The sequence below is a fragment of the Apodemus sylvaticus genome, chromosome 4 (assembly GCF_947179515.1).
Source record: "Apodemus sylvaticus chromosome 4, mApoSyl1.1, whole genome shotgun sequence".
NCBI lineage: Eukaryota > Metazoa > Chordata > Mammalia > Rodentia > Muridae > Apodemus > Apodemus sylvaticus.
The window spans coordinates 24,052,280-24,340,637 of NC_067475.1; the positions used below are offsets into that span (position 1 = coordinate 24,052,280).

General features: G+C 43.2%; 7 protein-coding genes and 2 pseudogenes across 8 annotated transcripts; 2 read left to right on the forward strand and 7 right to left on the reverse strand.

Annotated features, from left to right (window-relative positions):
* The first annotated feature begins 3,835 nt into the window (after positions 1 to 3,835).
* LOC127682074 (60S ribosomal protein L29-like) lies at positions 3,836 to 4,299 on the forward strand (annotated as a pseudogene).
* A 33,798-nt stretch (positions 4,300 to 38,097) lies between these two features.
* Positions 38,098 to 70,288, forward strand: Metap1 (methionyl aminopeptidase 1). Its single transcript, XM_052179144.1, has 11 exons — positions 38,098 to 38,302; positions 44,529 to 44,580; positions 47,588 to 47,700; positions 50,055 to 50,115; positions 53,864 to 53,955; positions 55,095 to 55,178; positions 58,046 to 58,184; positions 60,241 to 60,372; positions 62,565 to 62,708; positions 66,781 to 66,846; positions 68,705 to 70,288. Exons 1-11 carry the CDS (start codon positions 38,189 to 38,191, stop codon positions 68,866 to 68,868), a joined length of 1,161 nt encoding a protein of 386 aa, XP_052035104.1. The 5' UTR covers positions 38,098 to 38,188; the 3' UTR covers positions 68,869 to 70,288.
* A 3,927-nt stretch (positions 70,289 to 74,215) lies between these two features.
* Positions 74,216 to 86,026, reverse strand: Adh5 (alcohol dehydrogenase 5 (class III), chi polypeptide). Its single transcript, XM_052179145.1, has 9 exons — positions 85,927 to 86,026; positions 83,746 to 83,847; positions 82,008 to 82,149; positions 81,031 to 81,118; positions 78,016 to 78,235; positions 77,663 to 77,923; positions 75,462 to 75,597; positions 74,717 to 74,855; positions 74,216 to 74,472 (listed from the first exon to the last, which is right to left on the reverse strand). The coding sequence occupies exons 1-9, from the start codon at positions 85,936 to 85,938 to the stop codon at positions 74,448 to 74,450; spliced, it is 1,125 nt and encodes a 374-aa protein (XP_052035105.1). The 5' UTR covers positions 85,939 to 86,026; the 3' UTR covers positions 74,216 to 74,447.
* Positions 86,027 to 95,089: 9,063 nt separating this feature from the next.
* On the reverse strand, positions 95,090 to 109,834 carry Adh4 (alcohol dehydrogenase 4 (class II), pi polypeptide). Its single transcript, XM_052178489.1, has 9 exons — positions 109,817 to 109,834; positions 108,475 to 108,576; positions 107,367 to 107,505; positions 105,809 to 105,896; positions 103,958 to 104,189; positions 102,350 to 102,610; positions 97,606 to 97,735; positions 96,530 to 96,668; positions 95,090 to 95,114 (listed from the first exon to the last, which is right to left on the reverse strand). Exons 1-9 carry the CDS (start codon positions 109,832 to 109,834, stop codon positions 95,090 to 95,092), a joined length of 1,134 nt encoding a protein of 377 aa, XP_052034449.1.
* A 16,229-nt stretch (positions 109,835 to 126,063) lies between these two features.
* LOC127682641 (alcohol dehydrogenase 6-like) lies at positions 126,064 to 146,706 on the reverse strand. Its single transcript, XM_052179149.1, has 9 exons — positions 146,689 to 146,706; positions 138,294 to 138,395; positions 137,046 to 137,187; positions 135,162 to 135,249; positions 134,841 to 135,057; positions 132,438 to 132,698; positions 131,172 to 131,307; positions 127,122 to 127,260; positions 126,064 to 126,119 (listed from the first exon to the last, which is right to left on the reverse strand). The coding sequence occupies exons 1-9, from the start codon at positions 146,704 to 146,706 to the stop codon at positions 126,095 to 126,097; spliced, it is 1,128 nt and encodes a 375-aa protein (XP_052035109.1). The 3' UTR covers positions 126,064 to 126,094.
* Positions 146,707 to 159,976: 13,270 nt separating this feature from the next.
* LOC127682502 (cyclin-dependent kinase 2-associated protein 1-like) lies at positions 159,977 to 160,403 on the reverse strand (annotated as a pseudogene).
* A 4,943-nt stretch (positions 160,404 to 165,346) lies between these two features.
* On the reverse strand, positions 165,347 to 182,701 carry LOC127682640 (alcohol dehydrogenase 1-like). Its single transcript, XM_052179148.1, has 9 exons — positions 182,663 to 182,701; positions 181,262 to 181,363; positions 174,351 to 174,489; positions 171,783 to 171,870; positions 171,442 to 171,661; positions 171,006 to 171,266; positions 169,934 to 170,069; positions 166,297 to 166,435; positions 165,347 to 165,377 (listed from the first exon to the last, which is right to left on the reverse strand). The coding sequence occupies exons 1-9, from the start codon at positions 182,699 to 182,701 to the stop codon at positions 165,347 to 165,349; spliced, it is 1,155 nt and encodes a 384-aa protein (XP_052035108.1).
* Positions 182,702 to 202,920: 20,219 nt separating this feature from the next.
* Positions 202,921 to 218,392, reverse strand: LOC127682642 (alcohol dehydrogenase 1-like). Its single transcript, XM_052179150.1, has 9 exons — positions 218,375 to 218,392; positions 215,251 to 215,352; positions 210,884 to 211,022; positions 209,057 to 209,144; positions 208,707 to 208,926; positions 207,637 to 207,897; positions 206,441 to 206,576; positions 204,748 to 204,886; positions 202,921 to 202,945 (listed from the first exon to the last, which is right to left on the reverse strand). Exons 1-9 carry the CDS (start codon positions 218,390 to 218,392, stop codon positions 202,921 to 202,923), a joined length of 1,128 nt encoding a protein of 375 aa, XP_052035110.1.
* A 20,066-nt stretch (positions 218,393 to 238,458) lies between these two features.
* Positions 238,459 to 250,973, reverse strand: Adh1c (alcohol dehydrogenase 1C (class I), gamma polypeptide). Of its 2 annotated transcripts, none has more exons than XM_052179147.1 (9): positions 250,859 to 250,973; positions 248,963 to 249,064; positions 248,274 to 248,412; positions 246,313 to 246,400; positions 246,001 to 246,220; positions 242,722 to 242,982; positions 240,407 to 240,542; positions 239,194 to 239,332; positions 238,459 to 238,620 (listed from the first exon to the last, which is right to left on the reverse strand). In XM_052179147.1, the coding sequence occupies exons 1-9, from the start codon at positions 250,874 to 250,876 to the stop codon at positions 238,596 to 238,598; spliced, it is 1,128 nt and encodes a 375-aa protein (XP_052035107.1). In that variant the 5' UTR covers positions 250,877 to 250,973; the 3' UTR covers positions 238,459 to 238,595. The 2 variants fall into 2 exon arrangements, with proteins under 2 accessions (XP_052035107.1, XP_052035106.1); XM_052179146.1 differs by having other exon boundaries at positions 246,001 to 246,223.
* Positions 250,974 to 288,358: the final 37,385 nt, after the last annotated feature.

The following is a 288,358-nucleotide window of genomic DNA, read 5'->3' on the forward strand; positions in this document are numbered from 1 at the left end:
CAGTATAGGAACTTGGTCCAAAACAATGGCCGCCGTTAATTTTCATTTCATGTACCCAGAATTTAATCAAAGATCTGGGTGAGGGAAACAGGAGTCTTCATTGCTCTGCACACTGCCTTGAACAAGTGTTCATCAGGAACAGTAGCCTGACATCCATACGAAGTCTAGACTGGCAATCCTTGGACTGTGTCTAACTGTTCGAGGGACAAGATCTCCTGATGTGGAAACAGAAATCCAGTCCTTCGAGATACTGCCTCAGGACGCAACTAATTGACCTTGTCATTTCAGGCTCCTTTAGCAACCATAATGATAAACTTATATTACCATATTTATTCGAATGTAGGACTCATCAGGAAAATCAAATATGCACACAACAGTAGTAGTTGGTTTTTTTTTTTTTTTCACTTTCTAAAAGAGTACTTGGTTTCTGGGGTTATCTACTTGTGATTGTCTTCCGTGGGAGAGGCTGTAGAAAGGCTACCGGTTGGACTGCATGTCCTCTGTATACAGAGACTGGGATGACTCCCTGAGGAAATACCATCCTATGGGAATTGTCCAGGTGGCTGTTGTCCTTTACCAGGATTTGCTACATGCAAGTCTCCATGTCTGCTCCATGTGTGCTCCATGTGTGCTCCAGGCATTTCAGTAGACACCCACGAGTTAGGAATTCCTTTGTATAGTAGCTTAGTGTATTCTAGCAGCAAACTTACAGAAAGAACACAGAAGACAAATGCAATCAACAACATGTTCTTGCATGCAGAACAACTCATGTTTGACAAGTATAGAGAACAGAAGCTATTGTGTGGTGAAGATTTTATAAATAAAACCACTTGGTTTTATTTCAAAGGAAGTTTTATTGTTTGTAAAAAAAAAAAAAAAAAAAAAAAAAAAAAAAAAAAAAAAAGAACCCAAATGTAGGTTCAGAGTGACAGTTCAGCACTTAAGGACATTTGCTGTTCTAGCCAAGGATCTGGATTTGGTTCCCTGCACCTATGAGGTGGTTTACAACCATCTGATGCATGGCTGCCCTCTTCTGGCCACTGCAGGTACCAGACATACATGTAGTGTACATACATACATGCAAATAAATCACTCATATACATAAAAATCTTTTTTTTTCTTTTTGGTTTCTTAAGTCAGGATTTCTCTGTGTAGCCTTGGCTGTCCCAAAACTTGTTCTGTAGACCAGGCTGGCCTCTAACTCACAGAGGTACACCTGCCTTTGCCTCCCAAGTACTAGGATTAAAGGTGTGCTGTGCCACCACTGCCTGGCATAAAAGCTTTTAAAATAGAATTCAATTTTGGTGCTATCCAGATAAAAAGTAACACATATATAATAATTATGATAAACTACTGGGCTGGTGAGATGGCTCAGTGGTTAAGAGCACTGACAGCTCTCGCAGAGATCCTGAGTTCAATTCCCCGCAACAACATGGTGGCTCAAAACCATCTGTAATATCCGATGTCCTCTTCTGGTGTGTCTGAGGACAGCTACAGGATACTCACATAAAGAAAATAAATAAATCTTTTTGAAAAAACTACTAAAATTGGTTCAGTGACTCCTGTTGAATCATATTAATGTTTGCTTCATAAGTGTCTAGGATTCGTTTCTATTGTGATAATGAAATGTCCTAACACAAGCAACTTTAAGGGAGAATTGATTTACTTGGCTTATGATTCTTGATTCTCAGTACTAGTCAAGCGCTGAATTTAAGAACTCGAAGCAACTAGTCATGCCCACAGTCAAGAGCAGGAGGAGAAGGAAGTAGGTGTGCGTCCTCAGGCCCTGTCTACCATTCTACAGTCCAGGAGGAGAAGGAGGTAGGTGCGCATGCCCAGACCCTCTCTGCCATAATACAGTCTAAATTCCCAGCTTAGGGAGTGGTGCTGCCCACAGTGGGCTGGAGTGTCCCACATTGACTTTAGTAGTTAAGGCAACCCCCCCATAGACATGCCCAGAGACCAACCAGACATGGAAAATCCCTCATTGAGACTCTTCCCAGGTGACTCCAAAACATGTCAAGCTGACAAATGAAACTGTCCATCACCAAGACTGCCTGTATCCTTAATTTAAGGCTTTGAGAGTCACTACCTTTTATTATGTATTCATAACATTGCTTTAAAAACTAAGATATGCTCAAAACCTACTGCTAGATCCCTATGTGTTTCAGAGACATAATGGTTAGAGCTTTTCAGAAGTAGTAGAGCTGTTCACAAAGGTGTACATCTATGATCCCAGTTCAGGAGGCAGAAGGAGCAGAAATTGAAGGCCAGCATAAATACCACACAGCAAGGTTGCATTTTTTTTTTTTTGAGGTTGTCTCAAAAAGTAAAAAGCTGGGCAGTGGTGGCACGCACCTGTAATCCCAGCACTCTGGGAGGCAGAGACAAGCGGATTTCTGAGTTTGAGGCCAGCCTGGTCTACAGAATGAGTTCCAGAACAGCCAGGGCTATACAGAGAAACCCTGTCTCGGAAAAACCAAATCCAAAAAACCCAAAATAAATAAATAAGCAAACAAACAAACAAAAAGAAAATTAGTGTTGAGATAGATCCTTAGACATTTTTTGGAGTAAAAACAAGATTAACTCCGGATATTAATTAATTTGATTTAGAGCTTACCAAGAGAATGCAAGCAGAATTGATGAAAGATGTATTTTCATCGAAAAGAGAAGTTTTTTGAAGTCAATATTTTTTACTTCTGGCCCAAGTGACAAGATATTGTGGTTGTGACTCTGTTTCCTGCACACTGTGTATTAGCCTTGTTTCCTTGGTTGGGTCTAACGCGCCTGACTGTGCATGAGTAACTCTTGAGTAAGCCCTACTCCGGGTTTACAGCTTTCGAGGGTCAAATGGGAAAAACAAAGCTCTGAACAGTTATAGAAACTGAACGACATACCACACATTTTTTTGTTACTGGGCCAACAACGTGGTGGCTGCCCGGATAACAGCGCAGGTTGTGCAAGCTGGGTTGGATCTTGGGGCCACTGAAAGCCAGACGTGGCCAGACATACTGTAGTTCCAGCATTCCTAGGGAGAGATGGGAGGTAGAGATAAGAGAATGGCCCAAAGCTTTCTGGCCAGCCAGCCTGGAACACACAAAGACACAGAAACAGAAGATACTCCTCAACACCCGTCAAGGAGTATACTGACATCCAAAGCTGTTTTCTGTCCCCCACATGTACACACTGGCATGTGAGCACCCCCACCACACATGTGCACATACACACACTGACACAGAAGGTAGAAAGCCCTTAGTTACTTTTTCTTTTTTTCTTTCTTCTTCTTCTTTTTTTTTTTTTTTTTTTTTGGTTTTTTTCAAGACAGGGTTTCTCTGTGTAGCCCTGGCTGTCCTGGAACTCACTCTGTAGACCAGGCTGGCCTCGAACTCAGATCCACCTGCCTCTGCCTTCCAAGTGCTGGGACTAAAGGCGTGCGCCACCACTGCCGGGCGCCCTTATTTATTTATTTATTTATTTAGTGATTCACTCAAAGCACTGCCTGTACTGCCTGTTTGCCAAGCATGGCTTCACTTGCTACCTGGAACACAATGACCTGAAGAAATAGCTGAAACAATGGTGGTGGTTGCCCCTAACAACATGCAGAGGGCTGGGAAACCTCTGTAAAATCTCTCTTCCTTCACCCCTCCCCCACCCCAGCCCTCAACCTTATATTTTTAGAGTAAAATGTAAGGCTATAAGCTGGACCCAAGATGGAAACCTTTAGCTCCTGAGACTGCTCCACTGGTGACATCTCCTCTCTTCCATTAGTGTTGAAAGTGCTTACTCCACTCTTCCGGTCCCAGGCGCTTCGGGAACTGAGGGTTACCATGCAGACATGGCCAAGTCCAAGAGCCACACCACACACAGCCAGTCCTGCAAATGGCACAGAAATGGCATCAAGAAACCGGGGTCACAAAGATAATCTCTTAAACGGGTTGACCCCAAGTTCCCGAGGAACATGCGCTTAGCCAAGAAGCACAAGAAAGGCCTGAAGAAGATGCAGGCCAACAATGCAAAGGCAGTGAGTGCGCGCAGAGGCCATCAAGGCCCTTGTGAAAGCCTCAGGCCATCAAGCCTAAAATGCCAAAGGACCCCAGCCGCAAACTCAGCCGCCTGGCTTTCCTCGCTCACCCCAAGCTTGGGAAGCAGATTTGAAGCTGTGTAGCCAAGGGGCGTAGGCTCTGCCAGCCAAAGCCCAAGGCTCAAACCAAGGCAGAGGCCAAAGCTCCAGCTAAGGCCCAGGCTTCAGCTCCAGCTCAGGCTCCCAAAGGTGCCCAGGCTCCTGTGAAGGCGCCATAGAGAAGGGTCCTGCCAGTGTGAAGACAGATGGACTGCTGGGGACACACATGCCCACAAGCTATTTGCAGATGACCAGGGTCCTATGCTGTTTTTACAAATAAACTTGAGGCTAGATCTGTTTAAGAAAGAAAAGGAAGGAAGGAAGGGAGGGAGGGAGGGAGGGAGGGAGGGAGGGAGGGAGGGAGGAAGGAAGGAAGGGAGAGAGAAAGAAAAGAAAAGAAAGAGAAAGAAAGAAAATGCTTATTCCAGAAATATTCCTGAAACAACATAAAATAATAAAAATAAAAATATCTTGTTAGCTGGGCAGTGGTGGCGCACATCTGTAATCCCAGCATTTGGGAAGCAGAGGCAGGCAGATTTCTGAGTTTGAGGCCAGCCTGGTCTACAGAGTGAGTTTGAGGGCAGCCAGGGCTATACAGAGAAACCTTGTCTCAAAAAAACAAAAATAAATAAATAAATAAATAAATAAATAAATAAATCTTGTTACCATGACTAAACAAAGCAATGCTTCAAAGACGGGAGGAGTGAATAATCAGTCTCCCTAAACTGAAGATTTGTTCTTCAGAGGCACAGCATAAGCAGAAGAATTACTTAGAGTCTGTTAGTGGGAATATCTAAAAAAAGACAGTGGTGTAAGTAGAGACAGAGAACCAGAATGGTTACACAACTTCCCCTCTTCCCGGGGCTCTGCCTGTCTGTGTCCTTCTCCCACTGAAAATTGGCTTTCTCCAAACTAGAAAAAACCCGTGACCGCCAAGGACTTACTTACAATGACTTGCTTACATCTTGATAACTCTCCCTACCACATTTATGCTGATTCACATTATAGTAAATCCAAAGAAAGGAATAGCTCAGGGTGCTCGCACCCGGACCAATCAATGACGGACGGGTGGCAGGAACGAGTGGCAGAACGGGTGGCAGAGCTGGCCAAACTTTTGGCCCAGTCAACTCTGCCTGAAAGTGAGACCTCACATTTGTACTACTGGAAAGCCTTCTCTCTGAGTCAGAGAATTGAAGGAGGGAATGGCCAGTTACAGGAAAGTGGAGGAGTGACACATTGCCAGCAAAGTACTGTCTGCTACAAAAGATGACCCCAGACAAGTGCTTAACTTCATGCAAAGAGGAGTAACTAGTCCGCATGACCAAATAAGACATTGTAAAACGAATGATCTCAGATAGCAACAGAGTGAAACAGAGGCTGTTTTCCGTGGGTGATGTGAGAACACAGGAAAGATACACATCAATGTATCATCGGCAATAATGTCTGAGAGACGTGCAGGCCAAGGGGTCATGGAAGGATGCTGACATGTTGTGCTTGTGAAGGTGTTTGAAATTTTTAGAAGTATGTGGCTAAGCCAGGTGGTGGTGGCGCATGCCTGTAATTCCAGCTTGGGAGGCAGAGGCAGGCAGATTTCTGAGTTCAAGGCCAGCCTGGTCTACAGAGTGAGTTCCAGGACAGCCAGGGCTACACAGAGAACAAAAAAAACAAAACAAAACAAAAAAGTATGTGGCTATGTGCATTTGTAGTATATATCTAAGTAAACAGTAAGGCCCAAATTTCTTTCAACGTTCTGTAAGCAGTAGTAACAGGATCATGGTGTCCTGGGAACAGAACAGATGTCGTGTGTAAGGAACAGCTTAGCAGAATCTACAGAATGTAATGTCATGCAATCTATGTCTTTGAAATTGAGGTGGAGGGGGGTTTCTCCTCTTTAAAGAAGAGAACACACAAATAACATCCAATCGGATACGATGGGTAAGCTGATTCTATGTGATCCGTCTGAGAGAAAAACATACAATGAGAGGAATTCCAGTCAGTAAAAATTTTAACGAACAAACAGTAAAAATATTTCTTTTCTTTTAATGACTTATTCATTTTTATTTTATGTGCATTGGTGTTTTGCCTGCCTGTGGGTGCTGGGAATTGAACCGAGGTCCTTCAGAAGAGTAGCCAGGGCTCTTTAACTCCTGAGTCTTCACCTCTCTAGCCTGTAAAAATTATTGCTATAGCACTATTCCTTAGACAGACCTATAGCAAATAATTTAAGTCATTGCCACAGAAATGTTGAGGATGGAGATTTAGCATTTACAGAGCTATAGAACAAGGTGTGCTTCGAAGGGACAGGGGCACATAACGAAATGTGTTGCCTGGTGACTAGGAAATAACCTTTGTTTTATAAGCTTGTAGCCAGCCTGTCAGATGCTACTCCAACCTGAGACAAAATTTCCCTTCAGAGTGGCTCCCTCCTTCCTTTTTCCTAAGAACCACTAAAGCGATGGCTTTTCACTAAGTGAGGCTAAGAGCCCTGGCGTCTGTCTCTCTCTCTCTCTCTCTCTCTCTCTCTCTCTCTCTCTCTCTCTCTCTCGCTGTGCCTGGCAAAGACTGCTCCTCCCGGTATCTCCCCACATGCAAATGTTATAGAAAGCACCGAGACACCCCCCACCCCTCAGCCCCCGTGAAAAGGAACCAAGACCTTGACCCCTTCCTTTCTGGTAATTCCAGTTTATTAGATCTATTGGATTGGATGGACCTAGAGGATGTAATGGGGCAGAAGAGAGCAGTAAATCCACGGGATTCATCACTTAAGAAACAGCCGGAGAGGCGTGGCAAGGCTGAGTGATTTAGCACACGGAGGACCAAGAACCAGTCACCACTTCATGTCTGTACTTGCCTTCGGGGATTTGTTCCGTAGTCCTAGTCAGAATGCTACAGCTTTAGAGCCCCACATCCCTCAGATGTCAAGACTGAATCTGGCGCAATGGCAAACAGTCTGGGGTGCTACTGAATGACTCTCTGTCCCCAGGTTTCTCTGAGCAGCGAATGCCCTGGAATTAAAGCAACCCCTCTTGTACTGGTAAGTCTGTAGGCTTTTAATAATTCATGGGAATTAAAAAAAAAGTCTCCTCACCTTTTACCAAAATTACATTTCATTTAAATTACCAAAATTCACTTAAAAATAACTGTGCTTTTTGGTAGACACAATTGAATTGTGATTTGTTTTTTTTAACCTAAGATCCAAACCGCATTTTATTTCTAAAAAGTTCTTGTCATTCCAACAGTGAAGGTCTTTCTTCTTATTATTATTATTACTTGTCAAAGATCGAGAAAGAATATATAATATATGTAATTGTGTGTGTTATGTTGAGAGAGAGAGAGAGAGAGAGAGAGAGAGAGAGAGAGAGAGAGGATCGAGATCAGAGGACAATGTGAAGAAGTCAGTTTTCTCCTGAAATGGAGGACATTTGGGTCGCAGGGCTGGACCACAGATCTCTAAGTTTAGTGGTGGTGACAAATGCCTGGATAGACAGAGGCTGGGTCATCTCACCAGTGTTCTCAGTCTTTTTAATTGCTTTTGTATTATGTGCACACACATTTCACACATGTGCGAGCTGAGAAGCGCTGGCCCAGAGTCAGCACCACACACTTCCTTCTTTGGGTTCTGATGTTTCTTCCCTGGCACGCAATTATCTTCGTTGTCAACTTAACAGGATTTAGAATGTCCTAGGATACTCTTGTCTAAAGAGGTTTAGCTGGGGAGGAAAAGCCAACCCTAATGTGCACGGCACCATTCTGTTATCCTCCGTGACCCTGGACTGAATAAAAAGAAACAAAGGAGCGCTATTGAGACGACTCAGCACTTGCCATCAAACTGGTGACCTGAACTCGATGCCCAGGATCCACGTGGTGGAAGGAGAGAACTGACTTACTCAAGTTGCCCCCTGACCTTCATAAAAGTGTGCCTCGCATGTGCGTGCCCTCATACACAAACCCTTAAACAAATGTAATTTCAAAAAGAAGAGGAAGAGGGAAGAGGGAAGAGGAGGAGGAGGAAGAGGGAAGAGGAGGAGGAGGAGGAGAAGAGGAAGAAGAGGAGGAAGAGGAGGAAGAAGAGGAAGAAGAAGAAGAAGAAGAAGAAGAAGAAGAAGAAGAAGAAGAAGAAGAAGAAGAAGAAGAAGAAGAAGAAGAAGAAGAAGAAGAAGAAGAACTTCAATTCCCAGCAACCACATGGTGGCTTACAACCATCTATAATGGATCTGATGTCTTCTTATGGTGTGTCTGAAGACAGCTACAGTGTACTCATATACATAAAATAAATAAATCTTTGAAAAAAATAAGAAAAAAAATGAAACGATGAGAAAGAGATGGCCCTCAGCTCTCTGTGTGAGCAGACTGGAGAGTCTGTGGCCGGCTACCTCATGTTTCTTCTCTTCTCTTCTCTAGTCAGAACTACTCTCACCATGAAGCCTTCTGCCTTAGTTAGGCTTTTACTGCTGTGAACAGACACCATGACCAAGGCAACTCTTATAAGATCCAGTTGGGTCTGGCTTACAGGTTCAGAGGTTCAGTCCATTATCAAGGTGGAAGCATGGTAGCATTTGGTAGGCATGGTGCTGGAGGAGCTGAGAGTTCTACATCTTGTTCAGAAAGCAAACAGGAAAAGACTGGCTCTCACATGGCTAGGAAGGTCTCCAAGCCCACTCCCACAGTGACACGCTTCCTCCAACAAGGCCACACCTATTCTAAGCAGGCCACACCTCCTAATAGTGCTACTCTCTGGACCAAGCACATTCAAACCACCACACCTTCCCTACCCCATGGACTGTATCCATACAAATCTGTGGTTTTCAACCTTCCTGACGCTTGGATAGAGCTTCTCCCTCATGTTGTGGTGACCCCCACCCCAGCGGTAAGAATATTTTCCTTGTTACTTTATAACTGTAATTTTGCTATTATAAATTGTAATATGAATATCTGATATGCGACCCCCCCCCAAAGGGGTCAAAACCCACAGTTGTAGCTGAGAACCTCCAATGTAAATGGTGAGACAAAGTTAACCATTCCTACCCTAAGTGGGTTTTGCTGGGTAGTTTGTTGCAACAACGGCACAGTGGCTGTAATACTCCCCGACTTTCTCCAAAGTCAGCCTCGCCACTTGCTTGCTAAGCTTTGCTCGTGCCCGTGAATAATCCCCTCATTGCCACCTCCCCTAATTACTCAGGTCACCATGCCACTCACTTATGCTACCCTGACACTATAGTGGTGACTGTAAGCACCAGGTACTATAGCTTTACAGCCTAATAATTGTGAAATCACAATGCATTTTTTTTTCATGGTTCCATTCTGTCTCTTGGTCCCTGACCCAAAATTGCTTGTTAAGCCAATATAATGTTCACAGTCAGAGGCATCTAGCATGTAGTAAAAGATACTCTGGTGAGAAAACCCACCTTGGATTCTGTAGGAAACAGGCACTTTGGATTGTCTTCTATAGTGCACGGAAAGCAATCGCTGAGCCTATGAAAGTTGTGATGATTAGGCTTATGATATAAGAACACATTTCCAGCAGCAGTGTAGAGGAAGGACTGAAAAGCAGGACAGCCAATTAGGCTGCTGTTGCTATAATTTAGATGAACAAAGCAATGAAGGTCCCGAAGTGCAATTAGAGAAGAAATAAAGAGGACAAGCAGGTCTCCTAGGCTGCTATTGCTGCAATAAAAGGAAGCTGAGTCAGAACGGCTGGAGCTGCTTCAGGGGTGCAGGGGAACGGACAGGGGACCTCGGCTGCCTTCCAGGGATCTCATCAACCGCCCCCAAGGGCTGAGGAGGAGGGGCTGGAGAGGTGACTCGGCGGTTAGGGGCACATACTGCTCTTCCAGAGGACCAGAGTTGGGTTCCTACTGCCTGCATGGGGAGGGGAGGCTCACAGAAATTCCAGCTGGGGTGGGGCGGTGGTGGTGCACGCCTGTGATCCCAGCACTTGGGAGGCAGAGGCAGGCGGATTTCTGAGTTTGAGGCCAGCTTGGTCTACAAAGTGAGTTCCAAGATAGCCAGGGCTACACAGAGAAACCCTGTCTCAAAAAAACCAAAAACCAAAAACAAACAAACCAACCAAAGCAGTTAGTGCACATTGCTGTAGATGAATGCAAGATCCTCAGTTCAGTGTGTAAAGCATACACATTCTTGTGTCTCCCACCTTACATACTGTACTTCTCCACCCCCACCCCCACCCCCACCCCCACCCCGCACTCCATACTCTTCATCCTGAAGCCTGTGTACGCTGCCCGGTACAGTTACACCCATAGACAACGTCTAGCCAGAAAAAGATGCTCTTGGCTCCGCTCTGCTCTAGGAATAAGGGATCCTTCCCTGCGGCCCTCTAGTGGACATCTCCGCTACTTGGGGCTGTTCATTCTTAAATTCACAATAGAAGGAAGATTAGCAAAAGTACCAGACTAGTAGGTATCAACCTAGGATGGGTTTTGCTTTTGTTTGATTTTTGTCCTCTCTAGAGAGTTATCAACAGTAGGTGGAGATTCCATCAGGTGTTAGAACTCAGGGAAAAGGTGTGCTGTTATGGGGAGAAAGCTAAATTTATGAGTACAGGACTGAGAGGAGAAAATATAAAAGAAATACTGATAAGTTTGGATTTACAGGATATGAAGGAGACCCAGCACTTGGAAAGAATCCAAGCGAAACCATACTGTTTTTAAAACATAGCTCCTCTCTACAATGGAGTGGTCGATTTCTGCTGCTCTCTGTTGATCTGAGATGCTTCTTACTACAGTGGGTAATGGATGATGTGGACTCAGACCTGCTTAAAGTGCTGAGAATAGGGCTACATGCTGTATCAGACCCCTACCTCACCAAGGCTTAGGGAGCACAATGGGAGGGGACTGAGAAGAATTAAGAGCCAGAAGATGAGGGAAAGTACTGTGGAATGCTGTCCTCTGCACAAGACATGGTGTCAATGCTGTCCTCTGCACAAGACATGGTGTCAGTGCTGTCCTCTGCACAAGACATGGTGTCAGTGCTGCCCTCTGGACAAGACATAGTGTCAATGCTGTCCTCTGGACAAGACATAGTGTCAATGCTGTCCTCTGCACAAGACATGGTGTCAATGCTATCCTCTGCACAAGACATAGTGTCAATGCTGTCCTCTGCACAAGACATGGTGTCAGTGTTGTCCCCTGCACTAGACATGGTGTCAATGCTGTCCTCTGCACAAGACATGGTGTCAGTGCTGTCCTCTGCACAAGACATGGTGTCAATGCTGTCCTCTGCACAAGACATGGTGTCAATGCTGTTCTCTGCACAAGACATGGTGTCAGTGCTGTCCCCTGCACAAGACATGGTGTCAATGCTGTCCTCTGCACAAGACATGGTGTCAATGCTGTCCTCTGGACAAGACATGGTGTCAATGCTGTCCTCTGCACAAGACATGGCTGTTACACACAACTGGGTCCCAGCAGATGTGGCTACCTGCCCAAGACCCACCCAAGAGCAAGCCAGTTACAAATTCCAGTATGAGGGGGGTGGGGCTGGAGAGATGGCTCAGTGATTAAGAGCACTGACTGCTCTTCCAGAGGTCCTGAGTTTGATTTCCAGCAACCACATGGTGGCTCACACCCATCTGTAATGGGATCTGACATCCTCTTCTAGTGTGTCTGAAGACAGCTATAGTGTACTCACATACATAAAATAAGTAAATAAATCTTTACAAATTCCAGCATAGAGGCTAAAGAGATGGCTCACTGGTTAAGAGCATTGACTACTCTTTCAGAGGTACTGAGTTCAATTCCCAGCAACAGCACAACTGCATGGTGTCTCACAACATTGATTCCCTCTCCTGGTGTACATAAAGACAGAAGACTCATATATATAAAGTTCTATCTTGATAGTTGATAGCTCTTGGGAGAGGGAGAGTCACTTTTTTGGGGGTAAGTGTAGTATCTTAACAAATAAGTTATTTATTTCTCTGCCAGTAAAATGAACCAATTCAAGCCAAATTAGATCATATTAAACACAGGTTTATTGGGAAGCTGCTCTTGGACGAGTTCACTAGCCCCAAGGACTGAGGCCAGGGAAGTTACCATGGGAAGAGAGAAGAGAGGGGGAAGAGAACACAAACACACACACACACACACACACACACACACACACAGAGAGAGAGAAAGAGAGAGAGAGACAGAGAGAGAGAGAGAGACAGAGAGAGAGAGCACAGAGAGGCAGAGACAGAGACAGAGACAGAGACAGAGAGAAATGTCTGGATTATATAGGAGGAAAGAGCTGCCGGGGACAGAGGGTTGGAGACAGGGTCTGCCAAGTAAGCACTGAGGGATGCCGGGAGAGCCAGGAGGCCAGGTGTGCTTTGGTATGTAAGATATGCACCTCAGCTGCTTGTCTCCTGGGTCTGAAACCAAACACCCTGGTCTGTTCTACCTGTGAATTTCCAATGAGACCTTGTTTCAAAAAACTAAAAACAATTTTAAAGCGATACATTGTTCTCCCCATTTTGGTCAGTTGTGGATTTCTGTGGCAGGCCCTCTCTGCTGTAAATACAAGCTTCTGAGCCTGGTGGTGGTAGTCCACGCCTTTAACCGCAGCACTCCGGAGGCAGAGGCAGGCAGATCTCTGTGAGTTTTGATGCCAGCTTGGTCTAAGGTGTGAGCTCTAGGACAGCCAAAGCTACACTGAGAAAGCCCATCTTGAAAATCCAAAAACCAAACCAAACCAAACCAAACAAACCATTTATATGTGGATCTAAGGATAGGTATTTAGAATGTTACCTATGATATTTAGAATGTCACAGATACATGATTTTACTAATGGTTTCTTGTTATTAATTCCCTCCTCAAGGCAGGTGGGTTGTAGGTTGTGCATATCTGTGTATCACCTTTAGGGTAGTAATCAAGCCCAGAGGATGCAGTGTGAGACGTCTTATGTGTATGTTTTCAAAATCCACTTAAGTGGAATCAATCAATAATGATGATGGTGGTGGTGGTAGTGAGAAGGAGGAATAAGAAAACAGATAATGTGTCTCCTCATAGTACCTGGTTTAGGCTTTCTTTAAGAGTTTGTGATTTTGTGCCAGGCAGTGACAGTACCATGTTTTTGCCACAAGGATGTCCCCTAAATCCCAGAACTCTCCCATTCTAAGCTCACATCTGAGGGTACCATTTTCTCCTCAGTATGCATGAAATTTTTACATTTAAAGTTTTTTCAAACTGTATTCAAGATTAGTAAGATGTCTTATCAGGTAAAGGCACTTGGTGCCAAGCCTGACGACCTGAGTTCAGACCCCAGAATTTGCATGGTAGAAACAGAGAACTGACTCCCCTGGTTGACCTTTGCCCTCTACACTAGTGCTTTCACATACCTAAATAAGCTAAGTTCTGAATAAGATAAGTTAATCATAGAGAATTTTGAAAGTCTAAAAAGCCTTTAAACTTTTTTTTTTAACTTTGAGATGATTCATACAAAAAATAAAGGCACATCAGACTAGGTGTGGTGGCTCAGGCCTTTGATCCCAGCACTCAGGAGGCAGAAACTGTTTGAGTTCCAGGCCAGCCTGGATGCCCTGTCTCATATAAAATAGTGAGACTCTGTCTCAAATAAAATAAAAAGCATGATAGTAATCATTAATGCTTTATTATTAGGCAATTTGCTAGAGACTTTGAATAAAAAATCCCCTCCAGTATCCTCACCACAGCTCTATAAGGTAACAGTATGCATCATGTTTTCAGATCGGGGAAACCGAGGCACATAGAAAGGTTAAGTGCACTGTGTAGGTCCACACTGCAAACATGTCTAAAGTCTAAGTCCACCCCACAGTTACCTGGCAACAGTCTGGTATGCTCCTCCCCACAGTTACCTGGCAATAGCCAGGTAGGCCTGGCCCACTATAAAGGGGCTCCTTGCCCCCTCCTCTCTCTCTCTCTTACTCTTGCCTCCTGCTTGCTTCTCTCTTGCCCCCTTGGGCTCTTCCCTTCCCCCTTCCCCTCTCCCGGTGCTCATGGCCGGCCTCTACTACTCTACTCTGTCTCCCTCTCTCGGCCTTTCTCTGCCTCTACTACCCTTAACTCCCCTCCCCATGCCCTGAATTAACTCTATTCTATGCTATACCATTGTGTGGCTGGTCCCTTAGGGGGAAGGGCCTACTGAGGCACCCCCTTCCCCCACAGCTCACCACACCCCATGGAACATATTCTTATACCTCGAACACAGATAATGTGTCTGTAGATGTTTTGGGGGTAAGTGTGATGGGGGGAGGGAACACGGCACACACAGGAGAACCTGGAGTAAAAGTGGGGTGGAGATGTGTCCAAACCTGGAAGAAAATCTCATCTTGAGACCGGAAGGAGGAAGGATCGTCCCCTCCCTGTTCTAGGCCGGCATGCATGTAGCCCTTGACGCTGTACCTCCTCCACCACCACCTGATGGCCGGTTACAGGCTTAAGCACCTAGGATTCCCTTCATGCACACAAAGCATTGCCAGCACCCAGCCCCAATGTACTGGCTGGTTTTGAGTGTCAACTTGACACAGGCTGGAGTTATCACAGAGAAAGGAGCTTCAGTTGGGGAAGTGCCTCCATGAGATTCAACTGTGAAGCATTTTGTCAATTAGTGATCAGGGGGGAGGGCCCCTTGTGGGTGGCTCCACCTTTGGGCTGGTGGTCTTGGGTTCTATAAGAGAGCAGGCTGAGCAAGCCAGTAAGAAACATCCCTCCATGGCCTCTGCATCAGCTCCTGCTTCCTGACCTGCTTGAGTTCCAGTCCTGACTTCCTTTAGTGATGAACTGCAATGTGGAAGTGTAAGCTCAATAAACCCTTTCCTCCCCAACCTGTTTCTTGGTCATGATGTTTGTGCAGGAATAGAAACCCTGACTAAGACACCCAACCAATAATGTCCACAGTCCCTGCAAACCCCTACCTACTCCCCAAGGTTTATATAGCCCTTATTCATCACGAGTAAAGAAGAGCTGTTTCACTCCCCTTCCCATGAACAAGGCCTCCTACTCCCCCATCCCCTCTCACCCTTCCCCTCTGTGACCCACAGCACCGTCCTTAGGCCAGACCTTTCTGGGCCAGCCAGGCACAGGTGACTGCTTATCCCAAGGGCAGAAGACAAGCTGGGCCTGAAGGAGCTTCCAGCCACTCTGTCACACTACCTTGAAAACACTAATCAAAATCTGTGAGGTCCACGTCACTTCTTTGCTCCTTTTGGCCCTTCATGCTAGTAAAAGTACTCTTCTGCACCCGTTGCTCTTGCAGAGGACCTGTGCTCAGTTCCCAGCATCCCCAGGGTAGCTCATAACTCTCTGTAATTCCAATTCCACAGGACTAGATGCCCTCCTTCTGTTCTGCACGAGCACCAGGTGTGCTTGTGGGGAATGTGCATGCAGATAAAACACTTATATAACACATAAGATAAAAATAAATAAATATTTTAAAAAGTGATCTGGAACATTTTTAAAATCTTACAGACATTTTTGAAAGCAAACTGTGACATCATCTAAATACGTGAGTTTATCTGTAGTTCTTGATTGCAATTCATTCCTCAAAGCAGAATAAATTAGAATTTTTGTCCCCTCAAAGTAGGCCATAAAAGCAATAATCTTCTCTCCTGCATTGAAGTTTGCCAAGAAAATAAAAAAAGGAATTACTTTCTCTAGCCTCTCCTCTTCCTCCTCCTCCCCCTTCCTCCTCCTTCTCCTCCTCCTTTTCCTCTTCCTCCTCCTCCTCTTGCCCTGTATCGTATCCACCACCAAGATCTCATTGTGTAGCTCTGGTTGGCCTAAAACTCACTATAGAACATAGGATAAACTAAAACTTGAATGGATCCTCCTCGCCGCTGGCATCTGAATGATGGGATTATAGGCTTACGCCCCCACGTCAGGGTAAACATATTTTATAATATTTATTAGGCATTAGAGACAGATGGTCTCATGTAGTCCCAATGTCCCCAAACTCATTATGTAGTGAGTGACAGCGTTGAGTGCTTGATCCTCTGTCCTCTGCTTCCTGACTGAAGGGATGCACTTCGATGACCAGCCCTACAACTGTTTTGATAGTAGATGTCAAACACATACTCTGAAAGCTGGGCAGTGGTCACACACACACACACACACACACACACACACACATACACACACCTTTAATCCCAGCACTCGGGAGGCAAAGGCAGATGCATTTCTGAGTCTAAGGCCAGCTTGGCCTATGAGCGGGTTCCAGGATCCAGGGCTTTACAGAGAAACTGGTATTTCAGAGGCAGGAAAGCAGGCATATGGGAGAATCTGCACAGGGGTACTTTGCTAGGCCACTCAGACTTGTTAGCATTAGCCTTTGGGGTTCAGGAAATTGCCACACAAACTGTAAGAACGCTGACCTCTGTTAAGCAAGAATAATTTATTGAGTGCACACCATAGTACTGGACGTCCAGGACCACAAGAAGTAAAAACCTAATTGTGGCACCAGTCTGTCCTCAGGGCAGGCCTTTTATATAAAGCCAGGTTCAAAAGTTTAAAGGGCAGGGAAGGGAGCAGTTGGCTTTTTAGGCAAAGTATCATCAGCCAACCTTTAAGTTGATTGATCCTGGGTACGGTAAGGGGGGTGGAGGATGGGTGGTGAACAGGGGATTTCAGAACACTGAGATCACAGAAGACAAATGCTATAATCAACCTTTTGGCTTATTAGTAGCATTTGTCAGTGTCAGCGACAACAACAACAACAACGTAAGGAGCTCATCTATAGGTACAGGCAGCGCTTCCCAGTGGTCAGCTCTGACTCCAGCCATTTTAGACATATCAGTTCATATTGACCTTTGATTTGATGGTCATGCATAAAGCTTTGTGGAATTTCTTAAGATTAGCAGACCTCATACAGAACATTCAGAACATGCAGAACAAAACAGGGTGTGTGGTCAGCATGTCCGTGAGCCGAGTCACTTCTCTGTGTCAGTGACTGGCAGGCATGGAACAAAATGGCTACAGCTGTCCTGGGGGAGAGATCAGACCATAAGAGCTCATACCTCAGTGCTTGGTCATCTTCTACGTGGTTGGTTGAGCTTCCATCAGTCAGGACAGTGAAACTTTGCGGACTGCTAATACGTGGAGTGAGGTGCCAAGAGATCTCGTAGTGGAAGCTTCACGATTCTCCTACAACAACCCAGCCCTGTGCAATTCTTCTATGTCATTAGTAATTATCCTGTGTAATAAACCTAGAGATGGTGTTCTCCTCAGTTCTGTGAGACACTTGAGCAAACATGTGATATTTCAAGTAACCCCAATGTAGGATCTGCCAGAGGCACAAGTAACACAGGCCAGGGATGTGATTGGCCTTGGTAGTTGTGGGGAGGGCATGTCTTGGGGACTGGCTCCCTTCGCTGGACAACGAGTGTCAGAACTGAATCAGACTGGAGAGAACTGGAGACTCGCCTCCGGCTGCTCGCTCCTTCCAGCTACCTATTCTTACCTCAGGCTAAATGACACGGAGTCCTTGGATTGGCTGCCTGAGGCTGTGGCCGGTTGACTACAGGTTTCTAGATTCAGGTTCTCAGTTCTGGGAAACAGAAACTTAGGCCTAATCTCCCAAACTGCCAGTTCGCAGCCTGTCATGGAGTCAGCCTGGCTTTGGCTCACACCTCTAATCTTAACATTTTCTGTTTATTGTTAACAAGATAGAATAGGGTCAATCATAGGCCAAGAGGCAGAACAAGCAACCAATTGACAGAGAGTGAATGTAGGAAAAAAAACAAAACAAAACAAAACATAGAGATGAGAGGAAGTCAGGAGGATGGAGAGAGATACAAACCGAAAGTAGAAAAGAGGGACAATTAGTTGGGAGAGTTTCTCTGCCTTTCTCAGCAAGCAGGATCTCACCACAATGACTGGTCCCTCAAGTCTTCATTTGGTAAAACTGAACATTTGGGATTTTGTTTTAAAGGCAACATATATGCATTTCTCTATAGCTCACTGCATGAGGCCAGATGTCTCAGCTGGTTTTCAGTACACCAGAATCCCACAGAAGTAGGCTCTAGTGCCAGTGAAGGAATGGACTTTAGAGAGACTGAGAACAAGCAGGAAAAAAAAGAGAAAGCTTCCTTCTTGCATGATTTTTATATAAGCTGCCAGCAGAAGATGTAGCTCACATTAAGGGTGGATTTCCCAACCTCAAAAGATCTGGATTAAAGGTATATCTTCCCACTGCAAAAGTCTGGATTATAAGTGGAGTTTCCCACTTCAGATTATTTAATTAACAAAAAAGTCCCTCACAGGTGTGCCCAGCTGCTTGGGTTTTATTAATTCTATATAGCCATTATACCTTCCTAATATAGTCAGAGATAGCCTTTGTAATTGAGAACATAGATGAAGAAACAGATAAATCTGGCTTTGCTTTTCCTACTTACAAATAAAAAGTGCTTTACTGCAGAGGAATTTTAATTCAGCAATGCGACTGCTTTGGCAAGTTATCTTATCCAAAGCCCCTCTAGGTCTGTGTGATATGCTGGAATGACATATACACTTTTAATCCCTCTGACGGGAATATAGACATGCCTCAGTACACACCTTTAATCCCAAACAGCGTCAGTAAGGTTAATTTGTAGAAGGAAGCAGTCATGTTTGAAAGTGAAGCCTGACTGAAGGGCAGATAAAGTGACAAATCAGAGAAAGTTTTTGACAGAATGAGTCAGGAGAGAGGGAAGGCAGTTTTCCTGGGAGAGTTTTACAGAGATAGGTTGCAGGTGAAGACAGAACAAACCAGAGAATGAGAAGGACCCAGAAGATTTGCAAAAATGGTCAGAGTTAGAGGCCAAGCAGAGCAATTCAGTGGGAAGCTGAGAGATGCCAGATGGAGTCAGTCAGCTGGGAGAGGGGTTGGAGCCGGAACAGCTGAGCTGAACCAGCCAGCCGGAGTTCAGAAAGACCTAGGAAGGGTGAGCTTATTTGGCAAATGATGTTACTTTTACATTTTACAGAAAAGAAGTATTTAAACAGTACAGAATAAAACAATTTAATCAGTTGGGTTGGGTTAGCTATTTATTTTAATTAGACTTAAGATTAACTTTCACTTAGTTTGTAATGACTTGTTTTTGAGTCCTCAGTGTGCACTTTCGGTAATTTCATCTAAACTTCCCCACTGCCCCATTTAATTTTGTTTAGTTTGGATAAAATATTCTAGGAAAATTAGTTTAGTCCGTTTCCAAAGGTTATCATGATTGGCATTGTCTTCTTTTCTTTTTCCTTTCCTTTCTTTATTTTTATTTTTACTTTTCTTTTGGTTCTATTAACTACTGGCAGCTTTCCAAGTTGCTCTAACATTTCAGATGGCAGTGATTTTGTTGTGAGGTAGCCATCAGAGAAGAAGACCATTTGAACATGGGTTAAGCCCATAGAAGGTCTTTATTAGTCAGCCTATAATTACACGGAGTGTTCAGGACTCCAGTGCAGTCCTGAGCCTTTTTTAGGGCTAGCTTTTAAACCAAAAAACCCACATCCTGTGATGATACATAAGTTAGCAAGACCAATTAGCTACAAACAGAACTAAAGAGGGCAAAAGGCAAGGTTAGTTACAGTCAGGAACTTTCTAGGAACTCTGGACTTTGATGGATTAGGTCTTTGTTCTTGTTTGGACAGGTGTTGCTGTCTCCATGGTACTTCCATCCTGGTATCAGTCACACTAAGATCTGGGGCCTTTTAAGGGGTTGGGTACCTTGTAACAATTTATTATTTGTGACAGAATTTGCAAATCTGCTGAAAACTGACAAATCTATAATAATCTCACATACTGGACTAAGTAGGCCATCTAACACATTGAGGCTGGAAGAAAGTGTTGAAATCCCCAGTACTGTAGCTATAAAGAGCTGTCTGTGTGGATGCTGTCACATGCACACTGGGAATTTATTTGTTTGTTTGTTGTTGTTGTTGTTTTGTTTGTTTTTTTTTTTTTTTTGAGACAGAGTTTCTCTGTATAGTCCTGGCTGTCCCGGAACTCACTCTGTAGACCAGGCTGGCCTCAAACTCAGAAATCTGCCTGCCTCTGCCTCCCAAGTGCTGGGATTAAAGGTGTGCACCACCACTGCCTGGCCAGATCCAATTTCTATGCTCAGAATCCAGAGCCTGAATATTTACCACTAATTTATCTGTCTTGGAGCATTTTGTTACCCATATCGATTTAGTTACCCAAGTCCAGGGCCACAAGGGATCCTAAAAAGGTCTCAGTCACACTCTAAGAACAAGGTAACCAGAAAGCTAGAGGGTGGACAGTACCCAGCGTCACACAGAAATAGAACATCTTTTGAATGTCTGTATCTGAGCCCCAAGGCTCCCAACCTCTGCATTCATGCTATCAATACTGAGAAAAGAACCAAGCTCACTGTCTTAGTCACGGTTTCTATTCCTACACAAAACATCATGACCAAGAAGCATGTTGTGGAGTGTTGGACATAACCCTGTGGCTATCAGTCACAGGTAGGACCATGCCCCTAGTGTGCTGGCTGGACTCCACCTCCATAGTCACCTGGCTACAGCCAGGTTTTCCAGACCCCACAGTTACCTGGCAACAGCAGCCCACCCACTTTCCCTACAGCTCCGGCCTCTCCTTTTCCCTATAGGGGAGGAAAGGGTTTATTCACCTTACATTTCCACATCACTGCTCATCACCAAAGGAAATCAGGACTGGAACTCAAGCAGGTCAGGAAGCAGGAGCTGATTTAAAGGCCATGTTACTTACTGGCTTGCTTCCTCTGGCTTGCCCAACTTGCTTTCTTATAGAACCTAGGGCTGCCCAGGCACGGCACCTTCCATCGGCAATGGACCCTCCCCACTTGATCACTAATTGAGGAAATGCCTTTACAGCTGGATCTCATGGAGGCATTTCCTCAAGGGAGGCTTCTTTCTCAAGTTGACACACAAACCCAGCCAGGAAACTCACTTCTAAGTTCCAAAAGAATCACAGCCTGCTGTGGCGGGCTCTTTTAAACCACAAACCACATAGACATGATGGGAGGACCTTCTTCTCCTAGAAGAGAGAAACCAAATGTCTGTGTTAGAGCCTGACCCTTCCCCGACTAGAGCTGACGCAGATCATTCCAGTCATTACCAGTGCTAGCCACTGTGCCCTCTTGCTGCCATGAGTCCCCAGTGCCATCCTATACCATTCTGGCAACTCAGCTACTCTGTATAGCTGCTGTTCCTGCTGCCATGCAGAGAACTGGCTTCTGTCCATTGTCTTTCTTAGCTCTGGCCATTCATAGTTTCTGACTACTCTTGACTTTCATTGTCCTGTAGCTTCTGATCACTGCCTTCTCTGGCTTTGACCTTTTCACTTCCTGAGCCCTGCTCAGTGAGCTGCTGCCTTTCTTTGTGTGTTACCTACTCAGCTTTCTAAGAGTGAATAGTGATGTGGTTCATTATGGCCACTTCAATTAGACAGAGCTATTACCCCAAATCATGCACTTGTCCCAAAAGCTAAGTTGTGGCTAGTGTTGGGGCTTTTAGGCTTTTCTGATCCCAACTCACAAGGGGATGTTTGTAGTTGACTGTACAACTGTGGAGGAGGAGGAAGAGAAGGAGAAGAAGAAGGAGAAGACGACGAAGAAGAAAACAAAGAAGGAGAAGAAGAGGAAGAGGAAGAGGAAGAGGAAGAGGAAGAAGAAGAAGAAGAAGAAGAAGAAGAAGAAGAAGAAGAAGAAGAAGAAGAAGAAGAAGAAGAAGAAGAAGAAGAAGAAGAAGAAGAAGAAGAAGAAGAAGAAGAAAACAGCTTTTTCAATGTGGTAACTGTGGGCCAGAATTGTTTTCAAGTGTTTAATCTCTAATCTCTTCAAACTTTGAAATAATATTTCCATTCCATAGAGGAGGAAGGCAAGATGGTTAGCATGGAGCAACATTTCTGGGATTACGTATCCGGTAGCACAACCCTAGGATTTTAGCCCATTAATTTAGCTTTTAACCACTGCATTTCTAGCCAGGTGATGGTGGCGCACGCCTGTAATCCCAGCACTCTGGGAGGCAGAGGCAGGTGGATTTCTGAGTTTGAAGCTAGCCTGGTCTACAGAGTGAGTTCCAGGACAGCCAGGGCTATACAGAGAAACCCTGTCTCCAAAAAACCAAATCCAAAAAACCAAACCAACCAAACAAACAAAAACCAAACCAAACCAAAACAACAACAAACCCCACTGCATATCTGATGTAAGTGAACTTCCCAAAACCTCTGTTGGAGGAGCTTCTGTGTGAGGCAGAGAATAGTGGGAGGAGAACACCAAAGACCCCAGCTCCATGTTGGCTGTATCCAGTTGTAATGGGGAAGTATTTACCCAGCTGAGGACCCTAGAGGAGGCCAGCAGATTTTACTCCCCTGCAAGGAGGGTACGGTGGGGTAGATAGGCCTGCCTGATACCTATTGTTACTGCTGAGGGTGGGCAAATGGGTATTTATTGAGCACTTATTACATATTAGATTAAGTGCTTGGCACTTTACATTATTTTTACTAAATTTTTTTCTGCATGAAGTGGGCACTTTTTTCAGTATTTCTTTCTTCTTTTTTCCTTCCTTCCTTTCGTCCTTCCTTCCTTCCTTCCTTCCCTCCTTCTTCTGATTCTGAGAATGAAATCCAGGGCCTCCCCATATTGGATGCAAGCACCCTGCTTCTGAACTAAATCCCAGCTATTCTCTGTTTTCTTTTGTTTTGTTTTGTTTTTTTTCGTTCTTTAAAGAGATAAACTGAGCCCTGACAGACTCATCACTAGGTTCTCTTAGGATCTAATAGAAAGAATATTGGTGTTAGCCCATGGGATCGGGCTGAGGTGCTCCACCTGCAAGCCAAGGGTGTGATTTGCTCATGCTCTGTTCTTCCTTAGAAACCTTGTATGTAGCCCATCTGATTTAGATTGTAATTCTGTGGAATTCAAAGTGCCTGCTACTGAAATGGCCACCCTAAAGTCCTGCCCAGAAGGACTAGCCAAGCAGACATCTACCAGTCTTTGAGTAAGGAAGAAATAAACTCTTAAAATTTTATTATTATTTTTTGAGACAGGGTCTCTCTATTATGTAGCCCTGGAACTCATCATGTAGACCAAGATGGCCTCTAATTCAGAGAGATGCACCTGTCTCTGCCTTCCAAGTGCTGGGCTTAAAGGAACATACTATCATGTCCAGCACAGTTAAACTATTGGGACTTGAAGACAGTTATGGCAGTCAGTATGAACTGGGGGGGCAGTGGGTTATGCTATCAGACAGAAGAGCTGGTAAGGCTGAGTGAGCCCAAATTCGTGAAACTCAGAACTGAGTACATTAGGTGTAGGACCAGCTCCCTGCCAAACTCCACCTGCTCTGGAACAGAGTGGCTCTTTTATTGAGTTGTAATACTCTGGAGAAGAGTGTTCTCTCCTGAAGCATTCATTGCTGGACCTTAGACCTGCCTGGCAGGCCAGGCTCACGCCCCCGCAGTTCCCGCTGCACATCCTAGCCACCTGGGGTTGCATGCTGCCAACCACCGCTGCCCCCACTGCTGGCATTGGCACTGCCATGGTAGCAGGTAAGGCCTGGGACCCAGGCTACCTGCCCCGCTCAGGCTTCTCTTCTGAGAGCTGTAACACTTAGGCCATTTCTTGTGGGACCAGAGACCCACCGAACCCTGGGTTCCCAGAGGACTACAATAAACCAATAAATATACAATGAAAACATTAATTTTATGAGTAATATAATAGTTTGTTGACAAATAGAGAAGTGTAATTGTTGGGGTTCTGTCTAAGCTCCACCCCACACCTACCTGGCAATAGCCAGGTATGCCCCACCTCAGAGATCTGGCCCACTATAAGAGGGGCTACTTGCTCTTCCTCTCCCTCTTTGCTCTTCGCTCTCCCACACTCTCTCACCTCTCTGCCCTGGGGCTCTTCCCCCCTCCACGTGGTCATGGCCGGCCTCCATTCCACTCTCTCTATTCTCTCTCTCTCTTCTCTCTCTCTACTCTCTCTCTCTCTCTCTCTCTCTCTCTCTCTCTCTCTCTCCTCTCCCTCTCTCTCTGCCTCTCTCTACCACCAACTCCCATCCCCTACTCTGAATAAACTCTATCCTATGCTATGCCTGTGTGTGTGTGGTCCCTCAGGGGCAGAGGTGCCCAGGCAAGGGCCCGCCTGGACACCTTCCCCCACACAGCCTAGCCACACTCCCTTAACCCCCTATACTCTCCCCTTTTAAGCCCTTTCAGTAATTATGTAACTGTATATAGACACTGAAACACCTTCAACAACTTTGACAAAAACTCTGGGAAGGAAACATTGTAAATGCTCATGGGCCTCCACTAAAGGTTAATATATTGCAACAATAATGGGCTCTTTGGTTCCATATATGTAGCTATATGAGTAAGTATGTCATATGCTGGAAAAGGTACTAGAGTTTCTTTCTTTAGATCTCACAGTATTCTGTCTGACTAATAAGGATTGTTCTCCATTGGGAAATACTGTGGCCAACTTCCATATTTCCTGGTCTAGATTCTGATAGATCTAGATAGTGTATCTTCTAGTGGCATAGGCTGTATTGTGTTGAAGGAAAATTCATGCTTTGAATCCTTAATCTCCATCTCACAATATGGCTGCACTTGGATATATGGATCCTTTACATCCTCGAATATATACATCCTTTAAAGATGTAAAGGAAGGTAAGATGGAGTCCTAGAAACAGGTCTTCACCTCATATGCCTGGTACTCTTATAAAGATATTCAGAGACAGTACAGACTTAGGAATGACTCTGGAAGGACCCAGCCATTAGGTGGTCATCTACCAGCCCAAAGGAAAGGCCTCTGAAGAAGCCAAACCTGCCAACACCATAACTGCGGATTCCTAGCCTCTCTGACTCTGAGAAATAAGGTTGTGTCGGTTAAACACTCAAGTCAGTAGCATTTCAATATGGCATTGTTTTAAGTATGGCTTTATTCTAGGCAGTCTATCTTGCCTCCCAGGAATCTATTTACAGTAGACACTATTGCTAGTCCTGACTATTCCAGTCTTTGCCTGTTGCTGACAATGCTCTCAGGAAGGCTTTGCTAATAACCCACAAATTCATCAAATACTTTCTTCTTGAGAGAAATAGAAGACGACGACGATTTGATTCTTCTAAATATTTTCATCTTACCATACTGTCAGGAGCACATCACTCCTCTGCTACAGCGACATCTGTTTTCATTTCTTCTCAAGTAGGATGGAAGCCTTGGAAGGCTGTTTCATTAATATTGGACTTTTCAGAGTTTAGAAGAAGCATTTTATCTTGTCCTATTTAGTTTATAGAAATACAGAATCAAGTGCTTATAAATAATGCCAATGGTTTAAATTAAAAATGATGCCAGAGCTTAGAATCCAATTCTATTTATTGTTATAAAAGACATCAGAATCCAGGGACTCAACAATAACGAACACAGACTCACTTGAGAATCCCTAGAGATGCATTATGGATATTCTTGTTACGAAGACTATTACTGAAAAAGAACTTCCTAGATGTAGCTAGTGTTTTGAAGAGAAATGCGATTTTATTGTAAGATAGAAAAGGAAGCTTGAGTTGTATTATTCATTGTGATGTTGAGGAGGCTGGCTTGGGCGACCTAGGGTTGCCTCTTGGAAGCTTTTGAATTACCAAGAACATTTGGTTAAATAGCATCACATAGTCAGCAAGGCCATTCTCACAGGAACAGCTGTACTCATGGAAGAAGTTGTGTTCTCACAAAGGCATCCTGACCTTGGGGGTACGCTTGACCTCTTCTTTGAGCCCTCTTTGCCAGCTCCCCATGGATTTCAACTCTTGGATTTCTTTTAGACATGCTCAGAACAAAGCTGAAACACAATCCTGTCATAAATCAATGCCTATGAATGCCTACTATAAAATTCCTAATTTATATGCTCCGCGGTGTGTGTTCTCGTGAGAGATGTAAAGCTATGCAAATACTAACTAGAAAGCAAGGCCTGAAGAGAACCTCTTTGCTGAGACATGGTCCATCGGAAAGCAGCAAGCTCAGAACTATCACACAGAGTAGGGCTGCCACAGGGGTGTCTGTGGGAAGCTGGTAAATGTATTTTCCAAATAGGTGTTTGTCTTTTATTTCCAAATCCATTTGGTGTTGTGTAGTTATCTATTCTGTCTACTTGGAAAGCACAACAAATCCTTATGCAATTTGCAGCCAAGTTGGAAATATGAAAAGGTGTAGTGTTTCCTCTCTTCTTGCTAAGCAATTATTATGAATATACACAGACTATAAAAGGCTGTTTCTTCACATGTAATGCTACAATTATGGGTAATCAAGGGCTATCTCTGGAAGTGTCTCCTACCCTATAGATGGGGTATATCTTTCACAGTTAAAATGAGAAAGTTTGAAGTTTGCACTGAAGTTATGATGGTTAGTTTTTGTTTGTTTGTTTTGTTTTTTGGTTTTGGATTTTTTTTTTCCGAGATAGGGTTTCTCTGTGGAGCCCTGGCCATCCTGGAACTCACTCTGTAGACAAGGCTGGCCTCGAACTCAGATATCTGCCTGCCTCTGCCTCCCAAGTGCTGGGATTACAGGAGTGTGCCACCACACCCGGCTATGATGTTATTATATATGTAAAATATGCTACAATTTTGCTTAATTCCAGTGACTCAGAGTTTCCCATCTTTTTTTTTAAAGATTTATTTATTTATTATTATATGTAAGTACACTGTAGCTGTCTTCAGACACCCCAGAAAAGGGCATCAGATCTCATTACAGATAGCTGTGAGCCACCTTGTGGTTGTTGGGATTTGAACTCAGGACCTTCAGAAGAGCAGTCAGTGCTCTTAACCATCGAGCCATATCTCCAGCCCAGAGTTTCCCATCTTTATTGCAAGCATTCCCGACAGAAAACCAGAGTGGGGCTGATTCTATACCTCAGCTACAAACCCATTTGAAAAATTACTTTTAGTTCAACTTGTCTGTAATCAATCTTGGAACTGTGTTGTAGACTATGTCATGGAGAGGAAGTAAATCCCCTGGGCCTCTTGCTAACCCCACAGGGGCCTGATGACGCCACCTGACATTTTAATTGGCTTCATGGTATTGAGGGAAAACAGATGTGAACCTCATATTTCCAATGAAACTTTACTAGGCTTGACTAATGTTTACCTTCAGCACTGCATTTTAGATTACAGAGTTATAATTAACATAAAATTTGAGTCAATCCATTTCAAGGCTGGATTGCAGAATGAAACCTGTTCTTTTTTTCTTTTGAGAAAAAGAAGTGATTGATACAGGAACTTTTTTGGCTTGTGTGGTGCTTTAAATATGCTTGGCCTGTGGGAAGTGGCACTAGTAAGAGGTGTGGCCATGTTGGAGTGGGTATGGCCTTGAGGGAGGAAGTGTATTACACTGTGGGTGAGCTCTGAAACTCCGCCAGTGGGGAAGAGTCCGTCTCTTTCTGGTTACCTTTAGGTCAAGATGTAGAACTCTCAGCTCCTTCAGCATCATGTCTGCCTGCACTCTGCCATGCTTCCTTACATGATGATAATGGACTGAACCTCTGAAACTGTAATCCAGCCCCAATTAAATGTCCTTTATAAGAGTTACTTTGGTCATGGTATCTCTTCACAGCAATCGAAACCCTAACTAAGACAGCTGTGAGTCCAGAACTCTCTCTTAGACTTTTGAAAAAATTGTATGATGCAAATTTTTTCTAACAATTGAAATCTGATACTTATGAATTAAAAAGAAGTAAGAAATTTTGAATAAATAATGTGGATCTTATATTGGTAGTAGTAGTTGTGGTAGTTTGAATATACTTGACCCAGGGAGTGGTACTATTTGGGGGTGTGGCCTTGTTGGAGTAGATGTATCCCTGTGGGCATGGGCTTTAGGACCTTCCTCCCTTCTCCTGTTTGCCTTCAGAACAAGATGTAGAACTCTCCGTTCCTCCTGTACCACGCCTACCTAGACTGCCATGCTCCTGCCTTGGTGATAGTGGATGGAACCTCTAAACCTGTAAGCCAGCCCCAATTAAATGTTGTGCTTTGTAGGCATTGCCTTGGTCATGGTGTCTGTTCATAGTAGTAAAACCCTAACTAAGGCAGTAGTATATTACCTAAGTTAAACTATATCTTTTCTTTTGTAGTTTACTTCTTCCTTGTAAGACAGCACCTATAGTCAACAATAGGCTCCAGGATGGGAAACAATTGTAGGAGGAGGTGGCTGGGAGAGGGGAAGTGAGTAGCATGTAAAGTAAATAAGTAAAAAAAAAAAAAAATATATATATATATATATATATATATACATATATATATATATATAATGACATTTAAAAAAAGAAGAAAGTAATTGTAAGTCCCATTGACAATCAAGATTAAAAGTTACACCTGATATCCCCCCTACCCACCCCCAAAAAAGAATAGGCTCCACTGGGCCCCCCGGACATGGTGGCACACGCTTTTGATCCCAGCACTCGGGATGCAAAGGCAGGTGGATTTCTGAGTTAGAGGCCAGCCTGGTCTACAGAGTGAGTTTCAGGACAGCCAGGGCTACACAGAGAAACCCTGTCTTGAAAAAACAAACAAACAAAAAATTAGGCTCTATCTTTTTGAGTTGATGGCCAAAGGTATCACATAGATGCTCTCCAACATTATAGTCTATTGCCAATGCTACTTCTACAACCTCACAGTAAGACCCTGTTGCTGAAGACACCACATAGTTATGTCAGTAAATGTAGAGAAGTTGAGCTGCTGATCAACTTGAAGCTGCACCCCTACTGATAGTGCTAGAGGAGTACTTGCTACTAGAGAAGAGAAGCCATCGGTCATCAGTCTCACCCAGCTGTGAGTCCTGCAAGCTACAGTAAGAACCTACCTGCACTGCACACCCACTGGGACAATAATGGCACAGATGTTATGGGAGCAATGAACTACTCTCTGATTGGAGTTGAGGTCTGCTGCATGAGATAGAACTCCTACCTGACACTGTTAGTGAGAACAAGAATGGGAGATAAGTCATAGGCACCTGGGGAGGGGGGCCTACTAGAACTAATACTGCTACATGAACATAGCAGTAACATCATTCCTAATGGCATATTGCTCTATCAATAGATCAGTGCATCAATGAATGCTCATCAGAGAAGTTTCTTCTTGCAGTAGATGGGGACTGACACAGGGTCTTAGTCAGTGTTCTATTGCTTTGAAGGGACACCATCACCAAGGCACTCTGGCGACTACATGGCAACCAAGGAAAGCATTTAATTGGAGCTGGCTCACAGTTTCAGAGGGTTAGTCCATTGTCATCACAATAGAGAGCATGGCAGTCTGAAAGCAGCAGGCGTGGTCCTGGGGAGGTAGCTGAGAGCTTCACATCCTGATCCCCAGGCAGGATATAGATAGGTAGGTAGGTAGACAGATACAGACAGACAGACAGGCACACTGGACTTGGTGTAGGCTTTTGAAACCTCAAAGTCACCTCTAAAATCACCTCTAGTGATACACATCCAATACACCTACTCTAATAAAACCATATCTCTTAATCCTTCCAAACAGCTCACCAACTGTGAACCAAGCATGAAAATACATGAGCCTATGGGGGGCCAATCTCATCCAAACCACTAGAAAGCCCACAAATGGACAAGGTGTAGAAATCGAGATCATTTGGAGCACACAGCCCTGAATAGCATGTCTGTATCACACGCCTCCTCTCAAGGCTCAGGGACTCCAACAAACCTTGTTGTTTGGCCATGAGAACACTGATCCACAAATGAACTTACACACTTGGACATCTTGCATAGAACCTGTGCAAGTTCACACCAGGCGAATCTTGGCATGTAGAAGAAAAAGTGTGCACAAAATCCCACTCCTAACTAGAAGCTATTGGCAATTAATAGCTGCTAGGAAATGAAAAGTCAGCTTTCTTCAGTGGAGGCACTAGGCCTATTAACCACACTCCAAGGGAGGCCCCATTCACAGGAAGAGCTAGTTGACCAACATAAAATTGACTTCATGAGTTGCATGTGTGTGTGTGAGTGGTATGTAGGGAGAGGTTTGTACCAAGTTGATAAAAACCAACCAGCAAAAGTAACCACTTGTCTACTTGACACACAAACATATCACATTTAAATTCATAATAGTTTCTTTCTTGCCAGGCGATGGTGGTGCATGTCTTTAATCCCAGCACTTGGGAGGCAGAGGCAGGCAGATTTCTGAGTTCGAGGCCAACCTGGTCTACAGAGTGAGTTCCAGGACAGCCAGGACTACACAGAGAAACCCTCTCAAAAAAAAAAAAAAAAAAAAAAAAAAAACCACCACTACCACCACCACCACCACCAACAACAACAACAACAAAACAGTTTCTTTCTTGTTCATCCCCACAGTCTCAATATTAATATTAACATCAAAGGGTGCTGGAGAGATGGCTCAGAAGTTAAGACCACTTACTGCTCTTGCAGAGGACCAGGATTCAATTTCCAGCACCCACACTGTAGTTCACAACCATCTGTAACTCCAGTTCCAGGGGATCCAGTCTCCTCTTCTGACCTTTGTGAACACAAAACACTCACATGTAATAAAATATTATACCACAATATAAAATATAAATCACTTTAAAAGTCCAGTCTGGGGTTAGTAACTGCCTGCTCTGTACTTGTATGGTTGTTCTTGGGATTAAAGTTACTACACTGTCACGCCTCGGGCTGAATTTGACAAAACCCCAGAGAAGGTGAAGTGTCTCAAGTTGAAACCAACTAACAAAGAGATGCTGCTCATTTTTTTAATTGGATATTTTCTTTATTTACATTTCAAATGTTTTCCCCTTTCCAGGTCTCCCCTTCAAAAACCCCCTATCCCAATCCTGCCTCTGTGAGGGTGCTTCCCCACCCACCCACTCCCATCCTCCCACCCTGGCATTCCCCACACTAGGGTATCAAAGCCCCTCAGCCCCAAGGGCTGCTCCTCCCACTGATGTCAACAAGGCCATCCTCTGCCACTTATGTGGCCAGCGCCATGGGTCCCTCCATGTGTAGTCTTTGGTTGGTGGTCCAGTCCCCGGGAGCTCTGGAGGGGGTTTTATGGTCTGTTGACACTATTGCTCCCTCCATGGGGCTGCAAACCCCTTCAGCTCCTTCAGTCCCTTCTCCAACTCCTCTATCGGGGACCCTTGCACTCAGTCGAGCATCCACCTCTATATTTGTCAGGCTCTGGCAGAGCCTCTCAGGAGACAGCTATGTCAGGCTTCCATTAGCAAGCATTCCCAGCACGCACAATAATCGTCCAGGTTGGGTGGCTGCATATGGGGTGGATGCCCAGGTGGGGCAGTCTTTGGATGACCTTTCCTTCAGTCTCTGTTCCACACTTTGACTCCATATTTCCTCCTGTATTTTGTTCACTCTTCTAAGAAGCACTGAAGCATCCACATTTTGGTCTTCCTTCTTGGGCTTCATATGGCCTGTGAATTGAATCTTGGGTATACCGAACTTTTGGGCTAATATTCATTCATCAGTGAGTATACACCACGTGTGTTCTTTTGTGACTGAGTGACCTACTCAAGATGATATTTTCAAGCTCCATCCATTTGCCTAAGAATTTCATGAAGTCATTGTTCATTTACAGTCATTTCAACCACACTGTGAATGGCATAAACACAGATTTGCCAGGGTTGTGCAATCTCAGAGCGAGGCCAGACGGGACAGGCGGAATCAGCCAAAAGGGTCTTCCAAGCTCAGTGCCCTGAAAACCTGTGTGAACAAAGTAGAAGAGGTAAAGACGAAATCCAGACTAGAAAGACCAGATTTGATACTTTTCCCACTTGTGGTTCTGCCTCTAGTTTACTGGCTACAGCTGTTTATCTTTATAACTCTGTCCTTTTTACTGAATAATTCAGATCCAACCAAAGGGGAAAGGAATTTTCCAGAAAAGTATAACTTCTCTTTTTCTTCTATCTCTTTTGTAAACATGCTTTCACTAAAATGCTGGATTTTTCTAATATTTTGGGCTTCCTTACTCTCTCTCTAAAGCCCCACCCCCACCCTCAGTGTGGCTGCATGCTGGTCTGACTTGCCAGCATAAATATCATGGCTTTTTCCTTCTCTCCTGTCTCTTATGGCAGCTGTAGAAGTTTACATCTTGATTGCCCTGCCCTGAGGTTTTCTCTCTTATTTTTATTTTTTTTATTTTTTTATTTTTTCCAAGACAGGGTTTCTCTGTATAGCCCTGGCTGTCCTGGAACTCTGTAGACCAGGCTGGCCTCGAACTCAGAAATCTGCCTGCTTCTGCCTCTCAGAGTGCTGGGATTACAGTCGTGCGCCACCACTGCCCAGCAACTATTTAAATTTAAACGGCATGCTTTACCAGATACTTGGAAGGAGTGGGTGCTGGGCCTGCCTGGACTTGGTGCAGAGGCTTGGCAGGGCAGTACAGTTTATTCATTATTACCCACTACAAAAGTTGTTCTCGAGTTTCCCTTTGAGTCAATTTCTAAATTCTTTTATTGATAAGACTGGGGGTAATAGAAGTATTCTAAATATTTTCTATCAAAAGTGGTCTACAGGACCTCACCTGTTGGAAGGCTATTTTGGAACCTTGACCACTTTGTAACATGGTATTTCCACAAAAGTCTTGCTACATTCCTGAAACTTGGTGGTCTAGAGTGTCTGAGCCGGTTCCTTATTTTCATTTTCTTTCCTCTGATTTTTTGAAAATTAGCCAACTTCCAAAGCACATGTGATCAGACTCCACCCAGTAGGAGAAAAGACACAGTACTCTGGAGTTGGGATGGAAACCTAGCATATTTCCTGCTATGTGCTAGTGCTTGAATGAAGCAACATATTCTTTTGCAAAAGTAAATGCTGCCTTGCCAATGATGATGATGATGATGGTGGTGGTGATGATGGTGGTGATGATGAAGAAAATGACACTTCAGGTTGGGGGAACAAAATAAGAAACTATAAAAGTGAAATTGCAGTGTATTCAGCTGACAGCCAGGCACTTAGGTATTGCAAGAGGTCCAAGGTCCAATGTAAGGAATCATGACAGAAGGGGCTCATAAAGCGAGCCAGAGCCTCACATAAATGTGTTTTGAACATTGCATGTGATGATCTTTAATAGTTTTCTGTCTTTTTTTTTTTTTTCCAAGACAGAGTTTCTCTGTACAGCCCTGGCTGTCCTGGAACTCTCTGTAGACCAGGCTGGCCTCAAACTCAGAAATCCTCCTGCCTCTGCCTCCCAAGTGCTGGGATTAAAGGCATGCACCACCACTGCCCGGCTTCTGTCTTTTGGAATATGTGAATTTTGAGTATATAGGTCAGTTACACTATATTGTCTCTCCAGTTTGGGTTTGTTTGATATTCCCTTCTGATTAGGATTGGTTATATAGATATGCTAGCTTCTTCATGGTTCATATAAGAAAATGTACAAAATCTATTTGTACTTTCCTGTACATTTCACTTAGACAATGTGTTTCTCCATTGTAAGTTTACTGTCTTTCCTTTTCGATGTTTTGTAGGGAATTATACAATGAGCTATGTAAGGATATGGGGAACCATAAAAGCCCTTTAATTCAGCAAGTGACAGAGGAGGAACAGTTCTAGGATGTTTACTGAAACCTTTATAGAAAATAAGAATTATTTTATTTATTTATTTATTATATAGCTGGGCGGTGGTGGTGCACGCCTTTAATTACGGCACTTGGGAGGCAGAAGCAGGCGAATTTCTGAGTTCGAGGCCAGCCTGGTCTACAAAGTGAGTTCCAGGACAGCCAGGGCTACACAGAGAAACCTTGTCTCGAAAAAAAAAAAAAAAGGCCTATATTTCTATTATTAGTGTATTTGGTTTAGTAAATTATACATATAATAGAATACATGCAGTATCTCACTAAAGTCTGAGACAGAAGTCTATTAGTAACAATAAGTCTACAATATAGTAAAGCTTGCAAAGAAATATACTGCATTATATGGTCCAGTTAAAAATGTATTTTACAAGTTTATTTATTAGTGTGGTATATGTGTGCGTTTGCACATGGTACATGTGGTAGTTTGAATGTTTGGCCATGGGTTTGGCCACCATAGCTCCATGTGTTTGCTTAGCCCATAGGGAGTGGAACTCGTAGGAGGTGTGGCCTTGTTGGAGGAAGTGCATCACTATGTAGGTGGGCTTTGAGGTCGCCTATGCTCAAGCTTCACCCAGCGGGGAACAGTTTCTTCCTGGCTGCTTTCTGATCAAGCTCTAGAACTCGACTCCTCCAGCATCATGCCTGCTTGCACGCCGCCGTGCTTCCCGTCATGATGGTAATGGACTGAACCTCTGAAACTGTAAGCCAGCCCCAATTTAGTGTTTTCTCTTCTAGGAGTTGCCTTGGTCATAGTGTCTCTTCACAGCTGTACAACACTGACTAAGACAGGATGAAGGCTGGGAATCAGAGGACAACTTTGTACAGTTATTTCTCCCCTTCCACCTTTACTTAGGTTCTGGGATTTAAACTGAGATTGTCTTGTTTGAGGGGTGTCTTAGTCAGGGTTTCTATTCCTGCACAAACACCATGAGCAAAAAGGTGGGGAGGAAAGGGTTTATTCAGCTTACACTTCCATGTTGCTGTTCATCACTAAAGGAAGTCAGGACTGGAACTCAAGCAGGTCAGGAAGCAGGAGCTGATGCAGAGGCCATGGAGGGATGTTCCTTACTGGCCTGCTTCCCCTGGCTTGCTCAGCCTTTTTCATAGAACCCATGACTCCCAGCCCAGGGATGGGACCACCCACAATGGGCCCTCTTCCCTTGATCACTAACTGAGAAAATGCCCCACAGCTGGATCTCATGGAGGCATTTCCCCAACTGAAGCTCCTTTCTCTGTGATAACTCCAGCCTGTGTCAAGTTGACACACAAAACCAGCCAGTACAAGGGGCAAGCACTTTTACCACTGAGTCATCATGCCAGTCTTCTTAATATATTTTATACATACTAGGACTTGATGAGTCTTTCCCAATTGTGACCCTTTTTGTCTGTAATCCTATTTATGCAACCTTTAAGTATTAAGGTATATACCATGGTAATAAATAAAACAATAAATAAATATTTATTTTTAAAATATATTTAAGATATATTTAAAATCACATGTATGAATCACCGTGTGAGTATAAGTGTACATACAGATGACCATGGGAAGCAGAAGAGGGAGTCGGATCTTCAGGGGCTAGAGTCACAGTGGTTGTGAGCTACCCAACACGGGTGCTGAGAACTGAATTTGAGTCCTCTGCAAGAGCAGTCAGCTCTTAAGTGCTAAGCCATCTCTCCAGCCCCTAAAATAATTTACCATAATACTTTTTATTAAAGATAAAAGCAAATTTGCTCTATTGAGACATGTGTGCTTGTTTATTCTACATAAAGAAATCTTGAGCTGGGCGTGGTGACTCTTGCCTTTAATCCTAGCACTCAGGAGGCAGAGGTGGATCTCTCTGAGTTGGAGGCCAACCTGGTCCACAGAGTAAGTACCAGGACAGCCAGGACCAGGACTACACAGAGAAACCCTGTCTAGAAAGACCAAAGGGGCTGGAGAGATGGCTCAGTGGTCAAGAGCACTGACTGCTCTTCCGAAGGTCCTGTGTTCAAATCCCAGCAAACAGATGGTGGCTCACGACCATCTGGAGATCTGACTCCCTATTCTGGAGTGTCTGAAGACAGCTACAGTGTGCTTAAATAAATCTTCAAAAAAAAAAAAAAAAAAAAAAAAAAAGAAAGAAAGAAAGAAAGAAAGACCAAAGAACAACAACAATGAGAGAGAGGGTGGAGGGGAAGGGAGGGGAGAGCTTGGTTGAATATTTTGACACTATAAAATATAGTCATAAAGTATCTTTAGCTTTTCATAGCTGATTAGTATCTTGATTTATAATTGTCAACGCTGAGAATACTGCTTCTCACGGTACAAAATAGCAGAAGTCTACTATTTTAGTCTGTTTTAAAAATTGTTGGCCGGGCGGTGGTGGCACACGCCTGTAATCCTAGCACTCTGGGAGGCAGAGACAGGCGGATTTCTGAGTTCGAGGCCAGCCTGGTCTACAGAGTGAGTTCCAGGACAGCCAGGGCTACACAGAGAAACCCTGTCTCGAAAAAAAACAAATAAAAAAATCCCAAAAAAAAAAATTGTTGGAAATTATGTCCAATCCAAACCCAAATCCACTGAATAATTTTTTAAAAACGAAACTCAAGTCAGCAACTCAAACAGCAATGCAGGGAAACAAACATTCAATTCTCTATGCAGAGTTCTAGCCACCGTAGGCTTGCCGCAATGGAGGTAACAATCCACAGATACCCTGAGTGGATACATGTCGAATGACAGGAGCTTACTAGATGGCTCTGTCTTCTGTAAAGAAACCACGATGCTTAAAAGCAAATATGGTGGAAATACTGCAAGTCACAACACACGGTGGTCTCCAGCAGCATACGCGACAGCACCCGCAATGCAGAGTGGACGTGCAGTGGGATCAGAATCAGGCTGCAGAGGAGTCCCCGTGTGCAAGCTGAGTGCTGCCAAAATCTCTGAAGCAGTTTGCATTTAATTCTGAAATAACTTTTGGTTGTTAGGCTTTCAAAAACCGTTTACTATTGCTAAATATTTTGTGTGACTCCACACTTAGAAGTCTCGAGCCACAGTTTAGGAAGCTTGGATTTGTAAAGTTAGTTATAAGGCATAATCAAACATATACACATATGCAGTCACTACTTTTCTTTCCTTTTTCTTTTGGTTTTTCGAAAACAGGGTTTCTCTGTGTCCTGCAGCTCACTCTGTAGACCGGGGTGGTCTCGAACACAGAGGCACTAATTTTCTTAAATGTATACATTTTTATTAGAAGTTTCACAGTGGTTATGCAGCAAAAGTTATTAAAGAAAATATGAGCTTTTCTGGTGTATTAAGGTGGAAAAGATTTTAAAAACCCCCACAAAAGTCACAGCATTCCTCTAGCAACAAACACAAGCAGTTCTGTTGTCTACTGATCATGTGCATTTGAAAGATTTAGGCTACCTGTTTGAATCTGATAAGCTCTAAAAGCCTCCCCCCACCCCCACCCCGGTTTTTTGGATTTGGTTTTTTTTCGAGACAGGGTTTCTCCGTATAGCCCTGACTGTCCTGGAACTCACTCTGTAGACCAGGCTGGCCTCAAACTCAGAAATCCGCCTGCCTCTGCCTCCCAGAGTGCTGGAATTACAGGCGTGCGCCACCACCGCCCGGCTTCTAAAAGCCTTTTAACTCTCACGTTTCGTTTCTTTTCTCTTTTGGTTTGGTTTTTGAGACAGGGTTTCTTTGGGTAGCCCTGGCTATCGAGGAACTTGCTTTGTAGACTAGGCTGGCTTCCAACTAAGAGAGATCTGTCTGCCTCTGCCTCTCGAGGGCTACGTTTAAAGGCATGCATCACCACTGCGCGGCTAACCCCCCTCAATTATTGATCAGTAGACTTCTAACTATAAAACCAGATAATACTAAAAAATATTCGTCGGTAATGAACTATCGGGCAGTTACTAGCACTATGTATTTCAATGGCGGGGTGTGGAAAGAAAGGAGCAAGGAAGGGTGGATTTCAGTCCCATTGATATTTTTTTGAGAATGGGCGCATTTTTTTTTCTTTCCTTTTTTTTTTTTTTTTTTTTTTTGAGGCAAGCTCTGACAGAGAGAAGGGAATTACTTTCCAAGAAGCGCCAAGCAGAGGAACCCACGCCTTTCCCAACTACCTGCGAGTGAAGGAAACAAGGAAAGCTTAAGAATTTCACGGTCCACGTCCCGACGTCACTCTCGAGGCACCCAGAGCACAGAAGTGCGGTGTGGGGTCTCGGCTGACTCCACGTGGCGTCGCCGCCACTGCAAGGCTTGGGGCGGGGCGGGGCAGGTAGAGGCGGCGTGGGGCTGCGGGGTGGGGCGCCACTACGCGTGCGCGGAGAGGGCAGGGCTGTCGAGGGTCGGCTGGACCGGAGGGAGGGGCGGGGCAGCAGGTGGGCGCGCGCTTAGGGGCGGGACGCTAGCCGCGCGTGCGCGGAGGGGGCGGGGCGCGCTGCGTAGGGGTGGGCCCTACTCTTCCCGGTCCGGCGCCGCGGCCTACGATCTGAGCTCCTCCCCGGCTGGGTCCCTCTCTCCTCCCTTTGGCGGTTCCTCCCTCCTCCGGCAGCCAGGCAGCATGGCGGCGGTGGAGACACGGGTGTGCGAGACGGACGGCTGCAGCAGCGAGGCCAAGCTCCAGTGTCCCACCTGCATCAAGCTGGGCATCCAGGGCTCGTACTTCTGCTCGCAGGTAGCCGCCCACCCCGCGCCCCTCCGGTCGTCCACCTCTGGGCCTTGTCGCCACCCGCTCGGGCCTCAGAGCGGCCCGGGCCTCGGGAGCCGGCCGCCAGCGCTCGCGGGGGCGGAAGCTGACCTGCGGCGGGTTCGGGCCGGGCATCCGCGGCCCCGAGGGCGGCCAGGTGTGTGCGCAGGTAGGGACGCGCGGGAACCGGTAGCCCATGACCGCCGCCCGAGCCGGGGTCGGGTCTGGACGCCGCGGGCCGCGCTCCCGGGGCTTCTCTCCGGTGCCCGTGCAATCCGGGACGGAGACGGAAGCGACCTGCCGGGGCCTCCGGTGGCCGCAGTCTTCGTAGAGGAGAGCTAGCTTTAGCCTCACTTCTTTTGTGTTTTACTACGGTGCTTTGACATTTAAGCAAGTTTGAGCGTAGGCGTGGAGAGGGGTCTGTGTAATTCGTTCTTTTCCATTGACATCTTAGATTATTAATTTGAGAACCGGTAAGGTAAAGAAGAGATGAGTCACTTCTGTTACTGAAGTTCCTGCGGAGTAGAAAGGACAGTTTCCTCAAGGGTTGTGCTTTAAGGCTCCGTTGTAGAAGTTTTTGTGCGTTTGAGCAAATCCAATACTTGAGTGGGCCCCTGACAGAAGTGTGTGTTTATTGAACAGTATTTGTGTTCCATTGTGTTTGAGACTGAGAATGATGGCGAGGCAAGCGGTAGATAGTTATTAGGCTCCTAGTTACAATTTGTTGAGGCCAAGCATGTAAATACGTTGGTAATAAACTGGCAGGTTCCTGGGAGAGGGGAGTTAATCAATAGTCCAAAGGCCTTGGCATGTTAATTCCTCTGGGATCTTCAGTAAGTGAAATTACTTATGTTCCCGAGTTCCAATGTTACTCTATACAGACAGAATGAGGATACTTTCCTTCCTATTGTACAAGATTGTGCTGACAATGAAATTAAGGAAGACCTTGTAGCTTTATAATTTAAGACGTTTTGTGTTTCTTAAAGGTGTACAATTTAATGCTGGTATCTAGATAAAGTTGAATAAGAATAATTATGTCACCAGTCGTAGCGCATGCCTTTAATCCCAGCACTTGGTAGGCAGGCCTGCAAATCTCAGAGTTCTAGGACAGCCTGTTCTACAAGTAAGTTCCAGGACGGCCATGGTTCCTCAGAGAAGCCTTATCTCTGGGAAGAGGCAGGGGTTAGGGTGGGGAGGGGGAGAATAGTTATATGAAAATAACAAAAACAACTGTTTTCTAACAAAGTAGATGGAAAGATAGATATAAGGTAAAACCTATGATTAAAAGCCTTAGCAATTGCAGTAAACCATTCAAGAGCCCTTCACTGTTGTATGGTCTTGCTTTTAGAGAGATTATGATCCTTGACCTTGCTGCCGTCACTTTCCCAGCATGCTCCTGGAGGAGAGAGGCATGTTACTTGATCTGAAAATAGCCCTGGGGCTGTCAACCCTGTGCAGGGCCTCCTGTGGCTTTAATGCTTTCCAGTTTAACTTACTGAGTTCTGTGTGGAGCCTGGATTTAAGATGTAAAAATTTGCTATGAAAATTGTCTGCCATCTGAATAGATCGATGTATACAGTTCATCCAGTGTTTGAAGTTGGGAGGTGCTGGGTGTGGTGGCATATACCTTTAATCCCAATGCTTCAGAGGCAGAAGCTGATAGAACGAATTCTACAAGGCCAACCTGGTTTACATAGTGAGTTTTAAGGCTAAATAATGAGACTCTTATCTCAAAAAAAAAAAAAAGAAAGAAAACAAATAAACAAACAAAAAAATGACTGGGCTGTAGAGATGGCTCAGTGGTTAAGAGCACTGGATGCTCTTCCGGAGGACCTAAGCTCAGTTCCCAGCAACCACATGGTGGTTCACAATCTTCTCGGGCACCTGGCACATGCTACACAGGCATACTTGAAGGCACAGCACCCATACACATAAAATAGAAAATCTTAACAACTGGGCGGCATGCATGGATCAATACGTACTGACACTAGCTCCCAAATTGATTATCCAGTGCCAAGAGGTCAGCTCAGAAATCACTACACATAGGATTGTTATATGGACCGAGAAGGCCATACTTACACGTTTAGGAACACATACACACACACACACACACACACACAGTTACAAAGTAATTGTAGAGGCCATTGGATTTAAGGTCAAGGGGGTTTATGGGAAGGGTTGGAGGGAGGAAAGAGAAGGGGGAAAACAGCATAGTTATAAATGAAGAAATATATAAATGCTTAAAAGCATAGGTGGCATTCTGCTGTAAAGACTAGAACACCTGAGATTTATTCAGTATGGTAGAGTGTGTGGCCTGTGCTGGAGTCTGTATGTGTATTACCAGTGTTACTATTATCTGTGTAATTCAACATACCCAGTAGCTTATGATGTCTTTCTCCATTCCTATTAGCACCGCCCATGGGTAGTTTGTAGAATTTGACATGAGTCAGTTGTAGTAGTTCATTTCTCCACTCTAATTCCTCACTTTACAGACAAACCACTCAAACGGAGCCAGACTAGGTCTTAGTATCCAAGCCACCTTTCCCACTTGGATCCTGCTTATTCAGTAGTGAGGTTCTTACTGCTTTAGGTGTTCTGACTCCACAATTAGAGCTGTGGATTACCTTCTGTAATCAGAAGTCAGGGGCTCTGTCCATATTCTTTACTTTGCCAAGATGTTACCTGGCCTCTGAAATCAGCTATTCTGTCAGCCCCAGTAGAGACCTTGATGAAGTAAGTCACTGTAACTTTTCCTAAACACAGTGATATGGTGCTGAGCCTGAGGCTTTCCTCACTACTGGGCATGTTTGTTTTCAGGGTTTTTTCTTCCTCTCACTCTTCAGTTCCATAATACTGGCCAGCTTGTCTTTGAAACCAAACCAGACTACCAAGACATCTTTTTATAGTCCCAGTAACACTTGTACTCATGTTGATGGCCTGCAGTTAGTAGAGCAGTGTCTGATCAGGTGAGCTAGCCTTCTCATGCCCCAGTGCCCTTCCCTCTTGCTGCACTTTGTAGGCAGCGAGCGAGCGAGTGCTCAGCACATCTGAATGAGTGAGGAACTATCTGAAAAGGAGAGCAGGGGCTCCTCTGCTGTGTGACATCACCCAAGTAACTTCTGATTTGCATTATCTTTTGAAAATGGGAGCACTAAGTTCCTATCATATGGTTTTGATAGGTGAAATGAATAGGTAAGGCACTGACCAGAAAAGTAAACTATAAAATTAATTTTAATAAAAAATTAAAAAGGGTTTTATCTGAGTTGTTTCACTTTAAGAAGTTTTCTTCCTTTGATGGAATAAGACCCATTTTCCGAAGGTTGTGATATTTGTCTTACTAAATTAGAAGCAGTTTATATGTCTTTTTTTCTTCATTTGTAAGGGTTTTGTTTTTTGAGATGGAGCTGAGGTCTATTCATTATTGTGCTTTCTGAAGTTCCTTGTGTGAATATGTGCTTAATTTATTAAGTGAAAGATGAAAGGAGCGGGCCTAATACAGAAAGTGGGATTCTACCCTCGCATTAGCTCTCAAAGGATGCTGGACAAAGGTGTCTGTTGATTGACTGACTGAACTTAAAATTTGTCTTCCCTCCCCTCCCCTCCTCTCCCCTTTCCTTCCCTCCCCTTCCCCTCCCCCTTCCCCTCCTCCCCCCTTCCCTTTCCCTCCCTTTCCCCCTCCCCCTCCCCCCCTTTTTTGTCCTTTGGTTTTTTGAAGTAGGGTGTCTCTGTGTCGCCCAGGCTGGCACTTAAGCGCGCGTCCCCCCCACTCCCCCCACCCCCCCATGCTGGAATTAGAGACATGCTCCACCACACTCAGCTACAATTTTGAGTTTCTTGACTGCTTTTATTTAGCCAGGTTCTGTTCTGTTCATTGACTTGCCCTAAGCCAGGTAATTTCCTTAGCTGAGAAGGAAAATAATCTGCTACTGTTTGTGGCCTTCAGAACGGAGAGAATTAGTGGGAGAGGACGTTTGCAGTGAGATGTGGGTTTCAGTCTCTGTGCCTGTGTCCTAATGGTATCATCGGAGAGAATTAGTGGGAGAGGAAGTTTGCAGTGAGATGTGGGTTTCAGTCTCTGTGCCTGTGTCCTAATGGTATCATCCTTAGAGCTGGGAAGAGGGTTAATAAGGACATGGAACTAGCTAGCCTAGTGTTTGGTAATGATTTCAAGGTGCCCGTCACCTTATTACTTCTCTATCATGTGTGAGAGTGTTGAGTCTGCATGTATGTATATGTACAGTGTGGGTGCATGGTATTCTTGGATGCAGAAGTGCTCATCAGATCCCCTGGAACTGGAGTTAAGGATGGTTGTGAGTCCCCATGTGGGTGCTGGGAACTGAACTAGGGCCCTCTGCAACATCAACAAGTGCTCTTACCTGCTGATGAGTTGCTCTGGCTCCAGCCTCATATGTTGAAAGCAGACCTAAAGAAGTAAAATTATTTGAGAGTAAGTATTGGTTAGGACATTTGGTAATTTTTTTTTTTTTTGAGATAAATTCTACTTATGTAGTTCAAGCTGGGTCTTCCCTAAGGACTCCTAGCTTAGTTTTTTTCCTGCTGGAATTACAGGCACATGTCCATCTTATATTTTGGACAAATTCTTACAACTAATTCTTTCAAAATAGCAACGACAGAATACTAACTCTCTAGTCCATAGATTCCTAGTCCATACTAGATGTGCGTGTCCGGGCTGGTCATCAGCCTCCATTTCTTTCCCTGGTCAGCGACGCTGCTGCTCTCTGTTACTTGGCTCACACGTGACGTGTTTCTTTCTCTTCCACAAGTGTCATGTGCCATTAACAAAAATGGATAGTCAGAAGAAGGAATTGCCCAATCAGAAATGAAAATATGACAAAGATATGGTAAATGGGATAAATGTTGAGATGAAAATAAACCAAATATAGAGCTGTCAAAGATGAAGCGCTAAGCGGTGCAGTATTAGGAACGTTTGTAGCCCCTGCAGAGGGCTTCTCCAGTTCCTAGCTCTTGCGTGGGCTGCCTTACAACTGCCTTAACACTCTAGCTCCCGAGGCTCTCATGGCCTCTGTGGGTATGCTTGCGTATGCACTACTCCACCCCCACAAAAATAAGTCTTTAAATATTGGTGTTGTGGAATTGTTGACATTGCAGGCTTCCTAAAGACCCTAGATATGCAACCAAAGGAAATGGGGGCAGGGAGAGAGAGAGTGTATGCACACGCCTTTTGACATAAATGTTGGAAGTATGTCATCGTCATCTTTGGGAAGTGGCACCAACTCATACTGTAAGTCGAGTACTGGGCTCTCGGTTAGGCATTCAGCAGGAAATATAAGATGGTTCCTTACCATTTTACGTTACATGAAGCAAATAGACATTCTACAACTAATTCCATAGTTTAAGTTATAAAGAAACACATAGTGCTGTGAAAAGGGACAGAGAAGGGAGGGTGAGATTATGTTATGGATGAGTCTATTCTAGCAACAATAGATACCGAAAAGGCCTTAGACTGGAGAACAGCCATTACAGACTCCAGTGCTTGACAGAGTTGGTTTCCAGATATGTACCCAGAGTTAACACTTTTTAACGCTTCCGACAGAAGACTCATAGAGGAAGAATGGTTGTTTTGGCTTACAATTTAAGAAGGGATATTATCCATTGTAGTGACATATAGTGAGAGCTGGTGGGCCAAACATGAGGTAGGCTGGTCACATTGTATCTGCAGTCAGGAAGTGGGAGCAGGCATCAAATCTCAAGGTTAGCCCCCAGTGACCTGCTTCTTCCCACAGGACTCCTTCCTAAGGCTCTACAACAAACAGGCAGCACCAGTTAGTTAGGGAGTAAGTGTTCAAACACTGTGCAGGGGTTGGGTAGGAATTCTCATTAGGTCATGAAGGCACCATATACTCATGCAGATGCTCTACCACTGAACTATAACCCTAGCCTTAGATTACTTCCTGAATTGATACTATGAGTTGATGTCATTTATTAAGCCTTTCTAAATATTTATGTTGCAAACCTTTGTGTTTAAGTCTGTGTATTTATTTTTATATTTTTGAGGTAGTCTCTCAATGGGCAATCCTGGCTTGTGTAGAGCCCACCTGGTTGCCCTGCTTCTAGAGGTGTGGGATTAAAGACCTATGCCACTGACTGACCAACTGTTTCTCCTGTGTAACTGTCCTTAAAGATGCTTCTGATTAAGAAGGCCTGAAACTGATTTCCTTGTTTGCTCTTTTAGGAATGCTTTAAAGGAAGCTGGGCGACTCACAAGTTACTACATAAGAAAGCAAGTAAGTGACATTGCATATTCTTATGCCCTTTGCCTTGAGAGGGGCTTTGTCAGGACTTTCTTTAGTTCAGAAGGTATGTCTGCGTGTTCTGAAAGAATGGTCCTGACACCTGGAATTACTATTTTTTAGTAATATGTAATAAAATACATCTGAATTATATTTGCTTAATCTTGTTTCATGGGTTTAATAAGAAAACATGAGGTCTTTGCTAAGATGGGTGGATCTAGCTTAGCTAGCACCTGATAGTGTCCTAATCTTTTGGTGCCTTCTTGTCTTTGCTAGAAATGTTTGCATATTGTAGACTGAGGATGCAGTACTATTTGATGTTACTTGACCAGATCTCTGTTGCCCTGTAGCTGATAATGGTCTCAAATTCCTGCCCTCCATGTTTCTACCTCCCAAGTGCTGGATATAAGCATGTGTTACCACACCCTCTTCATTTTGGGGGTATCTTATATGACCCCACAAAATGAAGCTATTAACCGTTTCTTAGCTATTGTCAGCCACACTGATGTGGTGTTTATTCAGGACAGCCTTTCTGTCCTGTAAACTTAGTCATTAGTGTGGCTGACCTGAGACCACCTGCTGTGCTTACCTGGAAACTGACAAGGACTTGCTATGCATAAAGTAGTACCATCTGATGGACAGAGGCTTGCCGGGTAGTGTGTAGTAGTCAATGTAAACTTTCTGTCTTAGTGATTTTGGTGCCTTGTACTCACCTGCGTGTTGCTAGGTGTTAGTTGGTCTAATAAAGTTTGTTAGATTGCTTTACTAAAGTATCTGAGGTTAGCCAAACCAACTTTGAAGGAAAAGGAAATAAAAATTCTAAAAAGATATATTTTTCATGGTATGTATAAAGCAATATCTGTGCTTAGTGAGTGTTAACTCCTGGGTTATCCACAGGAGGAAATTTAGTCTGTCAGTAGGATATACTGTAAGCGAAAGTTCACCAAAGCAAGGAAGAGATTTTGGTTTGTTCTTTTTTTTTTTTTTTTTTTTGTTTTTGTTTTTCAAGACAGGGTTTCTCTGTGTAGCCCTGGCTGTTCTGGAATCCACCTGCCTCTGCCTCCCAAGTGCTGGGATTAAAGGCCTGCGCCACCACCGCCCGGCTTTTTGGTTTGTTCTTTGAATGGATTTATATAGCTTTGAGGTCACGTATTTAGGCCTTACGTTGAATGAAGTCTGATGCTCTTTGGCACACTGCCTGTATCTTATCTGGACCTATGGCATTGTGGTTTTTGAAAAATAGCGCAGGGCCTTTGCTTTCCCAGCTGTTTACAAAGTGTTGCTCCCAGCCTCAGCTCACCTCAGGATTATTAGGAATTAGTGCTTGTCGAGCACTTGGGACTCAGATGGAATGGATCCTGAAGTGAAAACTTACTTGAACTTTCAGGTGTAACTTTCTAGGGCACCCTCTGTAGAGATTAGAAAAGAGCGTGCTGGGTTTCAGCTCTTGTTTGTCTTGATGGCTTTGTGCTGCTTGTTTGTAGTCTGCTTTCAATTCTTTGAAAATCTCAGTTGTTGTGGAAGGGAAGGAACGCTGGTCAGCAGGGAGCGGGTGAGAGGCTCTCTTGCTCTCCTTTTGACTCCCTAGGAGCTCGGCTCAGCAGATGCCTTTGTTTTGTTTGGTTTTTTGGCTTTTTGGATTTGGTTTTTCGAGACAGGGTTTCTCTGTGTAGCCCTGGCTGTCCTGGAACTCACTCTGTAGACCAGGCTGGCCTCAAACTCAGAAATCTGCCTGCCTCTGCCTCCCAGAGTGCTGGGATTACAGGTGTGCGCCGCCACCCCCCCCACCCCCCCCACCCCCCCGCCCGCAGATGCCTTTGATCTGTTCCAAGACAGAGGCTGCTGCTGCTGCTGCTGCTGCTTCTGCTTCTGCTGCTGCTGCTTCTTCTTCTTCTTCTTCTTCTTCTTCTTATTATTATTATTATTATTATTATTATTATTACACGCAACCTGTGTGGAAGGAAGTCCGGACTTTTGGCGGGATTTGGTTTTCTCCTTCTAGAATGTGTGGTATTGGAGAGCAGACTTAGGCTTGGGAGGCAATGCACGATCTCAACAGCATGGGAATCTGGTGAGCACCTGCTATGAGTTGAACTTAATGGTCCTCCTGCCCAGTCTCCCAACTGCTGGGATTGCAGAGTTGTACCACTGTGCTCAGCAAAAGCCTGGATCTTGATTGCTCTAATATAGGTTAAAAAAGATATATTCCTGGAGGTTCCTGTTTCATACAAACTACTATGCTAATTTTACCTAAAGCAAGCATCAGTTGTCACTTTGAAATTTTCAGTAGTCCGTGAATCTAGTGAGAGTGAATGGAGTCTGTTTTTGTCTTGGGTACAGAAATAGTTTTGCATTGATTGAAAACCTTCACTTAAAAGCCAATGAATGGTTAAATTTGAAATTGTTTTTTATGTAAGTTTGCTTTGGGGTGATTTAAGATCACTGATCTTAAATAATAGAATAGAATTCAGCTGCTAGGTCTAATTTCCGATGGGAAGGTTTTGCTCCTATTTGATATCTTAAGATTACCATTGTATGAATTGATATTGTAGAGAGCATACACGTCCATCGAAAGCTGCTCTGGTTGAGACTGTACAGCATGTGTATAGGTGGTGCTTCTTCCCCAGCACTGAGATCTGAGAGGGTCGGAGGGTGTTGTCAGGTTAGATTGGATGCCTGCTGGAGTTTTGTTCCACTAAATGAGAATTAAAGTAACCTGCTGTTCAGCCAGGCGGTGGTGGCGCACGCCTGTAATCCCAGCACTCTGGGAGGCAGAGGCAGGCGGATTTCTGAGTTCGAGGCCAGCCTGGTCTCCAGAGTGAGTTCCAGGACAACCAGGGCTACACAGAAAAACCCTGTCTCGAAAAATACCAAAAAAACCACACACACACACACACACACACACACACACACACAAGAAAGTAAACTGCTGTTCAGTAACCTGCTGTCTGAAGGATTCTTTTCTCCTTCCTTTCACGTCGTCCATCTCTCTTTCTTGCAGAAGATGAAAAGGCAAAGCGAGAAGTATGCTCTTGGACTGTAGAAGGTGATGTCAACACTGACCCGTGGGCAGGCTATCGGTACACCGGGAAACTCAGACCACACTATCCACTGGTGAGTATATAAGGTAATAACAATGTAACATTGGGTTTAAAGCAGTTCCCCTTTTTTTTGAGATTGATGCTTGTAATTTTTATTCCAGTAGTGAATCAAGAACAGGGTTGTCTTCAGAAAGAAATGTACATTTATAGCTCTCAGGCAATAGTATTTAGGAGCTAGTAGGGACATTTGGCAGTTGTGGAAGAAGTGGAAAGTTTTTAGATGTAAAGACTAAAACTTTATTAGTAGAAGAATGGTGCATGTTACTGCTTTTCTACAATTTTTCAATATGACCCATGGTTACCTAATTACAATGATTTAGGTACCACTCCAATTCCCTTCTATAGGACTCAAAAGTCTTTTTAGTTGTTTGAGAATTTCAAGCAAAAATACAATGTGTTTTGATCAGACTCAGCTCTAATTCCTCTGTTTCTCTACTACAATTCCGTCCCAACTTCATGGACTTCTAAAAAATGACTGAGTCCATTTAGTGCTGCCAGCGTGTGGGTAGGCCCTCCCCAGAGCATAGGCACACGGTCAGGACTCATTCCTAGCAGTGACATGGGTGGGCTGTCCCCAGAGCATAGGCACAGGGTCAGGACTCATTCCTAGCAGTGACATGGGTGGGCTGTCCCCAGAGCATAGGCACATGGTCAGGACTCATCCTAGCAGTGACATGGGTGGGCTGTCCCCAGAGCATAGGCACATGGTCAGGACTCATTCCTAGCAGTGACATGGGTGGGCTGTCCCCAGAGCATAGGCACAGGGTCAGGACTCATCCTAGTAGTGACATGGGTGGGCTGTCCCCAGAGCATAGGCACACGGTCAGGACTCATCCTAGCAGTGACATGGGTGGGCTGTCCCCAGAGCATAGGCACACGGTCAGGACTCATTCCTAGCAGTGACATGGGTGGGCTGTCCCCAGAGCATAGGCACATGGTCAGGACTCATTCCTAGCAGTGACATGGGTGGGCTGTCCCCAGAGCATAGGCACAGGGTCAGGACTCATCCTAGTAGTGACATGGGTGGGCTGTCCCCAGAGCATAGGCACATGGTCAGGATTCATCCTAGCAGTGACATGGGTGGGCTGTCCCCAGAGCATAGGCACATGGTCAGGATTCATCCTAGCAGTGACATGGGTGGGCTGTCCCCAGAGCATAGGCACATGGTCAGGATTCATCCTAGCAGTGACATGGGTGGGCTGTCCCCAGAGCATAGGCACATGGTCAGGACTCATTCCTAGCAGTGACATGGGTTCAGAGCTGGATGAGACTGTTGGTCCCTTTCCCCTGTTTCGCTCTTGCCAGAGCTGTGAAGGCTGGCGAGTAGCTGCAGCTTCCACTTCAGTACAAACGCAAGAGCGGTTTGTTGTTTTGAGACAAGGTCTCTCTACATAGGCCTGGAACTCACTATGTGTAGACAAGGCTGTCCTCAAACTCACCTGCCACTGCCTCCCAAGTGCTGGGATTAAAGGCCCGTGCAACCACATCCTTTGGACTTTTAAAGAGATTTTTAATGTGAGAATTCACTTGTTGAAATTTTCTTTTTTGGTGTTTTGGATTTGTTTTTTTTTTTTTTTTTTTTTTTTTTTTTTGAGACAGGGTTTCTCTGTATAGCCCTGACTGTCCTGGAACTCACTCTGTAAACCAGGCTGGCCTTGAACTCAGAAATCCGCCTGCCTCTGCCTCCCAGTGTGCTGGGATTACAGGCGTGTGCCACCAATGCCCAGCTTTGTTGAAATTTTCTATCATTGCATATTTGATTGATACCTTTAAAAAAACAAATATGTTTTTGGAAAACTTAAAAAATTTGGAAAACTACCAGATACATAAGAATGTTTCTGTATTCTCCCTCTAGGAATGTTTCCTTTACTCTGAGACACCACTTTATTACTCTTACCAGCTTGCCAATTTAGAGCAACAGGGTCCCTGCTGGTGATTTAAATTTTTTTATTTTTTTAAAGATTTACTGCTTCTATTACTTAAATTCATCTGTGTTTAAACCTCTGTTGGGGTATGAATCCGTAAGTTCACGTATCAGGAGAGCCCAGAGGTGTCAGGTGGTTGTAAGCCACCCCAGAGCATGCTGGGAATTGAACTTAGGTCCTCTGGAAGAGCTGACTCTTAAACACTGAGCCATCGCTCCAGCCTGTATCTAGTCTTAAAGCATGGACAGCCTTGGCCATTCTCAAACACATGAGGCTAGAAAATAAACTTCGTTTCTGTGAGTGAGACAGGGATGTTATGATACTAACATGCCAACCAAAACTAGCTTTGTTAAAAGCTTTGACTTGAACTCTTAGTTGTCTTCCCAGTTTTATTTTCGTTAGTAGTTAACGGGGGTTGAACTTATCTCACTATTGTTTCTAGATGCCTACACGGCCAGTGCCCAGTTACATTCAGAGGCCGGACTATGCCGATCACCCCTTAGGTAAGTCCTGCTTGGGTCGCCTCTATGGTTTGCAGTTTGTGGGCTTGATTGGCATGGCCAGGAATGCTCTTCCTGGACAGTTTTCAGCGCTGGACATAGAGTGTAGACATAGTTTCTTTTTTAAAAGCCACATTAGAACATTTAAGGTAAAGATTTTTTCCTCGTTAGGAATATATCCAGTTCTGAAAACAGTGTTTATGTGGCTAATAAAGACTACATTCAGAAAAATACTGTGTTTTGTGTTAAATGAGCTGTCAGATGGGAGGGAAAGGTTTTGATTTTCTTTGTGCTTATCCAAACTAAGGCCAAAGTAGATTATGAAGGCCTGAGTGAGTGTCATACTAAAACTTTGGGCTGTGGCAGCACAAGTCTAGTAATGGCGGAGTAGTGGTAGCTGTGGTGAGCATGATTGTGAGGGGTCCTTAATTGTAACTGATGTTTATTTTTGCTTAACTGTGTGTCAGGCACTGTGTTACTCCATTTAATGCTTTCAACATTTCTGAGGTAGGTTCTGTTGCCTTCTCTATTTTATAGATAATATTAGTGAGACATGCAGAGAAGATGAGTAATTTGCCACCAGGTCAGTGGACGCAGTCTCTGACCTTTGGACTTGTACAGTAGTTAGGTTGGACTAGGGGCTAACTGGTTTTCATGTCAAAATGAGAAATTCTTGAATACCAGAAGTTTTACATGATTTGTTTATTTTAAAATTTAAAACATTTACAAATTTTTGGTCTTGAGACAAAAATTGGCCTTCCATGTACAGTCCTTCTGTCTCAGCCTCCTGAGTGTGGGATTACATGTCTGTGTCACTGTGTGCAGCTAGTGTGCCTGTGTATGAGTGTAGTTAGCTGTGTTGCTCGTTAAACCTCATGGAACCAGAGTATTATTTTTCTATATGTAATCTCAAAATTTAGTTAAATTTATTGTAGATAAATATAAGGAAAAGGCAGTAGGAATGATAGAATAATGTGGACATTATTCTCCTTTGAGTATAGTAATAACTTAAATTAAAAAGAATATATATAACTTTAATAGAATAGTGTTATGCATTGAAAAGAAACCCTGTTCCCTAGAGGTAACTGCTTTAAGAACATGCCTTAGATATGGTGAGAACACATCAGATCCAGCACTGGTTGTACATGTACAATGCACACACCACATACACCTTTTACATTTTAGTTTTATTTCAATATTAATCTGTTATCTTGGATGTATTCCATTTGAGTTCATGTAAGTTCTTTGGTTCTTTAATTTTAATTTCATTGTGTGGGTGTATCATAATTATCAAATAGGCCTCTACTAATGAGTGGTTAGATTATTTGCAGGGTTTTGCATCTGTGAGTTGGATTGTAGTTTCTATTTTTGTATTTTCATCTTTGCCCACATGTAAGAAAGAGTATTTTTTTTTTTAGGTTAATTGCCTAAAGTAATGGTTTGGATTAAAGGATTTATGCATCTTTATTTTAAGATACTAGAAATTTCTGAGCATTTAGCTAGTTATAACTCATTAAAACCATGAGCACACTTCTCTGATAGAACGTATACTGATTGGAATGGTTTGGTGAGGGCCAGCATGACCCCTTGGGAGGGTGACACATACTTGTTCAGGTGGTCCAATTTAGAAAAGCAAACAGGAGAATTGGCTTCTCTCCCATTGTTACCACATTGTTTGCTGTCAAGTTTGTCTGGCCTTTATAAACCTGAAAGTTTAACATCTTTTCATGTATTAAAAGTTTCTATCCTTGTGAATGTCTGTTCATATTTGTATCTTCTTTTTCTGTTAGACTGTTAGATTCCACTCTCCAAATTTCTAAAATACTCTTTATACATTAACAATGATATATATGATACAAATGTTTTCTCCTCAGCTGAACATTACTATTTTGTCATTGTATAATGGCATACTTTCAGCGTTTGTCTATGTAGTTAGTTGAATGTGTGTCTTGTATTATCATATTTAATTCCTACATGTCTTTGGTTGGTATATGATAAATCTGTTTGACTAGTCATGTGCCATGGCCAAACTCAGCCATTAGAAATGTTTCCTATGTGCATGCCTTGTTGCTGTCACATTTGCCTTTTTTTCAGAATTTTCCTGGGTATTGCATGTTTTTTTTTACTGTATTAAGTTTATAATAAGCTTGTCTTGATTTCTAAATATATCTTGGTGGCATTTGTAAATTAGTTAACTAAATACAGATTTATTTGGGAAGAATCGATATCTTGTTCTATTCAAGAATAGGATATGCTTTCTGTTTTATTAACCTTCTGTGTATTGCAATGGCGTTTTGAGAGTTCCTTTTTGAAACTCTTATTTTTATATTTGTTCTCGGTACTTTAGTGTTTAGTGGTTTTTAGCTTGTTTGTATTCTGGTAAAGTTACCGATTTTGACATCTTAACTGCTAACTTGATAAATGCTTATTTTCATCCATATACCAGATGCTTCTTTTCTTCTTGGCCTATGTAATATCTGAAATTGATAAAGCTTTTATCGTTTCCTTTAAGTTATATGGTTTTTTTCTTTTTAGTATTGCCAGAATAGCATTGTGCCACATAATAATAATTCTATGACGTTCATTCTTGATTTTACATTTACATTTTAAAGTGGTTGCTGCCTATGCTATGAGGATTATCATTCTGGATAGTCATTTATTTTCTACTATTGAATTAATAACCCTATCTTTTGATGGAACTCAGGGGCTGGAGTGCTAGCTGAGTGGTTAGCAGCACTGTCAGCCCTTTGAGAGGACCCGACTCCCAGGAACTCCTGTTTCAGGGTCCAGTCCACTCTCCGGCCTCCATGACGCAGCACACACATTGACACACACGTAAAAGAACTGCAGAAAAATTTGTTTGCACATTTTTTTATTTCAGAGAATGCAAACAGGATTGATTTGTTACCCATCCCTTCCACCCCAAGATTTTGAAATAATTGCTATGCTTACTGTTTAAGTCTATATAAAACTTGAATTAAACTAATTTCATTAATGAAGATTATTTGGGCAATATTTCCCAAACTTTTAATTATAACCCGAGCAAGAAAGGGTTTCATGACATGATCTCTGTATGTAAGAACAATAATCAGATATTTTGCATCAATATTTACCCGGGGCTGTATAATATAGAATCTGATACTTTCTATTCCGTTTTCACTTTTCAAATGTTAGTTATAGCCTACTAAAAGTCATAAGCTAGGTTGGAGAGGTGCTTCAGTGGTTAAGAGCGTGCTGTTCTTCTATAGGACCAAGGTTCAGTTCCTACCACCCTCCTGATAGCTCTAAGTTCCAGGGGACCAGATGCCCTCTTCTGGTTTTCAAGGCCACAAGACTTGCATGCAGAAAATCTGTGCACAAGAAACTAAAAGAAAAAAAAAACATAAGAAGCAGTTTGAGTGGCATTGACTTAGGTTCTGGTTTTACAGCAACACTACAGTTGATTAGTTGTTGGTATGTAAATGCATTGTGAAAACAGGCGTGATTTAGTGAGTCCAGTAGTACATTGCCTGGCATGTAGTAAGTACTCTGTAAACAGTCACTGATTCCTAGAAAAAGTTTTAGAAATTTTTTCTTTATAATTTCTGCTATTTCCATTTTGTGTTGAAAATATTAAGAAAATAAACTACCATGGCCCCATGTGACTCAATAGTGTGCGTAGGAGACTCAGCTGTTGCCACCTTCAGTGACTAATGTGCTGCTGAACTGTATTCTGTGTGCTGTGGTTTTACTCACTCATTTTCCATTCCAGGAATGTCTGAATCTGAACAGGCTCTTAAAGGTACTTCTCAGATTAAATTACTCTCCTCTGAAGATATAGAAGGGATGCGACTTGTGTGTAGGGTAAGAGTTACTTTTTCCTCATGGGTAGAACAGGGTTAAGAGCGCAGACAAGGAGTCTGATTTGTTTGTAAACTCTTACAACCCATTTCTTCTCACTTACTTCCAAAACATCTTTTTATGTTTAAATAATCTATTTTAAAATAAAACTAACAGCAGGCCATCTGTAGTCATTTTCTTTGATCAACTTCGTATTGTTTGTTTGCATAAACATTTACTGAACTGAGAAGATTGAAAGATGAGCATGACTTTACTCTGCCCTTGGGCTTGCATCCTCCTCCTCCTCATTGCTTGCTGCTGCTGCTGCTGCTGCTTCTTCTTCTTCTTCTTCTTCTTCTTCTTCTTTCTTCTTTCTTCTTTCTTCTTTCTTCTTTCTTCTTTCTTCTTTCTTCTTTCTTCTTTCTTCTTTCTTCTTTCTTCTTATTTTGTAGCCCAGGCTATCTTGGAACTTACTATGTAGCCCAGGCTGGCCTTGAACTTAGCGATCTACCTGCCTCTACCTCCTTAGTGTTGGGATCAAAGGCGAGCACTACCATGCCTGGCTTTTATTTTTTTGCAGCATTATTTTTAAAGAGTGAACTTTTTATGATACGTGTCATTCTGCATTTACAAATGTTCTAGCTCAGGACAGAGTCCAAGGCTCCACAGGGTTAGGTTAAAGTCTTGTGAGATACTGTGTTGGAGTATGGAGGGCTGGCTGGGCTAGTTAGCTGGAATCACGTGCACATGTTTTTCTAAAGAAGAAAAGCCTTAGATGTTCACTCAGGACTTTTGTGTAGGATTTCAAAAGTGCTTTAATGATATTTATTTGGAGAATTTTATATTTTTCGCTTGCTATGATTTTTATGAGGAAATCACTGTTTCCCTTCATGCTCCCCCACTTTAGAAATGTCAGATTAGACCTTCACCAGTTGATTGTTTACCTGATTTAAGATGTACATCATCATAAGTTTACTTATTAATAAGTCTGCTTATCCCAAGTTTTATATAAATTTGTTTTTATATCTATATATTTATGCATTTAATGCATACAAAATGATATCAGATGATTTCATTTGACTGATTTTTCACAAAATCAGAGACAATACAGAGTATAAGTTCTGTTTTATTTTATCTTGAGTGTACTTAGTTTTCCTTTTCAGCTTGCCAGAGAAGTCCTGGACATTGCTGCTGGGATGATTAAAGCGGGTGTAACCACTGAAGAAATCGACCATGCTGTACACTTAGTAAGAACTTTGCTTTCTTATTTCAGAAGCTTCAGATTATTAGATTTTTTTTTTAAACTTCATTTTATAATGCCCCAAATAACTTTTAAACTAATCTAAAAGCTTACTTTTGCATTGTTTCAAATATAGTTAGCATTCCATAGCTTTTATACTGGTAAGTATATTCTGACAACTGCAATTGAAAATCTTTGGGAAAAAATAACTTTTAAGTTTGTATACACGTTTGTATTCTTTATTCCTTGCTACTGTTAGCTAATGGGGAGTACTTAGTGTAATAGTAAGTGATCGCAGTGGTGGTTAAAGTATATGGGAGGATGTGTGTGGCTTCTATGCAACCACTACACTGGACAAAGGACTGGAGTGTCTATAGATTTTGATAGCCAGCCAGGAGTTGAGGTATCACGTCTTCCACAGAGGACTTAGGCGAGATGGTGTCTAAGATCTGAGACAGATCCAAGGGGGTGCCTAGGATAGCTTGCTCCTTCTGGGACCTCCGCCTTTTAATTCATCTTATAGAATTGATTAACCAGTGTTTCCAACAAACTATGCTACTATGCCAGGTGTTCTGAAATACAGAATAAGCTGCAGAAACTAGACTAGAAATCAATATTGCTTTCATACACACAGAAAAACGGCAATAAACAGAGGAGATAGAGGGATCTGGTCTTCTTCAGTGTTCTGTGCTCTGAAGAGATGTCATGACCACAGCAGCTCCTACAAAGAAAGCATTTAATCTGGCCTTGCTTACAGTTGGAGGGTTAGTCCATTATCATTATGGTGAGGGTAGGGGAGAGGGAGAGAGATAGAGACAGACAGAGGGGACGTATGTAGGGGTGAGGAGGGAGAGAGAGCCCACCCCCAATGATACTCACTCCAACAAGGCTGGCCTCCTCACCCTCCAGAACTCCAGCTCTCTGGTGACTAAGCATCGGAATATGTGAGCCCATGAGGCTTACCCAGACCAACATAGGTACCTTAAAGAGTCTCACTAACAAGGCAATAAATAGACAAGTATTTGTTTATACAACATGGATATTTCTTTTTGTTTTAAAATAAAGATTGCTTGCTAGAGTCTTTAAGATGTGGAATATTGTGTCCATCCTATGTCTAAGCTCAGTAGTTTAAACATATGGACACTGGGTTCTACAGATGTCTCTGTCCATCCATCATGTGTGAAGGAAGGGTGCGGATGAAGCCGACATTTCCATGTTACTTCAGTGATGGCGGTGCTGTAAATGGGGACAGCTTTTCTGAAAGAATTTGACCATATGTCTTGAGCTTCTAAAAGTATTTTAAAAATTAAAAATGTTGCTGGAGTTTTTTATTTTTTGAGAGTTTGGAATTTATTACATGTATTTATTGTTTGGTTTGTGTGGGTGGGAGTTAGATATGTGTAGGGTTAGGTCAGAAAAAACTCAAGGTTAGTTCTGCCTATCTGTGGGGCCCTGAGGATGGAACTCAGGCTGTCAGGTGTTACTGTAATTTTTCAACCCAAATACCAGGTAAAAGAAATCTCAACTCAATCACTATTGATACAAGCTGCCCGCCTCGACTGGGCGGATCTCCCACTGCCCTACTCTCTCCCCATCCGTATTATCTGATCCATTATAACCTGCGGTTTCTCCAGGCCTCGCTCGAGCTTCTCTCCCTCGCCTCATCGTTGCTCCTCTGCCCCCAAACTCTCAGCTCCTTTTCCTTCCTCCTGCCCAGTCATTGGCTCTAGCCTTTAATTGAAAAGTTAAGGTGGGAAAAAGCATCTCACCTGCAGCCCCTCCCCAAGAGTGGAATTAGCATCAAATTCAAGCCCAGGGGTATCCACCTGCAGGCCTCTCCCTCCTGAGTCAGTCGGTGTGCTGGCCAGAGGTGGGTTTCGATTTGGGGTATTGTATATAATAATATATCATGAGTAGGCATTTGAGCACTTGGTGTGTGGGTTAGGTACCTTCACATTTAGTTATTTGATGTCGCCAGCATCCTCCGGAAGTAGGTGCTGCTGTCACCTCCATTTTATAATTATCCAAGGTCAGGTGACTTAGAGAGGATGGAATCTGATACGATAACTTGAGAAGTCCGCTCACATCAAGGAAGCACTGGAGGGCTGCAGTTGTTTCCGGTGACAGTATTTTCCACCTGAGGGAACTTCAGGCAGACTTAGGTAGAACTTTAAGTAGACTAACTACTTTAAGATTTCTAGAACTAGTGGAATTGCCAGTAGAATTAATTATGGACTATTCCACAAACTTACAGCACACTGATGGCTGCTGTGGAAAGAGTCCCGCAGCTGTTTTCTAAGTCCACAGATGTAGTGAGAGCAAATGTTACAGTGGGCACTTGCCATTTCTAACTACATTCGCACGCAGTCTCTCTCTGTGTGGATGCAGTGGCCTTTACATAAGATGCTGTGGAAAGCGCCTGTTAATATGTGATTTTTCCTGAAAGTGTTTCACAAGAAGTAGCTAAATAGAATCTTATGACATTTGTGTATATTTGTGTTGTGTCAGTTTGATTCTTTCTCATGAAGACCAGTGGACTGGTTTGCACACAGTGTATTTACTAGACATAAGCCTGCTAGACACTGAAAAAGATACTATCTTCCAGCTAGGCATGGTGCCATCATATGCCTATCGTCCCTAAAAGAAAGCCTGGGGCATCGTGCGTGCGTGTTCAGTTCATGTACACACACACACACACACACACACACACTTATACCTATACACCTATCAATATTCTCAAGTAAAATATAATATCAGTTCTTTATAGTAGCATCTGTCACAAAATTCTTTAGATTTTGATCTGATTCATTTTCATAGGTAATTTTTCCTTTTGTAGATTGCAAATTATGTTCTCTGTATTTACGTTTACTACAGGCATGCATTGCAAGGAATTGCTACCCTTCGCCCCTGAATTACTACAACTTCCCCAAGTCCTGCTGCACCTCGGTGAACGAGGTCATCTGCCACGGCATCCCAGACCGGCGGCCGCTGCAGGACGGGGACATTGTCAACGGTGAGCACGAGCAGCGGGACGGGCGTCACTGTGTGACCGGCATCACTGGCGTCATTGGGAGCGAAACCCACATCTCAGGATCTGCTAAGGGGTTTCTGTTTTCTTGACTAGAATTTTCCCTATTTAAAACTCAAGTGTTGCTCCAAATTGAAGGAACTCTTTTTCTTTTTCTTTTTCTCTTTCTCTTTCTCTTTCTCTTTCCTTTCTTGCCTTCCCTTTTCCCTTTTTTCTTTTTTCTCTTTTTTAAAGATTTACTTATTTATTTTATGTATTCACCATTGCTCTCTTCAGACACACCAGAAGAGGGCATAGGACCCCATTACAGATGGTTGTGAGCCACGATGTGGTTGCTGGGAATTGAACTCAGGACCTCTGGAAGAGCAGATGGTGTTCTTAACCACTGAGCAATCTCTCCACCCCTCCTTTCGTTTTTTTCTTTTCCTTTTCTTTTCCCTCCTTCCCTCCCTCCCTTCCCTCTCTTCCCTCCCTTCCCTCCCTTCCCTCCCTTCCCTCCTTCTCTCCTTCTTTCCTTCCTCTTTCTTAGTTATTGTATTTATTTACTTTTTAATTTGTTTACTTATTCTGTCTGTCCACCTACCTTCTTGTGTATCTGTCCATCATCTGAGACAGGGCTTTCTGCCCTGGAACTGACTTTGTAGACCAGGTTGGCCTTGACCTCAGAGCTCTGCCTGCTCCTGCCCCACCAGTGCTGGAATTAAAGATACCCAATGCCATCGCCCAGAAGGACACCTAATTTTAATGATTGTATTTGTGTGCTGCTTTCAGCATATATGTAGTATGCATTCTATACAGCCTATTTTACATGTGGTTGGTAAGTATACAGAAGATGTCAATGTAGAAGTAATAGTGAGCCTGTTACATACTTTTTCCTTCTACCAACATTTATTAATGATTCTGGAAAGATCAGGAGAGATTTTGGGGAGACCCTTGGTTGTAATTCATGGAGATTGTAAGCAAAGGGAAGAAGTCCCGCAGCAGGGCCTTTAAAAGTGCAGTGGCTTTGGGTTCCTGTGCTCTGCTGTCTTGGAAACACTGTGTGAGAGGAGCCACCGTAACAGCTCCTTTGGGACTGAGTGTATCAGCGAGGGAAGTAACCAGCAGACCTACTCAGCCGCATGAGGGGCTCGTGAGCCGCATGACAGCCAGCTTGGCCAGACATGTGCTCTGCTGCAGTAGGAACACAAAGGCCATGGGCGTAGCCACCACTGTGATGGGGTCCAAAAGCCATGGCTGCCTAGTCAGGCCACAGGGGAACTGATGCTACCATTCTGTTAAACGGACAGTAACAGATGGTACCGGAGGGTCTTCTCTTCACACCACAGATTAGTACAGCTCTCCGCTCTCATCAGGGAAGTTTCTTGCTGTAGTAGATGGTGCTTATGAAGAGACTCATAACTAGCCGACATGCAGAGAAAAGTATGAGACTGGAGTGCTTGGCTCTAAATGGGGCATCTGTATCACACCCTCATCCCCTCACCCCACCCTTGCCCAGGCTCAGGGATCAGTCAGAGGTTATAGACCGCTGCAGTGAAACAACTTTGGCTGGATATGGCAGGGACATGAATTCATAGGACCTGTGACCATACAAGCCTTTACAAGATCAAGTCAGCCAAGATTCCAGCAAGGGGGCCGGGGTAGGGGAGGGCTCAGGGCAAACTTCGCTCTTGTGTCCCAGGTGGGGGAAGAGCGAGCTGAAGACAGGTGGAGATGTTTCCTGTTTCAGAACTTAATGAGATCATCAGTCACTACCTGGGTTATTTCTCTCAACAGCTGCCTTCTGTGTAATGTTCTTCTGCCACTAAGGACTTCGTCACTAGCATAGAGCCCTCGTGTGCCTGGTGCCGCACGGCCACAGTCCTGTTCTCTACAGTTAGTTCAGCTGACTCTCCCCTGAGGGTTTTCTCTTAGGCAGCTACACTCACTGGCGAATTTGAGAGTGCAGATGGCATTGTTGTCATTTGGTTGTATGAAGATGTCATGCTTGATTTTAAAATACCAGTGAACATGGGCTTCTATCTGTCTTTTCCTCCCCCAGTGGACATCACTCTTTATCGAAATGGTTATCATGGGGATCTAAATGAGACCTTTTTTGTTGGAGATGTGGATGAAGGAGCAAGGAAACTTGTTCAGACTACGTATGAATGCCTGATGCAAGCCATCGATGCAGGTCAGTAATCAGTGCTGCTGCCGCCGCCATCAACGTTGACTGGACTGTTAGATTCTTTCACTTTCATTGTTCTCATAGAAACAGGATTGGGGTTTGGGCAGCTGGGGATGGGGCCTTCTTTATGCTTGCCTCTCCTCTTACTGTCCATAGCGTGTTACTGCAGTGTCCTTAGTACTTCAGTTCAGTCTCTCACTGTCCTATTTTATTTTATTTTATTTTATTTTATGTTATTTTTATTTCATGTGCATTGGTGTTTACATGAATGAATATCTGTGAGGGTGTCAGATTCTCTAGAGCTGGAGTTACAGTTGTGGGTTGCCACATGGGGGCTGGGAATCGAACCTGGGTCTTCTGGAAGAGTAAGTAGCCAATGCTTCTCATCACTGAGTCTTTCTCCAACTCCTGCTTGATATCTCTGAATTTCTTATTCTTTCAACTAATACCTTCCAAATTAGTCTATTTCCCTGCATTTATAGTTGTGCCTCCTTTAAAACACTTTTAAAATTAGATCTATATATGAGTGCACATGGGCAAATAAGCCACTATGTGCCGTGGGTATCAGGGGACAACTTTGCTCCTGCCCAGTGGGGAGTGTCCGCAGGGCCCTGTGCGCGCTGGGCAGCGCTTCACCACGCCCTGCCTCATGCCTCTGCTTATCATTGCCGTCATTTTCTTATAGCATTCCCTTAGTTTATAGGTATTAGGATTGTATAATGTTATGCTGGACACTGATGGTTTCCTGCTGTTCCAGTACTGCATGGAAGTGCAGTTCTCTAGGAACTTTTTCAGGCTTTGTTTGTTGTATAAATGCTTGTCCTGGCCCTTTTTTGTTATTTTTGGGGATTACAGAACAGGAAAGGCTTGTGGAAACTACTGAAAAAAGGATAATTTGGGAGCAATTTTCCATAAAGTTCCACAGCCTTTGAAATTTTATATTTGTTGTGTTATCCTTCTCACCACACACTATCCCCAGCAAAACTCTGACCTGTCATCAGTAGAGTATTGAGTAGAGTGGAATTCTTTGACAAAGGCACGGTTAAGTCTAAAAACCCTGATCCAATGTGTTGGTTATCAGTGTACTATGTGAGATGCAAGAAAGGATAAAGTTATTACTGAGACACATAAAGGCCACATGGGCCAAAATAAAGATTATGAGTGTCAGTGTGGGGACCTCCCTCCCCAAGTCTGGTCACTGTTGATCACTTAAAAACAGAGTTTTAGGTGATATTATAAGAGCTTTAATGTTTTCATTTGTGAGAGCTTCAGTTTTCCATTATTTTTAAGGTTTTTAACCAAATAATTTGTTCAGACTTGTTGACTAAAATATCCCTGTGGCTGGTTTCTCAGACATTTAGTTATATTATTAATTATATGGGGGAGATTTGCATCCTTTAGGGGAAGTTTTACTGAAACCTCAGGATGAGGTAGCTTAGTAAGCTGAAGAAGACAGTGGAAGAAAGAAGTTCTCCCTGCCTGCTTGGTCTCGCCTAGCTAGTAAGCCGTTCCTTCACTGGTGTTAGAGCCTACCTCTTTGTGATTCCAGCATATACTGGAAACCAGCTGAGACACCCAGTCAATCTTGGACCTTTTGTTGGTTGACAATCATAATTGGACTGGCCAAACCACAGCTTGTTAACTGTTCTATTAAGTCCTCATCTGTGCGGGCGTGTGATCGCGCGCGTGTGTGCATGTATGTGTAAGTAAATTCTGTCCCTCTAGAGGACCCTGGGTATATGCCCTTAATGAGAAAGGATAAAAAATGTGTTTTCCATTCAATTGTTTAGTGTTTGTTCTAAAGAAAACAAAAGGTGCTTTCCTTGACCCCCTGGTTTTCTCCTTCTTGTGTTAAAGGATGTATTTCTGAGCTGGGCGCAGGTGGCGCACGCCTGTAATCCCAGCACTCTGGGAGACAGAGGCAGGTGGATTTCTGAGTTCGAGGCCAGCCTGGTCTACAGAGTGAGTTCCAGGACAGCCAGGGCTACACAGAGAAACCCTGTCTCGAAAAACCGAAAAAAAAGAGGATGTGTTTCTGAGTTTGAGTAAGCTTTGTCATTTACTGGCCATCTGCATTTCCCTGGGCCTTCATCGGAGGCTGAGGCGTGAAGGAATAGTGTTCACCAAGATCTTGCCACAAGGAAACCAGCTATTCTGTTAAGTTTGCCCTCCTCACAGGCCTTTCCTCTTCCTTTCAGTGAAGCCTGGTGTTCGATACAGAGAGCTGGGAAACATCATTCAGAAACATGCCCAAGCGAATGGATTCTCCGTTGTTCGAAGCTATTGTGGACATGGGATCCACAAACTTTTCCATACAGCCCCCAATGTCCCACACTATGCCAGTGAGTGCTGTCCAAATCCTTGGTTATTTCTGTATATGAACCAATACGCAAGTCGGGTCTTCTGCATGGTAGTCATTGAAGTTGTGTGTGAGTATTCCCTTTCCCTCCTCATGTTACCTCTTCAAACATAAGTCAAGTTGAAGTCTTCCTCATATGACAGTCTAAAGTAAGTGGTCTTCAACTCATCTTTATAAGTCACCCTAGGAGATTGTCTCCTAGTCAACAGGTAGTATGTCTGGAGAGGAGGAGGTGCTTAATTAAGTTTTAGTCAGCCATCTTGGGATTGGCAGGTATTACCTGAATTTGTTTCTATTTTCAGGACTTCAGTGCTGAATTATATCTGACTGCAAGGGAAATAAATAGGAAGTGTAATTTAGATGAGTACTTTTGGAGAAATGTAAATTGATTTTGGCAGTCATTACAGTCCTATAAGTTTTCTGATTTCTTTGGTGTAATCAGTTCATCTTATTTGGTTTGCTGGGAGTTGTTTATTATTTATTGGTTTAATAAAGGAGAATAAGGTACTTGTTTCAAGTTGAGAGTGGTGTAGAAGAAAGCCACAGGATGTCTACGACATTGTGTTGCAGCTGTTTGCAGGAGTGTGTCTGTCATCAGTGTTGTGTGTGTGCAGTTACACACATTCTTCCTGTGTCTCAGTACTTTGAAAACACTCAGTAATGTCCTTATGTTGAGTTTTCTCATCATATAGTAGTAGGGAATGATGATATCTAGGAATTATTAACACTGAATTATACCCGGGGAGCACTTAGCGCTCTGCCTGACATTCGTGGCCTGGTGAATGACAGTGAGACTATCTGAGTGTCACATCGCAGTCATCATTTCTCAGCTTTGTTTACTATTCCATTGTTGAGTTGAACCTAGGACTGTGCCTGCTGGTCAAGCAGCACCTCTGAGCGACATCTTCAGTCTCTTTCAGCCCTACTTGTAAAAGCATATTAAATGCTCACATAGACGCGGCATTGCTCAGAATTATGCAGTCTGATGAACAACTGTCAGGGTTGACCTTTGGGACCTAGTTTCTCTTTGACTCTGGAGTCGTCTTTTCTCCTGTATTTATGCTTCCTGCAGTAAGGACTGAAGCGTTGGCCACTGAGTCCGAGTCCTGGGGATTAACTGAAGCATCTGGTAGCTGAGATGAGAAAGCACTGCACTGGGCCGAGTCCTGCAGACTCTGTGTTGAGACCCAAGCTAAGCTTGATTGCTTTGAGGGCCGGGAGCAGGCAGCATGGGGAAGAAAACGCGCTTTCACCTAGATAGGACACCACAGTTGACACTTTGAACACACGGGCTCTGAGGAAGCTAGGCACAGAGAGACAAAGGCAGAGAGGGACTAATGGGGGAGCAGAAGAGAGAGTCAGTGGGCTGAGTGTGATCACAGCACATTGTACAGAGGTGTGTACGGTCGTAAAGTAAAATAGGAAAAAGGCACACAGACACTCATGCACAAGTGAGTGCCGCAAAGCTGGTAGTTGGGAAAGACTGAATTGGCAAAGGTGTCGAGGTCGTCTTGTAGGGGAGACTATTCACTATAACTGGTCTCATGGGCACTGATGCTGTGTCCTAGGTGCATGACTGTGAAGAAGAAAACTGAGGAAACCCCTGGCAGAAGCTGGAGTGTTGCAGTGCACAGCATGCAGGGTGTCAGTCAGCACTCAGTTGAGCGCATCATTGCAGGAACATTGGGAACAGCTAGCACCTGTGGACGTTAAGCCTGAAGTAACCCGAGGGCCCATCCCATTCTCAGTACTGAAGTGCTGCTCTCTCTCTCCCAGGAGCACCATGTGAGAGACTGCAGGGAGGGAGTGAAATGTGTTAGTTAGTAAGGCTGAAGACAGTGCCACCGTGGGGCGGCTGTGCGGGTCAGTGGTGGTGATGTGTGGGCAGAGGCCCTGTTCCATATTGACACACTCAGTGTCCAGAGGAAACAGGCCTGCAGACATGGTTTATGGCTGCTCTTCCTGAAAGCCCAAGGTGGACTCCCAGGGGATGTGACGCCTTCTTCTGGCCTTCTGCAAACACTGGGCATATACGTGCTGCACAGACGTACATGTAGGAAAATAGCCATGTACATAAAAATGAAAATTATGAGAAAAAATTTTAAAAGGAAACCGAAGCAGGGGGCAGTATGTCATTTCTCACATTTGGCGTGTTTCTGGGTCATCATGGTAGAAGCTGTGCTGACTGGCCCTTCATTTGCATGTGCACTGAGACTGCTGTAGACATACAAGCCTTAAGTGTTTGTTTTTTAGACAGGGTCTCTGTGTATAACCCTGGCTATCCTGGACTCACTAGACCAGGCTGGCCTTCAGCTTGCAGAGACCCTCCTGCTGTGGCTGCCCCTAGTCCTTGCTTAAAGATGTCTGCCACTATTCCCTGGCTCAAGGGTTTAAAATTTACTAGTGGGTCTGAGGAACTCCTCAGTTAGCCTATGTTTGTTGAGTGAGTTGTCAACAAAACGGAAACTTTGATTCAATATTCTATGACCTGAATAGCAGAAGTTAGGGAGGGTCTTAAAACCGTGGGAGTGGTAGTAGCTGGACTGGAGGGAGAGTTTCTGCATTAGCTGTGCCTTGGAGCACATAGCCTGAGGTGCAGACTACTTTAACAATGTAGCTGTGTTAAAGTCATCAGTGGGGTTTAATCCTGGGTCCTTTGGAACATGTTATACTTCATATATCCTAATATTTGAAAGTTATTAAGTTATTGAGGTCCCTAATACCCACAGTTTTAGTTTTGAATTTTGCAGTGTTTTTTACATTGAGAGTCCATCTCTGTTGCTCTGGTAGCATCAGACAGCACAACTGTGGATCCCTTAACATTTTCTCTTTGACTCTTTGTAAATCAGAAGTTGCAGGCCATTTTGAGAGAAAGTTCATATTATTTATAGAAAATCTAATTTTTATAAATTATAAAAATTATAAATCATAAATTATACACTAAATTATAAAAACCCAATTTTTATAGTTTTAATTGATTTATGCTTCCAAGGGTTCACATGAGTTTAAAAACAGGATTTGGAGTTTTTACTGAGTGTACTTTTGAAAGTGCAAGGCAGTGGGGAGCAGCGTGGCTGGCTGTCCACCAGGAATGGGCTAGAGTGGAGCTGTGGGTGAGCTGCCGTCGACCTAGACAGTAGCCTTTGCCCACCAAGCTGGAGTAGGTACAGGTAGTGTTTGTACAGTTTGTTCCTGCTGCTCCAGCAGGAAGAGTTTCGTGCTTGCCCTCTGGTGGCCAGCCTGGGCAAATGTTCATGTAGCTGATAACATTTTTTTTTTATACTTTAAAAATTTAAATTTAAGGCAGTGGTCCATATTTGTCAGGGTCTTCCAAAAAGACTGTTCCTAGTTTTAAATTCTGGCCTTTGGAAATGTAGTAGGACTCGACATGTCTCATGGTGGTCCTGAAAAATATTATTTGTGAACTTGGACAAAGGCCAAAGTAAATTTAGAGAGTGAAGTGCAATTTGTTCTCAGATAGAAAGCCATGTCTACTCATCGTTTAAACAAATTGCCTACTAATCTCAATTTTATTTCCATTTTGATAAAACATTGCTTACAAACCTTTGTATCTGTAATATTCAAACATACTCCCCTTTCCCAAAGAGGTGAGAGGTTTCCAGTACAGGATCCATAAGGAAACTTCCGTAAGTGGATGGTGATGGGTTGTGGGATTCTGTGTGACAATCAACAACCCCTCCAACAGGCCCGCCTGCCCGCCCCATGGTGGTGGAGGGTGAAGGTGTGCTCTGCACACCCAGCAGTGCCTGCCTGTTCTTATCTGCATTAGCACAAACTATTGTGTGTTTATGTTAATTAATGGTGGTGATTGTATCTGAAGCCTATGGCCATCCCTGCATTTTATTGTAGAAAGCATAGGAGAGAGTGAACTGACTGCAGGCAGTGGTTATTGGTGGTAGCCTTTGTGCTGAATGACAGACTGGGAGAACTGGGAGAGTAATGGAGGGAACTGCTGGGCATGTCAGTCCTGTGTAAGGTTTAGTTCAATGCATGTTGGGTTTGGTGTCTTCTGAGACCTTTCCTTTCAATTTCAGAAAATAAAGCAGTTGGCGTGATGAAGTCGGGTCATGTGTTTACAATTGAGCCAATGATTTGTGAAGGTGAGTATGTGTTTCTAATACTCTATTTGTGTCTTATGGTTTAATGGCTGTGAAGAGACCCCGTGACCACAGCAACTGTTATAAGGAAAACATTCATTTGGAGGCTGGCTTACAGTTTGAGAGATTCAGTCCATTATTGTCATGGCATGGAACATGGCAGACATGGTGCTGGAGAAGCAGCTGAAAGGTCTATGTCCATATTGGCAGCAGCGAGAAGAGAAAGACACTGGGCCTGGTTTGAGCATTTGAAATCTTAAAGCCCACCCCTTGTGACACACTTCCTCCAACAAGGCCACACCTACTTCATACCTCCTAGTAGTGCCATTCCCTGGGACCAATTAGTCAACCTCATGAATCAATAGGAGCCATTCATATTCAAGCCACTACAATTTATAACATTTTTTTTTCCTTTAAATTTTTACATATGCAGTTCTTGCAAGTGCACACATTGGCTATAGAGGTGGAGCATGTGGAGGTTTGCTCTCCTCTGTGTGTGCTCTACAATCTCAGGAAGCTTGTTAGACAAGGGCTTAGGCTCCCTCCTCTGCTGCCAGCCTTGTCACATTTGTGGAATTCTTCTCTGTTTCTGGTTACTCACCAGATCATTGCTGGTTCTGTTTTCTTCCTTTTGCTTCATTTGTCCTTTTGCACTACACTGGTCATGTATAGAGACTTGAACATCCTAAGGGTTTCTAACAAGATGATATGCTGTACATGCTGATTCATAAAGATCTTATCAAATGATGTGTTGTAATAACAAGATCTGCATTAAGCCTCTGTAGAAGTTCTTGCTTGATCTAGGAGGGTAAAGAGGAAACACATAGTTATACAAGTAAATTCCATTTTGGGGAAGGTGTTAGAAGAAGAATCAGACCCTTGAAGAGTATCTTGGCCTAGGTCACAGAATGGCTTATGTGGCAAAATTTGCCGGACTGGTGAGCTGTCTGACCTTACGGTTAACACTCCAGTCTTGTAGTGTCATGCTACATCACAAGGAAGCATATCACAGAACTAATCTCTGGTAGCCAGACTCATGATTCTCTGTGATGGCATGGGCTGTAATGGTGGGCATGTTGTTGGGAGCATTTATCAGATTATAAGTGGGAAATACTTGTGCTAGCTCTTCACTGGGTCTAAGCAACACGGCATGGTGAAGCGCGCCCTTTCCAGGTCCTCCAGGTGTGACTAGCTAGTGACCAGAGGTCAACCTCATATTCTGTTTCTCAGGAGCCCTCTACTTTGTTTTTGAAATTCGTCTCTCATTGGGACATGAGGTTTGCCAATTAGGCTAGGCTAACTGCCAGCAAGCCCCAGGAGAGGGAGGTATCTGTCTAACATTCAGAGCCTGCTAGCTTTGTACATGGGTGCTGGGTATGAAACTCAGGTCCTCAAGCTTTGCCAACTGAGCTATCTTCTCAGATTTTATTAGCTCTCAAAAACCCTATTTTTGTTACTATTTCTCCAGTTATAAGAATTTTACTCTGTTGTCAGCCTCTAATTGTGTGCCTGTCAATTATTTACAATTCAGGAGTGACTCGGTTTAGCAGTGTGGAAACTCATGTTCACTTTGTAAACTGGAATAGTTCAGTCCATTATTTTGAAAAGTTGCCATCTTTTCAAAGTTGAAAGGAAGTCTGATACCTTTATTTTGGAAATGCCATCTTGATTTGATATTGAGGAAATTCAGACATTATTATTTCATTAGTGCTACAGATGTTAGGAAGGCTTTAGCTAAAGCAGAGTGTTAGAGGGATCTTTATAGCACATTTGACTGCTTATTTCCTCTGGGTCTGTACTTACCTAGCTTCTCTTTAGGAAAGTAACTGTCAGAACTAAGTAGCTATTTTTGCTTGTTCAGGTGGATGGCAGGATGAGACCTGGCCAGATGGCTGGACTGCAGTGACAAGGGACGGGAAGCGGTCCGCACAGTTTGAGCACACCCTGCTGGTCACGGACACTGGCTGTGAGATTCTCACCCGGAGACTCGATAGCTCTCGGCCTCATTTCATGTCCCAGTTTTAATTTCTCTCAAGATGCTATCATATGAACACCATCTCGTACTGTGTGTTTTATTGAAAGTACAGAAATGAAGTTTTTTTTAAGTCACTCCTTTTGTTTTGACTGTGGATAAGAATGGACTACAGCATTTGATGTGTGTCCTCAAGAGCTTTTTTGGGTCTGAAAGCTGAGAAGAATAAAGGAAACATTGCTTACTTCCGTCCGTCCGTCCGTGGCCTCACCCCCTCAGTTTTCTGTACTGTGTTTTCTTTGCCCCTTGAGCACTTTGATCTAAATCTGCTTCTCATTGCTTTATCACTGCCACAGACCAGCCACCAAGGGCCAGCTGCTTTCCAAGAGAAAGTTGAAGATGAGAAATCTTGAAACTTAGCAACATGTTGCTCCAGATTTTTATTATATATTGATATATATGGAAATATATATGCATACATTTTAAATTCCATATACGTGATTACTGAACACTATATGGCCTTCGGTCTGGGTTGATTCTGCTTTGACAGGATATCTGCTCCCATAAATGGATCCATAACTCATTAGTGAGTAATTTCCAGTCTGACCTGGTCTCCTCTCACTCCAATGCGGTCTATTTGTCCTGTATGTCTGCAGGGAAGACTCCGCCTCAGTGTGGACTGAGTAGTAAGATTCACATGAGGTTATCAGACTTAAGGTCTGGTATATGGTAAAATAGCTGTGCTGCAGGTAGTGGCCGGCAGCTGCGGGGTAGTTTTACAATGACTGCTACTTCAGACCTCTATTTGGTCAGACGTGAGAGAAGCCCCCTTTCTTCAGAACCTTCTGATGTAAGGCTACACCTCTGGAGCACTTAGGAAAGAGGCAGTTGTCCTGTGGCAGGTGATGGGGTAGAGTTCCAAAGTGCCCCAGGTATGCACATAGCCATGGGTGGCTCTGGGTTTCCCATTAGACTTAACAGAATGAGAAAGGAACTCAGAGTTGCAGTACTGTAAACACTCAGTATGCATGCTGCTATCCTCTATTGCAAATGCACCTCACCTCTCTATAGTTGAGAGTCTCATCAGAAATGACCATGGTGCCCGGAACCTGTACTCCTCGGCGGTGGTTCACATACGAGTGGATGCAGTGGAGACACACCAGGTGATAAAGTTGTCATGAGTATCCTTGATTGCGGGGTGTCTCATGATTTCTGTAGTATAATTTGATACCACTGACACATACTTCAAGACATCTTTCCCAGAGTGCCTCAGACCTTATTGCTTTAAGAGAATGATGATAATGTTTTCATGACTTTATTTTAATGATTTAGTAAAGTGATTGAATCTCGTGTAGACTTCTGGGTGTGTGTGCGTTTAAAGTTTTTATCAAACTGTAATATTTGTGAATGGAATGCCTTGTAATATGAATGTTAATATAATATGTAAAGGGAGATTAAACGTTTGAATGATTATCCCTCTTCCTCTAGTTGTATTTGTTGGGATTGCAGAGGGAATTGATGGGAATGAGGCTATGAAGCTAATTTCTTTTTTTCTTTTTTTTTTTTTTTTGCTTTTTCGAGACAAGGTTTCTCTGTAGCACTGGCTGTCCTGGAGCTCACTCTGTAGACCAGACTGGCCTCAGAAATCCGCCTGCCTCTGCCTCCCAAGTGCTGGGATTAAAGGCGTGCGCCATCACTGCCTGGCTGAGGCCAATTTCCTCATCTAGCCTCATTGCCATGGGCACACCTTTTCAGGTATATTGTACCAAGATTGCATTATCCAGCAACGTGCTGGCACCATTTCCGATGTAGCTTTACCAGGAGAGTTTTGAGACCAAGAGTGTGGCATACTTAGGGAAACGTTTTATATTTTGACAGTGGAATTAGTAATGGAGGTAGCTGGGTGTTCAGTTTACATCATCAGAAAATAAAGCTCCAGGATCAAAACCTTGGAGTAGTTTTTGGAAAGATGGAAAGATGATTAGATATCCTGGTGGGGAATGCTTTCCTTGGGTTTTTAAAAACTGTGGCTTCTAGCCTAACCTTGAATTAATACTGGATTAAAAATATTAGATTTAGTTTACAAAACATCAACTTTCATTCTTGTATATCCACAGTAAATTAATGTATTAACTCTTTTTTTGGGGGGGGGGGTCAGGGCTGGGATTGAACTGGTGGCCTTAGGTATGGTGGGCAAGTGCTCTACTCTGCTACAACTTACCCAGGTTAATTTGTAAGCTGAATTTTCCTTTTCCTTCTGTCCTTGCACTTCTGTAGGTATAATTTGAAAGAAGAAAACCATGTCTACCCTTTGTATTAGTGCTTTTCTTGTTGCCACGACAACACTCAACAAATGCAACCTAAGGGAAGTGGGCTTCCAGTCTGAAAGGGACACAGTGGATCTTGGAAGAATGGCCTGGGGGTAGAGCATCCACCTGCCTGCTGGTCACTGTGTGTCCCCAGGAAGCAGGAAGATGAGGCTGGTGTTGCCTGGCTTCTCCCTTTCCTCTTTATATTTAGTCCAGGACCTTAGTTCAAAGGGTGCTGCCATCTACATTCAGCATGGGTCTCTCTTCACCTCAGTTAAAAACCCCAGAAACCTCCAGATACTACCGTAAGTGTGTCTCCTAGGTGACTCCAAGTCCAGTCAAGTTGACAGTGAAAATAAACCATCACAGTCCTTCATTTTACAATTTTTGCTGAGCAGTAGTTTAGAACCTTTACACCGACATGTATAATACTCATCTTCCACACGTTTTAAATTATAGACAAGGCTAGGGATTTTCCATTGCCAATTAGTGTTTTCTGAGTCACTTCTGGTCTGGTAATGGACAGGATCCTCTGTAAAGTAGACATACATGGACTACAGCGGTAGTTTAGTAGCTGCAGAGCTGGTTTGCTGCACAGTGACGAGCACCAGTGTTGTGATCCCAGCACCCACGTAAGAGCCACAGGTCTACACAGGCCTGTAATCCCAGCAGTGAGGGAGATTGCTGGGGCTTGCTGGCCGCCAGCTTAGCTAGAAAATAGGCTCCAGGCTCAGGAAGAGGCTGCCCTGAAGGAACGCGGCGCAGTGGCGGAAGACAGCTACGTACCTCCTCTCGGGTCTCAGCGTACACACGCCACACTTAAACAGAGTAAAATGTTATTCTTGGTGGGTTTTGACACCTTTGCTTCATGTGTCTATGTGTGTACTTTTTCCTGACCTAGCCCTAGGGTTGGGCCTGGGTTTCTGCACACAATAAAAGGGCATTGTACTTTACCCCTTGCTACTTCAACCTGTATTTCTTTAAGGATATTTGTGCCGGGGTATAACCAGTTGGTAGAGTGCTCGACTAGCACGTGGGGCTTTGTTATTTAGTTCCCAGTAATTACCCATGTACAGACTCCATTATACAGACTCAGTTTCCTTTCCTGTCTTGTAACAGTTGTCCTTGTACTGGAATAACTCCCCTGTCCTTAGTGTTTTAGCAAATTAAGACTTGAAAAATGTGTCCGTTGCATATAAATGTCTTAATTCTCATGGGGATACTCTGAGAAATCTCGACTTCACAGGTGTTATGTTGCATGTGTTACGCTCCATTTGAGCTGTCACAGTAGTCCAATATTGTTGATTACTTGGTATCTGTCCCTCCCTATTTTTCCCCTTGTGACTTCTTTAGACAAGGAGATCGGGAGGAGCTACTTGGAGACAATATGGAGATACCACGTTCATGCAATGATTTTAGCATTCATTGATATCCTGGCCTGAATCCACTAATTCTTTGCATTTGCCCTACAAGACGGTTTTCCCAACTCTAGCATTCTATCGAAGCACAGAAGTATATTATCTCCTTACTTTCATTAGTGAACAGTCCACTGCTCCACCTTTAGCAATTCCCTTCAACCCCAACCATCACTATTAGGTCAAGGCATTTTTGTTGTTTTTAGGGACAGGGTTTCACTGTGTAGCCCTGGCTGTCATGGAACTCACTCTATAGGCTCAAAAGTCACAAGAGATACACCCGCCTCTGCCTCCCAAATGCTGGGATTAACCACCCACAACTCCCTACCCATTCAATTTTGCTTGTAAACCCACTGAGTCCAATTTATGTTGCCAGGTGGAGGTCTGCCCTAGGATATGACCCCAGGTGTCCTGCTATTAAATCTGACATTACTTCTGTTAGCAACTCCCAAAGGCCAATGGCTTCCTGGCTAGTGATGGGATTTGTCCTCACATTCCAATATTCATGAGTCTTTGGCCTGAGCTTGTGGAGGTCTTATACAAGTTGTTACAAATTGCTGGGAGTCCACTAAGTGCAGCTTCTAGGTTTTGTCTGGAAGTTTCCTTGAATCATCTCTATCATCCTTGGCTCTTAAAGTCTTTTTACTCCATCTTCCACAAAGATCTCTGCGCCTTGGAGGGGTGTGATACACACATCTCATTTAGGGTTGACCACTTGAGGGTGTTAACTGCCACCTACTACAAGAAGCTTCTGTGAAGAGGGCTGAGAAAAATCCCTATGTCCAGCTTTTTAAAACTTTGCAAACTTTTTTTCTTGAGTAATGAGGTTCTTACACCTGTTACTATTCATTTCCTTCTCCATCTGATTCCCAATAATAAACCAAGAATGCTGTTTGAGAGACACACATGATCAGACACCAGGGATCTGATTAGAACTGTGTGGCTAAGGGACAGATTAGATCTTAGTGCACTGACATCACAGCTTAGCAACAGTTTATATGACAATATGACTGTGAAGCCAATTATTGCATTATTAGGAGCTGCGTAGGCCACCAGCAATTAACTCAGGCCCTAGCTGTTTATACTTAAACCAGGATCTGAGAGCTGAGAAGACAAAGGACAAGCCATGCTTCTGAGCACTATTCTGTGGTAATCACAGCATGGCCTCCTATCTTGGGCTGTTGGGGGCAGATGAATGCACATGGGAGTGGGAGGTAATCCAGTGCTGCATTCTGCGTGCCCCTCACTCGCAAGGAGCATGTGCATGTTTACCTCACATGTGGAACTGCCAGGGTTCAGTTGATTCAGAGTTCACCGCACTGTTTTCTCAAAATTGTACCAGAAGCAGCCTTATAGAGCAGGAATGGCTGCCCAACCTGGCCACCTGGTGGTTGTCAAGATGGTACTGTGTATTTACTATCAAAATAACTGTCTAAATAAACTTAACAGAAGTTTACTGAATACTTGGTAGTATACTTTTTTTGGGGGGGCTGTAGCATACATTTCTAAAAGGTATTTGCTGAGAACGAATATTCTGATTTGGGCTTGTTAACTAAACCCATGTGGATGAATTCAAAATCAGCCTTCATTCTGGTTTAGCACTATTTCTAGACACAGTTGATCATCCGTGCGCTGGGCAGCCTAGGAGATGACAAGATATTCAGCTTACACATAAATGCAGAAAGTATTTTTATTATGTTAAAATGTTGCATTGATGAGCAGCAATTATTTATGTGGATGGTTCAGAAAACCACGATGACTTATTTGCCTTGTTCATGATTACAGCCGAGATTACACACATTCCTTCTAGTCGTTTCTGAAGTCTAAGAGGCGGTTAGCTTGTAAATCCCGTCTGATTCTATCCAATCACAGGAAAGAGTGCAGGATGGACAGTGTTCTCTTCAGAATTTACATCTTCAGAACAGTTCGAATGCTGTGAGACAGAAGCAGTAAGAATAAAACTCGAAAGATGAACTAAAAAATGTTACTTATTTATTCTGTGTGTGTGTGCGCACGCACGCACGCGCGCCCTGGCATATCTGTGGGCCTAGGGATCAAACTCGGGTCATCGCGCTAGGCAGTAGGTGCCTTCCTCCAAGCCACCTCACAGGCCCTGAATGGTGATCTCTTAAGACCACGGACAGATTCTGGAGCACACAGGTGAGCTGACAACTCACCTTTTGCCTGAGTGCATCAGATCAAAGGCTTTGTTAATTTGGTCGAAGGACAGAGTGCCAGTCACGAATTCATCCACTTTTATCTTTTTGGACATATATTCAGACACCAGCTTTGGGACACTCTCCACACTCTTCCATCCTAGAAGAAATCATATTCTTAGAGAAAATCTATGTTCCAAGTTTCTGCCCCTTCCTGGGTGACACAGAGGCAGTTACAGATTAAGGGGAGGTTAAGGGGAAAGAGACATTCTAAACTGATGTGAAGAATGAACCAGACATCCTTAGTTGTGAAAAAGTAGACATTGTAGAATTATAGTTCTTTTCCTATATTAGGGTTACTAAATGCTGGGCCTGATGGGTCAGGCTTGAAGGCTGCTAGCTCCATTGGAGGCCGAGGCAGAAAGGACAGTCTCAAAATCAAATAAGTAAATTGCAGTACTCTGCTGGAGAGCACTCATCTAGCAAGCCTGTGCAACTCCAGCTTCAAAGGTCCCTTCAAATCCAGCCCCTGGAACACGGTGCCCCCAGGGGCACGTGCTGGTCAAACAGTCCAGGACACTGTCTCCCCAGTACCAGCAGTCAAAGCTAGCTGATTCTGAAAGCCTCTTCAAGTCTCCCACGAAACAATAATTAACAATACTACAACAACAATGTCATGATTTGTGTTAATACAAGAAAATGAGACTGGCTTTGAAATTAGCCAATGGGAACAGGATAGAGAAAAGTCTACATCTCACGGAGTTACCTCCAAAGGCAGTGCCTTTCCACGTGCGTCCCGTCACCAGCTGGAATGGACGAGTGGAGATTTCTTCACCTGAAGCAGCTACACCAACCACCACACTGACACCCCAGCCTTTGTGGGCTGCCTCAAGGGCTGATCTCTGCACGCAGAGAGATAAGAGGCAGTCAGTCACAGGAGCTCATGACCTGCACTGAGAATGCCCTCTTCCCCAGAAACCCTGCGCTGGGTGTGTGAGGGCAACACACAGCCTTTTAAAGAAATACCCAAACTTAATGCTGAGTAATTTTAATTTTATTGAGTAATTATATTTAACAAGTATCTTTAAAAATTAACCTATTAACAGAAATTGAGCAGATCTAAAGCTTTTACTTGCTTTCTATTTTAAATCCCATATCCACAATACAAATGAATAAACCTAGACTACTTAAAATAGACTTAAATGTCAGACCTGAGACTTTCAAACTACTGGAAGAAAATATAAGGGAAATAAAGACACTGAATGGAGATACACTTTTTTGGGTAAGATCTTAACATAGGAAGGAAAAGCAGAAATAAACAGATGGGGGCACAGCAAACAAAAGACCTCTGTGCAGCAGAGGGAAACAGTGGGGGGCAGAGCACAGGCATCTGACAATGGGCTGATACCCAGATTTTACAAGCAACTAAAAACCTAACAACAAAAAGTCAAACCTGGGCAAGGGATAGAAAAACACATTTCTCAAAAACAGACACAGACAGTAAATAGATACACGAAAAACTATTCAACATCATTAATGCAGACCACAACACATCGACTCACTCCAGAAAGGAGAGGTAGCAGGAGCTGTCTGAGCTGCCACCCCTGTGGCCTCAGCACATGCATTAGCTACAGAAATGATTAGGAAAACCACTGACTGGTTTTTGGGGGAAGGAGGGGGGACAAGCCCAACGCCATCTAGGAAGGGTTACAAAAGGCCAGGAAAGAATCTAAATGAAGGAGAAAGTTCAAACAGACTTCTCAAGCTTCTGAGATTCTGACCCCAACAGAAGGGATTCGATGACAAGGGAGGGAACAGCGGGTAAGGATGGCACAGCTGGGATCTGGGCCGTGGCATGGATGGTTTCTGGAGGAGAAAGATAGGAGAGATGGAACTGTATACCAGCTCTTAGTAACCATGGAGAAGGTCCAAAAGAAGGCAGCTCTCTCTGCAGGAGTGTGACACTGTGAAGGCCAAGGTGGTCAGAAAGGAGCTGGTGAGAGTGTGGTGTCCCCTGCCTGGGCCCTGGGATGCAAATGTGTCCTCATCGGACAGGACGGGAATTCAGTCTGTGCACGCGTGCTAGGGTCACAGTGAACACAGCAGTCAGTCCCAGTCAGACTGGACTAAAGTGGGAGAGAGGTTCAAGAGGAGATTCTACAAGTTCACGAGGACAGTGAAATACGCCTGGAGGTAACAAGGAGGCCAAGCCCCAGGCCCAGAGCCAGTGGGTGCCGTTGAGTTAGAAGAGCTGTGCTGATTTCACCCGATGAGAAGACCTTCTGGGCACGCTCAGCTTCCAGATGCAGACACCCACTCTCCACAAGCAAGTCACACTTAGCACCTTGCATCTAGGTGAGCTAAACGAAGACACGCCAATGCACCTCAAGACATGCCGTACCACATGCAAGGCCTCCTCACCAAGTTTAAGCTAAACTTCCTAGGAATAACTTCTCTACCCATACACTCTCCTTGCCAGAAAAACTCGTTCCTGAGGAGAAGAGAGCAAGGAAGTGGGGTCAGGTCGGCAAAACATTCATACACATAGATAAATCTAGAAGTATTTTTTTTTAATTAAAGATTTCAACAACAATAAAAGATTTCAGTGCAAGAAGCCGTGAGAAGGACTGCAGGACACCCACTCTTTACTGTTGGCTCCACACTACTGAACCTGCCTCCTGTGCTCAGGAGCCGGTGTCAGGATGCGTGTGCATATCCAGCCCCGAAGCAGGCTCGCTCTTCACGCTAGACTTTGCATTTCAGTGAGCGTGCACTCAGAGACAAACCCATCATCCCTGAGCCCCTCTTCTGTAATGCCCCATTCAAACAGTTCCAAGTAGCTCCTGAGCTACTTCCATCCCCTGCTTCCTTTAGACTCAATTCCCATCAAAGCTGTTCCTTCCAAAACAAAACCTTTAATGGCGAGGAAACCACACCTCAGAGAAGAAAGCAGGTGTGCATACTCACCATGACCTTCACGTTGCCAATACACTCGAAGGAGTAGTCCACTCCCCCATCTGTCATCTCAATGAGGACTTCCTGGATGGGTTTACTGAAATCTTGGGGGCTGATACATTCAGAGGCTCCAAATTCTTTGGCCTTTGCGAATTTATCTTTATTAATGTCGACACCAATGATCCGGGACGCACCAGCTACTTTGCAGCCCATGATCACCGCCAGGCCAACTCCGCCCAGGCCGAAGACTGCACAGGTAGAACCGGGCTCGACCTATCATCAAAGACAGTGTCAGACTCCCAGGCTGGCCCTGGTGTCTCACAGAACTGATGAAGCCCGAAGCCGGAGCCGGGCCAGTCTCTTACCTTGGCAGTGTTGACGGCAGCTCCGTAGCCAGTGGAGATGCCACAGCCGAGAAGGCAGACTTTATCCAAAGGGGCCGAAGGGTCAATTTTAGCCACAGAGATGTCAGCCACAACTGTGTACTCGGAAAACGTGCTAGTTCCCATGAAGTGAAAAATTGACTTTCCTTTGCAGGTAAATCTGCTAGTGCCATCCGGCATTAATCCTTTCCCCTGAGTGACTCTACAGAAGAAAGAGAAAAATGGAAGGGCAGATTCATTTCCTTAACTCTGTAGAAAAAAAATCAGTTTTAAAAATAATGACCAGTAAATACTCAGAAAAGTATACTAAGACAAAAAAGTTCTAAGCAGCGGTTCTCAACCGTCCCAGCGCTGCGACCCTGTCATGTACTTCCGCATGTTGTGGGGACCTCCAACCATAAGACTGTTTTCCTTGCCTCTCCCTGCCTGAGACAGGGTCTCTGTGCTACGGTGTTAGTCAGGCTTGGTGAGCGGAGCCTGCGCTGTTGTGTCTCCTCTTCCCATCCCCCTAGTGGTCTGCTGGGATCCCCCACTTGTGCCTCTGCCGTGGGCGCGCCTGTGATTTCCGGGAATCTAAATTTTTCCAACTGAGCCATCTTCTCAGTCAGATCGTTCATCCTTTCTAATAAACACAATATCCAAGTTTACACTCAGTGGACACTCTAAAATATATACATTAATAAATACAAATGAGAAGACAGTTCTTGTATACATTGCTGTAGGAGTATAATGTCTGGGAGAACGGCCTATCCAGCTGTACGTATGTATCCATGTAAGCATTCACTGGGCCGCACGTTTACGGTCTGTGTGCCACCAGTATTGTAGTGGTGTGTCTCCCATCGCAGTAAGAAAGGGCAACAAGCAAGATCTAAATGGCCTCAGGGTCCTCAAGTGGCCTGCCACTCCTTAGGATAACCACCCTTTCTGTGTCAGGGGTTTGTTACCTCCTGTAGACCTCACACTCACCTTATATGGTGACTTCTATTACTGATTTAAAGGGCAATAAAATAGCTCATAAAAAGGACTTCATTTCGCTTTTAAGAAACATGTCTTTCCTTGTAAATTTAGCTGACTGTTACACAGAAAGAGCATGTATTCAGAAAAATCTGATTCCTGCTTCTGCCCCCTCTTCTCTGGCTCTGTGAACAGTCTGCGCTGGCTGCAAATCTGTGATCTTCCTGCCTCCGCTTCCCAAGTGTGGAGATTACAGGAATGGGCACCAGGCCTGGTAACAAGCTTGGTTTACTATCTTGACAACTGGTGATGCCAGGCAAACTTTGAGATTTCCCTGGCTTGATTTTTTTCATCCCTGGAAAGACAGAGTTTAGTAACACTGGCATGGAAGCCTCTTTAAAGACAGATTCAAGTAACTCCTGGAAAATGTGCTGTATAAATCATTACACAATTACTTGCTGTGTATGTATAATAGTATGTGTATGGGTGTTTTGCATATATGTATGTACATATGTATACATATGCACCATGTGTGTGCCTGGTGTCCTGAAGGAGGGGGTCAGCTCCCCTGGAACTGGACTTATAGACAGTTGAGAGTTACCATGTGGCTGTTAGAATCAAACCCGGGTCTATGGAAGAGCAGCTTGCCTGAGAGCTTTTACACGCTGAGCCATCTCTCTACTACCAGGAGATCTCTTATTATAAGAACTAAGAAGGCTGGAAGATGGCTCAGTATTTAAAAGCAATTACTGTGCAAGCATGAAGACCCGAGTTCAAAGCTCAGAACCAACGTAACTCACCAGGCACGGCTCTCTAAGCCTGTAACCCGAGTGCTGAGGGCGAGGAGGAATGGAGCCAGGCTGACCCTGGGGCTCGCTGGCCAGCAGGGCTGAAAGGGAAAGCTTCCGTTTAAGTAGGAGATTGAATCTCAAAGGTATGGGTCGCCCCTGTTGTGTAACCATTTTCTCTGAGATTGAAACATTTCATTCTGCTGGAAGGTACACAACTCAAAAAGCACCAGGAAATCCCTGAAACTGGCAAGATACACTCAGCTCCTCCCTGCCAGAGTAAGCAATAAAAGCTGAGTCCTCCTCAGACAAGAGAGTCAAGCTGCACAGAAGACTCTCAGCCCAGAGCAGCTGCCTGGAGGAGGCTTGATTAGAGTCCTTTGGGAAGGACACTGACATGTTGGTCAGGGGTCCCCTGTAGGTGCAGGGGACCATGGGGTTGTGGCCTGGCCATGCATTGAGAGGCATGTGTCATGGGTTCTGAGGCACAACGTGCCTTCCAGTTCCCAAGAGGCCTATGCACTCCCTCAGCAGTGAGGTCTTCAGGCCGCTCTGTGTTTCTCTGTACGTTCCCTTAGTCAAGGAGGCGAGGAAGCCTGACAGGACAATTGCTCTTAGGTATTAATCGTGCACACTCTGTGTAGCTGCAAACTTCACTCTACCCTGGCAACTACATGGTAACTCTCAACCGTTCATAACCAGTTCCAGGGGAGCTGACGCCCTCTTTCCGGACACCAGGCACACGCAGTACACTATAACTGTATTGATCCTGGCAACTGCCATTATAATGTGTTTCTGAAAAAGGCACCAATTGCTTTCAATAAAATCGCCACAGCTTCGGTTGTGCTGTGGACTCTCCCGCTGGCCTGATTTAATTTCTCAAAGCCGTATCAGGTGACCTTGGCCCAGTAAGTTAAGTGCATGCTGGAGTAGCTGTCTTTCAGTAGCTCTGCTCCTCCCAGTAACTCTTCACCCACACTCCTGTGAGTAACCCCACTAAAACTCAACCGCTTCACCACGTTGGACTGTGGTGGTTTCTGTCCTTTGATCTGTTGTGGCATCCTATCTGGGATAACGTGTTGCGCCTCCCCAGGAAAAGTTCTGTCACACAACATGGGGACGGGGATAGGGAGAGATGAGCCTCTGTGGCCTCTGCGTGTATCACAGACATGGGAATATACAATCAGCACACATATGCACATTGGATTTTTTTTAAAAACTATATATATAAAAAAAAATGTAAAAAGATACTGACCTTATTTTCTGGCAAAGGTTTGTTTTAGGATTCAGACAAAACTTGCATTCTCCACACTGTGGTATGTAGAGCGGGATGACAGTGTCCCCTGAGAATCGGATGTGAAATTATTATCCTCAGCAGAGCAGCTGGGTTTAAGCCAGTGGTTCTCAACCTGGGGGTCGGAACCCCTTTGTGGGTTAAATGACCCTTTTACAGGGGGTTCATAGCCATTATTTACACTAGGAGTCACAATGGTAGAAAAATTTCAAGGCAGCAATGAAATAATTTCATGGTTTGGGTAACAAGAACAGAACTGTTTTAAAGGGTCACAGCATTAGGAATTTTTTTTTTATAGATTTATTTATTTTATTTATGAGTACACTGTAGCTGTCTTCAGATATACCAGAAGAGGGCATCAGATCCCATTGCAGATGGCTGTGAGCCACATGTGGTTGGTGGGATCTGAACTCAGGACTTCTGGAAGAGCAGTCAGTGCTCTTACCCTCTGAGCCATCTCTCCAGCCCCACATTAGGAAGGTTGAGAACCACTGCTCTAAGTGAATGTAGCAGAACTCTACTCTCGTCAGCTGACACACATCTGGAAAGAAAGAACCTCAAGGCTTGGAAACATTATCTGCAGAGCATGGCACAGACTCTGACCAGCCATGCACAAAAAGGTACGGCTCAAAGTTTTTGATCTAAACAAATTCAAAATAATGGAGAATGATGGAGTGTTTCAAAACCCCCGACTCACGGATGCATCTCTAAAAGGGCCTGCTAACTTGCCAAGATTGGTTCGGGTAATATATTTAAAACAGTTTCAAATGCAAAATCAGAGTTAAAAATCAAACTTTAACCACAGTTAAAATACTTGTTCTTCCAGGATGAAGCTCCTAGTGAGCTCATAAAGAGTTGAATAGTTGTAGATAGATAGTTGTACTGTCCCTACAGAAACAAGGCAAAACCATCACAGAGTGGCTTAAAGCCTTCCTTACCTGCCTTCAGCTTAGTTACCCCTTCGCCAACACTTTCCACAATTCCAGCACCTTCATGTCCCAAGATCACTGGGAAGCACCCCTCAGGATCGGCTCCGCTCAGGGTATAGGCATCAGTGTGGCAGACCGCAGTGGCAATGATCTACCAGGGCATTAAGAGCACAAGCTAAGTGCACACACAGCTAGAGAGACAAGCTGGGTACAAGACTACACTGCAGATCTGTAGATACGACTCTTTGATAGATTTTCTCCTCCTAAACTAACATGCTTACAACCCACAGCGTCTTTAGAGCTGGTGGACTTCCTGGTAGTGAGGAGAACAGCAGTACACTGATATACAAGGAGGTATGTCACAGACCTTTTCCTTTATGCTTCGTGTGGACAAGTGGAGGTAAAGCCGGTGGCTGCCCCAGCACGGTGCCTTCAGTTAAAGAGGGTCAGAACAGCTGGGGCCATCTCACCACTGGCTTCCTAACTTGGGGAACATGATGTCGACATTGTTTCTTGGAGATGCCTGGCTGGCTGGCCTCTGCCAAAACTCAGAGCTCTTAGTGGAACTGAGTCCTTTTGCTGACCTAAACGATTTCTATTCAGATAACCCTTTCACTGCACTCTCTGGCTTCTAAGAATCGTATCTTGGGGTTAGAAAGCTGGCTCGGTGATTGAGAGTGCTTCTGCCTCTTGTGGATAACCCAGTTTTTGGTTCTCAGCACCCACATCAGGCAGTTCCCAGCTCCCTGCCACTCTTCTGGCCCCCAAAGGCTCCCATATGCGTGTGGCATATCTAAACTCACACAGGGACTTAAACATATACATTAAAGAGAAAAGCAACTAAAGGCAAAACCTTGTTTGTATTTCTGCTTTTCTGTTTCTGTTCTATGTATCCATAGAACTGTGAGGCAGCAGTTTCCTGGGGATAAAGCTGTTGGTGTGCCCACACTATTCATCTTAGTAATCTAGGACAAGCTGTCTTCTGAACAGGAACATGAATACATAAGGAATTATAAGATTTCAGATTCTTAGATCTTGGCTGTAAAAGACCTTGAAAAGCATTAGGTTTTGTGCTTCTCAGTTGGATACATGTAAACCTTGCGACGCCAGCTAGTGTGCACAGTGTGCCTGGTGTCCTGATGAAATAAGAGGACTGTGACTCTTTCCCTTCAAGGAAGCATTTTCCCAGAATGTTAAGGAACAAACACATGCAATGGTTATGACTGCAAAGCATTAACTTCGTGTCATAAACAAGCCGAGAGCAGAGGGTAAGAACACGGTTTTACAAACGTCAAGGCATCAAAGGTCTCTCCGGAATGCTGCCTTCTGCCTCTCTATAAATTCTTAACCACGGTGGAGGTGAGGAGCAGGGGACGGGACAAATGGATCCACAGAACCCTGGCCTTGTCCAGGGCACTTCACAGCTCTAATCAATCAAGAACCTCTTTCCAGTTTTCCTGAAGCAAAACTGAGGACCGCGTCTATTCTCTGATTCTAATATAATGCCACTCTGTGGGATTAGCAGAGAAGGGTCATAGAAAGCCACCTTAAACCCAAAGTATGAAAGTTCTAGTGTGGCAATCCACTAATCCGTTGGCTTGGTTTCTTAGCCAGCTCGTGAGCAAATACAAAAAGATAGAGAGCAGGTGTGGGGAGGACTGGGATTCCGCAGCCGGAAGGCTTCCAGTGCTTTCTCCTTGACACCGCCCTCTGGGGTTTCTCCCACAGTGCCTTTGCTGGACATTACCTTAATTCGAACTTCATGAGCCTTTGGAGGGGCCACTTCTATCTCCTCTATGGAGAGGGGCTTTCCGGCCTCCCAGGCGACTGCAGCCTTACACTTGATCACCTGAAGTGGGAGGAAAAGGCGTAAAGTTTATGCTCCTAAATTAGCAATTACTTCATGGGCAACTCAGATAATGATGAATGCTAATGTTAAGTGTGCCAGGCTGTGGAGAGGGTTCAGTGTACAAAGCTTCTGCTTGTGCAAGCATGAGGCCCAGAGTTCAGCTCCCCAGCACAACACCTGGAGGCAGGGTCCCGTCTGTAATTTCACACTCAGATGGTAGAGATGGGATCTTCAGAGCAAGCTGGCTGGATCGATTAACTGTACTGGAGAGCTCTGGGTTCAAGTGAAAGACCCTGTCAATATACGGTGGAGCCACTGAAGAGGACTCCTGGTGTCAGCCTCAGACCTTTACATGCCCGCCGTGAACATGCATGAACACACTCACACACGCTACAAACTCAGACACACGCAAAGCTAAATAAATAAAACTAAAGTGAACAACATAGTCACAGAAAAGCTTATAGCCTCTAAGTGAAATGGAGAACTGTCTTTTTAGGTTTCATATAAATAACATAGTGAACAATATATAATCAAAGGGTCAGATAGAGTGAGGTAAACCTTTAGTCCCAGCACTCAGAGAGAGAGGCAAATGGATCTATGTGAGCTTGGGGCCAGCTAGATCTACAATTCAAGTTCTAGGGTAGACAGGTCTACACGGAGACAATCCCATATCAAACCTTCCACCCCCAAACCACCATCAACCATGCGAACAAATACATACACATATAGTACTTAAATTGTGTGTGTGTGTGTGTGTGTGTGTGTGTGTATGATTGAAGGACTGAAGAGATGGCTCAGTGGTTAGGCGCACCTACTGCTTTTGCAGACTCCAGGTTCAGTCCTGTGCATTGACACTCTCACAACTACTTGTAATTCTAGTTCCAGAGAACCTGTGCCTTCTTCTGGCTTCCACAGGCTCCTGCATGCATGTGGTGCATATAAATATACACAGGCACACACACAAACACATTTGAAAGCATGTGAAGGGTGGGAGGAGGGGAGGAGGAGGAGGAAGAGGAGGAAAGAAAGAAAAGGTGAATACGGAATACACGTCCCAGGCTGGGGTGCAGAGCACATGCCTTGAATGCACAAGGCCTTGGATTCCTAGCACAACAATGGGCAGGCCACACAAAGGACAAGATCCCACCCGGGGTCTGTCACTAGGCTTGGCAAGTAATTCAAGGAACCGCAAGCTTAGTATCATGCGTCCTAATAATCATTCCTTTGGATAGCTTGTATATCATCACTTCAGTGCAATACTTCACAGCGGAAAGGATCCTAAGAAATATCCAAATGCGGGTAAAAATATCATAACCATCTCCGATAACTCTGCTGACTAATGCACTAGCCATTTGCCATGTGTGGCTATTGAACACCAGAAAAAGGCAAATGTGAACTGAAATCAGGTATAATGTGAAATTTTGAAAGCTTAGAAGAGAAAAAAATCTCAATTTAAAAATATTGATAATGTGGAAATAATATTGCGAGTATTAGGTTAAACATACCATTTAGAATTAATTTTATGTGGCTCCTGGAAAGTTTACAATTCCATATGTAATTTATAGCGTGCAATGAGCTACCAGAGCGATTACACTCAGTACAGACCTTCCTAACCACGGAACCAAGCCTAATGAGAAATGCCGGGTTTTGACCAGTTCACTTGATGCTTATGAAATGTGTTGACAGAATAAAGGTTGCAAGTCACTCACTGGGTTTACTGGAGATGGACTTGAAAGTCAACAACGTGATTTGAAGGAACAGGTACGCGGTGCTGCACACAGAAAGCGAAGGCCGAAGGAAGAGCCTAACTTTGCTTGGTAGTTTTGAGCACCGCCCTCATTCCAGCTCTGATCCTGCACGCGCGACCCGGGAAAGTTACTCCATCCCGCGTAACGCGCGCGGGCCTCTTCCCACCCGGATCTGGCGGAGCAGAGCAGAAAGCAAAGCTGCCCTCCAAGCGCGGGGCCGAAACAAAGCCTCCTTGCCCTCGCTGCGGCTGCGCTCGCCTTCTCCGGCGGGCAGCAGCGGGCCACCCGGACGCTCCCCTCCTCTGCTCCGGCCCACCGCGCGCCTCCATACCTGGTTCGCCATGTCTGCAAGCTCGGGATCGAGGTTAAGGTTCGCGAGTGTAGCGGAACCCGGGTATGGGCCGGGCGTGCGTGAGGGGAGGGGCTGAACGCAGGAGGCGGGGCTTTGCTGTGGGCGGGACTGCGTGGGGCGGGAGGAGGAGTCTGTGCGTAAGGAGGGACTTTTGTGGGAGGCGGGTCTAGTACCGGAAGGGCGGGGCCTGCATTTTGATTCCTGCGCTCTTTTGCTAGAGAGGCTGTTTTTGTTTTAGGGCAGTGAGGCTCTTTATTTCGGGCTGGCTTGACTGAGTCTCCGCAAAGCATCTCTGTGCTATTTCCTAATTTTAGTGCAGTCTTTGTACGTTAGAAGTGAGAGAAGTATAACGTGTGGTAACCGAAAAGCACGTGTAGAACAAGCCACGCCTTTCGCGTGTCCCTGTCCACGGTCCCCCTTTCTCCTTCTCCCGCGCGTGCACGCGCTAGTGAGCTGATGCCGCCCCACTTGTGGCTTGCGGCTCTGGGTCCAGGACGAGTCAACACTGCTGCCCTCAAGGGCTTTGAAGGAACACTAGAGGGAGAGGGGCTCATCCTAGGAACAGCCGGAGCTCGTACTCCAGCAGGTTACGACGGGGTCCTGGGATTTCAGGGGCCACAGGACACGGAGAGAAGTTTGCAGGAAGGGAGAGAAGTTTGCAGGAACTGAACGAGGGACAGAATGGGCGCCTTTTAAGAGTAGACCGGCTGTGTTGAGACAGAGGATGCTGCATTTGCTGATGTAATCCCAAATGCTGCTTGTGTTGAAATGTACCTACTAAACCACCACATTTTGTCTCTTTTTCAAGGCTCATTTACTGAGGACACACCTTCAGGGTCGACATTCTCCAAGGTACTGTTCAAAGTCCTTCCCTCACTTCACACTAACTCACACCCTGGCTTTTAACTTATATAATAATTATAGGATGACCACCAGAGTCTGTTTCTAATCAGGGTGGCTTTCCTGAGCCCCGGGTTTGAAGTACCAAGTCGGCGCGGTGTGTATTGGGGCATCTCATCGTCCTTAAGACTCAACTTACTTAAAACGAATCTTGTATTTTATCCTTACAGAGACCTATCGCTATGTCTTTGTGTTCATAGGTTCTATCTACTTTGCCCCAATCAGAAACCTGAGAGTCACAGCTTCTCCTTGGTGTTGGTTCCTGCATTTATTCTGTCTTCAAACCTTTTATCTCTCACGTGCTGTAACTCTTCTCCTCACTGAGCCTCGTCTAGTTCAGGCTCTCATTTTCTGTGGTACAGAAAACCTCATACCTGATTTCATTGATGCCAGATGCTCGGATCTCTAACACTTCTAAACCAATGCCCCCTCTTCACAGTCTTTCTAAAACATTCATTGATCAATGCATTTCCTCTCCTCCTCTCAGATTTGTTTTGAATCAGATGGGTTTGTTTTAAGTAATAATAATTTATTATTATTATTATTATTATTAATATAAAGCAAAAGCTGGAATAGGACAAAACAAATGAGCAAAAAGAATCCAATGTCATTACTCTAAATACTTAAAGGCAAAGATAGGAATAAAATTCGAGTTCTGTTGAGACAGCCCCCTTCCCCGTGTAGGTTCATTATTTCAACTTTGCGTTTTTTGTTTGGACCTCTCTCTTTAAACCATCACAAAACAAAAATCCAGTAGGACCTCTGATGATTTCTGCTTTGACAAGTATGGTGTCTTAGTAGTTGTTTTACTGCTGTGAAAAGACACCATGGCCAAGGCAACTCTTAAAAAAGAAAGCATTTATTTATTTGTTTGTTTGTTTGTTTGTTTGTTTTTTCGAGTCAGGGTTTCTCTGTGTAGCCCTGGCTGTCCTGAAACCCACTCTGTAGACCAGGCTGGCCTTGAACTCAGAAATCTGCCTGCCTCTGCCTCTCAAGTGCTGGGATTAAAGGTGTGCGCCACCACTGCCCGGCTAAGAAAGCATTTAATTGGGGGCTTGCTTACAGTTTCATGCAGTTGGACCATTATCATGGCAGAGACAGAGAGCATGGTGGTAATCACAGTCTGTACTGGAGAAATAGCTAAACACTACGTCTACAGAAGGGGTGGGGAGAGGAAGGGGAAGGGACGGAGGATGGCAGGGGAGGAAGGGAGGAGAGTGCTTCTGGGCCTGACTTGGGCTTCTGGAGCCTCAAAGCCTACTTATTCCCTGTGATATACTTCCTCTAATAAGGTCACGCCTCCTAACCCTTTCAAACAGTTCCAGGCTCTGGTGATCAAACATTCAACTCTACAGGCCATTTTCGTTCAAACCATCACATGTGGAGATGGTAAGTTATACTCCAGTAAAGAGTTGAACAAGTTGAGAAATTCACAATTCTTACAGAAGCGAAGTCACATGCTGAGAACGGCTGCCCTCAAGTTAGAGACAGGAATACGGAGAATCACAATTCATCAGACTAGAAACTCATCACTGCAAGAAGCAGGACTAGGGCAGGAAACAAATGTGATTGACATATGGCTGGAGGTTCTTTAGTCTGACATTTGTGAACACTGGGGGAGCCGGTCATGTGCGGTGGAGGGAAGTATTCTCAGACTCTGTGAATTTCATTTTCATGATTTCTCAGGGGAAGAGGGAGAAAAATTTTCCTACTGTTTCCTTATAGCAGTGCTTGTCAACTTGTGGGTCATGACCTTCTAGGGCTTGAAAGACACCTTCATAGGGATCACAGATCAGATATCCTGCATATGAGATTTTTACATTATGATTCATAATAGCCAAATTATAGTTATGAAGTAGCAGTGAGATAATTTTATGGTTGGGGTCACCACAATAGGTATATTAAAGGGATGCAGCATTAGGGAGGCTGAGACCTGTGCTCTAGAGGAAGTAGAAATGTAAACATTTCTGTTTGCAAGGAGGCTTGCCCTCAGAAATGGTTTGACCAGGGCTTACTCAGCCTGGGTTTCCCCTGTGTTCTTCCAGTGGGGAGAAGGGAGATGGGTCAGCTTCAGTCCTGTCTGCCTCTAGCATCCTGTACCTTTTGCTTTGTTTTGTTTTGTTTTTTTGTTTTTTTTTTTTCTTCTAGACAGGGTTTCTCTGTGTAGCCCTGGCTGTCCCGGAACTCACTCTGTAGACCAGGCTGGCCTCAAACTCAGAAATCTGCCTGCCTCTGCCTCCCCAAGTGCTGGGATTAAAGGCGTGCGCCACCACCACCCCGCTCATCCTATACCTTTTAAGGGGCCCAGAATTTAAAACAAAAATACACCTGAGAATAACTAAAGTTTATAAGCTCATCTAAAGACTCAGATAAAGTAAAGAATTAAAAACTGTAGAATGTTTTCCCTTTTTACACAGTAAATTATATCTGTCTCTTAATTTAATACATTGAAAGGCACACAGCAAGCCAACCCACAGTTGGAATGAACATGGCAAACATTAAAACCAGACTCACAAGAAGGCAGGTGTGCTGGAATGATCAGGTCATGGGTTTTACTTTTAGTTTTGTTGAAAACAGACTTTTCATACAATTCATTCTGATTACATTTTTTCTTCCCTCAACTTGTCCAAGATCCTTCTCATCCTCTGGCCCCCAATCTGAATCTACAATCTTTCTGTTTCTTCTTCTTCTTCTTCTTCTTCTTCTTCTTCTTCTTCTTCTTCTTCTTCTTCATAATAATAATAATAATAATAATGTCAAGCAAAGCTGGACCAGGACAAAACAAATGAGCAAAAAGAAGAAAGAACCAAAGAAACAGCATGAGAAATACATGTATGTAGAGACACATGTTTATACACACACACACACACACACACACACACACACACACACACATCCCATAAAAACAACCGGAAGCCATAATATATACATAAAGGATCCATAAGTTAATAAAAAGAGTCTGGCAAGACATGAGACAGAGAACCTCCAAAGGTTCTCTGAGTTGATTTCCTGTTGGCCGTCTACTGCTGGGCCTGATGGCACCTGTGCTTAATAGTGCTTTGTGTCTACAGTGAAACTTTGCTGGACTGAACTAATTTTTCATTTGTGAGTAGTGTCAGTTAGAGCTTGCTTGCGGCTTAGGGGTCGGAGGGAGCTTGTGTTCCCTTGCCCTCTCAGGGCTGGGACCCTGTTGGCCCAGACCTGTGCAGGATTTGTACTTCTTCAGTGCCTGTCAGTTAGTGTGTGCTTCAGTCCTGTGTTAAGAGGGCCTTGTTTCTCTTATGTTGCCCATCTCATCTGGCTCTTACGATCTTTCTACCTCCTCTTCCATGGACTCCCCTGAGCCCTGAGGGTAGAGTTTGGTGGAGATATCCATTCAGAAGTGTTCCAGGTCTCTTTCTCTCCTCACTTTGCCCAGCTGTGGGTCTGGGTTTGTTCTCATCACCTGCAGGGAGAAGCTTCTGTGACGATGGCTGAGAAGGCACTTGTTTTTGAATACAGCACAGTGTTGTTAGCAGTCACTGTGTTACTATGTTTCTTCAGCAAAGACTCGTGTTGAGTTTTCCCCTAGGTGCCTGGGCTGTCTGGTATCAGGTTCTTGGCCACCTGAGCAGTGTTACAGAGATAAATCAAAAGCTTAGATTGTTCTGTGGTTCCCATGGGCCCCTTTGGCCAACAACTCAGCTACAATGTAGCTCACTTCTGGTACTTCATTTGATGGTGAGAGATGTCCAGTTGGTATCTGTTTCCTATGTTATTTGGTGATTTTATTTAGCTCGCCTTCATATATGTATATGTTTTAGGAAGCTTCTACTGTAGTGGGCCATACAACCAATCAAATGGCTCTTAGTTTTAGATCTCCCTCTATTCTCTCCCTTACCTCATATTTCCTCCCACTCCCCCTATGATTCTCCCATCCATCCAGAACTATTCTATCTTCCCTTCCAGGGGAGAGCTACCCTTCCCTACTAGTCTCTTACCAGATACCTAGCTTCTATAGTAATATGGATTAAAATTTGCTTATTGAAGACTTAGCACCTGCCAGGCTGGTGGTGCAAGCCTTTAATTCAAGCACTGGGGAGTCAGAGGCAGGTGGATCTCTGAGTTCTTCGAGGCCAACCTGGTGTACGGAGAAGGTTCCTGGACAGCCTGGGTGTCATAGTTAGGGTTTTACTGCTGTGAACAGACACCACGACCAATCCAAGTTCTTTAAAAGACAACATTTAATTGGGGCTGACTTCCAGGCTCAGAGGTTCAGTCCATTGTCATCAATGCAGAAACATGGCAGCATCCAGGCAGATGTGGTGCAGGAGGAGCTGAGAGTTCTACATCTTTATCTGAAGGCTGCTAGTAGAAGACTAACTTCCAGGCAACTAGGGTGAGGGTCATAAGCCCACACCAACAGTGACACACCTACTCCAACAAGGCCACACCTCCTAATAGAGTCATTCCCTGGGCCAATCATATACAAGCCATCACACTGGGCTACACAGAGAAACCATGTCTTAAAAGAATAAATCATATACCTGAGTCAATTGTCCACCTGAGACAATTGTTGATCTGGGGCACAGCCAGTAGAGGTCAGGTGTGCCTTCTACTGTGCCCTGACCTCCACTGTATAGCATGTGGTTTTTCCCGCCTTCCCAAGGAGGCCTGTGGCACCCCAGGAGCATCCAGGGTAGACCCCTTCCCCCTCTCCCTACCTGCCAGGTCCACCTGAGGCACAGCCAGCATTTTAGACACCACAATTCATATTGGCCTTTAACTCAATGGGCCCTACATAAAGTTTTGTGGAATTTCTTAAGATTAACAAATTTCATACATAACTTAGGGAACATAGCAGGCTATGTGACCAGCATGACCTTGCTCTGAGTCAAGTTATTTTTCTGCGTCCATGACTGGCAGACGTGTTACAGCAACAATATGGAAGAGCTGGCAGGCATGGAGCCAAATGGCTACAGCTATGTGTGGGTGGGGGGAGGGCAGACCTCAACACTTAATGGGACACAATGAAAGCAGTGCTAAGAGGAGTGCTTAGTTCATAGCACTAAGTGCCTTCATAAAGAAATTAGAGACTTCTCATGCTAGCAATTTAAAAGCACACCAGAAAGCTCTAGAACAAAAAGAAGCAAACACACCTATGAGGAGTAGATGGTAGGAAATAATCAAACTCAGGGCTGAATTCAATAAATTAGAAATAGAACAGTACAAAGAACCAATGAATCCAAGAACTGGTTCTATGAGAAAATCAACAAGATAGACAAACCCTTAGCCAACTAACAAAAGCCAAAGAGACAGTATTTAAGTCAACAAAATCAGAAATGAAAAGGGAGACATTAACAACAGACATTGAAGAAATCAAAAAGCCTGTTCTTCACAAAATTGGGAAATCTAAATGAAATGGATGATTTTCTTGACAGATATCACTTATCAGCGTTAAATCAAGAGTAGGTAAACTATTAAAATAGTCTTATATTCCCAAGGTAGAATTAGTCATTAAAAGGCCCCCCAACAAAAAAGATGGTCATGTACAGAAAACCATGTACAGCCAATGTAGTTCCCATCACAATTCCAACACAATTCGTCACAGACCTTGAGAGAGCAATTCTCAATTAGGGTCACTTATGTATACCATCTTATCATCTGCAAATAGTGCTTTGACCTCTTCCTTTCTAATTGGTATCCCCTTGTCTGGGTCAGGGTTTGCATCCATGCACAAAACAGCATGACCAAGAAGCAAGTTGGGGAGGAAAGGGTTTATTCAGCTTATACTTCCACATTGCTGTTCATCACCAAAGGAAGTCAGGACTGGAACTCAAGCAGGTCAGGAAGCAGGAACTGATGCAGAGGCCATGGAGGGATATTTCTTACTGGCTTGCTTCCCATGGCTTGCTTAGTTTGCTTTCTTATAAAACCCAAGACTCCCAGCCCAGGGATGGCACCACCCACAATGGGCCCTCCCCCCTTGATCACTAATTGAGAAAATGCCCCACAGCTGGATCTCATGGAGGCACTTCCCAAACTGAAGCTCTTTTCTCTGTGATAACACCAGCTTGTGTCAAGTTGACACACAACCCACCCAGTACATCCCTTGATCTCAATTCATATGGAATACCAAAAAACCCAGGATAGCTACAACAGTCGTGTAGAATAATAGAACTTCTGGAGATATCACCATGCCTGATATTTTTCAAGCAATTACTATTTTGTGCTTGATAAACCACATGGTATTGGCATAAAATTGGAAGGTTGATCGATGGAATAGAATATAAGATCCAGAAATAAACCAACAACCTACAGGCACTTGAATTTTAACAAAGAAGCCAAAAATTTGGTGAACCAATGTGCTTATTGGAGTTACTTATAGGAGTCTGTTTCAGGTACATGGGCTGGGGTTGGCAACACAGACATTTAATTGTAGCACTCACAAGACAGAAGCTGGTGGGTCTTTGTGAGTTCCAGACCAGCAAGGTCTTCATTTGAGACAGATTTCTAATGCAAATCAAATCAAATCAAATCAAAATCAAACCAACCATCAATTATAAAAACCAAAAACTAACCAAAACTGTTTAGCCTGTAGATGCACCACCCTCATAAAGCAGTTGGAAGGATAGTGTTTTTGTCCCTGTAACAAGACTCATGTACTTTTGTTAGTAAAGTCTGCCTTGTCCAATTCACAGGGGATTGAATGGCTGGGGGGGGGGGTCTGCTCTCTGTAAGGTGCTCATGGTTAGGGACATGGCCATATCTTTAGGGGGCTTATAGCAGAAAGTGTTTGAGAATCACATTATATAATACGTAGGAAGGAACACTTTATAATGGTAGCTTTGATATCAATAGAAATTGCTGTTCATTTCTGAGGAAGGAATGGAAAATTAAAAGGAACACCAGAGGGCGCTGTGGTAGCATTTTGAAAACTAAGGTGCCAAAAGCATAATGGCTACATGAAAAACCCTTGTGCTTTTCAGACCAATGTGTCGTAGTACTGTGATTAGATTGCCTTCTAAACTAAAGTGCTTGTGCACTATTACTGGAATGGATGCATATTGTCACTAATGTCAGACCCACAAAACCAGCTTTTAGAAATAAGACATATTCCTTGTTATGTGGGGGAATACATATTTTGATATGTAGGTTTAATAATCCAAAGAAGGTCAATGGTATATGTGTATTAAAATTTTAAGCCTTGGACTAAAGTCTTAGCAAATAGAAAGCAGGACAGTTCTTACAACAACAGAAAGTACATTGCCCTGCAAACCATTACCATAATATTTTTGGGATTTTCCCTTTGGAGGGAATCAAGTTCTAGTCTGGCCCAACACTCTAGAAATGTAGTTTGTGTTGCATCCAGCCTTTCAAAAGCAGCATTTGTTAGTGAATGAGAGCATGTAGGGAAAGGAGACAGCTGTCAGAATGTAGATGTTAGGTATTTTACTCATTGAAAGCTGCATTACTTGTATGTGATTTTTAAAAATAGCATCTCAATCTGTAGTCAGGTGTGGCCTTGATTAGGGAGAAGATGAGTATAAAAACCATTTTTGAAAAATTCCACTCAAAACAGGAAATCTGCTTCCAGATAATATCTTCTATATATTAACTACAGGGAGCTGCATCTATGGAATCTTTATGACATGGTCTCCTATACAAGACCTGGACAATGACATCACCCATTGAGATTCCAATGTGGAAAAGGGAAATCTCGCAAGGCACACTCCTAGATAAAGACCTACAGGCAAATTAATGGCTATTAAGAGAGGAAGACCAGTCTTCTCCAGGAAGGAGTCACCCAAAAGACTATCCAATCCTGATTGGTTAACCAATTACTCATGTAGAACATGGATAATACTAAATGGACTCAGCAGTTTCTATCTGTATATACGTCTGTGTACATATATGTAACAGTGGAAGAAGAGAGGTCATAGATTTGAGAGTTAGTAGGGGAGGGGATGTGAGAGGAGGTGGAGAGGGGAGACCGTGGGATAGAAATCACGTGAGTACAGTACTCACGTATAAGATTCCTCCCAAACAAACAAACAAACAAAAAAAAAAAAACCAAACCACCAAATCCTAAACAGCAGCAAGCAAAAAGAGTGACTATATAATTTATAGTCCATTTGTGTTGGTACAAAGTGTAAATCCATGCTTAAACTCATCGTTTTCTTTGGCTCATTGTGGAAAGTAGTAAATCATCCAGACAGGCTCGGATCCAATCGGCTAACATTCCAAGTTGCTCCTGGCATCTTCAAAAGGTCAGGATTGTTCGGATGCTGATAAAAGTAATACAACAGTAAGTACTATTTATCTGGACACTTTATCCAAAGTCCACAGGTTGTTTTCCTTTTCACTTTAGAGTTTGAGCTAGTCTTTTCTTTAGAGACACCTTTTAAAAATTAACATGTGCTGTTTATATGCAGTAATGGGGTTCATACAATGCTCTTTGACCATATGCACCCCACCCCCTTCTTGCTCCACTCCTCCCTTAAGTAGAAGCCCATGTGCCATTTCTTCTATTTTGTCATCTTTCTCCATCCATGGCATTAATAACATTTGTGACAGTGTTAACAGACCGGGGAAAGTGGGGATTTTTATTGTCTGTGACATTTATTCTGTTTCCAACTCTTACCACGTTGACTGTCATTTAGTCTCCTCCACTTCATTTACTCCTCTTTCCCCCCCACCCCCGTCTTTTAAGTTCTTTGTGCCATTTCTCTTCTAAATATCATTATTCTTGGTATTCACTCTTTGCTTCTATTAATAAAGGCTATAAATTAACTAAAATAGTTAATCCCAGACTTGCATAGTCCCCAGCCTCTAGGAAGGCTTCATTTTGAGGACAGATATAAATTAATACCTAGGAACCAATCCTGAGATGCACAGTACAGCTAAAACTGTTGAGCAAATGGGTCGATCTGACAGGAGCCCCAGGACAAGGCAAGGCCGTGAGGGCTGAAGAGCTTGTGTGTGCCTGATTCCTGCACTCTCTGCTCATATCTGTGTGGGGCTCTGACCATGAGTGTCCATTGTCAAACCACAGAAAACAGTGCTATATGTGAGCACGCTGGACCGGCGAGCCACCATTATACTATAGAAATCTTTCCTTCTAGGGAATAACTGACTTGAGTTAACAATTGTTTGTGAGAGGGAATTCATCTATCAGCTTTACGGCATAGTATATAACAACGTGTATTGCAAAAATTGGAAGCTTTTCCTTTTCTTTTTTTCTTTTTCTTTTTTTCTTTTTTTTTTTTTTTACCAAAATGGCTATTGTTTAATCTGTTAAGCACGTCTGTGTAAACACATGTAGTCAAGAGACACCTGGTTGGTTGATAGAGTAAATAAAAATCATAAAGTTGGGGGTTAGAAAGATGGCTCACTGGTTAGGAGCATTCGATACTCTTGCAGAGGACCCAGGTTTAGTCCCCAGCACCCACATCAGATGCCTCACAAATTCCTGTAGCCACAAGGCTTTAAATACACCAAGCTCTGCTCTATCCTTAATTTTATGGATTTATTGTATTTACTACACAAATCTACTTCTAGGGGGGGTCTGACATCCTATCTTGGCTTCCTCAGGGACCTACCTGCTCATGGTGCACATAAACACACACACAGATAGCACATAAAATAAAAGGTCATGAACAAAAACCATAAAAGATTTCTAGTTATAAACTTTGCTGTTTACCTTTTCCCTTGGTTCATCAGGTCAATTGCGTCATTGATTTTGTCGAAAGGTAGGGCATGGGTCACCAGTAAGTCCAGATCAAATTTCTTATTCTTATAGTCAGTAACCAGGTTTGGGACAGAGTCTACACTTTTCCAACCTGTAATTTAGCCACAATGACATATAAAGAAAGGCATGCCATTTGACATACAGAAGTAGTTTAATTTTTCTCCTTTAAAAGCATTTTTGTGGCATTTATACATGTGCATAATGTACTTTGCTAATGTCTACTCTCCCTGAATAGTCTCTCTTGTCACCTGTCCACCTCCTGCCGGTCCCTTTAGCTTAATGTCTCTGCTTTGTTTACATAAAATCTAGATGAGTGTGATTGTTGAGGAGGTGAAATATTAGGTCAGCTTTGGATTGCTTTAAATACACCAAGCTTTGCTCTATCCTTAATTTTATGCATTTATTATATTTAAATGTTTTCCTTTGCCAGGAAATAGTGGTTCATTCCTTTAATTCCAGCATTTGGGAGGCAGAGGAAGGAAAATCTCTGGGTCTGAGGCCAACCTGGTCTACAGAGTGAGTTCCAAGACAGGCAGGGTTACACAGAGAAGCCGTCTTTAAAAAAATTTTTTTTTCTTTTTCTTCATAAGGAAAATTCAAGATTATTATCCACATTAGCTAAGAAATTGTCTTAATTAGACCAAAGTTTCCCTTTTGTTACTTTTGATAACATTGGTCCATTTCAATACCACTTGACATTTTTTTTTCCTTTTCTTTTGAGATGGTTCCTGTTTTGCAGCTGAGGTAGGCCTTGAATTCACGATGAAGACTTGCCTCAAATTTATGATCTGTCTCATCCTCTTGAAAGCTAGGATTATAGGCTTGTACCACTAAGCTCAGCTACCTAAATTGAATTTCAATTTGTAAATTATAGTCATATTGCTATATAAACTTCATTGACTTTTCAAATACTGGACTAGTTTTTGTATACTCAGTGTTTATACAAATTATTTTTGTTTCAAAATTTAATAATTTTATAATTTCATATCATAGTGAAGAAATGAAAAACTAGGAAGAAAGAAACTGACCACCGAAGAATGTTCCATTTACAGAACGGCCCATTATAAAGTCCACAGTAGATATATTCATTTCATCAACCTTGGCTCCGACCACAGTGCATGACCCCCAGCCTACTACAGTGCAGTCCACAGCTGCTTTCTGAAACATCAAACAAAAGATTACCTGGGCAAGCAGAGAAATGGACATGACCTCGTGTGACTATATACAGTGCTCCAGGGACTGTTTGTACTACATTGCCAGTTACATGTAGGCTTAAGTTCAGGACATCGCCGCATCATTCAGTGAACTGGCTCTAGTGTTCTGTGACGTGTAAAATGTACAAAATCAGTCTTAGTACATCAAAAAGATATTGGAAGGAAATGGGATGCACTACCCTGTGCAAACACCATGGTTTGGCTGAAACTTCAACGTATAGCACGGATACTGAGAAACACGACTATAGAATTAAGAAGAGTATGTAATAGTTTAGCAATCTACCACAAACACTTACTAAAATATGAGAAATTCCAGGGATTTATGATGAAAATATTGAAAAGTATTTTTATTTTTATTTGTTTGTTTGTTTTGGTTTTTTGGATTTGGTTTTTTCGAGACAGGGTTTCTCTGTATAGCCCTGGCTGTCCTGGAACTCACTCTGTAGACCAGGCTGGCCTCGAACTCAGAAATCCACCTGCCTCTGCCTCCCAGAGTGCTGGGATTACAGGCATGTGCCACCACTGCCTGGCTTGAAAAGTATGAAGAGAGCTAGTAAGTGATTCAGCAGAGCCTTTGAAGTGAGGCACACACTGAATACTTAGATTCTGAATGCTAGATTTCCGAGTAGGATAAAGATGGAGAAATGTTATTTAAAACTGGGCAAAGACACTAGAAAATAATGCTTTGTTTCCCTACACTTTTTAGCCACCATCAGTTAAGATGTATCCTGCCTGCTATGTCTGCACTTGCTGAGATGTGAGGCCATGGATTTGAGCTTTAACTGCTGAGCCACCATGCAGAAGAACAGTCCAAGAGAATTGCCTAGACATAAGGAAATCATTGACTGAGTCAGAGAACCGCTGTGTTAGCCTACTATAAGCCTGGGGCTGATGGAAAACTGCTAAGCACTGAAAATGTAAGTTTCAGTGTGGAAGGCCCTTCCAGGTAGAAACCGTAAGGCAAACATAAACATTTTGACTGATACAGAGGACAAAGATAGGCCTGGTTGGCTCCACACTGCTGATCACCCAGGAAGACGTAGTTGTTGTTCTCTTCCTGGAAGGTGACACATTCTAGAAAATTAGAATCTGCTTTGAAGTTTTTATTTTAAGGTGTGTTTGTTTCCTATTTTGAGAATTTCTAATGCTTTAAAATCAACTCAAAGCTGGAGTGGTGGTGCATACCTATATTCCCTGTCCTTGGGAGTCTGAGGCAGGAGGATTGCAAGTTCCAGGATAGCTACATGTAAAACTCTAAAACCAAAACCAAACCAAACCAAACCGAAACCATCAAATCACCAAACCAAACCAAACCAACAACAACAATAACCCCCCAAAAAACCCAGCAATGAGAACAGAACCACACCCTCCTCTAAACTACAAAATTTGAAGAGTAATAAAAAGAAATTAACCCTTATATAGCCCTGGCTGTCGAACGAAGTGGCGATATATATGTTTGATTCATAATTTAGAATACTCATAAATCAGCTAGTATTAGAACATATTAAAATTTAACAAGCTAAAATAAAAAGAAATTAACTCTTATATAGCCCTGGCTGTCTTGGACCCCACTATTAAGATCAGATAGCTCTTGAATGTATAAAGTCCTGCCTGCTTCTGTCACCCAGATGCTGAGATTAACAGCATGTGACACCATCTTCCGTCTTATTTTCTGTGTAGTTTGTATGACAGAACATTTTTATCTGTACACAGGACATAGATCCGTGGGGAGGAGAAGAGTCTGTGGTGTCACTTTTCACTTTAACGTAGCTGCTTACAGGAACTCTTTAAACACTCTTGTTCTTGAGGAGAGGGATTGAAGAAGAGTCTTGGACTTCAACCTTAGGCCTCCACATGCACATGCATATACATGTGCACCCACATACATGCAAACATATATATACATATAAACATATCACATACCCATGAGAAAATGGAAGCAGCCATTACCATGTTTTAAAGGCCTTTCCTGATGCTATGCTTGCATTTCTGACCTTTTCTTTAGACCAGCAGTTAAACTCTATGACCGTAAACTGGTCTGAATGAGGAATTGTATTTTATTGTATTTTATAGTAAGATGACTCTTGTTAAGAATTAGTTTTGAATGCATGTATTGGTACATATTTTAATCCCAATACTTGAGAAGCAGAGGCAGGCAGATTCTGTGAGTTCAAGGCCAATCTAGTCTACACAGTGAGTTCCATGACACTGGGGCTACACAGTGAGACCCTGTCTCAAACAAAGAATATTTTTGTTTGAATTGGCACAACATTAGAAACTTGCTAACGCTATATAACTTTTGAACTCTTCTGTTAGGTTCTTTAGGCTGCTTCAGAAAATTAGATCAAATTTATACCTATAATTAGAAGTTGCTTTATAATCCCCAAACATGGGTTTGTTTTCTTAGGTTTGGAAGTTTTTGGTTGAAGACTAAGTATCTCATCTTTTTAAGATAGATAAATCTATCTTGTTTCACCTGAATTCTAGTGTAATTCTGATTCATAATTTAAAATACTCATAAATCAGCTAGTATTAGAACATATTAAAATTTAACAAGTTAAAATTAACATGCTCTATTAGCTGATTTATATCACTGTTTTTTATTTGAAAACAATAACAACAACAACAACAACGCAACAGTGAGATTCCCCCAAACTGTGGCACAGAGCTCTGGCTCAGGCATGCATCCTGGAATGTGGTTCAGGCATCGATACTCTACAAAAAACCTAAATAATAGCAAACAATGGGAACTTTCAAGAAGTCTGTGCTGGGTAGTTTTGTCTTTTCTTGACACAAGCTAAAATCGTCTGAGAGCCTCAATTTAAAAAAATGCCTTCATAAGATCAGATGTAGACAAGACTTTTAGGGCATTTTCTTATAATTGATTGATGGGGGAGGACCCAGTCCGTTGTGGGTGGTGCCATCCTTGGGCTGGTGGTCTGAGTTCTCTAAGAAAGAAGGCTGAGCAAGCCATGGGGAGCAGTCCAGTAAGCAGCATTCCTCCATGGCCTCTGCATCCTGGAGCTCCTGTCTCCAGGTTCTTATCTTGTTTGAGTTCCTGTCCTGGCTTCCTTCAGTGATGGACTACAGTGTGGACGTGTAAGCCAAATAAATTCCTCCCCATGGTGTTTGGTCATTGTGCTTCATTGCAGCAGTAGAAACTAATTCAAGTAAAGTCTAATGCCAGCCATCATAATAAACACAGACACAGACACACACACACACACACACACACACACACACACTAGCTGTGGCAGCTAAGCTGCTTTTCACGTAAAATGAGCTATGGGAAGTGAAGAATGTGGGGCACTGCAGCGTGCAGGGTGGGAAGCTTAGAACACAGGGTGCAGCAGAGGGTACGAAGCCCTGACTGCTGCTGTCCCCAGCAGCAGCTGATGTTTACCAGCTTTTCCCGCCTGCTGGATGCTGCCAGACGGTTGCGTGTGACCTGTGATTGCTTTCCTCCTGGATTCCATTCTGTTCCGGAGAATGCCCTAGTCGGGTAAGACCCAGGGAAGGAGACACTAGAAAGTATGTTTCTTTATAGCTTTTACTCCTTTTACCCAGCTCTAAGAGGTGTAGTAGCCAGGCTGCATGACAGTGTCACTCAAAAGGAAAAGCATCACAACTGCTCTCACTCACAGCAAAACCGGAAGAACCAAGGCAGAGAATTATGATGATAAATTCTTGGTCACTTCATCCACAAACGAACAAACAAACAAACAATAACATTAGCATCTTGAGTAAATACAAATTGCGTATTAGTCACCAAAGAAAAAAGCCGGGTAACACAAGTGGAAACTACAGAGACAGACTGGTCCGCAACATGTGACGACCTGTCTGCAACACGTGACTCACTGCCTTTTGTTTCTTTTTTATTTGATACAATAGGGGAGTTCCCTGGTTAAGTAAAAATAAAGGGACCCCCAAGTTATCTGTTAGAAATAGTTCTAATCATCATGGAAGCTATTATTTTCTGCCCAAGAAGAGATCTCAGAAGAGCGAACCTGTGGAAGTTGGCGGTATGGCTGCCATCTTAGAGGACTAGACGCATGGAGCATGCGCATTGGGGAAAGTGCTGTGACTTGGACTTGTTCTGACTGCCTTTTAAGGAGTCATGCGCGGGTCTTCTGCTTGCTGACAACTCTTTAGAGAGGCTTCGCTAATGGACCACATGTTATCCCACCATCAGCCTGTTCAGGTGAGGTGATACAGTTGAGAGAGTCACCCACATGGGCCTTGTGCTGTGTAGAGATTTTCAGCTTCCAAAATGTAAGCAAAATAAGCCTCTTCTCCTAAGGCCCCCAAACACAGGTCGTTAATGACACTAACGTTAAACAAACCAATAGAAACGACACCAGTGAGCTTTGATGGAAAGTTAGCGTGGCGGAGGGGGCGGTGGTAGCCTGCGGCTGACAGTTCTTTTCTGTCTGCCTTTGAAAACAGTAACATGAAGAAGGACATCTGCTGCTATAAGCATGGCCCACTTCCCCTTATTATTTAAGGACATATTAGAAGTGAGAAGCAAGGACTGGGCCTGGGAGAGAGGTCCACATACCAAAGTCTGAGCTGTTCCTGCGCAGTCAAGGGAGAAATCCACACCTCCACCGGTCAGCTCCGTGATGACGTCCTGGACGGGCTTGTCTAGGTCTCCGGGATTAAGGCAGTCAGTGGCTCCCAGGGCCTTGGCTTTTGGAAACTTCTCACTGTTGATGTCAATAGCTATGATTCTGGAAGCACCTGCTATTTTACACCCAATTATAGCAGAAAGACCTACACACCCCAGGCCAAAGACAGCACAAGTGGAACCAGGGGTGACCTGCAGGCAGGAAAAGTACAGAGTGATTTAAAGTTGATGCTCTTAGCTTGTTCTTTCATAAGGGGGACCCAGATATGCAGATAATAAAGAAAAAAGAATGCCTGTTAGAAAACTCTGATGTATCCAGTGGTGACAACCTGCCAGTGTGAAGACAGAGACTTTCCTACCAAAATTTGTGTAGTTGCTCAAGGACCATTCACATATCAGTTCAGAAGGAGCAAGCCCAAGTGGAAGAAATTCTCTTGTTTCACCTTTCCCTTCAGTGATGTCAGAAAACATTGAGAAAGTCCGCACAATCTCCAAGGAATTGTTTTTTTCTCCCACTGAAATTGGGTCAGAGGTATGTATATTTCTGCATCTATAGTTCTCTCTCTCTCTCTCTCTCTCTCTCTCTCTCTTTCCCTCTCTCTCTTCTTGACACAGGGCCTCTCTTTTTCTCTGTGTAGTCCTACTGTCCTGGAACTGGATCAGTAGACCAAACTGATAGATGATAGATAGAAAGATGGATGGATGGATGGATGGATGGATGGATGGATGGATAGATAGATAGATAGATAGATAGAAGGATGGATGGATAGTTGGATAGATAGATAGATAGATAGATAGATAGATAGATAGATAGATAGATAGTAATAGACTGATAGACTAACATATCTAATGTGTTGAGTAAAGTCAGCAGCGAGAGACCGGGCTTCTTCCTTGCAATGCTTCAGGGATACCTAGGAGATCTTTCCTTTTCTTTTTACCATCTTGTCTGTTTGACTGTGGCTACAGTCTTTAAATTAGCTGTAAAAGAGTGTTCAAATTCTAGTAGGATCCCAGGAACAAATTTTGCAAGAATATGCTCTTTTAAAACCACAAAGGTAATTATTGATAAATTATTGGTTGAGGGAGAACAATCTACAGAAACAGGGAGAAAGTGGGGTGACTACATGGAAATAGCCGGGGTTCTCTACTTGCTGTTGTTCCCAGATGAGCATTCATATTCAGAAGTTTAAATGGGCTTTATACAAAGCAAGGGACATCTATATGTAGCTTATTAAGTCAGTTTTATATATGCAATATAACTTAATATACTCATACCTATTACTGTTATTTAAAGACATCTAATAGCACACATGAAATCACAGAAGCTAAGCTAGAGATGTAGTTCAATGGTACAGCACTTTCCTAGCAGGTGCAGGGCCTGGGGTTCAATCCCCAGTACATATAAAAAGATAATCACAGAGGTAGTAAATGATCTAGGTAATTACAGTGGCAATAAGCAATTCAGCCAGCATGTGAAGACAGTCCTAACTTCTTTACACAGCATCGTCTCCCAGTAACCTCTGTTTGCAGACAGTGTACCTTGGCAGTGTTGATGGCAGCCCCATAGCCTGATGAGAACCCACATCCAATCAGACACACTCTCTCCAAGTTTGCCTCGTCATCGACTCTGGCAAGATTAGCTTCTGAAACCACAGTGTACTGAGAGAACGAACTGACTCCCATGAAATGATAAATTGATCTTCCTTTACAGGTAAACCTGCTGGTTCTGTCTTCCATGAGCTCTTGATCAATATTGGGGTTTTTAAAGTTTCTAGAAAAAGAAAAGCACACAATGAGGAAGCTATATCGGACACCATATATTTGTCATGAAAGTTTTATGGAATCAAATGGAAAGATTGGGAAAATAATTTGATCTTTTTCCCATCCATACATAGCATTTCTGAGTTATGTTAGTGTCAATATCAACATAACCTCTTGTTGAGTGCTTTCTCTATGTCAGGAGCTCTTTCAAGGACTTTATTATTAATTCTTTTTTTTTGATAGGAAGGTTAAATAAAACTAAAAATTAAACAGTACAGTGGCCCTTCATATGCTTACCCTCCAGCTTCCTTAACTGTCAAGTTCTGGTCAGTTTTGTCAAGTTTCTCCTGCCACCTTCTTCTCCTATATCATATTATTTCCCTGTACTGAAGTATCTCCTGTTTCTCAAAGCTTCCTTTAAGTTGGCATAGTGCATTTATTAAGACTGGAGTCGTCAGTCCCATACTTTCCCTCCTCATGAGTGTTGCAGAGCATTCTACTGGGATCTGGGTTAATGTGCCTCTGTTTCAGCACTGCCTCTTAAATTTGAAAGTTTTAATGAAATGCCTGATTCAGATTTCACATTTTTCTTGAAATACTTCAAAGGTGCTGTAATAGGCCTAGAGGGGTCACTGTATCTGATTTTTTTTTTTTAATGCTATTAGAATTCATGGCCATTTTCTAAACCCATCATTAAAGGTTTACAAAAGAAAATAGTTTTAATTCAACCCTGAAAACTGACATTAGTATCTTTTTGTAGATGGAGAAACAGAGGCACAGATATGAGTAATATGGTTTTAACCTATTTTTTATAGAAGATTTGCTTGTTATGTATGTGTGTGAGTTTATATGTACCACATGTGTAGATGCTCATAGAAGTCAGAAGAGGGCGGACGTTGGATCTCTTGGAACTGGAGTTACAGGTGGTCATGCACGCCTACATAGGTGCTGGTAACTGAATCCACGTCTGATGCAGGAGTAGTGATCACTTTTAACCGCTGAGCCCTCCAGCCCAGGTTTTAACTTCCTAAATAATTATCTTCAATCAACATTCAGGACAAACACATTTTTCTATGGTTTCAGTAAAATCAGTCTGAGGCGATTAAGATCCATCCTGTTGAGCCCCAGTGTCTGTGTTAGAAACCTGTTTTCAGGACCTGAAGTTGTATGGCCCTGTAGTAAATTAATGTGCCTTTCTATATTCTTTTTCACTCCCCTAGAAGTAGACGCGATTTTAACTTGGAATTTATCACTCCAGTGTTGTACTTCTACTTCCATTACATACACATGTAACCATAAACTCTGGTACTGTCTCCCTGTGATTTACTATCTAGTATGTCCTTTAGCATCATGCTGTGTAAATTAGGCTACTGGATATAGTTTAAGTCAAGCTATTTTCATTGCGTTACTGTATGGCCCTGGATCAGCCAGTTTTCTCATTGAAGGGCACTCCTGTGGTTTTTAATTGCTCTTATAAGCCATGTGTATTTGGAACAGTGTCTTATAGGCACATGCACACAGCATTAGTAAGTGGAAGCCTCTCATCTTTTCACCTCTATTTATGTTTGGCAAGTATGTTCAGGACATGCACGACCACTGATACTCTTGTTAACAGTGAAGGGAGCTTACCGGAGTTTCCCACAGAGATTTGTGAGAGGACTCAGACAGAGCTTGCACTTTTTGCACTGTGGTGCAAAGAATGGGATTACTTTGTCACCTACAAAGAAAGGCCACGTGTTAGGTCGTACCTAGGATGCAGTTATAGTTTCTAGAAGCACAGCTAGGTTATGGATCAATGGTAGAGAACTTGCCTGTGTTATGCAAGGTCTCAAGGCTTGATTCCTAGTCTTCAAAAACTTTCTCTCAGATAAACCAGTGAAAAACACTTTTTCCATAGTATACATTTTATATATAACAAGAATATATAAGTAGGAAAAATTTTTGTTTCAGTAAGATAGAAGATTGTGGATTTTTCGTCTTTAATCTGCTAGGCAGCCAGGTCGCCTGAACTGGTATTAACAGGTACAGAGGTCTGGCTGGGAATCTGCTCACTGAGGTCTCTGCACATGACCTCATTGTCTTTACAAACTGTCTTTACAGATACTCTGTATGGAACTGAGAGTATCACTGTAGGACACAGGAGGAGGGACATACCAGGCTAGGACACTCACTGCCCAAGTTGTACCTTTCAGGTTGACCTTTAAAGCCTGTTTTCTAGCTCCTCATCCGATTCCCACTTAACAATGGCTTTGGTTCTTTGATGACCAAAATGATGATAAGTCACACGTTCGTGTGTGGTAGCACCATTAGCTGATGTTATTACTTTATTCCTCACATCTGCCACTTTAGAAAAAAGAACTCCAAGTCCAATCACAAAAATCATTGTAAGTGGCCCCAATCAAACAGCCAGTAAATGGCAGAGTCAGGACTAAAGGGTTACACTGGTCATACTTTCAAGGCTGAAAGGTTTTAAGGGAGCAACCTGGTTTTGTGCTCATACTTGGAATGGAAAGTACTAAATATATTGCCAAGTTTGGATGCAGGACTGATTGGCCCCATCAGATCAGACGTGGCCTGCACACCAGTATACATTGTGTATGTTATAAAATATAATGAACCTTTGGCTTGCTTCATGGTATTAGGTTTTATCTTATGAACTTCCAAAATGGCACTTAAGCTAACATTGACATGCGTGGTGCTTTTCCCTAAGCCTCCTGCAAACCTTCACTCTTTACATAATCGTAAAATAAATTTCCATTTCACACGGAGGAAGTATTTGTGTACCATAGAAGCTTCAGTGTATATTAACCAAAGAACGTTGCTTCATAGGACAATTTCTCTGTTTATGTAAATAAAGTGGCTATATTTCTAAGATTTTATTGGGCTGTTCTGTTTTCAAATATTCTGCTTTCTTCTTACACCATGACAGACTGTTGTCAGTACCCCTTTGGGAAAGATGACCTGCGCGAGCAAAGCAGAGAGGCCCAGTCTTAGCACAGAGAGCAAAGGCAGTTGTCCGGAGCTATCCCAGAAAAGGCTTCTGCTTCATAGTTGTCCGGAGCTATCCCAGAAAAGGCTTCTGCTTCATAGTTGTCCGGAGCTATCCCAGAAAAGGCTTCTATTTCATAGTTGTCAGGAGCTATCCCAGAAAGGGCTTCTATTTCATTGAAATCAGAAGGTGAAGTACCTGGTTTGAAGTTTGTCACTCCTGGCCCAACGCTTTCTACAATTCCTGCACATTCATGGCCAAGGACTACTGGGAAGAGAGCTTTCTTCTTAGGATTGGTGGCGTTGATGTCAGTAGGGCACACGCACGTGGCCATTACCTGCAAAGCAAGACAGACCTGAGTTGTTCTGCAGTCCATTCTTAGGTCCAATGTTATCTTGAATCATTATAGCAATCCTAGAATTCAGTAAAATAATTACATTTTGAGGGAAAAGGAAGACATACAAAATGCACTAGGTTATAGTCTTTTCTTCCAAGAATCCAGTTTAATTTTCCAATTTTCATTGTTCCTGGAAAAAAATCACAGGGTTGTTGAAAAGTAAAAGTATCTTTTACTTTTGATTTTGACAAAAGTCAAAGGTAAAAGAGACAAGAGACTAGACACCAGGCAGGGGGTGAGGACGTAGGTCAACACAACTTGTTCTTCCTTGTGGAGACTGCATGAACTGTAGTAGAGGAAATAAACCTTCTGTAGTTAAACTAAGCCACCCTTCAACCTGTCCCAATGCGATTCTTCAGATTTGTCCAAGAGGCTTTGTCTTGCATCCTCACACACAAACCTGTGATGGGTTGGTTCAAGGGAAAAATGGATACCTGTGGACTTGCTGTTAATGAGTCTGCTCTGCTCTTCCCTATCAACCCATCCTTAATTCCTATTGACTCATCCCTAATCCCTCCTCTTGGTACCCATGGCCCTGTGTGGCTTCCTGGGGAGGCTCCCCAAGTTCTCAACCTCCTTGGCTTAGGTCTATGTCTCTGTCTGTCTGTCTGTCTGTCTGTCTCTCTCTCACATACACACACACACACACACACACACACACACACACACACACATTTCCCCATAATTAGCATTTGGAAAATAAAAAGAAAACCTAACTAATTCTATCGAAAAAAAAAAGTACTTTGCTAATACTTAGGGTTGGTATCAAGATTAAAATAGTTGAATTAGATTCAAGTCCACTGTAAAAAAAATGATAATGCCTCTTTTAAAATCTGGATCTAAAATTATCGCCGCCCATAGGGGAAAGCCAATCATCAGGGCCACTGCTCAGCTAAAGTCCCCACTCACCTGAATTCGAACTTCTCGAGCTTTAGGCGGAGACACTTCAATTTCTTCAATGCAAAGGGGACTGCCAGTTTTCCAGGCAATGGCTGCCTTGCATTTAATAACCTGAAAGAGAAAGGAAGGAGAGATGTAAGGTGGAGACTGAAGGTGAGGGAAGGAAGGGAGAGAGAGAGAGGGAGAAGGGTTTGGTTTTCTTTTTTCAAATAAAGACAACACCATAATTACATAAAAAAAAAAGAGGAGTTTGTAACCAGTTGCATATATAGTTACATTATTTTCAGGAGAAGAGATCTTAACAAAAATTAATGTCTATGTTATAATACTTATAATTTTCATATTTTGAGAAACAAATATATGAAAAAGTATCGCAATTCTGTTTCTACATATTTATCTTTATAACAAAGGAGATATATAAGGCTTTAGGATTTGGTAGGTGGTCAAAGGCATTTGTAATCGCCTCGGAATTACCTGAGCTGAGGTCATTAGATGTGTTTTTGATTTGATACTTAGAGTATGGTCTTTGGACTAGCAGGTATTTCTATCATTCTGGAGTTGTTAGAGAAGACAGCCCCATCCTAAATCCACTAACATGATCAACTAAGGTCTCCAGATGGTAAAAAAATCTGGGAAGTGAGGCTTACACAATCAGTTTAATGGTAGATTGTAAGTTAAATAAACATTGTTCTCTTTGTAAGAATCGAGTAAAAGTGCATTAAAAAATTGAATACCTAAGATTTTATAATTAATTCTTACATTATGTTTTTAGTCTAAAATTACATTTTTTTCAAACATAAGTAAAATTGAAAGTTGAAAGGAAGTCTATAATCCCTTATCCTAACCACTATCTATTGTTGAAAATTTCTTTGACCTGAATACTTGCTTCTCAATTGTCCTTAGGCAGCATTTAATTATGGCTTAAATTGCTATTTTTATATTACAAATGATATGTATATTCATTAGTAGAGACTTTGAAATGGAAGAAAAAAAACCCACCTATACGTTTATCACTTTTTCTTACATTGAAAGCCTTGGTGTGCCCTCACGTGAGTCTTGACACAGAATTTCACAATCTACTTTGCTACCCATTCACATGCCTTAAGTACATCCTCTGCATGGATGGATAGGGCACAGGTAACTCATTCCCTCCCAGCCCCCCTCCCCCCCAACTGTAAATCATTCAGGAATGAGCACCCTGGACACTTTGGCAAATCAGGGACCACTCCTATCCCTCCAGTTGACTTCAGTCGCTGTGCCTGGAGGGCAACCCGGCAGGAAGTATCTTCAGCAACTGTGCAAAGACTCAGCAGAAGCGGCAGCCCAATGCTGATAGAGGTTGTTCACTTACTTTTCCCTGGGTGCCCATTTTCCTTGGGAAGCTTGCTTTGGAAGTATCTTTCTGTCTCTGGCCTTTCACCTCTACCCAGAATGCTCTGTGCCCTGTGCTGGGGACTCTGGATAAATAGCATTCCTGCTGGCTGGTCCTCCAATCACAGCTTGCCTGACCTGTGCTGTGACATTGGTATTGTCACAGGTCATCTACAGACTCATTGCTCTCAGCTGCCGCCACAATGTTTTTTTTTAATTAGTTCTGTTTTTTTTTTTAAAACTTTTATTACAATTTATCAAATAGACAAAGTGCATTAATTGTGTAAGGCTGAGTTACAAATAGCTACTAAGCAAAGGTCATCTCAATTGTCCTGTAACTTCCTTCGCACCCATTCTTCTGTTTTACACCCTGATAATTTCCTTGCACATTTGTGGTTTTACTATACATTTGTGCTTTCCTATTGAATAGTTTAATGTTATTTATTAATAAGTTTGTGTGACTAGGCTCAGAGTATATATATACCCTTCCCTGTGTTCCCTGTGTTTCCCCCTTAGTTCTCTTTATTGACTGTTCACAGTGCTTTTTGCATGTATGTATGTATGTATGTATGTATGTATGTATGTGTGTAATGTGTATGGGTATTTTGACTGCATGTGTGTCTGTGTACCACATGTGTTCTTGGTGTCCATGGAAACTAGAAGAGTTTGCGGGAACCCCTAGGATTGGAGTTACAGATAACTGGGAATTGTCATGTAGGTTCTAGGAATTGAATCCAGGTCCTCTAGAAGAGGAAGCCAGTAGTCTTAATTGCTGAGTCATCTTTCCAGTCATTTACAATGGTTTAGTTGTTTATTTTCTTATTGTCGAACTCGCTACTGTCTGAACCCACTATAATTCATGCATCCCCTTCCTATCTGTTTTTTTATTTTTTTCTTTCTTTCTTTTTTTGGTTTTTCAAGACGGGGTTTCTCTGTGTAGCCCTGGCTGTCCTGGAACTGACTCTGTAGACCAGGCTGGCCTCGAACTCAGAAATCCACCTGCCTCTGCCTTCCAAGTGCTGGGATTAAAGGTGTGCGCCACCACTGCCCGGCTGTTTTTTTCTTTCTAATCATGGTGAGTCAGTGGCTACATAAAAATCATGTATCCATCATCCTAGATGGTGTGCACAGGAGTTCACTGTCTCCCAAGTTCTTGTTCCTTGTGCTGTGTCCTGCTTTAAAGTTCTGCCCCACAGCTGTTTCCTCTCTATGATCTGGCTGTCAGCTGACTTATTCCTGGTTGACAACTTCTTTGGCTACTATGGGAGTTCCTGGATGAGCCGCTGTGGCGGTCAGAGCAACTCATATCTACAGAATGACTGACCTCTGACCTCTGTGTGACTGGACGCAGAAACTTATGCTTAGAGTCACCAGACTTGAATTTGATCCTGTGGTGGTTTGTAAGGCTATACAATTCTTCATGACCTTTGTTTTCTCTGATTATCACCGAGGATAAGCACTTTGGTGTCTGGAATCAGGTTACACAGCTTATTGATGAATTAATGAGACATTGTTAAGATCATCATTATGTGACTTTCATTTCTTATAGTACTCTTAATTTTTTGCTTTATATATTTAAAATTGTTTATTTTATTTAGTGTCTGTGTCTGTGTGTGAGAATGTGTGTGTGTGTGTGTGTGTGTGTGTGTGTGTGTGTGTAGAAGCTGAAGGGCTCAGTTCTCTTCCTTAACGATGTAGGCTCTGGGACTTGACTGTAAGTGGTCAGCCTTGGGGGCAATTGCCTTTATTGACCGATCCATCTCACTGACCCCGGTTTACATATTTTACATTTTGATTATGTGAAAGTTCTATATTCTGTGTTTTAAAAGTTTAACATATTTTTGCCATCTTTGTCAATATGTTCTCTTTAGCTTTGCCAGTTTTTCACCTTCTCATAGTATTCACCGGCTCTTCTTGGCTTTAGTATTTAATATCGAATAAAGCTATTTTACTCAACTTTTCAAAGTATGACACATGCTCTCTCTTTGACATGATTTCTGTTTGTTTTTGAGAAAGGGTCTCTCTGTGTAACCCTGGATGTCCTAGATTTCATTATGGAGACCAGGCTGGCTTCAAGCTTACAGAAATCTACGTGCCTCTGCATCTTGAGTGCTGGTTTGTTTGATTTTTTTTTTTTTTATACCATGCCTGACCTCTTCAACTCTCTTACTACTCACCCTTAATAATTCATTGGAATCCATCTTTACTTTATTTAAACATTTTAAAAAGTTGTTAGTAGTCACCTTATACAAATCAAACAAGTCAAACCTTCCAAATACCTTTTCTTTTATAAAATTTCTATGGTAGCAGTGAGACTTTCTAGCATTTGTTATCTCCATGTACTTTATACTACAGTCCTTCCTTCTTTCCTTCATTTGTTCCTTCCTTCCTTTGTTCCTTCTTTCCTTCCCTCCTTCCTTCTTTCCTTCCTTTCTTCCCTTCTTCCTTCCTCTCTTCCTTCCTCCCTCCCTTCCTTCCTCTTCCTGCCTTCCTTCTCTCCTTCCTTCCTTCTCTCCTTCCTTCCTTCCTTCCTTCCTTCCTTCCTTCCCTCCTTCCCTCCTTCCTTCTTTCCCTCCTTCCCTCTTTCCCTCCTTCCTTCTTTCCCTCCTTCCCTCCTTCCTTCCTCTCTCCCTTCCTCCCTCCCTTCCTTCCTCTTCCTTCCTTCCTTGCTCCATTCCTTTACCTGCTTTTTGGTTCCCATTTCTCTTTCCTCCCTTCCCCTCCCTCCCTTTGCCCTCCTTCTTTTCCTTCCTTCTTAGCTTTCTTGGTGCTTTAGGCTGGACTGGTCAGTTTGATTGACAAGAGTATCTCTGTTTCTCCCCCAGGGTTCTACAGCCCCCTTGGCCGTGGTCTCTGCAGCACTGACAAGCTATGTGCACCCCCTTTAATTTCTTTCTTTACACTGTTGCTAATCTGCAGATAGGCTTCTTGTTTGCACTGTTGTAGTAATCTTGACACTGAGTCAGCACAGCTCTGTCTGCAGTCCCTGTTTCAAAACACTAGATTCATTTCCCTAATAGTTTCTTTAAAAAAAAAAAAAAACATTTTCACTTTTTTTTCTTGGTAGTATTTTAAAAGTCAGAAACTTTTTCTGGTCTAAAGACATGCAGAGCTGTCTAAGTCCTACCAAATCAATGCCAAAACCCACCCCGTTTCCAAGAACATTTATCCCCACACTACAGAATATTGACCCTTACCCTTCGGGTTTCCGGTTTGTGTTTTGCTTCCCCCCTTTGCTCTGTGCCCTCCCCTGACCTCTTTCTTCTGTGCTGAGGTGACTGGAGCTGTCCCACAGCTGTCTTGACACCCTTCAGGCATACAGGCTTTGTCTCCTCACTCCTTCTTCCCTGGCTTTTTAGGAGCACGACACCCACATGAGCCTGGTCAATGTCACATCCATGTTCTGTTATTTGTACCTGTTTATCCAATCCCAGCCACCACAAGAAGAAACTTCTCTGATGATCTGTGGGTATAACAATGTATTGTTAGGATTGAAATGGCATTGTATTTACATGTTAGGTCTTCCCTAGAGGATTCCAGAGCCCTGGAAGACACCAGATACTCTGTAAATTATTTGCCAAGTTGTGTGTGTGCCATGGGATCACAATAATCGCCATCACATATCGGCATTAGCGCATCTTCCCATGTGCTTGTGGTCATGTTGCCTTTCCATCATGATTCTTGCTTTTGTTTTTAATGTAGCTCAGTAGTTCTGGCTGTCCTGGAACTCACTATGTAGACTAGACTGTCCTTGAACTCACAGAGACTGGCCTGTCTTTTCTTCCTGAGTGCTGGGATTAAAGGCAGGCACAACTACCCCATTTTCAGCAGCTTCTTTGAAAGTAAGTGTAGACTGAAGTACCCAGAACTAAGTTATAGGTAGGTTGAAGGGTCTGAATGTGATGAGGACCAGGATTTGATTCCTAGAGCCCATGTTCTACGATGAGGACCAGGATTTGATTCCTAGAGCCCATGTTCTACGATGAGGACCAGGATTTGATTCCTAGAGCCCATGTTCTATGCCCATGCTGGGGATAGTGGCATTTGCTTGTGATCTCAGCGCTGGAGAGAGAGGAAGACAGAAGGCTCCCTGGTGTTCACTGGACAGCAAGCCTAGTCTACTTGGAGAGTCTACTTTGAGAGACCCTATTTCAAAGTCAAGAAGGTGAAGAGTGTTCTAGGAGATGTCACTTGAGGTTGACCTCTGTCCTCCAGCTTCACAGGCATCTGCACCTGCACCGCCTCCCCTACCAGGCACACACACACCACACATGCATTCAAATAAGGATATCGTCATCCTTAATAAAGTGGGATGGATGTTTGGCATCTGCCTCAGGGCTGAGCATAGCAGTGGTACCAAGCCTCAGAGAAGGGCACAGGGAAACTGCAGGTCATGCCTGAGCAAGCTGGGATGGGGTAAAGGCCAGTGAGCAATTCTGTGAGGAGCTGTCCCCTGGGGAATCTAACCTTTCCTGATCTTAAGCACTATCGGCACATGAATTGTGTGGTGTGCCAAGATTCTGTTATTTTTTTCAATATTCTTTCTTTCTTTCTTTCTTTCTTTCTTTCTTTCTTTCTTTCTTTCTTTCTTTCTTTCTTTCTTTCTTTCTTTTAAAAGATCTTCAGAGCATTTTCCCATGACTGTCCTTCAGGTTCTTAATCTATTTTATGAAGACACACATTTTTATCTGACGCCCCAAATGTGACCCAGTCATTCCCTGTAGCAATATGCTACTGCCAAACCATGCCACCTGGTTTGCAGTTCTGGTGACTTCCTCTAAGCCCCAGTCAAAATAAATTATGAGAATTTCAGGATAAGATTAAGAATATAATATGAAATTCCATTTATCTATCTATCTATCTATCTATCTATCTATCTATCTATCTATCTACTATCTATATGCTATAGATGTGTCTACCATCTTCTACCTACTGTACAATTTTTGAAATGGCAGCTTCATGGTTCAAGGGATCTAGGGCCTTGTTTTCTGTGTTGATTTTTCTGGGTAATACTTCTCTCAGTTTGGAGGCTCATCGTTTTTTGTTTTTTTTTTTTTCTCACCCAAAGAATGATTTTGTCATTTGTCATACATGCATGGTATACAAGCACTTGTAAACCAAGAGTAATCATCAATTCTTAGAGCATGTATGACGTAAAACTACATGGGAGACAAGAGAGGCCAGCTTACCGCACAAGAAGCATAAAGCCACTCTGTGGCTTCCGTAAATCTATAAGTCAGTCTAGAACGCTGAAATCCAGAATGTTGAAAATGGAGCTATTGACTCTTCAGTGCCAGAGCTGATTCTCAGAAAACAGACTTTGAAGTTCCCATTCTGGCAGGGACTCAGTTGAGTCCCTAGCTGGGGACCTTTGTTCCTGTAGTCTCAGTCTCGGGAAAAGAGAAGTGGTGTCTCTCTCAGAGGTTAATTTTAGAATGAGATTGGTGGCCATTTTAAGTTGCGTGTTGTCTCCTCACTGACGGGAAATTGTTGCTTGCTATTGCTTAGTGAGTCTTACCTATCTCTCCAGAGTGTGAGGCATTTTATGTGCAAAACACAGCAATGGAGGTGACATGTTTGCTTAGTGGAGCGGGGTCTAGAGTTGAAGTTTGTTTGATTACAAAGTTTATATTTATCAACAAGCTACTGTTTGGGCAGTTTTAGATATTTGATAAAATTTGGACTCTGTAATTTTCCTCTCTTTTATTACTGGTGATTAGAATTCTGAACTCTGGGACATTGTCAGTTCACCCTTACTATTTAAGTTAATAATTGCCTGGTGATATTAGTATACGGGGTCTGTTTAGAACTCTGGAATAAAAGATAACATTTCTATTCTGAGGATCATATACTGTTTAATATTAACATATAAAGTACATATAATTTTCCTAATCATTCAGATTTCAGATTATACAACACTTCTTCAGAGAAGGAGGGACACTACAATGCTGATGGGATTGCAAGCTGGTGCAAGCACTCTGGAAATCAATCTGGTGGTTCCTCAGAGAATTGGAAATAGATCTACCTGAGGACCCAGCTATAACACTCTTGGGCATATACCCAAAAGATGTTCCACCACGCCGCAGGGACACTATGTTCATAGTGGCCTTATTTGTGATAGCCAGAAGCTGGAAACAACCTTGATGTCCCACAACAGAAGAATGAATACAAAAAATGTGGTTCCAGGGTATTGGGAGGTCTAGTGGGGTGGGGGTGGGGTAAGAGGGCAGGGGTGGGGACATCCTCTTGGAGACAGGTGAGGAGGAATAGGATGAGGAACTATCAGAGGATGGAACAGGAGGGGGAGAACAACTGGATTGTAAACACGATTAAATAATAATAATGATAATAACAATAGGCTCAAAACTTAACAAAAAAACCCTAAGTGTGGTGAGGGCTGAGAGAAAGGCTAATTTTGAGGTTGGTTGGCCGGTTCCTTTAGATCCTATTGTATCCTCTCCCCTCTGCGCTAATCTCTAGTTCTCAGCCCTTGAAGTTCCAGACCCTTTGTTCTCCATAGAACAATACAGCCTCCTGTTTATTTACCTGTGGGCCACTAGCTATACCTGAGCTAGCCAGGGGTGGGGGTTGAAGTCCTTTGATCTGCCAGACCTACAGTTTCCTGAATTAAGCAGGCTACCTGCTGAGCAGTGTGGAAACATTGAAGCCAACACCCAAGGAGTTTGGGGGAAGGGACTCACCCTTAAAAGCCAGAGACCCTGATTAAACATTTTATCTTGAACAGCGATGTTGTCCTGATGTCATTTCCTGCCCTCTCCCATCTATCCCCAGCTTCTCTTCCAGGGACCAAGTTCGCAGAAGCTGCTGGCAGTTACACCCTATGATGATTTTCCAGGCATCTGCCCATCGGTTCAAACCATGGTCTTACTGACCTGAGACCTCTCACTATGTCTCAGCTCTTGAATGCTTCCTACCTCCCAATAGTGTCATGGGCTGGGGATCAAAGCTCTAACACATGTCTTTTGGGGAGACAGTCACACCGTCTACTTGGATAACTAGACCCATCTTTCTTCTGATGGTGATATATTACCTTCTGGCCTCTGCTATTTCAGATTCCCATCCATCATCCTAGGAGCCTAGGGAATTTCCTGGCTTGTATCTGGCTTATTCCAGACAAATCTGAGTTTCTCATTGAGGGCAGTAGGCTCCCCCTGTCTTTGTGGCTCCTAAATCATGACATATTTCTTACTGCCTCTGTGAAAGAGTTGTCTTCCTAGCAGTCACCCAAGGAATTTAGTTATGTGCTAGGCTTCAGTTCTTCTCACAGACTGTTACACCGCCCGCTGCTCAGTCTCTTCCTCCTTGCTCCTGTCAAGCAGCTCTGTCACTGCTTGTGGGCTAGTGATTACCTCAGACTGTAAGGAACTGGCTTAGTAGGGTGCCAGTGATGTTAGCTCTTACAGCGGGCACTAAGTTCCCAGTTACAGATGGGCATTCCCATGTCAGCCTCCCCCTTACATTCTGCTCTCCTGGCCTGGTGTGTCTTCACCAATGTCATTTGCTTTTCTAGGCCTCACAGGTAACTGTAAACCAAGTCTCTATTTTCCTTTGCAAATTATTTTCCTAGTCAAGGAAAGACTTGAACTTCGGCCTTATTTGGTGGCCTAGAAACCATGAAGAGGACGTAGGGACATTTCCCAAAGAGTTAGCATGTCCTAGGAGTCACTTAATTTAGGATGACTCCTCATGGTCTCTAGGCCAGGAGAAACTGGAACCCCATAATAAGGGGAGAGAAGCATTGCATCTTTTATCGGCACATTTTGTTTGCACAAGATAATGTTTCCATGGTCATGTTTTCAGGCATGTAAGCAAGCTTTTAAACCATACGCCCCTCCCCTCATTGCCATCTCTTGTCCCCCTGCCTCCTGAGGATGACTCCCTCTCTGAATAGTCTCCTTCTATGTCCTTTTAAACAATCTACATTTGTTATTTTAAATTATACCTATATATCTCTGTGTGGCATCTGTGTATATCTCTGTGTGGGCATGCAGCTGTGAGGACAGGAAGTCACGGAGGCCAGAGGCAACGGATGCCCTGAAGCTGGAGTTCTAGGTGTTGTGAAGCCACCTTTTGTGGGGGGGCCAGGAACTGAACTTGGATCCCTCCAGCTCTATCATGTTTTAAAAATATTTTTAAAAAATCGTCCGCATGTGAGAAAAAACTTGATGCTTGTCTTTCTGCTCCAGGCTTACTTTCCTTAGTAGGGTGATTTATAGTTTATCCATTTTTAGTCAGACAGCACAGTTTCATCTTCATGGTTGACAGAAACTTTACTGGGTAGATGTACATATTTCATTCACTCATCCATCCATTGAGAGATATATAGGTTGATTCTGTAGCTTGGTCATGAATAGTACATATGGTGATTTGAATGATAATGGCCAACGTAGCCCCACATGTTTAATGCTTAGCTACCAGTTGGTGGAAACTGTTTAGGAAGGACTAGGAGGTGTGGTCTTGTTGGAGGAGGTGTGCCACTGGAGGCTTTGAAATTTCAAATGCCCATGCCAGCCTAGTGCCTCTCTCCTTGCCTGCTGCCTGTAGACTAGGACAGAAGCCAATGTTCCTGCTCTGTGTCTGTCTACTTCCTGCCATGGTGATTATGGACAAACCTAAAACCATAAGCAAGTCCCCAATGAAATGATTTCTTTTATAGCAGTTGCTTTAATCATGGTTGTTGGTATTCTGTCTAAGCTCCACCCCACACTTACCTGGCAATAGCCAGGTATGCCCCGCCCCATAGACCTGGCCCACTATAAAAGGGGCTACTTGCCCCTCCCCCTCTCTCTCATCACTCTCTCTCATCCTACTTTCACCTCTCTGCCCCTTGGGCTCTCCTCCCCTCCCCCCTCTTTCCACGTGGTCAGGCCGACCTCAACTCCTCCACTTCTCTACTCTCTCTCTCTCTCTCTCTCTCTCTCTCTCTGCCTCTCTAACTCCCATTCTCTGCCCTGAATAAACTCTATTCTATACCATGTCTGTGTGCGTGTGGTCCCCCATACCGCCATGCCACATTCCCTAAACCCCCTTCTCTCTTTTTAAGCCTCCTTCAAAGGTGTGTCTTCACAGCAGTAGACCAGTAACTGGGACAGTGCAGCAATAAACAAGGGCCTTAGGGATCCCTGAACCTAGAAAGGTTCAGGAAGATCTGGAGTTCAGGTTCTCAAGATAGTGTCATTTAAGTCATAAAATCTTCATCAGGGCTCTGATTTTAGTCTTAGAGATTTATTGAGATTAAGGATTAAAACTCTGCAATCTGGATAATCTCATGACAGACCCTAGGCTAGAATTTCACTCCAAATCTTCTAATGACGGGAGAGAAGCAGGACTTAGGTCACTGGGTTTTGTTCCCATCCCAGGTCACCACAAGAGAGACATTACAGGAGTGTGCTACAGGAGCATGCTGGGGGATTACTGCACCCCGAATTGGCAACTATGCTTCAGCAACTTGCTGTCAGACAATTAGACACCAATGTTTTTGTTGGCGTGAGTCTGACGGCATACAAGCTTAGCTCAGGAGGTTCCTGTCACATGCCATGACCAGAACTGCTGTCACCTCAAGGCTCATCTATGGGAGAATCTGCTTTCAAGTTCCTTCTCAGATCACAGACAGGCCTTGAGGTCAACTCCAACCTCGCAGGTTCTCTCCCCAGGGATGCTACCCAAGATGCATCACAGAACAGGGTCACCACTCTAGTTAAACTGATTCTCCTGCTTGGCCGCACCCCTGCATGCACTGCAGGTCAGCTCCTCCCTCCGAGTTCCTCTCATAGGCAGGAAGAATTTCCCCTCTGTTTTGCTGCCTACTTATCTCTCTGTAATAATGCTTTGTATACTGAATTTTAATTATATGCCTATCTTAGATGTGGGGCTGTTTGAGTTTCATTGAGAACAGACTAATAAATTGTTAGTGCTGTGATTAGTTAACAGACCATCAGAGCTCACGGAAAAGACAGAGAAAAGCTAGTGGACTGCCTTAGGGTCACCTAAGTCATTCTGGTGGTGGGTTATCTGCTCTTAGAAGGAAGCTGGAGAGGAATACTGGGAGCAGTAAACGCGTCTGAAGTCGTAGTGTAGGGTAATGACAGATGCTGCCACCAGGGGGAATGCTAGCACTAACTTGCAACATTTAAAAGAAAATCAAGACTGTGAAAGTGAAATATTAAACCATCACACACTCGGATGAACCTCAACGTGATGGAAAGTCTGAATTTCCCAGAAAGGTGTTACTAAGACCCAATTCTTCAAGCTACTCTGAATGTCTTTTTGTGACTTTCCCCTCTTATTAAGGCTTCAAGTGGAGGGACTTAGAGTTAATTGAATTGTTGGCCAGGGGGCCTACAAAAATCCCAGGTTGTGTGCTAAAAGACAAAATGTTGCTTTCTTAAAATTGACAGAGTGGCCCCAGTGTTGGGGGCGATACCCACACAGCTCACCGGAGAGGCTGAGCCGGTGCCTGAATGGAATGCTGGCCCCACACTCTGACAGCGATGTGAGAAAGGATTCTGCAGGCTACTGAAAGAGAACATGGATACTGACCCAGCTACAGAACCTTTGAGCCACAATCTGTCCGGCACAGGGTATGCTGGGGCATTGGTGGCAAAGAACTGTGAGAGTAGCCAACCAATGTCTGAGTTGACCTAAGGCCCAGTGCATGAGAAGGAACTCATACCAGACACTGTGCAGGTAGCCGAGAGCCGAGGCTAAAGAGCTCAGAAGCTTCAGGTGAAATCAGACATGATAGGAAAGGAAAGGAAAGGAAAGGAAAGGAAAGGAAAGGAAAGGAAAGGAAAGGAAAGGAAAGGAAAGGAAAAGAACAGACCAGAAAATAATCCCAAATGATATTCTGCTCTATTCGTAGATCAGTGCCTTCTCCAATCATCACCAGAGAGGCTTTCTTCAACAGCAGATTGGAACAGATGCAGAGACCCACAGTCAGACATGCTTAGAGGGAGAGGGAGAGGGGAAGGGGGGAGGGGAGGGGGAGGGGGGAGGGAGGGAGGGAGGGAGGGAGGGAGGGAGGGAGGGAGGGAGAGAGAGAGAGAGAGAGAGAGAGAGAGAGAGAGAGAGAGATCAAATCCTTCCCCTCAGTGCTCAAGGAATCCCATAGAAGAGAAGGTATAAAGGTGGTTCCTGTCCAAAGAAAAAACAGAGACAAAGCATGGAGCAGAGATGGAAGGAAAGGCCCTCCAGAGACTCAGAGACTGCCCCACCTGGGGATCCATCCCATCTGCAGACTACTGCTCATGCCAAGAAGCACTTGTTGACAGGAGCCTGATATGGCTGTTCCCTGAGAGGCTCTGCCAGAGCTGACAAATACAGAGGTGGATGCTCGAGGCCAAACATCAGACTGAGCCCAGGGACCCCAATAGAAGAGCTAGGGGAAGGACTGAAGGAGCTGAAGGGGACTGCAACCCCACAGGAAGAGCAATATCAACTAGCTGGACCACCCAGAGCTCCCAGGCACTAAACCACCAACCAAAGAGTACACATGGAGGAAGCCATGACTTCAGATACATATGTAGCAGAGGATGGGAGGGGAGGGAGGCTTGGTGCCCCAGCATAGGGGGATGCTAGAGGGGTGAGGTGGGAGTGGGCGAGTAGGAGGAGGTAAAGGGGAGGTAAAGGGGAGGGGTGAGGGGTGAGGATGGGGGATTCGTGAAGGGATAACCAAGAAGGGAGATATAATTTGAAATCTAAATGAATAGAATGATTAATAATAGTAAGAAAAAAAAAAGATTGTAGGAACCAGAGGGGATGGAGGACACCAGGAGAACAGACCCTCTGAGTCAGCTAAGCAGAGTGCATATGAGCTTACCGAGACGGAAGCAGCAGGACGGGGACAAATGTGTGTGGTCTTCAGTGTGTGGTATATACACTATTGGAATACAGTGTGTACAGCTATTGGGTTAGCGTTTTTAATGGACTCTGACTGTGAGAGTGAGTAGGTCCTAACTTTTGTGCCTGCTCTAGGGATTCTTTTCCTCCTTTTGGATTGCCATGTCCAATTTCAGCATGATAGCTGTTTTCCTTCATCATATTTTATTTTATTTTTATTTTTTTTATCTCTTAGAAGGCTGTTCTTTTCAAATGAGAGACAGAAAGGGAGTTGATCTAGAGGAGAGAGGATATGGGGAGGATCTGGGAAAAGTAGAGGGAAGGGAAACTATAATCCGGATATATCCTATGGGAAAAGAATGTCTTTTTTGATCAAATGAAAAATAACATTTTCCAGTCACTTGTAACACACCAATATAAAGGATTCCTTGTGAATGCGCAAGAGCTCGTTTCCAAGTTATCAGGGCAGAATGCAGTGCCACTGCTGGGCATTTGCCTGCTCGCTGTATTTCAGTAGAGGCCTCTATGTTTTACATATACTTCCTTATGGTTTGAGTGATAGCTAGTCATAGATAAAAAGTGGAGGAGGCTCAAACTTTGCATGATGTAGGCACCATTTATTTGGAGTTTGCATGTCTGCTTACAGTGTGGGTCTGGGATTAGATAAGCCATGATAGAGCCCATAAACCACCCTGTGTAGTCGTTACCCACAGAAGCCCTGTGTCTAGAAACTGCAAATATGTGGTTTGCTTGGTGGTTGGGACAGGATCATTAAATGTGGCTGAGGTGGTGTGGCTCAGAGGCAGGCCCAGGTTTATATGACCTTACCTTGAGAGGTAACTTTCGTCTACCAACAGTGGTGAAATAGCTGTGTACTGGCACAGAGAGCCATTGCTGGTATAATATTTTTGACCAGGTATTAATAGGAAGAAGATAGGGAAGCTGCTTTTGTGTTAATTAGTTTTCAATGGGCTCCAGCGTGAGCAGGTGCAAAGAGGTGGTAAGAAGCAGTGTGGGTAGGGTAGGGTAGCTCATACTGTAACCTCAGTATATGGAGAGTTATGGCAGAAGTGTAGGCTGAGGCCAGGCTGGGCTACATAGTGAAAGTCTGCCCCCCAAAGGGGAAATAGTTGTAAAGAGATAGACAGAGTTGCTTGAAGAACTGGGTTCTATTAACATCTGTCTGGGAAACTCTTGATTCTTGAAGAGGTTCCACTGAGTTCACACTGTTATGGCAGTTGGGTTAGGGACAGAGCAGACCCCTAAAGATGATTTGAAATGGAAGGTGGGGCAGGGGGAGTGTAGATTTCCAGCTCAGACTTGGGAAGATGGAGAAGACGCCCCCCTCATCCAGAGTAAATGGCTTTGAGAGGACCTCCCTCCGTATGTGCAGGGAACAGGCATCTCACGGAGAGGCCAGAAGCTCACCTTATGGTGCTTCTCAGCTTGAGGTTCACTTGATGAGAACTCTGTTACATCCAGAGGGCACATCCAGTCTTGAATGACAAAGCTACTCTGGTTTATCTGGCACAAGATAGTCTGTTTTGCTCTCCCAATGTCACTAGCACTGTCAGATCCAGTAGTCCTGAATCCGGCAGAGCCCATGCTAAGGAAGTCTTTTAATAGAAAGGGCAATCCTGTTCTGTGGACTGGGGACAGGGGTTGCTAAGAGAGTTTTTATATGTAGAGAATAAAGAAGGAAGTCCCACCCTAAGACAGCTGTGAGTGTCAGCCCAAGGTCTAGGAGAGTAAGAGGGGCTCGTGCGGAGTCAAAGGGTCAAGGGAGAGAAGATGTCACACCCACTCCCCAGTCATGTTGTCCCTTTTGCTACTTCTTGTAAGAAAAACATCTATGGGACACTTAATGAGGGACTGAACATGTATTGTCCCTTTCTGAGGAATGTTAAATAGGAAACCTCTGTAACCATCTCTTCAGGGTGTGCCTCTCGATGAATGACAAGACTCTATTCACTATCCCCACCCCCACCCCTTTTCTGAATCCTGAGAAGTTGGAGCTGCCAAAAGCTAACCTTATTGAGGAACGCTGAAGTTTCTTTGTCAATCCAGGAGAGAGGAGAATCATCAGGTTATCATAAGGGAACCATGGCTGAGCCAATCTGTTTCAGGTTAACTTGAGTCTTCAATAAATTTATTAGTGGGATGTTTTATTTTTAAAAAATTGCTTGTAGTTGTGTGTGTGTGTGTGTGTGTGTGTGTGTGTTGTACATATGAGTTCTGATGCCTGCAGAAGTCATAGGGTCCCCAGGAGCTGGAGTTACAGGTGGTGAGACACATTTTTTGGACACTAGGAACTGAACTCAGGTCCTCTGCAAGAGCAGTGTGTACTCTTACTGCTGAGCAGGCTCTCCAGACCCAGCAGTTGTTTGTTTTTTAAAGATTTATTTATTTTATGTATATGAGTACACTGTTGCTGTCTTCAGACACACCAGAAGAGGGCATCAGACCCCATTACAGATGGTTGTGAGCCACCATGTGGTTGCTGGGAATTGAACTCAGGACCTCTGCAAGATCAGTCAGTGCTCTTAATCGCTGAGCCATCTCTCCAGCCCCAGAAGTTTTATTTTAAGTAATTGCATTCCTTTAATAAGAAACTTTAAGCTTAGATAAACACTTTCTTCTCTCAGGTTTCTCATCAAACAGAAGAAACCAAGACCTTTATCTCATTTAAAAATTAATGCATTTTTATTTCTATATTTTTAAAAATAGATTTATTTTTGTTTTATGTATATGGATATTTTGCCTGCATGTATGTATGTATGCTGTGTATAAGCAAATCTCCATGGAGGCCAGAAGAAGGTGTTGGATCTCCTGGGACTGGAATTACAGATGATTGTGAGCAGGCCGGCACGTGTTGTTTGGAACTGAACCTGGGCCATCAGAAACAGCAGCCAGTGCTCCTAACCACGGAGCCACCTCTTCGCTGTCTTCAATTTATTTTTCATGGATGTATAAAAGCATAAAGTCACACATAATTATGGAAGAGCATGTGATTATACGTTAGGATCTTATATTACTCCTGAAAAATAATTTCTTTATGAGAACAGGGTTCAAAATCATTTCTTTTGGATGTGAAATACACAGTGTGTTTCCTGTCTTCACCTTGCAACTGTTAGAGCACTCGGTGGTTTACTCCAGAACTACACTGCATTTGCCGTCTCTTCGCTCAGGTGACAGCTTCTCTTGCTGGGCAGAAGCTTTTTGGTTGGCTGTAATCATTTGTCTAATTTTGCATTTGTTTCCTACGCCTAGGGGATGTTGTCTGGCAATTTCTGGCCCATTTTCAAGGTCCAGAATTGTTCCCTCTCTTTTCTTACAGTAGTTTAGTAGTTTTGGTCCCTCCATTGAAGACTTCAGTGTGCTCAGAGTTCATTTTTGTAACTGGCTCAGGAAGAAAGGGGGAAGTCTAGCTTTATTTTTTTTCCATGTGGGAAAAATATCTTACTTTCCATATCTAATTTTCCTAGCACTGATAATTAAAAAGACCCTACTTCCTCTGTTTTATCTCCTTAGCATCTTCTTAGCCTGCTCATTGCACGTGTTCAGTTTTCCAGGCTCTCTGTTCAGTTCCATTGGTCTATGTTTCTGGTTTTCTTCTAAACCATGTTGCTTTGGTTGCTACAACTCAGTGGTGTATTTAGGAATATAATGGTTCCTGTTTTGTACTTTATGATCAGAATTACTTTGTCTATTTGCAGGCTATTTTTTATTTGTGAGGAATTTTACTGGTGTTTTGTTAAGACTTCACTGAGTCTGTAGGTCTCTTTGGATAGCATGGACATTTAACAATATAGAGTCTTCTAATTTTTGAATCATGAACAAATAATTTTTTTATTTTTGTACATATTTAAATATGTCTATACTTGAGACATGATCAATTCTACACAATCAAGCTGTGTAGAATTTGCTATGTGACCAGTCTATTCCTGAACTTACATAGTCTGTCTTCCTTGGCCATCAAATGTTTGGACTAAAGAAGTATACCATGATACTCTTCAATGCTTTACACTTTTTATTGTAGAGATATTTTACCTTTGACTAAATTTGCAGAGCTTCAGGTGTGGGTCCACACAGCACGGGAAAGATCCAGTGAGTGAGGAGATGTGCTCCCCTAGGGAGAGACAGCTGTGCCAATGGAGCAGTTGCTGTGCCCTCGTCTACAGAATCTGCCATCGGGTGATTCAAATCAACCGTAACATAGCTGTAAAGGGAGGCTGGCACTCCATGGCGCTGGGTCACGCGTGGGAGGATAATCTGATGGTCGGGAGAGAAGCTTGATGCAGCGTTGTCGTTGGTTAAACGAAAGCCACGAAAATAGAAAAGCGCGGTGCAGCAGATTCTTCTAAATCACGATACACGGTGAAATATGTACATCTTGTAATTACGGTAGCAGGACACAGCGGATGCTAAAAAAGAGAAGAAGAAAGAGAAAACATTGAGGATTTTCTGACCTATCACGTGTTTTGGATTCAAATTCTCATGTGTTAGACCTATAAACTAGAGTCGCTTTCTTTGGTATTAGGTTAAAATTTTTAAACAGGGCAGATTAACAAACTGGGAGAAAAATGAACAAAGCAACGTGCAGTTGTCAGGGAGACTGAGGAGGTAGGTAAGGAGTTTTACTTAAGAGAAATGCTGACGTCATTTATGGCCAGTCTCTATGGGAGGTGGTGTCAGCAGTAGGAATCTTAGAGACATCCCCACACAGAAATAAAACATGAACATGACAACAACGCCCTCTTGTAAAATGACTGCAGTCTTGCTTTCCATATTGTATCTTACTGTGGGGAGGCGTGGAGCATAGCCGTGAGCCAAGGCATGCACAAGAAGTCAGAAGAGCAGCCTTGTGCAGTCGGGTCTCTCCCGCCATCTCTGTGGGATATTGGGGATTAAGCCCAGGATGTTCATTGTTGCAGCAAGTGTTTTTAACCTGCAGAGTCTTTTCTCCAGCTCTGTAAATTGAGTTCCTAAACTTAGACTGTAACTATATGGGATAGCATCTTTAGTTCCGTCTTGTTTAAAGAAATACCTTAATACTTGCAGGATCACTGTTTTATAAGTCAGCAATAAAGCAAAATTTGGAGGGCAAGGGGAGATCTTTGCCCTGCAAATTTAGTCAAAGGTAAAATATCTCTACAATAAAAAGTGTAAAGCATTGAAGAGTATCATGGTATACTTCTTTAGTCCAAACATTTGATGGCCAAGGAAGACAGACTATGTAAGTTCAGGAATAGACTGGTCACATAGCAAATTCTACACAGCTTGATTGTGTAGAATTGATCATGTCTCAAGTATAGACATATTTAAATATGTACAAAAATAAAAAAATATTTGTACAGTGCAGTACTGTAGCCGTGACAACCCTCTGTCCTCACATCCACACACAGACAAAAGTGACGAGTGATTACCATTGGCCACTTTTCATTAGCTGAACCGCCTCATTGGCCTCACTGAGAGTCAGGGTGTGGGTGATCAGAAGATCTAGGTTAAACTTTTTTGCCATATAGTCAGAAACCAGCTTAGGGAATTCCTCTTTGGTTTTCCAGCCTGGAAATACACAAAATAACACAGACTTATCAAGGACTCTACTCATGAGGTTTCAACATAAAAGAAAGGCCAAGTTAGGAATGGGGTGTGGATTTGATAATACTGTATATGCATGCATGACATTCTCAAATGATAAAAAGAGAATTGAAAAAGGAAGGATGATGGGAGGAGAGAAAGGCCATGTTAAACTGCTGGAGATGTTTCCTGCCTCATCGACTCACCCCAGTCTGGATAGGCACTATTCCCGCCACACAGCCCACACAAAGGGTTGTGCTCCTCTGGGGGACTGGTGATGTCTCTATCACAGAGGAAGTGATACAAAACCAATAGAAACTAAATCTCATCTGTGGTGTTCCCACCGTGGATCTAATCTCTGCAGCTCATCCGATTCAAATGTATAATGAAGGCCACAGTCGTGGGATGTATAACCTCTGTACACTGAATGAAATAAAAGGGTAGAGACGGGAGCTGGGGAAGTAGTGCTGGGAGAGCACGGGGCTGTGTGCACAGGGCTCTCGTTCCATCCTCAGCACTGCACTCTCTAACGGCACAGAAATGCCTCTCTCTTTCTGTGTATGTGCATGTGTGCGAGCGTGCGTGCGTGCATGTGTGTGTGTGTGTGCGTGTGTGTGTGTGTGTGTGTGTGTGCGCGCGCGCTGCGCGCGCGTGTGTGTGTGTGTGTACGTGTGTGTGCGCGCGTGTGTGCGTGTGCGCGAGTGTGCGTGTGTGTGCGTGTGCATGTGCGTACATGCCTGTGTGTGTGTGTGTGTGTGTGTGTGTGCATCTGTGTGCACGCACATCTCTGTCTGTGTGTTCTGACATGCAGCTTCATGGACAATCCAGATGACCTATGGGAAGAGGAGAGCTTGAGGGCAGTAGTAGTTCCAGAGAAGCAGAAAATGAATGTGTAGAAATTACTCAACTGTGTCCTCCGAGAGTAAAGATGAGGCCAACTAAAGCAACAAGAGCGGCACGATGGATTTTCTCTACTCTTCTGAGTTTCAAAAAGTGTACATATTTCACACTGTGCCAAGTACCTTGGCCAATGTGAGAGGATTTTTGTAGCTGCCTGATTATCTTTAAAGAGAAAAATAGGCACGGCATGGGAGGTGGCTCAGTAGTTAGAGCACTGGATGCTCCTCTAGAGGACCTGGGTACCATTTCTTATACCCACATGACAGTATACAACTGTCTATAACTGTTTCCAGGGGATTTGACACCCTCTTCCGGCCTCCATTGGCACAATGTGTGTATGTGGTGCAGAAAATTATGTAGGTAAATCATCCACACATATAAAAATAAATAATTAATTATAAAATAAAGATGTGCTCGATGTCACGGCTTATCCCGCAAAAGAGAAAAGATTCATTTTAATTAATATTTTAATATTATGTATATTAATTATGTGATATCATGTAATATTAATTATGCATATGTGTGTATATGTGTTTGTATGTGTGTGTGTGTTCAAGTGCATGTGCTCATGTGTATGTGTGTGCAGGTGCCCTAGGAGGCCAGAGACATTGGATCTTCTGATCATGTGGGATTTAGGAACTCAGATCCTTTGCAAAATACACATGCTTGTAACTGCTGAGCCATCTTTGCAACCGTCATGCTTACTTTTCTCCGTTCCAATTAATGTCAGGTTCTCTAGCCTTCCTACCCAGTCTCAAAACGGTTCCAAACTCTTCCAACAGTCAACTTTCCTATATACAGCTACAAATTCTAACTAGTGGCTTTTCTTTTCTTTCTTTTACTGGTGATATAATGAAGCATTTTTGTAGGTGCATAAAAAATACCTTTTTGTTATTTCTTATTTCAATGGAAGAATGTTAAGGAAGGCTGAGCTGGGGAGATGGCTCAGTGGGCAGAAGTACTTGTGGTCAAAGCCTGGGGAACTGACTGGATTCCTGGAAGCCTTTGAGGATGGAATGGAGTTTTCCACCTCTGGGTGGAGTGGAAGAGAATTTTGTGGGAATTACTCCCAAAAAATTATCCTTTGACCTCCACAAATGCATGGAGGCATGAATTTTCCCACTTTCACATCCACATACTAAAACGAAGTAAAACGAACAGAGAAGGAAGTTCCCAGGCACAGAGACAAAATTAGGCAGCGTTTCTCAAAAACAAAGTAAAAACCATGTTGTTTTTCAGCGAGGACACTAATTGGATTTTAAGTAGGGGAAGTTCTTTACTGTACACACTGTAGGGAGTTAGGAGATCTGTCTGCCCAACATAAATAATACCCTTCATTGGAAACCGAGAAACCAGAGGACAATACTCTTTCTGTGTAGGAGAAATTAACTTCATTTATGATCATTGAATGAATATTTAAGAGGTTGAAGAATTTGTTTATGAGGGCTAAGATAACATGATCTGTTTACAAAGCTTAGTTAGACACATGCATGTTGAAGGAACACCTCACGTATGGACACAGCATAAGGAAAGAGCTGTGGTGCATACCCAGTCATCCAAAGAGAGGGACTGGAGCTACAGCGTTCAGCTGAATGAGGACTCATCTCCCTTACAGGCCTTGCCATCCCTCATGGTATAAACGAAGTGGGTGAGTCTCCTCACATCCAACAACCCTTTGCCACCGATAGCTTGGCCATCGCAGCTCCCAGTGTTCAACAGTCTCTCAATCTCATGTTTTTGTTTAAGAACTTGCTTTACCTAGAGTTATCTTAGAAATCGGATTGTGGTGTGGCGCAATGGCTCAGCAGTCAATAGCACCAGCTGCTCGTCCAGAGGGGGATTTCCAGCACTCATAATATAGCACAGAACTTTGACTCCAGCTCAGAGGACTAGATGCCTTTTTCTATCCTCTGTGGGCACGAGGCACTCAAGTGGTGACATGTACGCAAATCACCCACATATACTATAATAAACAAACACTAAAAACTTAAAAAAAATCAGATTGCTTGCAGATAAGCTGAGAACCCTAGGCAGGAGTTCATAATTTCATTTATTTTCTACTTTTTAAATATGGGAGGCAGAGGCAGATGGATCTCTGAGTTCAAGGCCAGCCTGGTTTACAGAGTTAATTTTAGGACAGCCAGGACTACTCAGAGAAACCTTGTCTTGAAAACCCAAAGAAAAAAGCAAATAAATAAAAATCTTCTAAAGTTCTATGTTTTAAATAATGGCAAGTAAAGGATTCCATAAAAAGATTTGTTTCTCTGGATAAGAGAATTTGTGTTTTCTTGCTACTAAAGTAGCTTTCCTTTTGGTAGTATTTCTTGACAATTATGGATCTATCATTTTTAAGACCTTGAGTTGGTATGATGACAACTCATTTGTCTGGATAAGATTATTCTGCTTGACAATAACTATTAGTAGTTGAGCATATACTTGAAGGAACCCCAGTGGCATTTATACAGTCTAACTGGGGTATACCTATTGATTTTGAAACTGTTAAAGTTTGGGCCATTTTGAATTTGGGCTTTAGTATTCTACTACTGAGTTACCTTCTTAGCACTTACTAGTGGTTTTCAACCTGTGGATCATGACCCCTTTGTAAACCTCTATCTACATATGATTCATAGCATAGCAAAATTACAGTTAGAAAGTAGCAACAAAAATAGTTTTACGGTTGGGGTCACCACAACATAAGGAACTGTATTAGGGCATTAAGAAGGGTGAGGACTACTGAACTGAACAGCATTTTGTTGTTTGTTTGTTTTACAAGTCAATTAAAAGTATTTTTCTCTCTTTGTATGAGATAAAGTGCATGGAGAGACAGATCAAGGATATCCATAATATCTACCTTCTTAATGTGGGTTTTAAAAAGCTGAAACAAACACTGTAATCTAGAATTGATCAATGTCTTTTCTTAGGTTCTTCTGACTCATTTTTCTGTTTCTTCCTTCTGTCTCCTCATCTCTGCCATTTTCTGGTTTTTCCATACATACCTCCCAAAACAGATGCTTTCAGAATACGTCCTGATAAGAACAACTGGCTATTGATGGTTATATTGCTCCAAGATCCTACTAATCCAACAATCACGCAGACCCCATGGTCCTTGTGGCAGGAGCCCAGAGCAGTTGCCTGTTGTAAAGTAATGCAAGAGAGAAAAGGGATAAACCATTTAGGTCAGAGTCGGACCCAAGACTTACCCAGTTTGACTGCTTAATGGCCTATGAGTTCCTTTCTAATTTTCTATTTCATTTTTGAAATAGTATCGATGTTATGAAGATGTTCTATAACATAGGTAAGATACTGTTTCTGTCTAGAATAGTGCTTCACATTTTAGGATCCAATAACTGGAATAAAGATGAAGAGCGTTATAGTTCTGGTAATAAAAATTATGATTGTTTTTCTAAGGACTGATAGTTATGAGGGTGATTAGTTTGAGTTGATGGTTTTCTTCTACACATCAAAGGGGACATTCAGATGTTTGTATGAGATGACATGTTAACAAAATGGCCATCTACCATCTTCATGTTAGTGATTTTTAAGGCTATTTCTCAGGACAAGATTAGGATAAAGGCTTTGCTATATACTTCCTCAGGTGAGAGGATTATCTACAATGTACTGTAAGAAACTTTGAAAGCTGGAATGAAGACCAAGGTTGGAAAGGACTTCTCTTTGCTTTCCTTGCAACAAAAATGCATCAAAGACCAACAGAAAACTCCCCTCAGAGTCTGACGTGACTGCCTTTCACGTTTACCTCTTTGTATGAGCCACATTCAGGCAGAAAAATTCCTATTGCTTTTCTCCATTTTTTGGAAATGACCCATTAAATCAAGATGAAGATACGCTTTTCTTATTTTAGAAGCTCACATCTAACATGAAAGATTTTAATGAAATTAAGAAGCTCTTTGTGACCTAGGACAAATTAGAGGAGCCTGATCTCATCTAAGTTATCGACCTTGAAAATTATAGTCATCTCAGGCTACTTGCTGTCGTGCCGCCTCTGAGTAGGAATTCTTTACGGTTAGTTGAAGAGACGTATGCGGGAACAGAGAGGGAAAAATGAATGCAAGAGCAGAGTTGTCGTTTGAGTGGGGCAGTGAATGGACAGGGCTCTCTCTGCTGGGTGTGTCCTGATGGGCATGTGGTAGTCCACAAGGAAATTAGAGAAATGTGGAAGGAAATGTAGGATTCTCATTACATTAAAATATTAAACATCAACCAGTGTAATATGCCGGTAATTTTCACTTCCAAAGATCACATACCACTGTTTCCGTGTTCCCAGTGACCTCAAAGCAGAAGTCTGCGCCACCATTCAGCATATCGATTAAGAATTTCTCAATGGGCGTCTCCAAGTCCCGTGGGTCTACGCAGTAAGTGGCGCCCACTGACCTGGCCTTTGCAAACTTGTCTTTGTTGATATCCACAGCAATGATCTTGGCTGCTCCTGCTGCTTTACAGCCAATGATGACAGACAGACCGACACCTCCGAGGCCAAACACGGCACAGGTGGAGCCTGGGGTCACCTAGGCACAAAGGCAGAAACTCAAAAGCAAAAGTAAACACCCCCCCCCCACCCCATGGTAGAGAGTGAAGCCAAGCCTCAAGTTAATTAAGGCAGCTCCTGCCAGTGCACTCACTGTCCCAGGTCCCATGTGTCCTTAGCAACTTGGGGAGGCCAAGACAGTTGCTTTTCATGAGACAGAAGGAAAGGGTTTTTTCCAGTAAAACACATCAAGAGAATTTTAGTCCTTAGGCTATTTCTAGCTGTGTGATACTTTAAGCACAGTAACAAAAACCTACCTACAAAGAGAGGGTTTCAAATCTCAGGAGGGAATTAGCGTGAGTGAAAGTGATACAATGAGTTCTTCCTGGATCTTTTATTGGGAGCAGATTATTTCTATAGCTGTAGAGAGTTTTGAGTTCTTTCAAATACCTCCATCTTCTTGAAAACTTTTTCTCTTTTCTTCTGGGTATCTGGGAACTCCAAACCACTTCAGAGTCAATGCTTACCAGATGAAGTCAGTTGTTTGTTTCTTAGTTCCTTCCTTCCTTCCTTCCTTCCTTCCTTCCTTCCTTCCTTCCTTCCTTCCTTCCTTCCTTCCTTCTTTTCTCCCTCCCTCCTTTCTTTCTTTCTTTCTTTCTTTCTTTCTTTCTCTCTCTCTTTCCTTCCTACCTTCCTACCTTCCTTTCTTTCTTTCTTTCTTTCTTTCTTTCTTTCTTTCTTTCTTTCTTTCTTTCTTTCTTTCTTTCTTTCTTTCTTTCTTTCTTTCTTTCTTTCTTTCCTTCCTTCCTTCCTTCCTTCCTTCCTTCCTTCCTTCCTTCCTTCCTACCTTCTTTCCTTCCTTCCCTCCTTCCTTCCTACCTTCCTTCCTTGCTTTTATTGAGCAGCATAAAGTTTGGCACAAATTTAAATCAACCCCTTCCAACCCATTACAGTTTGCATTTCAGACATGCCCTAAAGACACTCGTGATAAAGGCTTACTCCTCAGCTCTTGACGCTGTAAGTAAGTAGCAGAACCATATGAAGGAGCCCAGTGGAAAGAAAACATTCGGGCGCATGCCCTACAGGGATGCTAGGGCTCCAGCTCTCCTTTCTTTGTGTATCTTATGCATCTTTCTTCCTGTTCCTGGATACCTGAGATGATCTCCCTTGTCCTACTCTGCATTCCCTGCCACGACTTACTGCCCCTTGATGCCCCAAAATCTCAGAGCCAACCCAGCATGGACCACATGTCTGAGGCTGTGAATAAGATCAACCTTCCTTTTCCAAAATATGATGGTTGTCGGTATCCTCTCACATCAACACACAGCTGACTGAGACACATCCTAAGCCCGATGTGTAGCGTTGAGACTAAAGGACAGTGGGCAACATAGAGGCTTATGTATCAATGGCCCCTGAAAGAATTGAGCTGGGGAGGTTAAAGTAATATTTCAGGAGGAGGAGGAGGGGGAGGGGAAAGGGGAGTAAGAGGAGGGGAGGGGGAAGAGGAGGGGTAGGGGGAGGAAGAGGAAGGGGAGTAGGAGGAGAAGAAGGAGGGGGAGGGGGAAGGGGATGGGGAGGGGGAGGAAGAGGAGGGGGAGTAGGAGGAGGAGAAGGAGGGAGAAGGGGGAGGGGAAGGGGGAGGGGGAGGGGGAGGGGGGAGGGGGAAGGAGTTTAACTGTAGCCCATTCAATCAGAGTGAGATTCCCTGGCCAATGCAATCAGCGCTCTGCTAGTTCTTGCACTTTTGTTGCTACACATAGACTGAATCCAGGACCTTGTACACACCAGGCATATATTCTGTCCTTGATGTGCACCTTCAGCACCCCCCAGCATTACTACTAACTAATTAATATACTATTTAATTAGATTGTAATCTTGATGAGGTTTTTTTTTTCAGATGAACAGTGCAAAGCTTCACCATTGCTCGTTGCATGAAATAAACTGGAACGATACAGTTGTGCTATAATCGTGTTGTATTTTTAAAGTCTGTATACATGTACTCCTGAATGGCATGGGAGTGACTGTGCAGGCAATCAAATAATTCAATAAACTTAACAGTGCCTAGCGGTAAGTGTATGATTGTTTCTTCAGGTGGTGTGACCAGGCGGCACTCTGATGTGAGAGGTGTTTCACCTTCTTTTCCCACTAATTCTATTTTTAAATGGATGTAAATGTTCCTCACCTTGGCAGTGTTGACTGCAGCACCATACCCAGTGGCAAACCCACAGCCAATTACGAACACCTTCTCCAGGGGAGCACCTTGGTCAATCTTGGCAACTGAGATCTCCTGTATGACTGTGTATTCAGACAAGGTGCCTGTAGCAATATATTGATGGATTAACTTTCCCTTGCAGGTAATTCTGCTGGTGTCTTCAGATGCCAGATGTCTCTTTGACTGTCTTTGATAGATGAAAGGAAACAAATTGTACTTTTTAAAAAAAGTTTAAAATCTCTTCAAGTGGAACTAAATTTGAACTTTTAAAAAATAGTAATAAAGACTTACCTAATTTCTGCACAAATATTGTTCTTAGAATTCAGGCAAGTATCACATTTTCCACACTGTGGTATACATAATATGATAACTTTATCACCTAGAAAAGCAAAGTGATTTATTAGGATAAAATAGCAGAATAGTCTTGTCTCTTAGGATGTCAACAGCAAAGCACCAAGAACATGTGATAATAGAGAGTTATTTCGAGAGTTATTTCCACATTCAACTGTGCTTGATCACAAGCAGATATTTTCAGTGTTCCCATCCGGCTGTGCCTGAATCTATAGAAGCTGGCCCCAGATCTTTGTAAGGCACATTTGGAATACCTCAACAAGCAGTTTCATTATGTGCCTTTAAAAACTGCATCTAGTTGGGCAGAGTTGGCACAGGCCTTTAATCCTAGCACTTGGGAGGCAGAGGCAGGTGGATTTCTGAGTTTGAGGCCAGCCTGATCTACAGAGTGAGTTCCAGGACAGCCAGGGCTACACAGAGAAACCCTATCTTGAAAAACCAAAAGACAAACAAACAAACAAAAAGCAAAAGAAGGCCTGGACTTGCACTGTGGGAGCAGAGTTAAAGTAGTATGGACGCAGTGGTCACAGATTAAGTGCCAGGATTGGGGCCTGATTGCCCATGGATGAGCTCTATGTTGTGTACTTCCTCCAGTGTGGAAGGAAAGGGAAAGAAAGCATACTCCTATTTTTTTTTAAAAAGTACTTGTATTTCTATGTCCAAATCAGGAGGGCAGATGGGAGTGTCTCTTGGGATGAGTTTGTTGACTGCTTCATTACATGCTCCTGCCAAGCAAAGAAATCTGTTATAAGTTGTAATTTAAAAGCTTTGTTAGAATACTCCTTCACGGCCTCTGCCTCAGCTCCTGCCTCCAGGTTCTTGCCCTACTTGAGTTCCTGCCCGGCTTCCTTTAGTGGTGGACTATGGTGTGGAAGTGTGAGCTGAATAAATCTTTACTCCCTTCTTCCTTTTGTTCATGATGTTTCATCACATAAAAAGAAACCTGACTAAGACAGTCAGTTCATATTTGCACATGAAAAAAAAGCTTTGTTAGAATTTAGGCTGTTTGGTTTTAGTTCTAGGAAGTCAAAGATCCCTACAATGAAAACTTCAGCACTGAGAAGAAAGAAATTAGAGGACATTAGAAAAATGAAAAGACTCTCATACTTGAGGGTTGGCAGACTGGTCATTGTGAAAATGACCATCATATCAAAAGAAATCTATAGATTCAGTGCAAACCCTATGAAGCTTCCCATGACATCATCACAGAAATAGAACCTCGCCTCCCTGCAAAAAAAAAATCCTAAAATTCATATGGAAGATCCAGGATCACCTTTACACTCCTGAACAAAAAGAACAATACTGTATTGCATATTATACCGTAAATTTATGTGACAGCACTATAATGGTGACATAAAACCAGACATGTTCTTGGTCATGTGGATAAGAATATAAGACCCAACCTTAAGTGCCTATACTTATATGCCAGCAAAGGGACACCTCCCTTCAAGTTGTTGGCCAACAGGGATCCAAGAGACCCAACCAATCAATATAGGTCATTGCCCTCGCTTTAATGAAGCAATTGTTCAGTACTGCGTTCCAGTTTACCCATTTTCTGTAATTTTCCTCTTCATTTGTGCCTCATTCGGTACAGATTTGGTGCCTTCTTCTTCAAAACAGAAACCTGAATAATAAACCTCACTACAATTGTGGTGTGATTTAGAAACAATTATGACTCCCCCTCGCAGGAGTGGGCAGTGTTCTACCTTTCATTTTGGTTGGTTCATCATGACACCGTTAAATGATGGCCTTATGGCAGTTTTCTGGTTTTCCGCTGTGGGATCCAAGCCTTGCTGTTTCTCAGTGCTGGGATTTCCTCCTTACCTGTTCTTACCGTGCTCACTTCTTCTCCTACACTCTCGACTATCCCAGCGCCTTCATGACCCATAATGATGGGGCAAAACTGAGAAAAGCCTTTTGTGTCCATACTTTTTATATCGGTACCACAGAATCCTGTGGCTACAATCTGTGTGGAAAGCACAGAGGACAGAGGTTGGTCTGTTGTGAAGGCTTCAGGCCTGCTGCTCTCTGAAGTGCATCCACCTCTACACAACTCTCACCATTGGCAACTGTCTAGTTATTTGTGTAAAGGAACACAGTGTTCTTCCTTGACTTCCTATTTTAGCTTGTTTTTAGTTTATTTTGCAAAGACACTTAACGGTTTTGTTAATACTCCCACTTCATTTCAAGTCCTAACTGTGTTGTGCTTGTGACATGACAATCAGATGTTCATTGAAACCGCATGGTTCTAGAAATGCACCAACAAATCTTGCCTATGTTTATTCCTCTTCTCTGACTCAGTGGTCCCAGTTGGCTTTCTCCTGTTATGTACAGAGGTAGGTTTTCTACCTTCATCTATCATAATCACCTGAATAATAATGGATACCAGCACCATCCCCATTAAGTCTCTTCACCACTTACCATAATCTACCCTGTTCCGTATTTTGGATCAAATGCACAGGTGAGAAAGTCAGACAGTAGCTTATCAGCTAAAGGCTGGGTGTCTTTGTGTCTAAAACTGCTTGTAAGAGTCATGACCTTGGGGTGTAGTCTGTGGGGCTTGCTAAATGCCATACTCCTCACTCAGTGGAGAATAGATACCACAGAAGATACAGGAGAAGAGGGTATGGATTGTGTAGGTAAGGGGACTTAGAAATAGCTATCTCTCTGTAGTCCACCAGGAAACAATACATACTCTCTACCACTGTAATGAAAATAATCTAATGATCTTGAACCACCAGTCAGATGAACTGCATTGTAGCTTGCTGGGAGCCAGTTAGAATCATCTGGGAATATGTGACACGCCTAGCAAATCAACTCATAATTTGAGATGAGATTTAGTTAGCATTTCCTAAGCTCCCTAGTAAGTCCAAGCATGTAACTAAACTTAAAAAACAAAACAAAACATTAAACTAGCTTTCTTATTCTACTTAGCAGTGTAAAAATGTACTAATCCTCCCTAACTTTTTCTAGACAAAAGAATATGTAGTTTTATTTTTGTATAGGGAATTCTGGAAAGGCTATGCGGTGAACAGCTATTGTTTTGATGTATAAATGTTGAATTTGTTTTACCTTTATTCGAACTTCTTTTGCTTTTGGTGGGGCCACTTCTATCTCCTCAATGGCAAGTGGGGCTCCAGGCTTCCAGAGCACAGCAGCTTTGCATCTGATCACCTGGGTATAGCAGATGAAGAGGGAAAGGGATACTGAATAAGTTTAGGAAGACTCTTATATTGATCATCACTAGAAAGTACTTAATTCATCTATACTCGGTAGGAAAAAAGTGAAAAAGTCTAAATATAAGCTGAAGGTAGTAGCTTCCACGCCAATATAATTTTTTGTTATGTTTTCAGCTTCTATATTCAAGTTGGTCTGACAAATGTTGCTTATATTTATAGGAAAGCACACATATAAAAGGATGAATAGCTTTCTTTCTATCTCTTCTGGAACAGTCTTGCTATGTAGTTCCCTTGAATTTGTGATCCTTCTGCCTCCACACCCCTGGGCTACCATTATAGGCACATGCCACCAGTCCTGGCTGGAAGTCAGGCATTTGCTACTATGAATGAAACAGAACACTAGTTACTTCATAGTTGTGATGATATTATGCTATGTGTCAGCCTCCTCTTGCAAGAGGGTCCTGAGGAATGGTGTTTGGGAGCTGTGAAAGAATCACTCTGGTCGTTGATGGATGCAAGCTGACAGCTCTGTGATCTGCTTGAGATAGCTCTCTCATGCAGACCAAAGCCCAGACTTTTATTTGCATGAACTACTTCCTTAGAAATTGGATATCACTTTAATTCTTTTAGCCCACGTTCCCTTTTGATCGTTCCTTGAATCAGCATTTTATGACCTTGACCCATGACCCTTAAAATACAGAGCACGTTTGAGGCAAATGAACCAGACAGCAATTTTTTTTCTTTTCTTTTTTAACATGCAAGTCCTATGTGGTTTGCTGGGCAAAGCACTTGTGGTTACTAAGTCTAGACATAAAGGCTATTTTTTATGTGAGAAAATTAGCTGTAAGTATAATACTTTTTCTATTTTTTTTTCAGTTTAGCAAGCTCTTGTTTGTGTTGATGCAAGCAGCGTTGAAGCCCATATTTAAAATTCTTAGTTATCTCAACATATTCTTTTAATCTTTGGGTTTTTCTTCCTTATTTCAACAACTCCAAGGATTATTATTGCAAAGTATTAAGTGATCCCAGAAAGTAGGAATATCATTAAGCCATCATCTTTCTTTTCTTGATACCAGCTTTTCCTCTATTGACAAAATCTTGTCTCCTTCCCTAAAATCTTTCTAAGCTGACTCATTAGTATGGCTGCCTCTGGTCTTTCAGGTCTGTGGAGTCCCTCATACAATTCATATTGCGTCTTTATATTTTGCATAGTTGGGGGATCCGGTAAAGAATACCTTATTCTTACACTAATTCATATATTCTCGAACTCATGTTTTCAGAGTTCTTCCCCACAGCCTTAAGGGCTGTCTCAAGGTCACAGATACTCTATTGTGCCGAACAGGAGACACATTCTCACTTCCTAGAATTGTGCCGTACCTGATTATCAAGGAGTCGTTAACCTTGGCAGGGAAAATATTCCCCAAAGGAGGAACATGAAGTAAAATATGTATATTATTATGCAAATAAGACTTGCGCTTACAGCAACCATCAGCACTTGAGCAGACCCATGTCCTCCTGGCTCTGTCACAGAGGCAGGAACCATGTCACACTGTTCCTTCTACAGCCATGCTGGATCCAGTAACATTACAGTGTAGGGTTATTTGTGATCCAAGGTAAGATCTTGGAGTGAAGCAGTAAGCTATGGAGTAAGGAGTGAAGAGCATATGATGGTGGTGATCAGAAATGCTAATCATTGGAGGATGGTGTTGGAGAGACAACTGATGGCAGAGTGTGCCTTATGGGTTCTGATATCAGCTCATCATCACCATATTATAAACTGTCTTCTATTTTTATGCATTTAGTCATTACATTTATGTAGATGACTTGTATAAACTTGCACTGTATTTATGGGACAGATTTCTCCCAAAGATTTAGACAAGTATTTAAATGCTGTTTGAATGTCTTCCACGTATTGCAAAGTCAATATGTTAATATACAAACAAACCATTTTTTTCTCATCATTACTTTTAGAGAACACAGTACACAATCTGCTAACCCCTTATAACCTGACCTTTCCTCTACCACATTCAAAGCAGAATTACCCAGTATGCAGAAGCCATAATGAGTGTCACCTATAGGCTTAGATTTTTCAAAACTTACTTTAATAAGAGTTCTCAAACACTTTCACATTGCCCCTTCTAGTTTACAGTCAAATATAGGGGAGAAAAGGTGGTAAATAAGACAAGGGGATATGGACCTGTTTAGTAGTTCTTTGAGGAGATTCCAATCTCTGTCAGGATACCAGCAATACAGTTCAGTAATGCCATGATACCAACAGTCCAGTTTAAAAGTGTCACTAAACACAAATCAACAATGATGGCACAATCCAGCAGAAAGTGCCAAGCCTCTGCTGTGAGTCAGCATGAGTGACCAGGACCAGCTGGAACATCAGGAGTTCTCTTTCGTGCTTCTCTCAACAAAGTAAAGATCAGCAAAATGCTGACAAAAGAGTTGCACAGCTAGTTATATAAGCACCCTGCCACTGTCTATTGAGTCCTACTTATAACCTCTCCAAATATCACACGTCCTCCCATTGATCTTGCCTCATCAAAACACCATATGAATAAGCATCACATGACACAACCAGAAACTTCCACTTCACAGAAGAATGCAAATAGATCTATGTTTATCAACCTACACAAAACTCAAGTCCAGGTGGATCAAAGACCTCAATGTAAAACCACTTACATTAAATCAAATAGAAGAGAAAGTAGGGCAAAAGCCTTGAGCACACTGGCACAAAAGACAACTTCCGAACAGGACACCAACAACCCAGTCACTAAGGTCAACAATATAAAGAACTCAAGAAATTAGATATCAACATACCAAATAACCCATTTAAAAATGGAATACAGAGCTGAACAGATCATTCTCAACAGAGGAATATCTAATGGCTGAAAAGCACTTAAAGAAATGTTCAATATCCTTAGTCATCAGAGAATTACAAATCAAAATGACTCTAAGATTCCACTTTATACCTTTCAGAATGGCTAAGATAAACTCAATGAACATCACATGCTGGCAAGGATGTGGAGCAAGAGGAACACTTCCCCCCATTGCTGGTTGGAGTGCAAACTTGTAAAAATACTCTGGAAATCAATTTTGCAGTTTCTTAGAAAATTGGAAATAGCCCTACCTCAAGGCCCAGCTATACCACTCCTGGGCATATACCCAAGAGATGCTCCACCATCCCACATGGACACTTGCTCAACTATATTCATAGCAGTTTTATTCATAGAAGCTAGAAACTGGAAACAATCCTGATGCCCTTCAACCAAAAGAAATAGATTTTTAAAAACGTGGTTCATTTGCGCATTGGAAAACTATACAGCTACTAAAAACCAGGGCATCATAAAATTTCCAGGCAAATAGATGAAACTAGAAAATATCATCCTGAGTGAGGGAACCCACACCCAGAAGGACGTGCATGATATGCACTCAGTTACAAGTAGATATTAAACCATAAAGTACAGAATACCCAGGCTACAATCCACAGACTCAAAGAAGCTAAATGAGAAGGAAGGCTCAAGGTAGGATGCTTGAACTTCACTCAGAAGGGGAAATAAGAAAGTCATTGGGGGTGGGTGGAGGGGATATGGGGGGAATGAAGTATGTGGGAGGAATCAGGTGTAGAGAGAGAGCTAGGGGAAAAGGGCAGGGCAAGTGAATGGAAATTGGTTAAGAGGGCGGGGTTATCTCTAGAATGAACCAGAGACCCGGGATGGGAGAGGGTCCAGGGAGTCTATGCGGATGACTCTAGCTGAGACTCTTAGCAGTGGGAAATGGTCACCTCCTGTAGCCAGGCTGGACTCCCAGTAGAGGGATAAGGATGCCAACCCATTCAAAAAAACCTTTGACCTGAAATGTGTCCTGCCTATAAGAAGTTCAGGGATAAAGATGGAGCAGAGACTGAGGGAAGGCTAACCAATGGCTGGCCCAACTTGAGATCCTATGGGCAAGAGTCAATCCCTATTAATGATACTGTTACACTTGCAGACAGGAGCCTAACATAACTGTCCTTCGAGAGCTTCCACCAAGCGCCTGATGAGAAAAGATGCAGAGACCCACAGCAATAAACATTAGATGCAGCTGGGGAGCCTTGTGGAAGAGATGGGGGAAGGCTTAAGGTACCTAGAGTAGATAGGGAGTCCACAAGAAACCTAACAGAGTCAATCAGCCTGGGCCCTTGGGGGCTCCCAGAGACTGAACCATCAACTGAAGAGTGTTCATGGGCTGGAGCTAGGCCCCCTGCACATCTGTAGCAGATGTGCTGCTTAGTCTTCGTACAGGTCCCCCAACAACTGGAGCAGAGGCTTACCTGGACTCTGTTGCCTGCCTGTGGATCCTGTTCCCCTCACTGCGCCACCTTGTGCCTTGAGAGCATGGCTTGAGGTGCCAGGGTGAGTTGGAACCCACGGCAGACCTCCCCTTTCTCAGACTGAAGGAAAGGGGGCATTGGGGAAGGGTCATGTGAGGGGTGTGCCCGGAGGAGGGGGGCTGCAATTGGGATGTAAAGTGAATAAATAAGTGAATTAATGGGAAAAGGGCTGAAATCAAAACTTTCTGTCAAATAATTATTAAAATTATTGCAGTCAGATAATTATTAAACCAGTTTCTTTCAAATCTCTGTAAATGTGTACTTTCTTGTTGCTTATTATTGAAATTATTCAAGTCAAATAATTGTTAACCAGTTTCTTTGAAATCCCTGTAAATGTATACTTTCTTTTTATTAAAATTATTCAAGTCAGATAATTATTAATCAGTTTCTTTCAATTCCCTGTACATGTATACTTTCTTGTTGCTTGTAGGAGGTTCTTATAAACCTAAATGGTAGGTAGGTTTATTCAGGGAGAAAGCATAAAATGTGAGGTTGGACAGTGTCCCTCCCTTACCCAGGATGGCCTCTTTTTAGTGTGTGCCTTTCTCTCAGCCTTGCCATAGCTTTGTTAAGTGTGTTCCTTTCAAGAACCTGCTCATTGGTTTATTCATGTTCTCAATTGCTTGGTGTTTTTAAGTGTGTTAGCCTCTGCTGCTCCCTCTCCTGTTTCCTCCCTTCTCCTTGCTTGGTCTTAGTTTACTCTTCTATTTCTGGGCCATGAAGTATGACCCAGAATTATTGATTTGCAACTTTGCTTTTCTGACGTGGTAACATAGTTGTGTAGAGACTCAATTTAGTGTGGATTTAGGGGTGTCATACAAATGTTGATGGACATTTTCAGTTTCATTCACTGTGATATGTTAAGAAAATTCCTGGGCTGGAGATAGTTCACTGGTTACAGGCGTTAGCTACTCATCAGGGAGCATGGATGGTGCTGACCTATGCCCTCTGCGTGGGCTGTCTCTGACTCTGTTGCCTGCCTTTGAGACCCCTTTCTTCCAGTGGGCTGACTAGTTTAGCCTCAATAAGAGAAGATGCACCTAGTCTTACTGCAACTTGATATACCAAGGCTAGTTGATAACCATGAGAGGCTTCCACTCTTCTGAAGAGAAAGGAAGACAGACTTGAAAAGGAGGAGGGATAAGAGTAGAAGGAGAGGAGGGAAGAAAAACTGCAGTTGGAATGTATAGTACTGTAGAGATTTGGGGTTGCAGACCACTCTTAACTGTTTTGAGCTAACAATAGGGTTGATGGAGAAGGGGCAGCGCCAGATCACCTCAGAGAGGGAAGGGTTCATCTAAGAAGCCAAGATAATGCTTAGGTGATGGCAAAGATTCAGAACATAACAGCCATTTGGTGGTAGCAGGTATTTTAGGAGCATGCCATGCAATGCACAACAAGCGAGACTTAGTAGTACTGTAATTCTACTGAGAACATAGAAAAGCAGTTGGGGCAGCTTTGCCCTTAGAGCAAGAGAAAGCCATTTAAAGAACCCTCGGCGGGCTTGGCCAGGTTTCAACAAGACTGGCGATCTTGCTGTTCACCATAAGGTGTAGATTGTGGAGAAGCCACTTGTCTGGCTCAGGCATTCAAGGAGCCTTTCGTCAGCTAATTTACATTCAGAAGTCAGTCACCGAGTTTCCTTTACTATATCCTTGTGAGGAAGAGACGGTCAGTGAGGAAGGTTTTTCCACATTATGATTAACACAAGTCCTATTTAGTATTGTGAAACTTCATTGTGTGGCTGTCTGGACACTGTATCGTAACCTGCATACTAGAACCCTGTACTTTTATTTTTATTTATTTATTTTTTTACATTTTGATTGATGTAACTCATATTAGCCAGATCAAAGTGTAACTGTGCCATCATCTGGTTGTTACATTAGACTCCTGCACAGGGAGTAGACTTTTGAAACTTAAAAGAAGTCAGTTAAACGGAACTGTCCCATGGTCAGTGCATTTCCATCAATAGCTGCCTGAGCCCATGGACCAGGTAGAGGTGGCCAGGATGGGCCAAACCTGAGGGAAACCCTAACACTAGCTGTTAATATCACAACTGGATAGCAGCAGCTAATTTGTAATCTGAAAGAGAAATGTATTTTAAATAGGATTGTGTCACAATGTCCGGGGACAGCATTTGGGTGCCCTGAGTATATTTTTCAAACCTGAGTTTGACAGCATGGCCTTTGCCAGGCTCCTTTTTTTTTTAATCAGCAAACATGAAAGGTTCAGGTGCAGAAAGACACACAACAGCTGTCAGAGGTACACATCTAAAGAGAGTGTGCTGTGGTTGGGTAAATACAAATTTTAAAGATTTGGCCTCGATATTTAAGAATATAGGACAGTTGCCACTCCCATGCAGAGAGAGACAACACAGGATTGAAATAAGTTAAGGTCTTGTCCTGTGTCTGGGCAGTGTATATATTTGTCAGGAAGAGAATCATTAGTGAGAATTTTGTCCAAATGATCTCTCCTATGGCTATGTACAATGTCAGAAGACTATAGTTCTTTGAGCTGTTAAAGAACATTGATAATTTTAATTCTCATTATAGTTTTTTTTTCTCCTCGGTGTTTAAGACCATGTAGGTGGTTAAAATGAAAACCTAGCTCTCAGGTATGACTTGGGCTTGGGAGAAGTCTAAGTCTTTCTTTTGCCCTTTAGTCTATCTATGTGAGGATAAGCCACAAGACCTTGCTTGACCGTTGCAATTTTTCCTCTGTGTTGACCAATGCCCTGGATGACTGGACACTGGGTAGAGTCCATTCAGAGGTGTAGACAAAGCTTCCCAAGCAAGACAACAGACAGATCCCCGCAGTTACAGGACATTTTGAAAGATGTCGCACAGTTCCTTGGAACTTAGCTGATCTTATACGAGAAAGAGGAAGATGTCCTGTTTTAATTTCTTTGACCACATCAATGTAGGTTTCCAAGTGTGGTTATTGAATGCCCAGAAGGTCAGTTGTACAGATTTGTTATTTTCAATTAATCTGTAGTGTTATCATAAAGTTTAACCAGAAATTATAGTGCAATTGTTGTATCAACATATATTCCTGTCACTCTGGAACTCTTAGAAAAGAAAGTTCGACCCTGTATCCACTAAACTGAATTCAATTAAGGTCTCCAGATAGTAAAAAAAAAATCTGGGAAGGAAGACTTACACAATCACTTTATCAGTAAAATATAAATTAATTAACATTGTTCTTTTTGTAAAAGAATTGAGGAAATGTGCATGCAAAGAAACTAAACACCTAAGATTTTATTTATTAATTCCTACATTATGTTTTCAGTCTAAAATTACATTTTTAATTTCAAACATAAGCAAAATTGAAAGGAAGTTGAAAGGAAGTCTATAATCCCTGTCCTAACCACTATCTATTGTTGAAAATTTCTTTGACCTGAATACTTGCTTCTCAATTGTCCTTAGGCAGCATTTAATTATGGCTTAAATTGTCATTTTTATATTACAAATGCTATGTATATTCATTAGTAGAGACTTTGAAATGGAAGAAAAAAAAACCCCACCTATACGTTTATCACTTTTTCTTACATTGAAAGCCTTGGTGTGCCCTCACGTGAGTCTTAACACAGCATTTCACAATCTACTTTGCCACCCATTCACATGCCTTAAGTACATCCTCTGCATGGATAGTTAGAGCACAGGTAACTCATTCCCTTCCAGCCCCCCTCCCCCACCCACTGTAAATTATCCGGAAGGGAGCACCCTGGACACTCTGGCAAATCGGAGTTGCTTTTCCTTAGAGCAGATTTCTAGCTTAGGGACCACTCCTATCCCTCCAGTTGACTTCAGTCGCTGTGCCTAGAAGGCAACCCGGAAGGAAGCATCTTCAGCAACTGTGCAAAGACACAGCAGAAGCGGCAGCCCAATGCTGACAGAGGTTGTTCACTTACTTTTCCCTGGGTGCCCATTTTCCTTGGGAAGCTTGCTTTGGAAGTATCTTTCTGTCTCTGGCCTTTCACCTCTACCCAGAATGTTCTGTGCCCTGTGCTGGGGACTCTGGATAAATAGCATTCCTGCTGGCTGGTCCTCCAATCACAGCCCTGCCTGACCTGTGCTGTGACATTGGTACTGTCACAAGGTCATCTACAGACTCATCGCTCTCAGCTGCTGCCATATACAGTCAATGTTTTGTAATATTCATCTATAAATTTTATTCATTATTTAAAAAAATCATGTATCCATCATCCTAGACAGTGTGTACAGGAGTTTGCTTTTAAATTTCAGTTTCTTTCCTTCCTTTCTTCTTCCTTTCTTCTTCCCTCCTTCCCTCTTTTCCTCCCTCCCTCCCTTCTTCCTTCCCTCCTTACAAAATCAAACGAATGTTCCATACAGCTATCCTTTTATAAAATTTCTCTGTAGTAGTGAGCTTTTGTAGCCTTTATCATCTCTTTCCATGTTCATTATACTACAGTCTTCCTCTCTTCCTCCTTCGCATGCTTCCTTTCTCTCTATCCAATCTTCCATTTTTCCTCCTTCCCTTTTCCTCCCTCCCACCCCCTCCCTCTCTTTTCCCCCTTCTCCCTCCCTCCCTCCTTCCATCTCACTCTCTCTTTACCTCTCTCCTTCCTCCTCTTTCCTCCTTTCTTTCTCTTTCTTTCCTCCTCTTTCCTCCTTTCTTCCTCTTTCCTTCCTCTCTCTTTCCTTCCTCTTTCCTTCCTCTCTCTTTCCTTCCTCTTTCCTTCCTCTTTCTTCCTCTTTCCTTCCTCTCTCTTTCCTCCTTTCCCCTCTCCCCACTTCTTCCTTTCCTTCCTCCCTAACTTCCTTCCTCCCTTAGACTGGACATGCCGATTGCTTGTAGACATCTCTATTTTAGGAGACAATGTTTACAAAATAATCCCTGCCTCCCTTTTTCAACCTTGAAAATGGCCCTCGTACTTCCGCTCTGACATTTGCCTCTGTTTCTCCCCCCAGGGTTCTACAGCTCCCTTGGCAGTGCTCTCTGCAGCTATGACAAGCTCTGTGCACCCCTTTAATGTCCTTCTCCCCCTGTTGCTAATCTGCAGATAGGCTTCTCATTATGTCTTGTTTGCACTGCTGTAGTAATCTTGACACCGAGTCTCCTGTTTGCACAGCTCTGTCTGAAGTCCCTGTTTGAAAACACTAGGTTAATATTTGAAAGGAAAAGTATCAGTTCAGGACTCCCAAGACCAAGTTCTCAGCACAAAGGGATCTTCTTGCCCCTGAGGGACAGAAGGGGAGGGAATAAGAGACAACACAGGAGTTAGTGTCAGGAAACACTGCTGCTAAGGTTGACATTTGACATTACCAGAAAGCCCTGAACTCTGTGCAAAATGGCAGACTCCCTTTGCTGTCAGGGCTTCTCCTTCTCTGCTCAGTCTGCGGAGCTCGGAATCCCCATACCCTCTACCTGTGGAATGTCACATAGCCTTAATGAGATTACAGGTTCACCTTCCTTTCTCAGGATAAGAATCCATCCCAGCAAGTACCCGAGGTTGCTGCAATGCCTCCATGCTTCTAAGTCATCTCAGTACCTTAGCCTTCAGCCAGTGACCTTTGCCCACCCTGGATATTCCTACTCCAAACTATATGACCCTTCATTTACTGCAAGTAAAGTTGATCTGTCTCTCTGAAGCTGAACCCCAAATGTTGGGCCATCTGAAACCCTGTTTGTTCACTCTGCTCGCTTGTCCTTGGCCAGTGGCCAGCAACCCCTGGGAAGAAGGGAGAATGGCAACAGACGATGAAGGAAATGGAAACAAGGGAAAGGAATGCTTGCTTACTGGTGATCCCACTAGGCTCCTTCCAGGGACCTAGCGATGGCTTATATCATCACCTGCCACTCTCACCTGGAGTGCAGGTGTGCCAGGAGTGCCAGGTGTGCCAGGTGTGCCAGGAGTGCCATGTGTTCCAGGAGTGCCAGGTGTGCCAGGTGTTCCAGGAGTTCCAGGTGTGCCAGGTGTGCCAGGTGTTCCAGGAGGGCCAGATGTGCCAGGTGTGCCAGGTGTGCCAGGTGTGCCAGGAGTGCCATGTGTTCCAGGAGTGCCAGGTGTGCCAGGTGTGCCAGGTGTGCCAGGAGTGCCATGTGTTCCAGGAGTGCCAGGTGTGCCAGGTGTGCCAGGTGTGCCAGGAGTGCCAGGTGTTCCAGGAGTTCCAGGTGTGCCAGGTGTTCCAGGAGGGCCAGATGTGCCAGGAGTGCCAGGTGTGCAAGGTGTGCCAGGTGTGGGCTTCATATAAAAGGACTGCCCACCTCTCCAGCTCTCTCCGTTCCCAGTATTTGCTTTCTTCCCCTATCTGGCCTTCTCTGAGCATACCCCTTCTCTTCCCTCATAGCTCCGCCCCCCCCTCTGTCTGCCTTCTCCATGTCCACTCAATCCCCTTCTCCAGATCCTCACTCCTCTCCCTTCCTCAGATCTTATACCACTCCCCTCATACCAGATCTGTTGTGTGGTGTAATTAATCAGAGACATACCTTGGTGTGGTGGTTTGAATATGCTTGGCCCATGGAAAGTGTCACTATTAGGAAGTGTAGCCCTATTGGAGGAAGTTTATTAGTGTGTGTGTGGGCTTTGAAGTCCTATGCTCAAGGTCTGTCCAGTGTGAAAGAGACAGTCTCCTCATTGCCTTCAGATCAAGATGTAATACTGGCAGCTCTTCCTGTACCGTGGCTGCCTGGATGCTGCCATGCTTCCTACCATGATGGTAATGGAATGAACCTTTGAAACTGTGAGCCAGTCCCAGCTAAATGCTTTCCTTTATTAAGAGTTATCCTGATCATGGTATATTTTCATAGCAATAACACCCCAACTAAGACAATTGGCATGGGACTACCAGGTACCTCTCCAGTACATTATATTTCATAATAAGGGGGAGAAGTATTTTTCCCCAGAGCACAATGGACTGCCTTTGGATAGAAAGGAGACAGATGTGGCACATAGGAAAATGACAATTTATAAAGGTACAATAGGCAATCCTGTGTTAGAATGAGGTGTTTAATTTTAATTGGACATGTCATCAGTGGTTTGCATTAACCAATCTTTTTTTTTTTTTTTTTTTTTTTTTTTTGGTTTTTTCTGGAACTCACTCTGTAGACCAGGCTGGTCTCGAACTCAGAAATCTGCCTGCCTGTGCCTCCCAGAGTGCTGGAATTACAGGCGTGCGCCACCACCTCCTGGCTATTTGTCCCCTTTGTAAAGGGGACAATTAGTTTATCAGGATTCTTGCCAAAGTATTGGCGGCTCTGTTCTCTGCCCAAGTGAATAAGGGAAGCAACCAAACATGGAAAGGGGGTTAAAACATGGGATGATGAAACAGGGAGATGTATCCACAGGAGAGGCCCCTGTGACTGCCAAAATATCCCCGTGGGCGAAAAGGATGCTACACAAATTACAAACAACAAGGGCTGTTGATAATCAATAAAGGAAACACCTCATTGCTGAATGACAGAATCTACTAGCTCTAGGGCCTCCCTGTCCAAAGGTGTTAAAATTTGAGAAGTTGGGTCAGTATCACCTTTAAGGGTGTCAAATAAAGGCTTAAGATCTCTAGTGGTCAATTTTAAGTAAGGATGGATCCAATTAATGTCTCTCAATAATCTTTGAAAATCATTTAATGTTTTTAAATGATCAACCTTTAAATGAAATTTTTGAGGAAGTATTTTGGAACTTCTTAACTCAAAGCCCAAATAAAAATAAGGGTCACATAACTGAATCTTACCAGGAGCTATTTTGAAGGCCACAAGACTGAAGCCTTTTTGTTAAATCTTCATAACATAATAAAAGATCTGATGTATTTGATCTAGCCAAAAGAATATCATCTGTATAATGTAAAACATATATAGAAGGCCAAGCCGCACGGAGGGGGTCAACAGCCAAAGCAAAAAAAAATTTTGGCAAAGGGTGGGGCTGTTAGCCATCCCCTGTGGAAGAACATGCCACTGGAACCGGGGCATAGGTCCCTTAAAATTAGTTACAGGAAGGCTAAAGGCAAAACAGTGGCGATCACTTGGGTGAAGTAGGATAGTGAAGAAACAGTCTTTAAGATCAATTATTGTTTTATAATAATAAGAAGGAATGGCCACTGGGATGGGCAGGCCAGGTTGTAGGGCCCCCATAGTAACCATAGTTTTATTAAATTCTCTCAGATCCTTTAAGAGTTTCCACTTACCTCATTTCTTTTTAATCACAAAGATAGGGGTGCTACAGGGTGAGGTGGTAGGCTCAATATGACCCGCATCAAGTTGTTCCTGCACTAACTGAGGAGTGGCAGCCAATTTTTCAAGAGATAGCATCTACTGAGCAGCCCACACAGAGGCATCGTTTTTTTCCAAGTAATTTTATCCGTATGGGGTGCAGGGATGTCAATGGCCGTCAAGGTAAATTTTTCATGCCTAAGCCTGCACAGCCAGGATTTTTTACAATTTGAAAGGGCTCAGTGATGCCCTGAGAGAACTTTCCCAGCCCTTGCCCTGGTCTGAACCCCTGTCTCAACATCTGTTGAGTCACTACTTTATTAGGGCTATACATCATTACACCCATTTGAAACAACAAGTCACGGCCCCAAAGGTTAATTGGGAGGCCTGGAACAACACAGGGTCTGACTGAGCCCCTGTTCCCTTCGTTATCAGGCCAAATAAGAAACTTAGCACTTTGTTGAGGATGAGCAGTTTGGCTGATGCCTTTAAGATGAGTCAGTGACGTGGTTAATGGCCAGGTGAAAGGCCATTTATCTAATGAAATAACAGTGGCATCAGCCCCTGTGTCAATAACTCCCTCAAATTCTTTGCCATCAAGTTTAATTTTCAAAGAGGGTCTTTCTTTAGAAATAGGTTGGATCCAGTAGATATCTGATGAACCTAGGCAATCAGTGCCCCTAGCAGTTCTAATAGATGTGTTGTCACCGGGGAGAAAAGGAAACAAAAGAAGCTGGGCAATGCTTTGGCCTTTATGGATGGGCAGGGGTCCCAAGGGGGAAGAAGCCAAAATTTTGATCTCTCCTGTATAATCATTGTCTGTTTTTCCAGGAGAGATGTGAAGACCCTGTAATGTTAGGCTACCTCACCACAAAACCAATCCACACATTTTTGTGGGTAGTGGACCAAAGAATCCTGTGGAGAGTATTTGAACTCCGATTTCTGGAGCCAAAATTGTGTCAACAGAGCAGCAGAGGTCCAGTCCTGCACTACCTGTGGTTGCACGGCAGAGAGTGGAGATGGGGCACCCATCAGGTCCTGCATCTGTGGAAGGAACCCAATTCCTCTGGGACTCATTTGTAAAGTGGGGGCCAGTCAGGAGTTGCCTCATCTATTTTTAGTGAAGGATAAATCTGGGGCAGTGTTTTGCTTTGTGTAAAATTCTCAGGGGGAATTGGAGTAGGAAACCTATCAGGAAGTTCTTGACCAGGCTGTGTGGGGAAATCTTTATTACCAGTTTCAGGAATCTCAATGGCCACTGAAGAACAACGTGTGGGGGGGGGGGGGAGAAGTCTCAGCAAGGACCTTCTCTTCTTGTATAGCAACTTTTTAAAGATCAGAATGTTGATTATAAATTTTTAAAACATCATGAATAAGGTTCCAATAGGAAAAGGCCTGAACTGGAACGTGCTCAGGACCAAAGGTAGCATGATAGTCTTGTAAGGCATTGCCCACGCGCTTCATTATGATGCCCTCTTGAGGAAACCAGGGCAGACACCAGAAATAAACAAAAAAATTTGCAAAGTTCTTTCTTTTTTAACACCAATTCCCCGAGTCTTGAAAGCCTCCTTGAGACCATTAAGAAAAGCCTTGTGCTTATCTAATGCCTGTTCCATAACGCGTCGCCTGAATTACCCCAGATCTCTCACAGACGGGTGTTTCTGTGGTGATCAGTTACCTCAGATCTCCCACAGATGAGCGTCTCAGTGGTGATCGATGATGAACCTGTATCAACCTGATGAGTCGATGGTTCCAAATGATGGGCTGCCACTCCTTTACAACGATGTTCTCTGCAAACCTTACTCAGGAAAGAGCCCCACATCAGGTGCCAGTTGTCCCGGCCTGAGGGGGTTTTCAGTGGCGGACCCTAAGAGAGAAGGGCAGAAAATGGAAAGGACAGGACACACAAGGAACCAGGCCAAGACAGACTTTCTGATCAAGGCCTGATAAACTGTATTTTCTCAGGGAATTTATACAGGCAGGGGAAGAAGTAAGGCAAGTGGGATTTTCTGCAAAGCCTGGGCATTCTGCCAAGGTGAATCTCTGGCAGCTGTAAGATCTTTTCTTCTCCTAGGAGGGCACAGTGACCATTGACCACCCAATCTCTCCAAGGTCTGTGGCTGAGGAAAAGTCAAAACCTAAGCCTATCTTTAAAATGGAATTTAAATATAAAGTAAGGTCAGTTTGGCTCCTGGCACTCAGTTTATCATTTGTATATATGGAGGGCTACTAATTTCTTTGAGTTAATTTTGTATCCAGCCACTTTGCTGAAGGTGTTTACCAGCTGTAGGAGTTCTCTGGTAGAATTTTTAGGATCACTTATGTATACTATCATATATCATCTGCAAATAACAATACTTAGACATCTTCTTTTCCAATTTGAATCCTGTGATGTCCTTTAGTTACCTCTTTGCTCCAGCTAGGATTTCAAGTACAATATTGCATAGATACAAGGAAAGTCAACAGCCTTTTCCCTGGTTTTACTTGAATTGCTTTATGATTCTCTTCATTTAATTTGATGTTGCTTATTGATTTGCTGTATGGTGACTTTATTGTGTTTAGGTATACTCCTTGTGTCTCTGATCTCTCCACGACTTTTAACACGAAAGGGTTTTAGATTTTGTCAAAGGCTTTTCAGTATCTAATGAGATGGTCACGTGTTTTTCTTTCAGTTTGTTTATATGGGGTATTACATTGATGGATTTTTGTATATTGTACCACCCCTGAATCCCTGGGATGAAGCCTACTTGATCATGGTGAATGCTGTCTTTGGTGTGTTCTTGGATTTGGTTTGGGAGAATTTTATTGAATGTTTTTGCATCAATGTTCATAAGGGAAATTTGTCTGAAATACTCTTTCTTTGTTGAGTCTCTGTGGTTTAGGTGTCAGGTGACCGTGGCCTATTGAATGAATTTGGCAATGTTCTTTCTGTTTCTATTTTGTGGAATAGTTTGAGGAGTATTCGTGTCTTAGAGTTTTACTGCTGTTAATAGACACTAGGACCAAGGCAACTCTTATAAGGACAACATTTAATTGGGGCTGGTTTAGAGGTTCAGAGGTTCAGTCCATTACCATCAAGGCAGGAACATGGCAGCACTCAGGCTGGTATGGTGTAGGAGGAGCTGATAGTTATACATCTTCATCTGAAGGCCTCTAGGAGAAAATGGGCTACTAGGAAGCTAGAATGAGGATCTTAAAGTCCTCATTCTATAGTGACATACTTCCTCCAACAAGGCCACATTTCCTCCAACAAGGCCACACCTCCTAATAGTGCTACTCCCTGGATCAAGAATATTCAAACCACCACATCTGGAATTAGTTCTTCTTTGAATATCTGATAGAATTCTGTGCTAAAACCATCTGGCCCTGGGCCTTTTGAGGATAGGGGACTTTTAATGATTTCTTAGGGATTCTAGGACTATTTAGATAATTTATCTGATCTTGATTTAACTTTGGTAAGTGATTCCAGTTTAGATAATCAACCATTTCACTTAGATTTTCCAATTTTTTTGGAAAGACCTAATGATTCTTTGAATTTCCTCAGTGTCTGATGTTATGCCTCCCTTTCATTTCTGACTGTGTTTATTTGGGTACTGTCTCTCTGCTTTTTAGTTAGTTTGGCTAAGGCTCTGCCTCTTTTGTTGATTCGCTTAAAGAACCAGCTTTTGGTTTTGTTGATTCTTTGTATTGTTCTTTCTGTTTCTAATTGATTTACTTCAGTAGTTTGATTATTTCCTGCCAACTATTTCTCTTCAGTGTGTTTCGTTCTTCTTTTTTCTAGTGAGTTTCAGGTATATTTTTAAATTGTTAGTATGCACATGCTCCAGTTTCTTTATAACGTCAGTTAATGCTATGAACTTTCTTCTTACACTGCTTTCATTATATCCCATATGTTTGGGTATGTTGTCCCTTACTTTTCTTTGAATTCTAGAAAAATTTTAAATTTCTTTCTTTATTTCTTCTCTGACCCAGTAATAATTGGGTAGGGAGTTGTTCATCTTCCCTGAATTTGTAGGCCTTCTGTTGTTTCTGTTGTTAATGAAATCCAGCTTTATTCCATGGTGGTCTGATGGGGTACAAGGGGTTATTTCAATTCTCTTATATCTGTTGAGGTTAATTTTGGAGAAGGTTCCATGAGATGCTGAGAGGAAGGTATATTCTTTTGTGTTTGGGTGAAATGTTTTATAGATATCTGTTAGGTCCATTTGAATTATAACCTCTGTTAGTTTCATTATTTCTCTGTTTAGTTTTTGTGTCACTGACCTGTCCATTAGTGAGAGTGTGGTGTTGAAGTCTCCCACTATAAATGTGTGGGGTTCGATGTATGATGTAAGCCTTAGTAATTAAAAAAAAATTTTTTTTTAGGAATGTGGGTGCCCTTGCATTTGGGGCATAGGCATTAAATTTGAGATGTCATCTTGGTGCATTTTTCCTTTGATGAGTATGAAGTGTCCTTCTGCATCTCTTTTGATTACCTTTGGTTGAAAGTCTATTTTATTAGATATTAAAATGGCAACTCTAGTTTGTTTCTTGGGTCCATATTTGCTTTGAAAACCTTTTTTCCAGCCTTTTACTCCAAGGTAACATCTCTCTTTGTTGCTGAAGTATGTTTCTTATCTGCAGCAGAATAATAGATCCTGTTTATACATCCACTCTGTTAACCTGTGTCTTTTGATTGGGGGAATTGAGACCATTGTTGTTGAGAGATATTAATGACTAACAATCATTAATTCCTGCTATTTTGATGCTGTTGTTGGTAGTGTGTGTGTGTGTGTGTGTGTGTGTGTGTGTGATTCTTGTCTTTTGGTTTTGCTGATGTGGAATTATATATTTATTGTGTTTTCTTGGATGTAGTTGCTCTCCTTGTGTTGGAGTTTTCCTTCTAGTATTCTTCATAGAACTGTATTAGTGGAAAGAAACTATTTAAGTTTGTTTTTATCATATAATATCTTGCTTTCTCCATCTATGGTGACTGAAAATTTTGCTGGGTATAGTAGTTTGGATTGACACCTGTGATCTCTTAGAGACTGTAAGACATCTGCCCAGGCCCTTCTGTCTTTTAAAGTCCCTGTTGAGAAGTTGAGTGTAATTCTAATAGGTCTGCCTTTATATTTTACTTAGCTTTCATCCCTGTTCCTTAAAGATCATGTCACCTGGTTTGCAGTTCTGGTGATTTCCCAAGACAAAATATTACTAAAATTTCAGGATAAGATTAAGAGTTTTTTTTTTTTTAAAGAGTTTAACCTGAAATGCTCCCTATCTATCTATCTATCTATCTATCTATCTATCTATCTATCTATGTATCTATCTATCTATCTATCTATCTATCTATCTATCTATCTATCTACCTACCCACCTATTTATCATATACTTACATAGTATCTATCTATCACTGTACAGGTTGTAGAATGGCAGCTTTATGATCTTGGTTCAGGGGTTCTAGGACTGTGTCTTCTATGTTGTTTTTTCTGGGTAATATTTCTCCCAGTTTGAAGACCAATCATTTCTTTTCCACTCATGAACTGATTTTGTCATTATTCATACATATACAGTGTACATGCACTTGCAATCCAAGGGTAATCATTGATTCTTAGAGTATTTATACATGGAAGAATAGAGAGACCAGTAATGTAGTTTCCGTAAGTCTATTAGTATCTATCTATCTATCTATCTATCTATCTATCTATCTATCTATCTATCTACCTACCTATCTATCTATCTATCTATCTATCTATCTATCTATCTATCTATCTATCTTCTATCTGTAATCCATCTATCTAAATCTGTAATCTATCTAAAATGTCTATCTAAAATCGTTCTGTTTAGATGAATTGATTTTGTCCCACCCAGAATGTTGAAAATGGAGCCATTGATTCTTTGGTGCCAGGTCTGATTCCCAAAAACCAGACTTTGAAGTACCCATTCTGGCAGGGACTTAGTTGAGTTTCTAGCTAAGGACGTTTGTTTCTGTCATCTCAGTTTCAAGGAAAAAGCAAACAAACCTCTCACAGTACATATCTCATGATAAGGGCATCTTTTAGTAGAAAGGGCAGTCCTGTTCTGTGGACTGGGCTCAGGGGATGCTAAGAGAGTTTTTATATGTAGAGAATATGAAAGGAAGTCCCACCCTGAGACAGCTGTCGACTTTAATCCCAGGTCTTGGTGAATGTTAACCTGTTTGATTTAACCTTGTATGTTTTCTTTGTATGACTGTCTGTATTCAGGCTTTAATTTTTATATTTGATCATTTGGTCCTATGCATTTAATCCACTTTAGACCTTGTTTTACCTGAGACAATGTCACATTTCCTAGGAACTGTGTTGAAACCTTTTGAAATAACCAAGTTAGATTCCAGGAATCTTATGAAATCGACATTCCAGTAATCTTCTGAATTCCTGGATTTGCTCCTGTACCCATTAATCCTTCAATTTTAATTTCATCTAACTATAATTTTTATTTTGGTATCTGATTATTTATAGCATCTTGCCCAAATACTTTTTGTTTTAAATCATTCTTGACTTTCCTGTTTTATCTGTTGGAGCGGTATGAGTTTGATATCTGGGTTATTAACATATATATCCAGAGCAGTTTTGTTACATGGATGAGTTTCTCTTCTGTTGACCTGAGGTAGCTGACTTGATTTAGTATTGGGGCTTCTTGTGTCATTGCCGACAAGGTATGACCTTTTTCATCTCATTAGTCTTGTGCTGGCTTTTGCCACATCTGCATATTTCAGAAGTCTGGGACCTTCTTTTTGGATTATTTCTAGAAAAAGCCCTTGTTTTTAGGAATGCCTTGCTAACAATCCCTTTTTTGCCTTTCCTTGCCACAATTAAAATATTTAAGAGTTGGCTTTTTAAAAAACCTTTAGAGATTATTTTTTCTATTTAAGTTGCAATCTTAAAATTTTAAAAATCTAGCCTTTCTATGGGATGCCATCCAAATTCTTCCTGAGGGCTCACACTGTCTGCTGTCAATTGTTGTACACTAACTGGATAAGCTAAGAGTGGCTTTTTTTTTTTTTTGACTGACTTCTGAATTTCATTATATGGTAGTGCTATCTATATAGGCTTTGGCCTTATTTCTTCTGTGTCTATCTTAGTATCTTTTTCAATTTTATTTATATTTTTTCTAATTTTTCTTCTAAGGATAGTCTCTATTTTTTTTGGATCTCTATTATCTTAATCTTATTGGGGGAAGGGAGGAAGGAACAGAGTGGGGGGACTTGGAAATGGGTAGAGGTAGAGAAGGGGGACAGAGAAGGACATAAAGAGAGAGGAGAGAGGAAGAGAGAGAGAAAGGGGGGGAAGACCAGCTGGGGACACATGGGGAAGAGAAAGGGAGGGAGGGAAAGAGGGAAAGAGACAGAGAGAGAGGGAGGAGAGAGAGAGAGAGAGAGAGAGAGAGAGAGAGAGAGAGAGAGAGCAGTCAGTAGTCTTTTTTATACACAGGAGCCAGGCTCCTACTTGGCTGTTGTTAGGTAACTGTTGGGTAGAGGCTAGAGGAATTGCTAACAATCATTATTCAGGTCTTATTTAGGAAGCCATTTTGTTGAGGCATTTTAGGTGAGACTTCCCTGTCATTCCAGGAAGCTGACTTTCTGGTCCTATGGCTCTTAAAGCTTTTCTATTCCCTCTTCTGCAATGTTCCCAGAGTCTTAGGTGCAGAAGCTATGTGGTAGATGTGTCTGTTGGGGCTGGGCTCTCCACAATGAGTTGATTTCTGCATTATGACCTGCTGTGGTTTTCTGTAATGGTCTCTGTTTACTGTAAAGAGAAGCTTCTTTGATGAGAGAGCCACCCTTATCTGTAGGTATAAGAGTAGTATTCAGCCTGTGGTAGTTATATATTTATTCATATATATATATATATATATATATATGAACATATATGTGAACAATAATAAAAAACAGGCCATCAATGGAGAGAGAGTGAAAGGAAAACATTGGAGGGGTTAAAAGGAAAACAGGGAAGTGGGGAGCTAGATTTTAGTTAAAAAGTTTTAAGAATAAGTCTTTTCTTAATTCCTTTAAAGGATAATTGTTGATTTTCACTGACAACTTTGGAGCTCAATGTGGGGCTTTGGAAACTGTAACAGACATAGCGGGAGTGAAGAGATGTTTGTGTCTCTCCCTGAAGCTCTCAGATTCCTGCCAAGGGACAGGAATCTCCCTAAGAGTTGAGAAAGGCTGGGGATTTGGGGCAGCTAGATAGTTTGACTTTTCAGAAAGAGGTTTTATACAACACTGATGACTTGCAGGACAAACTGGGAGTCAGTGATGTGTAGGACGGTACCAGGACTGCTTGGTTCTGCATAGCTCCTGCTCCTTCATTAGTTTCCCTCCTGTGCTGCTTTCTCACATACACTGCTCAGTTCTCCTCCTGTGCCGCCTTCTCACGTAGACACTGCTGAATTTTTCTTTGTTCTGGGTTTCTCCTTGCTTTAGTTTAAAGCCTATTGGTTTATTCTTTTTTTTTTTAAATGAAAATAAGCTTTATTACATCAAGTAATAAATACAAAGACGCAACAGTTTCAGTCGTTTTCTTCCAGATGTTGTGATGGGCTCACAGTAAACACAGAACTGAGATCTGCAGTCTCAGGATGGACATTTGCAGGGTGCTTGGTAGGTTGGGTAAATTGCTCTTTCTCCTGTATGTATGGTACATTTTAAAGAGTGATTTCAAAGCACTCAGTCATGCAAACGCTTACGCAGAGAAGCTCCGTGAGGCAGGTCTATACTGTACACAGGCGGGCCAGCTGCTAAGCAAACGGGCTGTGGTCTGCACTGGGCTCCTCGGATGCAGGTGAGCTCATGGTAGGAGTCAACTGGGGTGATGCAGATGGAAAACGTCCAAGGGGGGTTAACATGGACACTGGTATTTGGGGACAAACAACAGCTTGCTGTGAAGTGGCTTCGCAAACATCTTTCAAATGTTTGGAAAGAAAAAAGAGCTGGGTCATTCCTAACTACTTAAAATTCACATCGTCAGTTGCTGCAAAATGTCTTCCCAATCTTTTTGAGTGTGGGTTCAGAACTTAATGACTGTGGCAGAAAAATTACTGCCACTTTGAACAAAGCCTCTCATCTCCTCCGGATAGCGAGATGGGCCTTCAGACTGGCCAGGGGCTAGGACAGCCAAGCACTCCCGAACCAGGCTTCGGGCATGAATGATGCCTCGTTTTAGCCTCTCGATGGCGCTCTTGCTCCCTGCACACCTGGGTCTGATCTCTTTCCCCAACTCTTCAATGATGGCCAGCAGCTCTGCATATTTACTCTGAGGCATCTGGCTATTTCCAGTTCCCTGGGCATAGCCTAGAGATGGAGGCCCATAGTCACTCAGCAGCTGGTGGTACCGGGAGGAGGTTGCCATGCTAGTGGATGGTGAGTGGACGGACACTTCCGGTGTTGAGGGCGGCGGCGGGCACGTGCGCGGTCAAGTTCGGCTTGTACAACATCCCAGCGGGCAGAGGGCGCCCGGGCAGAGCCACGTCCCTGTACCCGTCCGAGCGCCCGCCGGGAGCCCGCGCAGTTTTTGTTGTCCCCGGCTCGGGCTGCGCAACTTTGAGCCCAGCCCAGTGCTGGCCTATTGGTTTATTCTTTTTTTTTTTTTTTTTTTTTTAATGAATGAATAGTTCCAGAATTATTACATTAAGTATTTATTTATTTATTTATTTTATTTTAAAGATTTATTTATTATATGTAAGTACACTGTAGCTGTTTTCAGACACACCAGAAGAGGGTATCAGATCTCATTAAGGATGGTTGGGAGCCAACATGTGGTCGCTGGGATTTGAACTCAGGACCTTTGGAAGAGCAGTCAGTGCTCTTAACGATTGAGCCATCTCTCCAGCCCTATTGGTTTATTCTTAACTGTGAATAATTTTGATTATGCTGTTGTTTGAGAACCTCTGTCAAGAGAGTCCTCCCTTTTTCTTTTTCTAGAGATAGCTACTTTTCCTCCTTTTGCGCCTCCATTATCTAAAATTGCCCTTAAAAAAAAAAAAAACAAACTTCCTTTCTATTGCAAACTTGCTTCTTTTAAAATTTTAAAAATTTTAGAATTTCTATGAATTCCTGATCATAAAACATGGAAGTGTAGGGGTTTGGTTTTTGTTTTATTCAAATGGCATTGGGGTAACTTTTCTTCACACCGCGTGAAGGTGTGCCTCTCTGTTTTCAAATGTTAATTTTGTATTGGCAGAGAACTAAGTGCTGGCAAGATTTTGGTACTGCCATTTCTATAGACCCTCATCAGGCTTTCTATTTTGTTAGTATTTGTCCTTCCTCACCGGCCTAAAAGCAATCAAGAACTGTGTCAGAGGTCGTCTCAGTACTGATTGGTTCTAATAAGGATCTGATGACCAATATCTGACCAGGAAGTTGCTGGGCAGAACTTCTGGGCAGAGGAGGCCATGGGGAGAAGAAAGCAGACTCAGGAGAACTGAGAGTGGACATGGAGGGAACAGATATGGACTGCAGTGGAGTAAAGAGGTTTAGAGCTAGTTAATTAGGGGGGGTTAGGCTAGATAGTTGGGCTGTGTTAGATGAGCTGGCCAGAGAGGCTGCCCAAGCAAAAGGCCAGGGTTTTAAACTGTAGTAGAAGCTTCCATGTCATTATTTATACCACTGGTGGGTCTAAGAAAGTCCCACTCTAACAAGGTTCAATTAAGTGTCCAGTTTTCTTGAGGAGGTTGTTAGGGGGAGGTCCCCCAATGTGTGAAGGCTCATGGAGCAAAGGAAATGTTTCTGATATCTCGGATGATGCATATGAAAGGTGATCACCAAGCATCTTAAGTCTTTGGTAAAAGCGGGAAAATCTTGAAACATAGTCTTGAGACATTCTCAGGGTGAAACCAAGGAAACTACTTCAATACACAGCACAAACATTGATCCCAAGCCCAAAATTATCAATTAACATGTAATGTTGCAGTCATCAAGAGAAGGGACCTTACCACCAAAATGGGAAACACAAATATAAGAGAGGAGAAAATGTTTAGGGGAAAAACTGCCCTCTGGTGTTTCAACTAGTGTGTCCACTGAAAGCTAAATATCCTTGACTTTCATATATTTGGGGGAAAATGGAAACATTTAACTACAGGTTAAACTGGTCTCAGTTTTCACAGAGAACTGAAGTCCTTGAAAGAAGATTTATTTGTCTTCAAGATGATAAGGGCTGCTTGATTTGTATTGTCTTAGCCCACAATTTCTATAAGATATAATAAATTATTCCATGTTTTTGAATTTGCAAAGACTTGTTTTGTTGTCAAAAATGTAAAATATTTTAAGTGAAGTTCCTTGGGCTGCTGAAAATTGTGTCTTCTGCAGCTGCTAGAAGGAATTGTCTGTAGATATCCACTAAGCCCAATTTGGCTATGGTGAAGTTTTATTGCTCATTTCTCATGTCTGGATGACCTATTTGTTCATTCCCATAGTCCACTGAAATTTCCCACTGTTATTATATTGAATCCATCCCTTTGTGTCCATTTGTAGAGGTGGTTCTGCTAAGGTCCTGTTCTCCAGTTGGTTCTTGATCAAAAAAGAAAGCTATGGGCCAATTGCTGGATAGAGGGATAGGCAGGACTTCCAGGGTCCCTGAAGGTAAGGAGAGAGATGCGAGGGAGGGGAGGAGAGTTCACCAGGCTTCTGACAGAGAAAAGTTGACAAACCATGTGAGATCTTAAAATGGAGTTGTCACACAGGCCGCTCCTACAGGCAGGTGGTCAAGGGAGTTAGTTTAGGGCAGGTGGGGGGTGTGGAGCTAAGAGTATTGATAAGAGCACACTTTTCCAGGTGGGAGCTAGTAGTACCCTGCAACTGTGCCCAGAAGGCAAGTTGAAAAGGAACAACTGTGTGTGTGAGAGCATGCATGCACATGGGAGTCTTTTATCTGTGGGTTCAAGGGAAGCTGGGTGGGGGCTGGTAGTACAGACCTTTTCCTGAGCTAAGGCCAGGTATTGAAAACCTACATGCAATATCCATTAGGATTTCTTTTATGAAACTGAATGTGTGCATGCAGTACTTTTTTCATTGTTGTGACAAAACTTTTTTAAAAGGAAGATCTTATTATAGCTCCTGGTCTGAGTCATTCAAGGGGGGCATGTCTGTGTATGAGACCACAGTGTACTGCACACTTTCTCCTTTTTTACATTTTACGTAGTTATGGACTCCAGCGAAGCAGAAGAATGGGGTCACGGATGAGAAGGATTCAGGCAGGCAAATCCTTACAATAAAGTAGTATATGTGAAGGAAAGTCAGCAAAGAAGAAAGCTGGAGCATCCCCCTCACCCCATACACACATACTTATTGTCCTAGAGATTAACTACAGCCATTAGAAGAGGCGCAGGGTGCTCCAGAGTGTGTGCCGGTGACCTATGGCTCATTACAACACTAAAACACATATCACTGAAAGGATCTAAGGTGTTATGAGACATGGCATGCATGAAGTACAGTAAGCATATTAAAATCATACAGGAAGAGCAGGCCTAAGAACTTATCAGCCGCACCAGATGGAGACAAGGATGAACGCCTTCATCTGAGTCCTATAACGAGGTAACACCTAGCATTAAGATAAAGAGCTCTCACTGACCACTCAGGATTAGCATCAAGAGACTGACAGGCCGATTACTCACTGTCTCAGGGTCTTCAGCTCATCTCGTCTCTCTTGCTGTACTTAAACGGCCATCTGCTCATTTACCTGCTTGCCTGCCTAGATCTGTGTCCTGGCTGGTTTGATGTCAACTTGACACAAACTAGAGTCATTGGAGAGGAAGGATACTCACGGAAATCCCTCCATGATACTCAGATGTAAAGCATTTCCTCATTAGTGATTAATGGGGGAGGGCCCAGGCCATTTTGGTTGGTGCCATCCCTGGGCTGGTGGTCCTGAGTTCTATAAGAAAGTAGGCTGAGCAAGCCATGGGAAGCAAGCCAGTAAGTAGCATTCCTCCATGGCCTCTGCATCAGCTCCTTCTTCCAGGATCCTGCCTTGCTTGAGTTCCTGTTCTGACTTTCTTTCTTTCCTTCTTTCTTTTTCTTTCTTTCCTTTCCTTTCCTTTCCTTTCCTTTCCTTTCCTTTCCTTTTCTTTTCTTTCTTTCTTTCTTTCTTTCTTTCTTTCTTTCTTTCTTTCTTTCTTTCTTTCTTTCTTTCTTTCTTTTTTTTGAGACAGGGTTTCTCTGTATAGTTCTGGCTATTCTGGAACTCACTCTGTAGACAAGGCTGGCCTTGAACTCAGAAATCTGCCTGCCTCTGCCTTTCAAGTGATGGGATTAAAGGCATGTGCCACCACTGCCCAGCCTATTCTGACTTTCTTTGGTGATGAATAGCAATGTAGAAGTGTAAGGTGAATAAACCCTTTCCTTCCCAACTTGCTTTGTGGTCATGGTGTTTTGTTGCAGCAATAGAAACCTTAACTAAGACAACCTGCTATCCATCTATCCACCCTTGTCCTGCCCTGTTGTCTCTGTTCTGGTCTCAATCCTGACCCCAAAGCCTGACACTACAATGGTCTCAGCAGAGTCTCTAGCATATTCCATAGGAGGAACCTAAGACCTCCAGGAAACATAGCTATTTGCATTAGGATTCATAACAGTAGAAAAATTGCATTTATGAAGTAGCAGTGGAAATAATTTTGTGGTTGGGGGAGGGTCTCCATGACATGAGAAACTGTATTAAAGGGTCACAGCATTAGGAAGGCTGAGGACCACTGCTCTAGAGAAGCAATAGCTCAGGTTGATTTGTCAGTCCAGATTTATTTCTACTAGTTTCCCTGCTCCTCAGGACCTCTCAAACCTCTTGATGTCTGCTGTGGCCCCCAAACTCATGAGAGGCATTCTATAACCTACATATATCATATGTAGAAATATTTGCTGTGTGATGTATAATATGTGATCTGAGAATTAATATAAGTAACTAAAACTGAAGTAAAACAGCTTATACTCACCTCGGCCAGGACTATCAAGAAAAGCTGATGTATCTGACAAATTGTTGTCGCTGGAACTGTGGTCCCCTTGTGAGCTCCCCGTTGCTCAATAAATGCTGATGCTGGGGAAAGTCACAAAGGTGCTCGTCTACTTGCTGACAGAAGCAGCGGGAATGGCGGAGAGCGGACTCTAAGTAGGTTTTAAATACATACAGGCTATGCAAAACAGGAGGCAGCTAAAGTGGGCCTGTAAGTGTGGATACATATCTTATCAGTAATCAATTCCCGCTTTCCTCCCTGTTGATAGTTAGCCTGACATACAGACACGAGTTTTGAGATAGTTTATTTTTTTTAACATTTACTTCCTTAAAATTGCGAGTGTATGTCTTTCCAGTTCTACTCGCCATAGTATGCAGTTTAATCTTCGAGGAGGTGAAGCACAGAAACGCACCGCTGAGACGCCAGTGTGCCGGCCACCGTCAGGGTGTCATAGAGAGGACACAGCGGATGCTGAAACAAGAGGAAATGCTGAGGTGAGTAATGGAGGCGGCCCAAAGCCATCCCAGCACACGTAGTTGAGGAGAGAGACTGCCCGCCCTTCTCCATTTCCCAGCCCACTCTTTCACTGCCCCTCCTCTTATGGACACTGAAAATACCTGAAATCAAGGCCAGCAGAGAACTGTTGTTTTCATGAGATCTGAATGGGGTAATAAGGATCATGCAGGACGGCTGTGGACGGCCATGGGCTATCAGTCCCTCAGTTATGGGTACATTTTACTCCATGGCCTTTTGCTACTCCTCAGGTGACTCCTCCCTAGTCTGGTGGGAGCTGGAGAAGTCATTCCATAACATTTTTCTATTTTCTAACTGTGAACGGCCATGTGAAGACAGTCACTGGGTTGCAGCTTAGATGGAAATGCCAACCATTTCGTTCTGTCTCTCAGCACCGGTGGTGCTATGCTCTTAATCACCACCAAATTATAGTCATCGGGGAGAGTGATGGACACCGTGCTCTCTGATAGCAAGTTCCCTGCTAGATAAAGCATTCCAGACCCACCATTCTGAAGCATGTGTGGTGGGAAAATTTGCTCTTCAGTTTACCTTTCTATTTATTTGTTCTTTCAAGCAAAAGCTTATTCCTGACCAATGCCTACACTTGGCGTATTTTAGTTGAGGCTGGTGTTAGAAATTGAAATGTGGTATTCAAAAATTCATCAGGCAGATTAATTACCATTTACTGTCACAAGTCATCATGAGGGTATTTTAAGGTTATATGGGAGCATAGGGGACTTTTCATAAGATTTTGACTGAAAGTTGAAGAATGTATGTCACTACACCCAGAAATGTCTTGTATATGTATGCATGCGCACGCACGCGCGCGAGCACACACACACACACACACACTCACCCCATTCACATGAATACTTACCATTTTCCGTCTCGCAACAATTTGAATCCTTCATTGATTTTTGGAAAAGGCAGCCTATGGGTTATGAGAGGATCTATGTTGATTTTTTTTTGTACATAGTCAGTTACTAGTCTAGGGATGTCATCTCTGGTTTTATACCCTGTAGAAGAAAAGGATGCGAAACATATCGAATCTGACAGAAGACTCCAGTGATTATTATAATTAATAATTTATAATAAATGTAATAATTTATAAAGTTATCAATGGATAACAATGGATGCAGTAAGTCATTCATTACCTCGCTGCTTCTTTACCCAAGTGTCAGAGCAGTTTGTTCCAAAGAAGAATCCAGTCACTGACAGAATTATGATTACCAGGTAGGAGAGTTCTCTTACCTGATACTCTCATGGCTATAACCCATGTACCTAAAGCTCTTCTTTGTCTTCAGGGCACTAATCATTTCCTGCAACACCCACTAGCTGATTGATCTGGTGGCCCGTCTCATTTCATTCAAGGTTCTGAGATTAACTCAGATCAAATCAGCTGGAGGGGAACATTATAGGAAGTTGTTAGTGACCTGAAAACAATGGAGAGCTGTGGGCTGATGGGCTGTGATCATGATTGCACCGAGTCTATTATTTCTGTTCTTTTATTTTACAGAGGAAAAAATACCAGCACTGACTCATTTGAAATCATACATCCAATGACCTAAGGCCGCCCTGGAAGACTCACCTCCTAAAGGACCACAGAACCTGTCAGTGGCACCATCCTGGGGGACCTTTAACTTACATACCTGAGGGACATTAAGCATCCATACCACAGAAACAATACAACTGCATAACCAGTTGGTATGCAGGGTTTTCACAAGCCTAGAAACCTGTTAGCATAAAACTGGAAAAAGAAGGCTGTGTCTGTAACAGCTTCTTTCACCCATAATGAAACAATTCCTTTTTTCATAACATTTTATTATTTGGGAATTTAATAATTCTTTTGAAGGGACTGACTTTATTAGTTTTATTCATTGGTAACTGAGTACCAACTGTGAGTATCTGGTATACCTCTACAGCCTTCTCTCACGCCGTAACATGTGCACATATACACTTGCTGTCGTAAATAGCACCGGGAGAAACACACAGCAGAGCAAGAAGGCTTGGGAACAAAGTGCTTGCAGGTTTCAACATTGGGGTTACAGTAGCTGGTAAAAATAAAGGCACAAAATTGAAGTCTGGAAATAGGGCAGCCAGGCACAAAACTGGTAAACCCAGACACATGGACACAAGCACACTTCTGAAGCAGTTGTGTGGGATTCTAGGGTTCTCAGGCAAGGAAGAGCCTCTAAGGTAGCATGGTATCTGTCCTGGCTGGTTTTGTGTCAACTTGATACAAGCTGGAGTTATCACAGAGAAAGGAGCCTCCATTGAGGAAATGCCTCCATGAGATCCAGCTATAAGGCATTTTTTCAATTAGTGATTGTGGGTGGCACCATCTTTGGGTTCTATAAGAAAGCAAGCTGAGCAAGACAGGGGAAGCAAGCCAATAAGAAACATCCCTCCATGGCCTCTGCATCAGTTCCTGCTTCCTGAACTGCTTAGGTTCTAGTCCTTATGTCCTTTGGTGATGAACAGCAATGTGGAAGGTGTAAGTTGAATAAACCCTTTCCTCTCCAACTTGCTTCTTGGACATGATGTCTGTGCAGGAATAGAAACCTTGACTAAGACAGTGCCTAATAGGAAACAAACTACAAAACTTGGAGGATGTCAGTCTCATGAGAGGAAGGCAGCAGAGACTCTTGTCTGGGGACAGGAAGAGCTTGCGCACTGGCCCAGTGATGGCCAGCAGGTCATTCTTCCCCTGAGGTTTACTTCTCAGCTTCTAGCTTGCTGCAGACAATGAAGACTTTTGTAGGCTAGACATCCCTCAGCTGCCACAGACACGGGTCTGAATCCTGTGGCACACACTTGAGGTCATCTTGGCTATATAAATCCTGTATCTTCCTATTTGACATGAGTTTCCATTTATTTTTTCTGTTGCTCTGATAAAAAATATCCTGAGTTTGGTGGAGAGATGGCTCAGTGCTGAAGAGCACTGCATCTCTTCCAGAGGACCTGAGACCAAGTCCCAGCACTCACATAGTCGTTCAAGACCATCTGCAATGTCAGATTCAGAGGCTCCAAGACCCGCTCCTATCTAATCTTCGAGGGCACCAAGCACACAAATGATGTAGATGCAGACATGCAGCAAAACACTCATGCATAAAAAAATGAATAAAAGTATCTTAATAAAAGCAAAACAAACATCATTTTCTTTTACTTCAACAGAAAGTGGACAAAGATAGACGTTAGCTGTAAAGAAAAGCCTAGCTATTCTCAGCACTCAGTTGGTTGCTCTTCACATGGGCTAGTTTGGGGGAGTTTTACATACTTAGATAAGTTTTGAGTGTCTGAAAGATGAAATTTTTATAATGGAAGACTGACTGGTCAGTGAAAACATTCTCTCTGTTATGTGAATGACTTGCTTAAGGGTAATGCTCATTGAGAGCTCTGACAGCTAAAAGCCAAGTCTTTCAGTTCTAGACCTTAAATTAACAATCATCAACCAATCAATCATTAATTACCAATAACCAGTCACCAATTAGTCTTGCTTGAGCATTCTGGCTAAGGCCTGGGTATAAGATAATATGAACTATGCTATCTAATAATAAGGCAAAGCTAGTCATACTTGGTTGCTTGCATTTATTTACTTACTTTTTAAGGCAAGGTCTCAGTATGTTCTCCTGGCTACCCTGAATCTTAGTCACTATGTAGATCAGGTTAGCCTCGAACTTAGAAATCTACTTCTCTTTGTCTTCCTAGTACTCACTACAAGGCATGTGCTATGACATCCACCATAGTTCTTTGAATTTAAATAAAGTAAAATTAAACATAATTGACTCATTATCCTTCTGGTCCCACTAGCCATATTCTGAGTGGTCAATAGCCACAGGTGACCAGAAGTCACTGTGTTAGATAGCATGGCCTCAGAACATTTAACACTGCACAGGTTCCCCGAGACATGTTAGTCTTGGAAGCATATGGGGTATGAACAGTGATGGAATAGAATCTGGAGGTATACTAGAGAAGAGAGAATGCATTGTGACCCACATTGTAATGATCTGCTTTGCTTTAAAATAGAAAAGTAGACTGAGTATCAAGGTGAGAACACTGGGACCAAGTCAGTGATATATTCCTCTCTATTGGGAGAGTGGTCCATATACCATCCATGGCTTGTTACCCAGTACAAAAAGTCAGGGTTCCAATGGGCACCTTCTCTATATCTTATCAGTGTTAGACTAGTACTCTGTTTACTTCTACAGGAAACACACTACTTCTGAGAAGCTAGACTTATGCTTTTTTGGAAGCTGGAATAGGGTCTTTCTGTGTATACCTGAGTGCCTGGACCTCACTGTGCAGTCTAGGCCTCGACTGTGTGGCAGACGTCTTGCAGCTGCATACTGAGTGCTGGATTGCATGCACGAAACTCCATGCCTGCCTCACCTTATCATTATATATATATATACTGTCTTGCCTTCTATCTTTTCCCATCTTCCTTCCTTGTTTCCTTCCAAAGAACATGCAGGGGAATTTAGGATTCTGGAAAGAGAGAAAACTGAAAGGCCTACCTCCCAAAACAGAAGATTTTAGGGTTCTGCCGGGGAGAAGCACTACTGGGTCGAAAGAGAGCTGGGAACCTGAGGGAGCTACACCCATTATCACACACACTCCGGAGCTCCTATTGCAGGACTTCAAAGCCGCGACCTAAATGCAGAAACAGACTGGTTAATATCTCAGCAGTATTTACATGTCCGTGCAACTCGTAACCGGCCTGCTAGAAGTGAAGATGTTCTAAAGAGGCCCTTGCTCCTCTCCATCAGACATGCAGACTATTGAAACAAATAACCTCAAAGAAATGGGAATTTTCTCATACATTTCATGCTAGGAGACGAAAAGCACACCATTGGGGGGGTAATGGGGGGTTGGGGTGGGTCTTGTCTCCTGATGAAAGACTTCACAAAATCTAACAGCTTGTTAGACTTCCTTACAGGATGAGACTGAAGCCCAGACAGGGACTGGCCAACGGTAGGAGAGATCACACCGTGACCAGGACTGCTTAGACGTGTGTATCTGTTTAAACCTTGCTTTCACTTCAGGACCTAGAAGATGGATTTGGAGTCATTTTGTCCCTCTTCCCAACTGAATAAGTCTCTCTTTTCTGTTTTCTACTTTTAATTTGGCCTTTTAAATTGGCCTATTAAGGGTGGATGTGACTGGATGCATAGTTTGTGTCTCACAAGTTGATAACAATGCTAATGTGTACTTTCAGGAGGAATGTGGGAGACATTCTATGATCAAACATCATGGAGTATGTTTACTATGATACCCTGAGTAAGCTGTTTGAATTCACTATGTTTAATATCTTCAACCTTTAAGATGAAGATAGTGTTATTCATTACCTAGAAGGGTAATCTAAAAATGGGATAGAATAGGCTAATGGTTCAGAACAATGCAAGGTGCATCAATGTGCTCAAAAACGCTAGGTAGAAATTTATAGCCCTAATTAGGACTGCAGAGGTGTAGAATTGTGCTTAATGTGCTGGATCCTCTCAAATAAAACAAATTACAGGAGATTCCCTCCTTTCTGAGGTTAATGTGTTAATGTGTTGTGTTCCCATTGTGCCCAAGACACATACATACCATGGTTTCAATGAGTCCGATGGCCTCAAAGGAAAAGTCAACACCAATACCCGTCATTTCCTCCACGACCTCCTGGACAGGTTTCTTGAGCTTGTTAGGGTTGAGACAGTCAGTGACCCCCAAGGCTTTTGCCCGAGGAAACTTCTGCTCATTGATGTCAACCCCGATGATTCTAGATGCACCGGAGGCTCTGCAGGCCATGACAATGGCAGAGCCAATTCCTCCAAGTCCAAAGACCACACAGGTAGAGCCAGGGGTGACCTGTGTTTTTAGAGGACAAACCTTTGTTAGACTTTTAACAGTGATCTTGTATTAGTAGGAAATAAAGAGAGGGGAGAAGCCCTTCGGTTTTGTTCATAATGAAGGAGTCTTTCAGCTATGTCTCCTCATTTGCTAAGTAGACAGTCACTGGAAAGAACATAGAATGAAGACTCACCTGAGCTGTGTTAAACACAGCTCCAAAGCCTGTCGACACCTCGCAGCTCATAATACAGACTGTATCCAGAGGAGCAGCAGCATCAATCTTTGCCACTGCAATCTCATCTACCACGGTATATTCCGTGAACGTGCTGGTCCCCTGAAGATGGTGGATTTTCTTCCCTCTGCAGGTAAACCTGCTGGTTCCATCCAACATTAATCCAGTTGGAGAGAGAATACTGCTCCCCAGACACAGCGCAACAACAACAAAAAAGAAAATAAAAAGACATTATCAGGGTTGAGTCAAACCCTGTATGAGGAAAGCAAATGAGGTGAGAAGTCAAAGAAATTGAAACTGACTTTTCTTTCTTACAGAAGTTGCCCTTAGGGTGGAGGCAGTAGATGCATTCTCGACATTCTGGAAGAGGGAACATTAAGACTTTATCTCCTGAAGAAAAAGAAAGAAAAGATAAAGTTATGGGGAAAATTAGGCAGACCTGAAGTACAGTTAATACTACTAGGAACTGTTTTTGGCAGATGTCATAAATTTGTCATAACAAGAGATGTATGTAGCATTGCACTTGAAGTTAATTATCATTTCACCATGTGATTAAAATAATCAATTTGAATATAAATAGATCTGCAATATAAAAAAGAATTTGGGTATGTCTCATGACAGTGAGGTTCAAAGGTAACAGATAGCTACATGTGAGAGTGACCTTAGTATTGGTGATATATAAAATACTTGTCATCGATTTGGCTCAATCTTCCAGGAGAAAAGTAGAATTTGACCTTAGTAGAATTCAATATTTATTGCAAGAACGAATTATACATGAGCCAAATTAAAATCAGTACTCATTATGAGGTGTTGTATTATGCTAGAACTTGAAGACAACTTGTGCCCTTAATCCTATTTAGCTAAATTAGTTAAACAAGGTAATTGAGCTTTTTCAGAATATCTATTTCTTTATACATGATTGAGATACGTCTATGCCCTGCCTTGAGTTCCTCCATAAAACTGGGTTTTCAGATTGATTGTCCCTAAAGACTTGACTTTACAAGTAGCCTTTGACTCCATTTTGTGAATGGAGGGTGATGACTCTGCTCCTAAGTGAACACAGGAAGAATACCATCTGGTATACCTCACCCCTCCCAAAGCCTCTATTTATTTGCATTTCCTTCAGTTTTCCAGCTATGCCTCTTAGGTCCCTAGAAATTCCTTGCCACTGCAATCTATATATATATTCATTCTGTATTCCATACTCTCAACCCACAAACAAATTACCATGTGATGTGTAACATGTGATCAGAGAATTAAGATTAGTAATTAGGACAGGAATCAACAACTCCTGTTTGCCTCAGCCAGTGCTTGATATCAAGCTAGTCAAAAATGTCTAGCAAATTAATGCCAAGAAAATTGCTGTACTGTGTGAACTTATCACTATTCAGTATATTCTGACATTGTGGAAAGATACAAATATGTTCACCCATATCGCTGACATAGCATGCTCACAATCACAAAAAGGAAAACAAAAAACTATAACAACAATAATTAATATATTATTATAATAGTTATTATGATCATTATTCTTGTTAGAATAATATTATAAAGTGTTTGAAACATGAAGGTCTGTAGCATGGGGAAGGTAAATATAAATTCTAGAAGAAACTCTAACATGTGATGCTACATTCTGTTTGCACAATTAAAAAGATAAGGGTACCTAGGGTGCGTGTGTGTGTGTGTGTGTGTGTGTGTGTATAGAAAAAGGTTCTGTAATCACACATATTCGTTGTTTAGCAATATTGTGACACATTGTATATATTGTAATTCTTAGTTTAATTTAGGGTAGGCTGGTGTGAGGAACACAGCCTTGTGCATGGTAGGCAAGTGTCACCCCACTCAACTCCATCTTCAGTCTGGGATTCCAAATCCCAGGTTGCCTATATCTTGACTATATCTGGTGTCTGGATGCAGTTTGATGGTTTTGTCAATATATAATGAGTTTTAATATTTTGGGGGTGGGTGGGTGGGTTTTAGCCCCGAGTGTCCTGGTATTCACTATGTAGACCAGATTGGCCTCTAACACTTACAGATCTGCCTGTTTCTGCCTCCTAAGAGTTGGGGTAGAAGGTGTGCACCACTACAACTGGCTTGAGTTCTGAGATCTTTATTTTACCTTGGGGGAAGAATCAAAAAGGGAATTAGGAAAGGAATTGGTGCTATGTTGTAAAGGATGGAACCTTCCTCAATATAGAGATAGGCCCTTGTCTGATCCTGTAAGAGCTAATACACAGGGCAGCCAAAGATTCACCCAAAGGCAATGTGCGTTTCCTTTCCAGAATGCTTGAAACTTAATGCCATCCCTACCAGCTAAGCCATCCTGAGACTTGGGGTCTGCTCACCTGTCTGAGGCCAGCCTAGGAAGGCCTGACTATTTCTTCTTTTTCTCTCAGATGTTGGCCATCCATAGCCTGTACATGCTCCAACACTTGATACTTTAATGTGTTAGGTGCCCCTGCTCTTTATTCTAAAGTGTTCCTCCTTGACTTGCGACCAGGAAGCTGACCCCCATGCCGCCTCAGCACAAACTACGATTCTCATTCCTTCTCTCCTCCACTCCTCCTCTCCCTTCCAGCTTGCCTGACCTGGGGTTTCCCTTTTAGGCTCCAATAAACAATCTTCACACTTCCATTTAATTCCAATCTTTGTCCCCTAGCTTGTTTGTGATTGCTCTTGAATTCTTTTCATTAATGAAACTAAAACATCAAGGAAGACCCTGATTTCTCAGTTATCACATGATGGCGCTGCTGGGACTCTCAATGATTTCTGGGAACATCATCACCCTGCCTATTAATGTTTTAATTGGCAAGAAGCAGAGCCCATTCCTGCACCCCTGGATGGCATCGGTATCATGCCTAATTACCCACCTGGCTTTACAGTAGTTACACCTTCTCCAATACTCTCCACAACTCCAGCTCCCTCATGGCCCAGGATGGCAGGAAATGGTGTTTTCATTTTCCCTTCTATGATATGATTATCAGTGCCACAGATCCCAGAGGATATAATCTGAAAGGTGATTAAATAATTGGCTATAAAATGCCTGGTGACAGGAAAATAAACTCATTGTGTTCGCACTAATGTGCGGATCCTGGCAACAAATCTTTAGTTTTGCACGTTTAACTTGGAGTACATGTAGAGTCAGGTGTACGGGTTGGTTTTTATCAACTGGATGCAACCTAGATACAACAGGGAAGAGAATGTCTTAATTAAAAAAAAAACTGCTTTTCAACAGATCTTCTTGTATTAAAATCTGTGGGAGGTATTGTCTTAATTAATAATTGAGGTGGGAGGGGGTCCTGTTTACTGTGGGCAGGGCAATCCTGGTGACCCCCCCCCCCAGTTGTACAAGAAAGCAGGATGAGCAAGTCATTAGTGGGAAAGTGTATAAGTAGCTCTCCTCTATGGCCTCTGCTTCAGTTCCGCCTTTAATCCCTGCCCTGATTTCTCTCAGTGATGCAGTGTGATCTGAGAGGGGTAAGATGAAATAAGGCCATCCCTTCCCAAATTGCTTTTGATTCTGGTGTTTTTTCACAGCAATAGAAACCCTAACTAATACACCAGGAAAATTAAAAGGAGCCACTAGGGGGAGCGGGAAGAAAATGCTTTAACTGTAGAAGGAATATAGATCACAGGCTGAAATGAAAGGAAGATAATGAGAGGGGTGTTTAAGGGTAGAGGGAGATGTAAAGGGAGGGTGGAGTAGTGGGTGGGGTAAGGATAATTAACTCTAAGGTTATTTTAAAAAGCCATATGGGAGCATGAAATTTTATAAGCTTCCTAAAAGTGTAGGCGTGTGTGTGTGTCCTCACAGAAGCCATAGGTTGTTAATTAAAAGTCCAGTGCCAGGTCTGGGATGCCCCCTTTGAGTTGTTGGTCGTGATGTCTTGAGGACCCCTCAAGCAATATAAGGTGCTGAGATGGCTCTTAGTTGTTCGCCAGGAACATGTTGGTAAGATCCTATTACTGAAAACACTTGAGACATGGAAACATTAAGCTGGACCTGAATGGGATGCCTTCTTCCTGCTGGCTTACGTTCAGAGCACTGGAAGGTTCTATATGTACTACTGGGAGAGAATAATCACCAATAGTTTTACCTCTGAACTCTGCAAGCTGCAATAATGACCAGACTGGTAGGATGTGCCCGTGGGTGTAGTAGTGGCATGCTATGGGGGCGACCAACCACTTTCTGATTGTATTTAAGGCCCACTCCACAGGAAGGAAAATATATGGGGTACCATAAATCTGGCCAAAAACCCATGACAGGGAGCTCATAGGCTCCAGAGGTAAACCTATTACTATTTTTTCATTGCTAACTAGACATCATATCAACGTGTCCTCAAAAGACTTATATAATGACTTGTAGATTAGTGAACTCTCACGACTTTCTGCTGTGGATGACAGTTAATGAAGAAACTTACAATTGGTCAAGGTGCAGATAGTGTGTGTCGCATGCCCGTCTGTAAATGGAACATCAATGCCACATGGCTCCCCGAGGCTGGGGCAGTAATGAGGAGGAGGAGTTGGAAAGAATGTGAGAACCCAGAGCTTGAGGAAGATCAGGGAGAAACAGTGTCCTCTGGACCTCAGGGACACTATACTTACAGCAGCTGTGGCTACATGCACAAAATCAAGCCACTCAACATTCCAACAAGAGGGGTTCACAAGCTCACGCCTCGCCGAGGAGCCACTGACAGTTGGTGGCTGCTAACTGAGTCATTTTTCTTTAGGAGTATGATCCTTGGGAGGTCACCAGTGGATGGCTCCGTATCGTGCAGATATGAGCAGCATAAACCTGACTCAGTGAGGTGTTAAGAAAGAGAAGGACATGACGCAGGGAGAGGATGGGGAGGTGGGCGGTGAATCCATGAGGAGTTAAGATAAGAATAGCGTGAACATGACCAAAACATACTGTGTGCATGTATTAAAAATATCTTGTTGCAGAATTTTTCCCTGTCCAATCACATTAGGGCAGTGGGAGGCCTGTGATTGGACAGGGAAAAGGGAGGCGGAGCTAAGAGTCTAGGCGAAAGGAGCATCTCAAGGTAGGAGGGAAGGAAAATGGCTGCCCATGTGTACCCACGTGGCATTTTCCAGCCACAAGTAGCTGTGATTTTACAAGGTTAGAAATAATGGGATAAAGCATTCATCATTATCAATGGGCTCTGAAATTATTGTATTGGCATCTTGTAAGTTGTGATGTTATTGATACATAAAACTGATTGGTTAGTTAAGCTTTAAGAGTCATGATTCTACTGCGTTATTAGGTGTTGAGATGGCTGATTGTGGGGTGTGTGGATGTTGCATGGCAGTGAGAGGAACATTGGGTGGGCCTCCTCCCTCCCCCCAAACCCCTGCCAGAGAGATTGCCAGGCTGAGACCCCTGTGGTCTGGTGTGGAGGGAGAGTTGGCGGGGCCAGCCAGCAGGAGCGTGGGAGCATTGTCTGGGACCACAGAGAGTTGGCAGGTTCAATTTTTTTTTTTGCCTATGAATATATTCTTTATTTAAAATATCTTATAAATTCCATCAGAAAACCCTCAGATATGAAAAATATCCTCAAGAAAGTTGTAGAATACAAAATCAGCAAAAAAATTTTCACTCCCAACAACAGAAAACGAAAATATTCTACTTCTGGTAACACCCAAAACTTGATGAAATAAAATGATGAAATAAACATAAGACATCAAATAGAATAATAAAGTATCCTCTACCTGTATCCTTTCCCCCAGCCTTGAGTTTGCAAATCTTCCAATTGTTTTAATTAGGTATATTCTTTATTTACACTTCAAATGTTGTCCCCTTTCCTGGTTCCCTCATCCCCCCAAAATCCTGTAAGCTATCTCCCCTTCCCCAATCACCCCACCCCTGCTTCCCTGTCCTGGCATTTCTCTAGGACCAAGGGCAGCAGGTTCAATTTTTTTTTAAATATTTCCTGAAACAATACCTGGTCATAAAATTATTGAGTCTTTCAGAGAAAAATATGGTGTGTCTTCAAGTCTAAGGGGCCGAGTACACTCCCTAACGCCGGGCTACATATTTTCACATTTGTGATATTATTGTGCCCAAAGAACACAGGGCCTCTCGTCTTCACCGTCTTGCCCAGGCTGCCTTAATATGGCAAAAATCACTGAATTCTGTCTGGGCTTTGCTACAAACAGTTAAACATTCTATGGGCTGTGGTAAAGCAGGCAGAACTTTAGAGTCTGGTTTGACACGTGACCTCACATCTTTGAGGGAAGGCTGGGTGATACTGCAGTGCCCTCCCTGCCTCCCACAGGGAGCAAGCAGTCTCAACCCCAAGGCTGTCTGTACAAGCTCCTCATCCTGCCTGCTGTTTCATGATACAAAGTAACACACGGAAGAGAATTGGAAAGACCTTTGAAGGAGTCTTCAAAGACTCTCCCACAGTATAGACTTTCTTGCTTTTTCTTCAGGCTACTGTTTCCTTTCTCTAGCTATTCCAATTTCAAAAGGTCAGTTAGTTTTCCACCGGGGTGGAGAGATTCCACAGCTGGATGGGGTTGGAGGCAAGTCAGATCAATTTCAGATTGTATATTTCACTTGGAACATGTTGACAGCACCAAGTTTTATCTAGACATCCTTTTTATTTAATTTTTTTTTTTTTCTGGCTAGCAGAGATGGATCCTTGGAGCTTTTCCAAATTCTTTGTAAAACTGCTCTGCTCTTTTGGCAATCTGACTGCTCACCCTGGGGCTTATTTCCTTTACTCCTCTGGGCTCTTTGGGGGTGGGAGATATTTATCTGCTTTCTTGCTCTGTGTATTCAGGCCTTTGGTCTAAATAGCTGACCTACAATCCTATTTTTTTGGATACATTTGTTTATTTGTTTGCTGCCCTCAAATGTCCGCGCTGGGTGGTCTTCAGGGAAATCAGCCTAGTGTGGTTCACAGCTTTAGATTTCCTGAGATTCGAGGGATCTTAGCATGGACTATTGTTTCTTTGCTTGGCTCTCTGTGTTGAGCTTGCTGCTGCATTTCTCATGGAGTTTCCAGGCCTCTCTTAATTGATTATCACCAAGGCCTCTGATATGAGTGGTTTGCCTCTCAAGAGGTTCACATTCTCGACTCTTGGTCCCCAGCATAGCAAGTATTGACAGCTCACAATGCTTTCGATGGATGGAGTCTCATGCAATACCCTCATGAATGGCTTAATGTCTTTCTCAAGAGGTTGGATGGAGAGACTTGTTAAGATGGTCCCTCAGTTAAGAATGCTTTCTGCGCCTGCAGAAGACCTGCATTTCATTCTTATCACCGAAATTAGGAAGCTCACGACTGTCTATGATTCTAGCTTCAGTGTATCAAATGGCCTTTTGTGCCTTCTAGGGGGACACAAGTGTACATCGATACACACACACACACACACACACACACACACACACACTTTCAAAATGAAATACATCTTTTAAAAGGAGACAGGATTAAGTCTCATGGGAGTAAATTAGATCTAGCAAGACTGGATTAATTACCAAGAGAGTTAAATACGCCTCTTCTCTGCCTCCTTGTAAGAGAGCATGAGCTCCTTACTGAAAACTAGTTACAAATGAGCAACAAACACACTCACGGACTTGAAACTGAATTAAACAACCTTCAAATACACCCCTGTATTATAGTAACAGAACAAGTATAGTATACTTGCTATATACAAAGCTAGCCCCACAGTTGTGAGCTTCCTAATTTCAGTGATAAGAATGAAATGCAGGTCTTCTGCAGGCGCAGAAAGCATTCTTAACTGAGGGACCATCTTAACAAGTATAGTATATAGTAACAGACGCAAACAGTTCTTTTTTCCCATTACTTCTCAAGATATGAGTCCTCCCACATTCTTTTCCAAACAAAGCTAGCCCCACCAGCAGAGCTGTGGAAACCTGAGGCCTCTAACCTGCCTCTTCCCATGTCTAGAGCACCTGTGTAGTGTGGTAGAGTGGTAGTAAAGGCACATATCCCCCTAATGTGACATCTCTAGCTGCATGGGCAGGGGAATGGGAGCATGGGCTCTTTCTATAAACTGGATTGTGTACCTTTTACGTATGGTGACCCCTGACATCCCCTAATATAATAGCATCTGGCGGTGGACGCCTTGGGAGGTAGCCAAGATGAAGTCCCGAATTCAGAGCTCCATGGTGAGGTCGCTAACTTTATGAAGAGAGAGTCCGGAGCTTCCTTCTCCCCTCCCCCCTCTCTCATAAATGAACATCTATCTCAGCCAGGATGAGAGCTTTCCTCAGAACTCAGCCATGCTGGTTCCCTCATCTGGGAGACTTCCAGACTCTGGAACTGTGAGAAAAGAATACTGTTGAAAGTATATGGACGACAGTATTCTGTGATGGCTGCTGGGGCAGACCCAGTCCTCACCTGGCCCCACTACTACAAACATTTTTCCAACTAATGAGAATGGGAAAGGAAAGTGGCTAATTCATCCCTGGTATCATCTATCTATCATACCTGGAGTGGAGAGTCCCTTGGTGGACCAGTGTGGGAGAGTGAGCCCAGGACCCTTAGTCACACTCACTGGGGAAGAACATCTATTATTGTCTCAGGCTATTTTCTAGTGATGTAATGAAGTATCTCAGATGATACCAGTCTTACACTATCCATTTTTTTTTTTGACTCACAATTGGAATCTGGTGAATCTGAGAGCATGGCGTCTCTCATCCAACAAGGGCCTCCCTGATGTTACAATAGGGTAAACTTCAGGTGAATGTGTGTGATACAGAGTTGGGTGTATGTGCAGAATCACACTTTTATTGGGGGCCTGTAAGTAATCTCTTCCTACAGTCACAGCTTTGGTTCATTCATGAGGTTAACGGCCCTGTGATCTACACCCTCATTTTTCAGAGGCACTGCTGTAGAACCATTGTATTGGCAACTGTACTTCAGCACAAGTATTGGAGGACACCTATAGCTATCAAGGGCTATACATCAGCATGGCTCCATAGCTATCAAAAGGCTATACATTAGCTAACTCTATAGCTATCAAAAGGCTATATAGTAGCATAGCTCTGTAATTGTGGGAGGAGATTTCAGAACCAATAATTGTGTTGACTTTCACAACTCTTAATTTATGTGTATGTGTGTACATGTATGCATGAGATTTTCTCTCTCTCTCTCTCTCTCTCTCTCTCTCTCTGTGTGTGTGTGTGTATGAGAGAGAGAGAGAGAGAGAGAGAGAGAGAGAGGAACTTCCTGTGTGTATATGTTTATGATATGTGTGTGTATGTGTGTGTGTGTATGTATGTATGTATGTGTGTGTGTGTGTGTGTGAATGTGCTTGTGTGTACACACACATACACAAGCCAGAGGCAGAGGTCCAAATACCTTTCCTCATTGGATTCTCTATTTTTTTATTTGAGACACGGTCTCCCACTGAAGCAGAAGCTCATCCCTTTGGCTACCCTGGTTGGCCAGAAAGTTCTGGGGATTCTCCTGTCTCCAACTCCTGGCTACAAATGTATGCCTTCTGCTTGCATACTGATTACTGTGCCCACAGAACTAACTTCCCAGTTTTATTTTTAAGTCTAAAAAGCAGTAGTATTTTTAAAATACTACTGACCACTTGCTATTCATATATCTTAATTTTGTGTCATTTTAATAAAATGAAGCAACCCACTTGACTATTACTATATGCTAATATCAATCTGTTATGAATCATAGGAAGTTTTAACTCTAGTATAGACCACCGATTATTTCCCAAATTGTAAAGTCATTGCAAATACACATATACACAATCCACATCTACTCAATAGACCATAGTTTGTATTTACCTTAACTCGAACCTCGCCAGCCTTTGGTGGGTCAACTTCAACCTCCTCGATGGACAGGGGGGCATTAGTGGTCCAGGCAACAGCTGCCCGGCATGTGATGACCTATATGCACACAAATGAAGTCATAAGGTGGCCTTATTGCTAATGAGCGACAAACAGGTCAGCTGTGGCACTAAATTCACATCCACTGTCCAACCAACCATCCTGCTTCTATCTGTTTGAGATCAAAGAATCTACTTACTCATTGGAGATAGTCACATATATTTTATGTCTGGCTGGCTTAGATAAAAATTGAAATAAAATGTTATAATGGGAGATGATTCACATCTGTACATATATGTGTATGTATATTTAAATGTGCACATATACAGGAACATTACATGTTCTTTTAGCTCCAGGGAACTGATCAGAATTCTTAGTTGATTTTTTCTGTATTTAAAATGTCATAACATATTAATGTTGGTTCATGAAATCCAATTCTTCTCTCTGAATTTAATCTCTGCATTACAGTTTCTAATATTAATTACTTACTTAGAGAAGATTATAATCTGTCATGCAAAGAACATTGTTAGAGAACATGAGTATATGAGTATCACCTTGGAAGTAAAGCAAGAGTCATTATCCATTTTATTTTTCTTTCTTTCTTTTTTCTGAGACAGGGTTTCTCTGTGTAGCCCTGGCTATCCTGGAAATCACTCTGTAGATCAGGCTGGCCTGGAACTCAGAAATCCGCCTGCCTCTGCCTCCCAAGTGCTGGGATTAAAGGCATGCGCCACCAATGCCTGGCTCCATTTTATTTTTCTAACCAAAGTCTGTCCAAGTGAAATATGATGAAGATCATTTAATTTGCCATCATAAGTCACTTTCTCTTCCTTATAGCCTGTATTTATTTTAGCTTGTAAATGTTCATACAGTTTAATTTTCTGTATGATTTTCCTTTATGATATTTTGAAGATACAAATTTAAACATATTTTATTTTTTAATGTCTCAGGATTGACTAAGTTGTTTGTTTCTTTAGTTTTTCAACACAAAAATAAGGGGGAAGTGGAAACACAGTTCCCCATTAATGCAAATTATGCAGTTTTCCTAATTTTAGGAAAATCATAGGGGCAGAATATGTGGAGTACAGTGGAGGAGCCTCACCCCAGGAAAAACTCCTTGTGTGATCATAGTATCTCCCCTTCTGGGCAAGTCTCTACGTTGTTTCTTTAATTAACAACCATTCTTATCTTATCGCAATTTTGATAGAAATGCTCTAAAACTGACTTGCAAATTATAGGAGTTCTTCATTTGTGCAAAGCATGTTCTCAACAGAGCCTTAAGTAGTAAAGTCTATACACTACTAATTACGACCATCCAGGAGTCTGCATTCCAAGAGCAGTCTACATTCCCTGACTTACATTGCCAGAAGTTCTTGTGGAGAGGCTGCCTTGTTCCATCTTTGCTTCTGGAAGGTTTAGACCGGAGAGCTCTTCTGTCTCTAGCCGTTACCTGTCGGACTGAGCGCAAACGTTGTTTTATACTCCAGAGTGACTCAGCCCCTACACACTAACCAGAGAGGGAGAAGGGAAGAGAGAAATGAGCAGAGACTGAAGGAAAGGCCACTCGGAGACTGCCCCATCTGGGGACCCAAACCATATATAGTCACCAATCCCAGGCACTATTGCAGATGCCAAGAAGTGCATGGTGACAGGAACCTGATAGAGCTGTCTCCTGAGAGGCTCTGCCAGAGCCTGACAAATACAGAGATGGATTCTCACAGCCAACCATTGAACTAAGCACAGGGTCCCCAATGGAGGAGTAAGAGAAAGGACTGAAGGAGCTGAAGAGGTTTGCAACCCCATAGGAAGAACAACAATATCAGCCAACCAGAGCTTTCAGTGTCTAAACCACCCAGCAAGGAGTACACATGGAGGGACCCATGTCTCCAGCTGCATATGTAGCAGAGGATGGCCTTGTCATGTATCAAAGGGAGGAGAGGCTCTTGTTCCTGTGAAGGCTCCATGCCCCAGTATAGGAGAATTTGAGAGTGGGGAGGTGTGAGTGGGGGGGGGAAGACCCTCATAGAAGCAGGAGGGAGGGGATGGGATAGGGGGTTCTGGGAAGGGGAAACTGGGAAAGAGGATAACATTTGAAATGTAAATAAAGAAAATGTCCAATTAAAAATCCAAAGAGAGAAGAATAATGCGAGGAAGAAGCCAGCAAGGAGCGGTGAGGAGGAAGGGTGGGTGAATGAGAAGCAAAAGGGAAAGGAAGTGGTTGCTTTAGAAGAAAAAGAGATGGAGGGAAAATGACTTATTCTGCGCCGAACCATTTGCACATCCTGTCTTCTGATCCTGCACACCACTTCCAGGCTACGTGTTTGCAATCATCCCTTTCTGGACGAGCCAACCAAACTTCCTAAAGATTTATAGGTTTAGCTTTTCCCAGAGTTCAAATAAGGATGCGTGTTTCAGATGCTCTGAGTTTGTGGATGGGCTGCAGGGATTATGAGGAGGGATGTATTAAACTATCAGGAAAGAGAAAAAATTAGAAAGAAAAACAGATTTGAAGGGTATTTGGGTAGGGGCGGGTATATGAGAGTGAAATTAAACAGGTTGTAGTAGATCTACCTGCCTCTACCTGCCGAGTGCCAGACGTATAGGAATGTCCTTCCAATCTCTGCAGATTTAACACTTTAAGAGAAAAACACATCAAGCATTAATACAAGCGAGAAAACAAGAACTATCAAAAGCATGTACATTATGTTTTAAACTGGCACAATCAATGAGAAGCAATTACTATTACAGATATTCCCTAGGGAAGTACAAAGCATACATCTACTCACCTCAGAAAGCGAATGCAGGGCAGACTGAGGTGACGATTGCGCCGGAGCCCAACTTGTTGAACCACTGAGTTTTTATTGGGGTTACTAACAGGAGTGAAGCATCATTTGCAGGAACAAGGAGCGCTCAAAAGCAGCCGCATCAGCATCGCCAGGCTGCGTCCCCGGAACTCTCCTCATGGCTTGCGCAGGAGTTCCACAGTCTCAGAGACCTCTCTGCATCTTGCTGGCCAGTGTCTCTCGAGCAGTTGCTTACTGCTCCCACAACCCGTGGGGAAGGTCATGAAGAACTTTTTTACATCCTGAGGCTTCTTACATCCTGACTTTAGCCAGCCCCTCCTCTCCCTCCTGCAGTGTTTCCGGTCACAGGAAGCTGCTGTGCTATAGAGACCCATCTCATTTCAATGCCTGTAATGTAACTGGACTTTGGATATTTGCGGCAGCCGTCGCATTCTCCCCATCCCCACTCCTTTCAGGTCCTCCATCTGATTAAGTATATGATAAATCTCGTGCGGTCTTCATTAACGTTGCTGACCAGCCTTCATCTTGATCTTCCAAACCACTTGTGTCTCTTCTTAAGAGTGTGTCTTAACTCTCCCCAGCAAGCACCATTTTGTCAGTAGTCTTTTTTCCTTCCTTTCCTTCATGGGTGACATGACGCATCCACATTCGAATCAATCTAATGAGAAAATAGAAACTAGTCTCTAAGAGCAGCAGGTGGCCATTGGTTCCCGGAAGCACAGGTTTCAGCAGTGACGAACACTCCTGAAGTCCTTTTATTTTTCTGTAATAAAACATAGGTATATTTCAAGACAAAACCAAAAGGAATTCCTTATAACCATACTTTGGGAAAGACTTTTGTACATGTTTTTTGTTTGTTTGGTTTTTGTTTGTTTGTTTGTTTTTCTGAGTCAGGATTTCTCTGTAGCCCTGACTGTCCTGGAACTCAATCTATAGACCAGGCTGACCTTGAACTCATAGATCTACCTGCCTTTGCCTCTTGAGTACTGGGATTAAAGAAAGGCACGTGCCACCTCTGATTACCCAGTTTGCCAACTTGATTACCAATTCTTGTTCTTGTTCCTTCTTCTTCTTCTTTTATTATTATTTTCTATATTCTTTATTTACATTAAAAATGATTTTCCCTTTCCCGGTCCCCCCTCCCTATAAGTCCCATAAGCCCTCTTCCCTCTGCCAGTTCCCCAATCACCCCCTCCCACTTCTCTGTCCTGGTAATCCCCTACAATGCTGCATCAAGCCTTTCCAGGACCAGGGCCCTCTCCTTCCTTCTTCTTGGGAATCATTTGAAATGTGAGTTGTGTCTTGGGTATTCAGAACTTCTGGGCTAATATCCACTTATCAGTGACTGCATTCCATGTGTGTTCTTTTGTGAATGAGTTACCTCACTTAGTATGATATTTCCCAGTTCCAACCATTTGCCTATGAATTTCATGAATTCATTGTTTTTAATTGCCGAGTAGTATTCCATTGTGTAAATATACCACATTTTCTGTATCTATTCCAGGGACATCTGGGTTCTTTCCAGCTTCTGGCTATTATAAATAAGGCTACTATAAACATAGTGGAACATGTGTCCTTATTGCATGCCTGGGAATCCTCTGGGTATATGCCCAGGAGTGGTATAGCAGGGTCCTCTGGAAGTGTCATGCCCTATTCTGAGGAACTGCCAGACTGATTTCCAGAGTGGAAATCCCACCAGCAGTGGAAGAGTGTTCCTCTTTCTCCACATCCTCGCCAACAGACCTGCTGTCTGTCTCCTGAGTTTTTAATCACACCTGAGGTCTTATCTTACTCTGCTGACTGCTCTCAAACTTCTGTTTGGAGCTGCTGCCTTCTGGCTAAGATCTTTGAGCTGTTCTGCCAACTAAAGGCTAGCCTGCATTTGGGGCTAGGCTGCTTAGGGTTGTATTTGCTGAATCTTAGCAGGCCTCTTTCACTGATTCTTGAAGCAGGAAACTCAGCTCAGTGTGAGTACATAGATGTGGTAGTTAAAATAAGATGTGGTAGTTAAAATAAAATGCCTTCCAGGCTCATGAATTCAAACCTTTGACCCCCGGCTGGTGGTGATATTTGGGCGACATTATGGAACCTTTAGGAGGTTGATGCTTGCTGAAGGAAATACATCACCAGGATCCTGTTTCTGTGCGAAGGTTTATAATCCCACTCTGCTTCCTGTTCTCACCTTCAGTCTTTCTCTGTGTCTCTGTCTCTTTCTGTCTCCCTCTCCTTCCTCCCCTCCCCTCCTCTTCCTCTTCTCCCTCCTCCTCTTCCTCCTCCTCCTTCTTCTCTGTCTCTCTCTCTGTCTCTCTCCTCTTTTTCCATGAATGCATCTGCCACCCTACCATGTCTTCCCCTCCATGATGACCTCTCTCTGAAATCATGCGCTAAAATAAATGCTTTCTTCCTTAAACTGCTGTTGGTCACGTGTTCTATAACACTGCTGTTGGTCATGTGTTCTATGACACTGCTGTTGGTCATGTGTTTTATAACACTGCTGTTGGTCATGTGTTCTATGACACTGTGGTTGGTCATGTGTTTTATAACACTGCTGTTGGTCATGTGTTCTATGACACTGCTGTTGGTCATGTGTTCTATGACACTGCTGTTGGCCATGGTATCTTCAAGCTGTTAATCTGCAGTGGAAGTTACCAAATATGAAATAGAGGAGAGTTCCTTGCTTTAACCATCAAAACAGTTGCCTTGCGTAAATTCCCGAGGGCTACAACCCTGAAATATCTCCTATAACAATAAGTTAAAGGTCGAGCACCTACAATTCTTCCTCAGTCTAGTTAAAATGATGAACATAGCACAATTAGAATTAAAACAATTCCTTTAATTATACACTGTACAAAGGCTCCTTAGGGAAGGGATAAGTAGATGTATTGTTTCTCCTTCATTTCCTGATTGTGATTTCTGACACAGTAAAACATGCACATTTGGTCTCTGTTTCTGGCCCCTAAAATAGCACTCCTGACTTTTAGGAATTTTTTAATGATGAACATGACTTGCATAGAACTCCTCAGTCCCTGAATATGCTAGGGCATGAGAGCAGGGTACAGGAGAACCTGTTCTAATAAGGCAGCTCAGCAGGACTCCTGATAGTCTCAGCAGGACAGCTGATAGTCTCAGTAGGACTCCTGATAGTCTCAGCAGGACAACTGGTCACCAGAAACCAAGCCATGATGAGGGACTTGAAATGCTCAGTTTCAACTACTATCTTCTAGGGAGAAGAGAAGGTTGAAAAATCAGTTAATGTTCCCATCTTGCATATGCCATGATGATTCCTCTGGGTCTGGACACCTCATGGACTGAACAGGCCTATGTGCTGGGAGGGTGCGCTTTAATTTAAGAAGGTCAGAGTCCTCTGTTTTCAGGCATTGCTTAGACCTTGCCCTATATCCTTTAGTTTATTTTCATATTTTTTCATATCCCTTCTAATTTTTTATTCAATATATTCTTTATTTACATTTCAAATGATTTCCCCTTTCCTGGCTCCTCACTCCCCGACAGTCATCGGGGAATAGACATAAGCCATCTTCCCTCCCCCTGTTCCCCTATCCACCCCTCCCCACTTCCCTGTTCTGGAATTCCCCAACACTGCTGCACTGAGCCTTTCCAGAACCAGGGGCCACTTCTTCCTTCTTCTTGGACATCATTTGATATGTGGATTATGTCTTGGGTATTCCAAGTTTCTAGGCTAATATCTGCATACCATGAGTGAGCTTTTGACACTGGGTTACCTCACTTAGGATGATGTTCTCCAGCTTCATCCATTTGTCTAAGATTTTAATGAATTCATTGTTTCTAATGACTGAATAGTACTCCATTGTGTATATATACCACATTTTTTTTTTGTATCCATTCCTCCATTGAGGAACATGTTGATTCTTTCCAGCTTCTGGCTATTATAATTCCTATATAGGGCTGCTATAAACATAGTGGAGCTTGTATCCTTTTTACAAAAAGATAGATAAATCCTTAGCCAGACTAAACAAAGGGCACAGAGACAGTATCCAAATTAACAAAATTAGAAATGAAAAGAGGGATATAACAACAGAAACTGAGGAAATTCAAAAATACTACAAAAGCTTAAACTCAACACAACTGGAAAATCTGGAGGAAATGGACAATTTCCTAGAAAGATACCAAATACCAAAATTAAATCAGGATCAAATAGATTATCTAAACAGTCCCATAACCCCTAAAGAAATAGAAGGGGTCACAGAAAGTCTTGCAACCAAAAAAAAGCACAGGAGCAGATGACTTCAGTGCAGAATTCTATCAGATCTTCAAAGAAGACCTAACACCAATACTCTTCAAACTATTCCACAAAATAGAAACAGAAGGAACACTACACTACCCAACTCCTTCTATGAAGCCACAATTACGCTGATACCAAAACCACACAAAAATCCAACAAAGAAAGAGAACTTCAGTCCAATTTCCCTTATGAACATCGATGCAAAAATACTCAATAAAATTCTTGCCAACCGAATCCAAGAATACATCAAAATGATCATTCACCATGATCAAGTAGGCCTCATCCCAGGGATGCAGGGATGGTTCAATATATGGAAACCCATCAATGCAATCCACTATATAAACAAACTCAAAGAAAAAAAACCACATGGTCATTTCATTGGATGCTGTAAAAAGCACTTGAAAAAAATTCAGCATCGTTTCATGCTAAAAGTCTTGGAAAGAACAGGAATTCAAGGCCCATACCTAAACATAGTTAAAGCAATATACAGCAAACCGGTAGCCAACATCAAACTCAATGGAGAGAAACTTGAAGCAATCCCACTAAAATCAGGGACTAGACAAGGCTGCCCCCTCTCTCCATATCTTTTCAATATAGTACTTGAGGTACTAGCTAGAGCAATTAGACAACATATGGAGGTCAAAGGGATATAAATTGGAAAGGAAGAAGTCAAACTATCACTATTTGCAGATGATAAGATAGTATACCTAAGTGACCAAAAAAACTCCACCAGAGAACTCCTCCAGCTGATAAATAACTTCAACAAAGTGGCTGGTTACAAAATCAACTCAAGGAAATCAGTAGCCTTCCTATACTCAAAGGATAAACAGGCTGAGAAAGAAATTAGGGAAATGACACCCTTCACAATAGCCACAAACCATATATAAAGTATCTTGGTATGACTCTAACCAAACAAGTGAAAGATCTGTATGACAAGAACTTCAAGTGTCTGAAGAAGGAAATGGAAGAAGACCTCAGAAAATGGAAAAATCTTCCATGCTCATGGACTGGCAGGATTAGTATAGTTAAAATGGCCATCTTGCCAAAGCAATTTACAGATTCAACGCAATACCCATCAAAATCCCAACTCAGTTCTTCATAGAGTTAGAAAGAGCAATTCTCAAATTCATCTGGAATAACAAAAACCCAGGATAGCTAAAACTATTCTCAACAGTAAAAGAACTTCTGGGGAAATCAATATCCCGTACCTCAAGCAATACTATAGAGCAATAGTGTATTGGTACAGTGACAGGCAGGTAGAGCAATGGAATAGGATTGAAGATCCAGAAATGAACCCACACACCTATGGCCACTTGATCTTCGACAAAGGAGCTGAAAACATTCAGTGGAAAAAAGATAGCCTTTTCAACAAATGGTGCTGGTTCAACTGGCGGCTAGCATGCAGAAGAATGAGAATTGATCCATTCTTATCTCCTTGTACTAAGCTCAACTCCAAGTGGTTCAAGGACCTCCACATAAAGCCAGACACACTGAAACTAATAGAAAAGAAACTGGGGAAGACCCTTGAGGACATCAGTAAAGGAGGAAAGTTCCTGAACAGAACACCAATAGCTTATGCTCTAAGATCAAGAATTGACAAATGGGACCTCATAAAATTACGAAGTTTCTGTAAGGCAAAGGACATCATCAAAAGGACAAATCAGCAACCAACAAATTGGGAAAAGATCTTCACCAACCCTACATCTGACAGAGGGCTAATATTCAATATATACAAAGAACTCAAGAAGTTAGACCCCAGAAAACCAAATAACCCCATTAAAAATGGGGTACAGAGCTAAACAAAGAATTTTCACCTGAAGAACTTCAGAGGGCTGAGAAGCACCTTAAAAAATGTTCAACATCGTTAGTCATTAGGGAAATGCAAATCAAAACAACCCTGAGATTTCACCTCACACCAATCAGAATGGCTAAGATTAAAAACTCAGGAGACAGCATGTGTTGTTGAGGATGTGGAAAAAGAGGAACACTCCTCCACTGCTGGTGGAGCTGCAAGCTGGTACAACCACTCTGGTAGTCAGTCTGGCAGTTCCTCAGAAAACTGGGCATGACACTTCCGGAGGACCCTGCTATACCACTCCTGGGCATATACCCAGAGGATTCCCCAGCAAGAAATGTCCTTTCTAATTAACCTGAAGTTGTTCTCTGAGCTCTGTGAGCTAGTACAGAAAATTGCTAGAGCTGAGGAAAGGTCACTGAAATAGCCGATTTTCACAATATAGATGACATGAGTAACTTGGCCATCCACAGGCTTTGATTGGTGCCTGACATAGTCTCATGGAACTGAGCTTGGGCTTTGTGTTTCACTTTAGGAAGTTTGTATCAGAACTGAATTACATTGTAAGAGACCAAGGTGGAGCCTAATAGGGAGTTGGGGAAGTGTCCAGTATAGAAACCTGATGTGTTAAATGTGAGGAAAAAGCTGTACTGACAGGGGATTACTATCTACAAAATATAAAGAACTAAAAATTAAATACCCAAATAATCAATACACAAATGAGCAGATGAATTATGAAATTTTCGAAAGAAAAGTTATCCAGATGACCACTGAACACAAGAGTAAATGTTCACTATCTTCAGTTATAAAGGAATCAAAATTCCATCAAGATTTCATCTTACCTCAGTCAGCGCTGCTCTCACAAGCTAACTGCAGCAAGGGTGTGCTGGGTGTAGAGCCATTACACACTGTTGGTGGGAATGTAAATCAGTGTACTCACTATGGAAATCATTATGAAAGAGCTTCAAAAATCTAGAAAAAGAGCTGTCAAGTGATCTGGCTATCCTGTTCCTGGATATATACTCAAGGAACTGTAAGTACAGCACACCCATGTTTACCAGGCTTTGTACACAGTGTTCTAGATAAGGAGCCAGCCAAGATGCCCCCCACAGATGGATGGATAAAGAAAGTGTGAAATCTATCTAAGCTTCTGTCTGTCTGCCTGTCTGTCGGCCTTTTTGTCATCTTTCTAGTTATCTATCATCACCTATTTATCTAATATCTATTTATCTATCATCTATTTATATATCATACTCATCCATTTACCTATTATCTATTATCTACCATGTTATCTATAATCATCTATTCATCTATTATATTATCTTATCTACTATCTGTCATGTATCTACTATCTGTCTGTCTACTATTTATCTATCCACTATTATGGCATTAAGAAGAACGAAATTATGTCATTTGTAGGAAAATATATAGAACTGGAGATCAGTACATTAAATGAAATAATCAAGACCTCAAAAGACAAATATGTGGTTTCTCTTGTTACAGAATCTTGGCCAAAAGAAAGAGTGTTGCAATCTGGTGGATGACTCTTTGGGAAGGGGAAGACTGTAGAAGTGGGAAGGAGTCCAGGGAGGGTAATGGGAGTGAATCATATCAAAACATGTCACATACATGTCTAAGAATGTCACAGTGAAACATGTAATTGTGTACAATGAACAATCACTAATAAAGAGAAACAAATTAGGCTAAAGCGTTCTTAACTTGGCTTTTCTTGTACAGATCCGATACTCCATTTCCCTAGATACTCTGTAGCTAACCCCTTTTCTCTGATATAAAAAGCATGTTTACTTGAAAGGACAATTCTCAACTTGATATGGAGAAACAAAAAAATCCAGAATAGTTAAAATAATCCCAAACAAGAAAAGAACTGCTGGAGATATCACCATCCCAGATTTCAAGTTGTACCACAGAGCTATAGTAACAAATCCAGCATGGTATTGGCATGAAAACAGACACCTTGATTAGTGGAATCTACCAAGGGCCCAGACATAAATCCACACACTTATAGACACCTGATTTTTATAAAGAAGTCAGAAATACACACTGGGAAAAAAAAACAGCATTTTCCACAAATGGTGCTGGTCAAACTGGATATATGTATGTACAAGAATGTAAATAGAGCCATACGTAACACCCTTCATAAAATTCAAGTCCATGTGAATCAAAGACCTCAGCATAAAACCAGATACATTGAACCAGATATAATAGAAGAGAAAGTGCCTTTAACTCCTTGGCACAGGAAAAGACTTTCTGAAGTGTACACACTAAGATAAAAAATTAATAAATGGAACCTCATGAATCCTAAAAACCTATGTAAGGCAAAGAACACTGTCATTAAGTCACAGCCACAGCCAACAGAATGAGAAAAGTTTTTTTTTTAATTTTATTACAATAATTTATTTTTTTATTCGATGTATTCTTTATTTACATTTCAAATGATTTCCCCTTTTCTGGGTCCCCACTCCCCGCAAGTCCCATAAGCCCTCTTCCCTCCCCCTGTTCCTCCATCTACTCCTTCCCAGTTCCCTGTTCTGGTATTCCCCTATGATGTTGCACTGAGTCTTTCCAGAACCAGGGGCCACTCCTCCTTTCTTTTTGGACATCATTTAATATGTGGATTATGTCTTGGGTATTTCAAGTTTCTAGGTTAATATCCACTTATCAGTGAGTGCATACCATGATTGATCTTTTGAGACTGGGTTACCTCACTTAGTATGATGTTCTCCAGCTGGGAAAAGATTTTTATCAATTCCTCATCCAGTAGAGGACTAATATCTAAAATATATAAGGATTTATTATCAAGAAATTTGATTATCAAGTTATTTATTATTAGGTATTTAATAGCAAGGAGCTAGATATTTTAAAAAAATCCAATGATCCGTTTAAAAAAATGGGGTACAGATCTAAATGTAGAAATCTCAATAAAGGAATCTCAAATGTCTGAGAAAGACTTGAAGAAATGTTCAACACTCATAGCCATCAGAGAAATGCAAATTGATACTGTTTTGAGATTCCATTGTATACCTGTCAGAATGGCTGAGATCAATAATACAAGTGACAGACAGATCGTGCTGGTGAGGATGTGGAGCAAGGAGCAGTACTCCATTGCTGGTAGGAGTGCAGATTTGTACACAACTATGGAAATCAACATGGCGGTTCTTCAGAAACTTGGGAATCACTCTACCTCAAGACTCAGCTACAGCACTCTTGGGTATGTACCAAAGGACATATCTATCCGACCACAAGAACACTTGCTCAACTGTGTTCACTGTGGATCCATTCATAATAACTATAAGCTGGAAACAAACGAAATAACATCGTGGAATTTGCAGGCAAATGGATGGAACTGGAAAAGAAATTATCCCCAGTGAGGTAACCTAGAGCCAGAAAGACAAATGTGGTATGTGTTCACCTATATATGGATATTAATTAAGTGATGGCCAAGCTACAGTCCACAGAATCCTGAGATGTTAGGTAAAGAAGAGGGCTCTAGCAGAGACGCATGGATCTCCTGGGGAAGGGGAAATAGAATAGATTCTATGGGTGGGCTGGGGGTGGGGTGGAATGGGAGTGGGAGGATCAGGTAGTAGGGGGATGGGATGAAGGAGAGAGTGTGGAGGGAGAAGACTGGAAATGGGGGTCATGTGGGGGGCAGTGTGGGAACCTAATGCAGTGGAAACTCCCTGGAATCTATGAGGGTGATCCTAGTGAGGATTCCTAGTAATAGGGATACATTGCTTGAACTAGCCATCTCTTGTAACCAGGCAAGGCTCCTGGTGGTGGGACTGGGTTGCATCCAGTTGAGTTTGTTGGCAAGGGAGGGTCCCATGGAAAATGCCAAACAACCCATGCTGATGCTAGGACCAGAGGTTGCTCTCCACAAACTGACAGCAGGGTCCTATTGCTGTCAACAACATCCACACCAATCACTGAACATAGAAATGTTGAACCGTTGTCTGAATTGAGCCTTCACCCCTATGGTCTAGTCTTTCGGTGGGAGCAGGTACTCTGCAGGCTGCACAAAGAGAAGTGTTGACACCAATCCAGTCACAAAACCTTTGACCTACAATATGTCCTGTAGGCAAATTGTGCTGGGGCAATGGTGGCACAAAACTTGTCAGAATGGCCAGTCAGTGTCTAATTCAACTTGAGGTCCATACCATGAGAGGGAACCCATGCTGGACATTGCTTGGATATCCAGGAACTGGAGACTGGATAGCCCAGAAACCTAGCATAGAACCAAATACAACTGGTCTTTAAAAAAAGAAACCAATGAAATGATTCCTAATGCTATTCTGCTAACCCATAGATCAGCGCCATGTCCAGCCACCCTCAGGAGAGCTCCTCTGGCAGCAGATTGGAGCCAATGCAGAGACTCACAGACACACGTTATTTGGAAAGAGCGAGTGTAACTTAGAGGTCTCTATCTGGTCCTTTACCTTGGAGATCAGGAAGCTCTCGAAAGAGGGAGAAGAAAGACTGTAGGAGTCAGAGGGATGGAGGACACCAAGAGAACATGTCCATGAAACCAACTAAACAGGGCACATATGGGCTCCCAGAGACTGAAGTGGCGTGTGTTGGGCCTGCATGGGTCTGCACTAGGTCCTCTGCACAGATGTTATGGCTGTTAGCTTGGTGTTTTGTGAGACTTCTGTGGGAGTGGGTGTATCTCTGATACTTTTTTCTACTCTCTGAACTCTGTTTCTCCTGTGGGGAGAAATGGACTCTATATAAATTTCTCCACACAGTACAGTACTCGACAAGTTGCAAGTGCCCTCAAACATGTTTCTTTTTCTCTTTTTATTGAAAGCAGACTCTTCTCTCATAGGATATGTACAGACTACAGTTTTCTCTCCTTCCACTTCTGCTAGCTCCCCTTCACCCCAACCTTCTCCCCACCCCGTTTCCCTTTAAAAAAGAGCAGTTCTCCAAGAGATGACAGCCAAACACTACAATGGCTAAGGCAAGGCTAAAGCCCTCACATTTCTCACACACAGTGATAATGCATTTCACCACAATTTTAATTGCAATTTGTAGGAGCCAAGGATGCCAATAAAACAGTTACCTAATAATATTATGGGAAGTTGATTCAAGAGAGGATTCTCCTTGCAAAGTTCAAAGTTTGACCTTAAAGGAAGTTGGGGGTGGATTCTCACTTCACAGTATAGTAATGAGAGGCTGTAGAAGGACCTGATGCCAGGCACTGTGACGACACTGCCTTCCACAGACTGTCAAGTGATTCTGAGGTGGTTCTTCCTAATGGAGGGCCTAATTAAGAGACACTAGTTGCTCACACTCGACACAATTTATAAGGAATTTTACTTTTTTCCTGTTTAAAAGCATTTGAGTTCATTTTATATAGTGTTACATATGAAATCTATAATGCAATGTATCAAATATGATTTAAAAAATTTAAATTGCATTTATCAAAAAAATAGAAGCTTATATCTGTGTATCTTTGAGATGTAGGAGAGGCCCTAGTAGAAGCAATATATATGTCTTTTGTGTGTTTATCGAGAGGTGAGGCACCCTGACCAGACTTTCTTCTTTCCCTGTTGAAGAGCTAAATGCCCAAGTGATACCGGCTGAGATAACCTTAACATTTTAATGTTGTTAACTGACTTGTTGAGAAACAGGGCAGGGTTTCTGCCCCTTTGTGTAACCGCTTTGATCTTATCTCTGGAGGTGGCTCTGGATCATCATGCTGTATCATCAGTTCCTACTGGGGTGTTGTAATCCCAAACTCCGATTCTAAGTGGGTCTGTGCTCTCAGCAAATCATGGAGTTCTGAATAAACTATTCAGTTGTATGTCTCCTAGCTTCTTCCCATATCCCAATTTTCCTTAGGGTAACGAATAGGCAAATATTGCTTCTTCCATCCTTTGACCAAACTCTCACCTCCCAGCCTGTATAGTGGCAGGATGGAGTTACAGTATTTCTACCCTTTTCTCGGGATCAAGCATTGTCTAGTTCTTGAGGTTACACTGTAGCAGGGAGCCAGGGATTAAATTTCCTTGGGGATTGACAAGAACCTGAGGGCCTCTGGAGTGCAGAAGACGACCCTCTCATCTATGTACAGAGGCCCCAGAAGACCTGGAATGTTGAGGCAACCCCAAAATTCATTATGCTGCAAATGTCTCTGGAGAACTGAATGCATCCTACAGGAGGGTGAGACATTCTGGTGTTGTTTTTCTAGGCACTATATCCCATGATAACATTTTGAGACTGGGAAACAAATCCCTGCTAGGGGTTATCTTCTGAGACTATTTCCTAGTCATCTAGAAAGGCTTCTCCCACGAGGCTCTAAAAACATCCTGAACGAATGGGGCTCTGTTCTTTTCCCAGCTGCCCCAAAGAAGAAATTTAAAAAAAAAAAAACAATTGATGGTGTTACTTTATTTTTCTTGAACTTCATGTTGGAAGGGATGTCTTGCTAACTGCTAGACTCGATTTATTTCCTCAGGGGTGGATCATCTACTAAACTAACAGTAATGAGAGCAAAGTGACAAGAAACGGTGGGGAGGTCTCCAGCAAAGTCAAGGAGGAGGGCTGAGACTGTGGAGCAGTGAGGAGGTCTCCACAGTCAGGGGAGCCCTGGATGAAGGCCATGTATGGGCAGAGCCGGCAGCTGGGACTGCCCCAATTGAGAACTACTGCTGAGACACAGTCGAGACAGCTGATTCTGCTGGCGCTGTGCTACCGGCAGCTGGGACTTCTCCACAGACTGATGCCTGAGCCCTTGGGTTCTGAGCAGCAGTGAGAAGCCAGATAGCCCCCTTTCTTCTTTGTTCCCAAGCCTGTCATCCTGGGTAAAAGAGGAAAGAGGGGGAAAGGAAGGGAGGGGCAGCCGAGGAAGGCATGCGCACTAGGACAGAGATCACAAAAGAACGCATCCCTTGCTTCTTTGAGGTTGGTAGCCTTTGAGGACCTGCTGTGGCATGTGGGCAGGTGTGATTTTTACAATATGCTTTGGGATGCGTAAGTGTTCTCTTGCATCTGGGACGTCGTCGCCTGATCCTGACTCCCCTCCCAGATTAGTCACCAGAGTCTTCAAGGGCTGTCCGCTAACAGTGGAGCAGCCTGACCTTGTTCACAATTTGGAGTGGCCACTCCCAGGCACCCTAGAATGAGATGAGAGGTTAAGAGATTAGAAGACTCAGATCTACCTCCTGTCTGGTTCACCAGCTGACATGGGCGGCTATTGGGGTTCTGTGGGCACTTCTGAAGGAGTTTCAGAATCTGAGCAGAGAGGAACTGAGCAGAGAGATCTGTGGATAGAAGCAGAAATGGAAGCTTATTAGGAAAACACACATTTCCAGGGCAGCGGGAGGTCACAGTGAAAAGCGGCGCCGCGCAGCGCTGCACAAATGCGGGGGCTTTTCCATCGGGTACACAGCACAGGCCTTACAGCTTACCTGCATATCTGAGCTTCCATCAGCGTGATCTACGTGCTGAAGAAGCTGTCGGGCATAGTTAGTTCTATATGTGCTGTCTTGCAACTTGTTCCTCATTAGCATTTTAAATCTCCTCCCAGTGGTGGATTTCATCCTAACAAGCTCCAGGCCAATACAGCCGAGCACCTCTGCACCTGCCCCAGTGGCTCCAGCCTTGGCTGGTGGTTCTCCAGCCTTCCTCTGTGCAAAGAAGCATTTCTCATGGGCCTTTGTGTGTAAGGCTTTCTGGACCCGACTCCCTGCCCCATTCTCTAGTCTTAATTATTTCCTCCAGTCCAGAAGAAAAGGATGGGTTGTCTCTCACTTGTATAGATTCTTTAATTGTTTATGCAGTTGATGATTATCACCCACTAAGAACTGAATTCTTCATCGTTACTGGCCCTTGAAAGGCAAGCAAGACAGGCAGATTTACTCTTCATTAAAGTGGCTTCTGTAAGTTTTTGGTTGGGGGCTGAAGGATAGGAACAGTCTCATGAAAGACAGCAACTTTCTGTGTAAATAGTTGGAAGAGAAAACAATAAAACCAAGGAGAAATGGCAGTACCTGCAAACAGAAAGGAGAATAAAAGAATTTGGGCTATCCTACAACACTCGATTTTTGAATCAGAAGATATTACAAATTTACTCGAAACACCATATTTTAGCATCTCAGTTACATTGTACAAAACATGATTTTGTGACTTAAGTTCCTTTCTCCCTTATAGTGTTCTCTAGTGACTATTAATTAATTTTTAACTTCAGGTGATGAGAAAGACATCATATAAACAACATGACTTGAGATATCCCAACAGCAGCCCAGAGGACATTTGTACTGTCATTAAACTGGAATGCTGGTTACACCCACACACACCCACACATACCCACACTCCTACACACCCCTACCTCCCACTGCTGGTGATTCTGCTAATGTCTTATCTGCTTTAAAAGATTCATGAAACCTTTCAGTCCATGACAGCATCATGACTCACTCTGGGAATAAGCTGGGCCTTTGTGGTGGAAGGGTCTATGATAATCTTAGTAGTCATTCTGTTCATCTTTGGACCCTGTGCACTCACTTAACTGCTGTTTCAACGTCACCTCCTCTTATTCACACTCAGTCCACAGTCAGATGGACCTGTCCTCTTCTGACTCCATCTCTGTGGGTTTCCTTAGTCATCCCCTAATTCCTGAAAATCTACAAGAATGGGGACCACAAGAATCACTCAGCATCCTCACTCTCACTCAGCAACCTCACACTCACTCAGCATCCTCACATTCACTCAGTATCCTCACTCACTCAGCAACCTCACACTCACTCAGCATCCTCACACTCACTCAGTATCCTCACTCACTCAGCAACCTCACACTCACTCATCATCCTCACACTCACTCAGTATCTTCACTCACTCAGCATCCTCACACTCACTCAGTATCCTCACTCACTCAGCATCCTCACACTCAGCATCCTCACACTCAGCATCCTCACACTCAGCATCCTCACACTCACTCATCATCCTCACACTCACTCAGCATCCTCACTCATTCAGCATCCTCACACTCACTCAGCATCCTCACACTCACTCAGCATCCTCACACTCATTCAGTATCTTCACTCACTCAGCATCCTCACACTCACTCAGCATCCTTACACTCACTCAGTATCTTCACTCACTCAGCATCCTCACGCTCACTCAGCATCCTCACACTCACTCAGTATCTTCACTCACTCAGCATCCTCACACTCACTCAGTATCCTCACTCACTCAGCATCCTCACTCATTCAGCATCCTCACACTCACTCAGCATCCTCACACTCACTCAGCATCCTCACACTCATCCAGTATCTTCACTCACTCAGCATCCTCACACTCACTCAGCATCCTTACATCACTCAGTATCTTCACTCACTCAGCATCCTCACGCTCACTCAGCATCCTCACACTCACTCAGTATCCTCACTCACTCAGCATCCTCACACTCACTCAGTATCTTCACTCACTCAGCATCCTTACTCATTCAGCATCCTCACACTCACTCAGCCTCCTCACACTCATTCAGTATCTTCACTCACTCAGCATCCTCACGCTCACTCATCATCCTCACACTCACTCAGTATCTTCACTCACTCAGCATCCTCACACTCACTCAGTATCCTCACTCACTCAGCATCCTCACACTCACTCAGCATCCTCACGCTCACTCAGCAACCTCACACTCACTCAGCGACCTCACACTCACTCAGCATCCTCACTCACTCAGCATCCTCACACTCACTCAGCATCCTCACGCTCACTCAGCAACCTCACACTCACTCAGCGACCTCACACTCACTCAGCATCCTCACACTCACTCAGTATCCTCACTCACTCAACAACCTCACACTCACTCATCATCCTCACACTCACTCAGCATCCTCACACTCACTCAGCATCCTCACACTCACTCAGCATCTTCACACTCAGCATCTTCACTCACTCAGCATCTTCACACTCAGTGTCTTCACACTCAGCATCCTCACTCACTCAGCATTCTCACATTCACTCAGTATCCTCACACTCAGCATCCTCACACTCACCCAGCATCTTCACACTCAGCATCCTCACTCACTCAGCATTCTGACATTCACTCAGTATCCTCACACTCAGCATCTTCACACTCAGCATCCTCACTCACTCAGCATTCTCACATTCACTCAGTATCCTCACACTCAGTATCCTCACACTCAGCATCCTCACACTCCTATTGCTTTATTGTTTCTCCCAACATCTATCCAGGAGCCAAAGACTTTTTCACATCCTTTTCCTTATGGTTGCACAAATAAAGCCACGGAAGCATTTTTGGGTACTTTTGAATAGGCACCCCAGAGGGCTATGCCAACAGACACACCCAACAACCCCACCTGACTTACAGAAACCAATATGAGTTGCCTCCAATTTCCTAATAGCCCTTAGGATTATCTCTCTTCAGGATTGGGGATGATGATAGAAGACAGAAATTGGCCAGGCAGTTTTAGAGAAATAGAAATCCTGAAAAGTGGACAGTTTTCTTTCTTGGCTAATTCTAAATGTTCCTGGGTATCAGCACCCTGGGCCTTGGAAGAAAGAAGAGATGTTTCAGCCCAAATGTCTCTGGGTTGCCCATGGCCAGAGTCTGGGGATGTCAGAAAGAGGTGGTCCGTTTGTTCCATATCTCTTTCCTCTGAAGAAACACCCTTTCCTGGAACCAGACTGAATTTAAGAACATAAAATTGCAATTTTAAAACACTATTTTGAAAACTTAAAGTGCAACACTACACATAGTTAGTTCCCTTTATCTACGAAATGGTGGATTCCAATTCAAAACTAGCAGGGCTACAGCAGAGTGAAGGAAAAATGTAAGAGGACTTTTCCTCATGGACTTGTGTTTCAAAATCCAAAGGACTGGGCGGCGACTGTGAATGACTGAAGGTAAAGGTAGACAATAAGAGGACAAAGTCATAAATAAGAAGAGCTAAGCACCTGCTGGGGCAGCACAGTGGAGCTGACTCCGGGGAGGAGGGGGCGTGGGCAAGCCTCTGAGAGGATGAGCATGTGAAAGCTAATCACTGCCATGAGGTGGAGTTGGTTCAGGGATAATGCATTCCTCACCTGCTCCTCACCACCTGTGGTGCTCCATTGGCCTGGGCCCCCCAGGTCATGAAAGCAGGAGAGCTAACCCTGCCCTTCACTGGTTGTAGCACTTGGTAGAGCAGGCCCTGCAACTCACTGGAGCAATGCAGTGGAGTCAGTCCTGATGGCAAAGGCATGGGCGAGCCAGTCCTGAGGGTGTGGGAGCTGGAGAGCTGTCCCAGCCCCTCGGCAATGGCAGCCCTTGAAGCCCTACACCTTGACTGGACAGCACAGTGGAGCTGGCTCTGGAGGCATGGGTGCAGGTAAGCAGGCCCCCAGGGCATGAGGGCAGGAGAACCGACTGTGCCTTCAGCTCAGAGGTAGCATTGGGTAGCCTAGTCAGAGACGTGTTGGAGAGCTTGCCCTGGCGGTACAAGTATGGAGAACAATTGCCTTGAGCAACTCAGCTACCACCCAGGCCCAGATCTAGGGCTGAGTTGGCTCACCCCAAAAATCTATATCATCTGTGAATGGCTGGGATCATAAAAGGGCCAGTTCTGCTGATCCAAAGTTGCAGGACCTCCATGCCACATTTCTGGTGAGGATCCAATATTGGTGTCATAGAAGCCAGAAAACTCATGACAGACCAATGACTCATTGCAATGGACATTTGCAAGTAAAGATGTATGGACAGAGGGGTATACTGGGACACACTGTGACACACTACAACTTCCATAATGAGATGTTTTTTATGGTGTGTGTGTGTGTGTGTGTGTGTGTATTATTTTCTTTTGCAGGGGGGGTTTGCAAGGGCAGAGGTAGATTTGAAGGGACAGGGAGATGAGTGGGACCATGGTGCATGATGTGAAACTTACAGAGAATCAATAAAAAGTTAAGAGAAGAAGGAGGAGGAGGGGGAGGAGGAGGAGGAGGAGGAGAAGAAGAAGTAGAAGAAGAAGAAGAAGAAGAAGAAGAAGAAGAAGAAGAAGAAGAAGAAGAAGAAGAAGAAGAAGAAGAGCTAAGTCTCATTCTCTTTCTTTTGAGTCAATTCCAAATGAGATGACCACACTGAATTTGGGGAGGAAAAAAGGCTTGACAGAAATGGGGGCAGAGTGGGGGGTGTTGGTGGGGAGGAGCTAGAGATGAGGCTATGTTCCCCTGAGAAGACCCTATACCTTCTCCCTTAATTGCAAGTTTTAAAATTTCCCAACTAGGCAGCTTGGAGTCACGTTTCACTACTCTGTGAGTAAAAGCAGTGGTTGAGGCTGAAGGACAGAAGATGGCTCACTGCATCTGAGAGTGCCTCTCACTAATGATGGTTCCGCAGCACACTGGAGAATCCGCAACATCACCATGTCAATTCAAGAGCAGGCCGAAAGGTGCTGGGAAGTTTACGCATATGCAGCAGGTACCCAGAAGATGGGACACGCAGACTGCTCTCACGTACTCAGTGGCAGACATCAGTTAAGTTGTGGACATGGTCAATACTATCATGAATAAGATGCCATCATTTCGCTTTTTAAGGTCACAGTGTGAGTTACACAACACCCATCCTTCCAACTTATTTTATTATCAGTATAGTCTAGAAGTCCTTGTTTCAGGAGAATAGCGGCACTCTGCTTCTGCCTCTTCCGGCTGCTCAGGAACAATCAGGGAGGTGAAACAGGAAGGAAGGAAAGCTCTTCTGGTTGCTTCCGAGCTCTTCCTCATCACGGAGATCTCAGAAGAGCAGAACACAGCGGATGCTGCAATATAAGAGCGTGATCATGAAATGCCTGAGAAGCACTTTTGATAGCAAAGCATGTGGCACCCTAAGGACTCTTGGTGCCCACCCGTTCCCATCTTGATTCAACTATTACCCTAATTCACCCAAGTAACACATTAGCATCTGCATAGGGTCTGGATTGGAACCCAACACCACAGAGAAAAGGAAGCACCCTCATCTAGCCCCTTTCCATGTGGCTTCACAGCCACAGTGAGCCCAAGAGCTCACTGAAGCTTCTCGTCAACATCCCGCTGCTATAGCATCACACCTAATGTCTGGACCAGAAAGGAAAAGATGGCTTTCTTTGGTTCCTTTCCTCTTGCAATACGCCTACTGCCTGCTGGATGCCTTTCTCCATACACAATAATAATTGAAACATTTCAGGTGAGTTTTCCTGGAGCTTTGTTCTTGATTTAAATGGGTTGATATAACTCAGTGAAAAACTGACAAAGAAAGTAGTAGGGCAAAAACGTGAAGGTTTCATAATGAAAGAATTAAGGAAATGAAGTATGCGGGAAAAGTATGATGAGCTGGAGACCTGCTTCAGAGTGAAACAAGACAAGCACATTCATGGCAGTTTTGATTGGTTCTTTACTGTTTGACTTGCAGCGCTCCTGGAAGACAATTGATGGTCAGTTGTCTGCAAATGGAAACATTTGCTCCCAGAAGGGAGAAAAGTGACCCATGAAAGTCAGGAGGTAGACAAGCTGCACAGAGTCCAGGAAACCTGAAGCAAGCTTGCGTGCTTCTGCATCCCTGATGCAGGGTCATAGAAACAGCAAGCAACTGCTCAAGGGGAGGGTCTAAGCCGCGCAGCTGCAGACTCTGGGACAGTTAGAACTGTTTGTAAGCGATGCAGAACGCGGCAGGGATGCAGTCCTGGTGGCTCATCACCCATGCTGAGGGGACTTCTCTGTGATGCAGCTGCTTTAGAGTCACTCCTGTTCCTGTGAATAACCCTGCACCCCTCTTAGTAACCCCAATAAAAACACAGGTGGACTCTGATGCAGTCAGTACTTTAGCCTGTTGTGGGTTCCCTTTCTGGGATGAATAGGTGTGTGTGTGTGTGTGTGTATAAAATACAAGTCTCCAGGAAATTTCTCACATAAGTCTGCCATCAATTCTTAAGCATTAAAAGAACATGTAGCCGTGCAGTGGTGGCGCACGCCTGTAATCCCAGCACTCTGGGAGGCAGAGGCAGGTGGATTTCTGAGTTCAAGGCCAGCCTGGTCTACAGAGTGAGTTCCAGAACAGCCAGGGGCTATACAGAGAAACCCTGTCTCGAGAAAAAAAAAAAAAAAAAGCAAAAAAACCCAAAAAAATTAAAAAAAAAAAAGAACTTGTAAACAATTTAGTACTGGGGGAGTAAATGAGCAGACCTACAGTTGGCTAGCATCATTCAGAAAAGATGTGTAAGAATTTTTCCCCTAGCAGGAGTCTCAAGCCATTTTTAGACTTCTTGCAAGGAAGGCTCCTGACTCCAGAAACTCAATTAATTTGTTTTAGGTAATTTCTCTAACCAGAAAAACAAACACTATTGACCAATGTGGAAAAATACATTATCTGTAGTATTCTGAAATTCTGAAGTTGATTGTGTAGATGTTTCCTAAACACAGACCCTATAGGTAAACCTTTTCCTATATTGATGCCGTCAGGAAACAGGTAGATATGTGTAAAAGATACTAAGGGTTCAAGTAGAGCCCCACCCCCACCCCCAAACAACAATGAAATATCTGACTAGTCATTTCTTCAGAATGTAGGACACCATCAAAGAAAACTTACACTTTTCCTGAATGATACAGCTCCAAGGCTTTGTCAAGCTGATTAAAAGGCAGCTGATGAGTCACTAAAGGATCTATATTAATCTTATTTTGGAGATAATCAGTCACTATTTGGGGAATGCAGTCTCTGGTTTTATAATCTGCAAAACAAAAAGTTTATTATTTTTCATATATTATTAATATACTATTAATAATATGACCCAAGACCCACCAGGCCAGTGAGATGGTTCAGTGGGTAAGGGCACTTGTGTAGAAACATGACAACCTGAATTAGATCTTTTGGACCCACGTGCTAGGAGAGAACCAACTCCAGCAAGTCATCCTCTGACTTCCTTTTGTGTGTCCTGGCATGCATACACACACACACACACACACACACTCAAACACAGAAGTAATAATAAAATAAATATAAAAAAATAAGAAGTATTGACCAACCAAGAGAGTAAAAAAAAATCAGTGAATCATGATAGATGGATAAGATACCCATTTTTATCTTTGAACATGAAAAATTGTTTGTTCCTGAGAAGTCACTGAGTGACAGATGTTGTTTAAATGTGACTACTATTGACAGTTCTGTTACTTAGTTATCTTTTAAATAAAATCTGGGTCAATGTTCATATTCCTGAATTGAAAAGCAATCGTTTAAACCTTATTAACCGACACTGGGATTACCATTATGAAACCATTTCCTCTCACATGCATTAGGATGGCATGGGGATGTTCTTTATCTACATATATAGAACTGGCACAGGAACCCTCCTTATCCATGTGCATGGAGATGCATGGAGAATCCACTATATCCACATGCTAGAAACGACACGTAGACTTTGTCTACATACATGGGGATGGCAAGAGAGCCCTCTCTGCCTATGTGTGTGGCAATGGCACCACTTCATATGTAGATAGAACTGCAAGTGTTAGTTTTTCAAATCAACTGTTCAATATTGATCAGAAATAAGGATTTTTCTAGAACTATAGAAGCACCTGTTCAAAAATACCAGTTTAGTGCATACAACAACACTTAAGACATCGCTATTAAAATAGCACAATAAAAATTGAAGCCATCAATGCAGAACCAATATCGCTTAAGTTATTCTAATTATCACAAAAATATTTCTCTAGGAGAAAAATGATAATCCTCAATGCCTCCACTATTTTATTTAGCTAATCAAAATTAATTTAATGCTTTGGAAAAATGCCTTGTTTAGGTAAAGCATTTTCCATGAATTCATGTCCCTAGCACCTAGAGTAAACACTCAGGCATGGTAGTTATGCACATGTAATCTTAGCCTGGGAATGTGGAGACAGGTGGGTCCCTGGAACTCACTGGCCAGTTAGTCTGGCTCAGTTGGTGAACTCCAGGCATAGCGAGGGACTCAGTGCCAAAAAGTAAGCAAGACAGAGGAAGACACCTGATATCAAACTCTGGCCTTCGCATGTATACTCATATAGTCATGCTTGCAGACCCTTACACATGATCATACATGAACCTGCACATACACATATATACATGAATCCATACACATGCCTATATCATACTACAGCCTCCCCTAAATTCAAAACAAAACAAAACAAATGTAATTTGAAGACTGTTACATTCATTTCAGGAGGAGTCTCTGGACACACTGACCCTAGATGTCTGGTCCCCTGAGGGGAGGAGCTAAATGACCACACCTTTCTGCTCACCCACCTACCTCCCAGACACACGCCCTTCAGGGTTTTCCCAGACACAATCTTGGCTGCCTCGAGGCATAACTGCGCATCGGAAGGAGCTAGCCCAACGATCAGACAGACGCCATAGCTGTTGTTACAGGAGTTCCAAGCAGCATCCTGAGAAGACAGTGATGATCAGTGGCACACCCTAAGTGGTCGTTTGTACCGGCTGCCCACGAAGGGAAAGAATCCCGGATACACTGGACTTCGACTCTCTCTTGGATAGATGCTACTTCAAATTCAACTCCATTCACCACTGGGGTCGTGGTGTCTCCACAGAGAATCAGTGCAGCATAGAAATAAAAGATGCAGACTCTGCAACTTGTGGGCCTCAGGCAATTTTTTTTTTTTTACCTTTTGGTCACTGTTTCCTTGAAGGGTTGCTCTATGTATTGAATGATTTATCATCCTTAAGACCTCCAGAGCTACGTCAGTGTACAAGAACAAATGGTATGTTCAATCAAACTGCTGTGAAGGCCATGCATTCTGTCTGAGGCCATGCATTCTGTCTGTCTGAAGGCCATGCGTTCTGTCTGTCTGACTCTTCCCTTGCTATGTTTTACTGCTCAATTAATTTCCACTACAATTAAATGGAACAAAACATAGTAAATATAGATGAAATTTGGGGAGGCTTCTTTTTTTTTTAAAAAAATGAATTTTCCAGTGAACCACAGGCACACATTTTTAAAATTTATTTTGTCTTCTTAACTCTGTTTTCTTTCTCTTTCCCTCAAATTTTACTGTATTGGCCTCTTTTCTGTCATTTACAACCCCACACTAACATTCTTCACCCTTAGACCTAGGAATTAGCCACACATTTCAATGTAATGAGTATATACATTCACTTCTTCAAACTGTATGACCCAAATTTTGTTAGAAAGCAGAGATAAATATATGTGAAGCCAATAATCTTATTTAGGTATAGATAACTATACTATAAATAACTATAACTATAAATAACTGTAATTGAGAAAAATGAAGTACTGACCTCATGGCTCATTTTGTGTTTAAAAATTTTGTATACAATAACTTTATATCTCTTCATACATACTGTTTTGTATAATAAAACAAGACTGTGGAGTCAATTTCTATTCCATTTTTTCTTGTCTGGGGCACACAGGCCCAGAGAGTTTATAATTGTGTACCCCCACCCCCACTGTGCCCAGCACACACACACCATGGTATCAACCCGTCCGATGGCCTCAAAGGCAAAGTGAACGCCAACCCCCGTCATTTCCTTCACCACCTCGTGGACGGGTTTCTGGAGCTTGTTAGGGTTGAGACAGTCAGTGACCCCCAAGGCTCTTGCCCGAGGAAACTTCTCTTCATTGATGTCAACCCCAATGATTCTGGAAGCACCAGAGGTTTTGCAGCCCATGACAATGGCAGAGCCGACCCCTCCAAGTCCAAAAACCACACAGGTAGATCCAGGAGTGACCTACGAACTCATAAAATGAGCGCATATTAGTTTTCAAAGCTGAGCGTGGGCAGTTAAGAAAATAACGGTGAATAAAAAAACTAGTGAGCTTTTTGAAACTTAGGTATACGATTTTGATCATTTGGACAGGCTCAGCCTAGTCCTGCCACCCACACCGTGCCATCGCCCACGCACAAATAACTGATATACGGATAACACAAATTTAAGTGAGGTGCAGTCAAACCACTGAACTAGACCAGTCTGTGGGTAGAAAGAGGTTTATTGGGGGTGTGAGGGGACAAATCGGAGGGCTGCCTAAGTGGAAAAACCTTGTGGAATTTTGGGGGGCAGATTTCCAGAGGAGGTAGGTTGGGGCCAGAACAGAGGGGAGTTAGTGTGGGCACTTTAAAATGATACAAGCTGTTTGGGTCAATCAGAATCCGTCCCACTTTGCTTCTGGGGACAAAGAAGGGAAGTAGTTGCTTTTCTGATGAACAGAAACCTGCTTTATGAGGTTTCTGAGGGATGCTAGGTTAAGGTTTTTGTTTATCACATAAGAATTCTGGCCAGGCGGTGGTGGTGCACGCCTTTATTCCCAGCACTTGGGAGGCAGAGGCAGGCAGATTTCTGAGTTCGAGGCCAACCTGGTCTACAGAGTGAGTTCCAGGACAGCCAGGGCTACACAGAGAAACCCTGTCACAAACAAACAAACAAACAAACAAACAAACCAAATTCTGTTTACCCAGTAAAAACCCAGGCCTCATTCTTAGGACACTGTAAGCAGCAATGGCGGTCCGGCCCGCTTTGCGAACAACCAATACCTTGCTCACCTTGGCTGAGTTAACTGCCGCCCCATAGCCTGTAGGGACGCCACAGCTTATGAGACAAACTTTATCCATCGGAGCAGCATCATCGATTTTTACCACTGCAATCTCGGGCACGACAGTGTACTCCGTGAATGTGCTTGTGCGGAAAGAGTGATAAACCGTCTGTCCCCGGCAGGAAAACCGGCTGGTCCCGTCCAGCATCACCCCGGAACAAGGAAGGACGCTGTTACACAGTGATGCAGACACCCGCGTACAGGCACAGACATAAGGAGTTGAAAAGAAAGAAATGGTCACCATCAGGCACATTCCGTGTGAGACATTTGATAAAAAGGACTAGAGACAAATCTACTCACTCTTGCTTGTCACAGAAATTCCCTTTGGGGTACAAGCAGGCATCACATTCTCTGCACTGTGGAATAATTAGGGTGAGCACTTTATCTCCTGTATGGGATGGGGAAGATAAACCAAAAATTAGAAATTATTCATGGAATAAAACATAATAAAATCTTACCCATTCTCTTGAAAACACATATGGACAGGTGCTGACAGCCAGGGTGACATCTGGCGTTGTTTTAAAGCATAGGTCATTTTACCTGGTTTCAGATCCTTATCAATTGTTAAAGATGAGAAGACATTGCCTGCTGCTGATAGTTGTAGGGCTGCCTTTCCCTACTTAGAACTATAGAACCAGAAAGGAGCCTCAGAGTCATTTGCTTTAATTTTTTTGCTTTCCATTAAAAAAAAAAAAAAATCAAGCCGTTGCTGGTTGTAGCCTGTTTACAGTAACCCAACCCAGCCATGTTGGGGTTTCCCCTTGAGTCTTCCCACTGACCCCCACTCCCACACTGACCCCTACTCCCACACTGACCCCCACTTCCACACTGACACCTACTCCTATACTGACCCCTACTCCCACACTGGCCCCCACTCCCACACTGACAATCAGCAGGCCTCTGGCACCGGTTTTCTGGTGATGAATTCTGAGCTTCATCAACTTCAGGGGAAAAAAAGGTTCTGGTTCCTCACACTTTCTTTCTGGAACAATGATTATAAAAGGAAGCTTTAACGCTTCTAAGCTCTGGAGAGCATCTTGATAAAGTTTGAGTCTTGGATCAGCTCATGTCCCTGAGGTTTATAGTGTCACACTGAGTGGGGGTGGGAAGAAGGATAACCTTCTCAGTCATCACAGACTCCGGAAGGCTGGTCAGGGTCTACAGTATTGTCTCTGCACTGGCCCTTACCCCTGCTCATGGCATAGGAAAATTCCTTAAGACGGCATTAAAAACCTCTTAAGTTTAGATAAAGCACATTTTGCCTTTATTGACTCTACAAGTTTCTAGATACTAGATCTCACATCTGGAAGAGGTTCTAACTATCCTTTTCCTTTGGTGCTCATGATTGGCTCAGACAAAATTCCCCCACTGAATCTTCCTAGCTGAAGAGGAGGTAGGCTGTAAACTCTCCCGTTCATACTGCACGGGAGATACATATTCAGCCTTTACTTTCGTGTTATTTCCTTAATCCACAGTAGGTAACTCACAATTGATATACATTTTTGTGTGTGTGTGTGTGAATACACTCCATGGCCAGGAATGGCCTTGCTGTGTACTTTCCTAAGTTCTCTATCTGCCGTTGGTCCCAAGCTATGGTGTTTCTAAATCGCCAACATCTATGAATGATTTACTCATTCACTGTGATTGTTTTAGGCATGCTAAGAATAATAATACCAAGATCCTTGAGGATGCAACTGGGAAAGATTCACTGACATGTAACCATCATCCTGTCCTGTAACGTTCAGTTCCTGTAACTTTCCACTCTAGTTGATTAAAACATTCATTCACTTGCCAAACACTGCAGCTTTAGAACGAGCACGTTTCTAACACATTCTGGGGGAATGAAAACCTAAGAAGGGGGTTTTAGGTCTAAGGGTCTTTCCGCATGTTTAGAGGATCTCTGCTCTTACCAGTCCTTAGCTGGCTTTGGGTGGAGACCTGGGAACTCTCCACAGCATAGAAAAGAGGCGGCATTGATGTGGCCCTTTGGATTACTGGCCTCATTTGATGACATGATATCTCATCAACCTGAAGAATCCAGAGGCAAACCCTGAGGTGGTTTTCTGCTGAATATACTGACAGTGTATATTGGATCAAGAGTTCCCTAACAAGCTTCTCATTTTCTACCTGGTTTTACCGTGCAAACTCCATCACCAACACTCTCCACAATTCCTGCTCCTTCATGACCCGGAATTAAAGGAAAGTTCACCACCAGTTCTCCTTTCAGCACATGTTCATCAGTACCACAGATCCCTGAAGAGATCATCTGTATAGAAATTAAATGACCAAAAGACAACTGGTTTACGATTTTATTTTTCTCCCGTCATTGTGTCGAGTATTCAGTTTTGTTTTGTTTGATACAAATGACCTCACTTGCTCTCTAAAACAACACTCAGGTGTTAGAACAAAACCTTCCCCTAAAAGAGAGATCCCCTTTCAAAAGGCCAGATCCCACTGCCTGTAGAGACCCTGGCAGCTCCCTCTGTGACAGAGGTGAGGCAGCCTGTGCTGTGACTCAGTATAGAGACCACAGTACTTCCGTGTTCTCTGTCTTGTCCACCATGTTGAGCCGAATCATGTGATATAAAACTTCCCCACAGCCCCTTACCCCAAGATCTATAGAAGCCAGAGTTTCCCTTTGTTCTGGGGATTGGCGCAGAGGTTTCTCAGGGGCCTTTGCTTGGGGAGTAGCCTAAAGACTGCTCCCTATGAGGCGACTCCGGCCTCCCCGACATTCCTCTCACATTCTTCTCACGGATGCTCGGTGTTTCTCTTCCGAGCTCTGTCATTTTTACTTTTGATGAAGTGTCACTTCAGGCTTTAAAGAGAAATCTCCCCCCTTTATGTCTCCGTCATGTTTCCATTGATTGTATTGCTTCTGTCTAAAGGCTGCGTCTTTTCATCTCCGTATACTGCACTGTTTCTCCCCTGCAGCCTCGAAGCCGGATCATGGCCCTGAAGCCCTTTCTCCCAATAAGCTGCATCTTTGGATTGCCCACTGCTGATTTATTACTGTTTCTTTTGTTATAGCTGACAGGAAGAGCAGAGAAGGTCTTACCACTAATTTAGGTGTGGGGGAAGGGAGACCCAGAGACTTAGAATGACTTATCCAATGTCACATGGCTTCATGCTCAGACCTCATATTAACTTAAGTCTTTTAAAATCTAGTTTACATTATGCATGCAATAATGAGTTTTTGAAACAAAAAGGTTTTGTTTTCATTTTTGGAAATATTAATAATAGCCACTACTCTCAAGAAACACAGAAGTTTAGGTACAATATTTTGAAGTTCAATGCTTTGAGTGAATCAATTTCCAAAATTTTAAACCTGTACATTAAAAAGTTTTTCTTTGGGCATGTTGGCATACACCTTTAATCTTAGTACTTGGGAGGGAGAGGGAGGTGGACCTCTGAATTTGAGGCAAGCCTGGTCTACATAGTGAATTCCAATATAGCCAAGGTATCTTTAGCATTTGGAAGGCAGAGGCAGGCGAATCTTTTATGAGTGCAAGGTCATCAGCCTGGTATACATAAAGAGTTCTAGGCCAGCCAGAACTACATGGTGGGGGTGGGGAGAGGGAATACTGTAAAATATGGGTAAGTTAAATAAACCAATGTTGCAATATTTCACTGTCCCTGAGAAGTTTGAAAACTTCTTAGATAATCACTTAAGCTCTCTTGCCTCTGGTGGCCTAACCCATCTATATTAGCACTTCCAAATGAAGTGTCATATCCACAAAAGCCTGTGTCTTCTAAGTCCTAGAAGAATGCAGAAAAGCAGTCAATGAGTTTCCATCATCTGTGCTGGAAGGGTTGGCTAGAACACCGGAAAAAGCCATGTTTGCATTGAGCAAGTAAGAGAAAAGATGTGCAAGAGAGAAATATCCATGTTTTGAATCCTCACTGTGTTAAAATGGCTTCAAGATGCTACTACCAAAGGCTAGAAATGCTTTTTATATATGGAGGAGGCTCTATGTCCCCATTAGTTTGTTGTGTACAGCAAATGAGAATGCATGATAGTCTGTGGCCATGGTTCCTAGAATCAGCTAGAAGGATATACTGGTCATATCCAGTCTCTAGCTTAGAGTTTCATCAAGGGGTCACTGTGATGACGCTTACTTTTTGACACCAAAGGCTCCGAACTGGTGAGGTAGTCTGCATATCTGATCTAGTTTATAGTCATTACGGGTTAGGAACATTGCATCCTAAGAGCAGCAACCAGGTAACTAGGAAGTGTTGTAGACGCAATTGTGTGGCTCAACACAAGAGTACAATCGGAGTGCTGTCTGGATTTGTGAGGAACAAGGGGACACAACTGAACACTGTCTCTGCCACACCTGTCATGCCCATTTTGCCCAGAGTCTCCCTTGCACACCTTGGCCACAGTGTTGCTAATTTACTGAGTGGGAGTTCCTTAGTTTTCTGTTTTGTCTTCCATCCCTCATGTGCCCTTTGTTTCTCTCTTTCTCTCCAAGATTTATTTTAAAATTTCTAGTTTTATTTTTAACCATGTGTGTGCATGTGTATCTGTGTAGGGACATGTGCATATAAATGCCACTGCCTGTGACGGCCAGAAAACAGACAGTAATCCCCTGGAACTGGAGTTATAGGCGGTTATGAGACAATACACTTGGGTGCTGGGAACTGAACTCAGGTCCTCTGGATGATCAATAAGTACTCACTGAATCTTCTTCCCAGTCTCTTTCTTCCTTCCTTCCTTCCTTTCTTCCTTCCTTCCTTCCTTCCTTCCTTCCTTCCTTCCTTCCTTCCTTCCTTCCTTCCTTCCATTTATTCTTTCTTTCTTTCCTTCCTGGTATCTTGCCAACACTTTTAATCATTTGTTGTTGTTTGTTTATTTGTTTGTTTGTTTTTTCTCTGTTCCTCTTGTAACCCCTAACCTCCATCCTGAATCTTGCCCTATGCTGTTGAGCTGTTATGGGCATGAGTTATGTACCTTTCTATAGTTGTTGTACTCTGGGTATCTAGTGATGAATTTCCTGTATAAAAGTAAAATAAATGGGGGAATGTAATGTGTATTATCCTGTGGATAAACATATTGGTTTGGTGGAAAAGGACTGATCCCAGATGCTCAGATTGGCGCTGAGACTTTCAGGCAGGAGACCTAGCTGGAGACTGTTGGATCACTGGGTGAATGCCTCTGAAGAGAATTGTCCCTTCGCCCTCTGGCTGTGACATGAGTGGGTTTGCTGAGATGAGCACTTCTGCTGAGATGAGCAGATGTCTTTCTCATCCCAGATTATACACAATGAGGAATAACAAACAGACCCTGGGCTGAATGTTCTGTAACCCAGAGTGAGCCTTTTGTCTTTCTAAGTCAATTATCTTAGGAATCTAGTGATGGTGAGAGAAAATTAACACCACAGGCTGTTAGAGTCTAGTCAGGTCAACACATCCCTGATCTTTAATACTAAATGGCCTTGTGAAATTTGCGATGACAGGTCGAGCATTTGACTGGAAAGTGGTGAGGGAGTTTTGGTGAGTCTGTGCTTTTCTAAACACTGTCTAAACTTTATGCAGTTTCTGTTGAGTTTTGGAAACTGTGCATCTTGAAGTCCCTGTTGGTATTTCTGGAAGATGAAGTTGCCTCCCAGTATCTCTTTCCAGACAGGGTTTCAGAGGCTAATACAATGTGTTGGCTTAAATCAAGAGAGCAGGGTAATGAGCCTCTTATCACTGCATGTGCATCGCCCTAATCTTTTAGGGCAGACCAGTCTCAAAAAAAAAAAAAAAAAAGCTTTTTGGATAACACTGAAAAATACATAGTCCTATAACAATACAAACTTTAGAGTTACTGTAATTAAAACACAATGATCATAGGTAACATGTTTGCCAAAGCTTACAGTTATTAAGATTATATACACATACCCACATACAGAGATGCACATATATGCATATTTTTAAAACTAACAAGTAAGTAATGAACTGAAGAATAATTCTTTTTTGCAAAAGGAATATGTTCTCTGTTATGGTGGCATGTGCTTACAGAGTGAGGGCTCAGGAGATGGAGGCAGGAGGGCTGTAAGTTTGAGGACAACCTGAGCTGTCTATCGAGATTCTGCCTCAAACAAACAACCAACTCTCAATATTCAGCAATATCATTTATTTACTTTAAAATAGTTTTCTTTTATTAAGAAAACTGGGGAGAGCGATATGGAAAAATGCTTGTTCTTTGTACACGGCTATGCCTACGCATGTTTTTAAACAGATTGATTGTATGAGTGTATGTGTTTGCCTGCACTGTCGTCTGTGCACTGTAGGCACACAGCGTCTGTGGGGGCCGGAGTGGGCTTTGGTTCTCTTGAAGCTGGAGTTACAAGTGGCTGCCATTTGTAGGTGCTGGGAACAGAAGCTAGGTCCTCTGTAAGAGCGGCCAGTGCTCCTAGATGCTGAGCCACCTCTCCCGCCGCTATTTTAAGAGTGTAGCATTATTTTCTTTTGTCTTCTGAAGTGAAGGCTGGCCGACTTAAGCTTACCTTAATACGAACTTCTCCAGACCTCGGTGGCTCAACTTGCACTTCCTCAATTGAAAGAGGAGAATTTTCTGCCCAGGCGATGGCTGCCCGGCACGTGATTGTCTAACAGACGCAAAAGAAGATGGCAGTTACCAAGAAACATCATTTTTCCCCCTCTGATCACAGTTGCTATTATTTGTCAAAGTATTAAGGTCACAGGGAGGAAGCCAAAAGTAAATAAATATAAGTCCTGCATTTCTAAAGTAAACTACTGAGAATTTAACAAATTTCCTCCAAATCTTTCAAAATACTTTTACTTAATTTTTTTTTTTTTTTTTTTTTTTTGGTTTTTGGGATTTGGTTTTTTTTCCGAGACAGGGTTTCTCTGTATAGCCCTGGCTGTCCTGAACTCACTCTGTAGACCAGACTGGTCTCAAATTCAGAAATCTGCCTGCCTCTGCCTCCCAGAGGCCTGGGATTACAGGCGTGTGCCACCACGCCTGTCTTACTTAAAATGTTTAATAATTTAAAAATAGTTCTGACATCATTTCATATAAGGACAATTGACACCTCCTTCCCCTTCTCCTCCTCCTCTTTCTTCTTCCGTGTCTTCTTTCTAAACCAGTAAGTATTTACTGAACCTCTACCTACCACTGACACGTTATAAGAATTTTTCTTGACTTTGAAGAGCTTCGTAGTCATAGTTTTATTTGGGTAGATCCTAATTTTCTTAATAATTACCTACATATGGGAGTGTTTCTATTGCTTTTATCTTACAGAGGGTATTGCAGTGAACATATTTGTTCATCTTTTGGGGGTTTTTTGTTTGTTTTAATCTTTTGTTTGCTTTGCTTTTTTTTTTTTTTTCTGGGTTAGTTTGTTTCCTTAAGTGAAAATTTCTTTGGAAGGATGGAGTTATTGTTAGCGCTATGCTGATTTCCAAATCTCTTTCCAGAAAGATTAAGTCCCTTGACGCACTCCCCAGAATAATAAACAGTCTATGCTACCATGTATTTCATTTTGCTTAGCACTGACTATATCGTTAAACCGGACAGGCAGAAAAAACCTGGTATCCTCATTAGTATTTTTCAATATTCAGATGTGGGTATTCAGTACGGTTAGAAGAGTTATAAAAGGCTTGGTCCTGTTCACAGACCTATTGGCATCTTGATTCTTTTGTTAATGCAAATGCTCCTTCAAACATCAAAGGAGTAACTTACTGTCTGTCAGCTCGGAGCTTAACTTTCTTTTTCCTCTGCTGTTTGCTTATACCAACTTTGTGTGAAATTATGCCTATGTCTTGTGATTTTGTTTATAGCAGTCTCTTCCTTTGGTAATTTATTCCATTTCTACGGTCTGAAATTTCTCTGTGCCATAACAAATGTTTCTCATCCTCTCTTTGAAATTTTTTTTAGTTTGACTTTATAATCTTCAGTGTTTAACTCACTGAAGATTATTGCGCTGTAAAATGTGAAGCTAGAATTTAATGAGTTGTCCTGGGTAGCATAGGTTACCATCCTTTTCTATCCTTTCTCCTGACATTAGCACTGTTGCTGCAGAACAAATTCTTATTGTTCCCTGGTTTCTGTTAGCATTCTGTCTAAACTCCACCCCACCATTACTTGGCAACAGCCAGGTAGCTTCTCCCCACAATGAACCTGGTTGTTGCCAGGTAGGCCTGGCCCACTATAAAAGGGCTGCTTGCCTCTCCTCCCTCTCTCTCCCTCTTGTCCTCTTTTGCTCCTTGTTCCCTGTCTCTCCCCTTCCCTTCCCCACTCTCTCCACATGGCCATGGCCGGACTCTACTTCTCTCCTCTCTTCTCTCTGCCTTTCTCTGCCTCTGCTCCCCTTTCAACTCCTCTCCACATGCCATGAATAAACTCTATTCTGTACTATACTGTCATGATGGCTGGTCCCTCAGGGGGAAGGGATGCTGAGGCACCCCCTTCCTCCACACCTCACCGCACCCCATAGAACATATTCTCATATCCCCTTATCTTTTTATAATCACAACAGTTTCTCCTTGGAGGCTGTTTCTATTGCCCTGGGTGTATTCTTATAACAGATCCTTCTTCAGCGAGTAGACTAGCTTAACTTTTAGATTAGATTTAGATTTATCCAGTGATACTAGTTTGTATAACTTGAAATGTGTTTCACGTATAGGAATAACTTCTGCATTAATAATTGTAAGTGGAGTAAATCTGTTGTGCCTTCAAGAAATTCGGACTCCAATGGAAGAGGAAATACAGGAGTTTATCATATAAAGAAAAGAAAAAGGTGTCACAAGAGTGTCCGACTAAAGGTATAGAAAATATGACTTCTGTCTAAGAACAATATAATTAGAATAATTTTGCTTTCACTCAAAAGTTTCGTAAAAGATAACTTTTAGGGGGAAAAATTCCTTACTTCAAAAGCAATATACACATAACTCAAAACACAAAGTCACACAGACAAGTGTGAGGGGGAAACATAGAAATAAGGGAAACTTGGCATCCAGCTTTCCCCAGTGCTAACAATATAGGGTAAATTCTTCAGTTGAAATTCTCTTTGTGCACTGTGGGTTTATATGACCACACCAAGCAGGCTGGGCACAGGCTGATGTTCTGTGGAAGGTGATGAGTAATTTTCAGGTGACCTTTACTGACCATGTAAGACTCACTGACTAATACATTGTAACTGCAGCTTCCTGATATTATTTAATACATTCAACTGCCACGTCTTAATATTTAATACATTGTAACTGCAGCTTCCTAATATTCCACAGATGTTACTTACGTCCAGGCTCTCCTCACCATGATGCCGTCAACCTGTTCCTAAGAGCATACAGGAGGGACATTTTCACCGGGGTCTGTTTCCAGATGACGGTCCCTCCATAGCACAAGCAGATAACAAGTCAGCCTTCAAAGTGTCCAGATAAAAATGGTAGGCAAAACTTTAAAGATTTTGCTACAATATTAGCAACCGATCCCCCTGTAAACTTGTCAGTAATCCATTCTCCAAGCAGTGGAGGAAGCTTTTCCACATCTTGGAAAAACTTTGAGTATTACTATCATCAAAACTTGACAATAATCTGTTCAGAGAGCGCAGGATCTGAACGGATGGCTGTGAAAGGTGACAGGGGGCCATCCCAGAAGAGCTCACTCACCTTTCCCAGGGTGCCCATGGTGACTTTTCCGGTTTTCGTGTGTGTCCTTTGGGTATATCTGAATAAGCTTTGATTCTGAAACTTGGAAACCTGGGCCAAGTATATATAGGTTTCATGAAACCGAAAGCCATTAAAAGTAATTACCCTATCAAGATGGAAGACTATCAGAAGGGCTGGAAGGAATGAAGGAAGAGATAGATTGACAGCTGTGGTATGAGAGGACAGAAGACCAGGAAAGGACAGTGAGGGAGGAGATTAACTGGGTGGGACAGAGCCAGCTTGAAGAGGAGGCAGAGGCAAGGGGCTAAGAGACGCTACAGAAAACCATGTATAGAAGGAACGAGCCAGACAGCGCCTGCTAATTATCCAACAGGGTTTCTGGAGGGGCAATTAGTTAGCTGCTATTGCCAAATGAACAGTAAAGATCGGCGTAAGCCTGGGTTGCCTGTAGTCAGAGGAATGAAACAGTACAAGCACCCCCTATGATTTATAACTTAACCTGAGAAATGCATTGTGCAAACGAGGAATGCGAAAGATGAAGTAAGGTGTTAGGAAAGAGTCCCACGCAGGCCAGACTGGCTGTCGGGGGAGAGCTTACATAAAGGCAGGACATGGGGCGTGGATCCAAGACAGGGAGTGGAGTCAATCAAGGTGAAGTGAAATAAGGAGGCCAACTGGTGATGGGGGCGGGAGGTGTGTGTGTGTGTGTGTGATGTTCAAAGTTTGTGAACAGAAAACAGGAGAGCAGGCAGTCGTGCCCTGACTGTGGGTGAGCTCTGGCCGCTGTGTTTGCCTCTAATTCACATCTGGGAACTTCTGTGGCAAGGCTCCCATCGTTCTCTCTGCTAATCCCTAGGGCCTGTCATCCTCATGGTGCACCGCTGCTGCTATACAGTGAGAGTCATTTGCCGGAAGCAGGGGTGAGAGCGTCGCTGGGGACAGAGGTCTCTAGTCACAGGTTTCTAGGTGTGGAGATGTTCTGGCAACAGATCAATCTCAACATTCTAGTCAGATGATCTCAGGACCTGCCTTTTCCTCCTGGACCAGAAGTGGGATTAGGGCAGAGAGACCTGGTTACCCATCGTAAAACCAAAGGATGCTTTTAGGCAGGCATCCTGATGACTGCGGTTTAAATGGGAAGCATCATTTTATGTACCTAGAGATGGTCCAAGAAAGACCATCCAGGAGTCCATTTCAGGAGTGAGGCACTGAAACCTACTCAGTAAAGGGTCTTTTGCAACTACTATCTCCATTCTCATAGCTTCTGCATCCCTGTTCCTCCTCTTTGACCCCTGTTCAAATTGACATATTCACACACACACACACACACACACACACACACACACACACACACACACGCATATACACATATTGAATTGACCCTGATCAGTAAAGTTTCATGTGATTGGCAGCAGCCTAAGAAGAAAGGCCACACCTTGAGGCAATGTCCAGATGTGAACTTTCCACCCTATAGGGGATCTCACTGGGTTTTGTGACACCACCTGGAACGTTAAGATTTTTTTTTTTTTAAAGAATCTGTCTATGTGAGGGTTTTGTCTATCACATGAGTGCTTGGTACTTGGAGGCCAGAAGAGGGCACCAGATCCCCATGAACTGTAGTTATAGAGGGTAGTGAGGCATCATGTCGGGGCTGGAATAGAACAAGTGTCCCCTGGAAAAACAACCAGGGCTCTTAACCGTGGAGCCGGCTCTCCAGCCGCATCTGGAAAATTTTTAGTGCTTGTTTTGTTATTTTTTTTTCTTTTCTACCAAATTTTCTCACTTTAGAGCCTAATTGGGCACAAGATTCAGAGTCCTAAGAGATGATGCCAGGTGCTGTGGTGTTCACGGTGGACTCCTGACAGCTCCCACCCCATCCCACCCAGTCAGTGTGCTCCGTATTTGATAAGTGCCGACGAGCCAGTGATTCCTGGGACTCCGTTTCTGTGTTAGCCAAGTTGTTCCCAGCAGCAATAAGCTTAGAAAAGGCAAACTGTTTTGCTCACAGAAACCTTGGAAGGAGTGCACGCTGTAAGGAAAGGTCACAAGTGGAGCTGGGAGTTGAACCTGAAACCTGTTTGGCTTTGACAGGACTTCCCCTCTCTGACTTGAGAGTGAGGTGGGCAGGAGTGCCATGCCAGCGCTGACAGACCTGGGTCCAAATCTTACCTTCTCCCCCAACTTGTTAAGATGTAAGAACTACAACACCAGGTTTCCTCTCAATGAAGGGATGACGTTATATTAGCTAATATAACCTAGTAACCTCACCTCCTCCGTTTCCTCCCAAGCACCAAGTCAGTTATCATACACAGATACTTAGTATCCTGCCTCATATGTAGTAGGTCTCTGTGTTCATCATCACCATCATCATCACCAACATCATCACCATTACCATCACCAACATCATCACCATCATCATCACCAACATCATCACCATCATCAGTATCACTACCATGTCTCTCAGAGCATTCATCTCATTTTTCCTCAGCACTGACTTGCTTTTTGCCCTGTGGTAGGGAATGTAGCCATGGGGAAAACATCTGATTCTTAAATTTAATAATGTCAACCAGAGAGCTCTTGTCTCTCTCCTCTAAAGCCCACGAAATGCTACGAAGGCTCTCTTCTCTTCATAAGGATCAGGTGTTCTCTTGCTCCAGGGAAGTCTAGAAAAACCTGTGGGGTTGGGTAAGAACTTGGCAGTCTATGTGGATGCCTCTAAGAAGGTGAGAATGGGTGGGGGAGGGGCAGAAGCTCAGGGCAGATAACCTTGCAGCCAATTCCCACTCATTGAAGACAACCAAAGCCCAAACCTTGCTTTGAAAGCCTGCCTTTTCCTGTAGATGCAAGTAGATGAGGCCAGATCAGATTATTCTGCACCTCATATCAACATACATGGTGTCCTTTCAAGAAGATAATTTGCCCAGGTGTAGAGAGGGCCATGTGAGGAGACATGTTTGTAGAGGCAACTTTTGCATAACTCTTGGAAAGTAATACAATGTTTATTTGATGTGAGGCAAAATGACCACTGGCTTATAGAATCAGTGAAGTATTTTAGTAAAAAAGAAGCAATTAAAAGGTGCATAGTTAAAACATAATAAAATACTGAGATTAAGTTGATTTATTCAAAGATGTTTATTCCCGGTGTTTTCTGATGCAGTCCTAGGAGTTGTTACCTATGTACAGTTTTATGTCAATAGAGCCCTAGCTTCCCTTCATGTTGATAAAACATACAGCGTGTGCTTATACAGTCTAAATGTGTCCTTGTTTTACCTAACTTTCCATTACTATAATAAAAGTCATGTGAGCTTGTTTAGAGAGAAAAGAGGTTTATTTTTGCGGTGATCTGCATGGGAAAGGCCCATGCATAGGCCTTTCTTCTCACCCTCCTCCCTGCTGAGCTATATGTATCACATCACAGTGTCTCCTTCTCCTTAGGAGGTCACCAGGATTCAAGCCTGGAAGCTCCACCCTGATGAGGTCTCACTTCTAGCTGTTGGAGTTGAGCTCCGTTTCTACCCAGGCTGCCATTAACATGAAACGTGTCGGACTGAACCAGCTCTTCTTTGGAGGTTTGGCTGTATTCAAACCATTGGATGCTGGATCCTGTTTTTGCTTCAACCGAACCAATATGTGCTCAGACCCCATATTTTATAGTTTCTCTGCTTCTCTTCACTTCCCAGCTGGAGGATTCTCTCCCCCCCCCCCCCCACGCCCCACCCCCCACCCCCAAGTCTGCCACCCTCTGTTCACTCCCCTAATGGTTCAGAGGCAGGTTTTGTTTTGCCCCTATAGCTCATGTGACTCTGCATGCACACCTGGTCTCTGATGGAAGCCCTGCCCTCTGGGTTAAATTTGAGTCAAGAAACCCAAAAGTCAAAACCAAAGAGCACCATGTTCTCCCTCCCCCTTTCTCTTCCTTCCTGTATTAGCTTTGAATCCCTCCTGCAGGAACTTTAAGGGTGTCCATGTTTAGCAGTTAATTTGATTTGGTTGCTTTGAGCATCAGTGAAACATCAAGTCATGTCACTTCCTGCTTCATTGTCACAAAGCAATGACATAGCAGGGCATTCGGTGTGCCTAGAAGTATCTAAAGGAATTGATTGGCTTTTGTCAATTTATTCATAGCACAACCCTCCAAGAACTCTTTCTGTCGTGTTTTGAAACTAATAAAAACAATCCTAGGCCTTACAGATACAAAGACTGGGCTTCAGAGTGAAGGACTATATCTTCCAAAGTCTTATTCCTTCTTTTATCCAAAGGTGCCCTTTAAATGGTATATTAAAGGTACAGAATAGCTACAGTGCTAACAGCCCATGCTCACCAGGCTTTCCTATGTGCCTGTATGCTTCAGGGAGGAGAATAGTTTGATCCTTGTGACAATGCTCTGGGTTATGGTTATCCTTTGACGATAATTGGATGTGAAGATGTTAGCTGAAAGTGCACTGATGCCCACTGTAGCTTGTAGACAGGAGTGAGCCCGCCCTGATGTCATCCCCTCCCCTCCACAATACCCTGACGCCATCACCTCTCCTCCACATACACCCTGACGTCATCACCTCTCCTCCACACACACCCTGATGTCATCACCTCTCCCCCACATACACATACTGCCTATTCCCTTATTCCCTTTCCTTCTGTTTTCTCAGACAAGGTTTGAAGACTTTGATAGTCCTTTATGCCATTCATTTTTCTACCTTACTGAGAATTCCCTATTAGTATTTACAGAAGGAGGGTTTAACAAGAAAAGTGAGGACAACTCACAGTTTATCTGCTCTTACCCACCCTGTTGTGGCTTTAGATCTTGTCAGGGTCCCTAGGCAGTGTGGCTTGAATTCTCCTTGTTATAAAATCAACTTCTTCTTCTTCTTCTTTTTTTTTAACAATTTATTTATTTATTATGTATACAGCATTCTGCCTGCATGTATCCTGCAGGGCAGAAGAGGGCTCCCGATCTCATTATGGATGGTTGTGAGCCATCATGTGTTTAATTGCTGGGAATTGAACTCAGGACCTCCAGAAGAGCAAACAGTGCTCTTAACCTCTGAGCCATCTCCCTAGCCCATGAAGTCAACTTCTAACAAAACAAGTAAACAAACTGGGGAAGCTGTGGGGCCTTCAGAGTGTGGCAAAACCCCTTTTTGTGTTTTGAGCATATGCACGCAAATATTTTGCTCATAAGTATGACTTTACATAAAGTCAAAGTACAATATGTTTTTAGTGCAAATCTCACTAGTTACCATTGGGTATATGGATTACAAACACTCCCTCAGCATGGGGAATCTGCAATATATAGACGCTCTGGGAAAACTGCATGGTACTGTAATGTGTGTATTTCACATATTGTACATACTACACAGAATTTCACACATAGCTTATGGTGTTTAACTTGTGCAATTATGGCATTTCTAATATTTGACCCAATGTGTGTTGATGGCTTTACAAGAAATTTCAGAGAATCTATTCAACGTCATTAGAGACTAAACACTCACAGAAAACCATTTGTCAATGTGCACTTTCAAGACTTCAAAGAATAGTCCTTATAGATTTTTAACTTCTTCATATAAAGACAGCTTCATGCTTAGATACTCTTAAAACAAAACATATGTTAATCCAATCACATTTGGTTTGGAATAAAACCTCAATAAAATTATTTTTACAGATTTACATGCTGCATATTTTTTTAACCATTTCTGCCCCAAGTCAGTGTAGGCATAATGTTTTAGTGCATTGTGTAAAGGTTGTCCTGTATTATTTAAATGCTAATTTCTCTGCTCTCATATCTTGTTCTAATATGGACATTGGATTATAATGCTTGTGTCTAGAGTCTCCTGTCTGAAATTTGTATAAACAGTTCTTACCATTTATTCTCTGCCTTGTCAATCAATGCTGATCACCCAATGGCTGGGCATAAGAGAGAACAGGGAGGAGACTTCTGACAGCCAGGGGAAGGAGAGAGGGAGGGGGAGATTCAGATTGGCCATGAGGGGGAGAAGATCTGAGAAGACTTCATGGAAAAAATGGGAAGCCCAAAGAGCCAGATCAATAATCATATGCAAGAATCATGGTATCATGGCTGGGAGGTAATTAGCTTAGGGGGTTAATATAACTCAATATTGCCCAAAAACTGAGGTACAGCATGACATAAATCTCGGTTTCTCTGTGTGGTTACTGGGGACCAGCAAAGGTAAAGAAATACAGCTGCTGAATTAATTCATGGTTTACATTTATATTAAAAAATAATTCCTTTTGCAAGTCAGCACATCTTTATCATTCTTAACTTAAACACAGCGAGCCGTTCTGGAACTCTGTACTTCTATATATGATCTGCTTACACGCTAGATGATCTACTTCTGCTGGCGCTCCCACGGGCTTTCTGCCCTCTCTGCATTCCTGGAGGCTTCTCCAGTCTGCAGCATGCACTCTGGAGCCCTCAAACCATCGCAGTGCGCCAGCTGTGTCATGTCTCCTCGAAAGGCAAGTCAGTCACGCCTCCTCACAGCGAGTGCTCACTTAGCAGTGGAGACCTTGGCATTACTTACAACAGCCAGTTTCAGGTCACATATTGCTTACAGCCGGTTACATATTTCCCAGCATAAAAATCCTCATCTCCTTCCTCATGGACTTCACATTCCCCCTTTGGGTCAGTCAGGTCAGAGCTCTCTTCTGTTGGCATTACAGGCCAACTTTCAATCCACACGGTTGCGATCATAGATAGAGAAAGAGGCTAAGAGAATATGTTCTATGGGCGGTGTGGGGGAAGGGGGTGCCTCAGCGGGCTCATGTCGAGGTAACCCTTCCCCCTGAGGGAACAGACACACCGGTATGGTATAGAATAGAGTTTATTCAGGGCATGGGATGGGAGTTAAGGGGGTAGTAGAGGCAGAGAAAGGCAGAGAGAGGGAGAGAGTAGAGAAGCAGAGGCCGGCCATGACCATGTGGAGAGAGGGGGGAGGGGAGGAGAGCCCAAAAGGGGGTGAGAGAGAATCTGGGAGTGAGAGAATAAGAGAGGTAAGAGGGAGAGGAGGGGTTGAGCAGCCCTTTTTATGGTGGGCCAGGCCTACCTCCTGGCTGTTGCCAGGTAACTGTGGGGTGGAGCTTAGACAAAATCCCAACACACACACCATACGTGTCAAAGTGTCAAAGGTTTCTTTACCTGTAAGATGGGGGATGGATAAATGAGCCACTTCAAGGAACTGTCTGTCCCTGCAGGGGTTTGAATCTCATTGCCATAGAAACAAAGCTTTCACTTCAAAGGGAAGACAGATGTTTATTGGAAAGCCAGATATGAGTGAGCCAGACCTAGCATCACAAAGCTAGTTTAACCCCGGATGGATGCCGGCTCCTGCACGGAAATGGTTCCATGAGGTTTTATAATAGCAGAACAAATCAAGTCACAGATCAAGGCAACCTGAAAAAGCATTGATGGGTGCTGCAGAGATGCAGGTCACAGCCAGATAGACAGGTCTCAGGGGTCCTTTGATAGCATTCTTAACCCCCCACTGATGGCAAATAGGGCTTTGCTAGCACATCCCAAATCATTTGCTCTATAGATGTTAGGTCTGACACACAGTGGCAAGGAATGGTTATTTGGCTGGCTAAAGTAATAAACTTCAACTTAGGCTTTTAACTTGCAACATTCTAACCCCTCTCCACTCAGTCAGCCTGGCATGCTCATCTTCTTTCCAGAGATTGTTTCTCTCACCTTCTGGAATGGCCTCTGATGGACCACATGGTTCTTGCTTAGTCTCTGCTTTGATAACTACTGGAAGGTGGTAAAAACATTAACGGCAGGGGCTGGCTGCTGGGGCTGTGTGTGCCCTCCTGGGCTATTGGGGGGGGGGTCCCAGGCTTAGACTCTTCTTTCATTCTGAGTGATGAATGGCCTGAGCCTTGCTACGTTGTCCCACCACATGCCCAAGCAACGGAGCCTGTCAATTCTGGTGTAATCCATCCAAAGCCACCGGCTGAAAGCAACCTTTGCTCTTTATCCATTATCTAGGGGATTTGTTACAGTGGTGGTGGGGGTGTCAACTCAGTGAATAAGTGTGATCCACAGTGTATGGTGCCATCCCAGAGATGCCCCACCCCCACCCACTCAATAAATTTTAGCTGCAGTCACTATCTTTAAAATGAAGCTGGGACCAGAGAGATGGCTTTACTGGTAAGGTCCTTGCTGGGCAGGGTCTGGGACCTGAGTTTGGGTCCTCAAACCCAAGTTTTTTTTTTTTTTTTTAAATAAAACAGGAATGGTAGCTTGTCCTTGTAAGCCCAGTGCCGGAAACAAGACAGTGGCTGGTCAGCTGAGCTTACTTTATGGGTTCCAGACAAGTTAGAGATCCTACCTCAAAAACCAAGGTAGACAACTCCAGAAGGACTGATGAAGGAGACACTGAAAGAGGTAGAATTGATGCTTGACAGGATTTACTAATGCTTTTGCTTAATCCGTTAATTCACACAACGTTAAATTTACCTAAGAGTCCTGCCTCCATAAGACCCCAGAAATAGGTAGTGTGCTAACTGGGCCTGTTAGAGAGAAGCAAAATTTAGGAAGGCAGGAAGCTAGTGTTTGTTCACCAAAATGTATCTCCAATTAGGCTCCATTCCAAGAATAAAAAGAGCCTGAATTCCAACCTGCTGTTAGGCCTGTCCCCACAGAAAAGAGCACACTTCCAAAGGCAGCTCAAGGGGTCAGCGCAGGGTTACACCAACCATTAAATCCTGGTCTGCCACTAAGTGTCATGTGCTCTTATCAGGAAAAGTGTAATTCTGCCAGCTGGGCAGGATGTACCTTGGTAACAACTCATTGAAAAGAACACAGTTGTTGTGCTTAAGAAACAAGTCTGGCAGTCTCTCTGCCGTCTCAATCTCTCATCTGCCCAAGCAGCCAGACATGCAGTCTCCTGTCTCTGTTTAAATGGTTCAAAGTGTAACCTGGAGCCAGGACATAAAATAGATTTAAGGATGACAGTGTTTGTGAAATGCATACACCTAAGGTATATAAGTTAGTAATATCTTCTCCTCATGGCTGGCTCCTCTTTGAGCCTTAGCCAGAGATGGATACGTGCTATGTGAAAGAGCTTATTCTTTTATTAATCTCTAAGGGTGCAGGGTGATTTCTCACTGGGAAGGCACACTAATTCTAGAACAGAATGACATTTGAGGTTGTCCTCTGGCCTAGACACACAGTGTACACTCACACGCCCACACAGGCATGCACACACTCATCCTTGTCCCAAGTGAAGCTGGTAGATTTGGAGGAAAGGTGCTTTGACACACACACCTATGAATGTCAGCATGTCTGGAAAGTGCCCTGTCAGGTGTGAACGCTTTGGGAACAGGGAGGGAGGGGCTGTTCTGAATGAAGGACCCAGGGGAGGTAGAAGTCAAATGCTCTTAAAAATAAGATCCTCTGTGTCTTTCCTATTACTTTTTGTTCAGTGTAGCTCTACGTGCGGCTTTCAGAGGAAGGAGTTTGTTTTTTCTTTATCCATAACTAGTATCTTCAGAGAACACACTCTTAAGTCAGCAACTTAGCTTAGATGTAGCCTAACACACTGGGCACATTTGTCTAGAATTAGCATAGAAGCAATGTGATGGCTAATTCAGAATTGCAACAGTGTTTCACAGCGTCTCACTGGGTGGAGAACTGCTCACCCAGCAGGCTGGCAGCGACTCTGCAGGTGCACTTCCTTCATCTTTGAAGGTGTGACGGTATAAAGCCCTGCACATGGGGCTCATGGTGATCGGAGTTAAACTTCCGGTTTGCTTTCCTCTTTCCCAGTATTCAATGCAGCGCCTGTGTTTGTTAAATATTTGCTACTCCTTTGTCCCCACCCCCACAAGTCCATTTCTTGCTCAGTCCCTTGCTTATCGTATTCCTTCTCCTCTTTTCTATTTCCTGGCTCATTTAAATCCACCCTAGTTCTGATATCCAAGGCGGGAACCTCTTCTTAGGGTTGTTAGATGATTCATTTCTTAAGTCATTCTTCCTTTCTCCAAAGTTTGTCCGCCATAGTATGCTTCTGCCTCACCCAACGTCATGGGGCCAACCTGTCATGGGCTGAAGCCTCTCTTATCGTTTATCAGCTGATTGTCTTAGGTTTTGTCATAGCAACAGGAATCTGATGCAATAATGAGATCAATTGCTGTGTTCTTGACACAGTTTCCAGGGATTGACTTGACCGTGGACAGAGGGAAGGAGGAGATTACGGACATACACTTAGAGAAGCTGGGATGGGTGCGCTGGGCTGTGGGACTGTGAAAGGCAGTCTGTGTTCTGGTTGAGTGAGGCTTAACTTCCGGAGACCCCGCAGATGAATTCTGCAGGAGACGGACCCATTGGCCGTGCTCCCAGACACCAGGATTCTGACGCAAAGCCCTCAGCTCTCCATAATTCTGTGGCTGTCAGTCATGTAGGGCAACACCCCAAGCCCCTATTATTCTGGCTGGACTCCACCCCCACAGTGACCTGGCTACAGCCAGGTATGTTCCTCCCCACGGTTACCTGGCAACAGCAAGGTAGGCCCAGCCCCCTATAAAAGGGGCTGCTCGCCCCCTCCCCGCTCTCACTCTCTTGTTTCCTTCTCTTGCCTTCTTGGGCTCCCCTCTCTCCCCATACCCTTCCCCCTCTCTTCACGTGGCCATGGTCGGCCTCTAACTCTCTACTTTTTCTCTCTACTTCTCTACAGTAAACACTCTAAAACCATGTACTGCCTCTTCTCATCTGGACCTGCCGTGCTGGAACAATGCGGCAGGTCTTCCCTTAAAGAACTGCAAATCTAGTCTCCTGCTGGAAGGCCTCCCGTGTTCCCACCCGAGCCAAGCCACCAGCAGCCACCAGACCAGACCAAAGACTCATCCCCACAGGAGCCAGCCAGTGCCCTCCTCCCTGCCCCCTTTCTCTTCAGCTCAGGGCCAGAGCCCAGCCCCGAGGTCCCCACCCGGTTCTTAGTTCTTCTGTGATATCCTGAGGAGTCTGTGATGTCCAAGACTGAGAGGCCCAAGACTGCACCTTCCCCACCCCCGGAGCGAGGTCACGAGGCCCTCCACAATGTGTCGCTTGCCTGGCAGTTCTGTGGGGTCCCAAGGCAGTCGAAGTCCTCATGTCCGCCCATGCAGTGGTCCTAGTCTTGGCAGGGTGTAGGTCTGGAAGTGGTAGCAACCCAGGGGCTCAGTGTGTGTTAAATACAGTTGAAGAAGGATGCAGGATTAGTACCTACATATAAACAAGGAGTCAGGTTTAGCAGTCTGGGTAGGAGAAGCCTTTGTATGGAGAAGTCTTTGTAAGAAGTCTTCATGTAGTAAATAAATATCCAAGTGGAGAAAGCTGTGGTGGACACTTGCTGCCCACACACTGAGAACATCCACAGCTGGACCAGAGGAAGGCGTTGCCATCCCCTGAGGCTCACCACAGAAGGAAGGTTTGTCATTTTGCTCTGAGTCTGAGGGTATGGAGCTTGACACAGCTGTGCTAGTGTCAAACAATCCACACTGACTCCGGACTTTACTCACTGAGGACTGCCCACAATAAATAATGAGAGCTGCTGGCCGGTCCCCATCAGCGTGTCACAGTGTAAGACTCTGGCAAGTCTGGAATCAGTGCAAAAAGCAAGAGGAGTTTATTGTTCCAACATGTTGGGGTCGCCCTGCACATGAAGAGAGAGAATGATACACACACACACACACACACACACACACACACACACAGCCCATCCTGCACAGCCTGTCCTGCAATCCTTTATACAGTTCTCAATGCAGTAGCCATTAGGCACAATGTGATTGGCAGAACAGTGTGTCTTTTAAACGGATTGGTGTTTAGGGAATGAGGTAGGTAGCCAAGGTTGTGGAATGTGTCTATGACCTCTGGGCCTCCCCTGCCCGCAGGTGGCCGGTGGTAAGTCCCTCCTCCCTGTGGTCTGAGGAATGTAATTACTCCTCCCTTCCAGGAGGGGGGGGGTTCCCTGTGTTCGTTATGACCTTTCTCTTTCAGGAGGGGAGGGGTCTGGGGGAATTTTCCAAAGTGTCTAAGCTGACCTCTTCACCAGCAAGCATTCTCGGTGCTTAGTATGTGTTATTTCATGGAACTGCAGGAGGGTTCTACTGCCGCTTCCATTTCTCAGAAATTTAGTTTTTATCAATGACTTTGCCAGCTTTAAAGCCAATTCTTTTCCCTTAAGCTTTGTAGCACACTTCCCTCAAAGTAAGAGGACTCGATTGTCGTTTGGCTGTTTAGGATACAGTAGACATCTAGGCAACAGAGGAAATGGCTCCACAGAGCCCCGTGCTTCCCTGAAGTGTAGCGTCCCACGGTGGGCAGCGGTTTCATCTTCTTTACTTGTTTTGTGCTTTATCCTTCTCATTAGAAAGTCGGCCTCGCCTGGTGTGGTCTTCTGTTGGAACGCTCTAAACACATGGGTGGTGTTTGTGCACTGCAAAATGTGTGCATTATCAGTGGGTTCTACTTCTGCAGAAATCCAAGCAGTAGTGCATGTTGGTTTGTTTTCTTGAGCTGGTCAGAGTTATTACAGAGACTTTTGTTTGCTTGTTTTTTTGTTTGTTGTTGTTGTTGTTATGAGACTTTTGTTTGCTTATTTTTCTTTGTTGTTGTTGGTGGTGGTGGTGGTGGTGGTGGTGGTGGTGGTGTGTGTGTGTGTATGCGCGCGCGCGTGAAAAGCTACCTTCCCAGCTGCTGGCATTTGGGGGTTCAAGAGAGCAATTGGAAATCCAAATATAAAACAACCTGAAGAAAATGACAGAATCTAGGGTATCCAGGAGACTCCAGAAAGTTCATTTGTATTAATCTTATAAAACTATAACATAAAAATTTATTTAACTAATATAATATCATGTTTTCTCTTAATGCCTGTGAGAAAATGTCCAATATGCACCTGTATATGTAACATATGACATTCACGTATCTACTTTAGATAATCTTGGTTTCCTAAATGACAGTGAGAAGAACAGCTCTATGATTCAGAGTAATATCATACACAGACAAAATATTTTTGGCAATTTCCCCTGATGTTTTAGACAGACAGAGAGAGAGAGAGAGAGAGAGAGAGAGAGAGAGAGAGAGAGAGAGAGAGTTAATATTATTTGACATTTGGCCAGAAGATTAAAAAACATACAACAAAAGAAAACACTCTCTACATCATCCCCTCAAACAGCAATTTCAGTGTATCAAAGCTATTTCACACATTAGCATTTGAAACTTTTATTTTGTTCCTCTACACTTTCTTTATGAGGTGTTAAGTGATAGCCTCCCCATGCCATTGTAGAGGTGACACAAAACAGCTGCATGTAAGACGTTCCCTTCAGTCTTTTCACTCTTTTCAAGCCAGGTCTCCATGGGATGTGGCAGTTCTGTTCATCTCTGTATCTTTCTTCATAGGACATGACAATATGTGGGAATAGATGGGAATAGATGGGACTTTCACAGAAATTGGGTCACCCAGCAAATCATTCTGAACCTGGCAATGTATGGTTGGGGAAGCATCATAGTCATCCTACCAGAGTTCACCACATAGGATGTTCTGTCTGAAGATTGCCCGACCTTTCCAGACAGGAAGTTAGAATTCCTTGTTCTTCCGGTTACAATGTTCAAGGATCACTCTTACTTTATAAAAAAGGCTGAGATGACTAGGCCTGTGCTTTTATCTGTTTCCATAGATACTTTTATTTCTATAGAGTTATTTCCCAGGTGTAACATTGCTGGGAGAGTGGACATGCATGTGTTTACATTTTAGTAACTACTGCTAAACCTGTTGCCAGAACCTGTGATGAGTCACATGTCTGTGCGAATACAGGCCAGCAGGCAAGTGGTGATGCAGCCTTTCTGGTTTTATTTTGAGGTCTGATCATTGCCAAGGCTCAGCACCATTTTGTATGCCCCTTAGACATAGACTTTCCCCCTCCATTTGTCCTGTATTTTCCCCTCCCCGACCCCATTTCCTTTTCTACCTCCGCTCTTTTTAAGACCGGACCTTGCTATATAGCTCAACTTTGCCCCAAATTCAGAGCCTCTTGTCTGTACTTTCTGAGTCCTGGAATTATATAGGTTTGTGCTACATCGTCTGGTTGGTTTTATTTCTTTGTAGCAAAATTTGCATTTCTTTCGGAAAGAAAGTGGTGTTATACAAGGGAAGTTTGTATGATTATTGAAACCAATCTCCCAGTTTGAGGTAAGTCACAAATTGTCAGAGAATCGAAGCAATACATTCTTAAACCACAGACAGTTTCTTGTCATCGGCACCCCATGTCTGTTACTCCTATAACTGTGTTTTGCAACCCATGAAGACATTGGTGTTCCAACCACTCAACCCACTTGTGTGAAAATAATCAACTCAGAACTATCCAGTAATTTCTAGGTTGGAATACATGTGAATATAAATACAGTTGTTTAACCTTTGCTACCATTCTCCCCATAGGAAGAACAGTGTTATGTTATCTTCCAATGAAAGGCATTCAGCACAAGGCACTCAAGCTGCTGTTAACCAGAGTTTGTACTCTGTGAGAATTTACTGGTAAAGATACCTCATGCATTCTCTTGTTGTGAGTGTGCTATGGTAATTGATGTTGTGAGTGTGCTATGGTAATTGATAGGTTATTCCTCTGTTGGTGAAATGAGCCAATTTAAGCCAGATTAGATTATATTAAAGGCAGATTTATTGGGAAGCTGCTCTTGGGTGTGAGAGTTTACTGGCCTCCAGAACCAAGGCCAGGGAAGCTGTTGTAGGGGAAAGGGGTGAGGGGAGGGAGAGAGTAGAGAGGAGAAGAGAGAAGAGGAGAGGAGGGGAGGAGAGGAGGGGAGAGGAGAGGAGAGGGGAGGGGAGGAGAGGGGAGGGGAGGGGAGGAGAGGAGAGGGAAGGGGAGGGGAGGAGAGGAGAGGGGAGGGGAGGAGAGGGGAGGGGAGGGGAGGAGAGGAGAGGGAAGGGGAGGGGAGGAGAGGAGAGGGGAGGGGAGGAGAGGAGAGGAGAGGGGAGGGGAGGAGACGAGAGGAGAGGGGAGGGGAGGAGAGGAGAGGGGAGGGGAGGAGAGGAGAGGAGAGGGGAGGGGAGGAGAGGAGAGGAGAGGGGAGGGGAGGAGAGGAGAGGAGAGGAGAGGGGAGGGGAGGGGAGGAGAGGAGAGGAGAGGGGAGGGGAGGAGAGGAGAGGAGAGGGGAGGGGAGGAGAGGAGAGGAGAGGGGAGGGGAGGAGAGGAGAGGAGAGGGGAGGGGAGGGGAGGAGAGGAGAGGGGAGGGGAGGAGAGGAGAGGAGAGGGGAGGGGAGGAGAGGAGAGGAGAGGGGAGGGGAGGAGAGGAGAGGAGAGGGGAGGGGAGGAGAGGAGAGGAGAGGGGAGGGGAGGGGAGGAGAGGAGAGGGGAGGGGAGGAGAGGAGAGGAGAGGGGAGGGGAGGAGAGGAGAGGAGAGGGGAGGGGAGGAGAGGAGAGGAGAGGGGAGGGGAGGAGAGGAGAGGGGAGGGGAGGAGAGGAGAGGAGAGGGGAGGGGAGGAGAGGGGAGGGGAGGGGAGAGGAGAGGAGAGGGGAGGGGAGGGAAGAAGAGAGGAGGGGAAGGGAGAGGAGAGGAGAGGGGAGGGGAGGAAAAGAGAAGAGAGAGGGGAAGAGAGGGGAGGGAAGGAGAGGAGAGGAGAGGAGAAGAGAAGGAGGAAGAGAAGAAGAGGAAGAAAGGGAGAGAGGGAGGGGGAAGGAGGGAGGGAGGAAAGGAGGAAGGAAGGGAGAGAGAGAGAGAGAGAGAGAGAGCACAAAATGCCTGGATTATACAGGGAAGAGCCTCTGGAGCCTCTGGGGAAAGGTCAGCCCAGCCCCTGGTCTGGAAAGTTCAAGGTTGGGGGCAGGGTGTTCCAGGTAGGGTCTGAGGGATGCTGGGAGAACCTGGATGCCAGGTCTGCTTTGGTATATAAAATGGTTGTGTCTTGCCCAAATTCTTATGTTGATTCCCAATTTGAGGTTAAGATCTCTGGAGGAACTCCAATCCTCCTGAGTAGAACTGGTTGATCTCTTGGCTAAGAAAGGAAGAAGAGACAACATTTCTGTATAGGCCAGGAAGTTAGCCCTTAGAGGACGCTGGCTTTGGTGCCACCTTGAACCTGTGTCCAGAATGGTGAGAAATAAATGTCTTCCTTTAATACACACAACATATGTGTTTTATGTTGCTAGACATAGCCAGAATTCTAAGATGACTTCGAGGATTCCAAGCCCCTGTGCACATGTCCCTGTGGTATCTCTCACTCTTAAGAGGGGATGGGGCCTTAGGCTGTGTTGTGGGCCAAATGGTGTTAAGACCCCCACAACTGTGATCATATTACCTAATGTAAGACTGTCCCTGAAGGCTGGATGGACACTGGGACCAGGAGATGACTGTGTAAGAAGATGCAAAGGAGCAAGCAGGTTGAGGTGTGTTCCACACTTGACAGCCAGCAAGAGAATGGGAGCTTCTGTGCTACACAGACATGGTGGACAAATTCTGCCTTCGGTGAGTCTATATCCACGGTCACCAAGCCCCGACCCTACTATGGACGACAAGAAGTACGCACCGAAAGGAACCTGTATGGTTGTCTCCAGAGGGGCCCTGCCAGAGCCTTACAGATACAGAGGCAGATACTAACGGCCAACTATAGGATTGAGCATGGAGTTCCCAATGGAGGAGTTGGAGAACGGATGGAGGAGCTGAAGGGATTTGCAGCCCCATAGAAAGAATGATGATGTCGGCCAACCAGATGCTCCAGGGCTCCCAGAGACTAAGCCATCAAAGGGTGCACATGGTTCCAGCCAAAAGAATGGCAGAGGAATGCCTTGTGGGGCATCAGTGGGAGGAGATGTCCTTGGTCCTGTGAAGGCTCAATAGAGGGCCCAACAAAGGGAAATTGAGGGGGGGGAAGGTGGGAGTGGGTCAGGTGGAGGGGCATATACTTGGAGGCAGGGGATGGGAGGAGGGGTTGGGAGTTTTGGGGGAGGGGGAAATGGGGAAAGGGTATAACATTTAAAATGTAAATAAAGAATATCTTCAACTAAAAAAACAAAACAAAACAAGACAAGACAATAAACAACATATGGACTTTAAAAAAAGATTTGTGTGATGAAACAGAGACAATAAGGGAAATTCACAAAAAAAAAAGAAAAGAAAGGAAAAAGAAAAGAAAAGTGTGTGTTTATTTGAACGTATCAAGTCCATTGCCAAACTTACCTCTGTTTAGTTGCTTTTCCCCACCACACTTTCTGTTTATGACAGCCTTGCTTCTCTCTAGCTTTTATAATATTCCAACTTTTAGAAGCTTCAGAAGAAAGCTTTATTTTCAAAGTTATTTCCCAACATCCTCTTCTTACCATATCTGCAATGTGGCATCATCTACGTGACCTTTGTTATTTATACTACAACCAGCTAAGATTTTCTTGTTTCAAAACTGTTTTTATATTACCCGAAAGCAGCTAAATATCTGTTCATTCCTGGCATCTGGATAAGAAGTATCTTTACATATCATGTTTGCACAGGAGTTTGCCGGGGTGGGACTGTGGAGACAGCTCAGGGGGTGATGTGTTAACTGTGCATGAGGACTTGAGTTCAGATCCCCAGCACAAGTGTGAAAGTTTCATGGGGGTTGGGGTAATGGAAATAGGTCCCTGGACTCTCTCTCCCTCTCCCTCCACTTCCCTTCTCTGTGTGTGTGTGTACACACACATATGCGTGCATGTGTTGCCTGGTTTGCATCAACCAGACAGAAGCTAGAGTCATTCAGGAAGAAGGACTTTTGATTGAAAAGATGCCTCCATAAGACTGACCTAAAGGCAAGTCTGTAGGGAATTTTTTTTTAAGATTTATTTATTTAGTTAGTTTTTTTATGTATATATGAGTACACTGTAGCTGTACTGATGGTTGTGAGCTATCATGTAGTTTCTGGGAATTTGAATTCAGGACCTCTGTTTGCTCCAGTCTAAAGATTTATTTATTATTGTATCTAACTACACTGTAGCTTTCTTCAGACACACCAGAAGAGGGCATCAGATCTCATTACAAATGGTTGTGAGCCACCATATGGTTGCTGGGATTTGAACTCAGGACCTTCGGAAGAGCAGTCAGTGCCCTTAACTGCTGAGCCATCTCTCCAGCCCAGGAATTTTCTTAATTAGCAATTAGCAATTGCTAATTAGCAATTGATGTGGGGAATATAAGCTCATTGTGGGTGATGCTATCTCTAGTCTGGTGGTCCTGGGTTCTCTAAGAAATCCTTCTGAGAAAGCCATGGGCAGCAAGCCAATGAGCCCCATCCCTTCGCGGTCTCTGCTTCAGTCTGCTTCCAGGCTCCTGTTCCGTTTGCGTTCCTGCCGTGGCTTCCCTCAGTGAAAGACTGTGAAGTGAAACTGTAAGCTGAGATAAACCCATCCTCACCAAGTTGCTTTTGGTTATGACGTCTGATCACAATAGAAACCCTGACTAAGATATTAACATGTGTATGAGGAGCAACATTGAAAGAGGGGTCATGATTTTAGGAGAAGAGGATATGGGAAGAGTCAGAGAGTGAGGGATTCGTGGGAGTGACAGAGGTGTAGGGCTCATGGATCAGTGAATGAGGATAGTGAGGATAGTCAGTGTTGACCTCTGACTTCACACACACACACACACACACACACACACACACACACACACACACACACACACTATCTGGTGATCTGTCTGACCTGCTTTGCCGGTTATTAGTTTGCCGTATTACTTGCTGACATGCTGGATAATTGAAGGAGCAGCTGAGGTGCGGAAACCAGTTCTTTCTCACTCTCTAATTAAGGTTGCTCTGACTCAGTCTTGTGAGATATTGAGAAACCTCTGGGTTCTCTTCATAATTATAGCAGTGCCACAAAGACTTTTCTGATCCTGAACTTTGGGTGAATGAAATAAGCAAGCCAAGTCCACATATATTTTCATACATGTACACATACATCTCCTCAAGTCCACATACCTGTTCATACATGTATACATGCATCTCAAGTCCACATGCCTGTTCATGCAGGTGCACATGCATCTCAGGTCCATATATCTACTCATACAGGTACAGATGCATCTCAGGTTCGCATACCTGTTCATACTTGTATACATGCATCTCCTCAAGTCCACATACCTATTCATACATGGACACATACATCTCCTCAAGTCCACATACCTGTTCATGCAGGTGCATGTGCATTTCCAAAAGTCCACATACTTGTTCATACAAGTGCACACACACCTTCTCGGAAGAGTATTTAACCCTAGCTAAACCCCATCTATTATACTTATCTTGCCATTTTTCTCTTTTTTAATGCAATGATATACTTCTTGAATATTGGTAGATATTTGGCAGATGGTATTTAACATGTCTGGATAATGCTGTTACTTTAATATTTGAAGGGAATTCTCAGTAATGGTTATAACAGCACAGGGGTAACAATGACTGTTCAGCGGAAGTAAGAAATGATCAAATGTCAGTGTTTCTTTTCTTCACCTCTGGAGTAATGTCCTCACACCTGTGGCCTGGCTCTCTATTCTTGCAGCTGCCCGTTGTCCACCACGGGTACAATCCTCAGCCCATTGCTCTCCCCCCTTCCCATCCCCCACTGTACTATTTCTGGAGGTGTCGAGTTGTTATTTCAGACTGGCTTTTATGGACGGGAACAATTCTATAGTCATGGTCTACGAAAGAGTGTAGGAGCAGAGTGGCCCCGTGTGATGTTCCCTTTTAGTTGCTAAGACAGAGATTCTCCAGTTCCCAGCCCAGCTCCGTCCATTGGTCTGCTGTGGGTTTTACTGCACACTCATGCATTTCATAAAGAAGGGCGTTCAGACGGTGGGGAGGCTGTGGCTGGAAGACTGAGCACACAGGGCATTCATGTGCATTGGGGTAGAAAGATCTATCTGCTCCGCTGAGTGTCGGTGACTGACCTTCCAAAGAGAAACGAATGCAAGATGTCAACAAGGCACACACTGTCCCAAGTAGGAAAGACGATCTAAGTCGATCAAAGAAGAAGGATGATTTGCTACCCTACACTTCCCCAGCCGAGGTGTGATAACTCCCGATGGGATTTTACACATGTGGATGAAATAGGTTTCACAGAAAGTTCAGTTTCTTGAGGAAAGCTTACACAGTACTTTATTGGCTGTGTCTCTAAAGAGCAAGATTAAGGCTGTGATGTGTCTGGTGCTTGATTCGGCCGAGTGGAGGGGTCAGAAACTGGTGCACGGGAAGGCGCCCGTATGGTCTCAGAACGTCAGGACGGTGCGGATACTGAAATACAAAACAGAAGACAGTCCCCATATGAGTGAGGAAAGCATGTGTTACGAGTCTCTGAGAAAATCTACCCGGCTTCCCAACCATGCCATGTCCAAGGTCAAGTAGGTGAGTGATCTACCTTTCTGACCACTCTTGTGTTCTCTCCAGCTCTAAACTCACACTAAACTCAAAGTCACATCCTGATGTGACCGCTATTTTGATTCTAGTTCTAGCTTAGCATTGTTAAATAACATCGAAAGCCTGGATCCCCGTGTAAGAAGATAACAATGGGCGACAACAGGCATGTCCTCCTCTCTACTTACCATGTACTTTATAGGAGCTTTTCAGGCATTATTATCTCATTTAAGCCTCATCCTAAACGGCAACACTACAAGGTGGACTACCACATTCTGTCAGTTTTAGGAACTGTGAAAACTAATGTCTAGGTTTGCAAATAGTCCTGGGTCCTATACCTGTGCACAGAGCCAAACTGGTGACCGAAGCCAGGCACCCTGTTTATAGCCTCATTCCACGTCTCCATTTTCTGTTAGCCAATTCCTCTGCCATAAAAATAATCTCAAAGCTTACCTCTTTCCAGCACGAAGCAGGTCAAATGCTTCATTTATTTTCTCGAAAGGTAAAACATGGGTGATTAACGGGTCCAACGGAAACTTCTTAGCCATGAAATCAGTCACAAGCTTAGGGACAGAATCTTTACTCTTCAACCCTGAAAGGAGAACAGCATCTCCATGACATCCAGCTGAGGGCAGGGGTGGGGACAGGCAAGAGCATCAGACAGCAGAGACCCAGCTGAGGGCAGGGGTGGGGACAGGCAAGAGCATCAGACAGCAGAGACCCAGCTGAGGGTGAGAGTGGGGGCGGGGACAGGCAAGAGCATCAGACAGCAGACTTTCCAGGGAAACTAGAGTTCAGGGAAGTACAGTCGTCTCCAGGCTTCCATCTCAGGCACAGACCCAGAGGTCTGCATCCTCCATTTCATTAACATTTTTTTATAGTATGTCACCCTGATAAACCATGGTCTCTGCCTAATGAAGGTGGCTTATTAGTTCTTTCCTAGAGAAAGTATATTGCAGATATTTATACTCAAAGTAAGGAGCTGTTCAAACCTAGGTCATGAGTGTAGGCATGAACTATTTTCATGAGTGTAGGCATGAACTATTTTCATGAGTGTAGGCATGAACTATTTTCATGAGTGTAGGCACGAACTATTTCTGCCTTGGGTTTCCTGTGTCTTATGAGGAATTTGGGGGATCTCACAATGACACATGTAGAAGGAGCCAGAAAAAGCCCTGGCTAGTTTATGGCGACACAAGGAAGCTTGTCTTAGGATTTCCTGCATTAGTTCTTACTTAGAGAGAACCGTAATTTTTCATGTTTTTAAATTGTTTTGCTTTCTAAAAATCTGACCTTCTTTTCTTTTATAAAAGGGAAGAAATTCTGAAATAAGTTAAGAATTTGATCCTCAGAGCTGAAGAGATGGATGGCACAGTCAGTAAAGTTCTTCCACCTGAGTTTGATCTTCAGAATAACAAAACAAAACAAGAACAACCAACTGACCAAATAGCTGATCTGGTTGTGGGCATGCTTGTAATTCCCGCTCTGGAGAGAGGAAACCAGTGGTTCCAGCCAGCCCGGCTAGCCTGACAGTGAGCTGCAGGCCACTGTGATGCCCTGTCTCAAAGAGCATGGCAGATGGCTCCTAAGTAATGACATCCAATGTCCTCTGGCCTCCACATACATACATGTCCATCTTGACATACGTGTGGCCGTAAATACGTACCGCCAAATATTGCTCCTTTCCAGGTGCGTCCCAGCAGCAGCAACATGGGGTTCACTGAGAGGCTTTTGGCGTTAGGAGGCACCCCTACAATGATGCTCACACCACAAGCCGCATGGCAGCTTAACAGGGCAGAAGTCTGGAATAAAAATGAACAGTTAAAATAGATTCTGTTGTGGTCTCTCCTCACTATGCAGTTTCAGGCAATACAGAGAAACATACTGAAGATTTTTTTTTAAATAAAAGAGTGAATGAATTAATTTATCTATTTAATTCCTCCTTAAAGGAGCAAGTGTCATCGTGAGCATGTAAAGTCTGGTTCTCAAAGGAGAATATTGCTTCTCTATCTCATAACTCTCAGGCAACCGATGAACTGGTTAATTCACTTTTCATTTATCTAGTAAGGAGTATTTTTAAACTAGTACTCTGAGCCAGAAATTTAATGGTGAAGAAGATATAATGATGACATCATCAAAAGTAGTCTCTTGACCATTTGTCAAATTCTCTTTTAATGAGCCCCTCCTCTGGTGCTTACATTAAGAATGGGCATGATTTAAGTGGTTATGCCATAGTTTTATATTATTCTACAGCTGTAGACATCTGGGAAGTTTTTGCCTTTCAATAGGTAGTTTTCTTTAGTTTGGGTTTTTGTTTGTTTGTTTAAAACACATTCTGTAGTAAAAATCATTTAGAATCCTTGAAGATACATGACTGGCCTTTTGATTTTGCAAGATGATGTTTAGAAACTAGATGTCCCCAGAACAGGTGGTTATCAGACTTTTGGCTCTTCAAGTCAATGGACGACCCAGCTTAAGAGGAGCAAATCGGAAGACTGCCAGTGAGCCACGGAAGAGCTGTGGCTCTGGGGAGAGCCGTGCTCCGGGGAGAGCCGTGCTCTGGGGAGAGCCGTGCTCCGGGGAGAGCCGTGCTCCGGGGAGAGCTGTGCTCCTGGGAGAGCTGTGCTCTGGGAAGAGCTGTGCTCCGGGGAGAGCCGTGCTCCTGGGAGAGCTGTGCTCCGGGGAGAGCTGTGGCTCCGGGGAGAGCCGTGCTCCTGGGAGAGCTGGAAACTGGACTTGGAAGCTTCTCTCCATGCAGAGAGGGGGCGCTGTGCTCTTGGGTCTTTTACCATCTATGGCATCTTGTCACAGTTCAAGGATAAAAAGCCATCACTCTCAGGATGCCACACCTATTCTGTCACCAACTCTGCCAAGACTTTGCTAATGGCGACTTCTTAGGTCCCTGGGAATAATTCTCAGTAGAGTTCTAGAAGTCTTTGGTTAGGTGAGAATGTAACTGGAGAACTATTGTTTAGTGAAGGATGACATCTGCAACTATACAAGCTTAGAGTTTGTATTCCATACTCTAAGCTTGACCATAATATTTCCTTTCTTTTTTTTTTAAAACTCTATTTATTATTATATGTAAGTACACTGTAGGTGTCTTCAGATACACCAGAAGAGGGCATCAGATCTCATTAAGGATGGTTGTGAGCCACCATGTGGTCGCTGGGATTTGAACTCAGGACCTTCGGAAAAACAGTCAGTGCTCTTAACTGCTGAGTCATCTCTCCAGCCCTGACCATAGTATTTCTTATCACTATTCTCAGCTAACCTTCACTGCGCATGTACCACATGGCAGGTGGCTCTGTGGTGACGTGAGTAGTTTATATGCACTGTCTTGTGTAGACCATAAGCAATCCTATAAAAACGTATCTCTTAAATTTAGGGGGTGTGCCAGCATCATCTGTTAATTCATTTTTAAAAGGTATTTCCTACAACATGCAGATCTGGGAGTTTGCAACGTCCAGCCCTGTGCTATCTCTGAGATGAGAGCAAATTGGTGATGTATAAACCAGTCGCTTCCCTCTACATGTTGTATGTTAATAAAATAATCCTTGGCCCAAATTGTTCATTATTCCTTTTGGCCATACAATGATACTTAAAAATGCTTTTCAGAATATTTAATTCTAAATATTAAATAATATTAAGAATGGGGAAGAAAATCATATTCATCCATTTGAGACCAGAATTTGTATTCAAACCTGCTCAATGAACTAATTTTTACAGAAAATCAGTAAGTTAATTTACAGTGTCCCAATTAAAAGCTTCCCTGCATTAAAGGACTATTACTATTTGAGCCAAGTTTGTAGAACTGGCAAAATGAAAGGCTTATCAGAGCAGTGAATTAAGCAATCTGAGCAGGAAACAGGAAATAGAAAATTACCACTCTTAAAATAGCTTTCTACATGAGATTTCTATTTGGCTACCTAGAGTATTCTAGAGGGCAGGACAGATCTCAAGGCTTGCCACAGTACACACCATGGTGTCAAGGTGGCCGATGACTTCGAATGAGAAGTCCACCCCTCCGTCGGTCATCTCCTGGAGGACTTCATGGATGGGTTTGCTGTAGTCTTTGGGGTTGATGCACTCAGTTGCACCTAACTCTTTGGCCTTCGCAAACTTGTCTTTGTTGATATCCACAGCAATGATCCTGGATGCTCCTGCTACTTTACAGCCAATGATGACAGACAGACCAACACCTCCAAGGCCAAACACGGCACAGGTGGAGCCTGGGGTCACCTGTATTTTCAGAAAATGAAAAAAGGGGATTGAATGGGGACTGTTAGGAAATGTCCCACACTGCACAAATTGCCTTGCTTTGCCCTTTGTCATGGCTACCCCATGCCAAACCTACTTCTGGTTACAGTTTCACATCATCGGTTCTCAAAATTTGCTGTATATTAGACATATCTGGAGATTTCTTTCTTTAATCTCAATTAAATTGGAATCGCTGCAAATGGAACCTCATTCCTATTTCAGTGGGAAAACCCAAGTTGAGATCAGCTGTACCAGGTGATCTTTGAGTTCTAAGTAGAAATGAGTTTCATCTTTGAGAGCTTTGCAATAATGTCTTACACATGCACACAAGCAATGTGACTAAAGGAAACGAGTGAGTGGTCAAGGTTACTCCAGAAGACTAAAAAGTAACCCAACTGCCCTTCGATCATGAACTCTCTCCTTGGTTCACTAACTTTCAGTAGTCACAACTAGGGTATTGGGAGCAGATGTCGGCTGAGAAGCATCCAGAAGTCATACCTAGCTTAAAGCAACAGGAAATGGACACAAAACTTTAAGACGACATAACACGAGACCAATGTAAACTGTATGGGACTTTATGCGTGAATTTTTAAAGAAGCAAATGAAATACTTCAACAAAAGTCGGCCTGTATTTTAACAATGATTAATTAAAATCCATGATTACAATGACCCTTGGCTTGCAAATAGGGGACACTCGCCTTCGAGCTGAGACAGTGAAACAACAGCACAAGCACTAAGAGGTCTAAAGCCACAAGACTTGGAAAAGGCAGGCTGCTCATTGCTGTGACTGCCTTAGGTCTATTTAATAGACGCAACCATCTGTGTCACTTCCCCCTAGCAGTGTCTATCTTGTTATTCATCCATTAAACGTTCTTAAGTGTTCTGGGACACATCGCCACTCTCCACCTGGCCCAGAAAAATGTAAGGCCTGTTCTTGTGATTGAAGTGATGGCCAGTACATACTCTAGTTTCAGATGCAGCAGATAATTTGAGAGAGGTTCTAGTCTTTCTTTCCCTAGTAGCTAGCAATAAAAATTAGGATGAATAACTTTAGCCTTCTGGATCTTAGTGTTTCTAACTTCTTCTTCTTTTTTTTTTGCTTTCTTTACATTTCAAATGATATCCCCTTTCCTCCTTACCCTCCCCTGCAAAACCCCCTATCCCCCCTCCCCCTGCTTACCAACTCCCCCACCCCACTTTCCTGACCTGGCATTCCCCTACACTGGGGCATGGAGCCTTCTCAGGACCAATGGCCTCTCCTCTCATTGGTGTCTGAAAAGTCCATCCTGCTACATATGTAGCTGGAGCCATGGGTTCCTCCATGTGTACTCTTTGGTGGGTGGTTTAGTCCCTGGGAACTCTGGGGGCACTGGTTGGTACATATTATTGTTCCTCCTATAGCACTGCAAACCTCTTCAGCTCCTTGGGTCCTTTCTCTAGCTCCTCCATTGGGGACCCTATGCTCAGCCTATTGGTTGGCTGTAAGCCATGGGTATTTTGTGGATCTTAGTTTTTATAAAATGAAAGATAACTACTGGATTTGTTTCAAACATTTGGGAGGGAAATTATTTTAAAATTACTGCCTAAAATGCATCACTTCGTGTGTGTGTGTGTGTGTGTGTGTGTGTGTGTGTATTTGTGTGTTTTGGTTTCCAAGGGAAAAGATGTAGTAATGAGGTCTCAAATGTAGTCAATACTTTGCTTAATACTTTCTCTTGTGTCTTCTGGGATCCACTCAGTGGGTGGCCATGCTACAGATGAATAAAGTGAGGCTGGGAGAAGACAAACCATCTGCGTTGGCTACTTCAGAATCCAACAGAACCCATCATGACTGACGAGTGAAGTTTCTTTTCAACTGTAGAATAAGTGATTACCTGAGTTCACGGCTTTGTAATTTGATAGTCATTTAGAATACACAGAATATAATATCTTCTATATGTATATATATATATGTACATATACATATATATAATATATAAAATATTTACTTTTTCTTAACTCAGAATCAGCATCATTTTCATGTTAAAAAAACAGGCAAATTTTCTTTATTTCCAGTTCCTTTGGGGTTATTTTTCTATTAATAAATCTATGAAATGACATGGGAGAAACCTAGAGTAATAAGTTGATGTCTCATAGGATCTACTAACGAACTTGCTTAGGAAATATTACATCACACCAAGTCAAGTTTAGCTAACCTGGTGCTGTCTCTAGCACTCTAGGCAGGCTTGTCAGAAACTATAGGAAAAGGCGTGCCTCTGACTTGGTGAATGTTAGGTTTGTTCACAATCCCCATAACAAAGGAGACAGCCCCACCCTCAGCTGTCTGCTGGGCTCTTTCCATCACCATAGAGCATGCCTCTGGCAGGCTCTTCACTGTGCTGCTCTGGGTCATGGTGCCATTAAGTCCTGGCCCATCACCAAGCCTTGATTTTCTTATCTAGAAAATTCTACCTCGAAGGCAGGACAGCTCTAGGTAACAATGCTGGTCTACTTAAAAACAAACTAACAAACAGCTGTGACACTATCTCTGCAGTACAAACATTCCCACTGTTCTTGCTTTAGAAATACCAGTGATGGCATCTCCACTTTATAAAATCTCCCATTTGTCCAAAATAGTCAAGCTTGCCAGTTTCTGTCTCCTTAAAACACATTGCTCATTGAGTCTTGGGGCTGGGACATAACAGAGATTTGCAGACAACAGCATATGTAGAAGGTTACAGCTCAAGAGCTATACAGACTTCAAATAACTTCTCTTAGAGGTTGATTTCTCTTTGGGCAAAAGCTAGAACTGGACATACACTATTATAGAGCTTTTTCTTGCTTCTCTCAGGTGTGTGTGTGTGTGTGTGTGTGTGTGTGTGTGTGTGTGTGAATTCTCACTGGGGCCTGAGGGGCGTATTTCTCTTCTACAAAAGTATTCTGAAGCCCAGAAGCAATGTCTTCCCTTTAGGTACCAATAACATGTACTTAGCTGGTTCCAGGGCCCACTGTCCATCCTACCTTGGCGACTTTGACGGCAGAGCCATAGCCAGTCGAGAACCCACAGCCAATGAGGCAGACTTTGTCCAGTGGGGAAGCGCCATCGATTTTGGCCACTGCTATGTCGTCTACCACGGTGTACTGGGAGAAGGTGCTAGTGCTGATGAAGTTGTGGATGGGTTTGCCCTTGCAGGAGAACCTGCTGGTGCCATCTCGCAAAGTCCCCTGAGGCTTTTCCAGACTGCTTGGTGAAACACAAGCATATGAAGGACATGAGACAGAATAAAACCAGTGTGCCCACCCAACTGTGCAATAAGACAATAGGAAATGTACTCATTTTGGCAACAAAAGTTGCTTTCCGGGTGCTTGCAAATCCTGCATTTTCCACACTGAGGAGAAAAGAGTGGAATGACTTTATCTCCTAGAAGAAGAAAAACAAAATGTCTTAAATGTCTGTCCAGAAATCAATAAAGCAACAACTGGGACACAGGGCCCAATGCTATGTCAGTGGTCCTTGCTTTCCCACCTAGTTGTTTGCATTTAAAGTGCCTGAAGATTCCTGAAGAGAAAAGGGGAACAAGGGAACTGTGAAACCAGCCATTTCCACCCATCAGCAGTTAACTTTGTTGTGTGCCTCAGTTTCTCTTAGGAGCTTTGTTCATCTCCTAATCAAACCTTGGATATGCTTGCTGCTAAGAAGAAATATACACTTCCATTGCAAATGAGTTGCTAGCTTCCTGGTAGATTTTTGGCAAGAACTGATATAATAGTTACAATAAAACTAAGATTAAAGAAACACTACATGGGCAATATTTTATAATGAAAATAAAACAAATTAAACTTGATCATAGGATCAAATCAAAGAGAATTTTGATAGCTAGTTTTTGCCCTTTTATTGTTTAAGTTTTTTTCTATGTGCATGTGAGAGTATCTGTGTGTATGCTGTGTGTGTGTGTGTGTATGCCCTTAGAATCCAGCAGAGGGCGTTGGGTCCCCTGGAGCTGGAGTTACAAGTGATTGAATGACCCAGTTGGATTCCCTAGAAGAGGCATGATGTGCCCGGAGCCACTGAGTCATTTCTCCACAGTCCAGTTTTTGGCTTTTTAAAGTGATTGTGCTTCTCCTGTTATGAAATAAATGCTTAAAAAACAATCGTAGCTATTTTTCTTTCAGGAAGTACAATAAAAATGTGACAAGCCACAAATTACTTTGGAAATCTCAGTTCTTATCAGTGAATTAAATATTTTCTCTAGGAAATAAAAAGAGACTTTTGTTTTTTTAAAGATAATTATTCATGAGTTATCGATTTATCCGCTGTAGAAAAGCAACCCGAAGAGTAAAGGTATCACTCTACTGCTAGTTTTTTTTTCCAAATAAAAGAAATAATAAAAGCTTAACTCATACCAGACTGGTTCTTTCTTATTTTTTTACTTACTCGATTAGTCAGTTAGAAGAGAAGTCTGACTGTGCTGGCTAAAGCAACTGTTTTGAGGATGAACATAATTTTTGTTTTTAAATCAAACATGCTACCTGTGTTATTGGACCAACAAAAAGGGTTTGGTCATTATATTTCATAGATAAAATTAATGTGGGATGGCATCACAGAAATTTTATGTTTTGTTCACCCTTTAGCTCTGAAAACATACAAAGTAAAACCATGCCTAAAGCAATACAGCCACAATTAATGATAGGTCTTTGGGTTTGAAGGCCTTTGGCTATGTTTTTCCCTCTGAAGTATCCTCTTATATTTTATTTTCTCTGTATTCATAAAGGAAGAGCATATAGGAGAAGAGGAAGCCATCGTGTGGTCCCAGTGTGTGGTTAAAATGGCGGGCGTCCTGCAAGTAGGGAACGCCGTCGCTTCTCTGCACTCAGCACAGAACAGCTTCTGTGTTTCTAGACACTCAGAAACTGGACCCGCACTTTTTTGCCCCGGGTACTTTTCGTAGGTCTGACCAGGTCTTGACAGTCCACAGTGCTCAGGAACACTAAAGTAAAAGATAGCAGATTATAAACTCCACCCTATGGGCACCATGCCTCCTGATCTTTGTATAGGAGACTCTGACTCGATGCCTGACATCTAGGAGATAAACAGATGTTGAAAGAGAAAAGATATCCTTGGATGTAACAGGACTGAGGCATGCCGGGAGGAGGAGGCAGAGGAAGCCTTCTATGGCCTGGCCAATTGGGACTTCATGTGAGTTTTTTGTCTCCTACTTCCTCAATGTTCTCTCTTGGGAGGTATGCTCTTGAGATCAGAACCGAAACACAAGCCCCGAGGGTGGATTATGTACCTGGTTTCACACAGGTCACCCCTTCTCCAATGCTCTCAACAATGCCAGCTCCCTCATGGCCTAGAACTGCAGGAAGAGGTGTGATCAGGGTTCCACTAACCACGTGATCGTCGGAGCGGCAGACTCCAGTGGCCACCATCTGTGGATTAAAGGTAAAGTTCAGCTAACCAAGTTTGCGACTGTGACAGTTTCACACACCTATTCGTCTGAAATCGTGCTCCCGTGGAGTGTGCTAACAATCCCTACAGCTTCCAAATGCCAAAGATTTCGTTTAAGCCCAAAATTCCCCAGGGTTTTAGTCTACCTTTTCCCAATTAAACGGATTAAGAGCCAATTATCAATCCTGTGTAGTAAGTGGCCCAGAAAATGTATTTTATGCAATACATAGAAATGAATGCTGCTTTGCACAAGTAGAAATAGGACATTAGCACCAAGATGAATACAAATTGGGCTTGGACTCAAGATGTTTAGCACTTCATAAACACATACACATCTAAAAAAACACTGGGATTATGTTAAACATACTTTTTAGTAACTTCAAACCTTGGGCATTTGTTATTGATAGCTTGCCTTAGCAGCAAATTAATTAAGTACATGAAAGGGGCTGTTAGTGGATTTCTGGATGTGGCCATGGGGTATTTTCCAAGTTTTTCAAACCTAACTTTACAGGAGTTGAGAAGGGCGGTCACCTTAATGCGAACTTCATGGGCCTTGGGGGGTGCGACTTCTATGTCCTCGATGACGAAGGGCTTGTGAGGTTCCCATAGCACGGCAGCTTTGCACCTGATTACCTGGAAGGCGAAGGGTTACTTCAGCTCCAACGAGATCACGGCAATGTGTCCTTTCTAATTTATATATATATAAATTAGATGATATATATATATATCATCTGTCCCCAGCTCTGCCACCCAGTAAGTGTTACCACCACCCAGTAAGTGGAAACAGACACCTCTGATTTACAAAGGGTTAAAAAAATACCTTTAAAAATGTGTGATAGCATAGGAGAATGCACGTGATTGTAACACAGAGTTGAAGTGGTGCGGGTGCCATCAAGTCACACTGCCCCATGTTTTAAGTGCTTACTTGTTGGTTTGTTTTCTGGATGTCACGGGTACTGTTCCCAAAAAAGACTGTTTATGTGCAATTGTTGGGCATATATTTAATTCTAAATTATAATTATTCATTTTTCAAGCACTGAGGACAGAACCCAGAACTTTGTGCGTTCTAGGCAAGTGCTCTATCACAGAGTTAACCCCCAGGCTTGGAATTTCTGAAACAAATATTCTAATAAGCAGCCCAGGCTGGCCTTAAGCTTAGAGACCCTTCTGTCTTGGCCTTCCTAGTCTCAAGATTTCAGGGATATTCTACCATACCTGGCTACATTATTATTTTGCTGTTCTAGGCCGACTAAAATAGACTAAATAGCATCATAGTGCTGTTATTGATTCCTGTACCTAAGACTGGTTTCTCTGTTCCCTCAACTGTTGTTTGATTGATATGGCTGATTTACATTTTTGCTGTATGAATTCCCGATTTTCTATTCACTTTTTCAGTTAGAACTTTCAGTTCAACTTTCTTTCCTAACTGCTTTCCTTTGAGATGTAATTTGCCACACTGAACACAACCAGTGTAAAGCGAATTGGGATAAAAATAAGGAATCTTGCCACGCAGTGCAAGCAGAAACTTCTGCAGCATCGGACATCCAGTTCTCACTCTAAGCTGTTGGACTTTTAACCCACTCCTAAAATTGCCTCTGTGCCAACAGAAACACAGGCTTCTATAGTTTAGCAATTAGATAGCATGAATCAATTAATTATACCGATCGACTTGCTTGCTGTTATTACGGTACCCTAAACAGATTGAACAAGTGAGTGTGATTTTGTGGGAAACTCAGTACCATGTGTATGTATTCTTAGTAGTAACAACCAATTCGATTTATATTAGAATTAATTTTCCATAAACTCTGGATGTTTTAAACAGGAAAGAGACTGTTTATAGAATTTCTGTAGAAATTTTTCTGTAGAACTGATTTCTATACCTAAGACTGGTTTCTTTTTTTGTGAGTTGTGCAGTAATGGACCCTTCAAATCACAATTTGCACGGTAACATAATCTTACTATGAATGCCTCTAATGCTTTCAAATCAATCCATCTCTTGTCAGAAATTTTATCTAAAGGCTATGGGGACAGTACTAAGTTCCCCCAATCAAATTCCTTGTATGAAATGTGTGTTAGATTTAACTTTTCTGTGTTCATAATAGAATATGATTACAAAGAATAGCACATCATTGGTATCTTATGATAAAGACAGCCTTTCGATAAAAGACCTCTTAAAAAACTTTCTGTTTGCAAAGCAGTCACCATAGACTTGGAATAAGTTCCCTGTCCTGCAGAGTTAGTAAGGAAATAAAGACATTCACAAACCCAGATTCTATACCCTCTTGTTAAAGATATTTAGTAGCAGTTAAGCTACACCATAACCCTGTGTACCTTCTGCACTACAGCATATCAGGGCCTGTTATTTTTTTTCTCTGCATCTTGTTCTTATATCAGTGAGAATATATTTCCAACAGATCTTCTCCTTACTTTTCCGACTGTGCTCATGCTGTCTGTCCTCACTGCAGGCAGGAAATTGATGGGTCCTTGTAGACTTCTTCTCTCCTCCAGTGAACTGGGCCAAAGTTGCACACATATTTTATTTGCTTGGGTGTCAGCTGATTCCACACGTGATCTGGCCCTTTGCGACACACCCTTCAGTGCATTCTCATTGCAAGTTAAGTTAAAACAAAGGGTGCTGGCCTATCAAGGAAATCGTGCTCTGGGATGTGGACATTTTGTTTTTATTACGCCTCATGCTTCCTTTCTCCTTTATCCCCCACCCCCACCTGTCTCTCAGTCCACTCTTCTCCTTTCTCAACTGCACTCAGTCAGGTTTGAGCACTGCTGTCTTTTACCTACAGAACAAACCTGAAACTTCCAGTCCACAGGGTGCATAGTAAAGGGGAGAGAGATGAGGAGGAGGCAGGACTGATAGAGTGGATAGACAGAGCTTCAGGGAAAGAAGGGTTGACCTCCATTCTTCAGAGCAGAAATGCACCTTCAGTCACAGCAAGACGCTGAGGCCCCTGGTGTTTCTTCAGGCACTGTACTGACATTACCACTGACTCAGAGCCTGTGGAAGGCATGGAGCTGACCCAGGGTGGCAGTCTTGAGTAAGAGATGGGCTCCAGTCCTACAGAGGGATAGTGGTTATAGCATGTCCTATTCCTTCGTGCTGAGAGAACTTGGACATATCTAATGCTCTTTGCCACAGTCTCCTTGTCTGTAAGATAGAGATGAATAAGAAATATCCAAAACGAAATCCACACATCAAATGAGGTACAAGAAGAACGGAGGAGTGGCCCCTTGTTCTGGAAAGACTCAGTGGAGCAGTATAGGGAAAAAACCAGAACAGAGAAGTGGGAAGGGGTAGGTGGGAGAACAGGGGGAGGGAAAAGGGTTTATGGGACTTTTGGGGAGTGGGGGACCAGAAAAGGGGAAATCATTTGAAATGTAAATAAAAAATATATCGAATAAAAAAAAAGAAAAAAAGATTGTCATTTCAAAGGCCACAGTGAGTAAACAAAACCATAAGCATGCGTACTTATGGTTGAGCTACATGGGTGGAAGACAGCTGAGTGGTTTACAGCTACAACTGCCATCTGTGAAGATAAGCTTGCAATACACGGGGAGGTGAAAGGCACACAGGTTTATGTGTCAGCTATATAGTGAGTGCTAGGAGAAAAAGGGTGACTGAAGACCCAGAGGAGGTGTGGGGAGGGCATACATTTGAATTAGTCTAATGAATGACTGTTTGGGGAGATGGGACAAAAAGTCCCTTAAGACATCTCCATTGTCCTTTGTTTAAGGTCGTCAACTTGAGAACAAGAACTCACATTTGACTTTTATTGAATATCAAGTCTTCTACTAATGCTAGTGAGCCATCGTAATACCTTATTAAACATAGGTGGCCAATGCACATACATAAGCATGCAATGTACACCTCTCAACGGTTGCTAAAGAATCAATAATGTTGTTTATGTTCACTTTTAATGATGTAAGAGTAGAAAGTCAACTAGGGGTTACATGATCTAATCAGGTTCCTCTTCCAGAGAACGGTTGTCCCCCTCGACCACCCATCTTTGCTTGCAATGGTCTGGATAGCAGCCAGGAGTCCACGAAGTCCAACACCTTTGAATTCACTGGATTGCTGTGTTCAGACAGTAATGGATGTGCACCAGAGGATATCAGAAGTCAGTCGAAATTTTAATAATCTAGTGATTTATTTATGAAGCACAAATCTAGTGGCTGTCCATTATATGTCCAAAACTCTAGAGGGAGTTCTTCCTGCATTGGCACATAATCTTAAGAGCAACATCACAAGGAAGGTTATCTCAACCCATTTTACAGATGAGGTTAGAGAAGTATAGAAATTTCCTAAATACCCTTTCTAATTCACAGATGTTGACTTCAAGAGTGGAACCATGTATGGACTGGTATTAAGGAGAGTTTTATAATCTGAACACAGTAGTCAGGCCACTAAAACATCAAAAGACAAATAGACTATGTATTTTAAACAACTGGATCTTAGAGATAATTCAAACCCTGCCCCCTTTCTTTCTGAATGAACTTTGGTGGTCATTCTTCTGTCTTTTGACTAGACTGTGTCACACAGGTGGGTCAGTTTGGGTTTGGTGTCTAGTTCTGACACACTCAGGTAAAACAGGAAGACTTAGATGATTCCAGTGTAGCTACATTGTCTTCTGAGGTGCCATACGCTGATAATTAGTTGTTTCAGGATCTTTACACAGAGCTACCTAATTTAGAGACTCATGTTCTCTAAATCAGGTGCTTATCCACCAAACTGGGGGTGGGGGCAGTCCAAAGTTTGTTCAGCTCTTGACCACAAAGGTAGCCTCCATGTTTTGTAAGGCTTAAGAAAAAAAAAATACAGCGGAACTGAAGCCCAGATACCATCGTTTTCAAATTCAGAGTTTGTAGGCCAAAGATTTTGCCAAAGTAACTGTGGTTAATATTTACTTGAAAGGTATTTGGAAAAGAAAGGGGGTTTTTTTTAGACTTTTGCATGTGTAAATAGCCTTCAACTGCTGCCCTTTAAGGTAGGACAAGCAGCAAAAATTCCACTTCCTGGGATAATGTTCTTAATCAAAACAAACCCAATACCAGACGTCAAGAATTTGCTTAACGTTTTACTTTGAAGCTGAAGCCATGGCCAGTGAGGGAGTGACATGGGCTCCCTCTCACGAGCTTAGAATGTATCCCCAAGTTGGATCCTGATTTTGATGTAAAGAACATGAAGAGAAGGTTGAAAATATTTGTCCACAGGCATCCTTGTTCAAGATCCTAGAAACAATCTCCAAGATGCTAAAAAGCAGAGGCAGGCAGGAGTCCTCAGTGTCCTGAGCACCAACTAAGATGATTGACGTTTAGCAGATGTGAAGCAGAATTCTTCAGCTCATGCACCAGTGACTTATGCTGTAGATCATGCAACAAAGGTTTATACAGACCACCATCCTTAAGGTGGCGCAGAACCAGAAGCATGATAGAAAACATTTAGTATACTGCAAAGGACAAAAGTCCCACAGTCTTAATAACACAGAAACACAACATAGCAAAGTACGGATGTATTTTGAAAGTGGTTATGTTAGAATAAATGGTGATTTTCTTTTAATAGTATAGCACTGTTTCCTTGACCATTGCATTGTACCAACAATCATAGCCACAGTTTATCCGTAGGCTGTTTTATTCAGTTATTTCGTCACTGGGTGAATGATGTGTTACACAGAAGGGCCTTGCCCAGGTCTATATTTTTAAATGTTCCTCTGTGGTTTCTTCTACTACTTTCAAGGTTTTCAGTCGTATGTTAAGACCTTTGACCCATTTTGGATTGATTGTTGCATAGAGAGCAAGGCAGGACTTGTTTGATTCTGTATGTGGACTTAGGGTTTTCCCAGCAACATTTGCTGGAAGCTTGTTTTTGTTGTTGGTGCTGTCACTGTTGTTGGTTGGCTGGTTTTATATTCCAGTGTATGTTTTCAGCACTTTGTTAAAATTCAGTTCACTGAAACTGAGTCAATGTAAAAAACACACATCTCACCTCAAGGGAAGTAAGAGTTTATTCTGGAGCCAAGAATTAGTATTAGCATAGACTGGGAATACAGAGATAGCAGACCCGGAATTCTTTGTCCCAGCATAGTAGCAGCCTTGTAAAGTTGTTATGGAAATAGAGCAAAGAGAGTGCAAATCAAAACACTTTTGAAATACATTGGTATAGGTAGGTCAGTCAGGTGGGCTAAAGCGGGGATGGGGTTCTAGGCTTCAGATGTGATCTGGAGGTAGAGGCTAGGTCTGTCTGTATATTCCAAAAGTATTTACTACTAGTCAGAAGGATGTCACAGACACAGGTGGACAATAACAACCACTTACAGGACTAAGATAGCACTGGATGAACTGGCTCTGGACCTGTAGTATTCCACCCTCCCCATCCCCATAATCATTAAAATCCTAATCACATAACCAGCTTCTGTAGACTGTGCAGCATAGGCATGGCTTTGGGGGTGACCTGTCTAGTTTATTTACAAGCTTTAGGTGTCTGTTTTGTGCTATCAAGTTGTCTTGTTACTAAGACTGTCTGGTATCCCTTAAAATCAAGCTCAGTTGTGCCTCGAGCTTTGTTCTTTTCTTTAGTTATTCAAGGTCTTTCTGCTGGCAGATGACTTTTAGAATTGGTTTTCTAGTTATGTGAAGAATGCCTTGAGAATCTTGAAGGGCTTGTTGGTGAATCTGTAGACTGCTCAAGGCTGTTTTAACTTGTCCCTTAATATGGAAAGTTATAAATAAAGTTATAATTTATTTTTCCTCTTCATTATTGAAAGTAATGATTCACAAGGTTGGTCTTCAAGCCCTGATATTTCTCCTTCTGATTGCTCTGGGAAGCCTCTCAGCTGAGGTTTTGGAAAATGATTTATTATAAAGATGGCTAGTGCACGCGTGGAGGTCAGAGGACCGATTCTTGCTTTCGGCCTTTCTCTGGGTGCTGGCTATTGAGCACAGGTTCCTAGGTTTTCAAAGCAAGTGTCTGCCTGCTGAGTGAGCTGTCTGAATTTTTAGAATTAGTTTTTTTTGATCTTTTCCTTTACAAGATTTTATATGGTTCTTCTTTTCAGATTCTCCATCTCTTCACTTAATTCTCTCATATCCTGAATTGTCTTCCTTCATCCACTCATCTGTTTATTTGTAGAATTCCTAAAGTTGTTAGTTACTTTGTAAATTATCCCTCTTTCTTAGTCAGGGTTTGTATTGCTGCTACAAAACACCAGGACCAAAAAAACAGGTTGTAGAGGAAGGGTTTATTCAGCTTATACTTCCACATCACTGTTCATCACCAAAGGAAGTCAGGAACTCAAACACAGCAGGAACCTGGAGGCAGGAGCTGTTGTACAGGTAGGTCCTAGAGGGATGCTGCTTAATGGACTGACCCCCATGGCTGGCTTAGCCAGTTTCCTTACAAAACCAAGCACTACCAGCCCAGGGATGGCACCACCCACCATGGGCTGTCCCCCACTCCATTGATCACTACTTGAGAAAATACTATGGAGACATTTCCTCAACTGAGGCTCCTTCCTCTCTGATGACTCTAACTTCTGTCAAGCTGACAGATAAAACCAGTACACCCTTTGATTCTTTTTTTTCTTTTTTCTTTTTTTCTTTTTGGCATTCTGGGGACCAGACAGGATGTGAAAGGGGAGATTCCTCCTCGGGGAATGAAGGGCAGGAAGCAGAGAGCAAATGGGAGATAAGCTAGCCTAAGCTGAGTTTTTCATGGCTGTTTGTGACTTGTGTAAAAGTGAGGACATTAGGAAACCCTAGTGAGAGTGGCTGCTGGAAAAATGGGGCCCCAGTACTGAAGGGTGGGAGAAGCATTGAGCCCTCTAGAGAGACCTTCTGTGTGACCCTTGGAAGGATGAGTGTAGGTTGAAGTAAGAGCGAACGAATACAAATGCTAAGTGCCTCGTTCCCTTGTCATCTCCCCAGTCTACCCTGTTGGAGTATGCTCCTTGCTACGGGGTTACAGATCTCCAGAATCAATTTGACAAACTCCCTCAAAATCTGGTTTTCCCAACAGTTCTACCAATAAGCAACACTAGAGAGATCGGAAGGTATTTGGAGAGGGGAGGGACTTCTTTCCCAGTTCTCTGTGGACTCTTTCCAGGCTGATCATTGGCTTCATCTCCCAGATGCTTTAGGCCCTGCCGACACTAGCCTTGATTTGCCCCCCCACCCAGAGGTGAACAGCAGCTGAGCTACAACTCCTGGTAGAATGAATATGAGATTTGTTTTCTAAGTAACCACAGGCTAGCCTATTTCATCAAAGGTCTCCACTCCAAATTCCCGTGGCCTTTATCTGGAAATCCCACTATACTCTGTTTCCTTTCAATCTTCGAGGAACTTAATGTTCTTAGTGTTTTGAGTAACTTCATCATGTAACCTTTGGCCTCCTAACATACCCAGATTTTAAGTTTAATTTACTTGGATTGTTTGGATTGCTGAGTTTTCTTACTGAGGCAACCAACACGTCGATGGTCCATGGCACTAGTAGCCCTGGAAGAAACGGATTTTGAGATGAACGCGTGCATTTAAACAGCTTGCCATGATGACTTTGTGATGGTTCTTATTTGCTGAACTAGCATGCAGTGAGAGGGGCTGGTTATATGACTCAGAAGACAGGGAAAGATCTAGAAGGACCAGAGGACACGCCAGTGGAGATGAGTGGATAGAGCCTAGACTCCCTTCTCTGTTAGTGGTGTGAGAGAGCTCGGCTCTGAAGAGCTGCACCCTCCATTGGCTTTCATGGAGAGATGCCTAGGGCAATTCCACGGTGTTCGATACGTAGCAGCTTCTTTTGAACACATCACTAAAAGAGACACAGTCACTAAACACACACAAACATTCATAAATGTTACATATGTAACATTTATACATTTATACATATATAATGTTTATATTACATATAAAGCTATGTAACTTGTTTTTAAACTTTTATTACTTTATTTGCAAATCTTCAAGTGTAACGACTTCTATTGTCTTTATCATTTTTTCCCACTTTCAAGACTTCCCTCTTATGGGCACTGTATGCACAAATGCACGCATGCACGCACACATGCATGCACACACGCACGCACGCACGCATGCACGCATGCGCATCTGTATGTGTGGTTTTCTTACATGGCTTTTTGTGGATGCACGGCAGCTTTTGCTTTCCTGCTTCTTCCCGCTTTCCCCAGAGCCAGTGCTGTCAATTTTGAGCCTTGTGTCCTTTGCCTGTTTGATTTCCCTTTGGCAGTTCTTTTTCTTTCTTTCTTTTTTAATTGTATTCTTCTCTCATATAGCACATCCCAATCCTGTTTTCTTTCCCTCCTCTCTTCCCAGTCCCTTCCTGGCCTCCTCTTTCCTCCAGATCTACTCCTCCTCTGGGCAATGTAGAAACCTAATGCAATGGAAACTCCCAGGACCCTCTGGCATCTCTTTTGTTTGTTTGTTTTTGGATTTGGTTTTTTCGAGACAGGGTTTCTCTGTATAGCCCTGGCTGTCCTGGAACTCACTCCGTAGACCAGGCTGGCCTCAAACTCAGAAATCCACCTGCCTCTGCCTCCCAGAGTGCTGGGATTACAGGCATGTGCCACCACTGCCCGGCCCCTCTGGCATTTCTAATGCCATCTTGGAGGAGGTGGATTTGTGACTTTAGGGACCGACCTACTGCTCTTCTAATTCCCAACTGAGCAATAGGGTGACTCTGTTGTAAATCAGCTTTGCCGCTTACAATGCCTTTCCCCTCTAATCAAACCTTTCCTTAAAGCCTCAGTCAAGGCTTGCTTAATTCCCAAAGCGTCACCAGTGTCTGAGTTTCCTTTTAGGATAGCAGATGTGTCAAGTAGCCTGCCAATTTGTCTCTAGAGAAGTCTTTTCCGGCATCTTGAGTGGCTCACTAAGGCCTGGGTGGACTCTGGATCTGGGATGCACCTGCTGTGCTGCTGTCTTATGAGTGTGCTAGCAAATTATTCAAGGTTGCAGAAATTTGTTCCCTTGTGGCTAGTGGGCCTCTCTGCAGAGCCTTGAGCGAGGAAATTTTCCGGGGCTGTTCCCAGATCCTGCGGCTGCTTGCATTCCTTGGCTTTGTGTCCCCCCCTTCCCCCCTCCCCCTTCCCCCTCCCTCTTCCTCCCTTCCCCCTCCCCCTTCTCCCTTCCCCTTCCCCCTTCCCCCTTCCCCTCCCCCTCCCCTTCACCCCTTTCTCCCTTCCCTCTTCCCCCTTCCACCTTCCTTTTGCTCCTCCTCCTCTTCCCCTTCCTCCCTCTCCTTTTCTACCTGTATACTTTTCGAGTGTCCTGTCTATAAGACTGAAAATTTATAACAATGTGCTTTAGGTGGATATATTTTTTAGCAAGTTTATCCTGGTGAGATCATAGAGACACAAGGACATGAAACAGAAAAACTAGAAAAGGAGATGATCACATTTAACGTTAAGTCTTTTGTCGCACTAGAACCTTAATAAAGAGAATGAAGGCCAAAGAAAGAGTTAAACTCATGCACCGAAGTGAGCTGAGTATACTTAGTAAATTATGAAATATAACAAAGCAAATGCATTTGAGCCTGGGTAATAAACTTGGGTAGAATATCAGACTAGATCTGTCTATCAATTTTCAAAAGCTAGCTAACTAGATCATATTTTTCTGTTTCTCAGAGAATTCCAACTGACCCAGAGGTAAAAAACAATAAAGCTAAAATCCAAATCCAGCTGAAACACTGATAAAATTGATGCAATTCCCAACAGTATGAAAGAAAAGACACCCATTTCCTCACATAACTCATATATAACTCATTTTCTGGTATTCTAATCAAGATGCCTGGTATCTAATAAAAATTAAGACAAAAAATTGAGAATATTATTATTACAGTCTAGGTAAAATGTTAAGGCCTAGGTCACAGTTATCTGGGTAGCCTGCCATTATAAAGAAACTTTTTCATGTTTCTGCTGTTACTAGGAAACTTTCTAATGTCAATATTGATTATATATTATGTTATGTTTTGTGCTAATCATGATAGAAAGGACTAGAACTGTTCTGTACAGCTACCCACAATAATCTTAGACCCAAACCAACCACCCACCAGAACTTCCCGCACCTGTGTATAAGTTTTTATGGTATAAACTGCCCCTGGTATAGACCACAAAGTAAGAGAAACCCTGCACCAATGTAAGAAACTATTTGGAATAAGACTTCCATTTTGAGTAATACTTGAGTTCCAAGACCTCCCTGGAAACTGACTTCTTGTTTCTCAAAAAGAGACATATACATGGGTAACTGACATCCTGGTTGGCAAGTTCAGATATTAATGTTAGAAAAGTTCCATCCTGATAGACAAGTTAGGACATGAATATTAGACAAGGCAAGTCCCCTGCCACAGTTGGATACTCCAACCAATGGGAGCAGAATAAATGTACAACAAAGTCTTGCTCCTAAGGAGATCCCCCAAGTCCTGGTTGGTAAAATAACTTGGCATAGATGTTTATGGATTTGGAGCTGGAAAACCCTATAATATCTTAACTCTGGGTCACAGTTCAGTTCCTGAATCTGAACCCTGGGCCTTGGCCTGGGCCTGTTCAATCAGCTATCCCTATCTGACTGAGATCTGTGTTTGTGTGGTTTGTGAGGCAATTCTGGACTCCAACAATTATCATTTATCAATAGGTAAAGCAATCAAAAGAGCTAGAGATGATTCAGATGTTACAAGGATCTGACAAAGACTTGAAAATAATCATCACTATTATGTTAAAATAGTATAGAAAACAACTCACTGTAACAGGTCAGGGGATTTCATTGGCATGATGGGAATCTCTAGAGCAGCCAGGTGGAGATGTAGTAAGAATTTTAATGCACTGAACTACAGATGAATTGATCTTTTCATGACTCTGTGAGAACACTGAGCACAGCCAAAGAAAACAGAAAAGAAGTTGAGCAATAGACATTCTACAAAATGATTGTCAAAAACAAGACGAATGGGAAAATATCACCGTGTTGAGACCTAAAGTATGTCAAGCGCTCTGACAGCTAAGAAATAAGCAGCTCAGAAAACCCAGAGCCAATCGAAATGCTAAGTCGTGGATCCCATCCCTGGAGGATGCACGTACCACACAGCTCACAAGCCTGAGGCTCAGAGGACATCGTGGAAAAGGAGGCAGAAAGATTGTAAGATCTGGAAGATCAGCCTGTGAGACTGTGTCTTCTTTTGATGCCAGAAGCTACATCCATAAAGCAACAAGATTGGCTGACCATGAGCTGAACTAGGACGGGAGTGGGGGAGGGGGACCATGAAGGGCTCAGCCCTACACAAGGAACTACTGGCAACTAAAGAATGCTGAGAGGGGGAGGTGGGGAGATGGGGGTGGGGCGCACGGGATAAAGTTTTCTGAGGGAAAAGCAATCCAACTGGTTACTCAATACCAAATGGTTAACCTTAAAAACATACCTACAAGGAACAACGTATGGACTCGACAGGTTATATTTAGCAATATATGTTTGAGTGTGTGTGTGTGTGTGTGTGTGTGTGTGTGTATTTGAATTTCCTTCTGGCATCCCTGGGCTAAGAAAATGACATGGAGTCTGGATGGGAAGAGGAAGGGACTCTGCACGACTGTGAAGACAACAAGAAGGAGGAAGGGATACACACATATACATACATGTGTGTGCATGTATATATACATATATATACATATATGCATGCATAACTGCAACTACATATATATATATATATATATATATATATATATATATATATATATATATATATATATATATATATATAAACTATGTAACTACATGTAAGGGATATATATGCATATATAACTATAACTGTTGATATCAGGATCTCCGAAACCTGTGACATCACTTAGGGGAAAGCAGGACCTGCACAACTGTTGCCAAAGCAACAGCCACCATATTCCCTGACTCCATTTGACTCACTTCCCACCTTTACCTGTGACCACATCACCATCTGTATACAAGAGTAGCACCCTTCCCTCTTTTTCTTCCCCCTCTTCTCTTTCCACAACTCCTTGTCCTTTCATCTCTCAATAAACTTCACATGGAACTGTTTGGCCTGGCATGGTCTTTCTGAAGCCTCCGGATGGTCCTAAGAGTAACTACATATACATACACATATATACATAACTAGAGATACATACATAACTATGTAACTACATGTAACTGCAGTTAATGAGAACAGAGACCATGAACTAGAGCAAGGGGGGGGATGTGGGAGGGTATTGGGGAGGAAAGGGGAGGGGGTGATGTAATTCTTTCATAATCTCAAAATAAGAGAAGCAAATGTTAAAAAGAGTTCCGAAGAAAAGCAATATTAGAATGAATAAGAAATATTTAAAAGACAATAATATAAATAGTCCCCAAGGCTAATGAGGGGAAATTGATTTAAGGTACAAGATATGGTTACCTCAGAAAACACACAAGTCACAGGGAAAAAAATGTGCTGAAAAGAAAACCTGTCCATAATTCCTCACTCACTGAAAACCTTTAAAAGAAAATGAATGCAAAAATAATTTTTAAAGAAACAATATCTGAATTTATTCTAGGCATAACTATGAGACCAAAATGTCATAGGGATTTCTTTCTTTGACATTCTTCATTAACATACATCAGTTAAACCGTGTAATAGGTTTCACAGTGCCTTTTCATATATGTACATACACATTTTGATCACATTTACCCACCCCCTCTTGTCTTCTTACTCCTGCTGAGCCACTTCCTCTTCCCAACCCATCTCTAAGTCATCTCCTTGGCACAAGGACTATGAATCCAGATGGAAATTTGAATACATATAAATGGGGACTGGAAGCCAAAATCAAGGCATAGGTAGAAGACATTTCTTCTTGTTTCTAAACACTAAAATACTTGCTGTCTATGTAAGATCTAATAACAACATTAGAAGTAAACTGTGCAGTGCCAACCACTCCGAAAATGGCGGGAGAAAATGGAAATGCTCAGTCCCAATTGGTTTCTTTAAAAAGCTACAGTACTCTGTGAAGGTAGGTGACTATGGCGTATTAGCAGTAAGCAAATGATGATGTTTTAATGAAGATCAGGATCAAGAGATGATCATGCTAAATGGAAAGTCTGGGCCTAGGAAGAAAGAGAAATATCATGTGTTTTGTCTTGTACTGGAAAAAGCCATAAAAAAGAAGAGGGGGGAGCTGTCTGGGACAGGAAGGAGATGGAGAGGACTGTTGTGGTATTTATTAATTTGATCTATAATTCTCTGCATGTATATGTGTGCTTCTCGATATCACCCCAGTGTTCCCGATTCCCAAAAGAAAGACACACATAAAGCCTTATATTTTAAATATTTGAAACAGCTCAATGGTTGGGCCACTCTCTAATACCACATGGCTAACCTACACTCCCCTCTGATATTCCTGAGTTAATATTTGCTAAGTCTGTCTTTTATCTTTGCTACCCTGGACCCTGTTGGGCAGCCCTCCTGGGGCTCCTTTCCCCTTGTACCTACATGTCGGCTGTCTCTCCCTCCTGTACCATTCCTACCTTTCCGGTGTGGTCTGTCTCTTACATTCTCATCACAGCATCATGGCAGAATGCCCTTTTCCTCCTTCCTCTGTCCCTTCCTGGAAATCCTAAAAATCATGCCTCTGTCGCCCTGCCCAGCCATTGGCAGCTGATAACTTTATTGACAAGTCAAAAACTAACTGGGGACTGGCTTCCTTTAGTCCTACATGCAGGACACTACAACATAATTAACAAGCAGCTACAGAGGACCAGAGCCAAAGGGCAGTGGAGGGCAACTGTGATGTAGATTAAATGCCATAATAAACACCATTTCTTTATGCAGTGCAAAAACCTGAAGCATTCCCTTACATTCCCTACATGTTGTTCGATGAAGCCAAATTAAGGCTGAAATGGAAACACTAGAGAGGAACTAAAGACCCCGATACAAGCATTTTTCCAGTTAATCAAAATAAGTAAATAAACAAATAAAATAAACTTCAGCCCAGAATTTAATATAGATTAAAAACAGGTATCCATAATAACAAAGAGTGGAAATAGAGAAATCAATAAAACCAAAGACAGTTCTTGGAGAAGATCAGTCTACTGGATAAATAACTTTCTTACCCGTCTGGTTTGTTAAAATATACAGATGCCAGCTTCAGCCTTGAAGGAGAGTGCAGCTTTCAGACACCAGAGACTAAAACACCAGCGGCATTTGCAAACAAATTTATGCTAATGAACATGACAATTTAAATAAAGTGAACAAATTCATGAGCAGCTAAAAGTTGCCCTCTGATCAAAGGAGGAACAAAAGGAAACATAACCTGGTGAGCCATGTGGGTAATTCAAACATGTTCATTGTAAGCCTTCACACAAACTACGCGCTCCGGTAATATGGGTCATACATTCTAGAAACCTCTTAAAGAAGAAGTTAACCAATTTTTCTCTATTTCAGAAAGCAGTGATTATTTATAGCTCCCAACTCATGTTATCAGATCAGTATTGATAGCTAAACCTAACTCAGACACTTCACAGGAAAACTTAAGATTTCATGAACATGGAAACAAAAACATTTAACAAAGTACTATCAACTCACACTTGACAATATATAAAAGTAATACACTTTATGACCAAGTAGAATCTACGGGGGAATGCAAGAGTTACTTAGCATTCAAGATTTAATATAACTTGACACAGAATGCATATAACAAAACTAAGGCAAGGTGCATATTATCATCTTTATGATGCAAGTAGACTCTCAATAAAAATCCAATTTCATGATTACAAAATTTAAAGTTAGAAAAACCTAATGCTATCCACAAAGTTCACATTGAATGATTTGATGGCAATGTTTGGCACCAAGACAAATAATTCCACCCCCAGGAATTTGACATTTACTCAGGGAAAGCATTCACACATGAGTATATTACAGCAAGAACAGCAGGTGAGAGGCAAAAAATATTAGGCAGGAAGATTGAGGATGCCTTTCTAACAGATGACGTCATCATGACGAGGGAAGAGGGTAAGAAGCTGGAGTCTACACCACCCAGTGTTGGGGAAGTGGTCCAGTTACATAGAAAACAGCCTTGCTATTTTTTTTATAAGCATATGAACTAGCATTTTTTAAAAATAATTTATATAGAAAGAAATAAAAACATGTCCAAGAATACTCATAGTAATTATTGCAAGGAACATGACTATCCTCTGGTGAAGAGATAGATAGATAGATAGATAGATAGATAGATAGATAGATAGATAGATAGATAGATAGATATTTTAAATACAGTGGGCTACCATCTAGTATAAAAATAGTAAACACTTTATATCTCAAAAATACTGGTGCAGAATGGAGAGCTTATGATTATTTCTAGAATTTTTCACTTAATATTGTTGAACCATTACTGACCCTGTGTAACCAAAGCTATGGAAGGCAAAACTCAGGGTTAGGCAGCAGGGATGGGCTGGGAGGGTTTCATATAAAATTATAGAGTAGGGATGGGGAACTGCATCAGCTTATCATCGGGTTTGACAACCTGAGTTCAGTCCTTGGAATGCACATGAAGAGAGGAGAGACCCAACCCTTCCAAGTTGTCCTCTGACCTACACACACACACACACACACACACACACACTCAAAGTTGCATAAGTAAAATGAGCATATTTATGTGGAAACATTGATGCAAGAAGTAAATTAAAAATTAGTTATCTGTCATCATAGAGATGCAAGGCCTCAGAGACCTTAGCCTTAGAATTTACCTAGTGTTCAGTGTCATATCCTTGAAATGTCCAAGCTATGGGACACAGGACGGTGTGATCAAATGAAGAGCACCTGGCTGTCTCTTTCTATTGTTTACACTTATTTGAACATTTGTGGGGAAGTACTTTTGAACTTTTTATGTGCAACATAAAATTTTACTGTTATTCTGTTAGCCTTTACTTCCCTGAAGCTTGAATCTACTCAAAAGAAACAATGAGGCCTGTCACTTCTCTCTGTCTCTGTCTGTCTGCCTGTCTGCCTCTGTCTCTCTCTCTCTGTCTCTGTCTCTGTCTCTCTGTCTGTCTCTGTCTGTCTCTGTCTCTGTCTCTGTCTCTCTCTCTGACAAGGCATCCCAGGAGAACATTTACTTTTGACATGAGAGTACACAATACATTGTAATTTGAAACTATCATGATCTAGTTTAAGGCTGCTGGATACAGTCGAGGTAGTTACACTCCCTGGCTGTAAGATTGTACAATCCAGCTGTGGGTAAATCAGAGCTAAAGCTTATGTAAGTATGACCTTGCATTTTCTGTTTTGCTCTCATTGAAAGGGTGATTTCCTAATATTTGTTGTCAGGGTCAATACTTTAAGAACTTCGTGCTTGGACATCCTCTTGCACAGCTGTGGCTCAGGGTTCTAATATTTCCATTTAGCATGTACTTCAGAGTACTAAACAAATTCTACTAATGTCTGATGTTTTCCAGTAAGTGCCCAAATTAAAAACAATACACCTCAATAATAAAAGATATTCATATGTATACTCCTACTTACCAATTTGATTAAAAGCTGTAAGTCAGTATTATGGTACTTCTCAAGCATTCTTACACACACACACACACACACACACACACACACGCACACGCACACGCACGCACACGCACACGCACGCACACACATGTGCGCAAAATCATCTGTTTTTCTGCAATAGCCATCCTCCATATTAGTGCAAGTTTCTACAAATATGATGTCAATGCAATTGTCACTTTCTTTTTTTTGTTTTGTTGTTGTTGTTGCTTTTGGATTTGCTTTTTTCGAGACAGTGTTTCTCTGTGTAGCTCTGGCTGTCCTGGAACTCACTCTGTAGACCAGGCTGGCCTCGAACTCAGAAATCCGCCTGCCTCTGCCTCCCAGAGGGCTGGGATTACAGGCATGCGCCAACACCTCCGGCTCAATTGTCACTTTCAAACCTTTTAGGGAGTATATAATGGTACTGCCAACACCAAGAACATAAATATTCTGTCATTGTATAACAAAGGCTGTGATTCCCTCTATTTAAGCTACAGGGAGTAATTTGCACCTAAATCTATCAAATCTTCCAGATGGTATACTGTCATCAATATTTGCACATCTACTTGCGGGGCTCGTAGAGCCACAAAGTCGCAAGGATTTACTAAGTATTTTTCTGTGTTATGCTTTTGGGCAGTAACCCGAAAATAGGTCATGGCCCTAGCGCCGGTAGTGAGGCAACAACTTGAAGTTCGATTTTCTGTAAGCTCTGAGCTTTCTATCAAGGAAGCTTAGCAACTGGTTTGTTCTGGTTTTTACAGAGATTGTCCACCCACCTGAGACCTGGTTGGCAGGTGTCTAGCCAGAGTGATCCTGCAGCAAGACATCCCAACTAGAACAGATGCAAGCGGAAGAGGAGATATTAGTGAGTACTTTGTGACAATCATCACCGTCAAACCTACATGGCTATCCGCCGTCTCAGTGATGGCACTGGTTTCATGTGACATTGAGCTTAGAAGTTGTCCCTGATTTCTTAGATGACTAACATGATAAGCCAAGAGTCAGTCCCCCCTATTATCATGACTAGAAGTGAAAATTCCCAGAGTGATGATTTGGAGACCGGCAAGCATGGAGCCTGGACCCTCGGACCTCGCACTAAGAAGTTACATCCCGTAGTGAAGAGCTTCATTTCACATTCAAAGCCTGCTATGGCTGGGTTGTAAGTGCATCTTCCCAAGTCCCCTGCTTTCCAATCTAGACCTTGCTCCCACTTGCTTTCATTTTGGCAGGAGCTGAGACTCTGTGGCTGCCTGCCTTCAAGACGGGCTTTAGCTCACTCCATCTTTCTTCCGAGTCAGGCTACACAATGCTAGGCCCAGCGTCTGCCTCAGTGGGATTCTGAGGGTCTGCCTTCATCCCTACTTGGCTCCTTAGGTCTTTGACATAATGGCTATAACTATTCATTTTAAAGGTAGCGAAGAAAGAACTCTAAATATACTAACTCAGTACTTAGCACATTAGCATCAATAGATTCACTCTGAAGTACATAATTAATATCCCCGAGAGTTTTCCCAAAAAGCAAAGTCTGCAAAATAGTTGCCTTATCTGTGGTTGCCCTTTCAGAGGGGACCATAAGCTCAGCACTAAAGCGGTGGCCTGGTAGTGTTTCCCGGGCAAATAAACTCTCCTGTTGGTGGAGATAGAGTTGCAAGTGTTTTATCTGCCCCACACCACGTCCAGCGTTATTTGCTGCATTCATGAACATACCATTCAGTAAGTGTTTGTGTTGGAAATGTATGCATGCAGCATCTAAGGTACGCAATCTGGCATGTCTTTGGAATGAGCTCTCAGAAGTAGATCACTATGATTTATATGATTGTTTTAGGTGTCATACAACATGTAATCTCATCACTGGGCAGGAAGGTGGCCAGTTAGAGGCCAGTGTGGATTAGACCTTGCCACATACAAACAGGTAAGTTGATGATAGTAATAAGTAAATTAGATGAACATCTTACGTTGGGCTCTTTATCTTTTGGTAAAATGAAGCACCCAGTTTCCTGGGTTTCCTTGATTGTCTCTGAGGGCATCAGATGAAGGGGCACTTGGGCACATCTGAGGAGGATGCCTACCTTTCCTTGTGTCTTTGTGTTCATACTGCTGATAGCCTTCCTGGGTGGAACTCGGGGGTTGATAAGAAAGAACCTCTTGTTATTTCCTTAATTTATCTCTAGCCTATAAAACAATCCACATAACCTTTGTGTGGCCTCCTTGTCTGATAATCTATTCCAAGACAAGATTGAGACTCCGATTTCACCCCCTCAATCCAGGCCCCATGGACAGAGCTGTAATTTGCAAATCACCTGATTTCTCAATCACACCTTCCCTCCTCCTGCTTCTATCTCATAATGCAGAGATAAAGGAACATTCAGTCTTTTTCCTTGTCATGCAGTGACAGATGATACCCTGACAGGCAAAATTCAAGTGTAACTTCTGACTAATCACACTGGGTTGCCAAGTTAAATTCTGATGTGGCTCTGCCCCAGGTTGGGCAATGGCCACTTTGCAGAGAACCAATCAGGACTCAAGGGCGCTTTTCTTCCAACACTGTCCTGGAGCCCTGACCCTGGAAATTAAGAGGTCAGATTGGGCTCTTTTGTGGATCTTTCTCTATTTCTTGTTTCTATCCCATAAGCCCTAGCACTAGAGTGGCTTCACTGGCTTTCTTTCTTTCTTTCTTTCCTTCTTTCTTTCTTTCTTTCTTTCTTTCTTTCTTTCTTTCTTTCTTTCTTTCTTTCTTTCTTTTATTCTTTCTTTCTTTTATTCTTTCTTTCACTCTTTCTTTCTTGGATATTTTATTTATTTATATTTCAAATGTAATCCCCTTTCCAAGACCCCCCCCAAAACACCCTCTCCCATCCAACCTCCCCCTGCTTCTATGAAGGTGTGCCTCCACCCACCCACTCCCACCTCCCCACCCTGGCATTCTCCTACACTGGGACATCAAGCCTTCACATGACCAAGGGCCTCTTCTCCCATTGATGACTGATGTACTGGCTGGTTCTGTGTCAAATTGACATAGGCTGGAGTTATCACAGAGAAAGGAGCTTCAGTTGGGGAAATGCCTCCATGAGATCCAACTGTGAGACATTTTCTCAATTAGTGATCAAGGGGGAAGGCCCCTTGTGGGTGGTACAACCTCTGGCTGGTGGTCTTGCGTTCTATAAGTGAGCAGGCTTGAGCAAGCCAGGGGAAGCAAGCCAGTAAGTAACATCCCTCCATGGCCTCTGCATCAGCTCCTGCTTCCTGACCTGCTTGAGTTCCAGTCTTGACTTCCTTTAGTGATGAACTGCAATGTGGAAGTGTAAGCTGAATAAACCCTTTCCTCCCCATCTTGCTTCTTGGTCATGATGTTTGTGCAGGAATAAAAACCCTAAGACAAATTGGTACCAGAAGTGGGGTATTCCTGTGACAACCTGACCATGTTTTGGGGAGGACTGTGGAAGGACTTTGGAACTTGGAGCTAGAAGAGCCATTAGGATTTTAAGAGCTATGTGAAAAGTCCTAAAGGAGCTTGGAAGACAATGTTAAGAACAGTGCAGAAGATGGAGGCCTGGCTTGTGAAATTTCAGAGGGAAGATTTAAGACTCTTATCAGAGCCATGCTTTGTGAAGATTCTGTTTTGGTTAGCTGGGACTGAAGAATCAGCTGTGATTCACAAGATACCAGAACCACTAAAGCAAACCTTTGTGTTACTGGGACTATTGATGCTGGCTTGCTGGAGCTAAGAAATTAGCGGTGATTAAGAAGAGACCAGCATCACTGAGGTGAAATCTTCTGGGAAGTATTTTCTGAGAGCACAGAGGCTGTGTTCCAGAGATAGCCATAGTTATACGTTGTGCTGTGGCTGGACTTGGTACTGTGTAAGAGTCACCCAGGTGGTACTGGTTTTGAAGGCATGAAGGGGTCATGAAGAGCAGCTGAGGCTCAGCACTATGAGAGGCCGTGGAAGGCCATTGGTGAAAGTGCAGCCTCAGTTGCAATTGATGTCCCAGGACTTGAAGGGATCATGCATAGGAGTTGAGGCTTGGCACCATGAAGAGAGCCTTTGAGAAGCTATTGGTGAAGCCTAGTTACAGCGGAAGACAGCAGTGTTTTGGATATGCCAGTGCCATGAGATTCCTACCAAGAATAGCAGCAGCAATGGAGTACAAGTGGCTGAACCCTAGAAGACAAGGTGTGTGGGGAGCCTAGAAGACAAGCTGTGTGATCAAAGGGCAGAGCTGGAGAAGTGACCCAAGCCCTTGGAGCGCGGAAGATTGTGAGTTGGATCCCAGACATTGAACCATTGGAGTTTGAATTTTGCTTTTGATTGTGACTGCGCTCTGATATTTTTCCCTCTTGAAGGAAGAAAGTATTTTAGTGGAGCCCACAGTTAAGAGACTTTGATTTTTTTTTTAAAAGACTTTGAATTTTAAAGGATATTGGACATTTTAAAGGGATTGGACTTTTAATATATAAAGACCGTGAGACTTTTAAAGTTATTTAGATCTTGGGGATGAATAAGAAAGTAAAGGTTGAGGCTTAATAGTGATGTGTTTGTGTGTCAAGTTGACAAGGGGTCAATTGTACTGGCTGGTTTTGTGTGTCAACTTGACACAGGCTGGAGTTATCACAGAGAAAGGGGCTTCAGTTGGAGAAGTGCCCACATGAGATCCAGCTGTGGGGCATTTTCTCAATCAGTGATCAAGGTGGATGGACCACCTTGTGGGTGGTGCCATCTCAGGACTGGTATTCTTGGGTTCTATAAGAGAACAGGCTGAGCAAGCCTGGGGAAGCAAGCCAGTAAGAAACATCCCTCCATGGCCTCTGCATTAGCTCCTGCTTCCTGACCTGTTAACGTTCTATTCCTGACTTCTTTTAGTAATGAACAGCAATGTGGAAGTATAAGTTCAATAAACCCTTTCCTCCCCAACTTGCTTCTTGGTCATGATGTTTGTGCAGGAATAGAAACCCTGACTAGGACACCCGACAAGGCAATCCTCTGCTACATATGTAGCTGGAGCCATGTGTACTCCTTGTTTGGTGGTTTAGTCCCTGGGAGCTCTGAGGGATCTGGTTGGTTGATATTGTTGTTCTTCCTATGGGGTTTCAAACTCCTTCAGTTCCTTCAGTCCCTTCTCTAACCTCTATTGGGGACCCTGTGCTCAGTCTAGTAGTTGGCTATTATAAATAAGGCTGCTATGAACATAGTGAAGCATATGTCCTTGTTATATGCTGGAGCATCTTTTGGGTATATGCCCAGGAGTGGCATAGCTGGGTCCTCAGGTAATACTGTGTCCAGTTTTCTGAGGAACTGCCAGATTGATTTCCAGAGTGGTTGTACCAGCATGCAATCCCACCAACAATGGAGGAGTGTACTTCTTTCTCCACATCTGCTGTCACCTGAGTTTTTGATCTTAGCCATTCTGACTGGTGTGAGGTAGAATCTCGGGCTTGTTTTGATTTGCATTTCCCTGATGATTAAGGATATTGAACATTTCTTTAGGTGTTTTTCAGCCATCCAGTATTCCTCAGTTGAGAATTCTTTGTTTAGCCCTGTAACCCATTTTTAATAGGGTTATTTGGTTCTCTGGAGTCTAACTTTTTGAGTTTTTGTAGATATTGGATATTAGCCCTCTATCAGATGTAAGATTGGTAAGGATCTTTTCCCAATCTGTTGGTTGCTAGTCTGTCCTATTAACAGTGTCCTTTACCTTACAGAAGCTTTGCAGTTTTGTGAGGTCCCATTTGTCTATTGTTGATCTTAGAGCATACTCAACAAAACTGGAAAATCTGGATAAAATGGACAATTTCTAGACAGATACCAGGTGACAAAGTTAAATCAGGATCAGATAAACCATCTAAACCAGTCCCATACCTCCTAAAGAAATAGCAGCATTCATTAAAAATCTTCCAATCCAAAAAAAAAAAAAAAAAAAAAGCCCAGGACCAGATGGTTTTAGTGCAGAATTCTATCAGACTTTCAAAGAAGATCTAATATCATTACTCTTCAAATTATTTCACAAAATAGAAACAGAAGGAACACTGCCCAATTCATTCTGTGGAGCCACAATTATGCTTATACCTAAACTACATAAAGACTCAACAAAGAAAACTTCAGGCCAATTTCTCTTATGAATATCAATGCAAAAATACTCAATAAAATTCTTGCAAACTGAATACAAGAACACATCAAAACCATCATCCATCACGATCAAGTACGCTTTGTCTTAGGGATGCAGGGATGGTTCAATATATGGAAATCCATGAGTGCCATCCACCATATAAACAAACTCTAGGAAAAAACAACATACATGATCATCTCATTAGATGCTGAGAAAGCATTTGACAAAATGTAACATCCCTTCATGGCAAAAGTCTTAGAAAGAAGAGGAATTTAAGGTTCACACCCAAACATAGTAAAGGCAATATACAGCAAACCAGTAGCCAACATCAAATTAAATGGAGAGAAACTTGAAGCAGTTCCACTGAAATCAGGGACTAGACAACGCTGTCCACTCTCTCCCTAACTGTTCAATATAGTACTCAAAGTCCTAGCCAGAGCAATTAGACAACAAAAGGAATTCAAAGGGATTCAAATTGGAAAGAAAGTCCGGCAACGGTGGCTCACACCTTTAATCCCAGCACTTGGGAGGCAGAGGCAGGCGGATTTCTGAGTTCAAGGCCAGCCTGGTCTTCAGAGTGAGTTCGAGGACAGCCAGGGATGTATAGAGAAACCCTACCTTGAAAAACAAAACAAAACAAAACAAAACAAAACAAAACAAAACAAAACAAAAGCTTCCTCAAATTGGAAAGGAAGAAGTCAAAGTATCACTATTTGCAGATGATGTGATACTATACTTAAGTGACCCCAAAACTCTACCAGAAAACTTTTAAACCTGATAAACAACTTCAGCAAAGTGGCTGGATATAAAATTAACTCAAACAAATCAGTAGCCTTCCTCCACTCAAAGGATTAACAGGTTGAGAAAGAAATCAGGGAAAGGACACACTTCACAATAATCACAAATAATATAAAATATCTTGGTGTGACACAAAGCAAGCAAGTAAAAGATCTGCATGACAAGAACTTCAAGTCTCTGAAGAAAGAAATTGAAAATCTCAAAAGATGAAAAGGCCTCCCATGCTCATGGATTGGCAGGATTAATACAGTAAAAATGGCCATCTTGCCAAAAGCAATCCACATCAAAATTCCAACTCAATTCTTCATAGAGTTAGAAAGAGCAATTCATTTGGGATAACAAAAACCCAGAATAGAGAAAACTATTCTCAACAATAAAAGCACTTTTGGGGGAATCGCCATCCCTGACCTCAAGCTGTATTACAAAGCAATAATATTAAAAACTGTATGGTATTAGTATAGAAAGAAGCAGGAAGAACAATGGAATAGAATTGAAGACCCAGAAATGAACCCACACACCTATGGTCACTTGATCTTTGACAAAGGAGCTAAAACCATCCAGTGGAAAAAAGACAGCATTTTCAACACATGGTGCTGGTTCAACTGGAGGTCAACAGATAGAAGAATGCAAATCATCCATTCTTATCTCCCTGTACAAAGCTCAATCCAAGTGGATCAAGGACCTCCACATAAAACCAGACACACTGAAACTAGAAGAGAAATTGGGGAAGAGCCTCAAACACATTGGCACAGGGGAAATTTTCTTTTTCTTCTTTTTAAAAAAAATACGTATTTGTTTGTTTGCATCTCAAATGTTCCCCCTTCTCAGTCCCCCTCACAAAGTTCCTCCCCCATCCCTCTTTTTTCGACTCTGGGAGGGCAGCCCTCCTGTCCATATCCCCCCACCCTGGTATATCAAGTGTCTGTAGGATTAGAGCCATCCTCTCCATCTGAGGCCACACCCAGAAGTCCTCTGCTACATGTGTGCCAGGGGCCATGGCCAGCCCATGTATGTCTTTGCTTGGTGGCCCACTCTCTGGGAGCTCCCAGAGGTCCCGGTTAGTTGACACTGTCTTTCTATGGTGTTGCCATCTCTGTCAGGGTCTTTAGTCCTTCCCTCAAGTCTTCCACAGGGGCCTTTGACCTCCATCCAGAGTTTGTCTGTGGGTATCTGCCTCTGTCTCTGTCACCTGCCCCTCAGGGGGCTCCTATGCTAGGCTCCTTTCTGTGAGCACAATATGAAATTTTGCAGGCAAATGGAAAGAACTAGAAAATATCATCATGAGTGAGGTAACCCAGTCCTAAAGACATGCATGGGATATACTCACTGATAAGAGGACATTCGCCAAAAAGTTCAGAATACCCATGATACAACCCACAGACTCAAAGAAGTTAAAGAAGAAGGAAGGCCAAGTGAAGACTCTTGAATCTCTCTTAGAAAGGACAAAAAGTCATGGGAGGCAGAGGAAGGGAGCAAACAGTGTGGAAGGGGAGAGGGAGGGGAAGAGGAGGGGCAGGATCAGGTGTGGGGAGAGACAGGAGAGAGTCCCAGGGGGCTAGGAGAGTGAACAGGAATCTGCAGCCCTGGGGTGGAGAGTGGGGAGATTCTAGAAGTACAGAGACCAGAGATCAGGGAGGTTCCCAGGTGACCTCAGCTGAAATGCCCAACAGGGGGAGCATGGAACCTGAAGAGACCACCTCCAGTGGCCAGACAGACTCCCAGTAGAGGGATGGGGACACCAACCCACCCACACAACTTTTGACCCAAAATTGGTCCTGTCTCAAAGAAATGCAGAAACAAACATGGAGCACAGACGGAAGAAATGGCCAACTAGTGAGTGGCTTGAGACCCGTCCCAGGGGCAGACCCCAATCCCTCACTCTCATGCTATGTTGTGCTTGCAGACAGGAGCCTAGCATGGCCTCCTCTCTTAGTCTACGTTGATTCTCTGTCTTTATATTGTGTAGCAAGCCCTGGTCATCATGGGCAGATGTGAGAGAGACCCTTCTCTTCAGGCAGAGAAAAAAAAAGGGAAAAGAAAAGAAAAGAAAAATTATGTCCCTTGAAAACCTTGAAGGACTTAAAGTTTATCATCTTACTTCAAAGTCCTCTCTGAAGTGTCAGGGGCGAGGAGACACAGCCTTGGGCTGTCTATATTTGGCCACCAGTCATCTGGCTGTTTCAGATTAATTTGAGAAGGTTTTAGAAAATTCCGATGATTTTCAGATCTCTCTTTTTTCCTGCCTAGAGCTGAAGGGCATTTTGAGGATAGAAACAGCTGCTTCCTTTCCGTCTGCAGGCCACGCTTGTCTTCACGGACTCATGGTTTGCCAGGGCCTTACCGAGTCGCCCGCTCAGCTCACATAACCGCGTGTGAAAGCCAATGGAAAAATCCTGGTCTTCAGCAGACCAGACATGTCATGTGTTGCTAAAACACACATTCACCTGTGTAGCTTTTAGTCCATCACCCTGTTTGCCCTGCTTCTCAAAGAAGAGAGAAGTGGTATTTATCCTTCCATGTGACCATGGTCCAGGAGGAGTAACGAACACAACACGTTTCAGCTGAGTTTCAAAGGCTTAGTGCTTAAAAGAAGAAAAGAAGGAGAGGGGGAAGGGAAAGGAGTGGGAGGAAGGAAGAAAAGAAAGCGGGTTCCGGTTCCGGTTCCGGTTCCGGTTCCAGTTCTGGGACGGACATAATCCTTCCACAGGCTTAAAGTTTTCTTGGAGCTTCACGTGGTAACTGACTGAAGCAGAGGCAATGAATGGTACTGCGCTTGACATTCATAAAGTCTATATCACAAATGTTTAAGAACTATGCCTTTTGAAAATGCGAGAGTTCCTGCTCTACAGGGCATGCTGAGTCTAAACCTCTCCTGGAAAAGTAAATCTTTCCCATTGAACTCTTAGAGTCTTTTTTTTGTTTATGAAGCTTTTGCAGCTGGGTGAGATCATTCACACTGAATTAATCAAGATTAAGCAAAGGTCTTCTGAGATTGTGTAATCTGGGCAGACCAACAGCCAAGGCTGGGGAGATATCCCAAGAGGGAGCTGCACGGCCGAGTAGTACACTTTACTAATTTGGGAGTCTGGTCAGAGGTTTCATGGTTCCATCTGTAGCAAAATACCTTTTGGAGTCAAATTATTAGGCTATCCTTGTAGGAGAGTAACTTGTCTCCTCACAATAAAGCCACAATCACCACAAAACAGCACTGTAGACTAAAGGCCACAGGCAGGGTGGAGTTTTCCATCTATATTGAGAAACATGTTCTTTGAGGGATAGTGTATGTACTTTAGTTTTTGAAACATATTGCCATTTATAGTGCCAAAAGAAACAGAGAAATATATCACTCGCACCCCCACCCCCAGCCCAACCCCGTGCTCTGGATGCCTTTCCAAGGCAAAGGATTCCACTGGCCAGAGTAAACGTTGGCTCTCAACTGGCAATGAGGGGCTGTCTTTCCCCCTAGCATTCTTCCCTTCCCAGACAGACCCACAGCAGCCCCGCTTCCTTTCCTTCCTTTCTTAGAGCTTCTATTGCTGGTTTTGTTGTTGTTGTTGTTTTGTAAACTATGATCAAAAAGCAACCTGGTGAGGAAAGTAATTATTTCAGTTTACAACTCTTAGGTCACATGCCACCTCGGAGGGAGGTCAGGAGAATTCAAGATGGGAACCTAGAGCCAAGAACTGTAGTAGAAGCCATGAAGAATGCTTGCTGGCTTGTTCTAAAGGCTTGCCGAGCCTGCTCTCTTAAACAGCCCAGGACCAGGTGCCCAAATACAAAGAATTATAGTGTTAACTGAGACAAATGGCAGTTTAGATTTGAATTATTGGGTCTCCACCGTATAGCAATGTGTTGGTCTCCAAACGGACGTTTTACATATTAGGCAAAGGTGAAGGCTGGGACCCTGGGTGACAAACTAGGAACTGGCAATTTACACATATACAACTAGAGGTACAACTGACAGAAACATAGAAGAAACAAATAAACTAACCTTCAACGTGAATACAACAAGGAATAGAACTGACATCTTTTATACCAGATCACCAATCTAGAGGACAGACTTGATTGAAAATCCCATGGAGTCAGTGTAGGGAAGTGGTGTGAAAACAACGGTCAAAGATCAAAGGCACACAATTCACTTGATGTTTATTTAGCACCTATTATGGCTGCGGCACATATTGAACAAAGTCAACGGAGCACCAATCAGAACATCTCTCCCTGTAGAGTTCTATTCAGGAAGCATGAAACCTGATGAGGAGGGTAATTGGCAGAAGGAGAGCTATGGGGAGAGAGGGGTATGGAGGGGGAAGGGGGGAGAAATAAGGGGATTTCCTAGAGTTAAACAATGCAGTCTTTGAAGAGTTAGAATTCTAGATAAACAGCAGGATTTGAAGTACCAATCTAATCTACAGGAGAAATGAATACAAATAAAGCTGCTGTTCATGAGAGTGGATAGACCTCACGCCACACGATACCAGCTAGTAACGGCTCAGGCAAGTTCTTGTTACACTAAGTGAGGTTCACAGAACAATACTTGGGCCTCAACCCAGAGCCTACAAGAGTTGGAAAAGAGTAAAGCCCACCTCACTTCTACTGTATTGCAACATATTTTCTAAGAAGATCTCCATGAAGATTATCTAAGAAGATAATCATGAACACTGTTCAAAAGCATATACAAAGAATCTTTTATATTAAGATAGTATTCTATGATGTTCTCCAGCTCCATCCATTTGTCTAAGAATTTTATGAATTCATTGTTTCTAATGGCTGAATAGTACTCCATTGTGTATATATACCACATTTTTTGCATCCATTCTTCCGTAGAGGGATATCTAGGTTCTTTCCAGCTTCTGGCTATTATAAATAGGGCTGCTATGAACACAGTGGAGCACATATCCTTATTACGTGCTGGGGAATCCTCTGGGTATATGCCCAGGAGTGGTATAGCAGGATCCTCTGGAAGTGACGTGCCCAGTTTTCTGAGGAACCGCCAGACTGATTTCCAGAGTGGTCGTACCAATTTGCAACCCCACCAGCAGTGGAGGAGTGTTCCTCTTTTTCCACATCCTCGCCAACACCTGCTGTCTCCTGAGTTTTTAATCTTAGCCATTCTGACTGGTGTAAGGTAAAATCTCAGGGTTGTTTTGATTTGCATTTCCCTATTGACTAATGAAGTTGAACATTTTTTAAGATGCTTCTCAGCCATCCGAAGTTTTTTGGGTGAAACTTCTTTGTTTAACTCTGTACCCCATTAGTCTCAAAAGATCAGTCATGGTATGTACTCACTAATAAGTGGATATTTGCCTAGAAAATTGGAATACCCAAAACATAATCCACACATCAAATGATGTACAAGAAGAACGGAGTGGCCTCTGGTTCTGGAAAGACTCAGTGTAGCCGTATAGGGCAAAACCAGAACTGGGAAGTAGGAAGTGGTGGATGGGAGAAAAGGGGGGAGGTAAGAGGGCTTATGGGACTTAGTGGGGGGGCCAGAAAAGGAGAAATCATTTGAAATGTAAATAAAAAAATATATCAAATAAAAAATAATAAGAAGATAGTATTCTATATACTTTTATATTTATTTATATTTTATTTTATATTAATACAGAATAACATATATTACTATATATGCTTTATACATATACTTGCTTCTGTTTTGGACATTTGTGAAGGAAGACATACAAGATGCATAACAGAGCTATGGGTCCAAACTCCTGTCTCCAAAGGGCAACCATTACCCAAGCGTATGTTCTGAAAACCACATTAAGATTGCATTACACTGATTTAGACCAACTAGTGAATGGGCGAGAAAAACTGGAAGTATTGCCTCAGGGACACAACGGAGGGCCCCTGGATAGCTCAGTGGGTAGAACACTTGCCTCCAAGCTTGAAGACTGGAGTTTGGGTCCTCAAAACACTAGTGTAGACTGGGTGGTTGTTACAGCCTGCCTGCGGCATAGTCGGGGCAGAGGTACAGAGGTACTGGCTAGCCACTCTCCCTGGAACAGCCTCCTCTGGGGCTAACAAGGTGCCCAACCTTCATATATAAGGAGGTGAGTGACTGAGGACCTCTGACCTCAACCTTGAGACCCCTAAAAGCTCAAGCACACCTATGCACCCTGCACATGTGAAACATGCTCACTCACACAAATATATAAGAGAACTGAAGCAATGAAAAACTGAGCTTTTCAAGAAGCTTCTTAGCCAGGATCATCAGATGTTTTTGCCTGTATTCATAACAAAAAATCTAATAAAAAGAATTATAAGCTCTACATTTAGGCCAAGGAAGTAGGAAAAGCTAAAACGTAATAGGATAGGGAGTACTAAGATTCACACGCCTGGATTCAATCAAATGGATGCAATCACTTTTTATATGTACAACTTATAAGTCGAGTCATTTCATCAACTCCATTGCAGTCTCTCTGCTTTACTCTGGTTCAGAATGAATTTACAGCCTGCCTGGCCCTCCCAGAATGGGCATTCCCAGCCAACGTCCCCAACAGCGACACTCAGAGCTGCCACTGCTGTCTGCACAGTATGGTGCAGTAGAAAGGCTCTAGTTTGGAATCTCCATCGGGTCAACCTGACTTCCCTCCAGGAAGGGATGAGAAGAGAGCTTTTGTCTCCCACTCGAGTTCCCAGGGGGAGTTAGATAGGCCTCGAGTACCCTTGAGCAGTGTCATTCCACCCTGGCTCAGAAACAAAACACAAGCTTCGTACTTTGGACAAATAAAATACTGTGATTCTCCAGCCTATTGCCGCTTACTTCATTTACTGTTTAACAGTAGTCAGAAGGTGCCCAACCCTTGGTATACTTTATTTAACAGCGCTAGATAAAATGTTTAGTACACCTGTTTCTTATAAGGAAACACGAGCTATATGACGGTGCTAGGAAAATGGAGTAAAAATATCCCTTGCAACCAAGTAGTTGGCAGATTCCATGAAATCCATATCATCATCTCAAGGAAATGTTTCACAGATATAGAAAAAAAAACCACTCTCAGAACGTATGGGAGACTCCGAAACATTGAGTCACCAAAGTAGTGAAAAGAATCAAGAACAAAGATGGAGACATCACACTTCCTGATGCCAAGATGTATTACGAAGCTGTGGATATCAAAACAGTGTGTGGGTGAGGGAGATAACACCTGAAGCTGTCTTCTGGCCACCGCATACATGTGTACACACAAGCATACATGCATGCACACATGTACCTACACACCCAGATACACACATGCATCTACCACTGTGTAACTGCATGAAAGCAGATACAAGGACAAATGCCAGTGAGAAGAAACCACTGCTCACAACACTAACTACACACAGATGAACGAGACACACACCCATGCACAGCAAGTTGGCAACGTAAGTGTAACACGAACCTTGCAACTTTTCAGCTTCATTAAGTTTAGTTATCTCTTGAGTCTTTTTAAAAATTACTTTTATTTGTTGTTATTAGTGTGTGTGTGTGTGTGTGTGTGTGTGTTGCACACATGAGAGTGTCCAAGAGTTGTCTGTGAGTGTCACACATGCTGGGCCACAAGAGGAGGTGAACTGTCTCCAACCTCCACCTAACCTAGGGTTCTGGTACAGTGATGTATATAGTAAAATCGGTGTGTCTGGCTTTGAGTGAAAGGTTTCAGCAAAACCTTTGCTGTGGGGGTCACTAGAGGTGAGAACTCGGTTCGAGACTGTGCAAACCTTGAAGAAGTGCCGTCTCTCTAGAAAACCTGTGCTTGGTGCTGCGTTGGGAGCTTGGAGCTGCGCCAGCCTCGGTCCTAAGACACTCCCAGCAATTCTCGAGTTCTTACCTTTGATTATGGTTACCCATGATCCAAAGGGACTGAGATTTGTGTGCAATGTCTGCTCTCACGGCAGCAAGGGCAAGACAACTTTGGTAGATGGAACCTTCCCAGCCCCAATTAACCTTGGATAATGTTTGAATAAAGTAACTGGAGTGAGCCAGCCAGGGGTCAGTCTTTTCTGAGAAGGCTGAAACCCTCTGCTCCTCTGGAAAATGAAGGCTTAGCATCTTGGTGAGCTTCTCTGTCTACTGTCTGCACCTACAACCAACATCAGTCAATAATCTGGGGTTCAAGTTCATTGGCCAACTTCCTGGCTCTAAATGGAATGTTTCAGTTCAGAGAAAAGGCTGCACAATAGGCATGCTGTCGATGGCTGCCTTGTGACATCTATTTAATGCTTGTAACATTCAAAGTTGAGATTTTTGTTTTCATGGTTTCTTTCTAACTCATCCAAACTTCTCTCTCTGGTTAATGGTTGTAAGACCTTAAAGGCAGATAGTATCCAGGAGTAACCTTACAGTGGGAATTAGGTTCAATATCTACAAGGTACCAAGATAATTCAGTGGGAGGAAAACCAATCCTTCTTCAATGTTATTAGTGATACTGTACATCACATGAATGAGAACGAACTGAGACCTCATCCCCGTTAAATAAAAAGACAATCTAACTTGGAGTAAAATGGGGGAAAAAAAAACCTTTAGCTTATAAAACTCTAGGCAGAAATCAGTTAAAAGCTTTTATCATATTAGATTTGGTAATTTTTCATTTTTAAAATAATTCTCTCTGTGTATTTGTGTTGTGTGTGTATGTGTGTGTGTGTGTGTGTGTGTGTGTGTGTGTGTGTATGTAGGCATTTGCCATGGCATGGATATAAAGGTATTATGACAACTTTCAGGATTCAAGATTCAGTTCTCTTTTTTCACCATGGAGGGTTTCAGGGATCACACTCAGGTCTTCAGGCTTGTAGGTAACGCCTTTACCTTCCAGTCATCTTGCTGGCCAACAGCCATTTTTTTTTTTACTATGACTCAATCCCATAGGAGACAAAAGCAATAAGAGACAAAAGAGATTACAGGAAAGAAGTTTTAGGTTCCCCAAAACATAGTCAGGAGAATGAGAAGGAACCTCTGAAAAAGGTTATTTCCAAAATTTTCCTCCCCAAATTATTTCTAAATCATAAAGTCTACTGAAAGTTAATATAATCAAAATGCAGAGCTGTGGAGCCAGTTCCAGCTGACCCGCCTATGACCGTTCCTGGACCGAAGGCTCAGGGAACATTATGGAAGAGGGGCTGTAGGAGCCAGGGGACCAGTGGGTTTGCTGTGAGTCTGTGTCTCCTAGCTACACACACAAAGTCTCACCATCGTGACTTCTGAACATGAGCTGAACAAGGACACCAACAACAGACCTGGGAAAGAGGCCGGGAGAACCCGTGATGCCTCAACCCTAAAGCACTGCTATCGACCAGGGAACAATGAGAGCAGAGCAGTGTGTCCCAGAAGAGCACACTAGTGCATTATCTGATATCAAGTGCTCAGCACTGAAAACAGATTCAGAATAATAACAATATACAGATCGACAGGTTATAGGTTAGGAAGATGTGTGTATACACATATATGTATGCAACAACAATGAGAAACAAGGCCAAGAACTTGAGAGAGAACAGGAAAGGGTCAGTGGGAAGTTTGGAGGGAAGAATGGGAAAGGGAAATTATGTAGTTATATTTTAATCTCAAATAATATCCTGTTTCAGTCTTGCAAGATAAAGATTTCTGGAAGTGTGTTTCAATAATCCAAGTAAAGGCAGCTTTACTGAATACCACACCCTAAACGAGTAAACTGGTGATTTTTTTTTAATGATGTTTTACTATAATAAGAAAAGCATCCAAGTTGAACTTTCAGACATTTGGATGAAAACAAAACACTCTTAATGGAATCAAGAGTAGACCACATGTTGCAGAAGGAAGAAAATTGAGTTTAAAAGATAAAAAGAAAACTAGAAACTATCTCAAATTAAATATCAGAAAGAATGCCCAAAGCATCCGTGGAAATGCCAAGAGGAGCAGTGCACTGCATTGTAATCCCTGAGGAAAAAAGGGACAGAAATATAATTGAGGATGTGGAGTAACCGACGGGGTACCAAAGAAACCAAGTTGTTCATTTACATACAAAGGAGCTCAGGGGCACTATAGAAAATCACCTAAAGCCACAAAGAGAGGCTGATATAGAGACAAAGGATCAGACCTGTTTCTGAGTGTGGACAGCAGAGCTCTGGAGAACTTGGGACCAGAAAGAGCCTGTGTAGTCTACTGTGATGCTCGGCTTCCAGACCTTCCTGTTTCCCTGTTGAGGTGACATTGGTCGTTCTTCATTGCCTGAATATCATTTCTACATCACCCTTGTATTCATGTCCACTGGTGTCTTTTGCTATTTATTTTCCCAACTGTTGAGTATAATTATGGGACGAACTGTGATTTATGGGACTTGGAGATACTCTAGCAGAAATTATGCAACACTTTGGCAGACCACAGTTGGAGGGACATCCACCAGATGGGGAGGATGGATGTCTCCACGGATGACTTCTGCAGGGGGCTCCTAACCAGAGATTAGAATCATTTGGAGGGCTGTAGAGCACACATTGTCCCCTGGCCCTTTTACAACTGGCTGAGAACAATTCTCTATGTTCCAAAGTTTGATAATAAAGATACTCTAGCTCCTGGAAAGTGCAGTGCCCTGCTGGAAGGATCAGAAGAAACGGCATTAAGAAGAAACCTTGGTCTTCTAGCTCTGCTTGAAGCCCACCAGTCTTCAGGTTGAAGAATCTGGGTAATCTCTTTCGGTCTGGCATGAACTCCCATGGTACCAGCATACACCATGGGTAACTTGATGCTGGGTGTCGGGCCCCTGGAATGTGGAGGGAGTGATAGTGGGTACAGGAATAGAGTGACAAGTGACAAAGAATCTCCCTTTTGCACAAATTGAGCATACAGTTGTGCTGTGTAAATTAAATGGGAAGATAGCCTTGGTATAAACACATTTTAGCAAGGAGATGGTTGCCGCCTTCATTCCATTCTTATGCATGGTACCCAGGTCACAAATCACTTCTCACTCTGCAAATGTACAGCTACTACTGGTGAAGAATGTGATCCTTAGTGTGGACATCACTGACTTTGATTTTCCTCTCTTCACAGCAGACTTTTATTAGGCTCACTGATCTCATCCTCTTGTCCATGTGCACTGGGCCTATGCCAAAATCAGAGATGCTGTTGTGAGACTCGGAGAGCTCGAAGCTGAGGAGGGAGGCGCCCTCCATCACTGAGCTCCTGTTCTTCAACACTCCTCACTGCTCTCAGCTTATCCTTCAGCCTCTCAGAGAAGTATTGTCTGGCTTCACCACAGCCAGTGGAAGAGTCCACTGGTGGCACCAGGAGACGAGTCCCCCTTCCCGTGCTGCCTTCCACACCTCACCAAGCAAGGGGATGGGGCACAGAGCTGTAAATATTCTCCCTCAGGGAAAAGCATGGCGACTCGGACTTTCCTTTTCTTGAGACCTTTAAATGCAAACCAGCATCCTGTTCATTCTGTGTCCCCAGAAGCATCAGAAATAGTCATTCTGGAAGCTCAGCTCATAGCTGGTGCAATTCCAGGCAGAGACTACACTCTGGACCACTGCCTTTGACTCTTTGCTAAGGAGCCTTCACAACCTTAGGTGTGCGAGACTGGGTGAGTCCACTGGCCTGGCAGCCAAGAGAAGGGTATGTTAAGCCCTGTTAAGATTTCTAGGTCTCAGGATGGTCTGGAACCCCCCACTTTCTGACTCTAGAGAGAGGTATGATGGTAAAGGCAAGGCCCAGGCACACCCGACAGCCTTCTCCTCTGTTATGTGTCCAGGTTCAGTAGCCCGGGTGAAATTGTACTGGAAACGCTGTCTGTTTGCCATAAATGAAATAATGTTATTGACAGCTAGTTCGTAGACAATGGAAACAGATTTCTCATCCCTGAGGATCTAGGAAGTCATTGATCATGAAACCACATGATCAAAGGCCGGTGAAAGGTCGCTTCCTGGGTGTACGCGAGTGCTTTTATATGCTGGGAGAGGTGAGTGGGGTTCCTCGGGCTTCTTCATGAGGCCATGAAACCCTTCAAGAGAACCATCCTCATGGACCAATCCTCTCCCAAAGACCGTATCTCCTAACACCATCACTTTAGGGATTAGGGTTTCAACACATGAATTTTAAGGGGAACACAAACATTCACAACATAGCAACATTTTCACAAAAGGAAAAGACACATTGAGATATTTATCCATCCAGAAGGGGCTCCTTGGGCTCTGGGTATACTCTATGGACTACACCTAAACATTTATTAATAAAATAGTACCAGCCATAGAGGCACATGCCTGTGATCCCAGGGAGGCTAAGGCAGAGGATTACAATGACACTGAAGTCAGTCTACTACATAGCAAGCTCTAGGCTAGCCAGAGCTTCAAAACAAGATGCTGAGTCAGGAGGCCAAGGCAGCAAATGGACAAAAAACAGGAAACAAAGCAAAACAAAACCATAATGAGAACAGGCTGTTCATGGGACATTTATAACTTGGCTTGATTTGGTTATGTGTGCAGCATCTGGACACACTGGGCGGAGGCTGGAGAAGATGAAGCGGCCAGCATCTCCTGGACGATGGTCAGAGTCTCATTTTCAGTGCACCCCCACCCTCCACCCCACCCCTAGCCTCTAAGAACTAACTCAGCTTTACCCTGCAGCAGCTCCCAGGACTCCCCGAGAAGCTCCACACCCAGTAGCACTGAGCCTAAGCCCTGGTCAGCTTCTCTCTCCTGGATGCTACCATGAAGCACCAGTGGTTAGGAGTCCACGGCTCAAAAGACCACACCCTGATGGAGAGCTGTCACTGTCCTTTAAGAAAAGGCAGCGCCTTTGTGGCTCCTGATTTCTGGTCATAAGAAATGTCTCCTTTCTTAGTCAAAGGGATGAGAAGACAAGTTCTCTTGTCTACATAAAGCCCTGAGGAACAAAGTCCCCTTCAGACTTCTACTTCAGTCCCCTTTCACCGGGTGGTTAAGGAACTGAGACCAAAGGACAAAGGCAGCCACTTCCCTACCCAGTCAACAGCTTCACTCCACCGTGACGAAGAGGAAAGCCCCTTTGGCTCTCCCAAGGTGAGTCCTGAGCTAGGCAAGAACATTGCACCACCTTCAAACACTCCTTTCTCTGCTCCTGAAATGGACTGTGACTTTGTTCTAGAAAAGAATAAGAAGGGCGGCAAGGATATTTTAAATCCCACATTCATTCACTTCCCCCGAGAGAACTCAAGGGTTCCTATCTGGAGGAACAAACCCTCAGTTTGCTGGAACAGAACCAAGTGTGTCCTGATGGCTTCTTGTATTTTCATAGCTGAATACGGAGCTAATCATACACAGGGCTCCCTGTCCTTTAAGGTTAATGGTTAGTGATACAGAGCACTTTGTTCCTGGCTTTCTCCAAGATGGATTGTAGACATGAACCATCCGGTAGGTACTAGACCCCAAATCGACCTCAATGTCAGCGGTATCTGACATCGAACCTGTACTAGCTATACACCTTTGACAATTATACACAGCCAGCCTCGAGTGGCCCTGGAACCTGGAAGGTGTCATATAAAATATTTATCTAAAAGAGAAAGAGAAAGAGAAAAAGAAATACTTGTCACCAAACTAACACACAAAGTAATTGCCATAAAGACTTCAAGCGCCAGGGCTGAGAAAACATCTCAGCGGATGAGAGTGCTTGGTGTGAAAGCAAGAAGACTTTAAGTTCCCAGCCCCCACCCCCACCCCCACCCCCACCCCCACCCCCACCCCGCACCTCAAAGCCAGCACGGCTGCATTTGCCTGTAAGCCTGGCCCTGGGAGCAGAAAAAGGCAGATCCTAAGAGCTTGCTGGCCAGCCAGCCCAGAGGAAACAGGAGGTTTCAGGCTCAGGGAAGGGCGTTGCCTCAAAGATGAAGGTGAAAGTGAGAGAGGAAGATGGCCGGAATCCCCCCTCTGGCGCGAGTGTGTACACAGGGCGTGTACCCCACTCCCACAGTGTGACAGAGAACGAGAGAAAGGAACTGGGTGCTAGGTGAAGAGACAGAAAGCCGTGCACAGGGAGTGTGGGTGTTTTCTGAGATGGTGTAACGCCATATTTTATATGAGTGTTTCCTAGAGGGTGTCCTTGGTGCAGACATGGAGTCTTTAATCCTTGGTCATCTGTCTCTTCAAAACTCCAAACTCATTTCCGCACATATGCATCATCCATTTCTGTTAGAGAAGGGACGGTTGTAAAAGCGAATTGCAAATTTCATATCTACTCTAATTTCCCTCGGCTCATTAAAATCCTGAGGCTTCCTTCTTGGTCAAAGAGCAAGCCTGTGTGCTTTTCATATGCTAACACTTCCCAGGATTAGCTGGGTAGCCTGAACTCAGTCTAGTAACAGGTGTTTTTGTTTTTGTTTTGTTTTAGTTTTTGTTTTTATTACAGTGTTGTGTTTTGTTTTTGCTAATTGGCATTAAGGAAGATTTGTGTTTATAATAATAAGGGAAATAGCTATTACTTAGCATTGACCTATAAAGTTCATGTGGGGTCTATCACAACGAAAGAAGGGGTTATGGTGACTCTCTCATAGTTGACAGTCTACAGAAATGAAAACGCAGCCTCATTTCTCATGATTGAAAGGAGACCTAGTCAGGTTTTGTGGGGCAGATCTGGCTTCTGACTGGTGACGGGTCTGAAAAGCAGTCAGCCTCCCAGCTGGCCTCTGCTCCTGGCAGTGACCCTCATTTGTGGCTCCGGCGCTTGCCAGATATTGATAATTCTCTTCTCTTCCCTTTGCCCTTCGGACCTAGGGGCAGTAACAGTGTCCCTTTATCATAGCCCCCCCCGCCCCCCCCCCCGTCCTTTATCACCCTCTTAGTGTGACTGACCCTGACTCCACACGGGAAAAACTCATTAAACTCTTTTCAGTTTGCTCCGGCAGCCCTGTTGGGTACCCGATCCTGAGTTCCTTCCTGCCTTCAGACTGGAGATCCTCAGCTCTGACTGCAGACAGCTATCTAAGAACAACTCAGGTTTCTGGCCTGCCATTTTGGACTCCACAGGCGGGTGCTGGTGAGGGTGCGGGTGGGCACCCACAACGCGGAAGCCAGGCATTGCTGAACTAAGAGCTGTGGTTTCAGCCTGGATTTATTTAGAACCTGGTGGTGAGAAGAGGTGTGCTGGACTGATTAGGCCACGGATGGGGTGGGGGTGGAGTTGAACTGAGAGAGGGGTGTGGAACCACAGTAGAAGGGTAAACACTTTCCCCCCAATAATCCCTCAGCCCATGAAATTGTCTGTAAACTAGACAGTGGTTTATGGACTGAACAGACCATTTGGGGGATCAGTTTACAGGCACTACGTGAACAAATGAGAGGGTGTGTGTTTTATAGGACCCTCCATTGGTCCAGTATTTCTGGGTGTGCTGTTTCTATTGAGCAAAAATTTCCTCCAGGATTCCTTTTCCTGAATTCTGCTGGGAAAGGAAAACAAGGCTCAGGTGAAAGTTTATCCCCTTGTGTGTGTGCGTGCGTGCATGCGTGTGTGTGTGTGTGTGTGTGTGTGTGTGTGTCTGTGAGAGAGAGAGAGAGACCTAGTTCTGCTTTTCTTCCGAGATGAACTAACTTGCC

Bases quoted from the DNA above. Each gene is read 5' to 3' on its own strand.
- LOC127682642 (XM_052179150.1), bottom strand. The intron at 206,577-207,636 runs GTGTGTGTGTGC...CTGTCTTCTCAG, and splicing joins TCGGACGGGTTGATACCATG to GATGCTGCTTGGAACTCCTG. The intron at 202,946-204,747 runs GTAAGTTTTCTT...CTTATATTGCAG, and splicing joins CTGTATCATTCAGGAAAAGT to CATCCGCTGTGTTCTGCTCT.
- LOC127682640 (XM_052179148.1), bottom strand. From the start codon at position 182,701: ATGGAACAAGGCAGCCTCTCCACAAGAACTTCTGGCAAT. The intron at 181,364-182,662 runs GTAAGTCAGGGA...GTGTGCATATAG, and splicing joins CCACAAGAACTTCTGGCAAT to GTCATCACATGCCGGGCAGC. The intron at 166,436-169,933 runs GTAGGCCTTTCA...TTTCTTCTACAG, and splicing joins AAAATCTTCTGTTTTGGGAG to GGTATAAAACCAGAGATGAC.
- Adh5 (XM_052179145.1), bottom strand. The intron at 81,119-82,007 runs GTAAGGAAGGCT...TCCGATTCTCAG, and splicing joins GGTAACTAAGCTGAAGGCAG to GGGACACTGTCATCCCGCTC. The intron at 78,236-81,030 runs GTCAGTATCTTT...TTTCTTCTGTAG, and splicing joins AACCTTTGCCAGAAAATAAG to AGTCACTCAGGGGAAAGGAT.
- Adh1c (XM_052179146.1), bottom strand. The intron at 246,224-246,312 runs GTACATTTCCTA...TGTTTCACCAAG, and splicing joins AACTTTTGTTGCCAAAATGA to CAGTCTGGAAAAGCCTCAGG. The intron at 238,621-239,193 runs GTAAGCTTTGAG...TTTGTATTTCAG, and splicing joins CTGCTTCGTGCTGGAAAGAG to TATCCGCACCGTCCTGACGT.
- Adh4 (XM_052178489.1), bottom strand. The intron at 102,611-103,957 runs GTACACTGTCTG...TCCTGCCTGCAG, and splicing joins CTGCCATCAACACTGCCAAG to GTCACCCCTGGTTCCACTTG. The intron at 97,736-102,349 runs GTATGTGGACCT...TTGATGTTTCAG, and splicing joins CAGGAACAGCTCAGACTTTG to AAAGCAGCTGTGGACTGCAC.
- LOC127682641 (XM_052179149.1), bottom strand. The intron at 137,188-138,293 runs GTAAAACAAATT...CTTTCCACACAG, and splicing joins CAAAAGAAGTTCGAATAAAG to ATTGTAGCCACAGGATTCTG. The intron at 135,250-137,045 runs GTAAGGAGGAAA...TTGCTTTTCTAG, and splicing joins AGTGAGCACGGTAAGAACAG to GTGATAAAGTTATCATATTA.
- Metap1 (XM_052179144.1), top strand. From the start codon at position 38,189: ATGGCGGCGGTGGAGACACGGGTGTGCGAGACGGACGGCTGCAGCAGC. The intron at 58,185-60,240 runs GTGAGCACGAGC...TTCCTCCCCCAG, and splicing joins GGACGGGGACATTGTCAACG to TGGACATCACTCTTTATCGA. The intron at 62,709-66,780 runs GTGAGTGCTGTC...TTTCAATTTCAG, and splicing joins CAATGTCCCACACTATGCCA to AAAATAAAGCAGTTGGCGTG.